This window comes from Macrosteles quadrilineatus, unplaced genomic scaffold (genome assembly GCF_028750875.1).
Source record: "Macrosteles quadrilineatus isolate MER2022 unplaced genomic scaffold, UCM_ALF_1.0 Scaffold_1__1_contigs__length_201487025, whole genome shotgun sequence".
In the NCBI taxonomy this organism is placed as follows: Eukaryota; Metazoa; Arthropoda; class Insecta; order Hemiptera; family Cicadellidae; genus Macrosteles; species Macrosteles quadrilineatus.
In genome coordinates, this window is record NW_026542594.1 from 69,105,518 (window position 1) to 69,321,396 (window position 215,879).

Genomic DNA, 215,879 nt, shown 5'->3' on the forward strand with positions numbered 1-215,879 from the left:
GTCTCTCAAGCAGACTTTACTAATCCGAAAGAGGATAGGACCGCGGAATGAAAAACCGAACAAATCAAATCAAATCATTTATTATCATGGACATTTACATGCATTGACATTGTCAGTGGAGCAGAACATAAAATTTCAATGTTCATTGTCTAATAATCAGAGGTAACTTGGGTATGAGTCTATGTTGTACAAATTCCTTTTAACTACAGGGTTAACAATCACAATAGACTATAAACAATTTAACAAATGAACAATTAACAAAGTTGAAGAAAACAAAAATAGACTATAGAAATAATTAACAGATTTGGATACAAAGTTACAGACTTATCACAGGCTGTTCTAGGAACTTTTCAATACTGTAAAAAGGATTTCTTAAGAGCCAGTCACTGAATTTTTTTTAAAATATTTTTTGTGAAATGAAATGAAATGAAATGATATTTATTCGTCTATAGACATTATACAGGGTGATTGATATAAGTGTGCCAGCCGTTTTATTCTAAAACTATAAGAGATATCAAAAAAAGTTAAATGGTAAGTGCCTTGGATTTTTTATTTTAAAAATTTTAGTCAAGTCAAAAAAATTATTTTAGCCGCCATTTTTCCAATATGGCCGCCAACTTTGATTTTTCTTACAGAACACCCTGTATTTTATGATGTATTCCGGTAGAAAATGTAATTTTAAGACGATTTTATTTTTTGGATTTTTTTCATAAACCTAACCGTTTCAAAGATAATAATGTTTAAAGTTTTAAAAATTAGGCATAAGAAAGAGTTTCGATAAAGTCAAAGTCAAAGTCCAAAGTCCTTTATTCAACCAGATTAACAATACATTGCATTGGCCAAGTCAAGAGATTACATTTTTATGAAATTAATTAACTACTAAATACATTATATACAAATTGTTTTCTTTTATGTTTAATAAGGTTAAAGACTACCAGGAAATTCCCGGACGCTGTAGCAGACCTTATTTATCAACATGGACTTAACTAATTTCCTGAATTTTCCGATGTCCTGTTCGGGTTTCAAAGGGAGAGGGAGGTCATTAAAAAGTTTTACTGCATTGAAGTGGAAATTTTTCTGAAAGAAAGTGGTTGAGTGTCGTGGTACTGAAAGATTGAAATTGTTGCGGAGACGATAACTATGGATACTTGGAGAGCTATATGATGATTGGTTTTTCTTGATAAATGATAATGTTTCTAAAATGTAAATGGAAGGGAAAGTTAGAACATTATGTGATCTGAAGACATCTCTGCAGGATTGACGACGGTAAAGGGAAAAAACAGTTCGGAGAGCCTTTTTTGAAGCCTGAATATGAACTGAGTCCTTTGGCTTTCACACCCCCAGGCCTAAGCAAGCATGCCAGCTGTTTTATTCAAAAACTATTCAAAATTTCACAAATTTAACTATTATTATCTTTGAAACGGTTAGGTTTATGAAAAAAATCACAAGAATAAAATCGTCTTAAAATTACATTTTCTACCGGAATACATAATGAAATACAGGGTGTTCCATAAGAAAAATCAAAGTTGGCGGCCATATTGGAAAAACGGCGACTAAGAAATTTTTTTCGACTTGACCACAATTTTTAAAATAAAAAATCCAAAGCACTTACCATTTAACTTTTTTTGATATCTCTTATGGTTTTCGAATAAAACGGCTGGCACACTTATCAATCACCCTGTATAAATGCATCAGACACAGTCAAATTATATAAATACATGCTGGTAGAGGCACAAGTCAAGTTCAGGCAACTAATAGTAACTAGTAAACACGTTGCTCGAAATCGAGCAATTGCAAAGAAGTAAAGAAGTTATTTAAAAACAAATAAAAGTCATCATAATTTCCGATGAGTTAAAAAGACTTTGAAAATAACAGCAATTATAACATACAGCTGGAAGGCCACTTTGGATAAGGATCAAAATGTAAACAATCATGTTCTTCATAAGGATAACATGGGAACTTTAACAGCCACTGGGGCAGAGCCCAAGGGACTTTATCAAAAATGTAAGGTCAGTTTGCAAATCTACGCGACACGCTCTTTCCAATGAGACGTCAATGGATAAAATCGGTTAAGAAATGGCGGAGGAGTTCAACCGACAAAGTTTCATGTAGCGTATTAATTATATAGATAATTAAGAATTATTACACATCATGCAAATAAATAATCGTACAAAAGTAGATAAGCATAGACAGGCTGAAAATACATGCAAGGCTGGTATTAAATAATCATATGTGGTTATGTCATTGGTTGTAAAGCAAAAAAACTCATCAATCTTATACAGGGGGTTTCTGACAAGCCATTCATAAATTGCATTCTTAAAACTATTGTAAGGGAGTTGAATTATTCTTGGCGATAGTTTGTTCCACAACTTTCTACCCATAATAATATGGCTTCTTTTAATCTTTTCCAGTCTTGTAAAAGGAATGTCAAGGTTTTCTCTTTTCCTAGTGTCAAAGCAATGAAAATCACCCCTTAGAGCAAAGGTTTCATGCAACTTAAAACTAGATAACAATACATTATAAATATAAAGGTTTATCACAGTCAAAGCATTAAAGTTAATAAATAATGGTTTACAATGTTCATTTCGATCTTTGTTAAATATAGTTCTAATAATCTCTTTTTGAGCAACAAGAACATCATTGATGTGGTAACTATTTCCCCAAAGGATTATCCCGTAGCTTAGAATTGACTGGACAAGTGCAAAGTAAACATTTTTGAGATGATTTAGAGGCAGAAGGTTCCTTAATTTTCTAAATAAAAAAGTAAGCCTACTTAGTCTTGTGCATATATGTTGTACCTGGGAGTTCCAAGTTAGTTGGGGATCAACAATTACTCCAAGAATCTTAACATTTGAATTGTTTTTGATAGTTTCCTCCATTAGAGGCGTAGACCGCAAGCTAAATAGCATAGACTGTGTTTTGTCCTCGTTGACAAGGAATTTATTTGCTGCAAACCATTCAGAGGTCAAACTTAGGCTAATTTCCACTGCAGCTACAAGCTGCGTTACATCTGCACCCTTACTTAGAATGGTGGTATCGTCTGCATACAAATATGCATCACAGTTGAGGCTGAAGGGCAGGTCATTGATGGCAATGAGGAACAGGAGAGGACCCAATACTGAGCCCTGAGGTACTCCACAGTTAGTGGATAGGACAGAGGACCAGGTATTGCCTATGCAAACTGCCTGTCTACGATCAGCAAGGTATGTCCTGAATAGGCTGAGGCTCGCACCACGGATACCATAATACTCCAGCTTTTGGAGGAGGATGACATGGTCAACACAATCAAAGGACTTGCTTAGGTCAATAAAAGTGGCACAAGCAGCCTCTCGACTTTCAAAACAATTGAAGACTGTGCGGACCATGGCATCGATGGCCCCCGTAGTAGAGCGTCCAGCCCTGAAACCAAATTGTTGTTCGTTGAACAGAGCATGATACTCAAAAAAATTTCTCACCTGGTTATAAATCACATGTTCGACTACCTTAGCCAAAGTCGGTACCAGACTGATAGGCCGATAGCTCTGAGGACTAGCTTTATCCCCCTTTTTGAAAATCGGACAAATCTTTGACAATTTTAAAAATTCAGGAAAATGTCCTTCCTGAAGACAGGCATTTATGCATACTGTGAGAGGGAAAACAACACAGGAGGAGGTCTCTTTGATGAACCAGTTAGAAATGTCATAAATATCTTTTGTTTTTGAGTTTTTCATTTTCCTAATTACCGATAGGACTTCATCACAAGTTACATAACCAAACCTGAAAGATGCATTTGTTTGAGGAACATTCTTTAGAAAAACATCAAAAGAAGTATTTACACTACTTATCTCAGATCTTATACTAATTACAGAGTCAATAAAACCTTTATTGAGATCATTGGGATGCAAGGGAATGACAACTTTTTTTGTACTACCACCAGAGTTCTCTTTTACAATTTTCCAAGCAGTTTTGCATTTGTTTTGCGAGTTCTCTATTACCTTGGCATTGTGTTTTAGCTTGGCATCATTGATTGCTTTTCTATAGAACTTCTTAGAATTTTGATATTCCAACTTAAGGGTTGGACAATTATTACTAGGCTTAAGGTTAAGGTATTTAAGATGAAGTTGTTCCTTGAGCCTGAATAAATTATCATCAAACCAACTATGTTTAAGCGTGTTCTTGTTATTCTGAGGCTTAGATCTAATCAGTGGAAAACACAAAGCAAACTCATGCATAAAAGTGTCAAAAAAGTTTTGAAAATGTTACCTGGTTGTAGTGTTCCAAGGGTAGTCAATTCCTTTGTCCAATCAGTGTTTTGCATTTTTGACTTGAAAAGTGTGAGATTGTGTTCAGAGAAAGGCCTTATAAAGGTATTCACTTCTGTATTTACAGGCTCAAGGTTTTTACATACAATAGCAAACAGAGCGAGTCCATCATGGTCCGAAAAGTGACAAGGAACAACAGAGGTGGAGAGGTTGTCGCTGCCACAGTTTGTGAACACGTTGTCAAGGCAGGCGTTATCTTGTTGGTTGGTCGTTGTGGTGATACGGTTGTGTTGTCTTAATAGGTTCAGGAGTCTGGTGACCGGAGTACTTGGCTTGGTAACGTCGAACTGGGCATTAACATCACCACCAATTATAATTTTGTAATTGGGCCATTTTGAGATAAGGTGGAGGATTTTTTCCAGGTTTTCAAGAAATAGCCATACACTGCTATCTGGTGTGCGGTATATAGAGATAAGAATAAGCTTGTGCTTACTTATAACTACAGCACACGCTTCAATAGACTTTTCAATGCAAAAGTCTGAAAGGTTAATTTCACAGCACTGAAGTTCACTTTTGGAAAAAATTAGAGTTCCACCTCTGCTAGAGCTATCACGGGCAAATTTACTGACTAGATTGTAGCCCTTAAGGGTGCAGAAGTCTACATTTATTTTAAATATCCAATGTTCAGAGAGACATATAAAATCATAGTTATGTTGCAGTGACATATATTCTAGCAAAGTTTGTTTATCACCATAACCTTGAATATTTAGAAACAGGAATGTTAGCACAAGCCTATTTGTAGAAAAGTCTTTATTAATGTTCGATGTGATATTGAGTTCTAGGCCTAGGTCATGCTCATTACCTAGGTTGTGGCAGGGAGACTGGGGCGCTCTTCGTTTAAAGAATTGCTAGTCTCATTTACAGACCCTGAGTCAATATAAGTCCTCCTTTTGCGTTGAACATAGTTAGATATGAGAGTACCTGCCGACCAAAACTCACTAACCAACACTTTCTCAGCATCCACGGGATACAGACCGACTTTAAAAGACTTGTAGGACTTGTAGGACTTGTGGATACTTATTTACATTAATACCTTATTACCTTATTATAAGCTTTCTTACACGATAACAACATGGCTTTTTAAAGATTTGCTCAAACGGAGGTGCTGGTAACTTATTTGATGTCTACCACGAGTATTGTAGGGATACATCTTCATTCAGGACCATGACTGGTAGTTTTTTAAAGAATAAATAACAAGTTCTAAAATATAAAGGTTAATAACAGTAAAAATCTTTAATTTAATAAAAATAGGCCTACAATGTTCAAGATCAGCTGAACCATCAATAATTCTAACAGCTTTTTTTGTAATATTAACACTTCTTCAATTCTTGAACAATTGCCCCAGACAAGCAAGCAGTTTTAATTATTGATTGAAAAAAAAAGCAAAATAAGCCATCCGGATATATTCTGGAGTTACACACAGTATTTCAAACGCCCCAACAAGAAAACAACTCTAGAAAGTCTAGTAGTAACACAATTAATATGAGTATTCCAAGTAAGCTGTTGGTCAACACATACACCTAAAAACTTGGTACTGACAGCTGTTTCTATAGCTAAAGATTCATGGTCATAAGGCCTCAAAGAGAATACTATATTTTCAGTTTTATTTTTATTTAAGAGATAGCCATTAGCTCTAAACCAAGATGAAGCTTCTTCTATAGAGTTATTTACCAAATTACTTAGATGCAGCAAGTTACTGGAAGTTAACAAATGTCGTGTCATCAGCGTAAAGAAAAGAAGGGTTCTACATTGCACATTATGAGGTACCTGTAGTGTATACATTAATAATGTACCATAATGTTGCCATTTTCACGATATTTAGATTTGTTTTATAAAGAGTTGGCAATATGTTTTGCATTTGTGTCCTGACTGCGATCAGGCGACTGTGACGTCATATCGTATGATTTCAATAAAGCTCCCGGATTGGCTACAACCCATCACGCCACTATTCCCTCCACGTTTAACCGCCGTTCCAAAAGTTTCCTTGCTGACCAGTCCTCAAGATTCCAACAAACCGTAAACATGTAGTCGGCCGGATTTTATTTAATTCCCCAAATGGTGTTTTTATTTCTAGTCATTGCACCCCAAACGTTCCAGTGGCGACGAGGTACGAAAATGACTCAACGCGTAAAAGGTTTTTAAGTGATTTAAGTGACAATCGAAGTGCACCGTAGGAAGGTACGTGTGTTTTTAAAAGTGACAATTGAACTTCTAGTGCACCGTAGGAAGGTACGTGTGTTTACAGAAGAATTCGGTCAAGTTAACTTCGAACAGTGCGTGTGAGTGAAACATTAATGCCGCTTGATGAGAACTTTATTGATAACTTTGGAACTTTATTAAATTTCAAGATGTCGTTCATCGGTGCGATCGGTCCTTTTGATAATTCGGAAGAAACGTGGGACTCATATATCGAGCGTTTTGAATTGTTTGTTACATGTAACGATATTACCGACGCTAAAAAGGTTAGTACGCTTTTGACGGTTGTCGGAGTGAAGACTTATAACCTGCTTAAAGATCTATGTACACCAGACAAACCTGCTACTAAGAGCTACGAGGATATTGTACGGATCATTAAGGGACATCTTCATCCAAAACCATCTTTTATTGCCGAAAGGTACAAGTTTAGTCTACGAACACAATTGGATCATGAATCAGTCGCTGATTACATCGTCAACCTGAAGAAACTATCTGTCAACTGTGAGTTTAAGGACAAACTACCGGATCATCTTCGGGACAGGATCGTAAGTGGGTTGAGGGACGACGCCACCAAGAAGAGGTTGCTGGGCGAAGAAGATCTCACCTTCGAGAAGACGGTCCAAATAGCCACGTCGATGGAGTTGGCAGCGAGAGACACCGCGGCCCTGACCTACCACAACACGGGGGGAGGAAGTCGTCTCCATAACGTCGCTTCGAAGCAGCATTTTTGTAAGAGGAAAGGCCATTTAGAAAGTGCGTGTCTGATGAAGAAAAACAATGGTGAGTCACAATCTAAATTTGCATTTAATGATAAGCGTAAAGATGGACAAAAGAACTTTACACCTAAGTTTACCTCTGGTAACAAGTCTCATAAGTATAAGCAAAACTATGTAGAGAACACAGGGGTCAATGAGAATGACGATGATTATAGTGATTTAGCTAACTTATTTTCCATAAATGACGAGGAAACTAAAGAGAGGGATAGAATAAAACCTATCACGGTTAATCTTAAAGTAGAACATACTGTATTGCCATTTGAGGTTGACAGTGGAGCATGCGTGTCAGTAATTTCTGAAAAGTGTTATAACGATAATTTCTCTGATCTCGAATTAATGCCCACTAATTTGGTTTTGAGCTCCTATACAAACCAGCCAATAAAACCTGTAGGAAAACTTAACGTAAATGTACAGCATGAATCTGAGCATAAAAAGTTAACTTTGTATGTTGTGTCTAAAGGGGCTAATCCTCTAATGGGAAGAGACTGGATTAGGGAACTAGAAATATCGATCCGAATCCCTAAAGAAAATAGTTTGAACACGGTTGAAAAGCGAGATCAAAAACCTGTAATTGTCAGTAAACTGTACAGTAAATTTCCTGAGGTATTTACTGATGTGTTAGGTTGTTACAAGGGAGATGCAGCTAGATTAGAGTTGAAGGAAAATGTAATTCCTAAGTTTTTCAAACCCAGACCTATACCATTTTCGATCAAAAGTAAAGTCGAGTCTGAGATTGATCGATTAGTAAATAATGGGATTTTAACTCAAGTTAGCAATAGTGAATGGGGAACTCCAATTGTGCCTATTTTGAAAAAGGACGGAAGTATAAGAATATGTGGCGATTTTAAAGTAACGCTCAACCCCTATTTAGTAGTCAATCACCACCCAATTCCAAGGATTGAGGACATTTTTAATAATTTACAAAAAGGGGAGACATTTTCAAAAATCGATCTTTCTCAGGCTTACACTCAGGTAAAGTTAGACGAGGAATCAAAGAAGTATTGTACAATAAGTACATCGAAAGGATTGTATATTTACAACCGAGTTCCATATGGTGTAGCATCCGCCCCGGGAATATTTCAGAGTATAATGGAACGCATTTTAGCTCACATTCCCGGCGTTGTTTGCTTCCTAGACGATATTTTGGTAACAGGAACTGATGACAAACAGCATTTAGAGAGGTTGATTCAAGTGTGTGAAACTTTAAAGAATCATGGTTTAACAGTAAGTCAAAATAAATGTCAGTTTTTCTGTAAATCTGTTGAGTATTTAGGGTACATTTTAAGTAAACAAGGACTAGGCACATCTCCTAGTAAAATTGAAGCTATTGTAAACGCCCCAGTGCCTACCAATGTAACTCAGTTAAAAGCTTTTCTAGGTTTAGTTAATTATTATTCTAAATTTGTGCCAAGTATGTCTACCATTGTATCCCCACTGTATCATTTACTCAGAAAGGACACTCCATTTGAATGGAATTTATCATGTGACAAAGCGTTTCAATTAATTAAGAGCAAATTAGTTTCCGCTCCTATTTTGGCGCATTATGACCCAAATTTACCTTTGAGGTTAGCTACTGATAGTTCTGCCTACGGGGTCGGAAGTGTGTTAAGTCAAACGCAATCAGATGGATCTGAAAAACCTATTTGTTTTGCGTCAAGGACATTGTCTAAAGCCGAATCAAACTACTCTGTAATAGACAAAGAAGCTTTAGCTATTGTGTTTGCGGTTAAAAGATTTAATCAGTATTTGTTTGGTAGAAAATTCACACTAGTAACAGACCACAAACCATTGTTGTCAATTTTTGGCCCTAAAAAGGGACTTCCGGCTTTTGCCGCTAGCAGATTACAGAGGTATGCTTTATTTTTAGCCAGCTATGATTTTGACATACAATATGTTTCCTCTCAGGGAAATGCTTCTGCAGATTGTTTATCTCGCTTACCTTTGCAAGCCAAACATGTTAACGAACAGTATGAGGAAAATCCTTATGTAGGAACCTATTTGCAATTTTTAGCGGAGGGAGATATTCCAATCAGTTTTGTTGATATTAAGAGGGAAACACAAAAAGACCACGAGTTAAGTAAGGTATTTGGCTATGTCTTGTACGGCTGGCCTAATGAGGTAAATGAAGAATTACGACCTTATTTCATAAGGCGGAGCGAACTAACTATTGAGCATGGCATATTAATGTGGGGTTATCGGGTTGTCATTCCAAAAATGTATAAAAGGGGACTGTTACAAGAATTGCATTGTGGACATTTAGGGATAGTCAAAATGAAGGCTCTAGCCCGTTCTTATCTATGGTGGCCTTCAATAGATAAAGACATAGAAGAACTTGCCAATAGTTGCTCGCAATGTCTCATGGAACGTCAAAGCCCGTCAAGGTCATATTTACATGTATGGGAATACCCAAAGTCAGCGTGGCAACGATTACACATAGATTTTTTAGGCCCTATTAATTCAAAGTTGTATATGGTTGTAGTTGATGCTTATAGTAAATGGATAGAAGTAGAGGAGGTCAGTTCCACATCTGCCAAAGTAGTCATAAATAAATTGAGACCTATGTTTGCAAGGTTTGGAATTCCGGAACAGTGTGTCACAGACAATGGCCCTCCTTTTACATCCTGTGAATTTAGCAAGTTTCTTAAAGCTAATGGGGTTAGGCATACGCTTACACCACCTTATTTTCCCGCTAGTAATGGCCAGGCGGAAAATGCTGTAAAAACAGTAAAGAAAAGAATAAGAGGGGCTTTGTTTTCAAATCAAAATCCAGACTTAGCTTTAAGTAGATTTTTGTTGGCATATCGAAATGCAGTACATAATACAACCAATGAAACACCAGCCAAACTAATGTTCGGTAGAGTATTGCGAACTACTTTAGATTTGATACGTCCTTCTGTTAGTAAAACGGTTTTGTCAAACCAAAACAAACAAATTGTAAACAAAGGGGGCAGTCAAACTAGGGAACTGTCATTAGGACAGCCTGTTTTAGTTCGTGATTACAGGGGAAGAAATAAATGGACACAAGGTGTAGTGATTAAAGTGTTAAGTCCTGTATCTTATTTAGTAAAATTAGACTCAGGTATTGTATGGAAACGCCATATTGACCAGCTGGTCGGGTTAAACACTAAGGTAAATTTGAATGATCAACAGAATGATATTACTAGAGAGGTAGTGTTGCCTCCAGCTGAACATATGTTTGACCAGGATGTTGGTAACAATGCTCAGTCAGCTGGTCGGGCTTCACCCATGAGACCGGAAATGCCGAGTACACCTCGTACTCCAGGACGTAGTAAACGTAGTAGTACGCGCTCATCGCTTACTCCACCGGACGTGACCTTTACATCACCTGTACGCAGGGCCGATTTACCGAATAGGCAAGGTAGGCACGTGCCTAGGGCGCGAAGCAATTGGCATTTTTGGGGGGCGCCAAAAAATTGGAAAAAAAAAAAATTGTGGTCGTTTTTGCATGCGATCGCGGTAAATCCCTTGCGGCCGTGAAGACACCTCAGTCTCCCACAATCGCGGCAAGATGTTAATTATTTACCGCGGTTGTATATACGTCATCATCGTCCGTCTCCCGCGATCGCGTCAAAGTTCTGACTATTTCCAGCGGATGTGTGGACATAATTATCGTCTTCCTTGATCGCGGCAATATATGAACACATCCCGCGGTCGTGATGAGATTATCACCGTCTACCGCGAATGAGGCAAAATTGTAATATTTTCCCGGGGTCGTGTGGACATTATCATCTTCTTGCGTGATCACGATAAAATTCTGATAATCCCTCACAGCCGTGAAGACATCATCGCCTCCCGTGGTCGTGAGGCATTGTCATCCTCTCCCGCCATTGCGGCAAATGGTAATCATCTCCCGCGGTTGTTTGGAGATAGTCATCGTCTTTCACGAATGAGGCAAATTTCTGATCTTTCCCGTGGTTGAGTGGACATTATCATCGTCTTACGCGATTGCGGTAAAATTCTGATCATCCCTCGCAGCCGTGTCGAGTAGACATCATTATTGTAACTCCCGTGATCCTGTAGACATCTCAATCGTCCCCCGCTGTCGTGAAGACATCATATAATCGTCTCTCTCGGTCGTGAAGACATCGTAATCGTCTGCCGCGATCGTGAAGACATCGTAATCGTCTCCGCGCGATCGTGAAGACATCGTAATCGTCTCCTGCGGTCGTGAAGACATCGTAATCGTCTCCCGCTGTCGTGAAGACATCGTAATTGTCTCCCGCGATTACGGCAAAATGTTAATAATATCCCGCAGTTATGTGGATATCATTATCGTCTTCCGCGATCGTGGCAAATTTCTGACTGTGTTCCGCGCGATCGCGGTAAAATCATGATCATATCCCATTGTCGTTTAGACATTATCATCGTATCATGCGATCGCGGCAATATTCTGATTATCCTACACGGCTCTGTGGATCTCATTATCGTATTGCGCGATCGCGGTAAAATCATGATCATATCCCGCGGTCGTTTAGATATTATTATCATCTCATGCGATCGCGGCAAAGTTCTGATCATCCCTCGAGGCCTTGTGGAGACATATTATCGTCTCCCGTCTCCCGTGGTCACGGAAACGTCACTGTTGTAAATTGACAATTCCAGGTAGAAATAGAAAATTAACACATAATTCCTGGTCAAAAAAATTCACGCTTAGTTTCCGGATTTCCCGGTTGGTGGTCACCCTGTTATATATTGCAAAGGGGCGCTACTATTAGTTGTGCCTAGGGCGCTGACATGGTCAAAAACGGGCCTGCCTGTACGATCAGCTGATCAACCAAAACAAGCATCGCCATTGAGGCGATCTGCCAGAGAAATAAAACCTCCTGAAAGGTTGAATTTGTAAATATTTATTTCTGTGTTTTGTTTCCAATTTTATCAAGGTTGTTTTGTTTTAATGTTTATTGTGTTGTATTATTTGATTGAGTCATACAATATTGTTTTATAAAAGTGTTTTTGTTTTAGGCTACTTAATGATTATTTAATTGGTTTGATGTGTTGATAAAATTGCGTATTTTAAGAAAAAAATATTTTAAACTTAAAGGGGAGGAAATGTAGTGTATACATTAATAATGTACCATAATGTTGCCATTTTCACGATATTTAGATTTGTTTTATAAAGAGTTGGCAATATGTTTTGCATTTGTGTCCTGACTGCGATCAGGCGACTGTGACGTCATATCGTATGATTTCAATAAAGCTCCCGGATTGGCTACAACCCATCACGCCACTATTCCCTCCACGTTTAACCGCCGTTCCAAAAGTTTCCTTGCTGACCAGTCCTCAAGATTCCAACAAACCGTAAACATGTAGTCGGCCGGATTTTATTTAATTCCCCAAATGGTGTTTTTATTTCTAGTCATTGCACCCCAAACGTTCCAGTACCTAAATCATTAATACTAATTAAAAATAACAGAGGGCCCAAAACTGATCCTTGGGGAACACCATATTTCAAATAAACCTCTTGAGACTGAACACCATCAATATACACAACTTGTCTCCTATCCTTTAGATAAGATTCGAAAAGTTGCAAGGCAAACACCCTGGATGCCATAGAAGTGCAATTTTGAAAGAAGGTCTGAGTGATCAACACAATCGAAGGCTTTACTCAAGTCACAGAAGGTAACTTGAGCATAGGACCTCGCCTCAAAAGCCTGCAAGATTTGGGAAATGAGATCGTCCATGGCATCCTGGGTAGCCCTGCCCCTTCTAAAGCCAAACTGAGAACTGTACAACATTTCATTTTCCTCTAAAAACAAGATGACCTGATTGTAAACTATTATTTCTATAATTTTTGACAGCACAGGCACAAGAGACACAGGACGATAGCTTTCTGGCTTATCTTTAGGCCCCTTCTTATAAACAGGACAAACCCTAGAAATTTTAAGTTCATCTGGAAAGTGACCATCTAGTAAAATACTATTGATGCAAACTACAAAAGGAGTAACAATACTTGGAATTATTTGCTTTAAAAAATTATTTGACATGTTATAATAATCATTACTACTCGAGTTACTGAGATGCTCTACTGCCTTTAGGACATCTTTATTTGTGACAGGTTTCAACAACCAGGAACACACGGGAGAAACATTTAGGTTTGTTTTGAGTGTGTGTCAGGGCCACTTTCCCCAACGCCGCTTAAGCTAGATGTTTAGCTTAAGTAATAGCTTAAGCTCAATATTGCATCAGGGACATTCCTTAATTGTACCGGTCGTGAGTAAAGTCCAAGGGCCTACAGGTACATGTCAGGACGATGTCGAAGTTGGACAACGTTAAACGTGGACTACGTTAAAAGCAGACACCGTCTACATCAGACAACGATAAAAGCAGACAACGACGAACCTGGACACATTTTTAAGTTGTCCAGGGGTGGCGTTTCACGACACGACGAAACTGGACACATTCAAATGTGTCCAAGTTTAACGTTGCACGCAAACGACGAACCTGGACCCGTTTTTAAGTTGTCCAGGGGTGGCGCTTCACGACACTACGAAACTGGACACATTCAAATGTGTCCAAGCTTAACGTTGCACGCAAACGACGAACCTGGACACATTTTTAAGTTGTCCAGGGGTGGCGTTTCACGACACGACGAAACTGGACACATTCAAATGTGTCCAAGTTTAACGTTGCACGCAAACGACGAACCTGGACACGTTTTTAATTTGTCCAGGGGTGGCGCTTCACGACATGACGAAACTGGACACATTCAAATGTGTCCAAGTTTAACGTTGCACGCAAACGACGAACCTGGACAAGTTTTTAAGTTGTCCAGGGGTGGCGCTTCACGACACGACGAAACTGGACACATTTAATGTGTCCCAGTTTAACGCTGCGCGCAAACGACGAACCCGGACACTCTTAGTTTTTGAACAGACTGTACACCTGGCTCATCAAATTCTCAGTCTCGCTCGGTTGGTAAACTCTGAATGAGCTTCCTAATACAGAAATGCCGTGAATACGCCTTATTATTACAAGGCTTATTTCTAACACCCTGTTACTAATACACTGTGTTGTAGTAACTCATAGTCCGCGAAACACATTGCACATTATAAATTCGGAAATTTAATTGCATGTTTATTTGGTCGTTTTAAGTGTTTGCTGGATATTAATAAAAAATTAAAACCTATGGGACTTGGATACACCGTGTCCCAAATGGATGGTTCATATCTACAGCTTTTGTTCAGTATATGTGTTGCTAAGGGTCGTAGAAAAGTTAATTAAGGCTCATTTTAAAACTGCCATATTTAAGTGATTTTTAGTGCCCTTCAATAGTAATTAGCTGTCCATTGTTGTTGGCACGTTTGAATGTTCAAAAAATACATTTGAAATATGGAGCTGCGGCTGAAAGCAAAATTTGTTAATGGTTTATAGAAACGAAATATGTGGAGTGTTTTTGTCTGGGGGTTTGTCCTTGGGTTTTCAATGATTGAACGTATCAGTCGTCAACCTCTAACTTGGATAAACTAACTAAATGAAGCAAACAGATGCCTTAGATTTTAACGTTTTCGTGGCGAAACAACTGCAATAGAGCAGTCAAATTGTTATGGATTATTTTATAATGTGTAAATGGATCCTGCTCGACTAAACCTGTTACACAATGTGCAGTCTATCGTATCCTACGATCACATATCGTACCTACATCATAGGTTGAAATAATATTATTGATTCGTTTGAGGATTATTTGAACCAAGCAGCAAAATAGCGGTGATACACAATGACATCATATCATGCGTGTATTTGAGATCGTTAGTGAATCCACTACAGATAATACTTTGCAAAACGTTATTCTTATGAATACGCTTAATATTGGATTTTTCAAATGTATAACGTATAACGTAATTTATTTAATTATATCGTATAAATTTATACGAAGAGTAATTTGAAAATGATCAGGCTGCTGATCTATCGAAATTGTGTTTATTGAGCGGAGCGAGCGAAGCTCTTATACGTCGACTCTTATGCATTTCGTAATACGCAAACTCCTCCTAGACGGCTGAATCAATCGTTTTAAAATTTTGCATGGTGATAAAGACCATATCGGTGAGTGCCAACATCTATATGGCGTTAAGAAAGTTTCTCAGGAATCCGCCCCACTGGGTCTCAAAGATTCGTAATCCTTATGGAAGCAGTAATTGACACATAAACAAAAACATATGATCAGCTGTTGACTTTTAAATGTAGTAGATAAAGAAATAGCTGATAACACTCCTCCACAGATATTAGAACAGAAACGGTATGGATTATAAATATAATCAAATGACGACACTAGCTTGAGGTCCGTGACGTAGGAAGCGGTGAAGGAAGTAGTAAAGGTGAGCTGTCCGGAGTGTGCGAAATGTTTATGACGATTAGATTAAGGTATCTGCAATCTTAAAATGCTATGGGAAGGAAGGAAAACAGGTCCGCGACGTAGGAAGTGGTGAAGGAAGTAGTCAAGGCGAGCTCTCCGGAGTGTGGGAACTGTTTATGACGATTACATTAAGGTATCTGCAATCCTAAAATGCTATGGAAAGGGAGGGAAACAGGTCCGTGACGTGGGAAGTGGTGAAGGAAGTAGTAAAGGCGAGTTGTTCGGAGTTTGGGATTTGTTTATGACCAATAGATTGAGGTATTTGCAATCCAATTATGCTAAGGGAAGGGAGGTAAACAGGTCCGCAACGTAGGAAGTGGTGAAGGAAGTAGTAAATGCGAGCAGTCCGGAGTGTGGGAACTTTTTATGACGATTAGATTGAGGTATCTGCAACCCTAAAATGCTATGGGAAGGGAGGGAAACAGGTCCGCGACGTAAGATGAGGTGAAGGAAGTAGTAAGGAGAGCAGTGTGGAGTGTGGGAACTGTTTATGACGATTAGATTAAGGGATCTGCAATTCTAAAATGCTATGGGAAGGGAGGGAAACTGGTCCGAGACGTAGGAATCGGTGAAAGAAGTAGTCAAGGTGAGCTGTCCGGTGTGTGGGAACTGTTTATGACGATTAGATTAAGTTAGATAAATGTATCTAATACTTTAATGCTATGAGAAGGGAAGGAAACAGGTCTATGACGTAGGAAAAATGGTGAAGGAAGTAGTTAAGGCTTGCAGTGCAGAGTGTGGGAACTGTCTTTAGCAATTACATTAATGTATCTGCAATCCTAAAATGCTATGGGAAGAGAGGGAAACAGGTCCACGACGTAGGGGGTGGTGAAGGAAGTAGTAAAGATGAGCAGTGTTGAGTGTGGGAATGGATTAATGTATCTACAATGCTAAAATGCTAAGGGAAGAGATTGTAGACTGTAGGTTAAAATGATTACGAAGCACGAATCGATACATATTTCGATACATGCAATCGTTTACAATAGAAATTTACAACTGAGTTGACAACAGTTGATTTTTACTCCATATAGGCTAAAAACGATTTTTACTCACTAAAGAGTAAAAATGCTACTTTAGACCCGCAACCCATGCATTTAAACGACTGTTTTTACTGCAGTATGACAAAAACAATATAATATAAACCCTTGATGACTCCGCTCAATTTTTGTGGATGCCTCTGCGAACGCCACCTAGTTTACCACTAAGCTTTCTATTGTAGCGAGAGAAGTGTCTTGCTTGCATTCAAATACAAAAATGAACAACTTTAAATAAGTAAAATTAATAATGAGAAATATCAGAGATTCCAAATATCAACTTTTAATCCTAGCCAAAATACAGTAACTAACTGAGAGAAACTTATCTTACATATTGGACAAAAAACAGAGTGGAAGTTCAAGTATAGACTTTTAAATATCAAAGAATTTATTTCCCTCTCCCAAAACGTAAAAAAATCTTAATACAAAAACAAATATACAAATCAATACACATCTAAAAATGATTACAAAGAGACAAAGAAATATTTACATTTTTAGAAAATTTACAAAATAAAAGCTCTTACAAACTTCCCCACTGTGGCACGACATGCCGGGCAATCTAAAGGTACCAGTACAATCGGTACATATCTAACCCATGTCAGTAGAATGCCCCCCGATCTAGCAGGGGTAGTTTTGGTGTGTTGCGTGTTGCCTAGGGGTGGATTGAAGGGGTTGATTCAGGGGTGGTTTTTGTGTGAGGGGTGGTTTAAGGGGTGGATTTTGGATTAGGGGTGGTTTTAGGGTTGGATTTAGAGTAGGGGGTGGTTTAAGGGGTGGATTTAGTGTTGGGGGTGGGTGTTGGAGTTGGGGGGTGGGTTTGGGTGGGGTTGTTGTTTTTGGAAGGGTTGAAGACTGTGGTTGTACTCTTATGTTAATATAAATCTAATTAATAATTATGATATTTAATAATTTTTTTCTTAGGTGTTCCTTTATGACTTATGAATTATCTTTTATGGTATTGAAATTAACGGAAAAAAATATTTGAATCAGGTGTCCTCTGATTGGTTGAAAATAAGCTCGCCCCTGATTGGTTATAAGTAAGTGACTGTGGTATTGAAATTAACGGATAAAAATATTTGAATCAGGTGTTCTCTGATTGGTTGAAAATAAGCTCGTCCCTGATTGGTTATAAATAAGTGACTGTGGTATTGAAACTAACGGACAAAAATATTTGAATCAGGTGCTCTGTGAGTGGTTGAAATAAGCTTTTACCTGATAGGCTATAAATAGGTGATCTGTGATTGGTTGAAGGGTATATCTGTGAGAGAATTAAAAATCCTAGTTCATTCTTACTTTGGCGGGGTTCATATGTGTAGTTCTTTTGCTCTATGACATTTTCTGAATTGTGTGTAGTGTTTTTTCTTCTGTAAAAAGGTTATCGTTGTGAGTAGTAATATTAAGTTTTCTTTTAAATATGGAGTATTAAGTATGTTTGTAAATAGTAGTGATATTTAGATTTTCCTTAATATTTGTTGTAATGGCTTCTGCTGTTGAGCCAGTTGAAACTATTAGTGAGGACCAGTCCTATGTTAAGAAATTTAGACTTTATAGGACCAAGACTATATTTAAATTTTCTAATCCTCCCCCTGAAAATAGTGAGTTTGATTGGCTGAGACAGGGATTTGCTTCAATTGTAAAAAAGATGAAAGATCAGGCCCATGATAACGACCAGCTTGGGTTTACCCTTCAAAGCCTTAATCTTAAAGGTAAAGATGGATATGTAGCGTTTCGACCTGCTGGGGAAATTGACGAAGATGTGTTGTGGCAGATTTTCGGGGGTATTGTACAAAGTAATTCGGAATCTATCAAGTCAACGGACACCTTTAAAGTTGAGTGTACGCGGGTGAATCTCCCTGTAGGTTCGGGTACCCGTAAAAGACCTGGATTGTATAATACTTTTGATGAGGAATGTAAGGCTAGGACTGGTACTGTAGTGATAAAAAATAAAGATAATTTGTGTCTCCCTCGTGCCTTGGTGGTAGCTGTTGCTCATGCAATTAAAGATCCTCTATATAAAGCGATTCGCCAAGATGATAGGAAAAGGCAGACAGTGATGGCGCAAGAGCTCATCCGGAGGGCTAGGGTAGAAATGCCTGAGAATGGTGCTGGAATCCCTGAACTAGATAGGTTTCAAGATCTGTTGACTGATTATAAAATCACTGTTTACAATTATGATAGGAAAGGGCGTGATGTGTATTTTGAGGGTCGTCCAGAGAATGCTAAATCTAAAATTAACTTGATTTTCTGTAACGGTCATTTTAATGTCATTACCAGGCTAACTGCTGCTTTTGTTTGTAAATATTATTGTGAAGCCTGCCATGTCCCCTATGATCATAAAACTGAACATAGATGTTCCAATATTTGCTGCTACTGTCAGAGTCAGTCAGACTATCTCACCTCCCTGTAAGTTAGAACATGGGGGAGTAACTTGTCCAGAATGTAATATTATTTTAAGAAATCAACGGTGTTTCATAGCCCACAAAATTGATAAATGTAAAAAAGTGAAAAAGTGTCTTGATTGTGATAAGTTGGTTATGATTAAGGGAAGACCTACACCTCATAAGTGTGGTGAGGTTTATTGTAAACCTTGTGAATCTTGTCAGGATCCTAACCATAAATGTTACATGAAACCCAACGAGGGTAAACCTACATCTAAAGGTTATCTGTATATATTTTTGATTTGGAAACCCGTCAAGATGAGCCACTCTTCACTGATCCTGACCAGAAAGAACATAAAGTTAACTTGTGTGTTTCACAACAGTATTGTTACCAATGTATTGAGGCTAAATTTTGTATTGCCTGTAAAAACCGTACGAGAGTCGTCAACTCTAATCCGGTTACCCAATTTATGAACTATGTAATGGAAACCCGTAAACAGTTTAAACATGTCTGTGTAATCGCCCATAATGGTCAGGGTTTTGATTTTCAGTTTTTGCTTAAGTATATGCTTGAACGAACAAAATTCACCCCTGAACTGGTCATGAGGGGTACAAAAATTATTTTGATGGAAATGGACAACGTGAGGTTTGTGGACTCGCTAAGTTACTTCCCCATGGCCCTCGCTGCACTTCCCAAGGCTTTTGATCTGCCTCTTGAAAGAAAGAAAGGCTACTTCTCCCATTTATTTAACACTCTTGCCAATCAAAACTATGTAGGCCCGATGCCTGACAAACAGTACTATTGTCCAGAGACTATGTTTGAAAAGTCCTACAGGGATTTTGAAAAGTGGTATGATGAACGAGTGGCTGAGAATTATGCTTTTGACTTTAAAAAGGAGATCCTAGAATACTGCATCTCAGATGTGGAAATTCTAGCACAAGCTTGTCTTAAGTTCAGGACAATATTCCTCCAAGAGTGTAATGTTGATCCTTTCTTGGAAGCTGTAACTATTGCTAGCTATTGCTAACTTGGCCTTTCGTAGAAACTTCTTGAAACCAAACACGATTGGACTTATTCCTAAGAATGGCTATCGTTTTGTGAATAATCAGTCAGCTATAGCCATCCAATGGCTAAGTTTTGAGGAGGAAATCCGTAAAGTGAGGATAGAACATGCGGGGCGTGGAAAGGAGATTAGTATTTCTGGTTCGAAAGTTGATGGATTTGATGGACAAAGGATCTATGAGTTTCACGGGTGCTATTGGCATTTTTTCTCCAAATGTTTTCCTTATAACAGAGATGCTCCTCTGAAGGAGGATCCCTCTGACTCGCTTCACTTGAGATATGAGAGGACAAAATCTAAAATTGCCAAGTTTAATGACTATGAAGTAGTTGAGATGTGGGAGTGTGAGTTTCGTAAGTTAAAAAAGGACAGAAATCTAAAACACTTGGAAACACTCCCCATTCTTAATAATCTTCCCTTGGACCCTAGACAGTCTTTCTTTGGAGGCAGAACAGGTAATGCTAAAACTTACCACAAGTGTGGGAAAGGGGAAACCATTGAATATGTTGATGTTTGCTCTCTTTATCCATATGTATGTAAGTATGGTAAGTATCCCATTGGTCATCCTACGATTTATGTGGGAGATAATGAGTGCAGACAGCGAGGCTTACATGTAGATGGTCTGCTTAAGTGTAAAGTGCTACCACCAAGGGATCTTTACCATCCTGTCCTTCCGGCAAAGATAAACAATAAATTGATGTTTATCCTATGCAACACCTGTGGGAATTCTCAAAATCAGGGTGAATGTGAACATGAAAGTGGAAATAGAGCTTTAATAGGAACTTGGACTATGGATGAAATCAGAAGGGCAGTGGAAAAGGGCTATGTAGTTTTGGATATGTATGAGCTGTGGGAGTATGAGGTAGCCTCATATGAAAACGGGGGTTTGTTTACAGATTTTATTAATACATTTTTAAAGATGAAACAGGAAGCTTCGGGGTACCCTGGCTGGTGTCAGACTGAAGATGACAAAGATAAATATATTGAAGATTATTTCAGGCTTGAAGGTATCAGATTGGACAAAAGTAAAATAACAAAGAACGGGGGGTTGAGATCATTAGCCAAACTAATGCTTAATTCATTTTGGGGTAAATTTGGACAGAGGGAAAACCAAACCAAGGCTACAATTATTAGAGATTCAAAAACACTATTTGAAATGCTTACCAAACCGGAAATAGATGTAAATAGAATACAGATTGTTAATGATGATGTTGTGGTTGTAAGTTGGGAGTACTCAGAAGAAGTTGGCGAACCTTTGACTAATGTAAACGTAGTGATAGCTGCATACACCACTGCTCAAGCGAGATTAAAGCTCTATGCACATCTAGATGCCCTTGGTGGTCAGGTATTGTATTATGATACTGATTCTGTATTATATGTATATAAGGGTGGTTTGTACAGAGTTCCTACAGGGGATTATCTCGGTGAAATGACCGATGAGCTGGCTGAGTATGGACCTGGATCTTTTATAGTAGAATTTGTTTCTGGGGGTCCAAAAACCTACGCGTATATTGTTTGGTCAACAAATAAGCAGATCTTGGTCCCTGTTTGCAAAATTAAGGGTCTCACACTCAATTTTAAGACTTCCAAAACGCTCAACTTTGAAAAATTAAAAGAAATGGTCCTTAGTGAAACTAGACGACAAATAGAAATTAACGAATCTAGAATTCGCAGAACTAAAGACCGGAACATCGTTACCGTAAATGAAACTAAAGTTTTCCAAATTAAAGGACCTAAAAGGAAGCATGAGGGTGAGTATGGCACCTTACCCTATGGATATAAAAAAACAAAAACTTACCCACCAGTCCTAACAACGTACTGCTGTGTTGTAACCATCTTTTTGACTAAGAGAGGTCGGATGATATGACCTCCCCCCTCCTAACGCCGCGTGACTCTGGGAACTTTCCTAAATATTTAGTCTCTGTTTGGAAGCGAAAGTGTTAACAATGAACCGTTATTGTTGTGAGAACAAATGTTTTGTAACCCCTTCGGTTCATGTTGATGGGATAGCATGTAGAAAATGTGAAAGTTTTGGTTATTGTATGTGTCGTTGCAAAAATTACCAAGCCCCAGTACCTAAATTGGTTAAACTTAAAGTATATAAGACTCAAAGTTGTTTTACTTGCTGTAAGGACAAATGTTTACAGTTTTATTGGGATGATTTGCAAAATATCTGTCTTCAATGTTTCCCTAAACCGCTGTGTGAATGTAAATTAAAAATTTGTAAGAACCGAAGTGACTGGTCTGTTGTATAAATCACTTGACCAAGGGTACCTGTCAGTGACATGTTTGTCACCGTCATTCTCTTATTTGATCCCATGCTGATCAGACATACTCTGACATAACTCATTTTTTTGTAAAAATGTTTCATCTTACTTCTTATATATTTAACGACCGGCATGTGTCTGTATTATTTGATTCTGATGATAACCCTTGGTTTAAAGGTAAGGAAATTGCTGATATTTTAGGTTATTCTAGATCACGAGATGCACTTAAAGCCCATTTTAAAGATAAATATAAAAAAAATTATGCATTTATAAGGGGCGGTGAAGTTGTGCTCTCTGAAGTTTAGTTAACAGAGCATTACTGATATCACAAAAAGCTACACTAGTATAATCAAAAATGGGAAAAACCAATGTTAAAATTAAAGTTTTTCTTAACTTTTCAGAGGGATTGAAGCACATGCGCTTTAACTGGTATAAACACTGATATACCTTTCTGTGTATGTAACTAGCTTGTTCGGACCATGATAAGCTGTTCATCATTCTTAAACCTAAGTTTTTAAAAGTTGTTTGATACTCTAAAGCATTGTTATCTATCATTAATTTAGGGACTACTTCCAAATCTATTGTGTTCAATAGCCTGCTAGTACCTAACATTATATTTATTTATATTTAGTTTTAGGCCATGACCATTGCACCACTCTAATTAAGTGTCCAAATCATTGTTTAACATATCAATAGCATTATTAATATTTTTAATAGGAGCATGTAAATACAATTGCAAATCATCTGCGTAGAGCATGGATTTAGTAAAAACCAATTAATCACAAATTTTAAAGATGTATAGAGAAAATAACATTGCAGACAAGATAGAGCCCTGGGGTCCACCAATGGGATTACACTTCCATTCTGACAATGGACCAAACTATAGCCTGATTGGTATTTATACAACTTATTACTATCACAAATATAACTAGAGATTTGCTGAAACACAACTGTATCAATTATTTTACCTAACACACATAATATATTAATAGGTCTGTAATGTTTAACAAATTCTGGACTCTTTAGGTAATGGTAGGATAAAGACTTTTTCCATTGACTTGGATACACACAATTAGTTTGAGAAAAATTAAACACATGACATAGTAGTTGTTTAATTTCATCAAACACAATTCTAATCAATTTAATGTGAATACCGTCACTACCCACGGAATTAGATTTAATATTATTAATAACCTTTGAAATAGAATCGACGGCAATCTCGTTAAAGCCAAATAAATTATCATTATCTCTCAGTAAGTTATAATATTGAATAAGTTCAAGGTTAACATTATTTTCTATACCACAAAAAACGTGTTCAATTCTTCTAAGTCTACCACAGGATCGGATATCTCTTTAGGCTCTTTACCCGCTCCCTGACTTGCCACTATCTTCCACAAATTTTTGCTAGTTGATTCAGAGTCAAATTTATTCACGAAATATCTATTTCTAGCATCCCTGATTTGACGTTTGATTCTATTTCTTAACACCCTGTATTCTTCCCAAATTATGCGATCCTTAGTTCTAATATAGCGTTTATATAAACTGTCTCTTTCCTTCATCGCACTTTTAAGCTCTACAGTGTTCCAGGGACAAGGATTCTTATTTGTATATATTCGTCTTTCAGGAATAATGTTATTATACAACAATCGCTTCTTATTGTCTACCTACCCTGTGAAAGGAATGCGTATGCAAACAACACTAAAGAGTATGCGATTGATATACCAATCTTTCAAACAATGATACAATTGACCGCGATTATTTTTTATATCTTTTTAAAGTAATGGATATTTACGACAGGTTGTTGCCGTATGAGATAAATAATTATACTCGACACTGATGTCTTTGGTAACGGATTATGTTGTAATGAAGTGTTTCAAAAGACCTGAGGTAAACACCAGGAAAGGTACTCGGTGACATGAGGGAAAAGTACTGAGGGAAAGACCTGAGGGAAAGTACCAGGAAAAGGTGCTCAGTGACCCGAGGGAAAATATCTGAGGGAAAGTGCTGAGGGAAAAGTGCGCAGGACTTTCGCTGGGTACTGGGTACCTTCCCCCACTCTCGAAGCACTTCCTGGCCCTATATAAGGAGCATCCTTGGGGGACTTCGTGAGTTGGGCCTCCGGGCCCGCCCCCGCCAGTAGGCGCCACCGGTGGGTCCCTTCCCCGCACTAGAGGCGTGTTGAGCTCGGTGCATCCCGTCCCCCAGCACTAGAGGCGTGTTGAGCTCGGTGCATCCCGTCCCCCAGCACTAGAGGCGTGTTGAGCTCGGTGCATCCCGTCCCCAGCACTAGAGGCGTGTTGAGCTCGGTGCTTCCCGTCCCCGCACTAGAGGCGTGTTGAGCTCGGTGCATCCCGTTCCCCAGCACTAGAGGCGTGTTGAGCTCAGTGCATCCAGTCCCCCAGCACTAGAGGCGTGTTGAGCTCGGTGCATCCTGTTCCCCAGCACTAGAGGCGTGTTGAGCTCGGTGCATCCAGTCCCCCGCACTAGAGGCGTGTTGAGCTCGGTGCATCCCGTTCCCCAGCACTAGAGGCGTGTTGAGCTCGGTGCTTCCCGTCCCCGCACTAGAGGCGTGTTGAGCTCGGTGCATCCCGTTCCCCAGCACTAGAGGCGTGTTGAGCTCGGTGCTTCCCGTCCCCGCACTAGAGGCGTGTTGAGCTCGGTGCATTCCGTTCCCGTACTAGAGGCGTGTTGAGCCCGGTACATTCTGTTCCCGTACTAGAGGCGTGTTGAGCCCGGTACATTCCGTTTCCGTACTAGAGGCGTGTTGAGCCCGGTACATTCCGTTCCGGCACTAGAGGCGTGTTGAGCCCGGTGCAGCTGGTTGGCGTGTTGAGCCCCAGCATCCATTTTATTTCAGTTTAAGTCCCCGGTGGCCAAAGGAGCTGCCTCCCGGGACCATGTATCCGTCTGGAGGTGGATGAAGAGGCCCACCTCCACTATTTAGAAGAGAGCCGTCTAGGAGAGACGGTAGTTGGCATCCGACATTGAGACTGGCGACACCTAGAGAAGCTGCTGCGTTTGGGTTCAGGAAGGTGAGCCGCCCAGCACTTCCCGAGATAGGAGTTGGCATCCGTCGGTGACAGCGTGAGGAGCTGCTACGCAAGGGACTACCTTCAGCCTAGCACTTTTTGAGAAGAGTCTGCATCCGACAGTTACTGGTGGCATCGAGTGGAGCTGCTGCGTTTGGGTTCTGGTTGGTGAGCCGCCCAGCACTTTCCGAGACGGAGCCAGTTAGAGGACTGCAGGAGCCGAGAGAAGGAGAGTTCCGCAGGAGCCGAGAGTAGAGGACTGCGGGAGCTGAGAGAGAAGGAGTCTGCAAGAGCCGTCCGTGCTGACAGGACTTCCACAGACTGGGCTTTGTCAAGAGATATAAAGATAAACTGTAAATATTGTATATAGATTCTATAATTAGTCCTGAGATAATAAATGATGTATAATCTATGCAAGTGTTCAGTCAATCTGAGTCCTAAAATCCCCGAAAAGGTCTGAATGCTGTACAAAGGTAAAACCCTGAGAAAGTACGTTACATATTTTGGCGCCCGAACAGGGACCCAATTGACTGACACTTGTTGAACAGACCAGGGGAGGACTTATTGATATTTGGAGAAAAAGTGCTTGAAAATAATCCACATAATGTCCGGGGATGAATCAGATACGGAGAGTTTGTCCACCCAGCAAAACATGGGAAATCCTCGAACGTCCTGGATCTACAAACTGAAAATCGCCGAGCTACAAGAGGAGCTGGCGAAATTTGGATTTCCACCTGCAGCCAACGCTAGGGAGGCCAGACGCACCCTCAGCAGTTTCATAAAGGGTGACCTGAAGCCACCGAAAGAGACAACCTCCACAGAAGAACCCAACAAGGAAGGAATTATGGAAGGAGCCACAACGGGAGGAACAACCACGGGGATATCCACAAGGAAAGAGACAGTGCCAGGAGGGTCAACCTCCAGTCCAGCTGGTCCATCATCTGGGACAAAAGAGGAAAACGTGAGTACTATTGATAGCTCAATTTGTAATACAGTACGGAAATGGAATCTGTATTTTGATGGGGAAAAAGATGTGGTGCTATTTCTGGAAAGGCTGAATGAGTTAAAAGAAGTGTATAATATAAAAGCAGATAGTCTGTTGCTAGCGCTACCAGAGCTGTTAAAAGGAAAGGCTTTATTGTGGTATCGCAACTATAAGTCGTCTTGGAGAACATGGGCTTATTTTGTGGGGGCATTAGAATTAAATTTTCTTCCAACAAGATACAGGGAAAAATTAGCCATGGAATTCCGTACTAGAACCCAAGGCCCTAATGAACCTTTCCATGATTTTTTGGTTGCGATTCAAACCTTGATGAGAAGGCACGGGTGTTATCCTAAAGAACAGCAATTCGTGCAGATATATGAAAATATGCTGCCAGAGTATAAGTTGTATGGAGTTAGACAGGGCGTAATGGACCTCGGGGAACTGATCCAGTCAGCAGGAGAATTCGAGTCTATTAAGCAGGCTGCAGCTAACTACCACCCTCCGACAAACCCCGCTCAATCTCTGTACCCAGAAACAGCGTATAGAAGTCATCAGAAAGAAACCTGGACTAGAGTAAGCTTACCACTACGATTTCATAATGATAGAAGAGGATATTACAGTCGAGATCAACATAACCCCCATTACAACCAAGCACAACCCAGTGAAAGAGAAAGGACGTGCTGGAATTGTGACAAACCCGGCCATTATTCACATGATTGTCGTTTACCTAGAAGAGACCATCTTAACCCAAGCTACCGAAAATCGGGATCAACACATTCTCCAAATACCAGAAATAACAAAGGGCCCGTGGGAGTGATTGATACGTTACAGGTAATCGAACAGAAGCCTCAAAGGAGAGAACGCAAATTCAGGGATAGGACAAAGAAAGTAAAATATTACAGACACTAAGGGAAAACTGTAAAAAATTTGGTGTCGTTTTAAAGGTTTATGTTATGATTTGCATTTTGTGAAGAAGATTTTTTTCATATTTGAAGAGTTGTAGTTAGTTGAAAGGAGCTCATTATTTATTTTGACCTGGAATGGGATATTGGTTTTAAGAAAGAAAATTTTTTCTTTTCCTTTGTTTTCATAAAGAAAGGGGGGAGTGTAATGAAGTGTTTCAAAAGACCTGAGGTAAACACCAGGAAAGGTACTCGGTGACATGAGGGAAAAGTACTGAGGGAAAGACCTGAGGGAAAGTACCAGGAAAAGGTGCTCAGTGACCCGAGGGAAAATATCTGAGGGAAAGTGCTGAGGGAAAAGTGCGCAGGACTTTCGCTGGGTACTGGGTACCTTCCCCCACTCTCGAAGCACTTCCTGGCCCTATATAAGGAGCATCCTTGGGGGACTTCGTGAGTTGGGCCTCCGGGCCCGCCCCCGCCGGTAGGCGCCACCGGTGGGTCCCTTCCCCGCACTAGAGGCGTGTTGAGCTCGGTGCATCCCGTCCCCCAGCACTAGAGGCGTGTTGAGCTCGGTGCATCCCGTCCCCAGCACTAGAGGCGTGTTGAGCTCGGTGCTTCCCGTCCCCGCACTAGAGGCGTGTTGAGCTCGGTGCATCCCGTTCCCCAGCACTAGAGGCGTGTTGAGCTCAGTGCATCCAGTCCCCCAGCACTAGAGGCGTGTTGAGCTCGGTGCATCCTGTTCCCCAGCACTAGAGGCGTGTTGAGCTCGGTGCATCCAGTCCCCCGCACTAGAGGCGTGTTGAGCTCGGTGCATCCCGTTCCCCAGCACTAGAGGCGTGTTGAGCTCGGTGCTTCCCGTCCCCGCACTAGAGGCGTGTTGAGCTCGGTGCATCCCGTTCCCCAGCACTAGAGGCGTGTTGAGCTCGGTGCTTCCCGTCCCCGCACTAGAGGCGTGTTGAGCTCGGTGCATTCCGTTCCCGTACTAGAGGCGTGTTGAGCCCGGTACATTCTGTTCCCGTACTAGAGGCGTGTTGAGCCCGGTACATTCCGTTTCCGTACTAGAGGCGTGTTGAGCCCGGTACATTCCGTTCCGGCACTAGAGGCGTGTTGAGCCCGGTGCAGCTGGTTGGCGTGTTGAGCCCCAGCATCCATTTTATTTCAGTTTAAGTCCCCGGTGGCCAAAGGAGCTGCCTCCCGGGACCATGTATCCGTCTGGAGGTGGATGAAGAGGCCCACCTCCACTATTTAGAAGAGAGCCGTCTAGGAGAGACGGTAGTTGGCATCCGACATTGAGACTGGCGACACCTAGAGAAGCTGCTGCGTTTGGGTTCAGGAAGGTGAGCCGCCCAGCACTTCCCGAGATAGGAGTTGGCATCCGTCGGTGACAGCGTGAGGAGCTGCTACGCAAGGGACTACCTTCAGCCTAGCACTTTTTGAGAAGAGTCTGCATCCGACAGTTACTGGTGGCATCGAGTGGAGCTGCTGCGTTTGGGTTCTGGTTGGTGAGCCGCCCAGCACTTTCCGAGACGGAGCCAGTTAGAGGACTGCAGGAGCCGAGAGAAGGAGAGTTCCGCAGGAGCCGAGAGTAGAGGACTGCGGGAGCTGAGAGAGAAGGAGTCTGCAAGAGCCGTCCGTGCTGACAGGACTTCCACAGACTGGGCTTTGTCAAGAGATATAAAGATAAACTGTAAATATTGTATATAGATTCTATAATTAGTCCTGAGATAATAAATGATGTATAATCTATGCAAGTGTTCAGTCAATCTGAGTCCTAAAATCCCCGAAAAGGTCTGAATGCTGTACAAAGGTAAAAACCTGAGAAAGTACGTTACAATGTAAGTGAACCCTTATTTCTTCATGTTTTTACAGACGAATAGTTTAAGAATAAACAAATCATATTAGTTTGGGAAAAGTTCTTTTTAATTTTCGTATTGCAAACCAAAGTCTTCGGTTTTTGTCGGTGTATAACGACACAACAGAATCTAATAAATTATCAATTTATAACTTGTAGACAAAAAGGTTTTCCAAAGGAGCTAACTCATACGAAGTTAAGTTGATTTGTCAGATTTAAACAAGTATGGGTGCATCATCTAGACCTTGTATTCCATAGATGATTCGACCAATGAGCGTGTTGCTGCGGATAAATCAACAACTACTACGATATAACGTATTCACAAGGTGACGTCACCACCTAGCTACGTGGGTGGTCCAACTCGAAAACTAAATAGCACTATATTGCACCATCTATTTTGATTGTTACGGTGCACTTAACTCACTAAAGCTTGTGTGGCCTTGAAAAAGGCCGATTATTGGAGAAGAAGTGGGAAGGATGTGGTTTATTTCTTTTTCGTAAAGATCTTTACTAATTAAGCATATCTTCTTCTCCATATGTCGTTCCGAATTCCAAATCTTCAAAGACCTGGTCAAACAGACGGATTCTCATAAAATAACCCCTGCCACTAATAATTGTCTCGGCAATTAGGTACCATAGTACCTCAATCCTCCTTTCCGTCGGTCTCATATATCTGGAAATCCTTCTATTCAAAAAGCCATGATGGAACCAGCATGACTCGTATGTTGAGTCAAATTCTTCCAGCATACTCAAATTCGACAAGTCGTCTTCCTCGGTAAATCTCAATTCCAAAGTGTACAATTCCAAATAAATTAGAACATCTAGTATTTTACTATGTATGTTTAAATTAACTGTCATCATCTTACCGAATAAATGAACGTATCGATGATTATAGCATTACACATAGTATAAATAAGTTAATTCTACGTATGTCCGTGCATTTTCATCCAAATGCTGAATTTGTGTCGAAAACGCTGAATGTTTACAGCTGTTAAGTTAAACAAATTGTATTATACCAAAAGATTGTCGAGAATGTTAGCGTCGGCTGCTAGACTTTTTGAAAATTAAAACTTAATTGACAAAAAAAAACTGAAACCCTGAACTAAAATTATGGCTTTGACATTTCCTAGTTCTCAAAATTATCTTTCTTTCAACACAAAAATCATCAAAATCCGTCAAGTGGTTGATTCAGAATCGTGAAATTAAAAAAAACCCCTGTCACGTTTTAATATATATGATGATACTTAAAAATAATGACGGGGACTTACGCCATTTGTACTGGAAAAAGCTGCCAAGATGAATTAAAACATGTTGTCATTGTTATTTTCCCATCCTTTCCTCAAAAAGTCGAGTAGTAGTAAAATAATTTTCATAAGCTTTCTTTTGAAGATTCGCGAGCTTCGATTTGTATACAGCAATGGTTATAGAATCTCACTTATGACCAAAAATAACCAATGACAAAATCACAGAGTAAATAAACTAACCTCATAGTTCTATTGAATATTTTTGTAATCAACCAGCTGCTAGTTATAACAAATTATATTGCACTAAAACAAGCTAAATATTTTAAAGACTGTTAAAAAAATAAATTAGAACATTTAGTATTTTACTATGCATGTTTAAATAAACTGTCATCGTCTTACCGAATAAATGAACGTATCGATGATTATAGCATTACACATAGTATAAATAAGTTAATTCTACGTATGTCCGTGCATTTTCATCCAAATGCTGAATTTGTGTCGAAAACGCTGTATGTTTACAGCTGTTAAGTTAAACAAATTGTATTATACCAAAAGAGTGTCGAGAATGTTAGCGTCGGCTGCTAGACTTTTTGAAAATTAAAACTTAATTGACAAAAAAACTGAAACCCTAAACTAAAATTATGGCTTTGACATTTCCTAGCTCTCAAAATTATCTTTCTTTAACACAAAAATCATGAAAATCCGTCAAGTGGATGATTCAGAATCGTGAACGTTTTAATATATATGATGATACTTAAAATAAGGGCGGGGACTTACGCCATTTGTACTAATCGATAATTACTCATTACAGAAAAAATGTAATTGAAAACAAAAATAACTTGAATCACCACATAGTTAGAAGTGATGTGTATATATATAAAATTATGTACAATGGCATTGTGAGTATGATTTAATTAATTGATTTAGGTTACCTTTTGCGTCGAACGATCCTTGTGTAGTAATTGATAACTACAGCTGTTTCATGCCGCTGGGGCACATCTTCAGGTTGTAGAGCGTCAAGATAAAATAGCTGTCATCCGTGGATGATTTTGTCGAAATAAATATTACACAGAAAACATGAATAATAAAACATTTAAATACACGAATTTAAAAAACTTGGCCAAGTGTCAAACTGACAAACACGCAAGACAGGCGCCGGTGAATGTTGCGTCATGACTGCGGGCGTGTGTCCAAGCATCAGCTGTTACCCCCTCACCCCTACTCCTTTATCAGGACCTGTTTTGTTTTGGTCGAGTTGAATGGCAGTATTGTAAATAATGTTTGATTTGAATGAAGTTTGTTCATTTAATAGATGGTCAGGGTGTTCTTTGGATGCCTTGTAAATTTCGAATTCCTCTATTGTGTCCATATATCTGCCTTCATGAATCATCTGCCATCATGAAATTGGAAACCTGTCAAGTTCAATTAGCCTACAAATACAAGAACGTTAAGATAAAACTTTTCAAAACCATAGAAAACATAAAATTTAATAAAAAATTCATTGAATATGGAATAGTCCCTAAATACGTATCAGTTAAAATCACTAATATCTCCAAAGCTGCCAAAAAAGCCAAAAAAACTGCAGAAACTACCTGGATCAAACATGAAATCAAGTCGTTGCATGCCAAAAAATTCATGTTGAACAAGTTATTACTGAACACACATTTAGAACTTTTGAGCAGCCTTCACCCTTCACAAACTAAGAATGTGTTCTCAGAATTGGATTATCAGATTAATAAGAAAATCTTCTTAAAAAAGAAATCCCAAACTAAAAAGATTGATCCATTAGTAAAATCACAGTTGAAAAAAGAAACAGTAAATTGCAGTCACGTATTTCACCCAAGATTCATAAATAAAACGAACATAGAGTTCTCTTACCAAAAAATCAACCTTTTGAATAAAGGATTAAATTACAATTTCCCCAATGATAAGAAAAATAGCTTAATATCAGAATTACTAAATGCAGAAACAGCCGTCAAATATTTAAATGACAATGACACACGTGATACGGCAAGAGTAATGATCACAAACAAAATTAAGAAAACTGTCTTAAATCCTAACATTAGAAAGTCATACTTGACTAAATATAAACCTTTAAAACAAGTTGCCTCCAGCATTAGAGATAAGTTAGAGCAAAACAACGCCGTCATCACAAAAGCTGATAAGGGCAACTGTATTGTCATCCTCAATAAACCTGAATACGTAAACAAAGTTTGTGGATTCATTGCAGCTAATAACATTGATACACTAGACTATGATCCTACTGTTACCTATTCCAAGGATATAAACAAATTGATCTCTTCATCCACAAATCTTTTAACTAAAGATGAAATTAAAAATGCCAAAATGACCAATCCCCAGGCCCCCATCCTAAGAGGACTACCGAAGATCCATAAACCCGACACACCCATCAGACCATTAGTTAATTTCAGACCATCACCAACTTATAAAATTGCTCAAAAACTCGATAAAAAAATCAGAAAAGAGACCGCCTTAGACAATAACCACAGTGTTAAAAACACAGTTGATTTAGTCAATCAACTCTGTAAAATCAAAATAAAAAGTTCTTACACTTTAGCATCATTTGATGTGGTGAACTTATTCACAAATGTGCCCATCGATGAAACCATTGACATACTGGAATCTAATTTAGATAAAAACTCGTCCTTATCAACAGAAGCCAAACATGAGTTAGTTAATCTCACCAAAAGCGTACTTAAACAAAATTATTTCACGTTTGAAAATAAGTATTACACACAACATGAAGGCCTAGCAATGGGTTCTCCGCTGTCCAGCGTCCTTTCAGAACTGTTTCTAAATAATATTGAAAATAATTTTTTATGGTCAAATTCCAACAAACAAAAGGAAAAAATAGTTCACTACAGCCGATATGTGGATGACACATTAATTTTATTTAATGGTAATGAAAGGCAAATCAAGATACTCGGAAATTACCTAAATAAAGTCCACCATAAATTAAAATTCACTCTCGAAACCGAAGCCAACAAGTCAATTAACTTCTTAGATGTAACAATCACAAGAGATGACCACAATCTGGAATATAATATATACAGAAAACTCACAACAACCGACCAGACCATCCACTCATCATCACACCATCCTTTCAACCACAAGACAGCTGCTTACAATAGTTTCGTCCATAGACTATTATCCATACCACTCACCCCAGAAAATTACAACAAAGAAATAAACATTTTGAAATACATTGCAGTTTCCAACGGGTACGAAAGCTCACTCATTGATAAACTCATTAGAAAACAGAAGAATAAAATAAAAGACATCCCAGAACCCAGAAACAAAAAATACGTCTCCGCTGAATTTGGAGTAGTACTCAATAACACCTTGAGAAAAGAAATGTCTAGGAACGATGTACAAGTTGCATACAAAACATCCAACAAATTATCTTGCATGCTCAGAGAAAGGAAAAAACTCCTTCCGATAAAGTGAATAACACCGGCATTTACAAACTCAAATGCAACGATTGCCCGAGCTTCTACATCGGCCAAACTGCTCGCTCGTTCGCTACTAGATTCAAAGAACATCTACCCAAAAAGAACTCGAAATCAGCATTTGCCAACCACATTATTAACTCAAACCACAACTACACAGATATACATAACAATTTGGAAATTATGCATTTATGCAATAAAGGCAGATATATGGACACAATAGAGGAATTCGAAATTTACAAGGCATCCAAAGAACACCCTGACCATCTATTAAATGAACAAACTTCATTCAAATCAAACATTATTTACAATACTGCCATTCAACTCGACCAAAACAAAACAGGTCCTGATAAAGGAGTAGGGGGGAGGGGGTAACAGCTGATGCTTGGACACACGCCCGCAGTCATGACGCAACATTCACCGGCGCCTGTCTTGCGTGTTTGTCAGTTTGTCACTTGGCCAAGTTTTTTAAATTCGTGTATTTAAATGTTTTATTATTTATGTTTTCTGTGTAATATTTATTTCGACAAAATCATCCATGGATGACAGCTATTTTATCTTGACGCTCTACAACCTGAAGATGTGCCCCAGCGGCATGAAACAGCTGTAGTTATCAATTACTACACAAGGATCGTTCGACGCAAAAGGTAACCTAAACCATTTTATATTGCAATTTTCGATCCAGAGGCTAACCCATCATGTAATTAATTGAATTTAAAAGTAAACCCAATGAACTGAATCAAGTCAAATATACAGTAATAACCTTATAAAATATTCATAAACCTTCTTACATATAGTACTTACTCGTTACTTATAAATACTAAATACGTATAACGCTTACTCATTGCGTTATGTTTTAACTAAAAAAATTATTAATTGCTAACCACACATTTTATCATCGTAACAGGTGGTTACAACCAACACCTGCGCTGGTGGTCCCACCGACGTTGTATCTCCACTGTCTTCGTCATATCAACATATGTGGTCTGTAGTGGTTGACTTAATATCCTCACTGTTAGTTCAAGAGTTGCTCAATAGGTAGTGTAACGGTCGTATTCCTCTTGGAATACGTACTGTTACTTTGAACACTTCCTCTTTACAATATTTGACCCTCCTATTACAGTAGCGTTGGGAAGTCACGGTTGGAACTGGTCCAAACGTTTCTCACTATTCATTCATCCTTTAGCCAAGAAAGTATCACCACTGCTCGATCAACATGTCTGACCAGGAAACATTATTTACCGACCAGGAGTTAAATTACATTGCCAATACAATTGAGGCAGAATACCTCGAGATTCAGCTTCGAGGTATTAGCGAGCAGGAGCTAATTCATATCGCCGATGCGTTGGAAGCTGAAGAAGATATGAATAAAAAACTCCAAGCGATGACCACTGAGGAGCTCAAGAAACAGTATGATGATGATTCGTGGGAGTTGGAATGTAAATGGTGTGCTCAACCGAGGTGCCCCGGGGAATGGGCACATCTAAATAAATTAATGGCAAGGCTGGTCGCAGTGGAATGTCTGCTGCAACAACGGGCTGAAGCGGAAATTGTAATAAATGAAACCTAATTCCATAGTTTTAAGATTATTTGTATACTATATAAGTTTAGATTTTTGTAAATAAATAAAAAAACAAACAAACTAATAGTTAGAACTATTCCATACTGTCTCAGCTTAGCTAAGACAGTGATGTAATAGTGTCAACGATGAACCCTCTCTGTTGATTCCTACGCACTAATCCACGTGTCTAGACATCATAAATTATGTTGCAACATGTGATGAGGCTGGCAAAGGGTGGGCATGTGGAGGCACCCTTCTCTCTTTGTGAGAAGTTCACAACACTGGAGGGCAGGAGTACCATCCACCACCTATGCTATTTTTACTAATCGATAATAACCCATTACCGAAAAAACTAATTGTAATTACTTAAAAAAAACTAATTGTAATTACACATTACCGCAGCGGATCCGGTGCATACCAGTAATTACTCATTACCGAAAAAACTAACTGTAATTACTCATTAAAAATTTTTATTTCTCATAAAAAATAATTCCAATCACCCAAAAAAAACTAATTGTAATTACTCATTAGCGGAGCGGATCCGGTGGATCCGGCACCTTTGCAAAAAAAAACTAATTGTAATTACTCATTGTGATTACTCATTGTAATTAATCATTATCGGAGCGGATCCGGTGGATCCGGCACCCACAGTACCGAGTAATTACCTCTACTTACGTAGATGGCAGGTTGGCATGAGAACAATGAGTTTCCTGCGTTTGCCACAAATTTGTGAATGAAGGCCAATGGCACGGCTGACTAAAAGGCCTGTAAACCTGAGTGTATGTATGAATGAAGGACATAGTTGAATGACCTTAGGTTGGTCTTTCAGACCGGTGGGAAAAATTTAAAACAAGTAAAATACTGCTCTCTGATTGGTCGTAATAAGCTTGAATCCTATTGGCTGTAAATAAGGGTGCGGGGCTGTGATTGGTCGATGAATATTTAACAATAATTTGAGATTCAAAGTTCAAAGTATCATTCCATCTCTGGTCTCCACCGCATCATGTTGTCCCTGTCTGAGCTTTCAATTAGAACAATTTGCTCAAACGCCATCCTTTTACCTTATGTAAAAGAATGTGTTGATCTTCCATCAACGCTAAGGCAGGATGTTTTGAACTATCATAAGGAAAACTGCGGTTACGTAACCCTAAACTACTATGAGACTTTACGAGGCTCTAGAAGTTGGTGTACTACCTGTGGAAGAATGGTTGGTCTTCCTTCTCACTTAAGGCGAAGAGGTAGCTTTGCGTATCCAAAGTTTAAAACCCCAAAAGAAACATGCTGCATTTGCATGGCTCCTTTATTCATCTTCCATAAAGCCACTTGTAAATTATGTACAAATTATGTATGTAAATGTTTTCTAAAAAAGTAACTTGAAATTCTCTTTCTTTTTGTTTGCTAAAAAGGGAGAGGGTGTTACAAGGCGACTACCAGTTTCGCTGGACTGGCCGTGTAATGCTTAACCTGGGTGTAGTATACACGAGTGGTCTCAAACCCCACTCAGGCAAACAATATCCTATTTCAGTCTAAATCCCTAACTAAACACTTCATTACAATTCGTCTGATTAAATCTTAAGCTGACAAACTATTTGTACTTGTTGTTTTTATTGCTAGCTTGATATTTATTTATTTAATGAGAGTCACTGATTTGTGTGAGAACCTTTAAAAACCTGTGCTAAACAGTTGTATACTTCATTTGTGAAATGGTTAGTAAAAGCGCTATAGCTGAGGAGCTACATAGACCTGCTAGGCGAAACTACCCTAGACGTAAAGTGACCCTTAAGGGATTGTATGATTTATACCAAGCCGTTTTAGTTGAGATGCAGCCATATTCTAAAATTAATAAAGGTTATAGATATATTATGACAATTATTAATTGCCTTTCCAAGTTTGCATTTGCCATTCCGTTAAAAGACAAATCCCGACCAGAGGTAGCTAAAGCTTTAGATCCTTTTTTAGCTAAAAATAAAATGAAAAACTTTCAAACTGATCAAGGTAAAGAGTATTTTAACAAACATGTCAGCAGTTTAATGCGGAAATATGATATAAATCATTACCATACCTATTCTGAGCTTAAAGCCAGTATCATAGAAAGATTTAAACTAAAATTATTACTGAAATTATTTTAAACTAAAATGTATAAACTATTCACTGCCAGAGGTAGTTATGAGTGGGTAAGTTTGTTATCAGGACTTGTAAAATCCTATAATAACACTAAACATAGGACTATTGGTATGAAACCAAAGGATGTAAAACAAAAAGATGTTAAAAATATATTAAAGAGAATTTATAGCGGACAAAGTGTTAAGCGGCAAACTAAAGCTAAATTTCAAATCTGTGATAATGTTAGAATTAGTAAAAACAAAAAGACATTTAAAAAAGGTTATCTACCAAATTGGACAAATGAAGTTTTTAAAGTGGATGCAATTAAACCTACTAAACCTGTAACTTATATATTGCAAGACTCTAAAGGTTATATATTAAAAGGTGGATTTTATTCAGAAGAAATTAGTAAATCTAAGACTGGTAATGTATATTTGGTTGAAAAAGTTTTGCGGAAGAAAGGTTCTAAATTATTAGTTCGATGGAAAGGTTATGATAACAGTCATGACTCTTGGATTGATGCCAAGGACTTGGTGTGATAACTCTGGTGTTTGCGTAAATACTTCTTCCTTGAACCATAGGTTATGATAAGATTTGTTTCTGGGAAGAGATATCACTTGTTAATTAGCACATGGTGTGATGTCTGCTCGGTTCAAAAACTATATATCTCCCTGTTATCAATTCATGGTAATTAGTCAGAATGCGTGTTGTGAAGCAAGACGTTGATTTTTCCGTTTTAAATTTTGACGAATACATTGGATCAGGCATGGTTACACATCGTAAAAAACACGGTACATTATTATCTGACTCTATTCGCTGTATTATATCAGGACCAAGCTCATCAGGCAAGACAAACGTGTTGTTTAATTTACTATTTGACCCAAATGGATTAAGGTTTAAAAACATTTATATTTTTTCAAAGTCTCTATATCAATCGAAATACAGGTTCTTACAAAATTTTATGCCTAAAGAAATAGGATATTTTGAGTTTGGAGATAATGATAAAGTAGTACACCCTAACGAGGCTAAACCACATTCAATAATGGTGTTTGATGATATTTCCTGTGAAAAGCATGATAATATTAGAGCTTATTTTACTATGGGTAGGCATACAAATATAGATACCTTTTACCTAGGACAAACATACAATGCCATTCCGAAACAACTAATAAGGGACAATAGTAACTTTATTATATTATTTAAGCAAGACGAAATGAATCTAAAACATATATTCAACGATCATGTCACCACAGATATGTCTTTTGAAAAATTTAAAGAGATCTGTGCTAAGGCATGGTGTAACAACTTTGGGTTTCTGGTAATCGATAAAACATCTGACCCATATAAGGGAAGGTATAGGGTAGGAATTGACAGTATCGTGACAGAGCTATAATGGTTCGTATCTATACATATAATGATCTGGGAGGTTTTAATACCAGTCTTTATAATGTTAAATCAAACTTATGCTCATACTATTACAAGGATAAAAATAAGTTTTGTGGGAACTAATGTAGTAAAAAACCTCCCCACGGATATCAGTTTAATAGGAGATGTTGGAGACATAAAAAACCTAAGGGGTCTGCCATGATACCACCTGTAGTTTTAGATTTCTGCTAGCGAAAGAACTTATAACAGGGCATGCTGGCTAAACTTTATAAATTCCTGTGAAGTAAATAATGTCCCCTTAGAATTTGTAATATATCATGAGGATTTGTACAATTGTACTGTAAGAGACCCGCAAAATATGATATATAGATTTAGACCGCTTCCTGAAATATTGGGCAAAGTCCGACCTCTGCGCAACTTACACGGCAGTGTCAATTTTACTCAAATATGTAATGAAATGTTGGAATATGGATGTAAGATTCCATATGCAGCACGATGTATATTGCTAACAGAACGAACTATTCCTATAAGGTCCCCATTAACAGTCTATAAAAGGGCTTTAAATTTAAAATGCTATATCGACATTAGCTATAACGTTGCATACTCTAAAGCACCTGATAATGTTCCAATGACTTTTAGAAACAAACCGTACAGTGGTGTTAATAATCTCTGTCAAGGTCTGTATACTACAGAGTTTCTTAAGGAAGCTCTACCTACACTCCCAAATCAGTGTAAAAAGTTTGGTATTACATTAAACGGTGGTATGTATACTGTGACAAATAGAGTTTTATTTGATCAGTGGAGAGCATTTACAGGATCAAATCCAAGTGAATTTTGGCTTCTTAACCTAGACCTTTGGAATTACTTAAAAGATTTATGGAGAAAACTGTTGAAAATGATAAATATACAGTAGCAGAAATACCTCAATGGAGGGACGGATGGAAACGAACCTTTGTATTTAAAAGTTTTACCACACTATATGTGATCCCGCGGTTTGATTTGAGGATGCAACAGTACTATAGAGGTATAGACTTTAGCACTGGGGTTTCACTAAGAAGAATAATGAAGTTCTTACGGAGGTATAAGAAGCGTGCACTATTCATTAGGCAGGTTGAATTGCCCTAAATGGGCTGGGATCGGTTGGGGATTTATTATTCTACACTATGGTGCGGAAGAGTAAACATGTTAAGGCACAATTGATTGAGCTGAGAAATGCTATTAAACGCAAGTATAGAGCTTTTAAGGAAGGCACTGAAGAAAGTGATATTCTATTAGAAAAACAGTATAAGCCGATAATCAGTGAACTTAGGAAAAACACAGCAAATAATCTTGATATAAAAACTGAGCAGGAAAGTGTTAAAATGGAAGAACCCTTGGAAGAACCTATGGAGAAAGAGCCAATAAATTATGATCTAACTGAATCTGAAAGTGATGATGACAAATTCCTCCCATCTGGTACGTCAACACCAAGGGCTAAAGATTTGTCGGAATTGGTATCGTCTCCCGAGAAACTGGCATCCACCACTCAATATATTAATGAATACTTTACAAATCCTATTACAAAGGAAAACATGTATATGTTCATTAAAGATTCTACGAATAAAAAGCTAATTGACTATATTTACGGACCCCGCTACGAGAATGACACACTTATGATTGGTGAAAAAGTTATTGATTTTGATAACAAAGGTAATATAAAGATTGGCGCTGTAAACGCAAGTACAACTTCTTGCCTGCATCCATAAAAAACCTGTGTGTTTTAAAATTCAAACATGTTTTAAAAGCTACTCTAACCCAGGCTTGCCTGTATAAACATGAAGAGTACTTTGGTTTAGAGTTTTAGATATTTTAGTTGCCAGAGCCATCTTGATTGTTTTGTTTTTTATTTTGACGATTGTCATGAACTTTGTACATAGTTTTAACGACAATAAATCATTTCATTTCATTTCATTTCAAACTATGGAAAATCTAATGGATTGTATGAACTTATATTTAAAAGGTTACCTGATAGTACCACGTATGATGATAATGATTTAAGAACTTACAAAAGTATTCTTATTACTACAAACGCTCATAAGGAGGGTTATAGTTTTGATGGAAAAATTAAATCAAACAAAGGTACAAAGTATATGAAGATTATTAGACCTTTAATCTCTCAAGCTAAAGGTAAAGGAATGTTATGGAAGTCCTTAAAGTCACGTGATATCATACATTGGGATGACGTAAATGAGCTAGTTGACCGATTAAGACACATAGCTATGTCAACAGAAGCTGGAAACAGAGTACATGTTAATGAGATACTAAGTATTGTGGAGGAGCTAAGAGAGGCAGGGTACATAAAAGGAGCTGGAAACAGTAGGTATAAAGCATTACTATAATGACTATTGACAAGTTTGGACGTAGTTTGAAAGCTAGTAGTAGCAAAAACCTTAAAGGGCTTAAAGGGGAAGGTTTTAATTCAACACCAGATGGTGATTATGATATGCAAAATAAAAAGCTATGTAACTTGGCTTCTTCATTACAAGCTGCTGATGCAGCTACAAAATCATATGTTGATTATAGAAGTGTACCCTTTTCTGAAGGTAATTATGATATGCAAAATAGGAGAATATGGCAATTGGCTGACCCTAAAGTACCAACTGATGCTGTTAATCTGCGTACCCTAAACAAACTAAGTCTGAAATTAACTAAAAATAATTATAATGCACAGAATAAGCAGATCAATAGTTTAGCCGCTCCAAGTGTTTCTGATGATGCAGCACCAAAATTCTATGTGGATAAAGCTTGTGAAGAAAGTGTGACATTATTAAGAACCGATTTATCCATGCTACAATCGGAAATTGATGGGCTAAAAACTAGGCTAACAAAATGTGAAAGCCTTATAACAGATAACAAAACTGAACATGAGAAAAACCTAAGGAAGTTTGGAACTTATGTTTTTAACTATATCAATAGAAAACAAACTGGTAGGTCAGCTGTACAAACAGATGACGATTACATAGATTGGGAAGAACTATTTAAACTATCACCAAAAGATAATTCCCCTCCCACAGAAAATATAGTAGTCTAGGCGTATTAGGAAAGTTAAAGGAAGGTTTAGGTCCTAATCATCACTATTCTTTGTGTATTTTGGGTCGCTGAACACGAATATGAGGTTTGCTGACAGATATTTTGCCCGGAACATTGTTTATTTTGTGAAAAACCTAAAAAATTGGGCAATTTTTTAGGTTTTTGGGGTAAATCTCGATTGTTATGGGGTTTTGAGAAGATCCTGCTTTGTAAAATTAAAGAAGACAAAATCTACTACAAGTTTCCTATATAACATTTGTTTCTACGACGAACCGTTATGGCACTAGAGCTTGCTAAAAATGGCCAGAAGAACCAAAAATGAAAACAAACCCTAACAGTTTTACAAAGGTTTTACATTAGGTATACATGGAAACAACCCATGTTACGGTAATTTGAACTATTTATTCATGATAATGAACTGAAAAATACTTGATAAATCTATGCCAAGATATATGACTGACTGCTGGAACATTTCCCGTTCCCACAAAACCCCCATTTATTTTCTCAGCAAAGGGATGTTGCTGGTCACAGGGTTGACTGCTATAGTGATTGAGAAAAAAAGATGAAAGACATTAAAAGAGTTGTATATAACTTTAACTTTAGTAACGTCTCAGAGTAATAAAACAAAATTTAAACAAAATTAATTTACAAAATTAATTAATTAATTAAACAAAATTTTGTTTTATTACTCTGAGGTAACGTCAAATTCAGACTAGCAGACCGTGTCCACACACTTGCCATGATAAATAACGTGATGAAAGTAGAGAATTCTAACCCGTAAACCCCTAAACATTGTTTCAACGTATCAGCATCGCTCTGATGAAGAACTAAAACACTTCCTGTCCTACGAACTGGGTCCATACTCTTTCTTGTTGTTTGATAATAATGGTTTGCACAAGGAACCAAATCAAATCTTTATAGGCCTAAAGTCCTTGTCCCCATCGAAAACAAGCACTTCCATGGTCAAGTGCAGTATGTTATTATTGATGGTGGGTCCCTACTACACAAAAGTTATGGCCAGAGCATCAACCTTTCAACCATCAAAAACCAAGCATCAACCAAGAAAAACTTAATCGACAACATACTCACCACTCCTTGCCTTGCTATAAAGAAAAAAACTGTAGGCAGCTGAGAATATTCAAAGATAAACTTGGTCCTCAGTTTCTTACCCTTGAGGAAGCCTTAGAAGCAAATGAGGATGTGGAAGAAGATGTTTTATCTCTCCTCTTGGGCACATTAAAAACAGGATGGATGAATTGCCAACCTTCAACCCGAAGAGAGTGATAACATGATCCTACCAACCAACCTATTGCTATTCATGAGGTTATTAACATTATAAAAAAAAATTGTCACCATTTTCCCCAATTTAATCTTAAAAGACGGGTATTTCTTTCAGGTGGAGGCTTGTGGTCAGAGAACACCCTAGTTTGTTTATTTTTAAGTGTGTTTTAGTTTATTATCATGAATTAATGGTTAAAATTATCGTAACATGGGTAGTTACCATGGAAACCTAATGTAAAACGGCTGCATTTAGCAATGTTTTAATTGTATGTACTTCTGGCCTTTTTTAGTGTGCTCTAGTAGCGAAACGGTTTGTCGTAGAAACAAACATTATATAGGAAACTTGTAGTAAATTTTGCCATCTGTAATTTTACAAAGCAGGGTTTTCTCAAAAAATCCAAACTTACCGAGATTTTCCCGATAAACCTAAAAAAGTGCCAAAATTTTAAGGTTTTTCACAAAATAAACAATGTTCCGGGCAAAATATCTGTCAGTAAACCTCATATTCGTGTTCAGCGTCCCAAAAAACATAAAGAAAAGTGATGATTGGGACTGTACATAAACTTTCCGCTAACTGCCACTTGTATTCCTAAAATGCCTAGCATATAGCTATCTCACACCAAAATGATGATACCCAACCACAAACTAAAGATGAATCCCAGCCAAAAAATAATGGTGATGAGGAGGAGGAGGAGGAGGTGGAGGAGAAAGTATTGCCTGAATTTCTCGAGGAAAGCATACTTGCAAGTGTGCAACCATTTATATCAAATATAGAAAAAAACGATAACACACCTTAGTTACTTGTCAACCATCAACGATACTGGTCATAATTATAGCTGTCTCTCAAGCATTCGCCATAAAGGCCAAGACCAAGACTAAAAACTTCAGATGTAAACAGGCGATCAAACGGGGTGGTATATTGTTTCATCCGTTCTTAATAAAGCTATCGATCTACTACCTGTCGAATTGCATTTACCGGGGTATAATTATTGTGGGCCGGGTACAAAATTGTCCAAAAGGTTGTCAAGAGGAGATAAAGGAATAAACGGTTTAGACGAAGCGTGTAAGTCCCACGATATTGCGTATTCGAGGTACAAAGATTCTGAGCGTAGGAGACAAGCGGACAAGGAGCTTGCAGAACGAGCTTGGCAAAGATTTAAAGCTTCAGACTCCTCGGTAGGTGAAAAAGCCTCAGCTTGGGCTGTTACAACCGCTATGAAGGCGAAAACTAAGTTTGGGGGAGGTCGGAGAAAGAAGCGCAGTGTTAAGCGGTTAAAAGGAAAAGGATTATACCTCAGACCTTATAAAAAGGATGGTGCTGGTAAACGTAAAAATAAACGAAAGGGTAATAAAAAAAAGCATCTCGGTACCAATAAAACCCCTTACTAATTATGATTTAGTTAAATATGTAAAATTGTTAAAAATTCCAAATTTTAGAGGGGTTTTTATGAGGGATAAACTCAAATTCAAATGATTCAAATGATTCAAATGATTTATTTGGCCATTCAGTTCATATACAGGACAATAGGCTACGTCAACAATACAATAAATAATAAATAACATGCCAAGCTTCTTCTAGCATTCTTGACTGACAAAATTAAATTAAAAGCTGAAAAAAAACACATGCAGGATCTCAAAAACATGCAAAGCAATGCATGCAACTAAAAATACAAATAAAATGAAAACCACATGCTGCAAGCCATGCAGCAAGGCAGAGAAAAATAAATAAATTTACATTTTTGTAATACCTCTACTGGACTGCTGTGGGTTCAACCCAATAGTAACAAGCTGTGCATTCCAAAACTCTTTAATGGAATAGAATGGATTGGCAAGCATCCAAGCTTTTAGTGTGGTCGCAAACTTGTTCGGTAAGAGTTGTCTTACAGTTATGGGTAAGGCATTGTAGAACCTTATTCCTGCAACAGGAAAGCAGTTGAGAGTTAAATCTAGTCTAACTCTATCTCTAAAAATATTTTCATTGTTCCTAGTGCTATAATGATGAACATTATTAACCAATGGAAAAGCTGATTCATTGTTCTTAATCTCTAACAGGCATTGGTAAATAAATACATTGTGTACAGGCATTATACCATGCTGAACAAACAGAGGTTTACAATGCTCAAGCTGATGGACTCCACACAAGACCCTGACAGCTATCTTCTGTAGTTTGAGTACTTTTTGCACTCCAGGGGAGTGACCCCAGAGCCTAGTGCCATACAGAATGTGAGCATGGAAAAAAGCAAAGTACGCAAGTCGAACAAATTCAAATGGCATGTCAGCCTTCAACCGTCTGAGCAAATGGATTACACGACTTAGCTTACCACACAGGATTTCAATATGATCGTTCCAATCAAGCTGAGGGTCAAGGGTGAAGCCCAGCAGCTTTACAGTGTTTTCTTCCCTCAGTTCCCTAGAAAGACTGAAAGTGATGTTTTGAGTTTTGGCTTGGTTCAGGCATAATTTATTGTTGCGAAACCAGATAGAAGCTACATCTAATAATTCCTGCACAGCAACTTTAGATACAGAAAAATCTGAGTGACTAGAAAAGAGAGTTGTATCATCTGCATATAGCAGAACATTGCCTGCAACACTGTGATACAAGTCATTGATTGAGATTACAAAAAGGAAGGGACCCATAATAGACCCTTGCGGGACTCCATTGTTCACCATCAGAGGATTGGAAGAGTTACCATTCCAAGTCACAACTTGAGACCTCCCTTCAAGATAAGATTTAATCAATGAGAGAGCATCGCCTCGTACCCCGTACCTTTCGAGCTTTGACAACAGGAGACTATGTGACACACAGTCAAAAGCGCGGGATAGGTCACACATTATAACAGAAGTAGAATTTCTAATCTCTAGACCATTTAAGATTTCTTGAACAAGACAGTCCACAGCCTGAACGGTGGACTTTCCTTTTTGGAAGCCAAATTGAGCGGGCACAATAAGGCGATGCCTCTCAAAGTAGCTGTACAGCTGCTCTAACATGACTGCTTCAAGCACCTTACCAAAGATGGGGATGATAGATATTGGTCTGTAACTTACAGTACTGTCCTTTGGTCCCTTTTTGTACACAGGTACAGTCCTACTAATCTTCAGAGCCTCAGGAAAGACTCCTTCTCTCAGAGATTTATTTACAATATCTACAATGATTGGCGCAACTACATAGATACATCTTTTTAAAAGCTCAACAGACATGTTATAAAAATCTTGACTCTTAGAGGATTTAAAGCTACTGACTACTCTAAGCAGCTTATCAGCAGTAACAGGTGTCCATGAAAAATTGGTGGGAACAAATGGAACAGAATTAAGGCAATCATAAGGAACAGATGGATCAGGTTTACAAGAGAGGATTAATTCATCAACAGACTCAAGAAAATATGAATTAAACTCATCAGCAGTGCAAAAGTCTTTAGCAGGAACAGTAGTGGGGGTTTTATGCCTATTGATGTAGTTCCAGGCAGCCTTGCATGCATTTGGAGATGTAGCAATGGCAGTAGCAGTAGCAAATCGCTTCGCCTCCCTTACCTTCAAACGATAATGCTTCCTGAGATCACGAAGGTAGGGCAGCAATTGTGGGTTACTCTTGCATAAGTCACTGATACCCAGGATAAAGTTCTTAAAGGCAGAGAGTTCAGGTGTGTACCAGTTGTTTACACTGCACCCAGCATTTGCCTTGGCTGGAGGCACAGTCCTGCTGGTTTTATTTCTTAAGGGAAAACAATAGTCAAAAACTTTTCTGAAATTATCAAAGAAATAGTCAAAGGATTGTTCAGCATTAAATGATTCTATTTCAGAGAGCCACTTTACTGCCAGATCAGTCAATACACATTGAAAGTAACAGTAGTTACTTTCATTAAATTGTCTGTAAGTTACAGTTTTGACAGGATTATTTAAGTAGTCAGGTTCCTGCAGACCATGTTTGGATACACCTTCAGGTAGATCTAGTTTAAAAAAAAACATGTTTGTGATCAGATATCTGATCTACACTTACATGGGCCATGTATCTCCAGCTATCAAGATTGGTAAGAACAGTGTCTAAAGGAGATAGACCACGGGTTGGTTCATTGACACTGAAGAATATATCATGGCTGCGGAGAATGTTCCTGAAATCACTGGCCTCACTTGGATGGTTGAGTATATTCACATTGTGGTCAGTGCCGATTATAATATCTAACCCCAGGGAAGTTAAATAAACTAGACACATGTCAAGTAGATAAAAAAAGCGTTCAAAACTACCACTAGGCGAGTGATACATGGTGACAACAATGAGATTCAAGTTAGAGATGATTATACCTGTAAATTCTGCATGCAGTTCTTCACAGTACTCACTTAAGTCTAACAAAGAGTAGTTCCATTTAGTATTAATATAGATTGACACACCCCCCCAAGGGGTTTTTCGACAAAAACAAGATACAAGGTCAAGGCTATTGATTCTAGAGTAGTATGCAGTTTCTGCCTCTAACAACCAATGTTCAGACACACAAAGCACATCAATGTCCAGTTGACAGCAAAGTATCTCAAGTTCAGCAATTTTATTGCGTATAGATTGCACATTTATAGCACACACAAGCAGGCTACTAGCAGATTTTCCCGTACTAGGCAAGATTTCAGGCCCATAACCTAGGATTGAGTTTGACGGGGCTGCATTTTCGCTAAAAAAGTACGAGAAGGAATGTAGCTTTTAACGTAATTTTGTCTGCCTGAACGACGTTCTTCAAACTCTTTTACAAAAATTCCCTCGGGCCAAAATTCAGGTTTCAATAAGTCCTTAACAAGATTATCAGAGACGCTTACCTTGAAACTTGTATAGTCTGAAAACCTGGTAGGTAGTTTCTCAAATTTGTTACAAATAACATTTTCACTTTTTAGATAGGATTCAATGTCACTACTTTCCGTATCTGAAGAACAACGACTAACAAAAACTGCCTTGGATTTTTCCGCACGCTTGAGACCACTTTTGTCAGTATTTGAACCTATAATGGGTTTAGTCGTAGTTTTAGGAAACCTAACCTCTTCTTGAGACGTCTTGGAAGTTGTAGGTCTAATTTTGTTTCTAGGCCTACTGTCAGTATTGCTAGCTAGTACTTGGGAGTAGCTTTTATTCCTATTTTCAGTGTTTCCGGCCTCCTGTCCATTCACTTTGTCATCAGATTCGGAATTTGGTAGACTTGACTCTTGACTAGGCCTAGGTAGGCCTATAAGCTGACAATGGGTTTCTGCAGAGGACCGCTTCTTGGTTTGTACAACATCTTCAAGTTTGTTGTTTAGTTCGAGGTTATTTTCAACAACTCCTTTAACGAGAGATATTAAGTTCTGGACAGTAGAATTTAGGTTAATAAATTCTTCAATATTACCAACTCTCGTCTGCAGACTTTTGAGGTTAACATCACAGGAGTCACAGAACCACTTGGATTTGTCCCCTAATTTGTTTACTAAGTCATATTCAACTGAAGAAATATTTACACAAGCAATGTGGTACCATTTGGAGCAAAAACCATCACAGAAAATCGCATTACAATTATTTTTAACTAATTTAAAACAAGAGCCACAATTAGGATCAACGTGACCATCCGCCATGAGACACGTAAATTGTAGGCGTTAATGGTAGTAACTCATCGTAACTACCAAATTTGCCTAAAAAGCACGAATCAGCCATTGTAAACTTGGATTTTAATTTTGGCCAGGGGACACACTGGGTATGCTATAAAAAAGATGATAAAACAGTTTATTACTACGACAGTTTTGGAAATTTAAAGCCACCGAGGGAACTAATCAGGTACCTAGAGAATTGTGAAATACACTATAACTACAAAAAAGAGCAAAGTTTCAACTCAGTCATCTGCGGTCACTTGTGTTTAAAGTTTCTCTGCAACGATGTTTAGTCTTACCGGGGTAACCAGTGTGCTTTCACACGAGCTTTCATTTCCTATTGATGTTACTAGTGGGGATTGGGAACTAGGATTAATAGAACTTACTACATATAATTCCATACCAAACATAGAAAATAATGTAAATAACAAGTTTTATTATGGTAAAGATAAAGTTATCACTATACCAGAAGGTTCGTACGAAATTGAGGATATTGAAAAATATATAATTTCTAAACTGCCGGAAAAGGTAAAGTTTACATTAAAACCTAATAATAATACTTTAAAAGCAGAGCTATTTTGTTCAGAAGATATTGATTTTAAAAAGGGCAACTCCTTGGGAAAACTACTTGGATTTAAAGACCAAATTTATGAAGCTAATAATCAGCATGCCTCGGAGCTACCTGTGGATATAATTAAAGTTAACTCAATACGGGTGGACTGTAACGTTACACGTGGCTCATACTTGAACGGGATAGAGGACCATGTAATATATGAGTTCTATCCTGCAGATCCACCAGGCTATAAAATAATAGAAATACCGCGGAATGTTATTTATTTGCCAGTGATCAGCCAGAGGATAAACAACTTGACAATCTCACTAAGAGATCAAGACGGTAAATTAGTTAATTTTCGTGGAGAAAGAATTTCAGTAAGGCTCCATCTTAGACGGAGTAATGAGTCTGCTATTTAGTGATTTACCTACAGTTCGACGATTTAGTAGTAATCAGACATCCAAAGGATTAACTTGTAAAAATATAAATTTTCTTCGCTCTCTCGGCTTCAAAGTAATAAAAATGGCTCTGTTAGAGATAGGTCAAACAGCAGCATACGATGATTTAATCACCAGTATGGAATTTCATACTCACCAACCATACGCATCTACTACTTATAATAATAATGATGAAATTAGAATCCCACTTCTACAACAGGACATAATTACAGCTCCATTTTACAGTAGTATTGTCATTCATGGTTCGGTCAGTGCTAAAAAAAAACTGACGGTTCATCACAAGAGGTATCACTTGTTAACAACGCAATTGCATTTTTATTTGAGGAAATTCGCTACGAGCTTTGCGGAGAAGAAATTGATAGAACAGAAAATGTAGGCATCACTACAACTTTGAAAAATCTCGTTTCCATTAGGGAGGAAGAGAAAAATACTTATAAGAATGCGTGTTGGTTGGGACCCGGTAAAGTTGAAAAAGCTAAGGATTTTGTTTATTCAGTACCTTTGAAACTTTTGTTGGGGTTCACAGAGGACTATAAAAAAGTTTTGGTGAATGCTAAACAAGAGCTCATCCTATTGCGTTCATCCAGAGATGAAAATGCTGTATTAACCACTAATGAAGGTATGGTGACATTAAAAATTGATAAGATCTACTGGCGTATACCTCATATAACTGTAAATGATAGCCAGAAATTAAAACTGTATAAGTATATCGAGAAAGATCCAACTATTCATATTCCATTTCGGCAATGGGAGTTAATTGAATACCCAACCCTACCCACAACTGAGTCTATGTCTTGGACTCTTAAAACTTCTAACCAAACAGAAAAACCACGATATATTGTTTTAGCATTTCAAACTGGTAGGAAAAATAGTGTAACGCAAGACATGTCTCAATTTGACGTTGCTGATTTACAGGATGTAAAATTGTATTTGAATTCTAACTTTTACCCTTACGATAATATCCGTGGAAACTCTTGTTTGTTTTATGACATGTATACAAGTTTCCAAAGCTCCTACTATGGAAGAGTTGGTTATCCTATATTAAGCTTTAGTGATTTCACATCAAACTGTCCAAATTACGTAATCGACTGTTCTAAACAGGATGATACTATCAAAACCGGTCCTGTAGATGTTAGACTGGAAATTCAATTTAAAAATGCTATCCCTGCAAATACAAGCGCATACTGTCTCATTATTCATGATACACACTACACATACACACCAATGACTGGGGATGTGAGAAAGATATCCATGTAAGGGGTAGCATTGCGATCGGTTTAGGGTAAACATTCAGGTGGTAAACATGGAATGGAATGGCTTACTGTTGAGTTGTATAACGATCATAACATATTGCTTGGTATAGAGAAAGTAGGCTGTTACAAAATATATACAAGTATAAAAAAGTTTAATGTTCCCCAAGGTACTAGTAAAATCCTTGTTAAAATGAGAGACGGTCCTTCTATCTCAGATGAGGAGTCTTCAGAAGAGGAGGAGGAGGAGGGGGAGGAGGGGTTATTTTACTTTTCAGATGAAGATGAACCATGAGTGGGTAGGGTGGGGGAGGGTTAAGGGATGTAGGTTAAGGGTATAAGAAAAGTAGTTTAGTTGCAGAGATGACTTCACAGGAGACAGAGGTAAGTGCTAACGCTATAGCTATCCCTAAGGAGAAGGAGCCTATAAATCTTTTAACCGGAGTCTTTCTAAAGTCAGTTTACTTCCTGGACCCCAAGCTTACCAAGTGTGCGATAACAGGAATTGTTAAAAACCGTGATAGCAGTCTTGGAGTAATCATCAATGGTAAAAGGGGTTGTGTTTATTGGTCATACGATTCATTTTGCCAGCTTTGTGATCGTTTCAACTTAATTACTTTAGCTCTCTTGGAAAAACGATCAGAAAATATTAAGACCGACGAAGGATCAAGTATCAAAGTAAATAACGTATTTGGAAATCAGTACACGTACATTAGTGACGGTGAGCACTCCTTGTCCCTTAATTCGGTTGAGTGGAATCAGTTAATAAAGAATATCCCTGTAATTTGTAGAAACCTCTTGGAATTATTTTACTTGGAAGTATTCATTAAAGATTTTATCGATCAAGTTTTGGCTGACGCTAAAGAACAAACAGACGAGCTACCATCTGACGTTGCTGATCGTCTTAGAAGTGAGTTGTCAATATGGAGGCTGTAGTAGAGTTTCAAGCTTTTAAAGATAACGATGATAATTTCATTATAAAAGAACTGGCCATTGTTGGTGGTTCTCTAGAGTGCCAAATATTGTTTAAACCTCCCTATGGCTTTCATCAATTAAACTCTAAAGCCCAAAAAACCACGTTGGCTTTCTCGAAATCATCATGGGTTGCGTTGGGAAGAGGGTAGTATACCATTTAATGAGGGTTTAATTTCAGCCTTATGTCTCCCTTTTCAATGTATATATACTAAAGGTAGGGAGAAGGCTGAGTTTTTGAAGAGGTTTCATTCAGATGTTCGTGTAATAGATGGTCCCTCCATTGACGCTAAGCCGGGAATAGCATGTTCTATGGGTGACCATAAAAAGTGTGCCGTGCGTACTGCTTACACACTTCAGTACTACTTAAGCCTTTCACTTCATGAAGCTGGTCAGTATGAGCTTGGAGATGGAAAACGTTTGGTCACTATTGTTACAAGAACCAAAGGAGCCCGAAGGGGTGATGACTGACAGCTTTATAATGAAGTTTGATCGGTTTTTGGACTGGGACATTTTATCCAATAAATATAATTTTTCTATTGATATGCTTAGGATTTATTTTCACAAAGTCAACTGGAATCTAATTTTGAAGCGTCAAAAATTCTCAGAAGCCTTCCTTCGAGAAATGGCTCTTAATTTTGATGGGTGTTTGGATATTGTTAGTAAATATCAAAAACTATCCGAACCCTTCATTCATGACTATGCCAGTAAAGTAGATTGGGATTATATCTTGTTGTATCAAGATGTAAGTAGCAAGTTTGTAGATGATCATTTATCGTATATAGATATTTCTTACTAAAAAAATCTTACAGATCATCCGAGGTGCGGTTTGTATGCTCAACAGGCAGGCTTGAAACCCATAAGTCCACGGGGCATAAGGTTAGTATAAACCTCAAAGAGGATCGCCACTCACTCATCAGGCTGGCGTAAAACCTGTGAGTCCACGGGGTGAGGAGGCTGGCCTAAAAACCGTAAGACACTGTCTCCCTCAGGCATCCTCAAATGTATGTGTTACCCACTCAGATGATCTGGAAGATACCAAAAAAAATATAAAGAAAAAGTATCATTTGTCAGTGGCAAGAGGGTTAATTGAAAGGCTTCACCAAGTAAATAACCCTCTACATTAGTCAAAGGACAAAAAAAAATAAAAAAAAATATTGGGAGGTGGCATATTTGTTATGGAGTGGCCATCACCATAGACTGCGATGGATGGGGCAGTCTATCTCAGAGGGTTAGACCTCCTGGGGATGCCTCTGAGTTAACAAAAAAAGAATGCGCTGAGACCCCTACCTCATGGGTGGTGTGGAAACGTGGGTCAATATCCAAGCAGATTAAAAGTTACATCACAAGGTGAACTTTGTCCCCCATTTTCCCCTATTTAAGCAGGACCAACATCGAGATAGTCAGTATAGCAGCACCACTCTAGAAGTCAAAATCGTCTCCCATCTCAAACATTTACATCATTGTAAGTATGGTTTATTACTTTTTAATATATTTTTTTGCTGGTAAATTTAACGTAAAAATTTAAAATAACGAGTAAAACAGGTAAAATACAGAGTAAAAACAATCAACTATATGGTCTCTTTGAAGCAAAAGCACGAATCAGCCATTGTAAACTTGGATTTTAATTTTGGCCAGGGGACACACTGGGTATGCTATAAAAAAGATGATAAAACAGTTTATTACTACGACAGTTTTGGAAATTTAAAGCCACCGAGGGAACTAATCAGGTACCTAGAGAATTGTGAAATACACTATAACTACAAAAAAGAGCAAAGTTTCAACTCAGTCATCTGCGGTCACTTGTGTTTAAAGTTTCTCTGCAACGATGTTTAGTCTTACCGGGGTAACCAGTGTGCTTTCACACGAGCTTTCATTTCCTATTGATGTTACTAGTGGGGATTGGGAACTAGGATTAATAGAACTTACTACATATAATTCCATACCAAACATAGAAAATAATGTAAATAACAAGTTTTATTATGGTAAAGATAAAGTTATCACTATACCAGAAGGTTCGTACGAAATTGAGGATATTGAAAAATATATAATTTCTAAACTGCCGGAAAAGGTAAAGTTTACATTAAAACCTAATAATAATACTTTAAAAGCAGAGCTATTTTGTTCAGAAGATATTGATTTTAAAAAGGGCAACTCCTTGGGAAAACTACTTGGATTTAAAGACCAAATTTATGAAGCTAATAATCAGCATGCCTCGGAGCTACCTGTGGATATAATTAAAGTTAACTCAATACGGGTGGACTGTAACGTTACACGTGGCTCATACTTGAACGGGATAGAGGACCATGTAATATATGAGTTCTATCCTGCAGATCCACCAGGCTATAAAATAATAGAAATACCGCGGAATGTTATTTATTTGCCAGTGATCAGCCAGAGGATAAACAACTTGACAATCTCACTAAGAGATCAAGACGGTAAATTAGTTAATTTTCGTGGAGAAAGAATTTCAGTAAGGCTCCATCTTAGACGGAGTAATGAGTCTGCTATTTAGTGATTTACCTACAGTTCGACGATTTAGTAGTAATCAGACATCCAAAGGATTAACTTGTAAAAATATAAATTTTCTTCGCTCTCTCGGCTTCAAAGTAATAAAAATGGCTCTGTTAGAGATAGGTCAAACAGCAGCATACGATGATTTAATCACCAGTATGGAATTTCATACTCACCAACCATACGCATCTACTACTTATAATAATAATGATGAAATTAGAATCCCACTTCTACAACAGGACATAATTACAGCTCCATTTTACAGTAGTATTGTCATTCATGGTTCGGTCAGTGCTAAAAAAAAACTGACGGTTCATCACAAGAGGTATCACTTGTTAACAACGCAATTGCATTTTTATTTGAGGAAATTCGCTACGAGCTTTGCGGAGAAGAAATTGATAGAACAGAAAATGTAGGCATCACTACAACTTTGAAAAATCTCGTTTCCATTAGGGAGGAAGAGAAAAATACTTATAAGAATGCGTGTTGGTTGGGACCCGGTAAAGTTGAAAAAGCTAAGGATTTTGTTTATTCAGTACCTTTGAAACTTTTGTTGGGGTTCACAGAGGACTATAAAAAAGTTTTGGTGAATGCTAAACAAGAGCTCATCCTATTGCGTTCATCCAGAGATGAAAATGCTGTATTAACCACTAATGAAGGTATGGTGACATTAAAAATTGATAAGATCTACTGGCGTATACCTCATATAACTGTAAATGATAGCCAGAAATTAAAACTGTATAAGTATATCGAGAAAGATCCAACTATTCATATTCCATTTCGGCAATGGGAGTTAATTGAATACCCAACCCTACCCACAACTGAGTCTATGTCTTGGACTCTTAAAACTTCTAACCAAACAGAAAAACCACGATATATTGTTTTAGCATTTCAAACTGGTAGGAAAAATAGTGTAACGCAAGACATGTCTCAATTTGACGTTGCTGATTTACAGGATGTAAAATTGTATTTGAATTCTAACTTTTACCCTTACGATAATATCCGTGGAAACTCTTGTTTGTTTTATGACATGTATACAAGTTTCCAAAGCTCCTACTATGGAAGAGTTGGTTATCCTATATTAAGCTTTAGTGATTTCACATCAAACTGTCCAAATTACGTAATCGACTGTTCTAAACAGGATGATACTATCAAAACCGGTCCTGTAGATGTTAGACTGGAAATTCAATTTAAAAATGCTATCCCTGCAAATACAAGCGCATACTGTCTCATTATTCATGATACACACTACACATACACACCAATGACTGGGGATGTGAGAAAGATATCCATGTAAGGGGTAGCATTGCGATCGGTTTAGGGTAAACATTCAGGTGGTAAACATGGAATGGAATGGCTTACTGTTGAGTTGTATAACGATCATAACATATTGCTTGGTATAGAGAAAGTAGGCTGTTACAAAATATATACAAGTATAAAAAAGTTTAATGTTCCCCAAGGTACTAGTAAAATCCTTGTTAAAATGAGAGACGGTCCTTCTATCTCAGATGAGGAGTCTTCAGAAGAGGAGGAGGAGGAGGGGGAGGAGGGGTTATTTTACTTTTCAGATGAAGATGAACCATGAGTGGGTAGGGTGGGGGAGGGTTAAGGGATGTAGGTTAAGGGTATAAGAAAAGTAGTTTAGTTGCAGAGATGACTTCACAGGAGACAGAGGTAAGTGCTAACGCTATAGCTATCCCTAAGGAGAAGGAGCCTATAAATCTTTTAACCGGAGTCTTTCTAAAGTCAGTTTACTTCCTGGACCCCAAGCTTACCAAGTGTGCGATAACAGGAATTGTTAAAAACCGTGATAGCAGTCTTGGGGTAATCATCAATGGTAAAAGGGGTTGTGTTTATTGGTCATACGATTCATTTTGCCAGCTTTGTGATCGTTTCAACTTAATTACTTTAGCTCTCTTGGAAAAACGATCAGAAAATATTAAGACCGACGAAGGATCAAGTATCAAAGTAAATAACGTATTTGGAAATCAGTACACGTACATTAGTGACGGTGAGCACTCCTTGTCCCTTAATTCGGTTGAGTGGAATCAGTTAATAAAGAATATCCCTGTAATTTGTAGAAACCTCTTGGAATTATTTTACTTGGAAGTATTCATTAAAGATTTTATCGATCAAGTTTTGGCTGACGCTAAAGAACAAACAGACGAGCTACCATCTGACGTTGCTGATCGTCTTAGAAGTGAGTTGTCAATATGGAGGCTGTAGTAGAGTTTCAAGCTTTTAAAGATAACGATGATAATTTCATTATAAAAGAACTGGCCATTGTTGGTGGTTCTCTAGAGTGCCAAATATTGTTTAAACCTCCCTATGGCTTTCATCAATTAAACTCTAAAGCCCAAAAAACCACGTTGGCTTTCTCGAAATCATCATGGGTTGCGTTGGGAAGAGGGTAGTATACCATTTAATGAGGGTTTAATTTCAGCCTTATGTCTCCCTTTTCAATGTATATATACTAAAGGTAGGGAGAAGGCTGAGTTTTTGAAGAGGTTTCATTCAGATGTTCGTGTAATAGATGGTCCCTCCATTGACGCTAAGCCGGGAATAGCATGTTCTATGGGTGACCATAAAAAGTGTGCCGTGCGTACTGCTTACACACTTCAGTACTACTTAAGCCTTTCACTTCATGAAGCTGGTCAGTATGAGCTTGGAGATGGAAAACGTTTGGTCACTATTGTTACAAGAACCAAAGGAGCCCGAAGGGGTGATGACTGACAGCTTTATAATGAAGTTTGATCGGTTTTTGGACTGGGACATTTTATCCAATAAATATAATTTTTCTATTGATATGCTTAGGATTTATTTTCACAAAGTCAACTGGAATCTAATTTTGAAGCGTCAAAAATTCTCAGAAGCCTTCCTTCGAGAAATGGCTCTTAATTTTGATGGGTGTTTGGATATTGTTAGTAAATATCAAAAACTATCCGAACCCTTCATTCATGACTATGCCAGTAAAGTAGATTGGGATTATATCTTGTTGTATCAAGATGTAAGTAGCAAGTTTGTAGATGATCATTTATCGTATATAGATATTTCTTACTAAAAAAATCTTACAGATCATCCGAGGTGCGGTTTGTATGCTCAACAGGCAGGCTTGAAACCCATAAGTCCACGGGGCATAAGGTTAGTATAAACCTCAAAGAGGATCGCCACTCACTCATCAGGCTGGCGTAAAACCTGTGAGTCCACGGGGTGAGGAGGCTGGCCTAAAAACCGTAAGACACTGTCTCCCTCAGGCATCCTCAAATGTATGTGTTACCCACTCAGATGATCTGGAAGATACCAAAAAAAATATAAAGAAAAAGTATCATTTGTCAGTGGCAAGAGGGTTAATTGAAAGGCTTCACCAAGTAAATAACCCTCTACATTAGTCAAAGGACAAAAAAAAATAAAAAAAAATATTGGGAGGTGGCATATTTGTTATGGAGTGGCCATCACCATAGACTGCGATGGATGGGGCAGTCTATCTCAGAGGGTTAGACCTCCTGGGGATGCCTCTGAGTTAACAAAAAAAGAATGCGCTGAGACCCCTACCTCATGGGTGGTGTGGAAACGTGGGTCAATATCCAAGCAGATTAAAAGTTACATCACAAGGTGAACTTTGTCCCCCATTTTCCCCTATTTAAGCAGGACCAACATCGAGATAGTCAGTATAGCAGCACCACTCTAGAAGTCAAAATCGTCTCCCATCTCAAACATTTACATCATTGTAAGTATGGTTTATTACTTTTTAATATATTTTTTTGCTGGTAAATTTAACGTAAAAATTTAAAATAACGAGTAAAACAGGTAAAATACAGAGTAAAAACAATCAACTATATGGTCTCTTTGACACATTTAACAGTTTTTTTTTACTAGAGAATACAGCAGAAAAAGATTGTTTATTAATCTCAAATTGGTAATTTCAGATTATGGACAAACAAATGTTGGAAGAACTAGCTGCCCTCGAGGTTTATGAGGGTCCTTCTAAGGTCCCTTGTAAGGACCTCACCGCCACAGAGGGCTACCCCATCAACTCCATGAAGCGCACGGAGACGAAATTCGGCCCATCAATCATAGTCGAAATCGTCATGCCAGAGGGAGAGACAGCCATCACTTTTCTCCCTCGAAGATTTATTGACCAGCTGACAAACCAACAGACTGACCGCTTCAACAAAGGCGGCTTCAAAATCCAATGTACAGGGATGACAGGGAGAAGCCCCAACGTAAAATTCTTTATGTAAAAAAATTATGGAAAAATAAATGTACTATTTCTTATTTCGATTGTTTTTAATATCTTCCCTGCTACAACCAATAATTAGAAGGTAATTTGCAAAATGAAGGATAAAAGGGTAATGCATTAATTACCGCTCCCAAGAGCATTTAGCTATTATATGAAGGGAAATATAAAATTTGCAGCTTAAAAATAATATTTAACTATTATGCAAAGAAAAATACAAAGATAGTTTAAAATTACATACCAACTTGAAAGATAACATTTATTTGACAAATACAAAGTTCTGCTAGCTAAATAGCATTAAGTATCATACAAAGAAAAGTACAAAACTAGACTAAGGAAAATGCCGAGGACAGAATAAACAACTCTCCATATAAAGTCATCAAGGAGATTGCAAATCATTTGGAGGTTGTTTCCACATAAATTAGCAGAAGAACAAATTTGGCAAGCTGTCAAAGAGATAGCATTGCGATTATTTTGAGGGTCAGGTCACTCTGATTCGAGGTTTTATCTCTGTATATATATCAGAGTCAAAAATTGAAGCCTCATCACTCTCTGTGAATATCTTCACCATGAAGTTTCTTTCGGTAGTGTTTCTGCTAGCCGGCCTTACAGCCATCAGCTCCTCAGACGAGGAAAATCCTCTTTCACGTTCGGTAAGTCTTAAATATTAAAATTGCTTTTTTTTAGGTTTGTATACTTTAAAATAGCCAACTTATAATTGTTTTTTCAGGTTATATTTGTATATTTTTAGTGCCCAAGTGTAAATATTTTAAGCCACGTATAACATGGAGCATAGGATGAGTGGCGTTATCTTGAAGTCTTATAAGCCGCCACATTCTTTGACGCAGCTGAAGCCGTGATTAACGACCTGTCACATTCCTTAGACACAGCAATCAACAACCCATACAACCGATGATAATCACAACAGATTATTTTGAAATCAAAACCACAATTCTGTCTTGTGATTAACTAAATGGTATCATTTCAGGATAGTACTATATTATCGTAATATTTACTTGTACAAACATCCGGGAACTATATTACATTATTTGTATTTATCTTTTAGGTACCCAGTCCGGACATCTTTCAAGATGATGATTCTGTAAGTTATTTAAAAAAAAAATACTTTTTATACTTTACATATTTCTTTATCTTTTAAAGACCTTTTTAATAATTCAGTTTTAATTTAAAGGAACTATACGTATGTTATGACATAAAATCATTTCTACATTATATTAATTTGACACTGTTTTTCCAGGACACCACTGTGGAAAACCTTGACCTTAATCAATGGAGACGTGTAAGTTATTATTTATAAGTTTACTCTTATAAACTGTTCAAAATACATACTAATCAAAACTAATTAGTTTCTACTTATAAAAATACGTTTTTATTTTCAGAATGAAATAATACATTTATTGGTTCCATTCAACCACAACAGCACCGGGGAAGTATTTTTCACCAACATCAGAGGGGATATGTTATCATATAGACGGCAATTGAATGATAACACTACCCTCAATCTATTTCCCCTAGAAGGGTTTGCTCATATTTCCCAGGTAAGAAAACGGTAATGGAGTACGTTTAAAAAAACCAACATTTGTTAATCGTCCATGTTTGTTAATTTGCCGTATTATTAATTCATATGTATTTTTCAGCGCCGTGCCAACGTTGAAATTCATAACATGAGGAGGTACAGTTATCCAACCCCTGAAACTGGGATTTACCCCTATGTCAGGGTTGCAACTGTTAACTCCATTGAGTGGACTCTAACTACACTGATGGTCAGTAGAAATCCTAGATGTATTTACATTAATTAGTTTTACTAGTAGAAGTAACTATTTTTATAACTTACAAACATTTACAGAGAGGTGGTGAACCAATTGACCGGGAATACCTTCAGTTATGGCAAGGAGATGTGACATCCAATCATACCGTAACTGAATCCTCAGAGTATTTAGAGTCCGAAGTACGGCGAACGCAGATGGAACACATCATTATGGTAATTTACCAGTATAATCATTTACTTACCTTTTAACCATTCCTAATAGCACCCCATCGTAATAAGTAATTAATACAATTGCTAATAACTTTTAATTTATTCCAGCTTGAGCCTGCGCTTCTGATGAATACTGACTCCCACTTCACAAATACAAGAGGAAATATCCTCATATATTTAGCCAGAACGGCTCCACTGCCTCCAATCGGCTATCATCAGATATCCTATGTAAGTAAATATAACTAGCTATTATATATTTTCACTGTAAGTATATAATAGAATGTTGGTTTATCTTTTTTTCTTTTACAGTCAGAAGCAGCAGACCGTTTTGTCCAAATATTAAGATCTGTGAATGGGGGTCATTTAACAATAGAGTTCAGCACCAGGTATGAAGATTACCACAGAAGGCCACGTGATCCATTTTGGGTACTCATCACGCATGAGGTAAGACTATTATCAATTATCAATTATCAATCATTAAGATGGGGACGCCACTTAGGTGCGTATTTTAACCCAAATATGAGTGAAGGATGAGTGTAGAATGGTGTGAGATGCAGGCCCGTTTTTGACCATGTCAGCGCCCTAGGCACAACTAATAGTAGCGCCCCTTTGCAATATATAACAGGGTGACCACCAACCGGGAAATCCGGAAACTAAGCGTGAATTTTTTTGACCAGGAATTATGTGTTAATTTTCTATTTCTACCTGGAATTGTCAATTTACAACAGTGACGTTTCCGTGACCACGGGAGACGGGAGACGATAATATGTCTCCACAAGGCCTCGAGGGATGATCAGAACTTTGCCGCGATCGCATGAGATGATAATAATATCTAAACGACCGCGGGATATGATCATGATTTTACCGCGATCGCGCAATACGATAATGAGATCCACAGAGCCGTGTAGGATAATCAGAATATTGCCGCGATCGCATGATACGATGATAATGTCTAAACGACCATGGGATATGATCATGATTTTACCGCGATCGCGCGGAACACAGTCAGAAATTTGCCACGATCGCGGAAGACGATAATGATATCCACATAACTGCGGGATATTATTAACATTTTGCCGTAATCGCGGGAGACAATTACGATGTCTTCACGACAGCGGGAGACGATTACGATGTCTTCACGACCGCAGGAGACGATTACGATGTCTTCACGATCGCGCGGAGACGATTACGATGTCTTCACGATCGCGGCAGACGATTACGATGTCTTCACGACCGAGGGAGACGATTATATGATGTCTTCACGACAGCGGGGGACGATTGAGATGTCTACAGGATCACGGGAGTTACAATAATGATGTCTACTCGACACGGCTGCGAGGGATGATCAGAATTTTACCGCAATCGCGTAAGACGATGATAATGTCCACTCAACCACGGGAAAGATCAGAAATTTGCCTCATTCGTGAAAGACGATGACTATCTCCAAACAACCGCGGGAGATGATTACCATTTGCCGCAATGGCGGGAGAGGATGACAATGCCTCACGACCACGGGAGGCGATGATGTCTTCACGGCTGTGAGGGATTATCAGAATTTTATCGTGATCACGCAAGAAGATGATAATGTCCACACGACCCCGGGAAAATATTACAATTTTGCCTCATTCGCGGTAGACGGTGATAATCTCATCACGACCGCGGGATGTGTTCATATATTGCCGCGATCAAGGAAGACGATAATTATGTCCACACATCCGCTGGAAATAGTCAGAACTTTGACGCGATCGCGGGAGACGGACGATGATGACGTATATACAACCGCGGTAAATAATTAACATCTTGCCGCGATTGTGGGAGACTGAGGTGTCTTCACGGCCGCAAGGGATTTACCGCGATCGCATGCAAAAACGACCACAATTTTTTTTTTTTCCAATTTTTTGGCGCCCCCCAAAAATGCCAATTGCTTCGCGCCCTAGGCACGTGCCTACCTTGCCTATTCGGTAAATCGGCCCTGGATGATCTGTGTAGCTTTGTTACTGACTAAGATCAGCTGTTTCATTAGCCAGGATCATTTATTTAAAGCCCAATGATCAGGAGAGCTGGGTCCAGTTTCGAACCATCAAAAAGCTACTGACTTTTCTCAGGATCGAACCGGCGACCTTTTGATAAGTATCAATGTTCACTATTAAATAGTACAGTAGTATGATTTAGTACCATGTAAAATATTTATTGCATAATTTACATCATTTTGTTTTTCAGAATAACGGCAGAATTCCTGATGGAACACGCTGGTTGTATTACAATTCGACCGGCGAAGGGTCCTACATTTCCCATGTATTTAGAGGGATCCCCGGACTTCTAAGTCGGATCGAAGAACAGCATAACCAGCACCTGATGGATGCCGTTTCAGGCCTTCGACCGGGACCTTCTGAACCTGTTGCTGGACCATCCAGAAGGATAAATCCCACGGTAAGAATAAAATAAGTTTAGAATAAATCTTTAGCATCTATAATGTATATGTTAGAATATTGATATATTTTACATTTTTTAGCCCGTGGATAACTTCGACCCGTCACAGGCACAGGGTAACGAGCTTCTCTCTGACGAAGTACTACCATCTTCACCTCGTAGTCCTTCGCCAGAGACCTCCTCTTCTTCCCATACACTGCTAGAGCCCCATCCTCTCTGCCGGAGCTGCCAACGGGAAGAAAAATCCTACGTCAAAGGATGGAATTTTTTCTAAGGGTAGGTTTTCATCGCCTAATTTTATTTCTCTTACCCAACCATAACTAAACATCAACAGAAAAATAAAACTTGATTTTTTTTCAGGATATCGATGCCGACAGTGGTGACAGAGCTTCGTGGAGAGCTATCGGCCACCTCAACACCACAAGGACGGAACTGAGGGAGGTGTTGACATTGGCAGATTCCGCAATTGGAATGGCCAGCCGAGCAGAGATGGCAGAAGTTGCTCCAGTCATCTGGAACGAGATCCGGACGTCCTTGGAGCGGATCCTCATGATGACAGGACAACAAATGGACGACAACATCATTCGAGGTCAAGAAACCCCTACCGAACCTCAACGGACCATCACTTGCCAGATCTGTCAGGATGCTCTCCCGACGATAGTTCTTCAGCCTTGTCACCATACCCTTTGTCCGGCATGTGCTATTAGATTATACGTTTGCCCGTTCTGTCGAAAGACAGTAACGGACAGGAAAAGACTCTTTTATGATGGTTAAATTTAAATATTAAAACATAGGGTAAACTTTCAGTCAAATTGTATTATCTTTTCACATACTACTTGCCATTTTGTTTCATATTTATAATTTTATTCCATTAATCACAAATTTTAAGTTTTTTAGATTTATGCTTCGTATTTATAATTTTATTCAATAAATCACAACTTTATGTTTATCAAAATAGATCTATTAAAATAAAAGATATATATTGATAAATTTCGACTATTCAATTAACCTACCATCCCCTAGCCTATAGATAGAGATTTATAACCAATCAGAGACAAGCTTATTTTCAACCAATCAGAGAACACCTGATTCAAATATTTTTGTCCGTTAATTTCAATACCACAGTCACTTATTTATAACCAATCAGTGACAAGCTTATTTTCAACCAATCAATACCAAGATAATTCATAAATCATAGAGGAACACCAAAGAAAGAATTAAATATTATAATTATTAAATATACATTAACATAAGAGTACACAACCACAGTCTTCAACCCTTCCAAAAACAACAACCCCACCTAAACCCACCCCCCAACTCCAACACCCACCCCCAACACTAAATCCACCCCTTAAACCACCCCCTACTCTAAATCCACCCCTTAAACCTCCCCTAATCCAAAATCCACCCCTTAAACCACCCCTTACACAAAAACCACCCCTAAATCAACCCATTCAATCCACCCCTAGGCAACACGCAACACACCAAAACTACCCCTGCTAGATCGGGGGGCCTTCTACTCATGTCACAGACTCGCGGGTAAAAATAACTCGTTAAGGGTCAAAGAATCTTAATCAGAGCAAGGGTGGTCCCAGGGCCCCCCCTGGGAATGCATGTACAAGGGTTCAGGTGGGGGGCTCTGTACAAGGGTCAGGGGGGTCATGACCCCCCCCAAATATTTTTCATCTGGATTAACTAAGGTGGCACTTGCACACGCGTATCAAGTACAAATGCATCTACCATCGCACTGCCACTGCCACAGCCACTACTAGTGTCTGTCTAATGAGTGTCTAGTGTCTGTCTATCGCTCGCCTCACCACAGCCTTCTCGTCGCCTGTCGCCATCACACTACTTCAGTTCCTGAATTGGCCGCATGGTGGCGGTATTGAATCGAATGGATGCCTAGATCGTACGTTTCAGAGAAATCCGCCAGGGACCTCAGCGGTCGCGCCAATTTTCCCGAGCTTCAACGCTTAGCATGGGGGTGAATTATCTACTTGAGGAGTGTGTTTAATCTATGGTATCGTATCATTGCGGTAAAGGTTGACGTCATGCCATCGGCACGGAGCGGTGGTGGGGGGTTTCCGATCTGATCCAATCCTGTGATCCACGATCCTCGGAGTTGCACTGGCTGCCTAGACACGCTTATGGTCGAGGTCGTCGGCGTCGCAGTCACAGGTGCTGTGCTGTGCTGATGCTGATGTTTGAAAGTGGCAATTTGAACAATATAACCTCTCGGTCAGTATTAATTAATATATATTATTTTTATATGATTTCCATTCGTAATATTTGAGTTTCTCAAGAAAGCAGACGGTAGGTGTACCGGTATGGCTCTGGGGAGTGGGATTTTTTATACGTTATTTATCGCAATTCGGGGAAATTTTTTACCAAGCAGACTACTGTTGATTAGGCCTAGTTGAATCCTCGTTAGTCGTTATCATTTGAGCCTGTAAGTTGCGATTCTGTAGGCCTAAGTTTAAGATAGTGTCTTCTTGATTTTGTAAGAAGTTGTGGGTAGGTGTATGGCTCTGGGGAGTGGGATTTTTTAAGCGAGATTTATCCCTATTCGGGGAAATTTTTTCAAACTTTTGATCCCTTTCAGGGATTTTCTCCAGTTTGTACCTACAGCTGTATAAACCATGTAGCCCTACTATTTTTGGGGCGAGGAATTCGATGGGACCATCGCCGTCCCCCTACGAGCCCCCCCTTTCTAATTACAAGGGGTAGATGGATATTCTTTGAATAAAATATATTTGTTTTCATGTGTATTTATTTATTATATTATCCTCCATACAAATAAACTCATTTTAACACTTATACTGCCCCCTTGTACTGTAAGGGCAAGACCCTCCCCCCCCCTTTGACTAAATATATATAATTTTGGAGAATATGTCGGTAAATCAGTACAAAAATAATAAATATCCCCTATTTTTGGGGTGAGAAATCCAATGGAACCATCGCCGACAACCTAACCCCCCCCTTCCTACTTACAAGGGGGGGAATTCCCCCCCCAGCCAAAATATTTTTTCTTCCCTATTATATTGATTTGTTATGTTTTCCTAAATACAAATACACCCTTTACAACAGTTATATTGACCTCCTTGACCTGTAAGGGGGCGACACCCCCCCCCCCATTTGCTAAATGTATATAGCTTTCGAAATTTTGTCTATAAAGCAGTACAAAACCATGGATATCCCCTATATTCGGGGTGAGAAGTTCAATGGCGCAAACCCCGTCCCTCCATCATCTATAGTTTTCGATTTAGGGTGGGGGTATATGGATCTGGGGAGTGGGTATAAAATACGTGTTCTGGGATGTATGAGGGGTTGTGATGTAGTTTTTTACCCTATTTTGGGGTCGAGAAATTCAATGGCGCAAACCCCGTCCCTCCATCATCTATAGTTTTCGACTTAGGGTGGGGGTATATGGATCTGGGGAGTGGGTATAAAATACGTGTTCTGGGATGTATGAGGGGTTGTGATGTAGTTTTTTACCCTATTTTGGGGTCGAGAAATTCAATGGCGCAAACCCCGTCCCTCCATCATCTATAGTTTTCGACTTAGGGTTGGGGTATATGGATCTGGGGAGTGGGTATAAAATACATGTTCTGGGATGTATGAGGGGTTGTGATGTAGTTTTTTACCCTATTTTGGGGTCGAGAAATTCAATGGCGCAAACCCCGTCCCTCGATCATCTATAGTTTTCGATTTAGGATGGGGGTATATGGATCTGGGGAGTGGGTATAAAATACGTGTTCTGGGATGTATGAGGGGTTGTGATGTAGTTTTTTACCCTATTTTGGGGTCGATAAATACAATGGCGCAAACCCCGTCCCTCCATCATCTATAGTTTTCGATTTAGGATGGGGGTATATGGATCTGGGGAGTGGGTATAAAATACGTGTTCTGGGATGTATGAGGGGTTGTGATGTAGTTTTTTACCCTATTTTGGGGTCGATAAATACAATGGCGCAAACCCCGTCCCTCCATCATCTATAGTTTTCGACTTAGGGTGGGGGTATATGGATCTGGGGAGTGGGTATAAAATACGTGTTCTGGGATGTATGAGGGGTTGTGATGTAGTTTTTTACCCTATTTTGGGGTCGAGAAATTCAATGGCGCAAACCCCGTCCCTCCATCATCTATAGTTTTCGACTTAGGGTGGGGGTATATGGATCTGGGGAGTGGGTATAAAATACGTGTTCTGGGATGTATGAGGGGTTGTGATGTAGTTTTTTACCCTATTTTGGGGGTGAGAAATCCAATGGCGCAAACCCCGTCCTTCCAACATTTATAGTTTTCGATCTAGGGTGGGGGTATATGGATCTGGGGAGTGGGTATAAAATACGTGTTCGGGGGGGTATGAGGGGTTGTGATATATGTTTCTACCCTATTTTGGGGGTGAGAAAGTCAATGGCGCAAACCCCATCCCTCCATCATCTATAGTTTTCGATCTAGGGTGGGGGTATATGGATCTGGGGAGTGGGTATAAAATACGTGTTCGGGAGGGTATGAGGGGTTGTGATATAGTTTTTTACCCTATTTTGGGGGTGAGAAAGTCAATGGCGCAAACCCCATCCCTCCATCATCTATAGTTTTCGATCTAGGGTGGGGGTATATGGATCTGGGGAGTGGGTATTAAATACGTGTTCGGGAGGGTATGAGGGGTTGTGATATAGTTTTTTACCCTATTTTGGGGGTGAGAAAGTCAATGGCGCAAACCCCATCCCTCCATCATCTATAGTTTTTGATCTAGGGTGGGGGTATATGGATCTGGGGAGTGGGTATTAAATACGTGTTCGGGAGGGTATGAGGGGTTGTGATATAGTTTTTTACCCTATTTTGGGGTCGAGAAATTCAATGGCGCAAACCCCGTCCTTCCAACATCTATAGTTTTCGATTTAGGATGGGGGTATATGGATCTGGGGAGTGGGTACGAAATAGGTGTTCTGGGGGGTATGAGGGGTTGTGATATAGTTTTTTTACCCTATTTTGGGGTCGAGAAATTCAATGGCGCAAACCCCATCCCCTCCAACATCCTTAGTTTTCGATTTAGGGTGGGGGTATGGATCTACAATCAGCAACGACTCTAGTGAAATTCTAGACCGTTAACAACAGTAGCCGAAGACTGAATCTATAATCAATGGTAAAGTGGTTCCATCATTGGTAAAATAATCATCGACTAGAGTAAGTATCTTGACCGTTAAGAACAGTAACCGAGGTGATTCCATAATCAATTCAAAGAGGGATTGCACATTAGTTTAATAATCAACGGCTGAAGTTGCAATCTAATCCATTAAGAACAGTAGCCTATGAATTCCATAGTCAACGGTACGGGTACTATAATATATGCAACATATAATATCTATATTTATATTAATAATGATATACTACAGGAAACGATAGATACACAAACTAACACTTTGTATGATATAGATATTGATATTGTTCATGATATATAACAGGCAGTGGATTAGAATTATAAACTAGATTGACCGAAACAAGGGGAAGGCGCTACAACCAGACTACTCTCCTATTGGCCCAGTTTTTAACGCAAAACTAAACTGGCGCTATCCCATTGTTACTATACTCACAAACCACGCCCACTTTACAACTTTAAATACTTATTTCTAAGCAAATGCAAATTATACAGTTAAAAGAATAAAACTTTATCCTTAAAATATAACAAAGATTTGCCAGAATAACAATTTACAGTAGAATAAACATCTTTTCTAGGGGTCAAACGAACATTCGCAAGAACGTGGCTAATCTGAGCCGCCCCATAGTTTTTGATCCGAAAATACATTGTTGATAGCATCATCATACACTCTTTTTTTTTTACTCCTCTGATTGTATCAAAATAAATTATTCACAAAAATGGATAATGTTATATGATGTAAAATAATGTACCCAACAATTAATTTTGGTCCTATAATATTTTTCCTTTGCCGTTTTCGTTCACATGCCACACAGGAATCTTTTTACTAACAGGTCTTATATATTTGTATTAATAACTTTAACAAATCCATGTTTATGGACTCTAGCTATCTAAAGCACAATGAACGATCTTTTCCCAACAGTTAGATATGGCTGCTGTGCAATGAAAAAGTCAAAACACTCTTCCGAAATCAATTATTTACAAAAATTAAATAATGCCATACGATTTAAAATAATGTGTCCAAAAATTATGGTCATGTTCATGTAACATCTTTTTGTATCTAGTGTAATCTTAAGTTATTTTGAGCCGAAGTCCAGCTAACGTGTCTTTAGCTCTCAGCTTACAACGAGTTTTCATAATCATAAAACTATTATGTAAAGATCCCCCCCACTTTTTATCGTTTCAAATAGTATTATACTGTACTTGAATGTATAACATATGAAAAAAACCCGCCACTGCAAGTAAGCGAATTTCCATTTGCCATTTGGGTGTACACTAAAAATGCCTCCTTAAAAATACCACATTTATTCCCTATTTAAATAGAATTAGTTTAACGAGTACTTAGGTTTGCTGCAACAAGGGCGGTAAAAAAGTTTGTTTTTCCAAAATGTTAATAGTTTAGTAAATAATGAATGTATTTTCCGAAATTGATCAAAATATGTTCATAAAAAAGCAAAACACAGTTGACTTATTCTTAAATCTTGAGGAGATATTTTGTTGTTGTTGTAGGCCTACTTTCAAAATCTATACGCTTTTTCTGAAGTCCAAATTAATATTGAATATTTTTGTTATTATCTGCACGGTACTTTGTTAATATATAATATACCGTTTTACTGGACTGATGGCTTGATTCGTGGAGATTAAGATTTGCAAATAATGAATTATGAAAGTTTGTTTTAGTTATGGTTTATGGTGATAAATAAAAAAATCCTGTTTTCCATTATAAATAAAAAAACAATTGTATTTTACACGTTTTTTTTTATTTGGAGGAAACTTTCTCCTACCTTTATTAAGTATTTTCAAGAAATGCCTAGCAATTGTAGAACATTTCATTCTCTTTCAGAATACTGTACCACCTTCCTCTGCGGTCGATTTATTAACAGCCTTTTTTAACCAATTTTGTGTATGTGTGTGTTTCGTGTGGAAATGTTTCTGTGTTATAACAACGTCTTTTAGCCGAACAGTTTGATGATAGCACATTAATGCTGAAACGGCCGTAACATTACAGGAGCTGAGCTGGCTGACGAATGTAACACTTCAATTTAGTTATAGAACCAGCTTTGGAGCAAGAAAATATGAAAAAAGACCCCATAATTATAGTTTAACTTAACATGCCAGTAGAACAACAAATGCCACACGTATAGTTTAGTCATATGGTTTGGCTCAACAACTAATTTAATTCAGCGAGTCTACGCCCCTGAATTTAACTTTCCTCCCGCGGAATGGCAACACTGCCAGGTAAATGCAGTGATGTATTCAGTATTTAGGCACTAAATTTCCCGTTCGAGCCCGTGTCTTCCGACACGGTGGCAAAAAGCTTAATTAATTAATTGTACTGTACTTATTTATTTATTTATCTATATCAACAACGGGGAAAATACGACAAACTCCATAATTAAAAATGCATTCCTTCCTATCCTCCAATTCAAATGATAATAGACCTGCTGTAAGCATTTTGTTTACATCCACCGTTTTTACAGCTTTCTCCATTCCAAATTTACATTGTAGTAATAATCAATTAAACACTAAACGGTACGATGCTATTTCTTGCCTAAATTAGATATTTTTGTCAAGTAAGAAGGCTCCTACCAAAATAAAAACTTGTTTTATCCTACAAATTGAACAAAGCAAACTCAAAGTTTCAGAAATATTTTGATCAAATAATTTTCCTCATAAACAAACGCATCATGTGTACGTATTCTAAGTTCATTTAAGCGTTTCTTTACTATGACATTTCTGTTACTTTATTAATTATATGAAATTTTAAAACAATATTTTAAGCCTTCATTTGAATTTTACACTCACAGATGTGTAGTTTTGATTCCTCTCTTGGGTTGTCGGCCCTCCCTAAGTCAACTAAGTAAACTAGGCCTAATTAAGTCTCCTAAGTTTTATACCATTTCTTTATTCACAGTTAGTGTGAAAAATTGGTTTAAGCGATGTCCATGTCACTTATAACGTAGTGTCAATAATTTAATAACAACTTAGGCCTATTCATTACTTGATTTTCATTCATTGCTTGATATACCAGTTTCTTTGTTTTGGTTTAACCTAAAAAATTGGACAGGTATTAACACAGTGATCGCATTACTGCCAAAAAAGTTCATATTCAAAGATATATTAGACCACACCTTAGTCGCTTCTACAACAGCAAACACACGTTTACAGTACGTTTTCTGTGCTTCTACCTAAAAAAGAAATCAAACTGTACAGCGTTATTCTTGCCGTTGATTATAAAACAAAAATTGTTTATTACTTTCCCGTGTGCCTCCAAACCATTGTTTATAAATTGAACCACGTGTTATATTGTTAAATAAATCATTTTTAACTCAATTGCAGAGTTATTCTTGCCTTTGATTATGGTATAACAAATGATTATTACTTCCCCGTGTACCCCCGCACCATTCATTATGGATTGACCAACGTCTAATATTGTTCAACAAATTATCTGACAGCTACAATTCATGTCACTGTCTTATTCCACTGGATTTCATTCTTGTCTGTTATTATCAAGTTTGTCCAAACTAATAATATAGTAATTCTCGAAAACTCCTCCAACATACATAATCTAACTAAAAATTCCGAAACTAGATAAAACATTGAGGAAATATATTTATTTTCGGCTAAAAACGTTATTTGTTTATGTTTATGATCCATACCGGGTATTTTCTAGTATTTATCAGTGCTAGTAATCTACATTTTATATTACATTACAAAAAAAAATTATTATTGGAATATTATATGAGTTTCTAAAAATTTAATATTATGATACAACCGTAGGGGAATAATCTCGATTTTGACGGTTACTCTTCAGGTGTTATGTCAAATCAGCACACTGATAGATAAAGATATTGCAATGATAATTTAATTAAGGAAAGATAAGCATAAAAATTAAATTGTATAACTTAAAAAACGTGTTTGATGAATCCGTTTAACACAATATTTAAACTATATGGGGAAAGCAGTTCATATAATTGGTGTGCAATCTTACGGGGAGAGTCAATATTACTAATTCATAGTTCCATCTGCTTTAGAAAATCAATCAGCTTGTAATTGGATTATGTAAGTGGATAATCATCTTTGGTCATATGTATTCAGGTAAGTTAAGTGTGTACTTACCTGTTAGCCAATTATGTCCAATGTAGAAAGTGTTGCAGGGTGTTGACCCCAATCTAACTCAAAATATAAAAATAATATATATTTTATACCCACTCCCCAGATCCATATACCCCCACCCTAGATCGAAAACTATAAATGTTGGAAGGACGGGGTTTGCGCCATTGAATTTCTCGACCCCAAAATAGGGTAAAAAACTACATCACAACCCCTCATACATCCCAGAACACGTATTTTATACCCACTCCCCAGATCCATATACCCCCACCCTAAATCGAAAACTATAGATGATGGAGGGACGGGGTTTGCGCTATTGAATTTCTCGACCCCAAAATAGGGTAAAAAACTACATCACAACCCCTCATACATCCCAGAACACGTATTTTATACCCACTCCCCAGATCCATATACCCCCATCCTAAATCGAAAACTATAGATGATGGAGGGATGGGGTTTGCGCCATTGACTTTCTCACCCCCAAAATAGGGTAAAAAACTATATCACAACCCCTCATACCCTCCCGAACACGTATTTTATACCCACTCCCCAGATCCATATACCCCCACCCTAGATCGAAAACTATAGATGATGGAGGGATGGGGTTTGCGCCATTGACTTTCTCACCCCCAAAATAGGGTAAAAAACTATATCACAACCCCTCATACCCTCCCGAACACGTATTTTATACCCACTCCCCAGATCCATATACCCCCACCCTAGATCGAAAACTATAAATGTTGGAGGGATGGGGTTTGCGCCATTGACTTTCTCACCCCCAAAATAGGGTAAAAAACTATATCACAACCCCTCATACCCTCCCGAACACGTATTTTATACCCACTCCCCAGATCCATATACCCCCACCCTAGATCGAAAACTATAGATGATGGAGGGATGGGGTTTGCGCCATTGAACTTCTCACCCCCGAAAATAGGGGGTATCCATGGTTTTGTACTGCTTTATAGACAAAATTTCGAAAGCTATATACATTTAGCAAATGGGGGGGGGGGGTGTCGCCCCCTTACAGGTCAAGGAGGGCAATATAACTGTTGTAAAGGGTGTATTTGTATTTAGGAAAACATAACAAATCAATATAATAGGGAAGAAAAAATATTTTGGCTGGGGGGGGAATTCCCCCCCTTGTAAGTAGGAAGGGGGGGGGGTTAGGTCGCCGGCGATGGTTCCATTGGATTTCTCACCCCAAAAATAGGGGATATTTATTATTTTTGTACTGATTTACCGACATATTCTCCAAAATTATATATATTTAGTCAAAGGGGGGGGGGAGGGTCTTGCCCTTACAGTACAAGGGGGCAGTATAAGTGTTAAAATGAGTTTATTTGTATGGAGGATAATATAATAAATAAATACACATGAAAACAAATATATTTTATTCAAAGAATATCCATCTACCCCTTGTAATTAGAAAGGGGGGGCTCGTAGGGGGACGGCGATGGTCCCATCGAATTCCTCGCCCCAAAAATAGTAGGGCTACATGGTTTATACAGCTGTAGGTACAAACTGGAGAAAATCCCTGAAAGGGATCAAAAGTTTGAAAAAATTTCCCCGAATAGGGATAAATCTCGCTTAAAAAATCCCACTCCCCAGAGCCATACACCTACCAAGTTGTGTCAATAATCGAAGCTTTTACTTACTGGTTCATGTCACCTAAGTTACTTGATAATCCAAGCACACCAAGTGTCAGTTGACTTAGGTTGAGTAAGTAGGCCTATCAGAGGATTGCCCTCAAATGAGGCCTAGGCTAACTGACGTACAACTTGGAGCTCAGGCCTATTGAACTGAATTAGGCCTAAGTTACCCTACCCTATCTTATTTGTTGCAATGGACAACATGTTTTCTACTTTACATTTCCGGATATCATAGTGACATTTTAGAGTCAATAAGTTAGGCCTAAGTTAGGCTACTCACTTCAAACCGAGTAGGCCTAGGCCTCTAGGCCCCACAAATAAGTTGCTAGAACAGTTTATGTTACTGGCTCGGAAGTAGCTCAAACATTATTAATTAACATTGCTTAAATGGAACGCCTTAACCATAAGCTATAAGTTAATGCTATAAGTTAATCCGCCACAAAAGTAGTAGTAAAAGTATATTTAGACATTTTTTAATGGTTTTATAGTGTTTATATGTAAATAGTAACATGACGCAATCTATCCGACATGTCGGTCAACGATGTAGAAGACAAGTATTCAAGTAAGTAAGTAAGTAGGACTGATGACAATACTCTGTAGACACCTAGAATAAATTGAAATTATCAACATCCTGGCAGAGTCTTCCCTTAGTAATGCAGTTGCCTGGTTCTCAGCCAATAAACTGTTTTGTAATGAAACTAAAACTCAAACTAACTTAATCTTATAATTTACTTTAAGTTTAACGCAGAGGATACGCGTCCGGTAACCAGACGTGGATTAGGCGTCCGGCAGTTACTCATAACCTAACCTAACCAACCAAACTTGCTGATAATGAAAAAAATCAAATGAAGGTTCAATTCTCTTCATAACATAAAATTATAAATGCCAAAAATTCTATCAAAAGATGTAGGTACCTACAGTTAGGAAGAAATTACATTCAAAGCAAAATCTGTGACAAATAGTTAAAGCAACCGATGGGTTTCGAACCAGGGACCTCTCGGATATCAGCCGAGCACTCTATCCACTACACCATGAACAACGCTGGCCGAACATCGTATCGTTGTGGTAATGGCGTTCCGGGACCCCACAACCCGGTGACGTCACTGCCGGACGCCTAATCCACATCTGGTTACCGGACGCGTATCCTCTGTGTAAGTTTAAACAAAGATTTAGAAAATACAGCCTTAAAACTTTTGGGGATAACGTAAATATTGATTCAAAATTAAAACTGGGGATGCCATATGGAACATGTATTTAAAAAAAATTCTTCGCAGTATCGGAGTGAATCAAAAGTACAATAAGTTAAGTACTGTAGCCTAGGCCTTATGTATGAACATCTAATACGATAATATAACTTTTTGCCGGTTTTCTGCAGAACTGTACGCCCCAGCAACGCAATGGCAAAGGTTTTTTGCCTGCCAATAGCAGGTTGCCGCATCTTGTCATTTCAGCAATGTTAAACATTGTTGCCGTGGAAAGTCCGTAGCCTATTACGTCAGGTGTTGTGTCCCAGCTATTGTTTTTTTTTTTATGTGTTGGACGTAACAAACATCCTCTTACATCTGTAAACCGACCATCGACAGTAATTTTGTTGGAACAATTGAACAATTGTTTTTTTTTCAAAATGGTGTTCGTCGAATCTGTTAGGGCGTTGCCTCAATGATACCAAAAAGTGCTATTTTAATAACAAGGAGTTCGCTGTAACAGGCTAGTCTGACAACAATTGTCGTGCGGTAACCCTGCTATTCATCCTTTGATGTTAGCCTATATCATAGAGATGCAGGAATTTGAAATTTACTATATTTAACTTAGTTCCATTCATCTACTATAGGCCTATTACAATAATTGGCTCTCTCCCAGGGTTTTTATCTCTCCAAGCCAAACGTTTATTTTTATTCTGGCTATGTTTTTCAGTTGTGAGAAATTGTGCCTTCACAATGAATGCAGCGGTAACCAGTTATGGGACTAACACTTTTCCAAAAATGAATGAACAAGTTTTCCAACAGCTTGACTTAACAGGAAAATTAATCATTAAGGTAAGTGTGGGATTTGAGTATTGTTATTGTTAGCTTAAATGTCCAATTCCCAACCTGCGACTGTTACGACTCTAGTCCCGAGGCTGTAGCCGCCCGTCTTAGAGTCGCACGGCTCGAGACGCTTGTCTTATTTCCTATGCTGCGACTCCCAAGACTAGTGAATAGTGCGATTGCATTCTTGATCGTCATGGAATAAGTACAGTTGGCAGCGAATATATTACTGGAGAAGAGGAGGAAAAGGAAATGTTAATGTGCAATTGGTAAAAAACAATGAACAACCTAAATACATTGTTCATGGTACGGCGAAAAGAGGGGTTTCAGAGTATTCTTATTCAGAAACATCTTCTTCAAAGTAAGTTATTGGGGGTGCTTGGGGTTGAAAACATATGGGTGGTGACGAACCATTTCCATCAACTTTGAATCTTCAATGTTTCCCTCCCTTTCAATAGCTTTTTATTATTGCAGATACATAATCTAACTGCCACAAACTGTTCCCACACTCCGCTCTGCTCACCTTTACCACTTCCTTCATCACTTCTAATGACGTGGACCTGTTTCCCTCCCTTCCCATAGCACTTAAATATTGCAGATACATTAATCTAACTGCCACAAACGGTTTCCAAACTCCGCAATGCTCGCATTTACCACTCAGAGGTGCCAATCCCCCCCAAACCCAGTGGCACAATCCCCCCCCCCCCCCAATTTATGCTGCCCTCTATTTCAACAACCTACCCTCCCCCCTCCAATTTACCTGGCAATTTCCCCTTTACCGAATAAAACGAGCATTTCAAGTATTTAGTAAACTTGAGGTAAAGAAAAGCAAACTTGCTGATAATCACTTATTAAGTGGTTCTTTAACTCCACCATCGTCAGGCTTACAAAAGGATCCACTTTTGGAGGTGTCGTCAGAATAAAAAAAAGAACAAAAAACTTGAAACTCTAACAGATAGGCCTATCAATTCACGCATGTGCATTGCCGCGGGCAGAACTGGAAGTAAACTGAACCAGGCTATGGCAGACCGACAAGGTCTCTGGATTGTCGCCTTATCTACAGCTTAAGCTTATATTGGACTAATTGTAGTGTAGTGACGGAATCTGAACGGATCTTTTGTAGATAGATATCTGTTGAAGGGATTCATAATTCAGTTTTCCAAAATTATTGACAATAATAACCAATTTATATGCTGGATATTTTGATGGCATCAAAATTCTACATTACTGAGGGAAAGGAAATTTATTAATTAGCCTACTTTAGAAGAGTTTGAAAAAGCCTATTTATATACATAATACTAGGGACAGCACACAAATTTTGAATGAAAACACTTGATTAATTATGAATCCAATTATATTTTCAACACTCTTCTCAGTCACTACAATAGTCCAATATCAGCTGTTGAAAACGCAGACGACAATCCAGAGACCACGTCGGTCCATCGTAACCTTAACCTGATTCAGTTTACTTCCAGTCTTGCCGACGGCAATGTACTTAGCGTGAATTGATAGGCCTATCTGTAATTGTTTTGCGTGAAACGTTTGTAATGTACTCTGACGACACCTCCAGAAGTGGATATTTTTGTAAGCCTGACGATCGTGGAGTTTAAGAACCGCCAAAATATATTTAGCAATTAGTAAGTAAAATTTGACCCTACCGTACATGTTTAGGATTGTCTAACAAGGTGCGTTTTCACCATTCTTAGAAGCAATCTTAATTACGAATGGCAAAATGTTGTTGGTGTTGATAGCGAACTACCGTACTTAGAAAAACTTTTTCAGGCTGCTTATACAAAATTATACATTCATTATGACAGCTAGCAAAAAAATATCCCCCCCCCAAAATCCCCCCAAAACAGCCCCCCTCCAAAAAAAATGACACCCCTGTAACCACTTACTTCCTACGATGTGGACCTGTTTCCCTCCCTTCCCATAGCATTTTAGGATTGCAAATACATTAATTTAACTGCCACAAATGGTTTCAACACTCCACACTGCTCGCCGTGACTACTTGCTTTACCACTTCCTACGTCATGGACCAGTTGCCATCCCTTCCAATAGTATTTTAATAGTTCAAATACATTAGGCTAATCTAAATGCCACAAATGGTTCCCAAACTCCGAAATGCTCGCATTTACCACTTCCTAAGACTTGGACCTGTTTCCCTTCCTTCCCATAGCATTTTAGGATTGCATATACATTAATCTAACTGCCACAAATGGTTCCCACACTGCGCACTGCTCGCCGTGACTACTTCCTCTACCACTTCCTATGTCATGGACCTGTTTCCCTCCCTTCCAATAGCTTTTTAGAATTGGAGATACATTAATCTAACTAACTGTTCCCACACTCCGCTCTGCTCCCCTTTACCATTTCCTTCACCAACTTTCTTCACCACTTCCAACGACGTGGACCTATTTCCCTTTCTTCCCATAGGTTAGCACTTAGCAGATACATTAATCTAACTGCCACAAACGGTTTCCGAACTCTGCAATGCTCGCATTTACCACTTCCTTCACCACTTCCTACGATGTGGACCTGTTTCCCTTTCTTCCCATAGCATTTTAGTATTACAGATACATTTGTATAACTTCCTTTTTAAAGGGTTCCCACACTCCGCACTGCTCGCCTTTACAACTTCCTTCATCACTTCCTACGACGTGGACCTGTTTCCTTCCCTTTCCATAGCATTTAAGTATTGAAGATACATTAATCTAACTGCCACAAATGGTTCCCACAATCCGGACTGCTCGCCTTTACCACTTCCTTCACCACTTCCTACCTGTTTCCCTCCCTTCCCAAAGCATTTTAGTATAGAATAGACTAACATTAAATTGAACAATGTAAAAAGCTGCTTAATAGTAAATATATACATACATATTTGTGATGTAAAGGTGAGTTTTGTTACTGTATATAACTGCCGACTAATATTGTTCAATCATGGTTCAATATATTAATCTGGAAATTGTAGAATTATAATCTCATATCATTGACTGTCGTTAACAAGTTCAATAAACGTTTTCAAGCAGCCGAAGTAAAAATAGTGGAATTGACCCAATCTCAAATGAATATTAAATTAGATCAGTCAATTAAACTACACCAAAGCACAACAATAAAAATGCAAACTATTGAACATAAATGCCGAATTGAAAATCAACGCATCCTGCAATAAATAATTCATGAAATTGAGACAAAGAGTGACAAGTCAAGGTCAAACCTTTGAAAATTCCCTCCAATATCAAACATCCCAAATAACCAATTATCTCGAAAAAAAAAAAAATTTGAAGAACAATCTAAAACCATGTTAACTCAAATCCAAAATCACTATCAAATAATGAAGAAACAAAATGAAGGTGAATTAAATCAATCTATACTGGATCTGGAAAACAAAATGATTCCACAAATCAAACGAAAGACGAAACTGATTCACTCAACCAGCAACAAAACAAAATCAGCCGATTGACAGACACAGTAAACCAAATTTCACAACAAAATTTTTAAACAACACTACCACACAATGGAAACACAAATGTTATCCATCCAAGCAGTGACCCGATTACCCGATTCTTTCTAACCGGACATTACCAAAATTTAATGGGAAAAGTCACAATCCTAATGAATTTTTATTGAAATTGAAACAATATTATGACAGGAGTGCACAGCACTATCTAAATTCATCTGATGCGGCTGAAAATCTCAGAGAAATTACTGAAGTAAGCCTTGAGCATCATGCAGCGAGATGGTTTCAGCTCATCAGGGAAGACATATACGATTGGGAAAGTTTTGCAACTAAATTCCGCCTGAAATATTGGAGCCGTGACGTGCAGCAGTACATCAAGAGAAAAATTGAAGCAGAACGCTACAAATCAAAAGGCAGTTTATCACAAGCAGATTTTTTCATAGAAAGGGCCATAACACTGCAATCTATGTTGACCCCACCCATACCAGAAACGAAATTGTTTAATCCTGTCTGAATGTTTTGACCAACTGATAAATGACGCAAGAGCCGTGCAGAACATCACTACCATCAAGGGATTTATTACTTCATTATTGCTCGTGATAAACTGCCGTTTGATTTGTAGCGTTCTGCTTCAATTTTTCTCTTGATAGTCTGGCTGCAGGTAAAAAAACCTGGAAGTAAGGTCCACCCAATGTTTTTTAGTGGTTTATGTTTCTTCAAGACCTACATAATTAAAATAGGCAGGGTGCCACTATTTATCCAAATGCTGAATTTGTGACACAAAAGCTGAATGTTTACAGCTGTTATGTTAAGCAAATTATTTTACGCCAAAAGCTAGTTTAGAATTTTAGCGTCGGCTGCTAGACTTTTTAAAAATTAAAACTTGATTTCAAAAAAACTGGGACCCTAAACTAAAATTATGGCTTCGACATTCCCTAGTTCTCAAAATTATCTTTCTTTCAACACAAAAATCATGAAAATCCGTCGAGTGGTTGATTCAGAATCGTGAAATAAAAAAACACCGTTTCGTTTTAATATTATAGATGGCGGCCAAGATGGCTTAAAAACTGTATATCTGCTGTATCTTTCCCTATAGAAGAGACAGGATAATCATTTTGTGCCTATAGTTTGAGGTTTTAATTGGAAAATTACCCGAAATAATAAATCAATATAAGTTTTTAATAATTTCCACATTAATTTATTGCCAAGTTACCTTATCAACAATGTTTTCAAGTATTTACTTGACTAAACACATTATAAATTTATGGTTTCTGAGGATAAGTGCAAAATTCAAACATGACCTCTCAAAACTGACCTCTATTTTATATTTAAAAACTCAGTTGGATTTTCTAGATGGGTGTCTCCGCCTTCGTCTGTTTTCGAGGACCCACTCTTCTTCCCCTTGGTATACTGACAATTAATTACCTGACTTGTCAAGTTCATGTAGTAATTCAATAATACTGTTAGTTTATAAAGAAAATTAGATAAAAGTTACTTGGCTTGGTGCTTTCATATCTGCAAACTCAAAATACACCCACAAGTAAAAAAGAATGGTTAAAAAAACTATGTGTAATAACATTATTCACATGAAGTAGATGATTTGTTTGATTTGTCGATCAGCTGTTTAGTTTCAAATGAATTAATAATGTCAAAGATTTGTGATTTAAATACATAAATTATTATAGTAAAGTTTTCTAAATCATGGTAACTTGTTCTCCACTAAATTTTACTATTCCCAGCATTAAAATAAAGTATTAAGATCCATTATGGGTAACCTTTAAGGTACACAATCCTTGATTGAAATGTAGTAGGTCATAAGGGATTAAGAGTCATAATACACAGCAATTATTATGTTGTAGACTTTGACTATTTTCAAGTAGCAAACATATGTTTCTGTAAATAAAAATTATCTCCCATGTTATCCTTATGGAGAAATACGAAACTTTAAAGGGCTCCAGGGCCTCAATATCTCATTATTTCCCTAAAAAGTAAGTTTCCTGCACAACTTCACGTTACCCTCTTTCCAATGACACCAAAAACATGTCAATCGGTTCAGTAGTTTCGGAAGAGTAATTGTCACAAAAAACCTGCTTGCGTATTAAATAAGTACTAGTGAACCTGTGCGGCTCAATGCCTCGCAAAATAACATATGAATTTAGAAAACAAATTCATCGTGTTATATATTGACTCGACGTCGAAAATTAAATACAGTAATAATAAAGCCTTAAAAGCGAAGCAGTCCAGCCATTTTCTAGCTGAATGTGTATTATGTTTAGTAAATTAATAAAGTGTTGAAGTTCAAGTATGTTATAGGGAAGTTATTTTTTAAAGATTTTTAAAAACAGATTCAGCAAACAATTTGATCATATCAAACCAATAGGCCTGTGTAGCATATTTTGAGGGTCATAAAATGCTGCTTGAAGAAAACACTTAAAAAAATAAACACTACAAAACAAAATTTTTTTTCACAAAAGCACTTCCATGAATACTACGATTTTAGTCATAAAGTTACCTTCAGGAATATTACCCTGGTCAGAATTTTCCGTAATAAATATGCGTATCCTACTAATAGATGTTGCCTTACTTAAAACAATATATAATATAGTTGCTCATGCACTGAAATTGGTCTGGGTAAGAACAGTGCTGCTCTTTAATTAAAGTGCTTATGCTGCAAATGCCAAAGATAACAGAAATTAGCATCTTTCCATTTTAAAAGGTAAGTTTGTTTCAGACGGGCAAATTTTTATCCTCGAAATCAAAATATGTCCCAACTCACTTGTTCCAGTTAGGACTTTTCATTATATTAAGTTGTTGACCGTTCTGATCACATGAAGCCTTATCCCATTAATGAGGCCCTTTTTGATGTATTAATATTCCTCATCAATAAAACCACTGCCCCCTTTTATTAGTCTAATCTGTGTCTTGGCAAGCCACTGACCTCTATTTTATATTTAAAAACTCAGTTGGATTTTCTAGATGGGTGTCTCCGCCTTCGTCTGTTTTCGAGGACCCACTCTTCTTTCCCTTGGTATACTGACAATAAATTGTCAAGTCCATGTAGTAATTCATTAATACTGTTAGTTTATAAAGAAAATGAGATAAAAGTTACTTGGCTTAGTGCTATCATAACTGCAAACTCAAAATACACCCACAAGTAAAAAAGAACCAAGTTATTGGTTAACAAAAATTATGTTTGTGTAACAATATTATTCACATGAAGTAGATGATTTGTTTGATTTGTTGATCAGCTGTTTAGTTTCAAATGAATTAATATCGTCAAAGATTTGTGATTTTAAATACATAAATTATTATATTAAAGTTTTCTAAATCATGGTAACTTATTCTCAACTGAATTTTACCATTCCCAGCATTAAAATAAAGTAGTAAGATCCATTATGAGTAAGCTTTAAGGTACACAATCCTAGATTGAAATGTAATATACATTAACAGTCATAATACTCAGCAATTATTATGTAGTAGACTTTGACTATTTTCAAGAAACAAACATATGTTTCTGTAAATAAAAATTATCTCCCATGTTATCCTTATGGAGAAATGCGAAACTTTAAAGGGCCCCAGGGCCTCACTCTCTAATTATTTCCCTAAAAAGAAAGTTTCCTGCACAACTTCAAGTTGCGCTCTTTCCAATGACACCAAAAACATGTCAATCGGTTCAGTAGTCTCGGAGGAGTAATTGTCACAAAAATCCTGCTTGCGTATTAAATAAGTACTAGCTGCTGTGCCCGTGCTTCGCAACGGGAAGATACCATACGTCCATACTGCCTAATCCAAATACTTGTTAAGTAGATCAAATTTTTTTAAACAAAGAGCCACCAAATTTTTTGAAAAAAGTATAACCTACATTTTAATTGCCCTGCTGTTTACATTAAAATATATCAATAACATAATTTTCATAACTTATGGTTATCGAATTTTTCTTTATTTCCATAATCAGTGACATAAATAAACCTACTACATAGTTGTGTAAAATATTTTATTTTTATATAATGTTTACGATTAACATATGTTCTTCTTCTCACTTTTAATTTCAGACAACAGCTGGAGTTTCATAACAATGTTTGTTTCCCATGTTACTCTTATGGAGAAATACGAAACTTTAAAAGGCCCCAGGGCCTCACTTCCTAATTATTTCTCTAAAAAGAAAGTTTCCTGCACAACTTCACGTTATGCTCTTTCCAGTGACACCAAAAACATGTCAATCGGTTCAGTAGTTTCGGAGGAGTAATTGTCACAAAAAACCTACTTGCGTATTAAATAAGTAATATAGACTAGTGAACCTGTGCGGCTCAATGCCCCGCAAAAAAACATATGAATTTAGAAAACAAATTCATCGTGTTATATATTGACTCCACGTCAAAAATTAAATACAGTAATAATAAGGCCTTAGAAGGGAAGCAGTCCAGCCATTTTCTAACTGTATACGTATCCTATTTAGTAAATTAATAAGTGTTCAAGTTCAAGTATGTTATAGGGTAGTTATTTTTTTAAAGATTTTTATAAACACATTTAACAAAACATTTTATCATATCAAACCAATAGGCCTATGTACCTTATTTTGAGGGTCATAAAATGCTGCTTGAAGAAAACACTTTTAAAAATAAACACTAAAAAACAATATTTTTATCACAAAATCACTTCCATGAATACTACAATTTTAGTCCTTAAGTTACCTTCAGGAATATTACCCTGGCCAGAATTTTCCGTAATGAATATGCGTATCCTATTAAATGATGTAGCCTTACTTAAAACAACATATATATAGTTGCTCCATGACTGAAATTTGTCTGGCTAAGAACAGTGCTGCTCTTTTATTAAAGTGCTTGTGCTGCAAATGCCAACGATAACAGAACTTAGCATCTTTCCATTTTAAAGGTAAGTTTGTTCCAGAAGGGCAAATTTGTATCCTCCAAGTCAAAATAACTCTATTTTCATTTAAAAACTCAGTTGGATTTTCTAGATAGGTGTCACCGCCTTCGTCTGTTTTCGAGGACCCACTCTTCTTCCCTTTGGCATACTGACATTTAATTACCTAACTTGTCAAGTTCATGTAGTAATTCATTAATACTGTTAGTTTATAAAGAAAATGAGATAAAAGTTACTTGGCTTAGTGCTATCATAACTGCAAACTCAAAATACACCCACAAGTAAAAAAGAATCAAGTTATTGGTTAACAAAAATTATGTTTGTGTAACAATATTATTCACATGAAGTAGATGATTTGTTTGATTTGTTGATCAGCTGTTTAGTTTCAAATGAATTAATATCGTCAAAGATTTGTGATTTTAAATACATAAATTATTATATTAAAGTTTTCTAAATCATGGTAACTTATTCTCAACTGAATTTTACCATTCCCAGCATTAAAATAAAGTAGTAAGATCCATTATGAGTAAGCTTTAAGGTACACAATCCTAGATTGAAATGTAATATACATTAACAGTCATAATACTTAGCAATTATTATGTAGTAGACTTTGACTATTTTCAAGAAACAAACATATGTTTCTGTAAATAAAAATTATCTCCCATGTTATCCTTATGGAGAAATACGAAACTTTAAAGGGCCCCAGGGCCTCACTCTCTAATTATTTCCCTAAAAAGAATGTTTCCTGCACAACTTCACGTTACGCTCTTTCCAATGACACCAAAAACATATCAATCGGTTTAGTAGTTTGGGAGGAGTAATTGTCACAAAAAACCTGCTTGCGTATTAAATAAGTAATAGATAGATATATAGATATATAGATTAGTTTAACAAGTACTTAGGTTTGCTGCATCAGGGAGGGTAAAACTGTTTTTTTTTTGTAAAATGTGAATAGTTAGTAAGAAATAAAAACATTTTCCAAATTTGATCAAAATATAAAATGAATATATTTGCCAAGTTTGATCAAAAGATATCCATAAACAAGCAAACTACAACAGTTTACTTGTTCTCCATAAGAATAACATGGAAATTTTAAATTTAAAATTTTTTGGAATTTTCTCCGTAACCATTAGGCGCATAATAACGCTTCAATATACTAAATTATTTGTTTTTTTAAGCTCTACAAAATGGTTTGGAAAGAAATTGCAAAATTTTATGTTTTTTGGGTCAAAAATGGGAAAAACCTATTTTTACCCCATTAATCCCCCCGTAAACCCCCGTTCCCATGGTCCGATCATGCTGGATCGCGAACTCGTTCGAATATTTTTCAATTTTCAATTTTCAATTTCTTTATTCATTGAGAAGTATACATAATACAGCATTTGAATAGTGTCAAAGATTACAATTATTAAAATATAAAATACAGATTAAAAATAAATCTTAAATTAAAAAATACATCTCCCCATACAGATGCCTTCTTCTAGTATTCTTGAGGGAGGTGGAAAAATTCTTCTTGAGAATAAATTGCCATGTTTATTAAGAAATTTTTTAGTTTTGTTTTAAACTTTTTTGGATCTTTTTCATTTCTAATTCCTCCGGGGATATGTTTAAAAAAAACTTTTACCAGCAAATGATGGCTTTTTTCATAAAACTTTAATCTGTGCCTATTTTGCAAAATCTGATTTTTTTTTCTCGTTTCATATCGGTGTACCGGTAGATTGGATACATCGGATGAGGTTTTATTTTTAAAAATTAAAATTGAATCATAAATATACTGCCCATAAACAGTTAGTATGTTTAGCTGTTTAAAGTGCTCTTTTACCGAGACATCAGAATTTAGTCTGAGCATTACTCTCACTGCTCTTTTTTGATGTTTTAATATTTTATCTAGATTGATTTGAGTTGTTGCTCCATATAGACAGATACCAAAGGAAATATGTGAATGGATATATGCAAAGTAAATGTTTTTCAAAGTTTTGACATCACAGTACACAGACATTTTTGAAAGGGCAAAAATTCCAGAGTTGATTTTTGAAACTATTTTTTTTGTATGATCATTCCAATTCAAATTTTGATCTATTGTTAGACCCAAAAAGTTTGTGCTGGTCTTTTGCTCAATAAGTTGCGAGTCATACATTATTATTGGGTGATTGGAATTTTTATTTTGTGGTGTTTTAAATGTGATAAAATTAGTTTTTTTGTTATTTAATTTTAGGTTTTGGCACACCAGATAACTGCCCAAATTTCCAAGTTCTAGAAAAGCAGAAATTTCCGTTTGTTCCAGTGTAGGAGAGGAAATAATTAAATTAGCATCGTCAGCATACAGGCACAATTCACTTCTAGGTCTACATACTAGGACACTGCTTATGTCCTTTAAATAGCACAAAAATAGCAATGGTCCTAAAATAGACCCTTGAGGCACTCCATATTTTATTATTTTAATTTCTGAGGCAGTTTGAATAATTTTATTATTTTTTAATTGAGTAATTTCAACATATTGTGTTCTATTACTCAGATAGGAATTAAACCATTGCAATGCATTTTTAGTTATTCCAAGCAATTTCAATTTATTCAATAATATTGGATGTTTTACACTATCAAATGTATGAATAAACGTACGTTTACACGTTTGTACCAAATTTCATCAAAATCGGATCATTTTTGCTCGAGTTATCGTGCTGAAGGAATAAAGAAAATTTCAAAAAAGAGAAAAATACCATTAAATACTTAGCAGAGAAAAATGGCTACAGGGCAAAAATGATAGACAATATGATAAAGAAGAAATTGAAAAACAAAATACAAAAGCAAAATAAAACAACGGAAAATGAAGAGAAAAAGAAATATATATGTATACCTTATAACAAATATATGACTAAAGCAGTAAGAAATACATTTAAAAATTCGGATATAAGGGTAAGTTACAGAACTAAGAACAATATATTCCAACTAATCAATAAAAAAATCAAACACACAGAAGATAATGAAGACGAAAAGTACAACAAATCAGGAATCTATAAGATAAACTGTAGTGACTGTAGCAATTATTATATAGGTCAAACATCTCGAAGTTTTAAAACAAGATTAAAGGAACATCTACATTCTACAAGCATTGAAATCAAAAAATCAAACATCAATGAAGTCGAACTTCGCCGACCATATAATGAACACAGACCACAGTTATAAAAACATGAAAGAAAATCTAACAATTTTAGAATATGAAAAAGAACGTGAGAAACTTAATGTAAAAGAAGAGCTAAATATTTATATACACAACAAAAAGGACCCCAACAACATACTTAACACAATGATTCCAAAATTAAACCAACCTATCTACGATAAAATTGAAAAACTAAGGAAAGAAAGAAAAACATTCATATAGTGTAATGAAAAAAAATTAGTACCAAAATGTATTAAGATTTAGTTAACATATTTTATTATTTTTACACATGATTATATTTTTAATTTTGTTAGTTTAAAGAATGAGGTTATGGTAAAAATGACTTGACAATGGACTTAGTTCCGAAACATGTCGCCATGAAAAATAAAATAATTACTAAAAGGGTACTTTGTTATATATGTTTTTATTTTATTATATTAGTAGCCCTAAAAATGCAAGAAAATAATAATATATATATATATATATAAATATATATATATATATATGAATTTGAAACGAAAAAAAAAAATCGGTCCCGCGTCCAGGTCTTAGCATGAGTACTACGGTAATAGCTTATTCCCTATATGGGAAATTCGCTAATATTCCCTATATGGGAAATTCGCTAAAAAGGCATTTTTTCAATTCACCAATGACATCCTATTAACTTTTAAAGCAAAAATATATATTTTATTACTAAGATAATCAATTATTGGTATTCTCTGACCCTTAAAACATAAAATTAGACACAAAAATTATTATCCTGTCCCTTCTATAGGGAAAGATACAGCAAATACAGTAGACCCCCTCTTAACCGACCTCGTATTAACCGATAATCGGATTATCCACCTTCGATCGTAAAATAATACAGTTTGTTTTAACCGACCTTGCTTTGAGAGCAGCTCGGTTTAACCGCCGCTTTCTAGGAATCTCGGCATTTCCGCTCCCACGCTGGGCGATGAGAACTTAACCATACGCTTATCTCCACAGGATATGACTAAGAATAAATTATTTTGTATTGATTGCAAAAATTATAGCATAGCCTATTGTCAGTTTGTCATCATCATTCGTAATGCGAGCACATCTGATCTGATTTGTTATCCGTACGGCAAATATATAACATCATAAAGTGTGCGTTACCTGATTATCTTATCACTGGAATAAACAAACAGAAACAACACAACTTGTAGGGAGGGCAGGGAAAGGGGGTTTACAACTCCAAGGTCAAGATAGTTTTTGTGCCTGGAGCCTCCATTGAGAGGTTATAAACATCCTGTCTTGTAACAAAATGGTTGCTTGCATCTTTAATTTCGACAAAAGGTTCTTTACTGTATCAATTAATACATTACAGTACTAAAGTTACGGTATTGAAATATTTTTATTGATTAATTTTTATTGACTCTTGCCTACTATTATAATATATTCCACTGAAAGTAGGCCTATTTGACTTAACGTGTTTTGTGTTTATTTGTGACTTTTCTGTCAATACGAAAAAGGAGACAAGAGTAGTTTATTTGATAAATAATGCATGTATGGCTTCAAAATAATGATTATATAATTCCAAATGAATAGCACTTCATTATATTATGATTTTAGGGATTGCCCGTTTTAACCGACCTTTTGAGTCATCCGACCTAGGTCCGGTCCCATTAGGGTCGGTTAAGAGGGGGTCTACTGTATACAGTTTTTAACCCATCTTGGCTGCCATCTATGATATAAAAACGAAACAGTGTTTTTTTATTTCACGATTCTGAATCAACCACTCGACGGATTTTCATGATTTTTGTGTTGAAAGAAAGATAATTTTGAGAACTAGGGAATGTCGAAGCCATAATTTTAGTTTAGGGTCCCAGTTTTTTAGAAATTAAGTTTTAATTTTTAAAAAGTCTAGCAGCCGACGCTAAAATTCTAAACTAGCTTTTGGCGTAAAATAATTTGCTTAACATAACAGCTGTAAACATTCAGCTTTTGTGTCACAAATTCAGCATTTTGATAAAAATGTAAGACATACTTAGGGTTGACTTATTTATACTATGTGTAATGCTAATCATTGATACGTTCAATTCTTCTGTAAGAGGATGACAGATTAATTAAATATACATAGTAAAATACTAGGATGTTCAAATTATTTTTTAAATCAATCTTTGTAATCTTCGATTTGTTTTAGAGCAATATAATTTGTTTTAACTACCAGCTGGTTTAATATAAACTATGGAACTATGAGGTTATTTTATTTACTCTTATTTTGTCATTGATTATAGGAAATAAGTAAGATTAGTAGAGATAATTAGACCACAGTTTAAAATAGTTTAGACCAAAATTAATTAAACCACAGTACAAATTGAGGCTCTGTACACGAGTCTTAAAAAAAGGATAAATGCAAATTATTTTACTGCTCCACTTTTCAAGGAAAGATTAGAAAAAAACACAATGTTTGGTTCGGATTCCACAATAAACTGTAGGTCACTTGCCATTAGCTGTATGGGCTATTAATTAACAGCTGTGTCTAAGGAACATGTCGGCCTTAGTCACTAACAAGACTACAAGATCGCGCCACTCATCCTACACTCATCCTTCACTCATATTTGGGTTAAAATACTCACGTAGTGGCGTCCCCATCTTAAATAATTGATAATTGATAGTCAGCGCCCCCAAACGTGAAAATATCACTTTTATTTCAACTATGAATATATTGTAGTTTAAATTAACTAATATTGGAAATTACGATGTACATTTATTCAATGAGGGTGGGTAATTATCAAGGATAGAACTGACAACGGTATGGATAATAAACATTGACAATTACGTCATTAGCTTTACTAGCGTGTTTACTTTTTATATTCCTGCTACATGTGACCAGTTCTTTTTTTCAAATGAATGTTATTTGAACCAAACAGCTGTGTCAAAACAAACTGTTATTGTTTTTACTTTTCTTTGTTTACACTTATTTATTTAGCAATTAATGCAGTGAAATTGATATAAAGGATAGGTGTGACGATTAGTTTTGATGTTAGTACACCAAAGTTAAATTATGTGTACTGTGAATGTTATTGGATATTATCGTTTTATTTTAGGTAGTTTCTATTCAGACCTACTGGAAATTGTGTATAGTAGTTGTATTGTGGTGATAATAATTATGGAAGAGGCAGGTATGCTATGGAAGGTGGTATCGTTGACTAGGTCTATACACTTCTCAATTGACTATTACTCTCTCTATTGTAGGCTACTTATAATCAGTGTGCGTCTGTGCGAATCGGCTGCAAATCTCACTTCAACGCTTTTCACATCGTAAAAATTGCAGAATTGCTGTTTTATTGTAAAATTATCGAATTTAAAATGCATATCGTATAGGTAGGCCTATGATGGAATAAAAACATATTTGGTCACACAACATTTGTTTACAAGATGATTTTTCACATTAAAACTGCGAGAAACTTTGTCTTTATATGTGTAAACTAGCTGATCAGAATTGTACACGGTTTTAACTGAATACTGAATTCCCGTACGTAGGACGGGCTAACACCTCGTCTTGAATATTTCAATTTGCTCAAGGGTGACAAAGTGGCACCCTGCAGATTTTAATTATGTAGGTCTTAAAAAACATTGGGTGAACCTTACTTTCAGGTTTGGGTGAAAAATGCCTTTTGGCAACTAGACTATGATGTACTGCTGCACGTCACGGCTCCAATATATCAGGTGGAATTCAGTTGCAAAACTTTCCCAATCGTAGATGTCTTCTCTGATGAGCTGAAACCATCTCGCTGCATGATGCTCAAGGCAAGACCCCACTACACTACAGGCCGGAGCTACCCCCTCCATTTCGGGCGCTACGTCACACATGTCGCCGAACTGAGCCCGCCTCCGTGCTTCGCCGCCGTAAGACACAACGTTGTGCGGCGCCAATACCCACTGCTCTGTGTTGTTGTATAATGAAGTTTAGTGTATTTAGTCATCATGTCATCGTCGTGTTGTGTCTAGGGGTCTCAATCCCGGGATCCCGGCCGATTTGATACCTAGAAATCCCGGGATTGGTGACTTTTAATCCCGGGATCGACGGGATCGCAAAACCTATGTTTATATTTATTTTTTTATGAATTTGGGGACTTTTACTTACGGAAAATAAATAAAAATACGTCCAATTACAATTGAAACACATATACTCTTTATTTTTAGGACGATACAGTAAATATATGAAATGGTATAAGCAATGATCTATTTTGATTGGAATATTAAATTAGCATTAAACTCAATAGGCGAACGAATGTAAATATATGTTTCAGTTTTCAGACGATTTGGATTTATTTTCTGTAAATGTTACATTAGTGAGAACTTAATTACAGTAGGCCTATAAGTTATTTTGAGTTTTACTTTTGACATTAAACGTAAACAATGCAATTCGTGTAGCAAAAATATAACATTGTTATCGGAAATTGAAGTATTATTTTCATTTAAGGCATAAAATATAATTATAAACACACCATTATAATTTCATTATAAAGATTGCTTATATTTAGGGTCTATACATTTATCTTCGTATTTGGTTATTAGTGTGGTGATTAAATTTCTTACAATCCTGAAAATTACGTTTTTCAGTTCCGCTACTATATAAGCAGATGCTTTATTGGTTTACAGTATCTTTATTGTTTTATTGCTGTCATTCAAAATAACATATTTACGCTGTTACTCGTGATTCTTCCCATTTAATCTTTTCATCATAGATATTTTTAATCTATATATTAGCATAACGTATAGGCTACGTGCGATTGCGATTTTTAAATGTATTTATTATATTCTAGAGTGACTTATCAAAATTTATACACTGTAAATAAGAAAGACGGGTGATTAAAGTTCTGGTGAAATTCCAGCTGTGTAAGGACACTGGTAAGGCCAGTCAAAACATTAAAGTACTCAACGAGGGGACTTCTCGCTCATTTAAAATGGCTAAAAGTTTAAAAATCATAATATTGTATAATCCCGGGATCGGCTGAGACGAATCCCGAAATCACGGGATTGGATTGAAGGCCCAGGATTGAGATCGCTAGTTGTGCCCCAGGATGCAAAAGCAATTATACTACGAAGGACCCCTCAGTGCCAGTGTTCAGATTCCCGCCCGACGCTGCTAATCGTGAAAAATGGTTAAAATCAATTCATAGGTCTGATTTTCTCTTTTTCATAGGTCTGATTTATTCCAAGTATTTCAATGACAAAATAAACAGGGATAAGGCAAAAAAAGGAAAGGATAGTAAAAATAAAAACAGCGTTAAGAAAATGAAAACAGATAAAGTAAACCCCGAGTACAACTGAATTAAAAAGTACTTTAATAGCATTTCTACAGATAAATATTATATATGTATATTGACTTTAATATTTCTTTATTGATGTATTAACAACGGTAACATATACTGTATTGTTGTTAAGATTGAAATTTATGTGATTGAATAAATATAATGAGAAATAAAACGTTGAGTTATAATTATTTAGTGTTTCATAAAACAAACATGTATTTGTTTAAATTAGTTCTACATAATTTATTTATCATAGGCCTACAAGATAACAAACTAATTTATAGCACAAAATGTTATAGAGGCAATTATTATGAATGAGACATAGTATTTGTTAAACCATCAAATATGAAAAACAAACAGTTATTACTAATATCACCCGTACAACGTCCTCAAGAGTTGTTTTATTATCAGATTTAAAATATATGTTAATCATTGAAGATCCAAGAGTTACACCGATGCAATTGTCAGTTTTTGCAGATTACAATGAAATGAAATGAAATGAAATGAAATGAAAAAATGAAATGAAAAATCCTTTATTTTTTCAGGCAAAGTTAGGGCCACATGGCCCTTTCTTACACTTAACCTGACATTAAAAATATAACATAAATAATGTAACATAGGGATAACTTAATCTAATTAAACATAAAATATTTAACAATTCAAGTACCTACATATCTAAAAAAAAAACATAAAAATTTAACAAATAGAAAAACACATTCACACACTCTCGCATACACGCATCAGCAAACGCGCAAGGTAACAGTAGCCCTAGGACACGCCAGCCGAGACCATCTTCTCAAAATAGAGCTTTTTCAGTGCCGCCACAAACTGGGAACGTTTATCAAGGGTCTTAATGTGTAGGGGTAGGCCGTTCCACAGACGACAAGCGGTAACAACAAAAGCCCTGCCATAAGCTGTGGTCACATGATGAGGTATACGCATTGTAATCGAAGAATAACGAGACATTCGTGAACTACCCTGAGACACAAATTTAAAATCGGATTTGAAATATTTTGGGGAGCCTATTTTCAAAATTGAAAAAACCAATGACAAAATTTTAATAAATCTTTGATCATTTAATTTCAGGATGTGTGCCTCAAGGTAGTATGGCGTGATATGCTCCATACGTCGCAGACCATAGACAAATCTCAAACAATAATTCTGTGACCGCTGGAGCATACCCGCCTGAGTCGCAGTCAAGTCATTGATCAATGAGTTGCAGTAACTGAAGTGGGGTAGTACAAGTGATTTGATCAAATGTAGTTTAGTGTGTTGTGGTAAAAAATTCTGTAATCTTTTCAATGAATGTATGGAGGCAAAAACCTTTTTTCGTGTGTCCGTAACTGCTATGTCCCAAGTAAGTGAAGAGTTGAAAGATATACCAAGATTCTTGACATTGTCGTAGTATGGAAGTGCTTTGCCATTAACTGTGATTGGGTTTATGGAGTCTAAGTCAATTGAAGGTCGAAGTCGAGAATGGCTAATGACAATCGGTTTCGTCTTTTCGTGATTTAGTCTCAGTCCATGATTCTCAGTCCAAGTAACTATTCGGTTGACATCTTCATTGATCCTTCTGACACAGTCGTTTTCGTTGTTTGCAGTAAAATGGTCATAGATTTGTAAGTCGTCAGCGTACATGTGGTGTTTACAGTTAACCAAGGTCGAGTTTATGTCATTGACGTACAGTACGAAGAGCAGAGGCCCAAGGATTGACCCTTGAGGCACACCGCATGTAACAGTCACCCAGTCTGATCTCGTGTCACCAATCTCCACACATTGCTGCCTATCTGACAGATAAGATCTCAGCCATTTAAGAGAATTCTGGGAAAACCCTATGGCCCGTAATTTCTGAACCAGCAGGTCATGATTAACACAGTCAAATGCTTTAGAAAAATCAAATAGAGTTAGAATCGTTCCTTGTCGACGCTCCATAGCAAGTTTTATGTCTTCAGTCACTCGAAGGAGTGCTGTCTCTGTACTGTGTGCTGTCCTAAAACCAGATTGATAGTCAGATAAAATGTTGTTTTCTGTGATGAATTCAGTGATTTGACAGTGAAAGATTCTTTCTAGGCCTTTAGATAGAGCGGGCAAAATACTTATCGGCCTGAAATCCCCAACCAAGGTTGGGGCTGAGATCTTTTTTAGGGGACGGATAATGGCAGACTTCCAAGAAGAAGGGAAAGAATGGTGCCTTAAAGATGCATTAAAAATGAACGTGATAGTTGGAAGGATGGCATAGAGGATGTCTTTGATGAAACGAATAGGGATACCATCAGAACCGACAGCATTGCTTCGGATTCTGCGTATAGCCATCAAAACATCGGACTGAATAACTGGTTTAAAATTAAACTCAGGATATCTCAGGTGTGGGGTTGGAGAGTTAACTAGTTCATTTAAGTAACTGTCAACTTGATGCTGGTTGGTATTTTGACTGCAAGAAGAAAAGTAAACGTTTAATTCATTTAGAGGAATGTGTACCGGTTGAGAATCAAATTGTTTCCCTAGCCCAAGACTTTTAACCTTGCGCCATAAAACATTTGATGGTTGCTTTTGATTTTCAAAAAGTTTCTGAATGTATCTGAGTTTTGAATTTCGTAAAAGCTGTTTAACTCGATTACGATGATTCCGATATTGTTGTTTTAGTTCTAAATTGCTGGAGCGTCTAGCCTTTCTAAATAAGCTATCACGTTGAGCCATCAGACTTTTAATTTCAGGGGTCATCCACGGAACAGGTCTTCGTTTTGTCACACGTTTTGAAACGATGGGAGCATGCTTGTCAAAGAGATTCAATATGGATGAATTTAGCTCATGAACCATTTCATCGACAGAATTTAAATTTTCAATGAAGTGCCACGGAGTTTGTTGAACATCTAACATGAACTGAGCGACATTCATATTTTTAAAATCCCGATATTTAATAGCTGTCTGTGTTCAAAGTTATGAGTCAACGATAGTAAGTCAGTGTTAAAATCACCCATGATCAAAACATGACTGTATTTGAACATCTCGTTAAGCAGAGCATTTTCAAAATCAAGCAGATGCCCTGATCTTGGTGGGCGGTAGCACACTCCTAGTAACAGCGCATCTGCTCCAGGCAAACTGATCTCAATAAATAGGAATTCTGGCCCAGCCGAGTACTCCGATGGTGAAGAAAAGACTGTTTTAAACTTTAAATCCTCCCTGATATACACCGCAACGCCACCGCCCTGTTTACCAAACCTGTCATTACGTTGCAGCACATATCCAGGGAGGAACACCTCATTTGAATGAATACTCGGCTTCAGCCAGGATTCAGAAATGCAAATTAAATCAAAATTACCGGGACAAAATATTTCTCTAACCTCATCAATGTGAGCACGCAAAGACTGGGCATTGATGTGCGCCGCTTTCAGGTGTTTGGGATAGGGAGATAAGGAGCGAGAAAGACAATCAGCGGTGGACAATGTAGGGTGTAGGATGGGGGAGGGGGGAGAGATAAGCGGGTCGTTGCGGCGAGCACTGTGCGGCTGTGGACTCGCTATCCCGGGTCCACAGGACGCGACGTCACGACAGGCGCACCCAAGACCACTGTACAAGCTGCGATCACTGATTCACACTCACACACATACATACATACTTAAATTATTAAAGTAAATCAAAATCACTATTAAGAATAAAACAACACGCTTGTCTGGCTCCGCTAACAATTCACAAATGAACAAAAAATAAAAGATTTTTTCCCCTTTTTTAGAATAAAATACATCCAAAGAAACTAAACTCAATGACATTAAATTCAACAATAAAACCTCATATTCATTATACATTTGTAAACAAACTGATTTTTTTTTTTATATATTATTTGAACGTGAACTTTTCCATGCAAAGAATATAAAAACAAATAATGTTAATAAATAAATTAATTTACTGTTTGCAATACCATATTACACACTAAGATAATAAATATAAATAAATTGAGAACATAAACTTAACTTTCAAACTTTAAGATCATAAAATATATTTTATAATTTAATTTAAAACAAAATAACAAAATCTATTTCAGTTTAATAGTAATATTCATTACTATTCTTTAAAAGTGTAAATATAAAAATAAACAAAAATATTAAAAAATATATTAAATGTAAATGTATAATAACATAATAAAATTAAAAATGATAGAAAAGTAGTTAGTGATAAAAATTAAACAGAATCTTAACTGTTAACTGAAGCAGTGTTTTGGGCCAAAGCTGGTAGGTCAGTCAGACTCGTCGCCACCTTCTTCTCCCCGCTCTTGTCAACCCAGAGCACTCTGCCATCCTGGGTCCAGACGTTTCCCACGCCGAACCTTGCCACCGCCTGCTTATACAGTTGCTGGCGAAGGTGCGTCAGGTCCTCCTTGATGGTTACGCCTGTCCCCTTTAGCCGCTTCTTCACATCAAATACAGTCCGTCGGGCCCGGTATGTGCTGAATCGGACGATGATGGGCCGACGCCGCTCCCTGTCGTCGTCTCCCGGTGTCTGCAGCTTGCCGACTCGATGCGAACGGGAGATTGCGTCTTTTGGCAGTTCCACACCAAGTTTTTCAAGCCAGTAGAGTTGAAAAAGTGTACAATGGTAAGTACAATGGTTGTACAATGGTATATAATCAAGTTGTACAATGGTATATAATACAAATATTTTATTAATTTATTTTGACGATCAAGGGCAGTATTATCGAAGCGCGACACCAAACCCCGCTTTATCCCCGTGTATTGCTGGCGCTGAGTTTCGGCGACTTGTGTGACGTCACCGCGGCTTGACTCCGGCCTGTAGTGTAGTGGGGTCTTGCTCAAGGCTTACTTCAGTAATTTCTCTGAGATTTTCAGCCGCATCAGATGAATTTAGATAGCGCTGTGCACTCCTGTCATAATATTGTTTCAATTTCAATAAAAATTCATTAGGATTGTGACTTTTCCCATTAAATTTTGGTAATGTCCGGTTAGAAAGAATCGGATCACTGCTTGGACAGATACAGTAACATTTATGTTTCCATTGTGTGGTATTGTTTGAAAATTTTGTTGTGAAATTTGGTTTACTGTGTCTGTCAATCGGCTGATTTTGTTTTGTTGCTGGTTGAGTGAATCAGAATTTTGTTTGATTTGTGGAATCATTTTCAGATCCAGTACAGATTGATTTAATTCACCTTAATTTTGTTTCTTCATTATTTGATTGTGATTTTGGATCTGAGTTAACGTGGTTTTAGATTGTTCTTCTAATTTTTTTCTCGAGATAATTGGTTATTTGGGATTATTGATTTTGAAGGGAATTTTCAAAGGTTTGAACTTGACTTGTCACTCTTGTCTCAATTTCATGAATCATTTCTTGCCGGATGCGTTGATTTTCAGTTTGGCATTTATGTTCAATAGTTTGCATTTTTATTGTTGTGCTTTGGTGTAGTTTAATTGACTGATCTAATTTAATATTCATTTGAGATTGGGTTTCAAACAATTCCACTATTTTTACTTCGGCTGCATGAAAACGTTTATTGAACTTGTTTTCCAGTTGTTCATTTAAATCGTCTAATTTCAAATTCATTTCATTTTTTTATTTCTTTCTGAGGTTGTTCAATTTTGTTTTCAATTACTCTTATTTCATTAAATAGCCCCGTGAGAAGACAAGTAATGTCTGGGTTTGCCGTTTGAATTTGCTGCATGATTTGGGAATCGTCATTTACGCCATTATCAGCTGCCAACTTTACTGCGTTTTCATTAGTCATTTCACGGTCTATATTATTAAGAGATAAATGAAGCAGCTTGTATGCACTTTGGGAAGGTTCTCGAGTGGTGCTGCTACTAGCGGCTACTTCAGTAACTACTACCTCTTGTTGAATGAATGGACTTGGAGCCGGCGTTGATGTCAAAATGGCTGCCATCGTCGTTTTCTGAATATTTCTTAAACACTTTCCTCAAATATTAAACAGTTCAAAATAGGCCACAGAGAACATGTTACAATAAAAGTGAAACTGGTCCCATAACCACTTGTTTATAATTGATTTTCCTTTATAATAATAGGAGTAAAATTACTACACAGTATGGTTTCTAAAGTCCATAGTGGAAATGAAGTTTATTTACAACAACAAAATAAACATAGCAAACACATGGCATATACTATCATACATGACAGCTGCTTTAAACTTAATACCAAGAAGGCAATGAGGAACAAGATTACAAATAAATTCCAACACGGTGCAGCAAGGAGGACACGTATCACCTTTCTGCAGAATTCGCAGCGAAAAATAATGTAACCCTTGACGGCCAAACAATGAAGAAGAAACTAACCATAATTTAATCAAAGAAATAGAAAAAATTTTAATTTTGAATAACATATATTGTGACCAAGAATTTTGAATGAATATCGAAGAGGAAAATAATAAACAAGAAAATACACAAAATACATATTTAATCAATTGTCTCGAAATTCCAATACAGATATCCAAATGTTCAACATACACATTAATCGATAGCGGTGCTAATATAAGTTGCATTTCCGAGAATTTTGTTAAAGAGAACCATCACTCTATGGGAAAATTTGAACAGTTACCTTTAACTAATACCACAATACGTACAGCTACAGGCTCAATTTTCAATTTACAGGCTGAATTTTCTTTACCTAAATTCTTCTTTGTAGGTTTATTTTGACTTTGACCTATCGTGTTAAACATTATAACAAAATGAGATTTTTTTGCAAATTATACACTTAGGTCTGTTCTTACATTTACTGGCAATGTGACCTGGCTTCAAACAACAAAAACTTGCCTTTTTATTGTTTACAAAATTGTTTCTATCTGATAGTAGCATAAATTGAACTTTAATACAGTCTTGGGATTTGTGTGACAATGAACAAAATACACAGCCAGAACTTAGAACTGAATTTGAACGGTTACCTTTAACTAATACCACAATACGTACAGCTACAGGCTCAATTTTCAATTTACAGGCTGAAATCTACCTAAATATACAGGCTGGTATTTTCTTTACCTAAATTCTTCTTTGTAGGTTTATTTTGACTTTGACCTATCGTGTTACACATTATAACAAAATGAGATTTTTTTGCAAATTATACAGTTAGGTCTGTTCTTACATTTACTGGCAATGTGACCTGGCTAAAAACAACAAAAACTTGCCTTTTTATTGTTTACAAAATTGTTTCTATCTGATAGTAGCATAGATTTAGCTTTAATACAGTCTTGGGATTTGTGTGACAATGAACAAAATACACAGCCTGAACTTAGAACTGAATTTGAACGGTTACCTTTAACTAATACCAATCATCCAACACGATCCTTACAGCAGTCACACATCAACACTACACAAGATATTCACACAATGTTGGAATATCTGTCCCTCAGCTACATAAGTCAGTTCTAACTACCAACTGTTTTTATGTTGCTCAGATTCTATATCAAAATCTTATTCAAAAATATAATATTCAACACATTTTTAGTTTACCCTCAATACAGAAATTCAAAAAACAGATGCTTGTTTTACTGCACACGATTACCAATGAAGAGGCCGAAACTTTGATCAGACCTAACCTTACTTGACCCTGACTAAACAATCCTTGACCCTTCGACCCCCTCGCCCTCACAATGTCTCCTGTCTTAGATTGCACTGGCTTTGGTTGTCGTCGCCGACATTCTCTTATCCGCTAAACGATCAAGTTAAATTAACAAGGCTTAAAAACCTTCCCAATTTTAATGTGTGCCCTCAATTTGCTTAGACTGATAACAGCCAGGCCTACGCACAGGCACCTGCCCATGCAGGCCTATCCCATAAGTAAGGCAAATTTTATTTTATTTTAGAAATATTGTACTGTTAGTTGTATAGCTACTCTCTGTTTTAGTTTATATTCTTGGGATAAATAAACGTTTTTCATTTCATTTTCATTTCATTTCATTTCATTTCACCACAATACATACAGCTACAGGCTCAATTTTCAATTTACAGGCTGAATTTTCTTTACCTAAATTCTTCTTTGTAGGTTTATTTTGACTTTGACCTATCGTGTTACACATTATAACAAAATGAGATTTTTTTGCAAATTATACACTTAGGTCTGTTCTTACATTTACTGGCAATGTGACCTGGCTTCAAACAACAAAAACTTGCCTTTTTATTGTTTACAAAATTGTTTCTATCTGATAGTAGCATAGATTGAGCTTTAATACAGACTTAGGATTTGTGACAATGAACAAATTACACAGTCTGAACTTACCGGTTTCTCATTCTTCATTGACATATATGAACTTGAAGATTCTGTTCCGAAGAGCAGCGTCTACCTCTGCGGATGATACAACATTGTTCGTAAAGGAGACTGGCGACGCCTGGAGGCTGAATCTAATCAAAAAGCAAACGATCCGGCTGACTTTTTCTCTTCAAACAAACTCAAATTAAATTCACAAAAAACAGGATACATGTGTATCCAAACTGCAAAAAGACAAAATATAAAAAAATAGGACTACAAACCTATTTATTAGAGAGGATCAAATCCAAATTTCAAAAACTGAGTGAGATTGGATGATGAATTGAGTTGGGACGCACAAATAAAAATACCCCTGCCGCAGCAAACCTGCCGACTAAGCGAATTTCTATTTCTAAATTTATTTTCAATTAAATCTTTTAAAATAACATTAGTTTTAACGAGTACCAAGGTTTGCTGCTACAAGGAAACTAATTAAGGTGACACAGTACTCCCTATCCCGCCCATGTTAAAATTACAGTTTTTAGGTACACATAACTTTTACAAATATTAACCTATCAACTTGAAATTTTTGTACTAAGTTTAATACATTATTACCCACAATAATAAGAAGCAAAAAAAGTATTTGAGCAAAATTAAACTTTTAGTATGATTTTAAAAATTTTATAAAATATTTTGTAATTTTTTAACATAAAATATTTTTTTATTTCAAAGGTTTTTGGTTGTCATGTAAACTGATTCGTATTATTGTTCCTTATCATATGAGGAACACACACACCAATTTTCATTGAAATTGGATTATAATTGAGGAAGAAAAGTGTACCTGACTAAAAACCACTTGACTTTCGGAAAACGACAACAGTACCCCCTGTCACGGGTAGTAGTAGGACCCTTGGGCATGCTAAAGTAAGAGTGTATAAAAGTCGCTGTATAGCTTAAAATAATTTTTTCTTCCATAATATTTGGTATGTACGTGTTCAGGAAAGTGTGTTCTACAAAACTAAATAATAAAAAAATGTTAAAAAAATTTTAATATTTGACGGCGTACCCTCTGTGTCTTGATTAGTAGTAGGACCTTGGACATGCTAAATTAGGCTGCAATGCAATAGTTTATAAAAGTAGACGAAAATTTAAAAAATAATTTCTTTCTTCCTTAATTTTTATTATTTACGTGTTCAGAAAAGTCTGTTCTACAAAACTAAATAGGCTACCTAATAAAAAAAAATTAAAAAAAAATTTATATTTGAGTACTGTTACCTTAACCCTTTCAGTGCTATGAAACGATATATCGTTGTTTTAAAAAAACCCTAAGGGATATAGAGAGGAAGGTTATTTAAAAAAAAAATAGCAAAACGGCCATTGGTGACCTGCATGTTCATAGGATACACTACCAACCACTTAGCTAAAAGATTCGCCCAATCCGATGATTTCGAGGTGTATGTCTAAACCAAGGATTATGAACACCTCACTATGCCCCAGTGGTTGTAGTATATCGCTACAAACACACAGGTCACCAATTATTTGCCACACAGGACGGGATTCGAACCCGAGCAGACGAATGCCACTGGCCAAGTGACACACGCCCTAGCCTTCTCGGCTATCTGTGCTTGAAGACTGGGGAGTCAAAACCCGGTATTTAAGCTGTCGCCACCGATTGCGAACAGATGGCGCTGCAGATAGTTGTTCAATGCGTTACTAGGTAGCAGCACCAGCTAGTCACGGACTATTTAGATGCAATCTTTTAGTTTTAGTAGTAGTAAATGTGTTCCTGAGACTTTGCTGCAAAACATTAGTTTCCCAAAAATTGCTATATTACAATAACCTCGTCCAACTAAATCAGGGTTAAATTCAATATTACATTGTAAACTATATGTCTTTTGATTTTGTGAGATTTCGGTTTCAAATAATGCTATCAGAACATAAAAATTTATAGGAAAACCAGGAAAATTACAACAAAAACTAAGTTTTATTTGATGTTTACTACAAATACCGGGATTTATCTTTCTTATATATTTTCTTATTGTGTTATTATTCAAAATTAGCCTAATTAATAAAACAGTGACAGCATGACAGTTAAAATTCAACAACGGGTAATGGAATTAAAAGGCAAACAAAAAAGTCTTATAAAATATGAATTATTGGCCTAGCACTGAAAGGGTTAAGTGTTTTTTTCAGTAAAATATTAATAGCTTAATATAAAATAAATAAATTTGCCAATTGTACAATATTGTCCATAAGAATAACATAAGAATTTTTAATTTACAATTTTTTGAATTTTCTCCGTTACTAATAACCATACAAAAACACTTTGATTTATTAAATTGTTTGTTTTTTAAGCTCTTTGAAAAGGTCTAGAGAGAAATTCGGAAATTTTGTGTTTTGAGGGTCAAAAATGAGAAAAACTAATTTTTACCCCATAAATCCCCCCTTAAAACCCTGTTCCCATTGTCCGATCATGCTGGTTCGCGAACTCATTCAACTTTATTCCACCTTACACCATTAAACCAAATTTCATCAATATCGGACAAAAATTACTCAAGTTATCGCGTTTACGGACACACACACATCTATCTATATATATAAAATCCAATGTATGTTTGTTTGTCCTTCATGAGTACTCATATTTAAATGGAATTAAAGAATCTTAACAGCTGGTTCAACTAAACAGTTTGATTCTGTGATGTTCAATAGCATTAAAAAGTTAATAGGTTTACCAACAGGGCGCAGCACTACTGTATTATTTTTTAAATTTATGACAGCAGCTAATTTGTAACCAAAAGGTAAGTGAGCGTAGCGAATGAACTTCAACCTGGAGGCGAGTTAGCGTAGCGAACGAGCTAACCTGCAGGCAAGTGAGCGTAGCGAAGGAACTTCAACCAGGACGTGATTGAGTTATGCGAACGAGCTCATCTTGTAAATGAACGAGCATTTGACATAAAACCACATTAGGACAGGACAACGTCTGTCGGGCCAGCTAGTATATATATATATTTGAATGAATGGTGTTTTTTGCCTCTGGGGACATCAAAATGAAAAAGTAAATCGGTACCGGGCCTAGGTCGTACCGTCCCACCTACAGGAATAGCTACTTCCCTATAGGGAAATTCGCTAAAAACTAGAAGGGGGCTTGAGGGGTCTTTGTTCTTTGAAGAATAAGGACCTTCGGAACCCTGGCCCTCCCCAAACTTGTGTATTTTGGCCTAATAAAACAACACATTTCGTATTCAATCATCTTATGGGGAGCTGTGAAGAACATTGAGCAGATCTTTGTTTGGCAGAATAAGGCAGTTAGAGCAATCTTAAGCATGCCGCCTATGACCAGCTGCAAAAATGTTTTCAAAGATCTTGCCTCTCTCACAGTCCCTTCACCTTTGCTTTTTATCTTAGAATCTGTTTGCTACATAAAATCACAGAACATCAAACCAACTTTTCCAAATCGCACGCACAACACCCGAATAAAGGGCACACATGCAGTACAACACAAACTCACCACATTTGAACACAAACAAGATTACATTGGAATTAAATTGTACCAGGCCTTGCCAAAAATATTACTTGACATTCAGAGCTTTAAAAAATTAAAATTAGAATTGAAAAAATATCTACTGGGGTCAAGCTTCCATGACATAAGACAGTTACCTTATCGGTGACAAAAACTAGTTTAAGTTATTCTTTGTATTAATACTGACCTGTCCAATTCCTTAAGGGAAAGGACTACGGACAGATTTAATTCTAATTACTGCCATGAAATAAGTACCCTGTCAACAGCCAATCGGGAGACAGATCTAGCTCACCAAAAGCAGCACGGCAACCTCCACCTTGGTTTCTGTAGCTCAAGTAAATTGGTGACAAGTTACACTCCCTGTACCCCTTCTATTGTCATTCTGTGTTTTCTGAGTTCAACACACACACACACACACACCAATTTTAGATGGCCAATTTTTTACTGACCGTCCAAAATCAGTGTGTATGCAATTAGCCTCAACATGCTTTCTGGTCATTCCCGATGACGTGGAACATACCTTTTTCGATTGCCAGCGTTGGGAAAGGCCCCGCCTGGAGGCTCAACAGTAAGTAGGACTGCTGTCGGTGGACACGGTCATACCGATGATGATGGAGGATGAGGACAATTGGACCTGTGTTTCACATCCAGGGTATTCTTTACGCCAAGAAGCTCGACCTTGACCGGGATACAGTGTAGGTCATAAAGTATCTAAATGCCAGAAACGGTGAGAGCCCTGAGGTCTTAGGTCACATGTTGGCCTGACTTGAAGTAATGTGACATTGACAAACAATTCCAGGTCTGTGTCCAACAGAGTAGTGGGTGTTTTTTAGTGAGTAGTCTGTGATAAATTCAGGAGTCTCACACTACAGGCTGGCTACCTGTGTGCGTAAAAGCATTTTCCTTCCTCTCCCTTAAAAAAAACATGCTTTCTGAAAGTAGCTGAGGAAGCTTTCTTGCCATTAAAACTGTTACTAATTGCAGGACCATCCTCGATCATTGTGCATTATCCTTGATTTAGCAAACCTAAATTCTCATTTTGCCTGTAAATAAAATGAGAAAAAACACTATAAACTTATTTTTTTTCTGTTTTTTTTTTTATATTTTAGTTGAGTTTCAATAATCAACTGAGATGTTTTCCAAGGCTCCAATTTGGAAATAGTATTTTATCTGTTTGTACTGTAGTTATTAGAGGGAAAAAATTTAATCAAATTTATTACAGGTTCAGCTGGGTGATGATATTAGAAGGATCCCCATCCACAATGAGGCGATCACATACGATGAGCTAGTCTTGATGATGCAAAGAGTGTTTAGAGGAAAGTTAACCAGCACTGATGATATAACAATCAAGTACAAAGATGAAGGTATGTACTTGAAATGGTTGTCATTTTGAAGTATTGTTTTGAAGCATTTGAAGAATTGTCATTAACTCCAAACAAAAACAATGGTGTCTATACAGCGTGTTAGTTAAGTATTGAAACAAATCTGTATTTTTTCAACCGAAATAGATAATATTCTGTTTGTGGCATTGATTTTTATCAAAGGATCTGCAATTTTTAACCCCAAAAATATTTTCAACCCCCCTAAAAGGGTAGGGGGTGACTTATTTTTGTTTAAATAGCAACCCCTATTGAGTGACCCCCTCATTTTGAAGGGTTGGTTAAGACATAAGCAATGGTGCAAAACATGTAGGCCTACCCCTAAAGCCAAAATGGCAGGTATTTAAAAATTAAGATTGGGTTAAAAAGCACCCATTTCACCAATTTAAAATTTGTATAGCCTGACAAAGCCTTATTGAGTGACCGCTCATTTCATTTTATAGCCCGTGTTACACTAATAACATTGATTTAAGATAAATTGATTTCCGTTGATCCTAAACAAAATTAGTGGTCGCTCAATAAGAGTGGCTTTGTCAGGCATTCAAAATTTTGAATTGGTAAAATGGGCGCTTTTTCATTTTCACCTAATCAAATTTTTAAATACTGTACCTGCAAATTTGGATAGTGGTGACATATCGACTACTATATCATTTCATAAGGACAACTTACTTTCTCAAAGCTCTTAGAAAAACTTGCAATAGTGTTTGAAATAAAACACCTATTGTCTAATAAAAAAATCATTTGTTAGAAGGACTACTCATTTTGTCAAAGCTCTTTTTCATGAAAAAAAGTTCCCGAACAAACGCACCATTAGGTATTTCCACTAAATGTTGTTCCCTGTCCTACCTTTCAACACTAGACAACAATCTCACAATTTGTTCTTCTTCATCCATTTTATAATATCGCTAAATAAGGTCAAACACAAGGGTCAACCTTAAATCTTTTAATAAATTAAACTTTTTAATACCTATCTCCTACCTTGTTTTTTATTGTTTTAATTAATTTATTTCATTACTTAATCTAAATCTTTTTGATCATTATCAAGTTTTTTATGCCAGCCATCCAAAAATTCCTGAAAGCAATTATTGTTTGATTTTTCCCTCTGCATCGAGAATCCATTTGGATCATGTTTTACAATTTATTGGCAGTTGAAACCACAGTTTTGGATCACACACGTTGTAATGTTTGTGTTATTTTTTAGACCCTAGGGCACGTATTCCTCAGATTTTGTTTAGGAGGTTTAAGTTTCAATTCATTACTTCCTTCTTGTGAAACCATTTGTCCTGAAGCTCTTTTGTAAATACAAACATAGCCTATCCCTGATATAATTGTAGGTAGTCTTAGCAATATCTCATGTTTCAAGTCCCTATTTTCTTTGCGCCTTTGAAAAATTTCAGTGTCAATAATGTATAGTTACCATAAAGGCCTTTCCACACTGCAGGCCGGCCACACTAGCTACGCGCCAATTCGCACAGCCGTAGGAATGCTATTCCGGCCACGTTTACCGTTGGTAGGTACCATCAGTATTCAGAAAGATGTCAGCTCCGACAGTCCCGTGGTGTAAATCAGGATTATCGTGTGGCTTACCTTGATTTGATGACTCCAGTAGCAGCAGCAGAAGTGATGATGAGTTGGTATTGTTGTATTGACAATGACAAATTCTTCACTTATCTTAGAATGAATCTTTTGAATAAACATTTATCTATGTTGCGCATGCGCGGGCTCAAAATAGGAGCAAGGCACGTGGCCGGAGCTCTGCTAGGTAAATGGTTTTATAAAAATAAGGGAAGCGAGATTTTGAAAAGTAGATAACTTGTATCCAACAGCTAGGGGTGTGCGAATATTTGAAAGTTTGAATAGTTGAACGAATACTTTAGTACTCGAGCCCGACTCGATCTTGTCGCATCCGAACCTGGATGCGAACGAAGGATCAGGTGCTCGAAATAATAAACACTTTTACATTTAAGAAAAGCCGCATTGGTGTGCGGGAGTCGGTGAGGTAGGACAATGACTGTAGGTACAGAGAGTGTCGGGTAATCGAGGTAGCAGTGGGAACGGAAGGTGGTGTGATGGAAACGTTCAACCAATGTGGTTAGTTTATTCGATCAGGCCATATGACGTCAAATCGTACGATATTCTAACGGTACATGGATCGAGCTAGCAAATTTAATACCTGTAACTATCTGAATCTGAATTAGAAATATACAATTCATTTTATATTTAAATTAATACACTACAGATCTTAATGAGTATATTCAAACATTCGAATAGTAAACAAACCTAGAAATAATATTTAATTTTAACCAAATAAATCATGGTATTGTGTTGTGTTCTTTCATCCCAACATTTCATGCTTCGTATTATAAAATCACACCGGCAACTTCAACATATAATGACAGCTTCCTTAACTCTAAAGTCTACATGATTATTTTCAAGGACGGTAAATTTGTTGTGTCATAATTAAAATTACTCCGCTCAGCTGCCTAGTTTACAATGCTGCAATACGATAGGCTTAGGCCCGGTTCACACGAACGACTTTCCTAGCCGACTAGGCTGTGACTAGGTAAGCCCGACTGGGTAGCGGACCACAGGATCACACTGGTTCACACGAGCCACACATGTCCACGGACTAGATGAAAATATAGATATTTTCAAAACCACTGGGATCCATCACTGGTGCACAATGAGAACAAAGGGAAGAGTGCGAGCTGCAGCGCGACTACCCGATCACTCGTGTGAACGCTCCTATAAGGCTACGTGTACTGCTACGCCGCTAGACTGGGTGACTGGGTAGCTGCCACGAGTGACTGGGAAGCGGGGCCCGACTAAGTTTTGGGACACCAAGCTCGAACGCGGCTAGCTAGTCGACGCCCTACGCTCGTGTGAACGGCTCCATTTAATCCTGTTGTCCGCTACCCAGTCGGGCTTACCTAGTCACAGCCTAGTCGGCTAGGAAAGTCGCTCGCGTGAACCGGGCCTTACTGCAACCTACCGGCATGGATACATAAGACTGTCAACCATTCTTATTTGATTAATTAACAATAGCCTATATTTAGCAGCAATTTAGTTTGTTTTAGTTTATCAGACAGATATCTATCTGTATGATTTTGAAATACATTCTCTTAGCTTAGTTAATATTAGGATCTACTTTTTGTAATGTGAACTTAAAAGTACAGTATAATGACAAAATAAGTCGTCTGAAAGTGTTGTGTGAATAGCAACTAGCAAGCTACGAGTGAGGTTATTAATTACTGTTAATTAATTTCTATGAAAATAATCTGCAACATTTTTCTATTTTTGAACAGAGAAATATCTTTTTTTGACCCCGTCCCTACTTTCTTGTTTTGTTACACAATTTTGTCTGCAATAGGAGCATCGTATTGCAAACGGGAGGTGTAAGAGGGGAGGGTCTTTGACCTTGAAAATGCCTGAACCCTACTGGAGACAATGATTAATGGTTTGTTTACATCCTACTGCCCTTCCTTCCGAGAAAAACACCACGCAGTTTAAAAAAACATTGCCTTGCAGTTCAATAACATTGACTTGTTTTTCTACATTTAATTTTAATTATTTTTCTGGAAAGGTTCCAGCAGGTTAATCCAATTACGTTATCTTACTAATATTATAAATGTGAAAGTTTGTGTGTTTGTTTGTTTGAAGTTCAATCACGCATAAACCACTGGACGGATTGGGCTGAAATGTGGCTTGATGATAGCTCACATTCCCGATTACCATATAGGCATATTCTTATCTCAAAAATCCTTTTGGGCTCCGCCCCAGTGGCTCTGTAGTTCCCCATGTTAACCTTATGAGTATTCATATTTCAAGGGAATTAAAAAATTTAGTCAGCTGTTTCAACTAAAAAAGTTGGTTCTATGATATACAAAAGCATTAAAAAGTTACAAGATTTGCCAACAGGGTGCAGCACTATCATTTTTTTGCATTTATGTAAACAGCTAATTTGAACTAAGCAGCAACAAAAAACTGTGATAAGCAATGAGAGCTGTTAAAGTAGGATTGTTTACAGTTATGTTTATGTCTTTAATGTCATGAATAATTTGTGATTTTTTGTGAATTCGTAATTTTTTTTTTATTGTTTAATACTGTTTGTTCAATGAAATGGCGACCATACATAGTAGGTATTTTAAACCAAGTATGAATGGAGATGAGTGTAGAATGAGTGGCGCGATCTTGTAGTCTTGTTAGTGACTAAGGCCAACATTCCTTAGACACAGCTGTTAATTAATAGCCCAAACAGCTAATGGCAACTAAGGGACCTACAGTTTATAGTGGAATCCGAACTACATTTTTCCTTGGTATATACGAATTGGTCTAATTATCAGGATAGTAGTTTTTGAACCATATGTATTGATAATAATAGATTTTTCCTTATAAGAAAATGCATCTCTAGTTAATATTTAGTCGAGTAATTATTTATCAACAATTCCTATGATTTTTGAAAAAAAATAGCTGTATAATCTAGATATTATGAAGCATATTTTTGTTATAACTTTTTTATTACTTAAGATACAACTTTGTACCTAATAACCTTTTCTATTGACCATATTTTTTTTATTCAAAAGACGTTTTGACCGATGTCCCATCTCATACCGTTCTCGAGTTAGAGCCGTTTCAATGAATAGCACGTTCCACCAGCTTTGTCCCCCTTCCCTTCAAGTTCTCGACCACCTGAAAAGTAGGCGACGTGTATTTTTTATCACTACAGTCCGTATTACAACTATCAGCAAAGATATTTGATATTACAGTAGAGTCCCGAAAACTCAGCGTAATGTGGACTGGAAGGGTGCCGAGTTTGTGAAATGCCAGGTTATCGGGAACTAGAGTTAAAAATAAGAGCAATACAATTTTTAAGCTTTTAGCCTTCTTTAATTAGATTTATATTACAAGTCAGTATGAAGTCATCAGATATAGTACAACAAATCCTTAGTACGAGTTGCAAATGATTATACTTGAGCTGGCTTGTGTCCATGTTTAACTCGGACTCAAAAAATCACTAATTTTCTGAGCCAGGTGATGGCCGAGTTATCCAGACTGCCGGGTTATCCAGTGCCGGGTTTGCGGGACTCTACTGTACTTTTTTGCAATAACTTGTATATTATTAGAGATACAACCTCGGACCTAATAATCATTATTTTAGTCCATATTTTTAGGATTACAACGACGTTTTAACCGATGTTCTATCTTTCGCCTTTTTGAAATATCAGCGTGCTAACGCACAGCGCCCCCCGCCATGTTTGCCCCCTCCCCCCCACCTTATCGACCACTTTTGAAATAAGCGACATACGTAATTTTGATCACCACTGATCAAATGTTGCTGTGAGGGGGGGGGGGGGCAGGAGAGTGGAGAGAGGATACAATGCGTCGCTGTAACTGCAACAACAATATTGATTTTCATCCACAGTCCATATTACAATAATCAGCAATAACATTGCGTACTGCTTTCATGCATGCTCAACTGATATTCCATGTAAAGAGAATTATATTACACTAGCAGAGTACCCGTCCTTCGTACGGGGTTGGCATATAAGTTTAAAATGCTTATTGCAGTTATACTCAAGCTTTGCATTTGCAGTGGGGTGAGGACAAAGTTTGATGAAATTTGCTTCTTTAAATTGACGGTATACTAACGGTATTACACATCTACCATAGCCATAATGTTCTACCACTTAACCTAAATAATAAAAAAAAAATAAATTATTACAAATTCACAAAAAATCACAAATCATTCACGACATTAAAGACATAAACATAACTGTAACCAATCCTACTTTAACAGCTCTCATTGCGTATCACAGTTTTTTGTTGCTGCTTAGTTCAAATTAGCTGTTGGCAAATCTTATAACTTTTTAATGATTTTGTATATCATAGAACCAACTTTTTTTGTTGAAACAGCTGACTAAATTCTTTAATTCCATATTATCCAGTCTGATTAAAGAATTTAGATACTGATGGATAAACTTAGATTGAACGATAGATGTAGATAGATAATTAAGAGAGAAAAACTAGATGATGTTTTTAGTGGACTGTATTTCTTTAAACTGAACAAAAAGTAAACATGATATAAAATAAGACCAGCTGTTAGAAACAGTGAATTAGAAAAAATAACTTTAAACATTCTCCCCCCCATTGCACCGAAGGAGCAATAAATATTAATCACTGACTTCAATTGGAAGAGGACAAAGCTTGACTATTGGTCTTTTCAATGAGGTACTTGATGTTCTCAGAGTGGCTACTCGGGTACGTCCATCACGACCTGGATGAAGTTCAGTCACTCTTGCTAGCGGCCACTTTGATGGTGGTAATTGCTCATCAACAACAAGAACAACTGATCCGAGTTTTATTGAACAGGAAGGAAATCTCCATTTGTATATTGCTTGAAGTTGTTGAAGGTACTCCCGAGACCACTTCTTCCAAAATGATTCCAACATTTGGCGAGTTAATTTCCACCGAGTAAGTCTTGATGTGGGTTGGTTTTCTTGATTAGGTTCTGGGATAGTAGTTAAAGATTCGCCAACTAAAAAGTGCGCAGGGGTTAGGATTGCTAGATCGTCTGGATCTTCTGTAAGCTGGCAGAGAGGGCGAGAATTGAGTACAGCTTCTATTTGTACCAGCACTGTCGAAAATTCTTCGTAAGTTAGTAGGTGGGTCTTCATAACTCTTTTGAGATGGTATTTAACTGATTTAACACCAGCTTCCCAATGACCTCCAAAATGTGGAGCAGCAGGAGGGTTGAATTTCCATTCAGTTCCATCATTAGCAAGCAGGGATTTGAGTTGACCTGATTCTGCTGAAGACGATGAAAACAACCTTTTCAGTTCTTTGTCAGCTCCTACAAATGTTGTCCCGCAGTCACTCGTTAAAGTAGCACAGATGCCTCGACGGCTGGTGAATCGTTTGTAAGCCGCTATGAAGGCTTCTGCTGAGTAGTTGGAAACCAACTCTAGATGAATAGCTGAGGTCGCCGAGCAGATGAACACCGCAATATAACCTTTGTAGGTTTTTGCTCTCTTTCCATGCCATGTTTTGATTACAAAAGGGCCTGCGTAATCTACACCAGAGTGCAAAAAGGGACGTGATGGTGATGTTCTTGTAGGAGGAAGCTGCCCCATTAATTGTTGAGCTCTTTGAGAGCGATAACGAGCACAAGTAACACACTTTAACAGTTCTCGTTTGACGATAGGTCTACCTCCAACAACCCAGAACTTCTGACGAACGGTTGCAAGTGTACAACGGGTGCCACTATGCAGAGTCCTGAGATGAGCATCATCTATCACTAGTTTTGAGAACTTAAAATTCTTCGGAAGGATATAAGGATGCTTTGAATCATATTCTAATGAAGATTGTTCAAGTCTGCCTCCAACTCTCATTAAACCAGTGTTATCGACAAAGGGGTTAAGACTTATAAGATTAGATTTTTCTAAAGGTCTGTTGTTTTGTAACCGCGCAAGCTCATTTTTGAAGGCATGTTTTTGAATGAGTTTTACCCACAACAAAAGGGATGAGTTGAGATCTTGAGGAGTTAAAAAAGATTGACAATTAGTATGGATGGATTTTTTTGTTTTGGCAATGAACTTTTGACACCAGGCAGTAACACGTAATAGTTTTGACAGTGTTGAGAAGCGCTCTAGCATTTCTGGTTCTGGTTCAAAGTTTAAAATGTGGCAAGTTGATTGAGGGATTCGCAGTTCAGATTTCGCTGCTTGAGCTGGATCAAACGTCGTGGATGGCCATTCATAAACATCTTTATTCAGCCACGGAGGACCCGTCCACCAAAGCTTATGGTTGCTAAGGATTTTAGCAGTAACACCTCGTGAAGCACAGTCGGCTGGATTTTCATTTCCTGCTACATACCTCCACTTAGCGAGCGGTTCTGTCTCTTGTATAACACTTACTCTGTTACGCACAAAGTCTTTCCATTTTGAAGGTTGATTTGTGATCCAGGTTAGGGAAACCATAGAGTCAGTCCATAACCATGCTTGGGTAGATTAGATTCTAAGTTGAGCATTTTCCGAACATACTTTACAAGTTTTACTAGTAGTGTAGCAGCAGTGAGTTCCAGTCGAGGAATCGACATTGTCTTGAGAGGAGCTACTTTAGTTTTAGAAATAACTAAACTAACAGTGATATTTTCACGATTAACGATTCTTAGGTAGACTACAGCACTCATTGCAAGCTTAGAAGCATCTGAAAATCCATGAATTTCTACCGAAGATAATTGGGTAAGACCAAGATAACGAGGTACTTTAACTAATGGCAAATATTGTAGGTCAGCTTCAAGGAGTTTCCATTGGTCTTGCAAGTGATTAGGTAAAAGTTGGTCCCAATGAATTTTTACTAGCCAAAGTTGTTGCATGAAGTGTTTGAACCTTATGATAATAGGAGAGACAAAACCCAAGGGATCGAATAACTGACCTATTTGAGAAAGAACGTTTCTTTTCGTGCATTTGTCTTTTGGACTTAGAGTAGGAAGAAACTGAAAATCGTCGCTGAATCGATTCCATGTAAGTCCAAGAGTACGTATACTGGAGGATTTGTTTATCAATAAGGAATTGCCTTTTTCGCAATTACTTTCCGATATGTATGATAGTACATTTTGATCATTGCTGATCCACTTCTGTAAAGGAAAACAACCTAATTTGCAAAGCTCGTCAGTCTGTTTTACTACTTCTCTGCACTCTTCAATCGAGTCTGCACCACCAAAAATGTCATCCATATATCTCCCTCTTGTCAACATTTCACTAGCTTGGGGATATGCATCACCGTGATCGACGATAAGCTGATTCATTGTTCTTAGGGCGAGAAAAGGAGCGCATGATAACCCATATGTAAGAGTCTGTAGTTGAAATTTTCTAAGATGACCATTTTCCATCCAGAGAATTCTTTGAAGATCTCGATCACTAGGATGTACTAGAATCTGGCGATACATTTTCTCGATATCAGTGGCAAATACGAATTTATAGCGCCTAAACCAAGTGAGAATATCTGGTAGTTCTGTTTGGAGTTTTGGACCACTGTAGAGTACGTCATTCAAAGATAATCCTGAACTAGTTGGGAATGAGGCATTGAAAACTACTCTTAATTTAGTCGTCGTGCTAGAAGGACGCAAAACACCATGATGAGGTAGGTAATATATGGGAATGGTAGAATCTATTTCTTCAATAGTTTCAGACATGTGACCAAGGTCCTTGTATTCTTCTATGAAATTAGTATACAAGTTTTTGTACTCAAGATCGTTTGAGAGACGAGTATTTAGCTTTGTTAAAATTTGAAAGGCTGACGATTGAGATTCTCCAAGCTGATTGACTGTTTCCTTCAGGGGAAGTCGGACTTGATAGCGACCGGAAGGTTCTCTAGAAAAGGTTGATTGATAATGTTCCTCACATACTTGATCATCAGGAGACTTGACTGATTCTTTAATTTGAGGAATTTCTTCCTGTACCCAAAATTTTTGAAGAAAATCATCAAGTTTGTTTTCAATCAAGCAATGAAACATTGATGAGGTAGATTTATTTTCCGTCATTCCAGTAGGTCCAGACAAGATCCAACCGAAAATTGTTGCTTGTGCTACTGGGGAGAGGGGTGGACCTTTAATTAGACCAGGAAGGATAATAGACGTGTAGATGTCTGCTCCTAGGACTAAATCTACAGATTCAGACTTCATGAAGGCAGGATCAGCTAGTTGAAGTCCCTTTATATGATTCCACGATGAATGATTTGGTGTTATCGATGGCAAATTTGATGTGAGATTTGAAAGGATGTGACAAGATAAAGAGCAGCTAACTTTGGTATCATACAGAGAACTAAGATTGATTGAAACTATACCACGAGTGGTTGGGGCTTGATGTCCACCGATACCAACAAGAGATACTGAGGAGTATGAACGCTTCAGATTGAGAGTTTGTACTAAGTATTCACTGATGAAAGAGATTTCAGATCCTTGGTCGATTAAAGCTCTGGCAATAACACTATTTCCCTCAGGACCAATTACCTTAACTTGAGCGGTTGCTAGGAGCACAGATTGTCGATTAATTTCCTTAAATGGAAGCATGTGATTAGAGGAGACGTGTGAGCTTGATGATGTGTTATCTGTAGATGAGATGAATTTGTTAGGGATGAGAGAACTTGACTTTTTTATATGAGGTATATTTGTAGTCTGGCTAACAGCGTCATGAATTAGAGTGTGATGTCTTTTCTTACATTGTAAACAAGATTTATTTGAGCGACAGTCCTTTAACAAATGTGAACCAAGACAGTTGAAACATAATCTTTTGTTCACAAGAACCTGTTTTCGTTGACTAGGTACTTTTTCACGAAACTCCTTGCAAAATGCTAAATAGTGATCTTTACTACACAGTTGACAATCATTTCCTATATTGGACTGAGATTTTGCTACAATTTGTGCTGAATGTACTTTAAGATTTTGATGAGGTTTACCTTTACATTGTAGTGTAGTTACCGTTACATCGCTTGGTGGTGTTGCTCGTGACTCAATACTTTCCAGGGCTCGAATACGACCTTCGATGAAGGTCTGAAGATCTTCTAGGGTGGAGGGTTCTGTTGAGACTCCGTAACGAATCTCCCATGCTTCGTGTGTCTCTGGGTCTAGTCGTTGTACAATCATGTACACCAAGATGTGATCCCATTTATCTGTAGGAGATCCTAGCGCTTTGAGGGAACCTAAAGACTCATTGATAGTAGACATGAGGTGATTGAGACCACTAGCAGATTTATTTTCTAGAGGTTTTAAATTAAATATATCATCCAAATGCCTTTTGATTAAAACACGTTTGTTTTCATATCTAGTCACAAGTTTTTCCCAAGCTGGCATGAAATTTTCTCCTGTTATTTGGAAATTTGTTAGCAATTGAGCAGCATCACCAGACAAACTGGTTTTTAGATAGTGTAACTTAGCTACATCAGTTAAGTTAGGATTTTGAATCACTAGTGAAGAAAAAAGATCATGGAATGGTTTCCAAGACTGGTAACTTCCTGAGAATTGAGGTAGAGATATTTTAGGTAGTATAGGTTGATTTGATTTACTCATAGAACTAGATGTATTGATATCAGATGTGCTTTGATTTTGTTGAGAATTTACCGATAACTCTTCTAAGAGAACAAGCAATGCAGATTTGCTTACCATATAGGCTTCAAGGGCTTGACTGTAGTGATCTTCATTTATGTAGGCTAGGTCTTTTAGTATGTCAGCTTTTGACTCACATATTTTCTCGTGATCCCTCTCGAATTTCCTCCATTCTGCTTCGATAACATCAATCCGGGTTTGTACTTGAGGCTTCAATATAGTTGATATATCCTTTTCCTTGAAATAGTCTGTGGCTTTTTCTAAGATTTTTAAGCGTGTTGCTTGAAGACCTAGTTTGGATTCTAGGGACATAACTTCAACTGAGAACAGGAAATTTTCTTGATTACTTTTATAACTGAATTGAAAAAATAACTGTTAATTACTTATTTATTCCGGGTCAGAAGGACCAAATGATTAAAGAATTTAGATACTGATGGATAAACTTAGATTGAACGATAGATGTAGATAGATAATTAAGAGAGAAAAACTAGATGATGTTTTTAGTGGACTGTATTTCTTTAAACTGAACAAAAAGTAAACATGATATAAAATAAGACCAGCTGTTAGAAACAGTGAATTAGAAAAAATAACTTTAAACACAGTCCATATTACAATAATCAGCAATAACATTGTGTACTACTTTCATGCATGCTCAAATCCCCTCAGCTCCTGGACTATTAGGTTCAGATATAAAATTGTTTGCTACAATACTTTTATTGATACGTACTTGTCCAAGGCATTCTTTCTCTTGATTACTTATAAGAATAAACTTTTAAATTAATGAGAAACAAATTATGTTAAAGAAAGGAATTCATACTTTTATTTTTTTGAGCACACAAACATAAACATGAACATAGGTTATTATAACAAGTAGAACATATGATCTTGAGACAATGTACATTTAAACAGTACATAAGCAAAATTGTCAATGTTCCAATACTCCCTTCACAATTTTGAAACTAAATGTCACAAAGTCTAATGTTTACTTTAAGCTGTGTAAACCTTACTCAATTGAGAGGTTAAGTAAGGATGTCAGCAAGTTGATATGTTGTAGATACATGTTCAACATCAAAAAGTCCTTCCAAGAATTTTTCTCTGACGAAGTAATACTTAACTTCCCAGGACACGAGCTCCTTCTGGTTTATCCACCAAAATCCAAGTTTTATTTTCATGAATAGATTTCATTGTCCATAGCAGCCTTCCAGTCAGATGCATCATACAACACCATTGCTTCCTTGTAAGACCTTGGAAACATCTGTGTTTCTGATTGAACCAGCATCAGATCAAAATTTCCACTGCTCATCCAACTTGGTACATTTTTCACTCGTTTTCCTTGTCGCAACACGTCTTTTGTGGTTTCATTTTTATACAATACCACACACTCGTCTTGCTCACCTCCCTCCAAAACAGTAGGAGTTGCCACTTCATCAGTTTCCACTTCCGTGGTTTCATTTTGAGACAATACATCACACTGCTCACCTCCCTCCAAAACAATAGGAGGTGCCGCTTTGTCAGTTTCCCCTTCTGTTGTTTTTGAAGTGATGTCAAAATGAACTTCATCGCTCGAAGATGGCTCACTATCAGGAGCAGTACTTCCTTGGGATATCTCAGATTGCAATATAACATCATGACTAATAACAGTTTGCCGTTTGCTTGGTACATACACTCTGTATCCATCTCTCAAACCATTGTGAGGTACCAAATTTTAAAGGGGGTAAAAACGTACTGCTAATCAACAAACACCATAACTTACCCGATTTTTATCCACAACATAACATCCTAATCCTAGGCCTATGTGTTGGCCCTAGCTTGGGCTATGGGCCAAAGAACGTAGGCCTACTTTTGATAACAGTGAAGTACACAAACACACCCACAACTACATATTTATTCATAATAGCAATCCTTTTCACCGAATGAAGTTAAAACGACCGATTTTACGAATATTTAACGCCGATGACAACATCACTTAACCTCGAAATGGTGTTTGTTGACCAACGACAGACGACAACTAGACCGGCTCAACAGGTGAATTTCCGATCAGCTGTTGGCTAGTTCTCAAACCCACCACCAGAGCGATTAAGCCTCGACCGAGGAAATCATGATTTGAGCCGGACAAGAATTATTCGCTGTTTGACCACCGACTAGATCGCACGAGTTACGAATACGACACTACGATATTAATTACGAAGGTTAGCTACCATACTAGTTAGGCCCCTTTTTACGTTTTACGTTCTTTCTGTTTTATCTTACGCATACTTAACTTATTATACCTTTTCGTTTTCTTAAAATTCCGTTTCGAATTATCTAAATTTAACATCTTAACTTGAGTCTTGACCCGCCAGTTCCTGCCTGCCAGTGACTAGCGGTGGCGATCGTTTATTTTATTTTAATTAATTAGTTTCGAAATACGATTTCTCCGTTCGCTTAACAAATAATTATCACGTCCAAATTATATCTCGTTTTCATCGTTTTAATACCCCGAGACTTGTCGTCTTAAGTTCTAAACCCCGTCTTTGGCGGGTGAAAGAATCAAGTCTTGGGAGCAGCTGATTTGAACAATCAGCTACGTAAATTGATACTAAATTTATTTTAAATCATCCCACAATAAAATTCTACGTTCAATTATATTAATTAGGCCCAACGACTCTGTAGGAATTGTTTTACTTACATTCGATATTAGATCAATTACCAACGTCTTTAGCTAATTAGTTTACAGTTTAATACGAGCATTTTATCGCATTGGCCCAGATTGAATACTCGTTGGCCCTACAGAGTCATCCTAAAAGTTAGGCAAAATTCTCCAAAAACACTTTAACGAAGGTGAGGATGACATAGCTCCCACTGAGCGTCTGCAGGATTTCCTGAGCGCTTCTAGAGCTCTGAGCCTTCGATTAAATTTTAAATAAATTGATCAGTCAAAGCCGTGACAACTTCGTATCAACCCCTGGATTTTTCTCGGCTCCTTCTGAGCACTCCGGGTAAGAAATTCGAGTGTGGCCGGTTCTAGGGGTAGGCCTAGCCTGACTTGGTGAATACTAGTTTATTCCCCCCCTAGAATTTTGCGTCACATCTCTGGCTCAAAGTGTGGATCCAACCGACGCGCGGGTCGTATATCGGTGATCTCGGTAATACCCAACAAAGATTCCGTCAATGCTTTTAGCATCCCACTTTTTCCGCTTTTGCTTCGGCTGATGTACAAAGCAGTTAGTTCCAAATACTCTGAGGTGTTGCAGACCTGGAACACTCTTACCCGACCACAATTGCAGTGGTGATTTGCCATCTACAGGACTTGGTCCTGTAAGATTAAGGAGGTAAACTGCAGTATTACAAGCCTCACCCCAAAGAAACTTTGGCAAGCCTTTCCACTGAAGCATAGAACGAGCAGACTCCACAATCGTTCGATTATCCCTCTCAACAGAACCATTCTGTTCAGGGCAGTAGGGAGAAGTTGTACGTATCTTAATACCATACTCCTGAATGATTCTCGTAGTTTCCTTTGATAGGAATTCAGACCCGTTATCAAACAACATTTCTTTTATGATCTTTCCACCTTGTTTTGCTTTTGCAAGAAAGATGCGCATACAATCAGCTACTTCACTTTTATTCTTTATGAAAAATACTTGGCGATACTTACTGTAGTAGTCTTTAAACAATACAAAATAGCGGTTACCTCCAAGAGAAGTGACCTCCGTAGGTCCGCAGACATCTGTACTGATCAGTTCACCAACCACCTCAGGACAAGTTGGACGAGAATGAAATGGACCACGATGAGATTTACCAAGAACACATCCACTACACAGACCCATGTCTCCAGTCACATTAATTCCATTCATCTTCAAAACTTGTTTAACATGGCGTTGATTCTGATGACCTAGCCGTTCGTGCCATAGCTGTAAAGAATCTTTCTTACATGCAAGTTGTACAGTGGGTTGTATAGGACAAATAGCACGCATGTTAAGAAAATATAAATCCACATGCAAACGTCCAGTCAATGTAACAATACCATTTAGGGTAAATTTACATCCAAAATTGTCAGCAGAAAACACATGGTTCTTCTTCGCTGCCTTGCTGACTGACAACAGATGAGCTCTAGAATTAGGTACATACAAAATGTTTTCTACAGTTGTTCAAATTAGCTCCTTACCAACTTTAGTTTCAACAACAATGATCCCAGATCCCTCGGCATAACACTTTTTATCAGAAGCATTATCACTGAAGCCAGACATAAGTTGTGGTTCTGAAAATTGTGAATACTCTGTAAAATAATCTTTACACCACGTTACATGATGAGTAGCACCACAATCCGCAATCCAAACGTCCCGATTTGCAAAAGTTAACTCATTCCCGCTCATAAAACTATGTTTTGCAGACACATCCTTCTTATCAGATGTAGACTTCTTTTTAAGTGGACAATCAGGAACCTTATGCCCTTTTTGTTTACACTTAAAACAAATATCTTAGTTACCTGCTTTTGATTCTGATTACTCTGCCCTTGTTTTTCTGTTTTAACCCTTGTACCCATGGGTTTTGAAACATATAAAGAAGTTTTAAGTAACTCCACGTTATCACGCTGCTCTATAGTGCGAAGCTTTTCAACTAGTGTTTTAATTGTTCTATCCTTAGATGGCATAGCTTCCCATACATTTCTGAATTCACGAAAGCTTGGCCCCAAAGTAGATAAAATCCTTGTAATTAAAACTCTATCACTAAGCTTTGATTCCTTTTGTTTCTCAAGTGCATCATTTAATTCGGCAAAATGTTTTTGAAGCTTTGCAACATGGGTAGCTATGTCCTCTTTAGGATCCCGATCCCACCTAAAAAACTCTTCTAGCAAACGATCTAGCCTTTGTTCACTAGACTGTTCATACACAGATATTAAACAATCCCAAACTTCTTTAGAAGTCGAGCAAGTCAAAACCAGTGTAGATGGTTCATCGCCTAGAGATGATATTAGGTATAACATAGCAGAAGCATCTTTTCTGTCCCAATCTGCAATAGCATTTTGCTCAGATCCAGAGATGTTAGTTATAGGTCTTACTTCAGATCCCATTATGAAACTCAACAAGCCTTGTTGTCTTAACAACAACTGGATAAGCATCTTCCATTTTTAGTCCAATTACTTGCACCCAAAAGTTTCTCTATACATATCTTTTCATTTGAATTTGCCATAATGTCTAACCAATTTTATACTTGTTCCAAGAAAAAAAGTCAACAGTTACAATGGCAAAACAATGAAGAAAAATATTATATAGCTTCTTTAAAAGTAATTTTAAAAAAATACCTTGTTTGAAGAATAGCCCATAACCTATTGATACGTACTTGTCCAAGGCATTCTTTCTCTTGATTTCTTATAAGAATAAACTTTTAAATTAATGAGAAACAAATTATATTAAAGAAAGGAATTCATACTTTTATTTTTTTGATCACACAAACATAAACATGAACACAGCTTAATATAACAAGTAGAACATATGATCTTGAGACAATGTACATTTAAACAGTACATAAGCAAAATTGTCAATGTTCCAATAACTTTTAGTTATAACAATTAGTTTATAACCGAAACATTATTATTATAGAAATTGTTGATCATTCGCAATTGATATTGATATTATTATAGACTATTTAAGTTTTGATGTTTTGAATTTTTCCTCTTTGACTTTACTTTGTCATAACCTCCAGTCTTTCATTGTCGTCTGTTGAATGGTAACAGCAACAGCTGGCAACTACGACTGTCTTTGTTTGTGCTGAATGCATTTATGTTTTTAAAAGTTTAAATTAACACCCCGTTATTGTGTTGGTTGGAAAAAAGTAACCAGTAGTGTTACATTATCTTGTCAAAATGTTGCAAACAAACATGTTTGTTCCTAAAAATTCTTAACCTAATTTGTATATTTATTATGGCTATGACCTATCTTAGTATTAAAATAGGTTAAGCATTTATCTTAAGTGTTTCTTTCTTGACATGATCCTGTTAGGAGTCAAAGGTTTTGATAATGTGTGATACTGTAATTGTTGTTAGAAAACCATAAATGTTTAAAAAATGTTTAAAATTTTAAAACTTTTCTTCAATTGCAAATTAGCTCAACAATTTTAATTTTTAACAACTCGAGTTTACGCACAGACCGCTGAGGTCTATTTACACTCCTTTCCATTATTACATTAGTTATTATTCTAGCCGGAGCAAGCATATATTTCAACCAGTATCATTGACTATATATACCTATACAGACGTTCCATAGCCATAGTGGACCTTTCGCCAGTATTTTGTTGGCTAGGAGCGCTAGAACAGCGCTAGCATGTGGTGCGATCTATCTGTAAAGATTAGAAACAGTCTCGACGCATATGACGATAGCTGTGAGGGGGGGGCGGGAGAGTGGAGAGAGGATACAATGCGTCGCTGTAACTGCAACAACAATATCCAGAAAGGTCAATGAGCTGAGCACTAACAAAACTAGCTCTCGATCAGCTGTTAGTACTCGCACTACTCGATGCCGTCTCACCGCAGCCGTGCGGCCTGCCCTAGCCCTGCTGGTCGCGCAAATTTTTATTTTTTTAATTCGTATTCGAGGCTTACAATTGATTGAAGTTTGAGTTTTTTTTTCTTTAACAAACATGTTACCAGGGACTAATTACTCCGTATTTTATTGAAGAAGTAAGAAACCATGACGATTTATCAGACGTTTTTACCCTAACCAATTACGTTAAATTTGTCGTTGCTCGATATTTTACATGCATTTTCAGTAAAATGTAATTAATAAGCAATAACGAGGATTAAAACTTGAAGTACCTATTAAATAATATGGGCCTACTTTGACTACGCAAAGTCTTATGAACTTTTGATGTTTTCGATTTAAACAAACATATATTTAAAAAAAATTATCTGCATAACACTGATGAAATCGCAGAAGTGTGTTCCCCAAAACATCCACCAATACGATTATGATAAAGCATTCTTTATGTCATATTCATCAAAAAGAAGATAAACCAGTTAATATAGAAACAATAACTCCTATGACGGACGGCATAAGAAATATGTTATTCATTGATCAACCATATTTTGTAACTAACACAATAGTCATTATTGTTTCTACACCTATTTATTACTCATTAAACAATACTAAATGTTCACATTTTTTATAATTTCACTCTTTTTGTCACAGTTAGAAGAAGTCCTTGGAGCCTAGACGTTTTAACTCATAAACCAATTTGTCATAATCTTGTTCTATTACTCTATTCTAAATAGTCAGCTGTTGGTAAATATTAAATAGTAAACACTTCTTATTGTTACTTTTGAAAACATTACATTACAAACATCTATGTTGTTAAAATAAAGTGATATAATTTACAATGTGCGTGTATTTCAATAGTACGGTCACAACACTTTTTGGCGACGAGTAAAAACCGAAATAATGACATTTTACACGTTCAAATAATCTGTAATTATTATTCAATCTCTTTCAATCATTCAACCTACACTACTTTCATCACATTTGACTGAACCACAATGGATGCTGACCAGTTCAAGGAATTCTTACAAGTTTTTCAACAGCAACAACAAGAACAGTTTCAACAATTATTCTCACATTTCACAAGGCACGAGAAGTCGGAGGTACCAGTAAGTCTTACAAATATTGCTCCATTTGAAAACTTCGAACCTAGACATGAAAAGTTTTCTAATTATCTAGAACGCTTTGAAAATTACTATACTCTGAAAGGCCTGACTCAAAAGGAAAGTATTGCTCAACTCTTATGTGTATCTATTGGGTCAGTACATTACAATGCCCTATCAGCTTTTCTAGGCCCAGAGAAACCAATAAAAAACTTACCTTACGATGATCTTGTCAAAGTTCTAACTCAAATACTTGTTCCTAAGAAAAATGTAGTCGTTTCTCAACATTACTTTTTGAACATTTATCAAAAGAATGGTCAATCAATATCAGATTTCGTAGCCTCACTTCAGCGAGATTTAGTCGATTGTGAATTTACAGTTAAATGTGAATGCGAGAAAACAAATTCAATCTCTGATGTATTTTTACGAGCCCAGTTCATCCGTGGCCTTCGAGATGATTGGCTTAAAGAACAGATTATACAATCAAATCTCTCTAGTTTTGACGAAATACTCAACAAGGCTATTGTTTTTGCTTTAGAGGCATCAAAACTTGACAGCAAAGAACTTTCTAAACCTAATCAGACATCAAGTTTTAACAATTTTACTTCTAGCGAATCTACTAATGTGATTTCCAGCAGTTACAGAACTTCCAGAGACCGTTCAAAAGATCCAGGAAACAGAAGATTAAACTCGAACAGCAGATATTCACCTGAAAACAACAAGTCAAGATCCATCTCCCGAAAAAGGTACATCGACTTCAAGGCCTTGGGAATTGAAAACGTATGTTTGCGATGTGGTAAAAATAGTCGCAAGGCAAGTAACTGTAGAGTAGATTATAATAATACGCTCTCGTGTAATAACTGCAAAAGGAAAGGACATGTATCAAAAGTTTGCATTCAATCACTACTCAAAAATTCAAAAGTAGATTTAGTTGAACTGTACTTAAATTAAGCTACTAAGAGTGAACAGTACAATCAACCTTTTCATGACCCAACATACGGCATTCATAGCATGAATTGTACCGTAGTGGACCTTTTTGAAATGACTCCCAAACTCGACAAATACTTCATTGATGTAGAATTAAACGGCAAACGTCAACGTTTTGAAGTCAATTCCGGTGCAATATTTTCCCTACTTTCAGAAAGTGATTTCAAGAAACTCAAGCTTGGCCTTCCCCTACAGAATTCTAATGTTTGCTTTCGTTCATACACAGGTAACATCATTAAACCTGTTGGGAAGGTATCTGTTACTGTATCTTACAATGGTAAACAGATAGATGGTGAACTACACATCGTACCTACAGGACATGACGCTTTGTTAGGTAGACAGTGGATTAGAGGGTTAGAGATCGAGCTTCGACAGGTGTATGAGGAAATCTTTCAGAAACCTTCGAACCACGTTCCGATTCACAGTGTAAATTCAATAAACGAAATTTTTAATAATTTTGCTCCCATTTTTGAAGAAAAAGTAGGATGCGTTCCGAACTTTAAAGTCTCCCTGCAACTTCGAGAAGGCGCAAAACCGATCTTTACGAGGGAAAGAGATGTGCCATATGCAATACGAGAACAAGTTGAAAAGGAACTAGATACACTTGAAGCTGAAGGAATAATTTCCAAAGTCACAACTTCGGATTGGGGATCACCTCTTGTTGTAATACCCAAACCTAACGGCAGAATCCGCCTATGCGTTGACTACAAGTGTGGGGTTAACGAAAGATTAGTACAAGCAAATCATCCAATACGTCGCATCGATGACGTGCTCAATAGCCTGAGAAACTCTAAGTACTTTTGTAAGCTTGATTTATTTAAAGCTTATATACACCTGCAAGTTGATGAAGACAGTAGCAAAATTCAAACTATTTCAACACACAGAGGTACATACAGGTTCCACAGACTCAGTTTTGGAATAAAAACTGCTCCAGCCGAATTCAATCGGATCATATCTCAAATCCTCATGGGACTAAAGAAAACAGAAGCCTATTTTGACGATATCATTGTTCATGGAAACACATTCGATGAGTGCCTTAAAACCTACAAGCATGTCTTCAACGATTGTCCGATTACAACTTGCATGTAAACAGAAATAAATGCACTTTTATGACTGAAAAAGTGGAATACCTTGGTCATGTTGTTCAACATAACAAAATCAGCAAGTCTCCATCCAAACTTCAAGCGATTCAAGATATACCACGTCCACACAATGTCGAGGAACTCAAAAGATTTTTGGGTTTGTATACATACTACTCAAGATTTGTACCAGATTTTTCTACAATGACATTTCCACTCAGATGTCTACTGAAGAAATCAGAACTATGGATGTGGACAGCTACTTGTGAATCTGCATTTCTAAAACTCAAATCAGAACTCTGCAGTGACAGAGTGATAATTCCATTCGACCCTAACCTAAACCTCATCCTGACAACTGATGCTAGTCCTACAGGTGTCGCAGCTGTACTAAGTCACGAAATTGAAGGAGTAGAACGTCCGATAGCATACGCGTCTCGTTCTTTGAATCTGAGTGAAATTAACTACAGTTAACTTGATCGAGAGGCATTGGCGATTATCTTTGGTGTGAATCATTTCTACAACTACCTACTTGGCAAGAAGTTTATTTTAATTACAGATAACGAACCATTGACAAGGATTTTTCACCAAAATAAAGCTCTACCACAGATGACGTCAGCTCGCCTACTGCGATACGCTTCATTCCTCTCCGGATTTGATTACATTGTTCGATTCAAGAAGGGAAGTAGCAATCAAAATGTAGATTGTTTATCAAGATCTCCAGTCAAAACATGCAGTAGTTCAACAGATCAACAAATCGGGGAAGAAGTGAACCAGCTTTATTCTTAATCACTTTTTCAAGTATCCAACTGTGAAATAACTTCAAAGACAATCAAAGAAGAAACCGCAAAAGACCATGAAATGAATGAAATAGTTCGAACCCTGAAAAACAATTCTACTGATTCAGAATACACCCTACTTGACGGTATCTTGTTTCGAAAAGACAGAATTGTAATTCCAACATCTTTACGCTCCAAAATACTCAGTGAACTTCATGAAACTCATCTGGGAATAACCAAAATGAAGCAACTCGCTCGACGCTATGTTTACTGGCCAGGAATTGACAGTGAAATCGAAAGACTAGTTAAAGGATGCAACAGTTGCGCCCTAGTGAAAGCAAGTCCACCTAAAGTGTCAGTACATCCGTGGAACCTACCTGAAAATAACTGGGACCGCATACATATAGATTATGCCGGCCCTTATGAAAATCACTATTTTCTTGTTTGTATTGACGCAAGTTCCAAATGGGCTGAAATCGAAGTGTTGAAGGAAGCACCCACATCTTCAAACACAATCAATCTGTTAAACAAGATATTTGCTACACATGGGTATCCGAAAGAATGCGTTTCTGATAATGCTACAATATTTACAAGTGAAGAATTCAGAGCTTACTACAAGATCAATCGCATATTCCAAAAATTCATCGCCCCTGGGCATCCAGCGACAAATGGCCTTGCAGAACGCAACGTACAAACCCTGAACAACAAATTAAAGTCAGCTTCTGAAGAACCTGGAACCCTGACAGACAAAGTGAGAAGAATCTTATTCCGTTATAGAGCTACTCCATTAGCTAGCAACCAAACCCCTGCTGAACTCTACCTCAATAGAAAACTAAGGATTTGACTTGATGCCATATTTCCTTATCAACACCCTAAATCAAATATCCAGCCTGTTTTAAAACCTGTCAGATCGATTCAAGAGGGGGAGAGAGTGCAAGTTCAAATGTACACTAACAACAGACAAGTTTGGCAGTTTGGAGTAATAAAGAAGAAGCTAGGAAAAAGACATTACATAGTAACACTCGATAGTGGAAGAAATATCAAGAGACACATTAACCAGCTTAGACCAACTCTAGTAATGAAAGAAAAGATGGTAACATTTGGACCTAAGCAATCATTCGATGTACCAAGACTTCCAAACCAAACTCCATCTTATCCTGATAAAAGACCCGACAATATTGAACCAGAACCAGACCAACCTACAGAAGTTAACATTCCAGTTCGCTCTCCACGACCAATAAGACAATAACAACAGCCACCTTGGTTACGAGACTTTATCGTTGAAAAATAGTTTATGTTCTTCTCAATAAGTGAGGGAGAGTGTCATAATCTTGTTCTATTACTCTATTCTAAATAGTCAGCTGTTGGTAAATATTAAATAGTAAACACTTCTTATTGTTACTTTTGAAAACATTACATTACAAACATCTATGTTGTTAAAATAAAGTGATATAATTTACAATGTGTGTGTATTTCAATAGTACGGTCACAACACAATTTAAAACCTACAAAGCAAATTTCTAATCTCACAGTAAGACTAGGATATATTTTGGGTTAGTAAATAACTCTTCAGCGGCTGTTTGAAAATAACAAAATTAACATTGCTCTTATAGCGGGCAAATCCAAGAAGGCCGATGGCTTCCATGAATTCCCTTGGAAATCTTCAATACAATACATCTTGGATACATTTAAAACAACAAACAACATTTCTAATCTCACTACAGTATACTAGAATATTTACATTATAATCAATTTGGTGTCTGTAAAACTATTTTTGGGTGATAATTACTCCTCAGCAGCTGTTTGAAATTATTCAAGATGGCCGCTAGCCTCCAAGGACTCTTAAAGCGATGTCACCGTGTCGTGGCATATGTCAAATTATATCAGCAAACTTTATACAGCAAGTTGGTCGAAAAATTCCAATCACATGTTTTATTTACAGCGTGGTTTGTAAATAGAGAAGTTTGCAAAGTGCATACTTTTGGTAGAGTTTTCGACTACAGGGCAAGTTATCGTTTGCAAACTAAAATTCTTTGTCAACCAAACCCTGTTGACAATTTAACAAAACATTTGTATTGGATACAAGCATAGACTAACCAACACAAGTAGACTTCTCATCTCATTATAAATTTTGAAGATAATTTTTCTTGACAGTCTAGTTATTACTATAACTATCCGTATAGTGTCTTTGACACAAAAATAAGATATTATCATTTTCCAGGAGGTTCATCTTTCCATTTTAATGCTCTGCAGTGTATATACACGCTCTGTCCATTCGATATATTTTTAGTAATTTGTATTGTCTATGGTCTATTAATTGTTAGGTGGTATTCCATTGTATAATTTTCAAACACACACCAAATATCGAAGTATTTCTGTTGAATGCTTTTCGCCAATTATTAAATTAAAAAATAAACAATCCAACTTTGACAGTTCTCATTGTCCAGTTCAAACAGCTGTCAAATTATTTAATTCTTTAAATGTGAATACTCATAAGGTTAACATGGTTAATAACAATTTACAGTATTTTCTATTTGGAAATACAACATTGCTCTGTCGTTTGCATTATTTTTTGCCATTAAAGCCGCACGACCATGTGAATGAGACCCCCAACAGTTCAAGATTAAAAGCCCTTCACTACTAGTACACATAATATTCCAAAGAGAGATCATATTGACAACTTTTAATAGTGCCAAATTTTTTTATTGCCAGTTTTAACAAAACAGTAATCCCACGACCAATTTCTCAAAACTATGCTAGAGGGTTATTCAATAGCACAGAAGTACGGCATGATGACCGATTGAACGAAGGAAAAAATAAAACGTACACAGCTTAAGTAAGGGCGGACCTCCCTTTATTTCCTTTATTCATTGAATGATCAACCATATTTTGTAACTAACGCAATAGTCATTATTGTTTCTACACTAATTACTCATGAAACAATAGTAAATTCTTTAAAAAATTTTTTAATTTAACTCTATTTATCGCAGTTAGATGAATTAGCGTAAGCCTTGAAAGTAGAAGAAAAGTCCTTTAAAAGACAAACTTGAGACTACCAGGAGGTAAAATTGGAAAGTTTCACCAAAAATGAATATACTGGAGACAATGAATATACAAGCACATATTTGTCATCAAGCATCATCATTAATTTATCTAATGTATTACTCGACGAAAAATATAAATTTGATTTTTTTACTTCAATTAAAGATGTATTCCAGCAGTTCTAATTACATTACCCTATATGTTTTGGTCTAAAAACCTTTAGTGAAATACCAGGTTTCATTTTAGCTATTGATTATTAAGATCGGACTACTTAAAGCACACTGCTGAATCACAAATTAACAATAGTTATAATCGTTTTAGTACTTATCTGCAATCAATGATACGTAACTCTATTTTTATTTAAGTTATTTTATAAGTCTTGGTCTTAAAATACTTCTAGAAATATAGGCTTTCATTTGAGATATTGATAGTTTTAATCAGTTAAGTTCAAGATACTGTATCGCTCAATCAGAAAACATAAATTTAATTATATATTGGATATGGAATTTAGTTTTGTGACCAATGAGATTCAAGGATTGAGAGAAAAGAAGTAAAATTGTAATGCTTTGAACGTCAACTAATCAGCTAATCAGCTGATCAGTTGACAATTTTATTTATTGTTGATCCGACTTGTTCCTGTTGATACTCGCATATTCTTAACCTAAGTTGGTGGAAGTTAAAGGAATGTAGATTAAACTGATTTAAAAATGTCAGTCAATACAATAAACAATTTGGTTTCCGAAAAAACTTACGCATAGTTTCTCCTCTCACTCAGTTTGTTAATGAGATTGCAGAGGCCTTGGACAGGTCTCAGGCCACACCAGGTGTTTTCTGTGACCTGTCTAAGGCTTTTGACTGTGTGGATCACTCACTCCTGTTGCTGAAACTTAATGATTATGGGATTGGGGGAAGTTGCTTTTCTTTAATTTTTCTTTAATACAATCTTACCTTTCTGAAAGAAAACAAAGAACTTTAATTTTAGAAGATAACAATAAACATTATTCACGATGGGAAATCATATCCACAGGTGTTCCCCAAGGCTCAGTATTGGGCCCACATTTTTTTCTTATTTATATTAATGATCTTCCAAAGGCTATTTAAAGAACTAATTCTTTTTGCCGATTACACTACTTTGATTATACTGCTTTGATAAAAAATAATAATACAACTGATATGGTTTCTTCTCTGCAAGGTGTGTTAAAGGATTTGGAGCAATGGTTTTTAGAAAATTGGTTAAAACTTAATGTTGAAAAAACAAATATTATAAAATTTTCTACTAGACACAAAAATATGGAAAACTGTTCTTTTAATTTAGTTGAAGCTCATAAATTCTTAGGGGTTTATGTAGATGACACAGTTAAATGGGATTCACATTTGAATTATTTACATACCAAAATTAGGTCGATATCATCTTTATTCATACATTTAAGGGACTGTGTTTCTATTGAGACACTTAAAGTCGTTTATCATGCTTATGTGGAGTTGTTATTAAGATATGGCATAATTTTATGGGGTCAAGCTACTGGTATTAAAACTATATTCAGGTTACAAAAACGTATTATTCGCATTATCACCAACTCTCATCCACGCAGTTCTTGTAAGAAACATTTTCAAAATTTCAAAATTCAGACATTAACGGGGTTGTATATTCTAGAATTATTAAATTACATACATACAGTTAAAAATGAGCTACCAGAAACAATACATTTTAATCACAGGTATGAAACCCGAAATGAAAATATATTTAGACACCCCAAACACCGTTTGACCCTATATGAAAAATCTCCATTGTATGCTGGGCTGAGATTGTACAATGTGCTTCCGCCGTGCTATAAGTCACTAAGCAAAACCAAATTTAAAGAGACAATAGATACTTTACTTATTGACAAGGCTTTTTACTTAATTGAAGATTTTTACAGAACCTCAATTTAGAACATTTTTTATTTTTTTGTTTTAAATGTTTAATTTTAAGTTAAGTTTAAATGTTAAATATTTTATGTATGGATATAATTTTGACAATGCACCTATTCTAAATGTTATGACATGTATGGAATGTTTTGTGCAAATAAAGTGTCTATGTCTATGTCAGTTAGTGAAAATGAAGTTGATGAGATGGAAATGAGAGCACAAACTGTTTGTGCTAATCTTTTTCCTCCAAAATCCAAACAAAGGTATGAAATTACATACCAGCAATTCATTAAATGGACGAAACAAAATAAGGTTAAATTGATAATGAAAATGTGCTTCTGGTTTATTTTGAAAACCTTTTTTCCACTTTTTCACCCAACTCAATGTGGACCACATGTTCGATGCTGAGATCTTACTGTAAATTACTGTAACTGTTTCACTACGGTATATTATTTAGTTGTAAAAAGAAATATGCACTACTTCCTTAATCGTACCTTATAGAGTATTTACGGTAAGAATGCTGCTAGCAGAACCTATTCCCAGAAAAAAAGTAAGGTATTTTTTTTAACGAAGTTTTACAAACACGTAATTACATTAAATCAGCTGATGATACAATAAGTCGTTGCATCACTTTCATTAGCAATGACATTAAACAAAAAAATTTCCTCTCTAAGAAGTTATGAGTAGTGATTGTTATAAAAAATTAGAATATATGACACTAATGTATGTGTGTTGCGCGATTATGTAGTATGGGAACATATTTTATGATGTGAACGAGTACTTATATTAATTAAGGTAATGCTTTAATTAATTAATTAAAAGTTGAGCTCCCTTTATTTGCATTTGAGTTCTCGGTTAATCCACCATGTGTGGTAAATAATTGTATAACAAACGCATGAAAACAACATTAAACATTACTGTCTTCATTTGTACTTTTACATCCAATAAAACAACAATATATCCTAGAGGTTAAATACTTTTTTGTTGCCAACGTAAACCATTGGTCGTCTGCATAGCGACCGGTTTCGACGTTTCGACACCCAAGGTGTCATTGTCAAGCCTAAGACGTTTATTGCTCCTATAATAGGAGGTCGTCAAGAAGTCTTCAAAACATAAACACGAGACCCAAACAAATAGTTTTACGAATAAAGAAAACATCATGGCCAATCAAAACACTAATGATCACGGCGCGGCTGCGGGTACAGGGAGTACGGTAGGTCAAGACTGACCGTCGCCGTATCCTTTCCCTCCCCTCCTACCCCTCGTATTGTTATCAGCTCCATTGTCTTCTGATAATATTTCTGTGAATGAGACAGCTTTGTAAATTATGTCTGACTCAAACGACGTTTTTTTGTTGAGAATGTGTTGGGGGATTTTTTGCCGGCGTTGAAAATGTCAAACTCTTCAATTGTATCTAGAAAACGACCTCTTTTTTTATAAGAAATGCAATACATTGATGGTTTTGTCAGTATTTGAGACGTCGTGGTTATAATTAGTCAAATGATCTTAATACGGAATTGGGTTTGTGGATGGATGGTTTCGGTAGCTGTTCCTTATATCTTGTTTTAAATTATCCGGAAGGCAACACCTCAAAAAATTAAAATAACAATGTTGAGCAAACATATTAAGTAATCGTGATATTTTAGGTATGTACTGCAATTGATTTGAGTTTGGTTAATATATACAGTAGACTCCCTCTTATCCGGACACCTTTTAACCGGATATCGGTTTAACCGGACTACACGCGGCAGAAATTACATCTCTTTAACCGGACAATTTTTATCAGCACGTCGGTTTAACCAGAGTAGATCGGCAGGAAGAGAGCGGTACTGAAACGACCGTTCTCGTGGGAAAGATTTGAGATCAGTAATCACGTGTCTAAATACAATGCTCTCCTAAATTTAAGTCAAATACTGTATACAGTATGCATTTAAACGGTCCGTTTTAACGAGTTTTTGGGGACATCGGCTTTACCGGAAAACCCATTATCCGGTCTGGCGTTGGTCCCGAGGAGTCCAGATAAGGGGGAGTCTACTGTACAAACTTCAATATTTAAAATGAGACCTAAAAAACTCTAAAAATTAAACAAACATTGTCATACAGCAATAAATCATATAATGAAAAAAACTGCCTTTTTTTAGTCATTTAAGTTTAAACAATTAAAATGGCCACCATTTTGAAATTTTAAGTTGAATCAAGATGGTTTTTTCCTAACACGGGGCTATTCTACCTTAACTTACATACCAAGTTAAATAACGATCGGTTGAAAAAATCCAAAAATAAAAATGTTTATGTAAAAATACAAAAGGTGGATATCTGGTTAACAAATCGATTTTGGAAAAAATGTATTCTTGATTTTCTCTTTATTTTGACCCATAGAACCATTTCCCGGAGTTTGACTGTTTACTAATGGGGCACCCTGTATATATAGTAGGATTTAACCCTTACCACTCTTGTGTCGGCCATGAGCCAACATCTGCCGTTTCGCAATCGTATCACATTTTGGCTAAACAAAAATATTAAAAAAATATAAAATTGTTTTTGGAAATTTTATTATTTATTGTTTATTATTAGTGTAATTGGAAGTTAAAATACTGGTAGGCTTAATGATCTGCATAGTAAATTAAACCTAGGGCATAGAGTATAGGCCCTTAAAATGAGAGTGGTAAGGGCTAAGTGTTTTATCGGTTTGAAAATGATTTATTTATAATTACGGTAACATGTATGGTAGTTATAATTATTATCACCAAAGTGCATCTGTTTTGAAACAGCACGTTCCGGTAGCCAATGATGACTAGCAGAAGCTAACAAGAGCAGGTTTGTTCATTATATGATTTAATGCTGTATGACAATGCTTGTCTAATTTTTAGAGTTTTTAAGCTGTTATTTTAAATATTGAAGTTTGTATACCTTAACCAAACTAAAATCAATTAACTTACTTAAAATATCTTGAGTACTCATTATATTTGCACAACATATTAATTGCACCTTTATTTATTAGAGTACTCGTTCACATCATATCATATGTTCCCGTACCACATAATTGCACAACACACATGCTAATGTTATTATCGTGAGCTAGGCCTACATTAACGTAAGGTTTGACGAGCGCCAGCTTGTATTCATTGCCCAAGCAGTTGTAATGTAGTTTGTAGTGTAGCGACGTAGCGTAGCAGTGTAGCAGTGTCAGTCACATGCACGGGGTCGGTGGGGAAGTGAGACAAAGAGAGAAGGAATGTGCAAGTGAGAGCGATGCAGAGTAGGCCGCGGGGCGAGGGGGGAATGTGCGAGAGAGAGCGCTGATAGAAAAAAAATCCTACTATCGCGCGCCTATCGGCAGCTCACATCAACTACTTGCTCCCGAGACCTGGCTCACACTACTACCGGCCCATAAGCCTGGGATGTCTTCTGTAGGTATATATAGTCAATGCTAGTATTTAAGTTTATACTATTAATAACTTTATAAATTTAATTTTACTTGAATTTTACGTAAACAATGTACTTTAATGCTTCAAAACTATATATATTCGTATTTTATTTTTTGAAAAATTGTTACTTTTTTGTATATATTGTGGAAATAAAACTGATTTGATTTTATTTGATGTAAGAAATTAATCTTTTTTATAGTAATGTCAATGAAATAAAATAAAAAAAATACTGGAAGCCCTGTACCGTACTGATTTTGTACAACAAATAGGTTACGGCAAAAATAGATTATTTTAAAATGTTACATTGGTTAAAATTAGGATTATTAACCTTAGTAGAGTTCCAAAGCCTGTGATTGTAAAACTCTTTGGAGTCTATAATAATAACATAAATATTCGCTCGGTAATATTCGATATTCAAAAATATTATGAAGTATTTGATTTGATTAGATTCAGACTCAAAAATCACTATTCGCACACCCCTACCAACAACGCACGCCACGAGCAGTGTGGAATAGCCTTTTAACCCATTTGCATCGGCTTATTTATTTACCAAAAATACCAGTATCACTGAAACAGTAAAAAAAATTAAAAAATATTAAACTATTTTTTTATGATGTTTTATAGTATGTTATAGCTGAAAATAATAATAAAATGTATATTTGTACATATTTTTGTATTTTATATGTATATTTATATGTATTTAGGATAATATTATACTATTTTTTATACTTCTCAAAAAATAAGTGCATACCTGCCTGTATTTCATAATTATCATATCATTCAAGGAATGAAATATTTTGCTGAACAAATTTAAATATTTTTTATATATTTACGTATATGTATATATATATATATATATATATATATATATATATATATATACACACACACACACAATTTTTGTGAAGATCAACTTTTTGTTTGTCAAAGTTTAGATACATAAATCATTGCATAATTTTCAGTAAAAATACCCACAGAATTGTTAAAAATATACACACAGTATAAAAGGTAATTGGAAGTACATAGAGACTAAAGCTGTAAGCGAGATGGCGCCAGTATGGCACAGAGTGCGGCACGGCACGGCGCTGTCGTGGTTGCAGCATCGCGTCACCCATGCCTTACGTTACCATACTGTAGCCCTCACTTACTAAATAACACTCATTGCATAGTTTGATTGAAATTTTGTTGTAAATACCAATAAATTTTAGTTCAGCTCCATTCATTTCAGGAAAATAAAAGAGTAAACTAAAATCATGTGTTTTATTTTTACATTTTAGGGTAGGTCAATTATTATGAAACAATGAATACAAACTGTTCAAACTATCATTTTCAAAATGTGTGGAATGCTTTGAAATTATAAATGTCCACATCTCAGGGTAAAACACGAAGAAACATTGTTCAAACTAGTAGTTTCGAAGGGTGTGATAAGCTTTGAAGTGATCAATACACAAAGGTACATGGCAAGTGTCACATTCATAAGTGGTTTCACGTCTGTTACCATGAATATAACACACTTTCACACTTTGCATCGTTTGGCACTTTGCATCGTTTTTTCAGTCTTTGAACCTTTTTTCTCAGATGGTTGGAGCTTTTGAGGAAAGTGTCTTCCTTGTAGGCGCTGAGGGGGTGGGTTTGGAGGCGTATGTCTTTCAGGCAACGCAACTGCACACTCATTTATAATTTCTTCGACTAATGCTTGCCGGAAAGTGGCAAATGATCGATTTGCCTTGTTACCGTTGAGGAGTTTGTGCACTATGAATGAATTCAGCACACACATATCAATTATGTAAAAAGCGATCTTCTTGTATGATTTTGCATACCTCCTCAATATGTTATTTTGGCTCAATATTTGATCCCCGCGGTCAACCCCACCCATACTGTTGTTATAAGCCTGAATAGCTAGAGGTTATATTTTGCTATTTCCGGTTTTCCAGCACCTTTTATTAGTTTCGCAGTAGTCCAATTTGTGCATAGTAGTAATCATGTACACGTCCTTCCTGTCAAGCCACCTTATAACCAAAATGTTTTGGAATGATCTGGCACTTGATTTGCCAACTTCCAATTTACATTTTCTCAAGTCTTTAGGCATTTTCGCACGGTCACATTGAACTGTGCCACACGTGTTTATACCAAGATTGAAGAGCTTGTGGATTAGTATCGGTGATGTTTACCAATTGTCGATATAAAGGTTGTATCCTTTATGTAGAACGTCACATCGTTCACACATTTGTAATACGACTTTCTGGCTGGCCGGGAGGTCTCCAATCTTGTCCTTACCAACATAAATATCAAAACTGCAAATATATGCATTTGTTGAGTCGCATAGTTTATAGAACTTGATCCCAAACCGGGCTCGTTTTTTTGGGTTGTACTGTATATACAACAGTCTACCGCGACACTTGACAAGAGACTCGTCAATAGAAATTTCTTGGTTAGGAATGTAATTACGGCGGAATTTACTTTCCACTAAATCAAACAGGGGCCTTATTTTGTGAAGACGATCAGTCCGGTCGATATTGTCGTTGTTACAAAAATGCAAGTATTTACTTATGGCTAAGAACCGATCACGGGGCATTACATTTCCGAAAATAGGTGTATGGATCACTGGTGATCGACTCCAGTAACTTTGAATGGTCGGCTTGTCGACAAGTCCCATAAGAATACATAGTGCTATGTACACTCTGACTTCATTTGGTGTAACAGGGAGGAAACCTATAGCACCTTTTTCGATTGCGTAGGCGTTAGTCTCATTCGTTATAAGTGAAACTACTTCATCGTCAAAAAAAGACGAGAAAACCTTGTACCTGCTGTCTCCAGCTCTTATGCCTAAATTTTGGTTTAGGCCAGGACGTCTAGTAAAATCATGAATGATTGGTGTAAAATCTTCGTTACTTAGAGGTTCGTCCCAAATCCATGTAGATTTTTTGTGATATAGCCTAGAATAGTCATCAGTAAGCGCATCGTTTTGTTCAATATCCAACATGTCAAGATCAGCATTGTCAATAATTTGGTTTCGCACTTCATTTAGGCCTACATTATTTACAGGATGGCTCAAAATATTGTCATTTACAACTGTCATGTTAGCTTGGCTTTCATTTAGGGTTATGTCAAAATCAGAATCACTTACACCGTCTTGGCTGTCACTTACGTCTTCATTACCAATATTCATTATTTCATCCCAATCGTCCTCGCCAGTCTCTTCAACATCTTGACTCAAATCTTCATAATCTGACAGTAACAGTTGATCTATTTCACTATCACGTACACACTCACGATAACTTGCCATTGTTTGTAAAATGGAAAACTGCCGATCACAACATTACTAGTCACATAACTACTAAAGCGAAACTGACACTATGTTCACAAAGATCGATCAATAAGGCGGGAACATTATAGCGGGAACATTATAGCGGGAATATTATGGCGGGAACATTATGGCGGGAACATTGTGGCGGGAACAAAAACAACACAAAATTAGCGGGAAAATATTAGTAAACAGGTGGTTGACGCGCGGGAAGACGGCTGGCGGCTGCAGGCGTTCTCGAGCCTCTGACGTACCAGTACGTCAGCCGTGATACTGGGCATTGCTGACTTGACGTACTGGTACGTCATCCGATGCAAATGGGTTAAGAGTGGTTTTCACAATTTTTCCCGCTGTCACATAATAAAGACCTTTAATATGAGCCCTATCCTGTCTTAACAAAATTAAATATATAGATTTTTATACACACATTAGAATCTTGTTTGCCTTATTCTAATAGTTTTTACTATAGTAATTTGTTATGTATTCAGATGGGGATCTGATAACCATTTTTGACAGTTCCGACCTATCTTATGCAGTGCAGTACAGCCGAGTGCTGAAGCTCACACTGATTGTCAACAACGGTGACATCAGTCGTCTCTACCAACCCCTTGAACTGAGAAAAATTCAGGTAATATTCTACTATGATCTGTGTTGTTTTTGTTTTGATGTTAATTAGAAGACTTCTACTCTTAAAAAGAGTTTTTTTAACCTTCATCACAAGGGAGGTAAGAAATGAATGCAGTAATGAATATACGCTTGGATTGACTACGGTACATCAAAAGAATAAATTATTTTGACGTTATTTTAAAAATGTACTACTAGGCCTAGCTGTTGCCCGTCGGCTTCGCCCGACATACTTTTCAGTTTTTTTTTTGTTATGAACTGGCTGAAGTTGTGACTTCACTAGAGGCTAACATTACCTTTTACATTATTATTCCGTAGGCCTATAGTAACAGTTATTAAGGATTAAATACATTCTTATATAGCCTAATCACGGAAGCTAAAATTAGACATATGGGACAACTGAAGTCAAACTAAGGGTGTTATTCGGTCTAGTTGCTGTACCCACGCTTTCACTTTGCAACAAGGAAAAATAATAGTGCTGCAATCTGTTGGTAAACTTTGTAACTTGTTAATGCTGTTGAACATCATAGAACCATAGACAAAAAGAATTAAATATAGACCGTCAGCTGTGCTGCGGTTACCATAGGTTCTGGCGCACACCGCTTGGAGCACCACGGTAGTTACGGCGTACGCGCTACGTAAACTACAGCGGTGTGCGCCTGAACCTATGGTAACAATGGCAACCGCAGCACGGCTGACAGTCTATATTTCATTCTTTTTGTCTATGATAGCCTAGAACTTAACTCGTTGGTTTATTTGAAACAGCTGTTAATAATAATATGCTTTGATTATTTTTAAATAGTCTTTCAAAAACCCTGAAATGGGTACCTTTAAGGTGGTCCCAGGGGGGCTAAGCCCTGTTATCACAAAATTAATTATGTATAAACCTATTCCATGAAATTCTACATTTGTACCAAGTTTCGTGGCCATAGGTCCAGCGGTACCTGAGTTTATCACTGCCAAATATATACACAAACATCCTCTTTTATACTGGGTGGCGCAAAAAGAAGGCATGAATTTGAGTAGCGTAGTACCAGTGGAGGGGGGCTGCTAGTGACCGCTGTGTGACGCCATTTTGTACGTTAGAGCGTCCAGTTTTAGTAACAATGGCACAGTGGACTGTTCAGCTTCGTGTGTTCGCTGTCGAACAGTATTTCAAATCGAATGAATCTGTAATTACCGTTCAACGAATCGAGCGTAATGATTCGATACCTGATCGCAACACGATACTTTGTTGGGTGAACTCGTTTCGTACAACAGGATCAGTTACAAAGAACTGGCCGTCCTCGTACGGCGCGTACTCCGCAAAACATCGACACTGTCAGAGCCTCGGTTCTTCAGAGTCCTCACCGTTCGACAAGGCGACGCGCTCCAACCTTAGGGATGTCACGTCGATCGCTCCAGCGTATTTTGACATGTGAGTTGAAATTTCATCCTTATAAAATTATGATTGTTCAGAAGATTCATGAACGTGATTTTGGTCAAAGAAGAATTCTTTGCGAGAGAATGCTTGATATTGTTGCAAATGACAACGCTGTTTTAATGATGAGTGATAAAGCTCACCTCCATTTGAACGGCTCGGTAAATAAGCAGAACTGCTGCTATTAGGCAGCTAACAATCCTCGAGAAATGCATCAGAAACAACTGCATAGTCCCAAAGTTACAGTGTGGTGTGGGGTCTCAAAAGTTGGTATCGTAGGACCTTACTTTTTTGAAGAGGATGGTGCAACTGTCACAGTTAATTCTCAACGTTATGTTGAAATGCTACGCACATTTTTGCAGCCACAACTGGAAGCTTTGGGGATCGATATGGCAGACATATGGTTTCAACAGGATGGAGCCTCAGCCCACACGAGCAATGCATCCATGGAAGTCGTAAGAGAAATGTTTCCTAATCAAGTAATTTCACGTTTTGGTGATCTCCATTGGCCTGCACGCTCGCCAGACCTATCGCCGTGCGACTTCTTCTTATGGGGTCACCTGAAATTCAAAGTGTACTGTCGCAAACCACGGTCTATCGAGGAGTTAAAGGCTGCAATACGTGAAGAAATTGTTGCAGTATCACAGGACACTTTGTGGCAAAGCCATAACATTTCCCAACAGACTGTTTGTAACATATGTAATTAATACCAGATGTTGTGAATATAAAAAGAAAACAATTGAGTGGTACTAGTTGAACAAATGGCAAGAAGATGATGTTAACTGAAACTTAAACTACTTTAATTGTCAAAAATAAAACTTATTTCACGCTTCCACATTTATATACTTACTTAATTTAGAACAAAACTTATAAATCCGCGACAATTGGTAGCAGAGCGTTGAAAATGACCTCAAGACTACTGAAGAAGATTGATACCTTGAACAAGAGATTGGGCAATACCATTACCGAGGCCAATTTACTTCTACAAGGGGAGGACTCTTCCAAACCTGACCTCCTAGGGACACTGACGACTTTAGACGGATATCGTAGGCGTCTGGAAGACTTACTTGAACAACTTGATCAGATCAAAATCGATGACTCAACGAATGGAGGGGCAAGTACGTCAGTGGGAGATCCATTTGAACTAGTTCTGAATTGCGAAGAAGTAGTTGCAAAACTACAGGTAAGAATAGATTCCTTCACACCTCATTATGCAGACAAACAATGTAACTCCCATGATCAAACTGTAGTTTTAGAACCTAAACGTTGTTTGGTCAAACTACCTAAACTTGTCATCCCAACCTTTGATGGCGACGTCCTCAAATGGCAGGAGTTTTGGGATTCCTTTTCCTCCTCCATTCATAGCAATGATGCTCTTACTGTGATTGACAAATTTAACTATTTGAATTCATTACTTGAGGGGGAAGCTAAACGTTGCATATCCGGACTCCCACTAACATCATTAAACTATGATACAGCAATTTCTTTACTGAAGAGTAGGTTTGCTAACAAACCAATAATTGTAAACTCACACTACAAGTCACTAATAGCAATTCCTCCTGTTAAGTCTAATGACACGAAATTCTTGCGTCGTACCTTCGACATAATTGAAAAACATATGAGATGCTTACAAGCCTTAGGGGAGGATACAAATTCAAACTACTTCCTCACACTTATTACTAGTAAGTTACCTCTCAATGTTCTACTGAAGGCTGAAGAACTAAACTTAGGCGAAGAATTAAACGTAAATCGACTTTGTAGTACAATTCAAAACATTCTAATCGTTAGAGAGAAATCAGAGATGCTGCTGGGAATTTCTACTAAGTCTAGGGATGTGACTGTGGAGCATATCATTCATAAACCTACCTCAACTGCCGAGACCCTGTTAACTGGTGATAGGTCCTGCAATCTAAGACGATGTATATTTTGTGAGAAAGACCATTGGAGTGATCAATGTACGGCATTCAGCACAGTAAGTGAGCGTAAGGACAAAATAAAGTGGTTATGTTTTATTTGTTTAAAAAGGGGAAATAGCCTTAAAAATTGTAAAACTTTCAAGGCTTGTGTTTTTTGTAAGCAAAGCAAAAATCACCACAGGATCCTTTGCCCTTAACAGTTTCCACCAGGTATCACCAAAGATGCTGTGAATTCCCCGACTGTTCCTACGGGACGAGAGTTACAAGTACCAAAACCAATTGGAGGCTCGTCACACTTGACCACAACCCAACTAAAATCAACTAAGTTATCGTCTCTTCTTGCAGTTAACGAACAGGTAATTTTACAAACTGCAATTGTAAATGTTACAAATGAAGTTAACAAACTAACTCACACTGCTAGACTTTTATTCGATTCAGGTAGTCAAAGGTCATACATGTCAAAAGCTTCTAAGTTACAATTAAAATCCGATCAACATCAGATTTTAAATGTGTTCACTTTCGGAAACAAAAGTTGTAAAACTCTTGAGACACCTGTTGTTTGTGTTGGTATATCGCTTTTAAATAAAGACACAATCAACGTACAAGCAAATGTTGTGCCTCACATAACTGGACAAGTCCACTCAAGCGGGATGATAGATATTATTGATCAAATAAAATCAATATATCCGAACTTAACTTTGGCTCAAGGTCAACACCTGAACTCCGAAATTGACCTTCTCATTGGAAATGACTATTACTTGGACTTTATAAATGACGACAAAATTGAGGTAAGCAATGGACTTTTCCTCTTAAACACTAAATTAGGCTGGGTCATCAGCGGAAGGAGCTTAATAAACTCTATTGAAACTGACTCTTACTCAACTTCATTCTTAACTACGGTCCAGCCATCTAACTTGTTTGTTCCTAAAGCTTACTTTCATTCTGCAGATTCTCAACTTGTAGAACAATTGAAACTTTAGGTATACATGATAATCCATTTGAAATTGATGATGATATTGCTCTAAAGCAGTTTAATAATACTATCCAATTAGTCGAGAATAGGTATTCGGTTTCTTGGCCATGGAAAGAATACCCCCCAAACTTGCCGGATAATTATTTTCTCTCATTAGCTTGACTGAAATCGCTTGTGAAAAGGTTATCAAGTCAACCAAATTTGCTTCAAAAGTATGATAACATAATCAAGGAGCAGAGATCAGCGGGAATCATTGAACAAGTTCCGAAAACTGGAAATGCCATTGTTAAGCATTATATTCCACATCATCCCATAATTAACGAAGCAAAATCCACAACAAAGGTAAGAATAGTGTACGATGCTTCAGCTAAGTCAAAGAAATCTTCTAATAGTTTGAACGACTGCCTTTATCGTGGCCCAGTAATACTAGAGGACTTATGCGGATTGCTCATACGTTTTCAACTCAACCCTATAGGGATAATAGCTGATATAGAAAAAGCTTTCCTTCAACTGAACTTAAACATACCTGATAGAGACGTTACTAGGTTTTTATGGTTAAAAGATTTGTCAATGCCAGTGAATGAAAACAACATTGAGGAACTAAGATTTTCCAGAGTTCCGTTTGGTGTTATTTCAAGTCCTTTCTTATTGAGTGCTACTATAAAGCACCACCTGTCCCATAGTGAACTAACAGAAGACACCAAGAAATTGAAAACTATTGATACGTACTTGTCCAAGGCATTCTTTCTCTTGATTACTTATAAGAATAAACTTTTAAATTAATGAGAAACAAATTATATTAAAGAAAGGAATTCACACTTTTATTTTTATCACACAAACATAAACATGAACACAGCTTAATATAAAAAGTAAAACATATGATCTTGAGACAATGTACATTTAAACAGTACATAAGCAAAATTGTCAATGTTCCAATACTCCCTTCACAATTTTGAAACTAAATGTCACGAAGTCCAATGTTTACTTTAAGCTGTGTAAACCTTACTCGATTGAGAGGTTTAGTAAGGATGTCGGCAAGTTGATATGTTGTAGATACATGTTCAACATCAACAAGTCCTTCCAAGAATTTTTCTCTGACGAAGTAGTACTTAACTTCGATATGCTTCGTTCTGCGATGAAACTCAGGGTTCTTTATGAGTTTCACAGCACTGCCATTGTCAATTTTCAGAACAGGTGTCAATTGTGAGTGACAACTTATTTCTTCAAACAGACGTTTCAGCCATATTGCTTCTTTAGCTCCTTCACATGCAGCCACAAACTCGGCTTCTGCCGTAGACAGTGCTACAGAACGCTGTTTCTCGCTTCGCCAGCTCACTGGACCTCCAGCATAACAACTGATAAACCCAGACGTTGATTTCCGAGTACTTTCTTCTCCAGCAAAATCAGAATCAGTGAAAACATCCAGATTACTGCACGGTGAGGACTTGTACAAGATACCAACATTTATGGTTCCTCGAAGATATCTAAATATCCTTTTGACACTCAACCAATCCGCTTGAGTAGGATGTTCCATATTCCTCACAGCCAATCCCACAGCAAAGGAAATATCAGGTCTTGATACACAACTTAAATGCATCAAGCTTCCAACAGCCTCACGGTATGGAACTTTTCCACTGACAGACTCCACTGGACCATTGTTTACAGGTCTTTCACATGGTGTAGAAATGGAATTCGAGTCACTCATACCAAAACGTTGTAATATGCGTTTAGTATAGGCTGATTGACCAATCCATATTCCACTTGAACTTTTCTTGATCTGTAATCCTAAATAACTGTCAAGTTCACCAGATTTGATTTTAAAAACTTTGGATAAGCTTTTCATGAAGTCATCAATGATGCTATTGTCGGTCCCAGCTACTAATCCATCATCTACATAAATAAGTACAAGTAGCTTCTTCCCGTGATTGTTTTTATAAAAGAGACAGGGATCCGAGTTACTTCTCTTAAGACCTTGAGATTCAAGAAACTTTGTAAGTTTCAAGCTCCAACAACGAGGAGATTGTTTCAGACCATATAATGACTTTTGTAGTTTACACACACGTCCAGTTCCATCAGAATAACCTTCAGGTTGCTCCATGTAAACTTCCTCTGAAAGATCACCATATAAAAAGGCAGTCTTCACGTCAAACTGACGCAATTCCAGATTTTCAACGGAAGCCGTACTTAGCACAGATCTAATGGTGTCATAACGTGCCACAGGACTAAACAGTTCATTATAGTCAATTCCTTCACGTTGTGCATATCCCTTGGCTACTAGTCGAGCTTTGTATTTTTCATGAGAACCATCAGAATTAGGTTTTGTTCGAAGTACCCAACGACATCCCAGGACACGAGCTCCTTCTGGTTTATCCACCAAAATCCAAGTTTTATTTTCATGAATCGATTTTATTTCATCGTCCATAGCAGCCTTCCAGTCAGATGCATCATCCAACACCATTGCTTCCTTGTAAGACCTTGGAAACATCTGTGTTTCTGATTGAACCAGCATCAGATCAAAATTTCCACTGCTCATCCAACTTGGTACATTTTTCACTCGTTTTCCTTGTCGCAACACGTCTTTTGTGGTTTCATTTTTAGACAATACAACACACTCGTCTTGCTCACCTCCATCCAAACCAGTAGGAGTTTCCACTTCATCAGTTTCCACTTCCATGGTTTCATTTTGAGACAATACATCAACACCATTGCTTCCTTGTAAGACCTTGGAAACATCTGTGTTTCTGATTGAACCAGCATCAGATCAAAATTTCCACTGCTCATCCAACTTGGTACATTTTTCACTCGTTTTCCTTGTCGCAACACGTCTTTTGTGGTTTCATTTTTAGACAATACAACACACTCGTCTTGCTCACCTCCATCCAAACCAGTAGGAGTTTCCACTTCATCAGTTTCCACTTCCATGGTTTCATTTTGAGACAATACATCAACACCATTGCTTCCTTGTAAGACCTTGGAAACATCTGTGTTTCTGATTTAACCAGCATCAGATCAAAATTTCCACTGCTCATCCAACTTGGTACATTTTTCACTCGTTTTCCTTGTCGCAACACGTCTTTTGTGGTTTCATTTTTAGACAATACAACACACTCGTCTTGCTCACCTCCATCCAAACCAGTAGGAGTTTCCACTTCATCAGTTTCCACTTCCATGGTTTCATTTTGAGACAATACATCACACTGCTCACCTCCCTCCAAAACAATAGGAGGTGCCGCTTTGTCAGTTTCCACTTCTGTTGTTTTTGAAGTGATGTCAAAATGAACTTCATCGCTCGAAGATGGCTCATTATCAGGAACAGTACTTCCTTGGAATATCTCAGGCTCGAAGATAACATCATGGCTTATAACAGTTTGCCGTTTGCTTGGTACATACACTCTGTATCCATCTCTCAAACCATGATACCCAACAAAGATTCCTTCAATGCTTTTAGCATCCCACTTTTTCCGCTTTTGCTTCGGCTGATGTACAAAGCAGTTAGTTCCAAATACTCTGAGGTGTTGCAGACCTGGAACACTCTTACCCGACCACAATTGCAGTGGTGATTTGCCATCTACAGGACTTGGTCCTGTAAGATTAAGGAGGTAAACTGCAGTATTACAAGCCTCACCCCAAAGAAACTTCGGCAAGCCTTTCCTCTGGAGCATAGAACGAGCAGACTCCACAATCGTTCGATTATCCCTCTCAACAGAACCGTTCTGTTCAGGGTAGTAGGGAGAAGTTGTACGTATCTTAATACCATACTCCTGAATGATTCTCGTAGTTTCCTTTGATAGGAATTCAGACCCGTTATCAAACAACATTTCTTTTATGATCTTTCCACCTTGTTTTGCTTCTGCAAGAAAGATGCGCATACAATCAGCTACTTCGCTTTTATTCTTTATGAAAAATACTTGGCGATACTTACTGTAGTAGTCTTTAAACAATACAAAATAGCGGTTACCTCCAAGAGAAGTGACCTCCATAGGTCCGCAGACATCTGTACTGATCAGTTCACCAACCACCTCAGGACAAGTTGGACGAGAATGAAATGGACCACGATGAGATTTACCAAGAACACATCCATTACACAGACCCATGTCTCCAGTCACATTAATTCCATTCATCTTCAAAACTTGTTTAACATGGCGTTGATTCTGATGACCTAGCCGTTCGTGCCATAGCTGTAAAGAATCTTTCTTACATGCAAGTTGTACAGTGGGTTGTTTAGGACAAATAGCACGCATGTTAAGATAATATAAATCCCCATGCAAACGTCCAGTGAATGTAACAATACCATTTAGGGTAAATTTACATCCAAGATTGTCAGCAGAAAACACATGGTTCTTCTTCGCTGCCCTGCTGACTGACAACAGATGAGCTCTAGAATTAGGTACATACAAAATGTTTTCTACAGTTGTTCAAATTAGCTCCTTACCAACTTTAGTTTCAACAACAATGATCCCAGATCCCTCGGCATAACACTTTTTATCAGAAGCATTATCACTGAAGCCAGACATAAGTTGTGGTTCTGAAAATTGTGAATACTCTGTAAAATAATCTTTACACCACGTTACATGATGAGTAGCACCACAATCCGCAATCCAAACGTCCCGATTTGCAAAAGTTAACTCATTCCCGCTCATAAAACTATGTTTTGCAGACACATCCTTCTTATCAGATGTAGACTTCTTTTTAAGTGGACAATCAGGAACCTTATGCCCTTTTTGTTTACACTTAAAACAAAATATCTTAGTTACCTGCTTTTGATTCTGATTACTCTGCCCTTGTTTTTCTGTTTTAACCCTTGTACCCATGGGTTTTGAAACATATTGACACACTCCACGGCTAGGTCTCAATCAGTGACGGGTCGTGGGCGGAACTGTGTATAGGTAACCTATGAACCAGGGTAATAACCAAGTGCTTCAGTGATGCTGCAGGGCGCCACCCAGTTTCGGGGTATGATGCTGGTCGATAAACTGGGAACGTTCCAGCCCCAGGATGGTAACAGATTTTGCAGATCTCTGTAGTATTGAGTGTCTTAACCTATGCTCCTATATACCATGAGGTTCGACAGGTCCCTAAAATCTATGTTGACTTAGCGTTGGGGTGAGTTTCAATTTTGAGAAAATTGTGAATAAAACTGGATAATTCAGGGGTTGACCCACCTACGCCCACTATAATACACTATGACAAATACACTGGTTTTCAAAAATGACACAAGATATGACAAAATAAGTGAAGGTTTATTACAAGTTAATATTTTGCACAGACAAGCCTGACTCAAATGTCCGGTACGAAATAATAATCAATCAAAATGCTACATACAACGTTCTTCGTTCAGTATTCGTTACTACCAAGACACTTGAACCTAAAATATAACTCAAATAGGCTATTTATTTACTTTTTTTTGTGGCCAAAAGCTTTTGGAATTTCCGACTGCGCAGACGGTAGCAAAAATATATTTACAGAAAAGCAACAATTACTTTTACTCAAAAGACAACATTAGACAAAATATATGTTCGACCGTAGTCAATAATCAATCCGACAAAGCAATAATATGACACATAATACACAGTAATAATAGACAATCTTACAATTAGGCCTAAACAGGTGACAACAGAGACAAAATATATCAGGTCTCTAATCAATCCGGCAGAGCGTAATGTGACACAATACTAAATACACAAAAATAATAAAAATAGACAATCTTAAAACTAGGCAACACCAGCGACAAATATCAAGGACACTATTACCCTTTCGGCTACAATCCGAACGATTACCGTAATCTATATATCTCTAAAAGTTAGGCCTAGCCTACAGAATATGTTGGGACGATGGTTTAGTTGCGTCTAGTTCACTCGGCACTTGGAGTTGCACAAAATACAGTCTGAAGATAGTTTGATTGAATTTTGAATGAAATTTGAATCTTGATGCACCAGAAGTTGAGTAAGTTAAGTTAAATGTCCAGAGAAATTGATTTATGTAGTCTTTAAATCTGGCCAAGTTTAAAATGATTTGGCAGGCTGATAGTTGAACGGTAGTCAGATGGAAGTTACGGTAAAGGCTAGCCTAGGACTTATCAGACAGTGGAGGTCCGCTGCGATGACAGGTGGTAGGGGTGAACGTGGTCCAGGTCCGCAGCCCCGTACGATGTTGGATAGGCCAAGGTTGTAAGTGGGCCAATTCAGCTAACGTCTCTCCAGCAGTAGGTCGGATCTCTCACAAGCCGTAGGTAGGATCTCTCTTAAGACGTAGGTCTGAACTCTTGCAGGCCGGAACATACACCCTGTAATTCCTCGTGAATAATTTCTGTTCTGGTTAAATATTAACAGTAGTCCTATAACTTAAGTCATGTGTTCCATGAAGGCTAGGCCTTGATTAACTGTAATTTTAATCCATTTTGTAGTTGTTATGACAAAAGGTCATTAACAGTAAGTGAAACTAGGTCTTAAACTGTTCTTGCCTCAAGTTAGGCCTGTCTTAGAACAACTGAACAACAATTTGGTTTCTGACATTTACAAAATAAATGATTTACAAAATACATTCTCTACATTTAATTTTGTGAGCGTAGGTTGATTACATTTTCTAAGCTAAACAAGAAATATTTAAAACACTGAACTACATATGAACAAAAGCATGGTGAACAAGTACAAGGTAGGCCTAGGCCAAGAATGACAAAAATTTCTAAAAACTACTAAATATATCATTTCTTCCTTTTGGACAACCTAACCTAACTTTGAGGAATCAAAACTGATTGTAAACAAATGGTTTAAACGATTTTGCAAAATTTGAGACCATGTGACTGACTCCTGTTGCAAACTTATTGCTTTGCACCAACATGAAAATTACAAGACAATTTCTATCATAAAACAGGGAAAATGTACTTAAAACTATAAAATTATCAACATTGTTTGTGTCTTACCCACAGTGGTCTAAATTACCTACATAAGGTCAACCCTGGAATTATAATTTTGTGTTAATTTGACTTGAGAAAACCTAGTTCACGTTGACTACGGCAATCTGTAACTTGTTCGAACAACTGAAAAGATTTTAATTACACACAAATTAATAGAATTTGGAACCCTGAAGCAATTTAAGACTTTTTCTGGAATCCCGTCTGTCTTACCTCAGTATATAAATCCTTAAGAATCTGAGGGCAAAATTGTAGACCGGCGTCCAGAAGTTGCAGAGATTTCTTGTCTCAACGATAAGTCTGATGGCGGCCAAATGAGGATGATTCAGCGTCTTCACTTTCAATCTCCACTCTAAGGTTCCGAGTCAGCTGACAGTTGTCTCAAACCACCGCTCTGATTGGTTGTCCTGACTTGTTCGAAAGCTCGCTCCGTTTCAGTACCGTACTAGCGTTGATTATGGTTTTAGGGTGTCCAACACAATTAAACTCCGCTGGATACTATATTCGGTCCACTGTGACGCGTCAAACAGTGTAGATATTAACATGGAGTGATCAGTTCCATGACGAATAATTGGGGCGGCCTTTTAACCGTGACAAACACCCCTCCACCCACCAGAAAATTTCCCAAATTTTCTATATACATGGTTTTAGGTCTCCTATATGCCAGTTGCCGATGGTTTTGCCTCTCTGGTCCTTAAGTGTGTATACTAACTTAGATAATTTCTTTGCTATCCAGTACGGTCCGGTATAGATAGGTGCTAGTTTAGCCGAGTATAACTTTTGGGCGTCTGATTGTTGATAGTTTTTCTTCCACACCTTATCTCCCACATGGAACTCTGCTTCCCGTCTCCTCAAATCATATCTGTGAGCGGTCTTCTCGTGGGCCTTCTTCAAACGACTCTCTACATATCGATAAATTTTCTTCAAGTTGGACAATTTGGCTCCATAACTATCAACATTTCCTGCTTCCACATCTGGTACTTCGTTCGGGGTTGGGTCCAAGTTTTTCTCTAGTCCTGGAGTGTACAATTCTCTTCCATAATTTAAGTAGGCTGGGGAGTAGTCGGTGACCTCATGTCGTGCAGATCGCAGGGCAAATCCTAACTTAGGCAGTTCTCGATCCCACAACCTGTGGTTTTCACCTACAAAGGCCCGTAACATAGTTCCAATCGTTCTGTTCACTCGTTCGGTTGGATTACTCTGAGGGTGTCGGCTAGGATTGTAAAGTATTTGAATTTTATATGATTCCATCATTTGCTTAAATTCTTTTCCAACAAATTCTGCCCCGTTGTCACAGAGACAGTAATCTGGAATGCCAAACATTAAAAATACATCTTCCTCCAAATGTTTTGCAACTAACTTTGCTGAAGCAGCACGAAGAGGCACAAGAATCGGAAATTTTGTGAACGTATCTATTACGACTAATATATATTTAAATCCTGAGGTAGAGCGAGGTAATGGTCCAATCAAATCGGCAGAAATCATGCTCCAGGGTTTGTCTACTCCACGACGGAAGCCGCAAAACCCTTTAGGCCTATTTTGATCAAATTTTACTTGTTGACAAGTGGTACATCTACCCACATATCTCCCTACGTCTTGTCGCATTTTAGGCCAGTAATACTGATTTTGGAGTCGGTGGAAAGTTTTATTACATCCCAGATGTCCCGCGGTCGGGGCGTCATGCATTTGGGCCAATAGCGCTTCTCTCTTATCTTTTGGAACCACTATCTTCCATTCTTCTTCGTCTTCCGGTAGGCGTAGTCGGTCTCGAGTCATCTTCCATAGCTGTCCATCTTCTACTTTCCACAACGGATACAAATTCTTGGTCTCTTGAACATTTTTCTTCATTCTCTCATACCACTGGTCAGTCGTGTTGGCTACTTCCGTTAGCACTCCAATTTTCACCCGCTCCTTTTCCTTCGTACTAGGTGGAATGGTTTCTTCTGCTGTCGTTCGAGATAACAAATCAGGCACAACATGGTCCTTGCCTTTTCGGTGAACTAGAGTGAAATCATATGGTTGTAGACGTAGAGCCCACCTCGCAAGACGGCCTTGGGGATCTTTAAGGTTATATAACCAGAGCAAACTGTAGTGATCGGTAATTACTTGAAATTTAGTCCCTTCCACATATGGTCGGAAGCGTTCGATTGACCAGACCACGGCCAAACATTCCCTTTCCGTGGCAGAGTATTTCTGCTCCGCTTTTGTCAGAGTGCGACTTGCATAAGCAACCACTGTCTCGCCACCCTCACCCTCTTGACTCAAGACTGCACCGAGGCCGTTAGCCGAAGCATCACAGGAGACAGTGAAAGGTCTGCCGAAATCTGGGCAAAGTAAGAGTTGGTGCAGACACCAGACAAGTTTTAATGTCTTCGAAAGCCTGTTGGGATTCACCTGTCCATCTAAAACGCTGATCTCGTTTTAGCAATTGAGTTAGCGGATATATACGGGAGGCAAAATTGGGGATAAAGCGCCGATACCAGCTGGCGGTGCCACAAAATTGTCGGACTTCTTTCTGTGATGTTGGATAAGGAATTTGTAGAATGGCTTCGACCTTCTCTGCATCTACCCTAAGCCCTCGGTAATCGACAACATAGCCTAAATATCTGAGTTCAGGACGACAAATTTTGCATTTCTCGGTGTTCAAGGTCAGTTTTGCTCCACGTAATCGGGTGATTACTTCCTTCAGCACCTCCAGGTGTTTCTCAAAAGTGGGAGTTACAATTACTACATCATCCAAGTATACAAATACCGATGGTTCCAAATCAGCACCAAGCACATTGTCAATAAATCTTTGCCAGGTGGCCGGGGCATTATGGAGTCCGAAGGGCATGGTTATAAATTGATATAATCCTCTACCAGGCACTGTAAACGCAGTCTTCTCTCTACTCTCTGCACTAAGCGGTATTTGCCAGTATGCTGACTTAATATCTAATGAGGAAAGAAATTTTGCATCACGAAGGCGGTCCAGAATAGTGGTAACATACGGGAGGGGATAAGCGTCCCGTTTGGTAACTGAATTAAGAGCTTTAAAATTAACACAAAACCTTTTTGACCCATCAGGTTTGTCCACTAAAACAATAGGAGATGACCATGGACTCTTACTCTTCTCAACCACTCCCAGTTCTAACATCCTATCTAGTTCTTCGTTGACTTCCCGTAACTTTGCCGGTGACATCGGATAGTAACGTTGCTTAACCGGGGTTGCGTCCGCAGTATCAATAACATGCTCAACACAGTTGGTCCTCCCTAGGATAGGCTGATCGGCCCCTTTAAGAAATTCATTCATGAATCTATTTAATTCTAAGCGTTGCGGTGTAGTGAGATGTTCTTCGGTCTGCAGTCCATGGGGTGGAACGTTCATAGAAGATAGCTTAAGGGTGGTAGGTGAAAAGTCCCAGGTTTTCTGGTGAAAGTCTGTAATAATTTGCATTTCGGACCAAAAATTTATCCCTAGAATCAAGGAATGCTTTAAAGAGGGAACTACCAAAACACTGGTTTCTCTGGATCGTCCTGCTAGAGTAATCTGCACCTTCATTGTACCTCTAATTTCATGTTTTTGTGAATCAGCTGTTTCAATCCACTTATCAGGGATCGGGTTCAATAAATTTGGAAATTTTTGAACTACCCACAATCCTTCCTGGCCTAATACTGATTGAGAGGCTCCGGAGTCTAACAAGGCTCGCATTGGTTTTCCAAAAAGTTTGATTTTTAGATAAGGTCTCGGATCATTTTCTACTGGTTCAAATAAATAATTTATTTTATCTAGGCCTAATTCAGTACTGGTTTTATCTCTCTGGGAGTTAACGATAAGGTTGTTGTCAACTCCCAACCTTACAAGTTTTTTGGAGTGCATTTTTGACATTCAGCTCGCTTTACATTAGGTGCGCCACACCCATAACAAAATGTTTTCCTCGGTTTCTGGCAATATCTCGACATATGGCCTCCTTCCCCACAGTTCCAACAGGTTAGGTTCGGTAATCTGGGAGTTGATTGAATCGCTGAGACATACTGTGACCCGTGTTGTCGTCTGGGTCCACAATAGGCTAGGTCAGGTTCCATAACGATGTTAGGTTTTGGTGGCGGGTGTTGAGTAGTCGAGCGGATCCTTCCAAGTTCAGCACGGCGAGCTAAGTTCCGTAATTCCTCCAAACTGGTGATATTCAACATACATAACTTATCTTGCAGGTAGTTGTTAAGATTTTTCAATATTTGTGTCAGTTGTTTTTCTTCTGGTATCTTCTCAGTGAGGCGACTATACAGTACATTCATCGTGGCTAGGTACAAATCAATATTTTCATGTTCTCCTTGCGTTCGGTTCAAAATTTCTTTTAACAGCAGATGATCATAATCTGGGTTTTGGAATACGGCCTTAAGTTCTGTCTTCAGTTGCTCCCATGATCCTATGCGTTGTCTATTTGAACGATGCCATATCAGCGCTGATCCAGCAAAAAGGTCCACTGCAGAGTCCAGCAATTCTTTTTCCGATATTCCTCGGGCTATTCTTAATTCCTCAATACGCTCCAGAAAAGAACCTACACTAACTTTAGGCCCACCATCAAATGTGATATTCCACTTGTAGACGGGAACGCTCCTACGTTGTGACTCTGTAGGCTTAGGGGAAAATTCTAATCTATTTTGACTTTGACTTTGTGATTCAGAATCAGTGGCTTTACTGTGGGATATTTCCTTCGGGGTTGGTACCTGTAGAGTAATTTTATTTTCACTTCCTGTTGCTAATGGAAAGACTGGTGGTTCGGTTTTATTGACCTCAGGTGTGCGTGTTAGTTTCTGTTCCAATTGCTCCATAGCCGTTCTAATTTTTCCCCCTAAATTACTCAGCCGCTCTGCAATAGTCTCCTCTTTGTCTTCTCTATCACCGACCAGTTGAAGTCTGCCCAACAAGTGCTGAAGTCTAGCCTCAATCCGCCAGTATTCATTATTTTTAACGCCCGCGTCAAAGGCATCCACCAATTCACTTAAATCCGAAAATTTCTCCTCACAAATTTCCAACTCAGAATTAATATTAAGTTTGCCTACCGCCTTAGTGTCAACAGCGGTCTTATTTGTAAGTGCTGTTTGCAATCGCTTCCGCAATTCATAAACATCACCCTCAACAGGGAGTCCACGGACTCGGAGTTCATGCTGCACCTCATCTTTGCGCAATCGGTAACTCATTTTTTTTTTTTTTTTTTTTTTTTAAATAGGCCTATATATATTTATAGAATAGTATAAATTAAACAATGCCCCACGTTGTTGGGCGCCAAATGACACACTCCACGGCTAGGTCTCAATCAGTGACGGGTCGTGGGCGGAACTGTGTATAGGTAACCTATGAACCAGGGTAATAACCAAGTGCTTCAGTGATGCTGCAGGGCGCCACCCAGTTTCGGGGTATGATGCTGGTCGATAAACTGGGAACGTTCCAGCCCCAGGCCTAGCCTACAGAATATGTTGGGACGATGGTTTAGTTGCGTCTAGTTCACTCGGCACTTGGAGTTGCACAAAATACAGTCTGAAGATAGTTTGATTGAATTTTGAATGAAATTTGAATCTTGATGCACCAGAAGTTGAGTAAGTTAAGTTAAATGTCCAGAGAAATTGATTTATGTAGTCTTTAAATCTGGCCAAGTTTAAAATGATTTGGCAGGCTGATAGTTGAACGGTAGTCAGATGGAAGTTACGGTAAAGGCTAGCCTAGGACTTATCAGACAGTGGAGGTCCGCTGCGATGACAGGTGGTAGGGGTGAACGTGGTCCAGGTCCGCAGCCCCGTACGATGTTGGATAGGCCAAGGTTGTAAGTGGGCCAATTCAGGTAACGTCTCTCCAGCAGTAGGTCGGATCTCTCACAAGCCGTAGGTAGGATCTCTCTTAAGACGTAGGTCTGAACTCTTGCAGGCCGGAACGTACACCCTGTAATTCCTCGTGAATAATTTCTGTTCTGGTTAAATATTAACAGTAGTCCTATAACTTAAGTCATGTGTTCCATGAAGGCTAGGCCTTGATTAACTGTAATTTTAATCCATTTTGTAGTTGTTATGACAAAAGGTCATTAACAGTAAGTGAAACTAGGTCTTAAACTGTTCTTGCCTCAAGTTAGGCCTGTCTTAGAACAACTGAGCAACAATTTGGTTTCTGACATTTACAAAATAAATGATTTACAAAATACATTCTCTACATTTAATTTTGTGAGCGTAGGTTGATTACATTTTCTAAGCTAAACAAGAAATATTTAAAACACTGAACTACATATGAACAAAAGCATGGTGAACAAGTACAAGGTAGGCCTAGGCCAAGAATGACAAAAATTTCTAAAAACTACTAAATATATCATTTCTTCCTTTTGGACAACCTAACCTAACTTTGAGGAATCAAAACTGATTGTAAACAAATGGTTTAAACGATTTTGCAAAATTTGAGACCATGTGACTGACTCCTGTTGCAAACTTATTGCTTTGCACCAACATGAAAATTACAAGACAATTTCTATCATAAAACAGGGAAAATGTACTTAAAACTATAAAATTATCAACATTGTTTGTGTCTTACCCACAGTGGTCTAAATTACCTACATAAGGTCAACCCTGGAATTATAATTTTGTGTTAATTTGACTTGAGAAAACCTAGTTCACGTTGACTACGGCAATCTGTAACTTGTTCGAACAACTGAAAAGATTTTAATTACACACAAATTAATAGAATTTGGAACCCTGAAGCAATTTAAGACTTTTTCTGGAATCCCGTCTGTCTTACCTCAGTATATAAATCCTTAAGAATCTGAGGGCAAAATTGTAGACCGGCGTCCAGAAGTTGCAGAGATTTCTTGTCTCAACGATAAGTCTGATGGCGGCCAAATGAGGATGATTCAGCGTCTTCACTTTCAATCTCCACTCTAAGGTTCCGAGTCAGCTGACAGTTGTCTCAAACCACCGCTCTGATTGGTTGTCCTGACTTGTTCGAAAGCTCGCTCCGTTTCAGTACCGTACTAGCGTTGATTATGGTTTTAGGGTGTCCAACACAATTAAACTCCGCTGGATACTATATTCGGTCCACTGTGACGCGTCAAACAGTGTAGATATTAACATGGAGTGATCAGTTCCATGACGAATAATTGGGGCGGCCTTTTAACCGTGACAATATAAAGCAGTTTTAAGTAACTCCACGTTATCACGCTGCTCTATAGTGCGAAGCTTTTCAACTAGTGTTTTAATTGTTCTATCCTTAGATGGCATAGCTTCCCATACATTTCTGAATTCACGAAAGCTTGGCCCCAAAGTAGATAAAATCCTTGTAATTAAAACTCTATCACTAAGCTTTGATTCCTTTTGTTTCTCAAGTGCATCATTTAATTCGGAATAATGTTTTTGAAGCTTTGCAACATGGGTAGCTATGTCCTCATTAGGATCCCGATCCCACCTAAAGAACTCTTCTAGCAAACGATCTAGCCTTTGTTCACTAGACTGTTCATACACAGATATTAAACAATCCCAAACTTCTTTAGAAGTTGAGCAAGTCAAAACCAGTGTAGATGGTTCATCACCTAAAGATGACATAAGGTATAAAATAGCAGAAGCATCTTTTCTGTCCCAATCTGCAATAGCATGTTGCTCAGATCCAGAGATGTTATTAATAGGTCTTACTTCAGATCCCATTATGAAATTTAACAAGCCTTGTTGTCTTAACAACAACTGGATAAGCATCTTCCATTTAGTCCAATTACTTGCACCCAAAAGTTTCTCTATACCGGTACATATCTTTTCATTAGCATTTGCCATAATGTCTAACCAATTTTATACTTGTTCCAAGAAAAAAGTCAACAGTTACAATGCAAAACAATGAAGAAAAATATTATATAGCTTCTTTAAAAGTGATTTTAAAAAAATACCTTGTTTGTAGAATAGCCCATAACCTATTGATACGTACTTGTCCAAGGCATTCTTTCTCTTGATTACTTATAAGAATAAACTTTTAAATTAATGAGAAACAAATTATATTAAAGAAAGGAATTCACACTTTTATTTTTATCACACAAACATAAACATGAACACAGCTTAATATAAAAAGTAAAACATATGATCTTGAGACAATGTACATTTAAACAGTACATAAGCAAAATTGTCAATGTTCCAATAAAAACTTCATTCTATGTTGACAATATGGTAACTGGAGCCAAAACTGATGAAGAGGCTCTTGGTTTGTACGACTTTGTAACTGATTTGTTTTCACAAGCAAACATGAACCTCCAAGGATGGTGCTCCAACTCTTAGGCGCTCAAAGAGAACATACCTCATGGTAAGCTCACAAAAGAAGATGAATCAAATGTAAATGTCTTGGGTGTAAAGTGGGATACTACAGAGGACACTTTAAGCATAAAACCAATTAACTGTATAGAAGATATTTGTACAAAGAGGACTGTTTTGAAACTCGTATCCTCAATATTTGACCCTTCTGGTCTATTTATCCCAGTAACATTGAAAGCGAAGCTTTTTATTCAAAGTTTGTGGGAAGAAAATTTGGACTGGGACGTGCCCCTAACCGGGGACAAATGCAAGGAGTGGCAAGAAATAAAACGTGATATTTTCAGCATTTCTAATGTTTCAATACCAAGATATGTTGGTTTAGAACCAACCTCAATCGAGTTACACTGTTTCACCGATGCTTCGAACATTTGCTATGCAACTACAGTATATGTTTGTGTGCAAAACGGATCAGTTTCAAAATCTAAACTTGTATTTTCCAAAAGCCATTTAACTCCTAAAACTAAGAAAAACATCTCTGTGCCTCGTCTGGAACTACTTGGGGTTTTAATAGGTTCGCGTGCCTTGAACTTTGTGGAGAATAATTTAGAACAGCCAGTTTCAAGAAAGTTTCTTTGGACCGACTCCCAGCGTGTCTTACATTGGATTAACACAACTAAGATTTTACCTAAATTCACTGAACGAAGAGTTTCTGAAATAAAGACAAATAAAGATGTTATATTTAAATATGTTCCATCTGAAAATAATCCATCAGATGTAGCAACTCGTGGCACGAATGTTAACGAACTTTGCAGCTGTCAAATGTGGTGGTCAGGACCTCAGTGGTTTAATCTGCCTGAAAACCAATGGCCGAACTGGAACTTTAATCCCACTGAAGAAATTCATGAAGTTAAAGAAGAATTAACAGCGTTTAATGAGACGGCTGAAGAAAGGATCTTCGAACCTCCATATGGAATTGATGTCAAACGATTTTCGACTCTGAATAAACTACTACGAGTGACAGCGTTCTGCGAAAGATTTATTTCTAAGTGTAGAAGACAATCCATTGTTCATACCAAAACTAACGTGACTGCTGAAGAAATCCAGTTGGCTAAACTAAGATGGGAAAAATATGTTCAAAGGAAACACTTTTCCGAAACTATAAGTAACATCGAAACCAATAAAGGAGATCCACTTAAAAAACAATTGAAACTGTTTCTTGACTATGAGGGCCTGCTTAAATGTTCTGGAAGGCTTTCATATGCTGAACTTTCAATACTCCAGAAACACCCTAAACTTCTACCAAAAAATGAATACTTCTCAACTCTAGTGATACAACACTACCATAATGCTTTATTTCATTTTGGAGTTCAACATACTCTGGCAGAAATAAGACAAGAATACTGGATTTTGTGTGGAAGATCTCAAGTCTACAAAACTATCAAGAAATGTTTAACTTGTATTCGTTGGGAGGGTGGTCCATACAAATTGCCACCCATGCCTCCACTTCCAAAAGAGAGGGTTACAGAGCAGATCCCATTTAGCAACACTGGACTCGATTACTTCGGCCCATTATACGTTAAAGACTATCACAACAATGACTCTGGAGATTTAAGGAAAGTTTATGGCTGCATATTTACTTGTCTTACAACAAGAGCCATTCATCTAGAGCTAGTTAACGATTTAACAACTGAAGAATTTCTTCTATGTCTCAAACGGTTCATAAGCAGAAGAGGTAAACCAAAACAAATATTTCTAGACAATGCTCCTTAATTCAAACTCGCCGCTTCATTTACTGAAGATATTTGATTTGGAGAAAAAACTTCAACGACTCTAGTGTTTTATCATACATAAATAATGAGGGATGTGAGTTCTGTTTTATTCCTGAACTAACACCTTGGATGGGCGGTTTCTATGAGCGACTTATATCCCTAGTAAAGAGGTGTTTAAGAAAGACAATCGGTCCGACAGTACTTACATTTACTCAGTTGGAAACTACTTTAACTGAAATTGAAGCGGTATTGAATTCAAGACCTTTAGTGTACGTCTCTTCTAGTGAAGCCAGTTTATCAGATTGTATCTTAACTCCCGGTCATTTCCTGAATTTTCACGGGAAAAATGGAATTGAAATGAGTGAAAAGACAACTAATCCAGACCATAAGCTATCCAACAGTGAACATTTACTTCAAACTTGGAAAAAAGGACAGAACCTCATAAACACATTTTGGGTTCTTTGGAAGAGAGACGTTGCCGGTCTTCACAATTCCCCAGTATTGGAGATATTGTCCTTATTCACGATAATTTACCCAGAGGATGTTGGAGACTTGGTCGAATTAATGAACTACACTCAAGCAGAGATGGAAATATCAGAAGCGTAACAGTCACTACAAGCAACAAAAAGAAAATAATTCGACCTTTAAAATTACTCTACCCTCTTGAAATTAACCGTGATGAGACTAACCAGGTGTGTTGAAGAAATTTCTCAAGTGGCCGGATTGTGGCAAAGCCATAACATTTCCCAAAAGACTGTTTGTAACATATGTAATTAATACCAGATGTTGTGAATATAAAAAGAAAACAATTGAGTGGTACTAGTTGAACAAATAGCAAGAAGATGATGTTAACTGAAACTTAAACTACTTTAATTGTCAAAAATAAAACTTATTTCACGCTTCCACATTTATATACTTACTTAATTTAGAACAAAACTTATAAATCCGTGACACACTTTGACAAAAGTTATGGAGAATTTTGAAGAGAGACTTTTGATGTGTATGAATGCAGAAGGTTGCCACCTTTCCGATGTTATTTTCAAAACCTAAAAAGGTACTTTGGATTTCACAATGACCAATTCTTAAATTGGATTTATTGCTGGTTGTATTGGTATTATAAAAAGTATTGTGTGTTTTTTTTTTCTCTCATGGGGCTGGGGTATTCTTACCCCTTGCTACCTCGACCTACAAGATCTTTTGTAGCACCCTTTTTTTGTTTAGTCACCTAACCGAAGTTTTCTTGCGAAGCCAATCAGTTGGTACACACCCATTTCTCTTATTTCAGTAGGCATCGGGAATTCCTTTCCTAGGTGTTTCAACCTTTTATGGGCTAACGCCGGACATTCCAGCCATATGTGCTCAGCTGATTCTGTTTCGTTGAGACAGAATCTACACTGGTCTGTCTGTCTAAGTCCTATTGTCTTAAGGTACTTCCTTACATAGCCATGCCCTGTAAGTAGACCTATCAGGAGGCTTATTTCTTCTTTTTGGAGGTCGAAGATGTTTCTCCATTCCTTACTAAGAGGATTGATTAGCATCTTTGATTGTCTCAGGCCTGGGGTATTTTCCCAAACCTTTTCTTGTTGTCCCTTTGCCCAGGTTAAGATTTTTGATCGGCCCTTGCTCACTGGGACTCCGCAGCATGGTTCAGGCCCAATGAGTTCGGATTTTGCCCCCTCGCCCGCCAGGACGTCAGCCCTTTCGTTGCCTTCGTGCTCAGCGTGACCTGGGATCCATGCAAGTTGGATTCTGTTGTGTTCGCTCAGGGCCTTGAGGGTGTTCCTGCAGCTCTGCACAACTTTAGATTCCACCACGCAGGCGTCAATTGCTTTGAGAGCAGCTTGGCTGTCTGAGAGGATAAGCACCCCTCTCCTCTTCAGGCCTTTGTCCAACTGCAGTCTCGCGCAATGCTCTATTGCCATGACTTCCGCCTGGAAGACAGTCGGCGTTTCACCGAGGGCCTTTGAGAGGTAGGTTCCAATACCATACACTCCAAGTCCCGACCTGCCCTCCCTCCGCGATCCGTCTGTGTAAAACACCATCGCCGACTTTCCTGTTTTATCCCTTACCTTCTGCCATTCTCCTCTGTCTCCAATGGCCACTTGGTAGGGTTTATCAAAGTCGTACTTCCTAATCATAAGATCTAAGACCGTCATTTCCATATCTAAACTTGGGAGTTCCCTTAGGATTGACATGTGACCCGTCCTTCTCAAAGAAGATATTTCTCCTTTACTACAAGTCTTAAGGGCTGTTAATGCTGCCCTTTTCTTTATATCCAGCCCGAGTGGGAGTGCGCCTAAAATTGACTCCATCACCACTGTCGGGCATGATCTTGTTGTGCCACATACCCCTGTGCAAGCAAGTCTTTGCAGTTGTTGCAGCTTTGCAGCTGCCCCAGTTTGCTCTGCCTTCTGCCACCACACCAGGGCTGCGTATTCCACCATAGGTTTGACTATAGTTTCATATATCCACCAGATCAGTCTAGGGTTGAGACCCAATTTTTTGCCAAATGTTCTTCTACAGGCGCCCATGGCTCCTGTTCCCTTGGCGATGACATGATCTATGTGCCTGTTCCAAGTCAACTTCTGATCTAAGTATACACCCAGATATTTAGTCTCCTTGACTGACTTGACCCTCATTCCCCTAATTTGGGGTGGGGAGATTTTGGTCCTCCTTTTTCTCGTGAAGGTCACTATTTCAGTTTTTGTGGGGTTGATTGTCAAACCCTTTGTGTTACACCAATTGTCGATGTAGTCTACCGCCCGCTGGGTAAGGTCCTCAATGGTACCTTTGTATTTCCCTCTCACGGTCAGCACTAGATCATCTGCAAATGCCTGTAGGTCAATGCCTGTTTGTTCAGCTTCTCTCAGCAGTGCCCATAACCACAAGTGTCCATAGCAGGGGAGATAAAACTCCTCCTTGCGGACACCCTCTTCTGGCCTCGACTATAACCGACGAGTCTCCAACCGTGGCTGATATTTCTCTGCTTTGGAGCAGAGCCATTATCCAGCACACTATTTCTTGAGGAATTTCTCTGTCTGTCAGTGCTTCCTCTATTGACTGATAGGACACATTATCAAAGGCTCCTTGGATGTCCATGAAGACTCCTGCTAGGATTTCCTTGTGATCTAATGTGTTTTCTATTCTCACTACCAGGCTATGTGAAGCGCTGTTGTAGTCGATTTGCCCATCATAAAGGCATGTTGGTTCACATTCAGGCTTGAGTTCATGAGAATCTCATCCCTCACGTGCCTGTTAATGATCTTCTCCATAGCCTTTACCATGAATGAGGTTAAACATATTGGTCTGTAGGATTTAGGCTGAGTTGGTTCTTTTCCTTTCTTCCGTAGGAACACCACTCTGGCTCTTCTCCAACAAGTTGGGATGTGTCCAAATGCATAACTGCCCCTGTACAATGCAACAAGGAGGTCCACTAGGTCCTCCATGCCTTCTTGCAAGAGAGCAGGGAATATGCCATCTATCCCAGGAGATTTGAAAGGGCTGAAAGTAGGGATGGACGGGATTGAATTTTTATTTCGGGACGGGACGGGACGGGATTTTTATTTCCTTCCCGATTTTCGGGACGGAACGGGACGGGATTTTTTTCTGTGCATAAAAAGAAAGTACTGTATTGCAGTTACCAAAAAAGACATACGAAATCAATTTTCACCATTTGTGGCACTGATCTATAAAAACAAAAAAATGTGTAACAATTTACAGGTACCTATAGAAACTTGTGACTCGCGGGTCACGGGGTGATCGTCTGTATGACTCGCGGTCACGGCGCGATCGTCGTCATGACTCGCGGTCACGGCGCGATCGTCGTCATGACTCGCGGTCACGGCGCGATCGTCGTCATGAGTCGCGGTCACGGCGCGATCGTCGTCATGACTCGCGGTCACGGGGTTATCGTCGGTATGACTCCACGGTCACGGCGCGATCGTCGGTATGACTCCGCGGTCACGGGGTTATCGTCGGTATGACTCGCGGTCACGGCATGATCTTCGGTATGACTCACGATCACGGCTCGATCGTCAGCATGACTCCGCCATCACGGCGCGATCGTCAGTATGACTCCGCGGTCACGGCGCGATCGTCAGTATGACTCCGCGGTCACGGCGCCATCGTCGGTAGGACTCCGCGGTCACGGCGCGATCATCGGTAGGACTCCGCGGTCACGGCACGATCGTCGGTATGACTCGCGGTCACGGCGCGATCGTCGGTAGGACTCCGCGGTCACGGCGCAATCGTCGGTATGACTTACGGTCACGGCGCGATCGTCGGTAGGACTCCGCGGTCACGACGCGATCGTCGTTATGACTCCGCGGTCACGGCGTAATCGTCGAAATGACTTCGTCTCCTGCTTTCGCGGACCTATCTCGAGTCAAATGTAATCCCGTCCCGATAATCGGGAATATTTTTTCCCCGAAAAATTCCCGAAATTTCGGGACCCGTCCATCCCTAGCTGAAAGAGTTTACTGCCCATTTCACAACCTCTGGTTTGAATATCTTTCCCGACACCCTCCGACACCCTTCTGGCTAGCGCCACCTCCCTAGGAGACTTCCCTGGGCGTGGCCAATTAGCTCCTTCCCCTAAGGGACAGCTCTCCGGGAAGTGTACTCTTAGCATCTCCTTTAGAGTGTCGTGCATGTTGGTCGTGAGATGGCCATCATTTGCCATTACTGCGCCCAAAGGGTTGGATTGTTCACTTTGTAGTGCTTTCTGAAGTCTGGCTGTTTCTGGTAGGCTGGACAGCCTTTCGCAGAAAAGCCTCCAAGTCCTTCTTTTGGACTTTTTGATTTCCAGATTGTACTCCGTCAAGGCCCTCGGGTAGGCGTCACGATCGCCTGTCCTCCGCGTAGCATTGAAGAGTTTCCTGAGTTTTGATCTCATTCTGCTCAGCTTCTCATTCCACCAAGGTACGTCTCTCGACACCCTTTTGGATCTGAGGGGGCAGTTTACCTCAAAGGCTTTTTGTATTGCGGTTTCAACAGACTCCGCTAGCTCTTCTAAGCCTTCTACTGTTCTGGTATGTACCATTGTTCCTTCCAACTCCATTTGTAGGGATTCTCTGTATCCCTTCCAATTGGTTTGTTTGGGGACTCTGTAGGATAAACACCTCTCCAGGTTAGCCTCTACCTCGAATCGAATGTGTGTGTGGTCCGACAGTGAGGCCTCCTCAGAGACATGCCATCCTCTAATTTCATGGTTCTTAAGGTTGGTTGATAGTGTTAAACCTAGGACTTCCTGTCTTATCCTATTGATAAAGGTAGGTTTGTTACCCCGATTCTCTATTTCTAAGTCAACCTTAAATATGTACTCTAGGAGATCCTTACCTCTTTCATTGGTGTCGGTGCTCCCCCAGATGATGTGCTGAGCGTTGGCGTCACAGCCTAGGATTAGAGGCATCCCTTTGCTGCGCGCATATTGCACCAGGTGTTCCACTGCCTTTGGGGGGCAGGTGTCCCCAGGATTCGGGAAGTATGCCGAGGCCACTAAGGCCTTTTGGCAACCGTTGGCGGTGATCAGGTCCACCGAGACAGTGACTAGGTCTCTATTGATGAACTCTGGAACTGTAAAACATCTTACATTTGGAGAGACCAGTATGCAGGCTCTAGGCCTTACATCTGATCTCTCATATATTAATTTACCCACCTGAGTTGGGAGTCCTCTAATCGATCCCCTTGCGACCCAGGGTTCTTGGATGAGGGCAATATCCAGCCCTTGTATGGCAAATCTCCGACTCAGGAGTGCTGTGGCTCCTTTGTTGTGCTGGAGATTTGCTTGTAGGAATTTAATCCCTGTGGTCTCTCCTCCTCCTCCTCTCGGGGGAGTGATGTCCTCCTCTCCCACCTCGAGGACGATACCCTGAATCCCCTTTTTCTGGTCTTCTCGGGCTTTTCTCAGACCTTACTGAGGGACCCTTCCACCTCTCCTCCCTCTTCTCTGGTCTGGTTTTTTCGGAATATGGGGAAGTGATGAGAGCTGCCCGCTCTTGTGTTATCACTTCCTCTACTCATCTCCTTCTCCTTCTCTTTTTCTTTGGCCTCAGTGGAGTTGGGTGGTGTGGTGCCAACTGGTCCCTTCACCTCCTCCTCCTTTGATGAAGCCTCTGTTTCCAGAATTTCTTGGTCTGGAGGTGCTGCACCTAGGGCAGCTGCAGGTGGATCTTTGACTGTGGGGTTTTTGTCCTCAGTCCCTCCTGTTCTTCTGCCCTTCGGCTTCAGCGTCACCATTCCCATCCTGAAGTAGGCCGTTATCGGTCCTTCCTTCTCTAGTTTTGCCCCTGTGAGTGGATCCACAGCCAAGTAAAGTTGGACTGTGGTCCCGTCCACAATTCTGTTGAGGGCTCCCCAGCTTGTGGCTTTTAGCCCTTTGTTTAGTTTTTCCAGCCACAGTAGGATTTCTTCTGTTTTGAGCTGGTTGCTGTTTGGGAAGAAAGCCAATGCCACCTTGGTCTTCGGAATATCTCCTTCGGGAATCACACGGAGAGAGTCACCTAGCTGTCCTTCTTTGGACTTGATCCACCTTGCGGTGTTCTCGTCCTTACAGACCAGTACTAGGTACCCTTGCCTCCTGTGTTGGATATTAAAGCTCCAGATTAGCTGCAGGATTTTGTCCTGGACAGCTTCCATCTCTTCATTTGTGAGAATTACTTCAGGGAAGTTTGTGTGTATTACGCCAATTCTGACCCCCTCTGCTGCCTGTTTAAAGGAGAGCTTGGAAGGTTGATGTTGAACCCTCTGATGCGGGGTTCCAGCCTCTGCCAACACCTCTCCTCCTCTTGCCTTCTTGTTCGGGTTTGGGACCTCCGGCGTAGTATTTTTTTATCTAGGCCTTTTGCTTGTCCCTTGGTTCTTGCCCTCGTTTTGAGGTCTAATCTCCTGCTAATCTGCAGGCTCAGTTCTGCTGCCTCTTCTATGGAGTGGCCCTGTTTCCTGTACCATATGTATCTTCTTTGGCGGGCTCCTCCCATTTTTGGAATTCTGTCCCGCAGCTTGAGTTTCTTGGCTTTCTCGGTGATTTCTTTGTCATCACCGCTGGTTTCATCCAGGAGTTGTTCTTCCTCGGAGTTTGTGACCATTAGCTCACCCTGAGTTCCATCGATCTCTTGGTTGAGCTCTGATCTTACAGTAGTTTGGGGAGCTTCCTCTACTGGAGGTGCCATAAGGACCTCTGCTGTTTGAGGAGTTGCTACCCCTGCGTTTTGAGGCACTAATGCCTGTGTTTGTTGAGTCATTTCTGCCTCTGAATTGATTGTTTTTTTGGCTTCCGCCGTTTTTGTCTCCATGTTTGTCCCACGAGTACCGGGTTTCTGCAGTCCACCTCTCCAGTGACCCGATTAGAGAGGTAAGGGGTACATACTGCTGGGTTTCCCCTGGTGCCCAGCAGGCTCCGTTTGAGACACTCTTGATTTAGGCCCCCAGTGCCACGAGACTCTCAGCAAGGGTCGCATTCCACCTTAGCCCAGGGCCCGCAGTGCTCAGGCATAGCTCCTGCTATACCCGAACGTCTGGGTGAGCGTCCTGTTCTCAGAGAAGCAAGCCCTAGGCCAGTTACGAACACCCAGTTTTGGTGATGCTGCTGCCCCACACCAGGGAGTCTTTCGGGACTCCAGCCTAGATCCGCCGAGATCAGCGTGACAGGGGCCACGACATGAACGGTGCAGTCATCGGACTACACAGGCCTGCACTTCATTTTTTGTGCCGACCTTCTCGGACGGTCTTGAGCACCATTATAATGCCCCTGGGAGTGAAATAGTTCCTCAGTTGCAGATGTCAATGCAGCCTTGGCTGTCCGAGGAACTACCACACTCCCTTAACCCCCATTGTGTGTTTATAATAAACAAACTTATAGCATTTCAAAATCCATGCGTTCTTTTTGCGCCACCCAGTACTTATAGATTACAACAGCCTTGATTGGTAACAAATTAACTGTAAACTTTACGGGGTACTTTCGTATTATACGGAGGCCACCCTTATACAGCACGCTGCAGCTGTTATGTTAGGTTGGGTTATCAACTTATCATAAATGTTTTATTACTCATCTGGTATCGTTCGGTTCATAACAAAACGAGGAAAGTCCTACAAACGTATTTATAAAAACCCAACCTAAAATAACCGCCGCAGCGCGCTGTAAAATAAGTGGCCTACGATAATACGAAAGTACCCTTTAGAGGATTGTTTTACTTCAGGCTGGGTAAAAAAAGTTGGCCCTTGGGTCTTAAACCAAATCGAGTTGCTTTGGAGGGATTTTTTTTATATGTGTAGGTAAGTCCCAAAATCTTTGGGGAAAAAGATTTTCGATCATCAGGATCCCATCCACATTTAAATTGGGATTTGTTAGTTGATTTGTCATCAATAATTTTACAGCGCCGCGAGTGACGACGTTGTTTTCGCAATCATGGGAGACTTCGCCAGTATGGTGACTGACAATGATTATACCTCCATGGTTGCCACAGAAAATCACGATAGTTCCACGAACCCAGTAAGCGATGACGAGGTCCATGTAATCGCAGGAGAAGTATAAGATGGCACCGCAAACTGGGGACATAATGACGATCGCACCGTGACTGCAAGACATGTCGGTGATGGTGTCATGAACGCAGGACATGTCGATGAAAAAGGAGTGAAAATACGTTGACGATGGCGCCGTGACCGTGAGTCATGGTCACGATGGTGACCGCGGGACAAGTTCACGATGGCCCCGCAAAGCAGGACATGTTGACAATGGCACAGTGACTGTGGGACAAGTTCACGATGGTGCTGCGAAACGTGGACATGTCAACGATTGCGCAGTGACCGGGAGTCATGTCGACTCAGAAATACTTTTTTTTAGCATTTTTAATTTCCTATCAAACGATACCAAGATCAAAAAGATCGAACAAAAGATAACTGAAATATAAAGTTTTTTGTGTAAAAATAAGGCAAAGTTAGTCGGGGAACCCTTAATTTTTGCCTTATTTTTACACAAAAAACGTTATATTTCAGTTATCTTTTGTCCGATCTTTTTGATCTTGGTATCGTTTGATAGGAAATTAAAAATGCTAAAAAAAGTATTCTTGACATTTTTTCATAGAATTAGCCGTTTTTGAGTTATTTAAGTTAGAAAAATTCAAACGGCCGCCATTTTGAAATTTACAATCGGAACAACTTTATTATTTTTTCTATTATAGGTCTTGTGTATGCTAACATGTATACCAAATTTCATAATCGTCGAATAAAAAACTTTACAGATAAAAATATTTTTGTATAAAAAACAAAATGGCGGATATCTGGGTTAATATGCATTTTCGGACATACCTTCCCATAAACTTTTTTCTTCCTTTTAGTATGGGGATTCATTTCCCAAAGTCCTGAAACGTTTTTTATGGACACCCTGTATATATCCTACTATATATATATATATATATATATATATATATAATATTATAAATGAGAAAGTTTGGATGTATGGATGTATGGATGGATGTATGGATGTATGTTTGTGGCAAGTGAACGCGAAAAATACTGGTCGGATTGTGCTGAAATTTGGCATGATGATAGCTCACATTCCCGATAGGGATGGACGAGATTGGATTTTGATTGTGCTGAAATTTGGCATGATGATAGCTCACATTCCCGATAGGGATGGACGAGATTGGATTTTTAGTTCGAGACGAGACGAGACGAGATTTTTTATTTCTCATAAAATTTCGAGACGAGATCGAGACGGGATTTCCCTTCTCATACACAACGGGAAATGCACGTTCAAAATTTTTACCTGATTTTGTAACATTGTTAGATGACTAATAATTGTTTAAATACAAAAATAATGATAATAGGCAAGAATATTTACAATCTTTTATTAAAAAACATCAGCATAACATTTTTTTATTAATCACGCCTAACTTATTAAAAATGCCTACGATTAGGAAACATAGTGATATCAGTTAGGATAGAGTTCAACTTATCCTAAAATAAAATAAATCATAAAATAAAAGCAATATTAATTTTTATAAAATAGCTACTTGTTTTGACTTTTTATAGTAATAAAACATTTCTCACACTGCTTACACTTTACAAAACTTCTCAAATGTTATTAAAGTAATATTATTAAAATAATTAAAGTAATATTTACATTTAAAGAATTAATTAAATAAGAACGCCTTCACAAAGGAAACGCAACTACAACACGCTCCTGTATTGCGGGTATTGCATTGACTTTCTGAAGGCGTTTTTAATTTTTTTTTTTTTTTTTTTTTTTTTATTCCCGTCTCGGTAAAAATCTCGGCCAAAAAGAAATCTCGTCTCGTGTAACGAGATTTAAAATTTCCCGAAAATTTCCCGAAATTTCGAGGCTTGACCATCCCTAATTCCCGATTAACATATAGGCATATTCTTATTTCAAAAATCCTTTCGGGCTCCGCCCCAGTGGCTCTGGAGTTTCCCATGTTAACCTTATGAGAAATGGAATTATTGAATCTTAACAGCTAAACAAGTTGGTTCTGTTCTATGATGTTCAATAGCATTAAAGTTACAAGGATTACCAACAGGGTGCAGCACTATTATTTCTTTTACATTTATGACAACAGCTAATTTGCAACCAAAAGGTGAGTGAGCGTAGCGAACGAACTTCAACCTGGAGGCGAGTTAGCGTAGCGAACAAGCTAACCTGAAGGCAAGTGAGCGCAGCGAACGAGCTCCAACCTAAAGGTGAGTGAGCGTAGCGAACAAACTTCAACCAGGACGTGATTGAGCCATGCGAACGAGATAATCTTGAAAATTAAGAAGTTAAACGGGGCAAAGCCCGCGGGTTACAGCTAGTATATATATATGTGTAAGTTAGCATGATAACTCAAGCAAAAATTATTCTTATGGAGAATATCGTAAACTGTTTTTATTTGCTTGTTTATGGATATATTTTGATAAAACTTGGTAAATTTATTTCTTTTATACTAAGCTATTAATATTATACTTATAACACACTTAATTAGCCTCCCTGTAGCAGCAAACCTAGTTACTTGTTATACCTAATTTTATTTAAATAGAATTAATTGAAAATCAAATCAGGCAAATGGAAATTTGCTTAGTCTGCAGGTTTGCTGCGGCTGGGGTGTTTTCTATTTTGTTCTACTCTACTACAATGGAAAAGAATAAGCTAGGCGAGACAACAGTATTGATTGAAATTGATAACACCATTAAAAAAGTTTTGTTTAGTCTCATTGTTGACTATGTTACATTGTTTTGTTTACAGAAAGAGTTGAAACGTGTCCGAGACCAAGTGAACCACCTCTTAGATCTCATTGACATACGAGACCCTGAGGTGTCCAGTTCAACTGCTGACCACTACAGTTAGTGTCCTGCTTACTTACTTGGGTTTATTCCATAATCAATACAGTACAGTACTGTAATTGTTAGTGGGGACCTCAAAAAAGTGTGTTCCTCTTTGAAAGGTTACTAACGAACAATATTTCATGTAAAATTAATAGCCCATAATATATTTTTTCATTGATCTATTTTGTTCTTATATCCATATGTAAGTGATACTGTCAAATTTGTCGTCATTGATAAAGGTCATTGACTTAATAAAAATATAAGGATATGGCACATAAAAATGAAGCTCAGAATGAGTAGATTTGCCGGAAATTATTGGTTTAATCAAATTCCCAAAGGGCTCTGCCCTACCACACACAACTAGGGTAAAATGTATTTTTTTTAATGAGATAAAAAGGTAAAAAATGTTAAAAAAAATTGAATGACAAATAACGGAAATATCAAAAAAATATGTTGTAAAATGAGTTAGAATAGGGCTAAGCTAGTCAGGTTTGCCTCATTTTACAATTAATAATTGTGATATTTCCATTATTTTTTTTTTAGATTTTTAACTTGGTGTCGTTTGATAGGGAATTTTAAATGCTAAATAAAAGTTTACTTGAAATTTGTGGTAAGTGCACCAAAAGACAGTTTAAAACCAGCTGGACAGTGGATTGTTTGTTTTGAATAGTATAATTTGTTTTTTTGTTTATTGAGCGGAGCGAGCGAAGCTCTTATACATCGACTCTTATGCATTTCGTAATACGCAAACTCCTCCTAGACGGCTGAATCAATCGTTTTCAAATTTTGCCTGGTGATAAAGACCATATCGGTGAGTGCCAACATCTATATGGCGTTAAAAAAGTCTCTCAGGAATCCGCCCCACCGGGTCTCAAAGTTTCAATGTAATCCTTATGGAAGCAGTATTTGACACATAAACAAAGACATATGATCAGCTGTTGACTTTTGAATGCAGTAAATAAAGAAATTGCTAATAGCATAATTCCACAGATATTAGAACAGAAACGGTATAGATTATAAATGTAATCAAATGACGACACTAGCTTGAGGTGCGTGACGTAGGAAGTGGTGAAGGAAGTAGTAACGGCTAGCAGTCTGAAGAATGTAAACTGTTTATGACGATTAGATTAAGGTATCTGCATTCCTAAAATTCTATGGGAAGGGATGAAAACAGGTCCATGACGTAGGAAGTGGTGAAGGAAGTAGTCAAGGCGAGCTGTCCGGAGTGTGGGAACTGTTTATGACGATTAGATTGAGCCATCTGCAATCCTAAAATGCTATGGGAAGGGATGAAAACAGGTCCACGACGTAGGAAGTGGTGAAGGAAGTAGTAAGGCGAGATGTTCGGAGTGTGGGAACTGTTTATGACGATTAGATTGAGCCATCTGCAATCCTAAAATGCTATGGGAAGGGATGAAAACAGGTCCACGACGTAGGAAGTGGTGAAGGAAGTAGTAAGGCGAGATGTTCGGAGTGTGGGAACTGTTTATGACGATTAGATTGAGGCATCTGCAATCCTAAAATGCTATGGGAAGGGATGAAAACAGGTCCACGACGTAGGAAGTGGTGAAGGAAGTAGTAAGGCGAGATGTTCGGAGTGTGGGAACTGTTTATGACGATTAGATTGAGGCATCTGCAATCCTAAAATGCTATGGGAAGGGATGAAAACAGGTCCACGACGTAGGAAGTGGTGAAGGAAGTAGTCAAGGCAAGCTGTCCGGAGTGTGGGAACTTTTTATGACGATTAGATTGAGGCATCTGCAATATTAAAATGCTATGGGAAGGGATGAAAACAGGTCCACGACGTAGGAAGTGGTGAAGGAAGTAGCCAAGGCGAGCTGTCCGGAGTGTGGGAACTGTTTATGACGATTAGATTGATGCATCTGCAATCCTAAAATGCTATTGGAAGGGATAGGGAATTAGGTCCGACAGGTAGGAAGTGGTGAAGGAAGTAGTCGAAGCGAGCTGTCCGGAGTGTGGGAACTGTTTATGACGATTAGATTGAGCCATCTGCAATCCTAAAATGCTATGGGAAGGGATGAAAACAGGTCCACGACGTAGGAAGTGGTGAAGGAAGTAGTAAGGCGAGATGTTCGGAGTGTGGGAACTGTTTATGACGATTAGATTGAGCCATCTGCAATCCTAAAATGCTATGGGAAGGGATGAAAACAGGTCCACGACGTAGGAAGTGGTGAAGGAAGTAGTAAGGCGAGATGTTCGGAGTGTGGGAACTGTTTTTGACGATTAGATTGAGGCATCTGCAATCCTAAAATGCTATGGGAAGGGATGAAAACAGGTCCACGACGTAGGAAGTGGTGAAGGAAGTAGTAAGGCGAGATGTTCGGAGTGTGGGAACTGTTTATGACGATTAGATTGAGGCATCTGCAATCCTAAAATGCTATGGGAAGGGATGAAAACAGGTCCACGACGTAGGAAGTGGTGAAGGAAGTAGTCAAGGCAAGCTGTCCGGAGTGTGGGAACTTTTTATGACGATTAGATTGAGGCATCTGCAATATTAAAATGCTATGGGAAGGGATGAAAACAGGTCCACGACGTAGGAAGTGGTGAAGGAAGTAGCCAAGGCGAGCTGTCCGGAGTGTGGGAACTGTTTATGACGATTAGATTGATGCATCTGCAATCCTAAAATGCTATTGGAAGGGATAGGGAATTAGGTCCGACAGGTAGGAAGTGGTGAAGGAAGTAGTCGAAGCGAGCTGTCCGGAGTGTGGGAACTGTTTATGACGATTAGATTAAGTTATCTACAATTTTAAATTGCCGTGGGAAGAGAGGGAACAGGTCCGTGATGTAGGAAGAGGTGAAGGAAGTAGTAAGGTCAGCAGTGCGGAGTGTGGGAACTGGAAACCGTTTGTAGCAGTTAGATGAATGTATCTGCAAAGCTGAAATGCCATGAGAAGGGATGGAAGCATGCCCATGACAGGAAATGGTGAAAGAAGAAGTCAAGGCTAGCAGTGCGGAGTGTGGGGAATGTTTGTGGCAATTAGATTAATGTATCTAAAATACTAAAACGATATGGAAAGTGATGAAAACAGGTCCACGACGTAGGAAGTGGCTTAGGAAATAGTAAAGTATGAGCATAGTGTGAGAATCGTCTGTGGCAGTTAGATTAATGTACTGTATCTTCAATCCTAAAATATTATGAGAAGGGAAGGAAACAGGCCCCACGACGGTGGATGTGGTGAAGGAAGTATTAAAGGCTGGCAGTGCAGAGTGGGGGAACCGTTTGGGCAGTTAGATAAATGTATCTGTAATCTTAAATGCTATGAGAAGGGAAGGAAACAGGTCTATGACGTAGGAAATAGTGAAGCAATTAGTAAGGCTAGCAGTGCAGAGTGTGGGAACTGTCTTTGGTAATTACATTAATGTATCTGCAATCCTAAAATGCTATGGGAAGAGAGGGAAACAGGTCCACGACGTAGGGGGTGGTGAAGGAAGTAGTAAAGGTGAGCAGTGTTGAGTGTGGGAATGGATTAATGTATCTGCAATACTAAAATGCTATGCAAAGAGACTGTAGACTGTGTAGGTTAAAATGATTAGGAAGCACGAATCGATACATATTTTAGATACATGCAATCGTTTACAATCGAAATTTACAACTGAGTTGACAACAACTGATTTTTACTCCATAGAGGCTAAAAACAATTTTTACTCCCTAGAGAGTAAAAATGCTACTTTAGACCCGCAACGCATGCATTAAAAACGACTGTATTTACTGCAGTATGACGAAAACAATATAATATGAACCATTGATGACTCCGCTCAATTTTGTGGATGCCTCTGCGAACGCCACCTAGTTCTATTGTTTCTATAGTTACCTCCAAGGAGTTCTTTCCTGACTTCTATGCTTTACACGTTTATGTTTTTTTTTATTTTCTGTCAATTTTTTTAATCATTTTATCCTTAAAGTAACAAACATAGTTAAAGAAGAACATGGTGACCCCAACGTGAAAATTTCCTAACAAAACAATGTCTACTAACTACTCAGGAAGGTAACTCCCTAGATCGAATGAAGTTATGTAGGCTAGTGTAATTCTCAGTTCATCAAGGTTCTACTGAATTATGTTTGGCAGTGAATAAGTGTAGAATGAAATTTATAAATTCAGGGATACACACCTTTTACAGAGTTATAAAGCCTAATTGCCCTAATTAACTTGCCGCCACATCAAATCGTGAGCTAGAGCCCAGCATTAGTGATGTTTTCTAAACTTGGCAAACCCGCAGAATGCCACTTAAGGCCAATAATCCGTTCCAAAAACGTAAGGAAATACAATGTGAAAATAAACTTGAGATAGAACTCCTTGTCTAGTGAGAACCAGGAAACAACATAAAACATAACCTCAAGTAAACAAGCCCAAAGACAATCAGTCCTACTGAGCTAGTGTTGTGTGAAGATTTCGGCTGCTAGTGTACTTAATTCAAGCAACCAACTTTTGAAAATAGATGTTGTGAATTGTGATTTTCAAGAGAGAAAAAACTGTGGACGTGGCTAATTTGAAATTCTATAATTCAAAATCGTCATTTAAGTTTATTTACACAGCTTTACAGTGTTTTATAGGTTAAAAATACATATCTAGCTTATTATTAACATTATATTATTAACATATATTTTATATTATTAACATTATTGTTATTATTATCTAGCGCCGAACTATCCGAATCCAAACCTCCCAATATCCGATCCGATTGGAACCGAACCTCAACTATCCGATCCGAAATGAAATTCCACTATCCGCACACCTCTAGTTACCATATTCCTCACATTCCTAGGACTTTTCTCTAAATTTGCATGGTAAACAAATTTTCTCTACCATAGATCTTAGAGGTGTGGGAGCCTGACATTTTCAATCGAGCCGAGCCCCAGCCGAGCTCTTTTCTATTATAAATAAACATAATTACAAATAATAAGTTAGTCAGGCCAAGTCAAAAACCTTTTTTAAAATGTAATTTAATGTTAAGATGTAGAGTAAGTTTAAATATAATTATATTAGGCCTAGTCAATTTCACCTTATTTTATTTTATTTAGAAGGCCTTTTTTTCAATAAAACGGTATTTGAGTAAAAAAATCTAGTAGGCTATTGAGTCGATGATAAGAATGATTTCAATTCAATAAAGAAACAGAGTTTGTAAAAAGAAATATATTAATAAAACAGATACTTAATATACATGTAACGTATCATAAGTTAAAAACATCAATATGCAATAAGGTATATTTTATTTTAAAATAACCACTTGGAAGGACACGTTGCAGAAAGTCAACAGTGCCAGAAGGTCAAATAATTTATTCTTGTTGATTTAAATACCTTTTTGTGGTTAGCTAGCATTTTGTTTCATAATTAAATTAATGAAGGAGACATGTGGTAAAAGAAGAAAGAGAAGGAAAAAGATTTGGTTTGATGAAGAATGTGAAGAAAAAGTGAAGTATAGACAACATTTAAAATTGAAATGGCTGCAAAATCAGCAAGAAGAAATCAATCAAGAATATAGACGAACTCAAAGAGATACAAATAAACTATTTGAGAAGAAAGAAAAGACAAATAAATAGCATTCTAGCTGTTCCGTATTCAAGCATCTACGCAACCAGGTGAATCCAGACTTCATTCATATTTTGTTCCGACCCTTGCCCTGTCACGTGATGTCTGGCAATTTCCCCCATTCCCCATGTACTCTTCAACCCGGCATCATGTTCTCGCCATTTTCCCTAGTTTTTTATTATAATATTCCCCTACTCTATTTGTGGCATATAAATTGAACTTATATATTATCGTATGTTTATCTTATGTATTTATTTGTGACACACCTAACAAAAAAGTGAACTGAATAGTTAAAAACTGTATTCAAACTGTTCTTGGTGCAACTACCGGTCGCGTACGCGAAAGCTGGCCAGCAAACATCAAGTGCGTCAACGTCAACGGTCTACTAGACATCACTTCAGTAAAAAGGAAGGTACCAAATCACATTTCTTCCTATTTAAAAGTTTATTATTTTGTGCTCACAGTGTGTCTCTAAAACTGATCTTAACATAATATATCTCACATCCCTCATTTTTTATACAGTCCACCATATCGAAGTTTACCCCCCACTAGCAAAAGCAGAAGCAGAACATGTACACGAACCAAGATTTTTCTATAATACAGTAAAACTTTTTAAGGATGGTTTCAAACCAAGCTCCTTTGGAGTTAAACATAATGGAAAAATATTTGTAGAAAAACAAAAAGTCCTAGATATTTGGAAAGATTATTTTGATAAACTATTAAATGTAGAAGATGAGATAGTACACAGCAACGAAGTAAACAGCAGGCCTGCCTTCATGCATGTGCAACCAGAAATAAAAGAACCCAGCCTTGAAGAAGTAGAAAAAGCAATAAACGAGCTGAAGAACAATAAAGCGCCTGGAACGGATGGTATAAATGCAGAAATAATTAAGACAGGAGGAAAAGATCTGGCTATCCACATACATGAACTAATATTACATATATGGAAGCATGAAGTTTTACCCAAGGACTGGGAAGAAGCAGTAATAGTACCATTGCACAAAAAAGGAGATAAGCAGGAGCCAGCCAATTATCGTGGAATATCACTTCTAAATACGACGTACAAAATCTTTTCCAAAATAGTTCTTGCAAGACTAGAAATATATATCGATGAGATTATCGAAGACCACCAAGCAGGATTTGTAAAAGGTAGATCTACTACAGACCAAACATTCGTCCTCAAACAAACTGTCTCAAAATATTGGGAATATAACAAAAATGTCTTCTGCCTTTTCATTGATTTTAGTAAAGCCTACGATAGTCTAAGGAGAGCAAAAATTTGGGAAAAGATGGAAAGTTTTGGTATTCCAACAGAGTTAATAAATTTAGCTGAGCTAAGTGTAAAAAATAGTAAATGTAAAGTAAAAGTTGAAAACGAACTTTCCAAAACTTTTGAGGTGAAAACTGGCGTAAGACAGGGTGATGGTCTATCCCCCATTCTTTTTAACATTGCCTTGGAAGGAGCACTAAAAGAGATAAGGAAAACTGATTTGGGAGTGAAATTAGGAAGGAATATATCAGTGCTCGCTTTTGCAGATGATGTGGTATTGATGGCAGAAAGCAAAGAAGACCTTAAAGACATGCCGAAATACTAATTAAGGAAACCAAAACAGTAGGACTTAAAATCAATGCAGAAAAGACAAAATTCATGCACTTCGGACGAAATCAAGACCATTCTAGAAGCCCTATTGAAGGTTACAATTTTGGAAAAATAGACAATTTTAAATACCTTGGCACAATAATAAGCACAAATAACACCGAACATTCCGAAATTTAAAGCCGAATAAATGCAGCCAATAGAAGTATGTTTGCCTTGAATAAACTATTATCATCAAAGCTGTTTTCTGTCAACACAAAACTAAAAATTTATAAAACTGTGATTCGTCCAATTCTGCTTTATGGTTCTGAAACATGGACTCTGGACAAAAGTACTGAAAAAAAACTTGTCACCTTTGAAAATAAAGTACTAAGAAAGGTTTTTGGACCAACAAGAGAAAATGGTGAATGGAGGATCAAACATAACAGAGAAATTAGAGACCTGTATAAAGCACCAGATGCGGTGGCGGAAGCAAAAAGTCGACGAATAAGATGAACTGGGAATTTCAACTGGGACGGGTGGCGTCGTCCTGTAATCCAGCTACTAGGAGGTCACGAATTGTGGATATTTATAGGGATGCACTGTGGATGCGATGCTCCCTGGTGTGGATTAACGTCCGCACTAGTGAGTACTACGACTATCCGCAGTACTATCCTGATAATTAGACCAATTCGTAAATTACAAGGAAATATGTGGTTCGGATTCCACTATAAACTGTAGGTCCCTTAGTTGCCATTAGCTGTATGGGCTATTAATTAACAGCTGTGTCTAAGGAACATGTCGGCCTTAGTCACTAACAAGACTACAAGATCGCGCTACTCATCCTACACTCATCCTTCACTCATATTTGGGTTAAAATACGCACATAGTGGCGTCCCCATCTTAACTAATTGATAAAAATTGATAATGGCTCGGGCATGTGTTAAGGAGAGAAGATGATGCATTGATAAAGAAAGTTTGGAAAGAGAACCCTTTTGGAAGAAGACCTCCTTGGCGTCCCAAAATGAGGTGGAAAGATGAAGTGACCAAGGATATGAGGAAGATAAGAATCATGGAGGAAGATGCTGAAGATCGGAAGAAGTGGAGGCATTCAGTTGGCGAGGCCAAATACCACCTTGGGTATCGATGGGCATGGGAGTAAGAGTAAGAGTAAGAGTAAGTAATTAAATTAATGTTTCACTGTTAATCACACCAAAAATGATTTTTTTTTCAACAGTTTTTGTTACTTGACCGTGTATTTTTACCCATTATTTAATATTTTGTTTGTATAGCAGTGCAAATTTGTATTAATTATCATTATTGCTATCTGCAAGAGTATTTTAATCAATATTTTTAAAACAAACCTTTTTTTCATGGGCAAAACATCGGTACATTCAAAAATCAAGAAGGAAATAAAAATCCTGTCTCGTCCTGAACTTAACTAAAAGTACAATCTTGTCCATCCCTACTTTAACTTATAAACAAACTTGAAAATTGAATTCTTAGTGATTATTGCCTCCACTGCCCTCTCTTACTCTACTCGCAGTATGATAAAAGAAATTTAAATAAAAGTGCAAAAATACACCATCTTTTGTTTTGTACAGAATATAACTAACTGTAATGTTGAGGCCCACTAGTAAGACTAACTATTAAATATAATTTTGTTCTCAGAAAGAGGTCATTCTATTGATGATTATGATCGTGATCGTGAGAGGGGGCGGTCCAAGAGGCATAGGTGGACAGGTGGTCGTCCGCCTTGGCAGCGAGGTCAGTTACTTGTTTTTCATGCATTTCATCTAAAGCTTACTTAATACTTCTCCAATCTATGTTAGTTTTTTTTTTTTTATATATATATATATATATATAAATATACATTGTACACAAGGTTTTTACTAACTTAAAGCCAAATTTTTATAAATATTATCTTAAAAAGTTTTAAATTGTTATCTTTACCAACTTTTAAAACAAATTCTCTGCTGAAAGTTACTATCATCGTAGCTGTTGTTGGAGAATAAATATTGTGTGTGTTGAATGAGTAAACACAATTCACAACTAATTAAATTAATAAGTAAGAGTTTGTTCTAACAAAATACAATCAACATAAAGTAACAATTAAAAATAAACAGCCCATTAACAACGTTCAGCTGAGAATAGGTTATACGTGGTCTAACATTATCTTTTCTATACTGTGTTCTATTTATAAGTCAAATATATTAACTGTTGGTTTTGGTTATGTTAGAAAAGCAAAAATAATACAGCTTCTAAAAATTTGTTGCAAGCTATAGTAGTAGAAAAGAAACCTTTTCATCTTATCCCTGAGAAATATTAGAATATCCAAACTGTGAGCAATTGATTCCTTAGAATATCCAACCTCTGAGCTACAGATTCCTCGGAATATCAAACGTCTGAGCAACTGATTCCTTTTGACTATCCAACCTCTGATCAACTGATTCCTCAAATGATGTAGTGCCATCTCGTCCAAGTGCTATCTCGTCCAGTGTGTATTACCAGTTGATTAAACACTACATGGTGCCATCTCATTCATGTGAAAAATTTTCTTGGGGTGAGGATTAAGGAACGCTAAGAAGTTAGTATTCAGCCTGAAGTTCCACGGGAATTCAAGAGCTAGGTGTTGTACTTCTGCAGTTCAGAAGTAGAAAGTTCTTCCTTAAAAATCGCAAAAAGCCACTTATTTAGTTGTGAAGATAAGAAAAATTACATTTTATTGAACAATCACATTACAAGGGCTACAGAACAGTTACAGCTTTCAGGAGACATTAAAAAATTTTTTAGAAACGGCTCTTGCGCTATCAAAATGGATTGAAGTGTGGAAACAAGGAACTGAAATCAATGATTTCCCTTTTGTACATATGATTACAACGCAATAGCGGCATATAGCGTACCTTTGACTATTGATACAACTAGACATTATATCCCCATGTTAAAAGTCGTTACCAGCTTTTTGATTGAAATGGTCGTAGTTGGTGTGAGCCACAGACAGATTGTGCTGATGTAAATTACTGATTTCTATCGAATACGCATTATTACCAAGCCAAACTGATCAAACGATTTAATGTGAGGGGAGACGGTCAGAGTGTCTCCGGCTCAAAACTTACCTAAAAATACTTTACCTTTTTTTGTAAGCAAAAAGAAAAGACTCAGGGTCCCCTTACTAATGAGGGGTGACCAAGGATCCTCTGACTGCTGTTGTCTGGAGAGGTTTAAGATGGAGTTTGACAAGGGACGGCCTAGCCTATTTCTCTCTTAAATGGTTCATTTACTAAATTTAGTCTCAACTTTACTGCATTAGTTGTTTTAATCTAATGCTAGGGTTTGTAAAAAAGTTTTAGGTGCCTTTGGATGCCCGTAGCTGTATATTAAACACAGTCACAATTAATGATGTGTCAATAAAAAAATGTTATCAATTCTCGATACCGATAGCTGAAAACTCGATTCTTGATAAACTGGTACTACTATTTATAGCTTTATAACACTTTCTGAATAGATTGGTTGCACTACACCAACCCTTGTCTTTATGTCGTTTCATAAAGTATTTTTGAGATTATGCAGCAATTAAAAAAGCTAACTAGAAAATTTAAGTTTAAACCCTTCTAAACACATTAAATAACTCCCATATTAAAGATAAATCAAGATCTAAAAAAATGTTTATAACTAGAGGTATGCCAGCCTGATATTTTCAGTCTAGCCAAACTCAAGGTTCTCCCTTGATCCCTTTACTCCCGTGGTTGTGGGTGTGGGGACATTATCGTCGTCTTCTGGAATCTCTGCAAAATCCTAAATATCTTCCTCAGTTACAAAAACATCACCATTGTCTCCCGCGATCACGGAAACATTACCAACGTCTCCCGCAGTCACGTCAAAAATCTTGAACATACCCCATCCCCTCCCCCGTGTAGTAGACATCATCGTCTCCTGTGGTCATGGAAACATCGTTTTGTGTGATCGTTGCAAAATCATAAATATCTCCCGCGGTTATTTCGACATTATCATCAAATCCCACTGTCACAGAAATGTCATTATTGTATTGAGCGATCGTGGCAAAATCATGAACCTCCCCGCAGCCATGTAGACTACGTCTTCATTGTCTCCTGTGGTCACGGAAACGTAATCATCGTGAACGCAATGACAGCAAAATGATGAACATCCTCAGCGGCCGTGTCTTCATCATCTCCCTTCTTCATGGAAATATCATATTCGTGTTTCGCGACTGGGACAATATCAAGAACATCCTCCGTGTAGACGACATCATCATCGTCTTGTGCGATCGCGGCAATAGCAGTAATTTTCTGATCACAAGGGTGTGTGGGATTGATGTGACATTCGATTTTCAATACCAAAACCATGTCCAAGAATCAGTGATATTGAAAATCGACACATCCCTAGTCACAACTAAATAGAAATAAATGCGTCTGAATTTTCAAAACTTTGTTTAGTGATATTATACTTTAACAGATAAAAGAAATTGAATGCAAGGCTAAATACACATTACCACCGCAGCAGCGATCCTGCCAAAAAGACAACTTCACATTTTCTTATTTTTTTAGTTTAAACTTATTTATTAAAACATTTTTCCCAAACAAAGTACCACCAATTTAAATAACATAATTTATAATTGTTGCTTAGGTTTTCTGAAACAGCAAGATAAGCATTCTTAACTAAATATACCCTTATGAAAAAGTTTATATATGGCCATATAAAATTTTTTTTATCCGGTTATATTTGGTTTTGGACCAAATATAACCAGATATGATCATATATGGAATCCCCCATGTATGGAAATTTTTATATGATTATATATGGAATCCCCCATATATGGAAAATTTTAAATAAAAAATATATAAATAAATAAAATAATAACAATTCAACATATTTTCACATTAAATGGTATAAACTATGAATTAAAACTATAATAAAATTTTTAAATTCAAAAATTTCAAAACAAAATCCTCATACATACGACTGGGATTTGAACCCGGGACTCCAGCGTGAGAGTCCGCCCCGATAGCCACTACACCACAACCGCTCCATATCAGATGTCTTAACAAAACCCATTAAGAATATGAGAAGCTGTATTTGGTCTCCTAAAACAAGTCTTAGACATTTTATGTCATTTGAAGAATGTTATTATTAATATAGCCAAACTACGTGACATTGATATTTGCGGCTAATTGATATTAAAGGTACAATTAATTAATTATTAATATAATATTCTCCTTATTTAGGCCTACTACACTTACAATTTTAAAATTATACGTCAGTTTTAAGATTATGTTGCGTTATAATAAAATTGTACAATAGATGTATGTACAGGATTTTGTCATCTGGGTTCAAATCTGGATACTTTATTACTTTACTACTAATTACTTTAAGGAGAAATGCCTATATATTATCTGCCCCCCCTACTGTACCACATTTCAACTCAATCAGTTCAGTAGTTTGTGCTTACGAGAGCAACAATAAAATACACAAACTCACAAACTTTAACATCCTACTAATATTATAAATGAGAAAGTTTGGATGTATGGATGTATGGATGTATGGATGTATGTTTGTGACAAGTGAACGCAAAAAATACTGGTCGGATTGGGCTGAAATTTGGCATGATGATAGCTCACATTCCCGATTAACATATAGGCATATTCTTATTTCAAAAATCCTTTCGGGCTCCGCCCCAGTGGCTCTGGAGTTTCCCGTGTTAACCTTATGAGAAATGGAATTATTGAATCTTAACAGCTGTTTCAATTAAACAAGTTGGTTCTGTTCTATGATGTTCAATAGCATTAAAGTTACAAGGATTACCAACAGGGTGCAGCACTATTATTTCTTTTACATTTATGACAACAGCTAATTTGCAACCAAAAGGTGAGTGAGCGTAGCGAACGAACTTCAACCTGGAGGCGAGTTAGCGTAGCGAACGAGCTCCAACCTAAAGGTGAGTGAGCGTAGCGAACGAGCTCCAACCTAAAGGTGAGTGAGCGTAGCGAACGAGCTCCAACCTAAAGGTGAGTGAGCGTAGCGAACAAACTTCAACCAGGACGTGATTGAGCCATGCGAACGAGATAATCTTGAAAATTAAGAAGTTAAACGGGGCAAAGCCCGCGGGTTACAGCTAGTTTATAATATTATAAGAAGTGTTTGGAAGTCCAGTTACATAATCCAAATGTGGCAACAATTCCTTATAATAATTCCAGTTATTGTCAAAAACTCATTTATAGGCTACATGAGCATAAATGGAAAATTATTATTCCATATATGAGTAATTTGATTCCATACCTGGGCATATATGACCATATATATACCAAAATTCCATATATGGAGGACATTTTTGGCCATATATGGGCAATAATTTCATATATAGAAAACATGTAAGGCCATATATGGCCAATAATTCCATATATAGACTACATATATGACCCTATATGGACACCACCATATATGGATACAACCATATCTGGCCATATATGCTTTCATATATGGTCATCAAAAACCATATATGGCTTTATAAAAACATATATGGAATTTTGATATGGCCATATATGGCCAGAAATTACTTTTTTATAGGGGTAAATTTGTTTAATTTTTGGTTAAGGCTTACAATAGTGTACGAAAGTATGCTGTGTAAACTGTGGTCTTTTTTGCTGTTTCTAAAGTTTTGTGTTAATATACTCTAACCTACACATTTGGTTTATTGCCATAACAAGATTAAATGTTAGAAAAAATACTTAAATTTAATGTCTTGTGTTGTAGAATCAGAAAAGGGAAGAGATGGAAAGCAAAGTTCTAAAGAATTTGACCCTCTTCAAAAGGAAGATAAATTAGAGGCTAATGGAGACGAAAAAGGTTGGTAACTATTAATAATTATTAATTAATGTTAATTTAAAATAATATCATTAAAACTGTTTTAAGAATAATTATTGTAGCCTTGACTCAAGGTGTCCAGCCAACCTGGAAACCGGGAACTGTATAAGTAAAATGTCTAAAACATAAATCAAGCTTAAGATTTTAAATTAGGATGGGACGTTTATTTGTACTATTCAAAATCATTGGTCATGTTTAGTGAATTTTTGTCTGCACTAGGTTTGGTTGGTATTGATGTACAGTAGAACCCCTCTATCCCGTCACCTCTGGGACCAGGGGTATGGTCAGAACATAAAAAAATCGGATTATCAGAATACCCCTGCCACAGCAAACCTGCAGACTAAGCGAACTCCCATTTACCTGGCTGGATTTCTACTAAAATATTCCCTTAAAATTGTCAAATTTATTTCCTATTTAAATCACATTAATTTTAATGAGTACTTGGGTTTGCTGTTACAGGGAAGGTATTGAGGTGTGTTTTTTTATTGTCATGTTGATAGCTTAGTATGAAATAAATAAAATGGCCAAATTTGATTAAATAATTTATATAACTAAGCAAACTACAACAGTTTATTTATCTTCCATAAAAGTTACATGGAAATTTTAATTTTTACATTTTTTTTTAATTATCTCCGTAACCGTTAGGCATACAACAACGCTCCAATATGCAAAGTTATTTCTTTTCTTAAGCTCCACAAAATGTTGTGGAAAGAAATTGTGAAATTTTGTGTTTTTAGGGTAAAAATATGAAAAAAAAATTGTTACCCCATAAACCCCCCAATAACCCCTGTTCCCATAGTCCAATCATGCTGGTTTGTGAACTTGTTCGAATAGACGTAGGTTTTAGGTTTACACGTTTTTACCAAATTTCATCAAAATTAGATCATTTTTGCTCGAGTTATCGCGCTACACACACACACACATGAATTGTACTTAAAAAAAGTTCCCCTCTGGTTTAAATTTAAGATACCCCCGCCGCAGCAAACCTGCAGACTAAGCGAATTTCCATTTGACTGATTGGATTTACACTGAAATGTCTACTTAAAAATATAACATTTATTCCCGATTTAAATAGAATTAGTTTAACAAGTACTTAGGTTTGCTGCATCAAGGAGGGTAAAATTGTTTTTTTTTGTAAAATGTTAATAGTTAGTAAGAAATAAAAACATTTTCCAAATTTGATCAAAATATGTTCATAAACAAGCAAACTACAACAGTTTACTTATTCTCCATAAGAATAACATGGGAATTTTAAATTTACAATTTTTTGGAATTTTCTCCGTAACCGTTAGGCGCATAATAACGTTTCAATATACTAAATTATTTGTTTTTTTAAGCTCTACAAAATGGTTTGGAAATAAATTGCAAAATTTTAAGTTTTTTGGGTCAAAAATGGGCAAAACCTATTTTTACCCCATAAAACCCCCCGTAAACACCCGTTACCATGGTCCGATCATGCTGGATCGCGAACTCGTTTGAATAAACGTAGGTTTACACGTTTGTGCCAAATTTCATCAAAATCGGATCATTTTTGCTTGAGTTATCGTGCTGACGGACACACATATATATATATATATATATATAAATATATAAATATATAAATATATATATATATATGAATTTGAACGGATGGTGTTTTTGGCTTCTAGGGACCTCAAAACGAAAAAAAAAAATCGGTCCCGCGTCCAGGTCTTACCATGAGTACTACGGTAATAGCTTATTCCCTGTATGGGAAATTCGCTAATAGTAAAAAAGTGATTCAACTCAGCTAAAGTTTTCTTTTTCTTTTATCTGCAATCATATGTTCTCAAAATTCAACTGGACCTATTTGTAAAAAGTTCATATTTATAATTTGTTTTGTTCAATTTACATTTTTATTAATTTATCTCTGCTTGAAAACGTTTGTATTAAACAAAAATTTGCACTGTTTCATTTTTCATTTTTCATCATTCTATCAAGAAATCCCTCAAGAACAGCATATATATGAATTTGAATGGAGGGTGTTTTTGGCCTCTGGGGACCTCAAAACGAAAAAGTAAATCGGTCCCGGGTCTAGGTCTTACCATGAGGGCTACGGTAGTAGCTTATTCCCTATATGAGAAATTCCCTAAAAAAGGCAATATTTAATACAAGTCATTGAATAAAACGTATTAATAGAGAAATAAAAATGTTTGAACTAAAACTAATGTACAGTATTGAACTGTATGTTACAAACATTGTAGTGATGGTCAGATCCAGATATCGGACTACCGGATCCGCCGGATCCGAGCTAGAACCGGCACATGATCGGATCAAAAAAATTCCGCATCTTGAGCTGGATCCGGTTTTGATGGATCCGATTTGTATAGATATTTTACTAACACAAAGCTGTCTGTATCCATGTACAAGACCGATTTTTTTACCAACACAAAGCTGTCTGTATCCATATACACTCATCTGGACTAATGTGTCGGACGTCCGGTTCCAATCCGAACTATCGAGAGTCAAGCAAATACACAGTACTGTATATAGCCGTTTTTTCAATTTTGTTTCAGGTCCACAGTAATGATAACACCGCCGAATTTTATTCCAGGTCCACAGTAATGATAGCCGGGCATATGCACTTCCACCGGTAATAATTTTTACTGCTGAATTTTGTTCCAGGTCCACAGTAATGATAGCTTGGCATATGCACTTCCAACGGTAATAATTTTTACCACCGAATTTTATTCCAGTTCCACAGTAATGATAGCCGGGCATATGCACTTCCACCGGTAATAATTTTTACCGCCAAATTTTGTTATTTAGCATTGATCGTGTATATTAAATGATTAAATGATGGGGACCAGGCGAAATATATAAACTTTTGTCATTATTTGAATTTCAACATCAAAATACAATATTGCACAATCATGATATTTTAGGTCATTAACCTTTATTATGCATCCGGTATTGCTGTTTCAGAAAAGAAGCACGTTGGTAAATTATAAATTTATATTCCCGTAGTTAAAAATAATTATTTTATAAACCTATAAAACAAAATCATAAAATCTAACATAAAGCAATAACAATAACAGCAAATGTAAAAAGGGTATAAAGATAACAACGTCATTATCCTTTCTCTTTGTTCTTCTATTTCTTGGGTTTCCCTTCATCATGCATTCAACAAGTTGCCTAGTTGCCATGGTTACTAATCACCCATGTCGTTATCAGCCTTTGTGACATAGCGCACAGCAGGGAGTAAAACTTGACGAAAATTGTTTAATTTGTACCTATTTTATAATTACCAATGTACTTTATTGGTACTGTATTAATAAATTGGCCGTTTTTGTCAAATTTTACACCAAATTTATTGAAATTTCAAGGTGAATATCAATTACAAAACAATTATTACCAAATATTTTTATTCATTTAAAAGATTGATTTGTGGTATTGGGTTCCCCACTGAGTGCAGCCAAGCAGGACTAATGAGGGTTGAACCGCCTTGGGGGTGGACAATAGACGGCTTTTCAGACCCGACCTTCCCCAGTGGTCTGGAGAAAGCTTGTAAAAAACTATTGCACTTGACTTGACATTGGGCTGCTTCAACTTTAATTTTGTCAAAAGAACTGTGATGTTTCAAAATAAAAAACAATAATTTGGGACCATACTGCATAACAATAATGGACTGCAATAATTGTTGAACATACGATCCATTTTTAACAAACTAAGATTATACTATTCAAATACAGTTTTAAAAATTATCTTGGTATTTTACTTGGGGTAATTGGGGAGAATTGGTAGGCTAGTGTAATTCTCGGTTCATCAAGGTTCTACTGAATTATGTTTGGCAGTGAATAAGTGTAGAATGAAATTTATAAATTCAGGGATACGCACCTTTTACAGAGTTATAAAGCCTAATTGCCCTAATTAAATTGCCACAACATCAAATCTAGGGCCCAGCTTAGTGATGTTTTCTAACTTGGCAAACCCGCAGAATGCCACTTAAGGCCAATAATCCGTTCCAAAAACGTAAGGAAATACAATGTGAAAATAAACTTGAGATAGAACTCCTTGTCTTGTGAGAACCAGGAAACAACATAAAACATAACCTCAAGTAAACAAGCCCAAAGTCCTGCTGAGCTAAAGTGTTGTGTGAAGATTTCGGCTGCTAGTGTACTTAATTCAAGCAACCAACTTTTGAAAATAGATGTTGTGAATTGTGATTTTCAAGAGAGAAAAACTGTGGACGTGGCTAATTTGAAATTCTATAATTCAAAATCGTCATTTAAGTTTATTTACACAGCTTTACAGTGTTTTATAGGTTAAAAATATATATGCAGCTTATAATTAACCGCGCCGAACTATCCGATTCCGAAAATATCCGAATCCGAACCTCCCAATATCCGATCCTATCCGAACCGAGCCTCAACTATCCGATCTGAATCCGATCCAAAATGAAATTTTACTATCAATCAATCAATCAATCAAATATTCTTTATTCACAAAGTTTAGACAATATGACCTGAATAGCGTCATTAAACTAACATAAACAAAAAATTATAAACTAAATAATTAAAATCATTCACAAAGGTAAAAATTCTTTGATGGAATAAAATGGGTTTCTTATCAAAAAGTCTTTTAGGGTAGGCTTTTGAATCGGTTTGTATTATTTTCTTTTTTAAGTGAAATCGGTAATTTTTGAAGGAATTTTAAGCCTGCATATGAAGGTTTTTTGGTATAGAATTCTAAATTATGTCTAGGAAGGTTAATTTGAAAGCATGTGTTATATTTACTTGCAGTGGATAATAAATGAAATTGTTTTGCATAAATTATTGTCTCATAAATAATATACAAACTGTAAACTGTTAATATACCCAATTCAGGAAAGATATTTTTATCTGAATCTGTTCTTTTTAATTTCATGATCACTCTAATAGCTTTTTCTTGTTTTATAAGTATTTTATCCAAATTTGCCTTAGTTGTTGCTCCGTAAATGGCGATTCCATAGGATATGTGGGAATGAATTAGAGAATAATAGATTATCCTAAGAGTTTCCAAGTTGCAAACCTTGGACATCAGCCGCAAGGCATGAATGCCAGATGATAATTTATTTACTACATAGTTTATGTGATTATCCCAAGATAGATTTTCATCAATAACCAGTCCCAGAAACTTTGTTTGGTTTACCTGATCAATTTTGTCTGTTTTTATAAAAATACTAGCTGACCCGGCGAACTTCGTATCGCCTAAGTTATAGGTTTCCCCTAAGACAGACCGACCCGGCAGACGTTGTCTTGCCTTTGACTATTTATAATTTAAGTACCGTTACGTTTAATTTTCAAGATGATCTTGTTCGCATCGCTCAATCACGTCCTGGTTGAAGTTCGTTCGCTACGCTCACTCACCTTTGGGTTGGAGCTCGTTCGCTACCTTCACTCACCTTTAGGTTGGAGCTCGTTCGCTGCGCTCATTTGCCTTCAGGTTAGCTCGTTCGCTACGCTAACTGGCCTCCAGGTTGAAGTTCGTTCGCTACGCTCACTCACCATTTGGTTGCAAATTAGCTGTTGTCATAAATGTAAAAGAAATAATAGTGCTGCACCCTGTTGGTAATCCTTGTAACTTTAATGCTATTGAACATCATAGAACAGAACCAACTTGTTTAATTGAAACAGCTGTTAAGATTCATTAATTCCATTTCTCATAAGGTTAACATGGGAAACTCCAGAGCCACTGGGGCGGAGCCCTTTTAAGAATTTCGAAACGGGAAATAGTTTACGTCCGATTCGCATACCTACAGAATTTACACACCAAATTTCATATCGATCGGTGAAGTCGTTCCGGAGGAGTTTGCAGACAAACACTGTGACACGAGAATTTTATATATTAGATTAGGTTCAAATGCTGTTATTGATTGTTTAGTTGAAAAGGATATTAGATTTGATTTTGTTTTGCTGATAAGCAGATTTCTTTCATCCAAAAACTTTTTTATAGAGAGGAGACTCCTGTTTGAGGATTTTTCAATAATTAAATTGGATTTTCCTGAAAACAAAACATTAGAGTCATCAGCACACCTCTAATTGTCATTATATACGATTTAATATGTTTCCGATTTTTTCGCCAGTATTTTATTGTCATAACGCCTACATTGAGTTCCTTGGCAATTTTTTGGAGTGATTCGCCTTTATCCAGACTGTAGCACTGCTAATTTGTCATTTAATGAAAGGGTGGCGTGTTTACGTTTCACTCCTGACATTTTGAAACACGCACATAGTAAAACGGCCTAAAGATACTGTCGGAAAAATAACACACAGTACAGTACACAGTAAACACTACAAACTGAACAGTACACCACGAATACACTACAAAGTAAAGTAATATTTTGAAAATCTACAGAAACTATGAGAGATGACGAAGCACTGAATCAGATATGCGATAACGGCCAGTAGACAATAGCAAGTGGCGACGCGAGTGCTGCGACACGAAGTGAGCGTTTGGGAAAATATGTGAGTTTAAGACCGGTTAGATTAACTGAAGCGGCGGATGAGCCGAGGGTGGTCGAGAGGGGTTGTACTGTATTAATCCCCTACACACGTCAATTCTATGTCAATAAGCGGGATTTATCCCGTGTATACAAAAGATTATTCACATCATCACACAAACAATTTTAAGTAAAGCCAGGAATTTTAACTGACGGCATGATGGAAATTCAGCACTTTGGCTTGACACAGATTGACAGCAAGCTGAATAATAGTAATCTTTCTTATTGTCATTCAGTAACATAAAATTACAATAGACAACGTAAGGACAGAAATGTCAGAAATATGACATCATATGCTTAAATCTATCATCTCATGAAGCACACAAAACATTTTGTAGCATGAACTGAACATAATATTTAAATTTAAAACTCTAAGATGGAATGCTCTTGCGTAAATTATAAAAACTTAAGTAAATAATTCTTCAAAAGTAAACAAAAAAATTTGTTAATCTTCAAGGAATTTAGTAAAGAGAGTTTTAGTTATGCAGGCTGTTTCACTAGTAGCCAATAGTGTTAAGAATTCGGAGTAATTTGTGTTAAAAAATTTGTCTATAGAAAAAAGGCTTGGCTGATTAGCCATTTTGATCATGTTGATTTGAAAAGGTTTATGTTTTTCAATTTTTCTAAATGGAATGGTAGCTTATTGAAAAGAATCTAATTGGAAATATTTATGGATTTTTGTGAATTTTGATAGTCTAACTGGTGAGATGTGCAGATTGTTTGATTGTCTGGTTGTGTAGTTATGGATTGAGTAACATGTAGTAAAATTTTTAATGATTTGTTTATCATAAACTAAATCATAGTGTTTAGTTCGAAATCATCTGTCCTGCACTTATTCACCAATGTTTGATAAAAGTCATGCTTTTGATAAAATTGCTTTGCAGATTTCTTTTATAATGTCACCACAAGTGTGCGTGAGGAAGTGATTGTTGGATATTAGTGGCATTGACTATTGGATTCTATAGTAGACATTCCATCTATACAGACCATCTGTCCCAGTTTTTTATTAAAAGGAACATAATTATGTGAGCCAATCACAGAATGTGCTAACGTCTAAAATTCTATGTTCTACCTTATTGTTTGTTGCTGACCAAGTTGATGGGTCATAACAGTTGCTATAGCTCACAATGAGTAATTCCATTATTTTGAATTGGAAACAAAGTTTGTATATTCAACAAAAATCAGTTAACTTACTAGAGAACCCGTGCGGCTTAATGAGCCGCATAGTATGAAACATAACGCCTAGGAAAACCTTATGCTTAAATTCGAGTAACTTAAGTTACATCTTAGAGTTGCTTGAAAACTTGTTAGAAACTAATTTTAAATATCTCTATTGGCGTCGTCAAGGTTCACCTACATTATTTATTCTCTAAGTTTAAAGTAATTAAAGTTGGTTCATTTTATTTCTTTGATTTGAGACATCCCCCTGATCAAACGAATTTTCTCCGTAGAGTAACCTGAAAAGTGGGGTGATATCAACCATTTAATGTGCTCCATTTTTTAACCACAAAATCTGGGTTACCAACTGAACAGCCATAATCTGCTTTGAATAGGCTAAAGCAGCAACGCCATTGAAAGATGGCGCGTAATTTGACGTCTTGTCTGTCAGTCACAGGGTTTATTCCATTGTCTGTCGTCACAGTATATGCCCCGCATCAGAACATTCTCACATTGTTCAGTTCAGTTTCTCTTAATACCTTTCCCAAAGTTTTGAAAGTATGGATACATTTGTCGAAATAGGTTGGTTCTTGTAGCTATAATATTTGGATAGCAATTTTACTTTTCTCTTTTTGAACAGTGTAGGCTATATTATTTGCCTCTCCTGAATCATAAAAATAATCTTGACCGTAACTACTCGATCGTTTAATACATAAACACTAATTCCATCACTTATGTATGGTCAAATATTGCCACTAAAACTTTCAATAGCAAATGAGTTTATGAAACTTCTTATTTTTGACTTGAAATGTCTGGATTTTGTTGGTGAATTCAGTCAAAAAAAAAAACGTGGGCCTATAAAATTGTCCGAGGAACTGGCAACATAAGATAGTAGTAAACAATCCATTTTCTTTTTTTTATTTAATTGAAGTAGAGCGATTAATACAAAAGTTTACGATAAAAACATAAGGTCCGCCAAGATTTGGGTTAAACTTACTACTTGAACTTATCATAGTCAAGGCATTATTATAGTTTCTACTAAATGTTTTGAAATGTCCCGATCTGTTAGTGTCTGAAGTAAACATTTCTTGTATGCATTAATTTGATCTGACATTAGGCAAGTTTATTTTCCCACCATGACAACACTAAGTTGTATAGCAGTGGCAATTTGTATTCAGCTTACCAAGTGAATGTGTATCTGGATTGGTATCTGTTAGACCAGGCCTCTATTTTTCTACTCTCCTCAGTCCTCATACGCACCAGATATCTTATTATTAATTGTGTCCTCCTCCCGTGTTCAATATTTCTTCTTTGAACTTGAGGCATTTTCTGTTCTTCCAACAAAACTTACTTAACTGTTTAACTTTATCTTAACCTACTAAATATTACAAACATCAATATTTACTCCCAAAAAGCTAATGAGTTCCTTTTTATAAACAGCTGTTTTTTGTTTTTAAATTTGTTCTATGTATTTCTTATGGGGAAACCCCGACATTTGAGAGGGTCTCCCGCCCTTAAGAGCAAGAATTTTAAAATTCTAAAACCTTATTGCATAACTACATATTGAGACGAATCTTTTGACACCTCAAACGTTGAAATTGGTCCACAAATAAGGGAGGAGTTGCGTTAACAAAAAACGGCTTCACGTATTATATATATAGATTTACATCAGCGCAATCTGTCGGTGGCTCACTTCAACTATGACGATTTTAATTTAAAAAACGGACAACAACTTTAACATGGGGATGAAATGTCTAGTTGTATCAAGCAAGAGTCAAAGTTATTTCTCTGTAACAAGATAACGTTGGGTAAGTATTTTGTGTAAAGTAATTGCTGATGACATAAGAGTCTCCTCTTTCTTTATCAATGGAGGAACACGGGGCAACATTTGGAATGTAACCAAAGCTCATTCTGAAAGCTAACATCACAGTGATAGACGATCATTACAGTAAGGTGAGGCAGAGTAGTTGTAGCTTTCCCTTTGTTTGTGTAGAGAAAGATGAAAGCGAGGTGAAGGAGAAGGAAGTAAAGGAAAACCTGAACAAGGCAGACCAACAGATCTTGCAGGCCCAGACTGATGCTCAGAGGGCTCTGATAGCTCAGCAGCAACAGCACGGCCTGGCCTTGGCAGCAGCACAGCAGCACGCAGCTCAACAGGCTGCAGCTCAACACCAGGCATTGTCACTAGCAGCAGCTGCGCAGATAGCTCAAGCACAAGGAATATCACAGCAACAAGGTTATGAAACAACAGATTTGCTTGCTACTTTGAAAAAGATCTAATTTGTTGTAAAATATGCATTTTTAAAAGTAGTTGTAGCCAGTGTTGGGAAGTAGCGCGCAACAAGTAGCAACACTACAGTAGCGCGCTACTTTTTTGTAAAATTTTGTAGCTTTAGCTGTAGCTAGTTAAATTTTTAAGTAGTTGTAGCGGAATTTTAGTTACTTTTCTCGCTACATTAACATTGATTGAGATGGTGAGTTATATCACAAAAAAATTTTATGTTTTTAGGGAATTTATGTAAGGCTTAAATCCAAAACTATGTGTAAATGATTAAATTGTTGCTAGAGAAATGATATTTTTGAGACATGCAGTTGCAACTCATAGTGTTTCCTTATATGTTTCAGTTCCTCCAGGGTATGTGACTCCCCAGCAGTATGGTGTAGCAGCTCAGCAGGCAATGATGGGAGTCCCGCAGCAAGGCTATGTTTATCCCCAGTTTTCTCCTGCCCCGCAAGTGTATGTTATCACTTAAGTATAATTCTAACATGTTTAGAATGACGGTACCTTAATCTCTTAATAAATAAGACACATTTCAATAAGACACTGGGTGTTTTATGGTGTGAGATACTGCTTTTTTAGGTTAATTAATTTAAGAATTCTTTTTGTTTACAACATTTTATTTACTGTCTGTGGAGAGACCGAGGCTTTTTTCGGGTGCTTTACTATACCTGTAATGTTTTCAAGGAACTTTATCTTTTATAAATACCTTCCTCAAAGCTTTGAAAATTCAAAATATCACTGCCACAACAATGCTGCGGACTAACTGAAATGTGTGGAGGAGTTTACCTTTAAATGTGCTGCTGATTTTCCTCGTGAGGTGTAGCAACCCAAAAGTATTGTGCGAGATAAAATACTTAGAGAAAATTGAGAGATGTACGAATGCTAAAATTTCAGTCCGTGTCAGATGGTTAAGGCTCAGCTCGGATCGGATATTGAGAGGCTAGGATTCGTATAGTTTGACGTTCAAGTACTTAATAAAATACTGTTAAGGTTTGTAAGTTTAAAAATATGCAGCAAACCCATAATACCCCTGCTGCAGCAAACCTACAGACTAAGCAAATTTCCAATTGCCTAGTAGGATTTTTACAAAAATATTTTCATAAAATTATTGTCACATTTATTCCTTATTTAAATAACATTAAGTTTTATGAGTACCTACTCAGGTTTGCTGCTACAGTAAGGCAATAAAGTGATATAAAAATTCTGATCTTTCTAAATTTGATCAAAATATTTCCTTAAACAAGCAAATTACAACATTTTATTTATCCTTACAAACCCGTTCCCATAAATTAATTATTCTTTCTAAGAAAAACATGGGTATTTTATAACAAGCCAAATAACATACAAATTTTAAATTAGCAGTTTTTTTGTATTTTCTCTGTAATTGTTGGATGTAAATATGTTTCAGCTTACTAAATTATTAGTTTTTTTTAGCTATACATAAGAGCCCTATTACACTTGGTCACCTGACTGGTTGGTGGGCACTGGTTCTTACGTCGCCTATTACACTAGGATCACCGGTTGCGTCACCAGCCTTTGGTGACTGACCGGTGACTCTGCCCCGTGACCAGACGAGTAACCACTGGTGACCAAGATTTGTCGCTGGGTATTGAATCAAATGGTACATATTACACACAGTCACCGCTATCGCGTCACCACTGTATTTTTGTGTTCTGCAAGTTCAGATTGTTGAGTGAACGTAATGTCGGAATAATTTATTTTTGTAAAAAAATACAACCGACTTCAAACGCTCTAAAAAGAATGAAATAATTTAAATAAAGTAAACTTTTGTATTGGTCAAGCTCACGTATTTTAAGTCGGCGCGGCTCTATGATGATTTTTGATACAAAATTGAATGAGGATGTCCATATTACAGGTGACTATCTATAACTAAAGGTGTTAATCTGCATGTCTTTTTCATAGAGCGTTGGGTGTTATTTTATTACCGTAACCAAAGATCGGCATTATAGTGGTATTAACTTAACTTACTCCCAGGGCCATGCATATCTAAGACGATATTTGGCCGCACCAACAAAGCCTCTCCATCTTGCTCTATCCTCTGCATCCTCCTCAGTTGCTCCTAGTTGCCCCATGTCTTTCTTTACTTGGCTCCACCATTTTTGTTTTGGCCTTCCTCTAGGTCGTCTTCCTTCGGGATTTCTTAGTAAAACTAATTTTAACTTATTTTCTTGATCAGCATTGTACGTGTTATTAAATTTACGGAAAGTAAATAAAAGAAACGTCTTATAACACTTAAAACATATATTTACGCTTATACTGTTACTCACAAGACGGTAAATATACAAAAAAGATGGTAAGTGGTGATCGATTTCGATTGGACACTCCAATCATCATCAGACCCAATAGGCGAATAACAAGAATCTTGAATGGCGTCCCTACTTATAACCTTTTGGCTACCAGAAGCACCGGCCAATACATTTTTATAAGTACAACTGGAATCAAAATGTATTTGTTCATTAATCAACTTATTTCTATCTTTACATTTTTCCTTATAAATATACAATTCTTACCAAGCATTCATTACATATCCTTTCTTACAATTCTTTAAAATATCTAGACCATCCTCCATTTTTCCTAATGAGTGCCCATTTTGTAACAGGTGTTGTGCGACATTTGATCTTTCCGGTTTGTTGTTCCTCCACGCAGATATGTGGTTTTTTAAGCGGTTAACGAAGTTCACAGTCTGTCCAATGTAGAAGCTATCACAATCGTTACAATTGATTTTATAGATGCCCGAAGTGTCGAATTTGTTACAATCTTCTATTTTTGGATGCAGTATTTTGCTCATGGTGTTCTGAGTCCTGTAGGCTATTGAAACTCCGTATTTCTTGAATCTGTTAGCAGTCCTTTGTGTTGTAGTCCCCGTGTAGCTAATTGTGATATATCTGGTGTTTTCCTCTTTTATCTTTTCCAATGTTGTTCTGCTGTGTAGTGTATTCTGTCTATCGATTTTCCTCCTCGTCTTCCTTGCGATGTCCTCTATCGTTTTGGTTCGAAATCCATTCACTTGGGCGATCTTCTTATGGTGTCCAGTTCTTTTTTCCTATTGGCTTGGCTAAGTGGGATCTTATAGGCTCGGTACAGCATAGATCTAAAGGCTGCGGTCTTGTGGATTGTCGGATGGATAGACTTGTTGTTGACTGTAGTGTCCGTTTGCGTAGGTTTCCTGTAGATGTCAAACTCTATCTTGCTGTCTTTTCTCTCTAATGTGAGGTCCAGGAAGTTGATCTTTTTGTTTTCAGGAAAAATTTTTTTTGTTAGTAAGGAAAAATGTAAAGATAGAAATAAGTTGATTAATGAACAAATACATTTTGATTCCAGTTGTACTTATAAAAATGTATTGGCCGGTGCTTCCGGTAGCCAATAGGGTATAAGTAGGGACGCCATTCAAGATTCTTGTCATTCGCCTATTGGGTCTGATGATGATTGGAGTGTCCAATCGAAATGGATCACCACTTACCATCTTTTTTGTATACTTACCGTCTTGTGAGTAACAGTATAAGCGTAAATATATGTTTTAAGTGTTATAAGACGTTTCTTTTATTTACTTTCCGTAACTTATTTTCCTCCTCTCTTCGTAAAACATGTCCAGCCCATCTAACTCTTCTACACTTAAAGGTACTTACGTATTATACGGAGGCCACCCTTATACAACGCGCTGCGGCGGTTAGGTTTGGTCATCATGAAGCTTTTATGACTTGTCTGGTTCGATTCATAACGAAAGTAGGAAAGTCCTACAAACATATTTATAATAGACCAACCTAACCTAACCACCGCAGTGCGCTGTAAAATAAGTGGCCTCCGTATAATACGTAAGTACCCACTTAAATTCACACACCACATCTGGATCTCTGTAGAGTTCTCTCAGTTCTCTGTTGTGTCTCTTCCTCCATTCACCACCTTCATAAATTGGTCCATAGGTTTTTCTTAAAATCTTATTTTCGAATGTGATTAACTTCTTTTCTTCTTTTTTATTTGGTTTCCATGTTTCAGCTCCGTATAATAATACTGGGCTGATTATTGTCTTATAAATTCTAACTTTGGTGTTTTTTGACAGTAACTTAGAGGACATCAGTCTGTTGCAAGCGTAGAATCATCTGTTTGACAGATTAAACTATTTTGAATTTCTATTTCATCTTTGTTTTCCCTGGATAAGATAACCCCTAAGTACTTAAAATGTCCTACTTTTTCACATTTGTAGAGTGGAAATGAAAACCGGGCTAAGTGCCAAAAAATAAAAAAAATGAGTTAAGTGTCAAAATGTGTACTATCTGCCAAGCCCAATACGTTAAAAAGCGGGTTATCTGCAAAACAATAGCTCCAAGACGTTTAAACAGTGGCCACTAGAATGCGCATGGGTCAACTTCATCAGCTGAGGAAATGAAAACCGGGCTATGTGCCAAGCGTCTTTACAACCCATTTTGAGGCTATGCAATGTTCCGGCAGTTTTGGTAGAGGTGTTCACGTGAGTTTATACTTAAAATGGGTGATACAGAGTTAGTAGAAGTTAATCCTAAGAAGAGACGTCCTAAAAATACATTCAGTGCATTGGAGCCATGTAAAAAATAAAAGTTTTAAAGAAAATGTGCAGCTAGAGGCTCTGAAACACCTACCACAAGTCCTTGAATGCTGTAAACAAAATGAAAAAAAGAGAAGAAATATGAACTTAAGAATATGATACCATTTCTGAAGGAAGAATATGTAAACACTTTTACAGAGAGTTAACTGTTAAATTTTTATACCTAAAACCAACACATTTGTCGTTTACTCTTTCATGTTTTTTACGGGTTTAATGATGTTTTGATAATAAAACTTGATTTCAATATTATTTTGTTTAATTTATATTTTACCCGTCTGAAATGTTAAAATATTTAGAATCTTTTATGTTTACTAACTCTGCACATACCCCGTTTTATGGTTTTGAAGTATATGTACTTAGCTCGCTTTTCACCACTATGATTATGGACATACCCCTTGTCTCAAATTTGTAACTTTAAAAATTTATAAATTCTATTAGTGACTTTTAAAAAGAGTTGTTTCATAAAATTATGATTACTCATCTTTTGTTGTAGCTACTGTAAATAATCTGGTATAAAAAAATTAACAGTAATGGTTTTATTGATATTTTTTGCAATAACTCAAAAAGATGTTTTTGGCACTTAACCCGGTTTTCATTTCCACTCTACATTTATGGTCATCTACCTGCAGTGGGTCTTGGGCTATACCTTGATTTCTTGAAAATTGCATATATTTGGTTTTCCCATCATTTACTTTTAGTCCTAATTGTCCTGTTTTGTCCATAAATACTTTTGTTAGTTGGCGTAGGTCCTCTAAAGTTTCTGCAAAAATTACAACATCGTCTGCAAATACTAATAATATGTTAATTCTGGAGCCAATTGAAATTCCCTTATCTATTGTTGTCACTTCTTGTAGAGCTTCTTCTATTGCTAGGTTGAAGAGGATTGGGGAGAGCCCATCCCCTTGCCTTACCCCTGCATTTACTGTAGGGGTGTGCGAATAGTGATTTTCAACCTCGAGCCGAGCCGAGCCGAGCTTTTTCAAAAATTTTCGAGCTCGAGCTTTTTTGAGCCGAGCTTTTTCTAGCGTCGCTTTATCTAAATTATTAAACTTTTTTTTCTTAAAAAAGTGCATAATAATAATTTTTCAGTCAAGTTTTAAATAAACACAATTTTATTTTAATATGTTTAAAAACATTGAGAATTGTCAAGACATGAAATAGTAGATAATCACGATAAGAACTGAACTGAACTAAATTAAGATGCAAGAAATAAAAGGATAATTGAAGGCCTGACGAGATATGCAGTGCAGACTGAGCTGAGACAATCAGATTGTCTTTCATAACAGAACAGCAACGCGACCTTGAATGACGACAAAACAACTAGCAAGTCGATTACATTATTATGTATATTGTAACTACTATGAATATTTAATTCTATTTTGTATAAATAAATACAAAATAAATTTAAGAACACGTGATTATTCTTGTTGTTTTCCATGCACAAAATATTTTAGTTTTATCAATTGTATTAATAAAAAAAGAACATAGTTGGTTTGGATCCAAAATGGTGGAGAGACAAGTAAAAAGTAAACTTATATATTAAAAAAGATATAATTGACATATGGAGGAAATAGACCAAAACACTAAAATTAATAGAATAACACACAAAGTAAACAAGTTATGAAATAAAGAACACTATGAATTAACACTGTCACTCAGTTTTGTTATCTAGAAGGGTCGGGGAACTAATCAATAAATAGCCAAAACCAGTTTCCTCCCCTTCTTGCAGTCTCACCACCACCCCTCCCCCCTAAACCGGGAGGCCCAGCACTTTGTCCTTGAAACACTCTAGCCTCTGAAACAATAAACCCTTACACCCGTGTTGCTGTTTTGACAACAGGTTTATGAATGCGATCACTATTTTATTTTCCAGAATTAACTATCAATTATTATTATTTGCAAGTTACAAATAGGAAACTACATCACATTATGGTATTCAATGTATTTTATAGAATAAAATGTTTGTTTATAAAGTTTGACTGGCCACACAATTTTGTACCTTTTTTATTTTGTATAATGTAACAGTTACCTTGATGATTATATGTATCAATAAGTGGTGCGTGCTGTAGTGAATGCTTTTTATTATCAAAATAAGTAATGAATTATTAATTTTTGATAATAATACATGTATTATTATCAAAAAAATGCATTACTTATTTTGATAATAAAAAGCATTCACTACAGCACGCACCACTTATTGATACATATAATCATCAAGGTAACTGTTACATTATACAAAATAAAAAAGGTACAAAATTATGTGGCCAGTGAAACTTTATAAACAAACATTTTATTCTATAAAATACATATGGTAAATAGGGGTTGGTTTAAAGGAAATAAAATACAAAACAGATAATTAATTATTTTGATAAACATTACATAGAAAGGTTATAGGATTGATTGAACTAAAATAACTGCAGGGAAACTTATTGAACTTGTTGAAAGTAGAAAAGTCTTCAACCACTATCTGTTTAATCAGTACATTGTTATAGAGAGAGAGAGAGAGAGAGAAAGAGAGATAGCAGATAGGGGCGTTTGATAAGGAATCTGAAAAAGTAAACAAACAAGGAACAACGACAGGACGATACTGTTTACAGCCTTATTGTGTCGCCCACTACATTTGCACACGTGACCACTTTTTGTTTCTTCCTTATCTTTCATCCGTCCCAAAATAGAATTCCTGAAATTGTTTGTTGGTATAATCTCCCCTCCCACACAAGGCGCAGTGCTCAGTGCGCACTGTAGGTTGTCACGGCAACCATGTGTCGTCATAGCGACTAGCCAATCACGCACTCGCACTGCGTTGTATATTACGATACGAATAGCTGTTAGAAAGACAACGCGATAGGTGGTCGTTTGTCTCTTTCCTATCTCCTCAAAATTACGATCGATAATCATTGCGTCTTGACTGAGCTGAGGTTCGTGCTTATCAAACCTCGAATGCATGAACAACGTAGATTTGTGATAACATTGTTCTCAATTATGACCCAAATTAAGTGTTTTGACTTAGTATAAAAGCTCGGCTCGAACTTCGAGCTTTTTCAAAATGCCTCGAGTCGAGCCGAATAATGAAAAGCTCGACCAAAAAGCTGAAGATTCGAGTACTCGCACACCCCTAATTTACTGTAAAGGGCTCCGAGACTCTCCCATTTACTTTTACTGAACATGTGGAATTTGCTACAGTTGTTCTAGCAAGGTTTATAAGTTTGGCTGGGATTCCAAATTTGTCCATCTTTTTCCACAGTTTCTCTCTATTTATGCTATTTACGCTTTTTGGAAATCAATAAATATTGGAAAAAACTCCCTATTAAACTCCCAATACTTGTGTTGTTAAACTCCCGATTCATTGTGGATCTGCCTTTCATGAAACCAGCCTGATGATCTAAGATTAGTTCATTTGTATATTCTTCGATCCGATTTAATACTATCTTTGATAAAACTTTGTACGGTACCTATGCTAAGGAATGATATGCCTCTAAAATTACTACATTCTTCTTTCTCTCCTTTCTTGTGAATGGGGACTACTATTGCTTCCCTCCATTCTTCTGGAATTTCTTCTCTCTCCCAGATTATTTTAATCAGTTCCCAAAGCTTTCCTATTACTACTCCCCCTCCCTTCTTCAGTATTTCTGCTGCTACCCCATCTCTGCCCGGGCCTTTATTGCTCTTTAGAGCTTTGACTGCTGCTTCGACTTCTTCTCTGGTTGGTGCCTCAACCTTTGGTTGAACGTGATAGTATACGTCATCGTGTGGTATTAACTAGTATATTTAAAAAGATTATAACGCATTTAAATGTTTCTAATTTGGAAAAGTAACGTTTTAATATTAATCTAGCTTTTTCCCTATCATAATATAAAAATAAATTATTTTCCTATTCATAGAACATTTGTGTGTGTTATTTTCAAAATGCATTCATTCTGAAGTAAACATAAAATACAAGAAAATACTTCCTTTAAACAAAACAGTTCAGTATGGTTTTTTAAATATTTATGTTATCCAGCTACAATTTATTGATTTTCAAAATACACACACGATATTTTATTTCAATCATATTTGCAGTTAGAACCGCGCCAACTTGAAATACGAGAGCTTGACCAATACAAAAGAAACATAAAAACTGCTAAAAACGCAGCAATTCATTAATTGGTTAATTCATTTTTTGTTATCAAGTTTTATTTATGAAGTATTGCAATATTTTTGGTTATTAATGTCAATATTTCAAAATCAAAATATGAAAATGAAAAACGGATCATGGAATTGAGTTTAGCTTAAAAAAGTAGTTCGAAATGATAGGTCACAACCCCCCCTTCATATTTGAAATAATTTATCACATTTCAAAATGGCAGATCCAAGATGACGGCCGAAAAAAATTCATCAGTCATAACCAAGTGAAAATAGGTCGACAATAACTGGTAGTGTATACTTATCTTTATCTAGCACTATTTTGAGATTATGGTCTTAGTTTGTACATGCACAATGTTAAAATGGGCTAAAAATAAAGTTTTAAAAATCCCTCACAACTTTGGAATGAATCAAGATTTTTAAAAACGGTTTGTGGCATTGTAATCAGGGCAAAAATTTAGTTGGAAATCATGGGTCACAACCCCACCTTTACATTTGAAAAAAATATTTTGCATCCAATATGGCGGATCCAAGATGGCGGCCGGAAATTACCACCTTGTCAAAATGAAGTACTTACTACCCAACAATGTTTGGAAGTGGTCTGGGATTGATATTTGAAAAAATGTAGAAAAAAGTTGGGGGGGGGGACAATTAAAACTCACCCTGTATATATATATACATATATAAAAATTTGAACGAATGGTGTTTTTGGCCTCTGGGGACATCAAAATGAAAAAGTAAATCGGTCCCGGGTCTAGGTCTTACCGTGCCACCTACGGTAATAGCTACTTCCCTATAGGGAAATTCGCTAAAAGTGCCACATAACAATCATTATTTTAAAACTGCTTGAGTCACCTGTTCAGGTTACATAATCAATGGGTAATGGGTATAAAAATAAACATTTTTAGATATTCCTTAAAAAACAAAGAGTTGTTAAATTTTGAATTTCTTTCTTTAATATTTCCATACCGGGACTTGTTTTCCTTAAATGTACAGATATTTATTTCCTTGACCACACCAACTTCCTTTGTACCATAAAATTTAACGGTATATTTCTTCAGGTTTTTTGATGAATCAATATTATTCAAATTCAAATAATCTTTATTTGTTAGTAGTATACAATACATACATAAATAGTGTCAAATATACAGGTATTGAAAAATGAAAAACAAAGGTTTCTTAGAATTAACAATATAGGCTATGCAAAATTTGACATTACCTCCTACAACTCATCGAAAGAATATATAGCTTTGCTGATGAGGTACTGCTTCAATTTAATTTTGAATTTTTTGGTTGACACCTCATCTGTTATGCTTTTTGGAATTTTGTTATAAAATTTTGAACCAGCATATTTAGGTTTCTTTTTGAAAAGTTCCAGAGTGTGATAGCTCTCATTGCGATACAGCCCCGATTTCTGGTGTTATATTCATGATTGTTACCGATTAGCTCCAATTCCTGAAATCTATTTTTTATGGATAAAACAGTTTCAAAAACATACATTCCATAAACAGTCATTATGTTTTCTAATTTAAAATAATCTTTAACTGATGTTCTGGGTTGTAAATTACGAATAATTCTAATGGCTTTTTTTTGCATTATCAAGATAGAGTTTAAGTTTTCTTTAGTAGTTGCACCATAAAGAGATAGCCCAAATGATATCACTGAATGGATGTAAGAGAAATAAACAACTTTTAGAGATTCTTTTTCACAAAAATTTTTCAACCTAACCAATGCATAAAGGCCAGAAGAAATTTTAGTGAGTAATTGTTCAACATGACGGTTCCATTTAAGTGTACTTTCTATTTCTAATCCTAAAAATTGTATGCTGTCTTTAACCTCAATTTTTTTATCAAATATGGTAACATTAGGTTGAGTTATATTTTGAGCTGATCAAGTTTTAAAACAAATAATATTAGTTTTTTCAGGATTTAAAAGCAAACTGTCGGCATTAAACAATTTTTTTAAGAGAGTTAGGTCGGAATTAATTTTAATTTCTAATTCAGCAACGGTTGATGCAGTGATTTTCAAATTGGTGTCATCAGCATAAAGACAAAGTTTACTGAAATCAAAAAGCTGAGGGAAGTCTCTAAAATAGCAAATAAATAAAAGGGGACCTAAAATGGATCCCTGTGGCACCCCATATTTAACTGCTGTAATATCGGAACGATAAGGGATTTTATAATTTTTGTTGTTATGGTAATTAATTATAAATTTTAGCTGGCCAATAGGGATATCCTTTCACTTTTGCAAAAACCCTATCACCAGTTTTGAGTTTATTTTCTGTTTTGTCCATGATTTATAGTCAAAATGTATTGCATTTATTGACGATTGTATTTAAAATGTGACCATAAGAACCTTGTGAAAAAAAACAAAATTTAAATAAAAAATACCCAGAATAGGGGAAAAAGGGATAAAGTTACAAAAGAATCCCAAAACAGGGAAAATTGGGATTTAAGCTTATTTAGATATCCCAGTCAACAAGTAATAATTAAGCAGTTTCCTTCTGCGATATTAGGCAATTGTTGTGAGCCCAGTGTAGATAAGGGTGACCAAAGTCCAAACACTGACCCTTCTTATCTGAGTTGATAACCAGATCTTGAATATTTTTACCAATCTATGCAGGTAGATTTAACCGGTTTTTACATTGTTATATGATGTTATATGGTGTTTTTTCATTGTTTTGACCTAAGGAACAAATATATGATAGCGTTCCAGAGAGTTTGTATATGTTGGATTACAGTGGGACAACAGATCCATTAATGTCTGTTTCTGTTTAGGTATGGAGCGTCCCCAGGCCAGCCAGCTGCGGCAATGACATCTCGGTTCTCAGCTCAGCCATCTCCTACCTCCAACAACCCCTACACCAAGCCTGGTACTTCCAACTTTAGGCAGTAGACACAGTGTCTTTAAACTAGACTGATCTATTCAAACTTGAGTAAAAATGGATGACTGTGGATGTCAGGAGCAAAAAAGTATTGACTTTTAAAGATAATGTCTATGTGAATGCGGTTGTAGACTGAGCAATCACAGTGAAAGGCTTGCATGTTAGTGTTTAAATGAATGCAATTATTTCAACTTATAAGTTATTCAATATCAAGTTACTGGATCTAGGGAATTTAAATAAAAATATATTTTATGTATGGAAGTCAACTTATTCCAGAGCATTTAGTTAGGTTTGTTTTTTATGTTAAATTATTTCCCACTAAGCACGCATCAAGCAAGCATCATCAAATAATGATCCTAAACTTGTACTGTGTGATAACGCAAATAAATGTATAGTAAAAGGTTAAATTTGTACCATTTATCAAAAGTAATCAAAATTAACATTCTAAACAGTTAACTGAGAGTTACTTTATATTGTCAAAAAATATGTCTTCTCTGTTTTTTATTATTGATATTTATGAGATTTTTATATGGTAGGTTTCCAACATTGAACTGTATAATTTAATTTTACTGTTACAATCGAAAAATACTAATAACCTTAGAATATGAAGATTTATCCATAATTATTTTGTTTTATTGTTATTTTCCTGTGAAATAAAACAATACTGTATAAATATTTTTTTATTTTTTACCTATTGGTTTTCAATCTAATCTATGTTTTAAATGTGTAAAAATGTATCATAAACTATTGCAGCTTTGGCAAGATTCTCCCAAAGCACAAACTTTAAATTTCTCATAACATGTTTCAATAATATCAGAAAAAGTTATCAATTAAGGTTTATTAAACAATTAGTTCTTGTAAATACATAATACAGAACTAATAATTTTAAATACAAGCTTGTTGTGTAGGCCCATACATCGGTGTGAAGACTTTCCACTCCTAAAGCTATTATCAGTTTTAGAATAATAATTAACTTAGTGTAGTTGAGGCACTGACAAAGAATGCTGCTGAAAAGCAGTTTTTTCTTATCACTAACTTACTTACTTTGATACTTGTATTCTTGATCCTTGACTGACAATGTCAGATAGATCGCGTCATGTCTTTAAAATGTAAAGACTTGATTTATTTCTCTAAATAAGTTACTATAATAAAACTAATATTTACAACTACTGGTGGTATGGCGGACTTTTTTATTGAGAAGGGAAGAGTGGTATCTCATTCAGCTCCCCCAGAGAATATAGTGGCCTATTCACGAGGGCCTTATGTACAACTTTTTTAAATTCTTTCAAGCCCATCTCTCAAACTTGCGACGGCAGGGTGTTGAAGATTTTTATGGCCGACCTAGGGTAGGACTTCAAGGTCCGTTCGAGTCGACAGCGCGGAAGGTCTAAATCCTGAGCTCTTCGAGTGCTGTAGTTATGATGGTCTTCCCTTTTCATGAAGTCGCTCCTATTTTCTTTCAGGAGTGTGAGTATGTTGTAAACATACTGACTGTACACTGTGAGGATCTTCAGTTCCCTAAAGATAGGCCGGCGATGCTCATAATACCCAGATGATGTGATTACTCTGAGTGCCATCTTTTGAAGTAAGGGAACATCCCTTGTAGCAGGAGAATGCCCCCACAGTATCAATCCATACATCACGTGACTATGGAAGAGAGCATGATAAACCGTTGTAAGGTACGGCTGAGTTATTAAATCCCTAAGTTTCCTTAGAAGATACAGCACTCTGAGACAATGTGCTTTCAAATCAAGCCAAACTAAAATAAAAACTTATTAAAATTTAACTTTTATGATTTTCAACTAACTTTTATTTTCATCAACTAATTGTGTTGCAACAAACTTTTAGAGAAAATATGACTTAGGTAGCCCATAAGAGAATTTTAACAGTTAGTGTATCTGTTGCTAAAAATCGAGCAATTGTCAAGCACCGGTATCATCCTGGAGTTATTTTAAAACTAATAACAGTCATAATATTTCTATAAGTGTTAAGGCCCAATTAAAAGCTTATGTAACTAATGGAAATACCGGGTACTCACGCTTTTAATAACAGTTTGATATAATAACCACTTCAGTAAATATTTGATCATTTTTTAGAAGCTGGCATTGATTTTTAGTGTTTTGTACAAATGTTTCCCAACTTAGGCTTACCCGTAGCTGTTACCAGTAAACACTTCTTGCATGTATTAACTTGATCTGACGTTAGGCAAGGTAACTTTACCACCGTGACAACACGATGTGTATATTCGTCATGTATTTTTTTCACTTCCAAAGTAAGTTGCATAGCAGAACTGGCAATTATTATTCATCTCTGCAAGTGCATGGTGGAAGGAAAAAACATAGGTGTGTTATTCCCGTCATTTGCTTATATCACCCAGATTGCAAACACAATTTCACCATTTAGAAAAAATTAAAAAAATAACAATCAAATCAAAACAAATATATACTTATATGGCAATACAATCAGGTGATTTTTGTTTGCAATCTGGGTGACGTCAGCATATGACGGGAATAGTACACCTATGTTTTTTCCTTCCACCATGCTCCAAGTGAGTGTGGAATCTGGATTCCTTAATGTTAGACCAGGCCTCTCTTCTTCTACTCTTCTCATTCCCATAAGATCTCTTATCCGTCTCCTCCTCCTGTTTTCAATATTTCTTCTTTGAACTCGAGGCATTTTCTGTTCATCCAACAAAACTGACTCCTAAATATGACAAACATCAATATTTACTCATTAAAAAGTTGCTGTGTTTCTTTTTGTAAACAGCTCAACAGCTGTTTTTTTGTTTTTTGATTTGTTATATGTAATTGTTATGGGAAAAAATCAACCTTTGAGAGCACCTTGCGTCCTTAAGGGTAGACATTTTTAGATTCTAAGATCTTATTGCAAAACTATAAATTGAGACAAATTTTTTGACACCTCAAACGTTGAAATTGGTCCACAAATAAAAAAGGAATAGTGTTCACAAAACACCATGTTTGGAAGGAAAAAACAGGTGTGCTATTCCCACATATTCTGACGTCACTCGGATTGCAAACAAAAGATCACCTGATTGTAACTGTCAAATTAGTATATGTATTTGTTTTGATTTTGATTGTTATTGTTTTTATAATAATAAAAACAATAACAATCTATATATATGATTCCGTAAGTCAAATTTTTGTAAAGAAATTGTGAGTGACTGGATGGCCGTAGAAGGATGGGAGGGGTCTTATTTTAAAGGTCTTGACGTGAATTTTGAGGGAAAACTATTCATTTTTCTTATTTTTTTACCATAAATTCGCAACAGAATAAAACTTTTCCCATTAAAACAACATGGGGTTTAATTTGAAATTAAAACAGCTGTGCCACAGATTTGAAAACAGTGATCAATACACGCATTTGGTTTACTTTTAGCCAGTCAACTATGAAATGTATACTATAATAAAACTGAAATATTGAAGATTAGTCGGAAAAACGTCTGCATTCTTTGTTTATATTTAAATCATATACTCAAGTTTCATTTTTTCATGCTTTTTACGTTATTGTCGTGTTAAAGGAATAAACGACATAGAATAAATATTCTGTATAAATAATCAAAGAGTCTAAATTAAATCTAACTTCTGTTTTGTTTTTATTTTTAAATCATATGTTCAAGTTTATTTTAAATGATGTTGTTTTCTTTATATTTCTACACATTTTAAGGTTAAGGTTGTGTGAATATATACAACTAAAATAACCTATAAATGTTATTGGTTCTAAAATGGTGTATTTGCATTCCTTCGTAAGTAAATTTTTTTAGTGCAGTGAATATACAACGTAGAGTAGTCATATTCGATCATACTTTTATAAAAAACACCAGGGATTCAAGATGTTTTGGTATGTAGGCTGCTGGATATATATTCTTTTCATTATAAGTACTGTAATTAATATGAACGCCAGGGGAATACCACAAAGGCGGGGAACTGTTCATAGGAATGACAGTGCGCGTAGGAGAGCAAGAGTAGATAATGACGAACTTAATCAAGATATGTTACAACCCCTTTTTAGGAGACCCATGGTAGACGAGAGAAATGTAAATATTCATGATGCAGGATTACTGGACCAAGAGTGCATTCAATGTAGTGCTCTTCATTTTAGAGAAGAACTAACAAATAATCATTTTATGACATGTTGCCATAACGGACTTATTAACCTTCCTCAGTCAAAAACTAATGTAGAACTTAAAAGTTTGTTTGAAGAGAGCCCACAACTGTATTCATTCGACAATGCAACAGTGCGATGGCTTTTGCTTATTTTTCAGCCAGTAAGAAAGATATTCCAGGAAAAGGACCATACTGTTTCAAAATTCAAGGACAGATTTATCGTTCAATCTCAGATTTGCTGCCTCAACATGATGAAGACCCCGTGTATGGCCAATTGTACATTATTGACACATCAACAGCAACAGAAATTCGTCAAAGGCGTCGAGAAAATAGTGACTTAAAACCTGAAATATTGTCAAAACTAGCTGAAATTCTATTAGAAAATCCATTTGCACAAATTTACAAAAGAGCTTTGGAAGAAATGGTTGTACAAGGTGACAGTGAATTAGAATTTAGGTTTGTAGACAGGATAAATATGGATCGTCGTAGGTATAATAAGCCTACTGCAGATGAAATTGCAGGCGTCTTCAATTCATCTGAAGGCGAACCTCCAATGAATTTTTAAAATTCCAAACAGGGAAGCTTTTATTTATCCTCATTAACCACAAGACCAAAGCTACCTTAGTAAACCAGTATTTATTCACAAACAATGATATGTTTGCCTTTTCATGTTAAACCACTGGAGTGATTCAAATTATTTATTGAAAATGACATCAACAAAAGCAAACAAAGAAGAACAACAAACTGGTTTTTACACAAAAGATATGGTGTAGGGATGCCTATTCTGACACATAGATAATGTTATTCTGAGTTTGTTTAAATACCGGTATTGCAAAAAGTTGTTTCACATTTGAGCTTTTTAGGGACTTATGTCCCTACAAGCCACTAGTCAAATACTAATTTGACAGTTACAATCAGGTGATCTTTTGTTTGCAATCCGAGTGACGTCAGAATATGTGGGAATAGCACACCTATGTTTTTTCCTTCCACCATGACAAAACACGGTTTCACGTATTATAGATATATATATAGATAGATGTTCTTTTGTGTAGAGAACTAGCTACAGCTGCTCAATGTGGATGGGAAACTATTCAGAGTCAATGGTATAAGTATGACATACCAGTTATAGGAATGAGTATGCATGTACTATTAGTCCAAGAGACCGACCAGTGCCAATTTGCTGACAATGAAAATTACCTTAAAGATTTCCTATTTTGCATTTTAGTGGAATTTGAAAAATGTGTTGAACCCATATTGTACAACTGGCCATTGCCCAATCTTAATAAGTCTCTGCTGCTTTTATAATAAATAGAGTAAAATGTTCCTACGAGATTTTAGGAAGGCAGTTCCTACTAAATCTTGCCTAAGCGATTTTGATGAATCCCAGCCAAGGATGCACTTTGGATTTGGAACACAGGTTGTGGTGGACCTGGGATAATCAACAATTTTCCCTTGGGTTACCTTATCTAATCTAGTGTTGTTGAGAGCAAGAAACTATCGAGGGCTTGCTAATTGAGCCATTTTACAGCTCAATTATAATTACTCAATTGGATGAGTTACAAGCTTAAACAAGAACAATAAATGGACATTAGATACTCGTTACGTTGAAGTATTGTATCGATCATCAAATGTTGTCTTAAACTGAAATGTTATAGTCTGTTATTTGTTTAGATAAAAAAATTGTATTTAGAAAGAAGATTTTTTATTTGTTTCTTTGTTTGCTCTGCTTAGTTGGCGGACCTGAGACCAAGTAATAAACTACCAAAAGAGATCACCAGAAACCCTTTAAATCCAAACCGTCAAGCTGGTTTATAGGCAACACCTTTTATTTTCTTTATGAATTGCTATCGAAAATAAGTGCCTAATACTTTATCTTATACTGTATATTACTGTATTTATTGTGTTCTTTGACATTGTCTATAGCAATGTAATATCGACAAATGACAATAAAGAAATTCTGAATCTGATTCTATTTAATGGAAATTGCAGATATGCTTTGATTGCAATTAGAACAGCGCTTAGTAGTTTTTGTCTGTATTTCTTGGACAAGAATAAAATTTAGTATTATTCCCAGATATTTTTGTGTTGGTTCCTGTTGTAGTTTTCCTAAAGCTAGCTTTATCTGTTTCTAGGTTTCAATATATCTTTCTGTAGGAGGTTAGATCTCGCATGATTTAGGGACATATCCGGCCAGTTTGATCACTAAGTTTATTTGTCTGTGATTTCTTCCTGTTTGGGCTTCTTGTTTGTTTACTACCCGAGTTGGAATAGAGTTTATATATATATTATAGAGTTTACATAGAGTTTATGGTCCAAATACTCAAAAGTTTACTCAGATCCAATTTTCCAAAACAAAAATATTGCTGGAGCTTTATTGTTTATAGCTGTTGAGGGACATCTATTCAGTTTGATATGCTAGCTTCGCTCCAAAGATGCTTTGGAAGTCCTGAGTAGTTTATCATTGGTCTTACTTTATTACAGTATATGATTTATTCGTTACGATCCGATACACCATATTGCTAATCTAACTACAACAGTTTATAATGAACAAGCTTTGTCCTATGACGTCTGGTTCATTGCTTCCAGAAACAAATTATGTTGTACCTGCCCGGTGCCTATTTTGCCTACTTTCAATCAATAATCAGATATAGATTTATTATCTGGGGAAATTGCATCAGGATGTATGAAATCAATACAAATCAATACAAATAATAGCCATTAGGTTATCACTAGATATAGACACTGTAATTGGTGTTAAAGCTTTGTTACTGTTTGTTTGTATTTTGAATCATGATGGCAAGTTTTTAAACAGAATTTTACCTGAGGTGTAGTGGTGTAGTAGTAGAGTAGGTTGTGTAGTATTTAAACAAGCTCTCAACTGAGATGCCTTCCACTCTGCTACAATCAGTGTCTCTAATATTTTATCTTGACTTAATCTTGATTAGAAACTAATTGAATCCATCCAAATATATTCATTGTGCCATAAAGACTGCAACAAATCATACAAAATAAAATTGAGTAATTTTCAAATTATGTTAGCAAGATCTATCAGAATCCTAGTTGTAGTTGTTTCTGCAATCTGTTTGAAATATTTTGGAGCTTGTAAGGTACCAAAAAAATGTTATTTTACTATCAATCTATAGTGTAAGGGTCCAGGACAATTTGCATACCTTTATACAAAGAGGTAGAGTATAAGATTTAACATCTATTCTATATATTAATTACGTAAGCCGATACTTTGTGACAAAATTGTGGGCGACTGGGAAGTCGTAGTACGACGGGAGGGGGCTTAAATTAAAGGTCTCGATACCGTGACGGCGGGAAAAATAGTGAAATTCCTAAAATTGATACACAAAATTATAACATAAAATGTTCTCCATAAGAATAGCATAAGAAGCCATTTACTGCTGATTTTTATTTACAGCTGATCGTGATTTATCACTAAGCCAGTACCATATTTTTGTCAGTACGCAATATTAACATTTGGAAGACTTATTTGCCAATCAATTCTGCAATGTACTATATAAAATTAGGGTTAAAGTTACCTATGATAATTAATACTTTTTAGTTACATTATAAATGGTTAAAGAATGTTGAAATAAATTATTTTACTGTGAAACTTTTCAAATTTTGTGTATTCTTAACGTTTAACATGAAAATAACCACATTGACTAAATAAATAATGATTCAAGATTAACTGGA

At 37.1% G+C, this 215,879-nt stretch overlaps 2 protein-coding genes across 5 annotated transcripts; both read left to right on the forward strand.

The window, feature by feature from the left end:
• Positions 1–6,649: 6,649 nt before the first annotated feature.
• LOC128997865 (uncharacterized) lies at positions 6,650–10,304 on the forward strand. Its single transcript, XM_054423640.1, has 2 exons — positions 6,650–7,277; positions 10,276–10,304. Exons 1-2 carry the CDS (start codon positions 6,650–6,652, stop codon positions 10,302–10,304), a joined length of 657 nt encoding a protein of 218 aa, XP_054279615.1.
• Positions 10,305–65,430: 55,126 nt separating this feature from the next.
• Positions 65,431–208,704, forward strand: LOC128983538 (protein TFG-like). 4 transcript variants are annotated; one of them, XM_054402841.1, is made up of 10 exons: positions 65,431–65,509; positions 76,109–76,230; positions 105,943–106,084; positions 139,825–139,964; positions 172,426–172,522; positions 181,302–181,397; positions 186,399–186,491; positions 196,160–196,402; positions 196,792–196,903; positions 207,947–208,704. In XM_054402841.1, the coding sequence occupies exons 2-10, from the start codon at positions 76,132–76,134 to the stop codon at positions 208,062–208,064; spliced, it is 1,140 nt and encodes a 379-aa protein (XP_054258816.1). In that variant the 5' UTR covers positions 65,431–65,509; positions 76,109–76,131; the 3' UTR covers positions 208,065–208,704. The 4 variants fall into 4 exon arrangements, with proteins under 4 accessions (XP_054258816.1, XP_054258819.1, XP_054258817.1 ...); XM_054402842.1 differs by having other exon boundaries at positions 65,474–65,584; XM_054402843.1 differs by lacking the exon at positions 65,431–65,509 and adding an exon at positions 65,584–65,720.
• Positions 208,705–215,879: the final 7,175 nt, after the last annotated feature.

What these genes read in the sequence shown, in the direction of transcription:
- LOC128997865 (XM_054423640.1), top strand. Translation starts at nt 6,650, where the DNA reads ATGTCGTTCATCGGTGCGATCGGTCCTTTTGATAATTCGGAAGAAACG. An exon ending in TCTGATGAAGAAAAACAATG is followed by an intron (nt 7,278 to 10,275) that starts GTGAGTCACAAT and finishes TCGTGATTACAG; the next exon opens with GGGAAGAAATAAATGGACAC.
- LOC128983538 (XM_054402841.1), top strand. Translation starts at nt 76,132, where the DNA reads ATGAATGCAGCGGTAACCAGTTATGGGACTAACACTTTTCCAAAAATG. An exon ending in TCGTCCGCCTTGGCAGCGAG is followed by an intron (nt 181,398 to 186,398) that starts GTCAGTTACTTG and finishes CTTGTGTTGTAG; the next exon opens with AATCAGAAAAGGGAAGAGAT. An exon ending in TTTTCTCCTGCCCCGCAAGT is followed by an intron (nt 196,904 to 207,946) that starts GTATGTTATCAC and finishes GTTTCTGTTTAG; the next exon opens with GTATGGAGCGTCCCCAGGCC.